This window comes from Anabas testudineus, chromosome 23 (assembly GCF_900324465.2).
Source record: "Anabas testudineus chromosome 23, fAnaTes1.2, whole genome shotgun sequence".
Classification (NCBI taxonomy): domain Eukaryota; kingdom Metazoa; phylum Chordata; class Actinopteri; order Anabantiformes; family Anabantidae; genus Anabas; species Anabas testudineus.
The window spans coordinates 9,571,768-9,860,125 of record NC_046631.1 but is presented as its reverse complement, the minus strand read 5'-3'; the positions used below and the strand labels follow the sequence as shown (position 1 = coordinate 9,860,125).

General features: G+C 40.3%; 7 protein-coding genes and 1 long non-coding RNA gene across 18 annotated transcripts; 3 read left to right on the top strand and 5 right to left on the bottom strand.

Annotated features, from left to right (window-relative positions):
- Positions 1–36,493: 36,493 nt before the first annotated feature.
- On the bottom strand, positions 36,494–44,540 carry btg1 (B-cell translocation gene 1, anti-proliferative). The gene is made up of 2 exons (XM_026361894.1): positions 44,090–44,540; positions 36,494–40,880 (listed from the first exon to the last, which is right to left on the bottom strand). Exons 1-2 carry the CDS (start codon positions 44,232–44,234, stop codon positions 40,477–40,479), a joined length of 549 nt encoding a protein of 182 aa, XP_026217679.1. The 5' UTR covers positions 44,235–44,540; the 3' UTR covers positions 36,494–40,476.
- Positions 44,541–81,843: 37,303 nt separating this feature from the next.
- On the bottom strand, positions 81,844–86,726 carry fam3c (FAM3 metabolism regulating signaling molecule C). 4 transcript variants are annotated; one of them, XM_026362073.1, is made up of 10 exons: positions 86,611–86,726; positions 86,102–86,153; positions 85,332–85,436; positions 85,074–85,100; positions 84,587–84,710; positions 84,125–84,183; positions 83,698–83,748; positions 83,538–83,622; positions 83,301–83,427; positions 81,844–82,638 (listed from the first exon to the last, which is right to left on the bottom strand). In XM_026362073.1, the coding sequence occupies exons 2-10, from the start codon at positions 86,115–86,117 to the stop codon at positions 82,549–82,551; spliced, it is 684 nt and encodes a 227-aa protein (XP_026217858.1). In that variant the 5' UTR covers positions 86,118–86,153; positions 86,611–86,726; the 3' UTR covers positions 81,844–82,548. The 4 variants fall into 4 exon arrangements, with proteins under 4 accessions (XP_026217858.1, XP_026217859.1, XP_026217860.1 ...); XM_026362074.1 differs by having other exon boundaries at positions 86,602–86,700; XM_026362075.1 differs by having other exon boundaries at positions 86,102–86,148; positions 86,611–86,698.
- A 157-nt stretch (positions 86,727–86,883) lies between these two features.
- On the bottom strand, positions 86,884–96,576 carry si:dkey-159a18.1 (sortilin). The gene is made up of 21 exons (XM_026362072.1): positions 95,530–96,576; positions 94,995–95,057; positions 94,624–94,700; positions 94,446–94,542; positions 93,789–93,956; positions 93,584–93,657; positions 93,367–93,413; positions 92,542–92,678; positions 92,325–92,408; positions 91,855–91,915; positions 90,578–90,730; positions 89,840–89,937; positions 89,618–89,717; positions 89,270–89,444; positions 88,981–89,174; positions 88,620–88,809; positions 88,401–88,517; positions 88,176–88,320; positions 87,985–88,091; positions 87,783–87,900; positions 86,884–87,681 (listed from the first exon to the last, which is right to left on the bottom strand). Exons 1-21 carry the CDS (start codon positions 95,788–95,790, stop codon positions 87,667–87,669), a joined length of 2,481 nt encoding a protein of 826 aa, XP_026217857.1. The 5' UTR covers positions 95,791–96,576; the 3' UTR covers positions 86,884–87,666.
- Positions 96,577–103,841: 7,265 nt separating this feature from the next.
- On the top strand, positions 103,842–118,408 carry impdh1b (IMP (inosine 5'-monophosphate) dehydrogenase 1b). 5 transcript variants are annotated; one of them, XM_026362554.1, is made up of 17 exons: positions 103,842–104,106; positions 107,656–107,754; positions 107,919–107,996; positions 110,833–110,881; positions 112,438–112,539; positions 112,646–112,720; positions 112,837–112,842; positions 113,043–113,249; positions 113,339–113,426; positions 113,518–113,717; positions 114,133–114,223; positions 114,410–114,505; positions 114,979–115,122; positions 115,420–115,564; positions 115,642–115,785; positions 115,880–115,963; positions 116,429–118,408. In XM_026362554.1, the coding sequence occupies exons 1-17, from the start codon at positions 103,892–103,894 to the stop codon at positions 116,448–116,450; spliced, it is 1,845 nt and encodes a 614-aa protein (XP_026218339.1). In that variant the 5' UTR covers positions 103,842–103,891; the 3' UTR covers positions 116,451–118,408. The 5 variants fall into 5 exon arrangements, with proteins under 5 accessions (XP_026218339.1, XP_026218340.1, XP_026218341.1 ...); XM_026362557.1 differs by lacking the exon at positions 103,842–104,106 and adding an exon at positions 106,067–106,191; XM_026362555.1 differs by lacking the exon at positions 112,837–112,842 and having other exon boundaries at positions 103,845–104,106.
- A 106-nt stretch (positions 118,409–118,514) lies between these two features.
- On the bottom strand, positions 118,515–136,523 carry prrt4 (proline rich transmembrane protein 4). 2 transcript variants are annotated; one of them, XM_026364212.1, is made up of 4 exons: positions 136,448–136,523; positions 130,370–131,511; positions 125,830–125,928; positions 118,515–121,211 (listed from the first exon to the last, which is right to left on the bottom strand). In XM_026364212.1, exons 2-4 carry the CDS (start codon positions 131,418–131,420, stop codon positions 119,140–119,142), a joined length of 3,222 nt encoding a protein of 1,073 aa, XP_026219997.1. In that variant the 5' UTR covers positions 131,421–131,511; positions 136,448–136,523; the 3' UTR covers positions 118,515–119,139. The 2 variants fall into 2 exon arrangements, with proteins under 2 accessions (XP_026219997.1, XP_026219998.1); XM_026364213.1 differs by having other exon boundaries at positions 136,452–136,522.
- A 4,842-nt stretch (positions 136,524–141,365) lies between these two features.
- On the top strand, positions 141,366–143,132 carry LOC113164260. The gene is made up of 3 exons (XM_026363476.1): positions 141,366–141,560; positions 141,718–142,316; positions 142,596–143,132. Exons 2-3 carry the CDS (start codon positions 141,740–141,742, stop codon positions 142,955–142,957), a joined length of 939 nt encoding a protein of 312 aa, XP_026219261.1. The 5' UTR covers positions 141,366–141,560; positions 141,718–141,739; the 3' UTR covers positions 142,958–143,132.
- Positions 143,133–144,683: 1,551 nt separating this feature from the next.
- Positions 144,684–145,606, bottom strand: lepb (leptin b). The gene is made up of 3 exons (XM_026363844.1): positions 145,576–145,606; positions 145,265–145,421; positions 144,684–145,004 (listed from the first exon to the last, which is right to left on the bottom strand). The coding sequence occupies exons 2-3, from the start codon at positions 145,418–145,420 to the stop codon at positions 144,684–144,686; spliced, it is 477 nt and encodes a 158-aa protein (XP_026219629.1). The 5' UTR covers position 145,421; positions 145,576–145,606.
- Positions 145,607–161,028: 15,422 nt separating this feature from the next.
- On the top strand, positions 161,029–286,307 carry LOC113164859. Of its 3 annotated transcripts, none has more exons than XR_003299038.1 (6): positions 161,029–161,141; positions 161,622–161,701; positions 194,844–194,968; positions 211,123–211,180; positions 223,372–223,452; positions 286,185–286,307. It is a non-coding gene; the product is annotated as an uncharacterized LOC113164859 (long non-coding RNA). The 3 variants fall into 3 exon arrangements; XR_003299039.1 differs by lacking the exon at positions 286,185–286,307 and adding an exon at positions 258,345–258,421; XR_003299040.1 differs by lacking the exon at positions 194,844–194,968.
- The last annotated feature ends 2,051 nt before the right edge of the window (positions 286,308–288,358 follow it).

Genomic DNA, 288,358 nt, shown 5'->3' with positions numbered 1-288,358 from the left:
AAGCTTTTATTTCATCCCTCTCTCTCCCTATTTCTGTCTCTGCTCTCTCAGGGCACCCTGTGTCATGTGCCTCTGCACAGGTGACAGACTGCAGCTTTTGCTTCATTTCCTGTCACTAGTCTGTCTCAACTGGAGCTCAAATCAAACAATACATTGATTTTGAAAGGGACTGCATGTCAGTGACTCATTACCACCAGGAGAATTGGATTGTTTCTTAGAGTTAAGACAGCATGTGCGCTGACATCTCTGAGCATATTTACCTCATCAGTGACGATTACTGCGTAGGCTTGAGGCTACTGTCATGCTGTTGCCATGACATCTGGAATCCACAGAGATTTTGGCATGTTTGTTGTAAAGGCCCGTTAAAAGAAACACGTACACACACAAGCCTACGCACAAAAGACGCAAAGATGCAGAGTCAGAAAGACGCACACAGCATAGACATGCACATTTAGATGGCTTCTTAGATAAAAGGGGGGGGGGGGGGGGGGGGGGCGAGTATGGAGATGTGATGAGGAACGTATTGCATAAACAAATTTCAATGCCCTCAAAAACTATAAAGCTGAGGAACTGAGCTACAGCTTAGGAAAGAGAGAAAGAGGGGAAGATGAGAGGAAAAACACTGACACCACATGTAAGAAAAATGCAAATAGAGAAACATTAAAAGAAAATTAAGTTGCTTTTCTTAGCAAATCAATTTCAGCCAGCTATAGAATGACACACATTTCTGTGCATCCTAAACATTTTAATGGATTAGCTCCAGTGTGTGTGTTCTATATTTCATTAATCTGGCAGCCAGGCACGCAGACATCTCATGGTACAGGGTGTGTAATGAGTGGAGACACCACTTGTGGCATTTTAAACACATGCTGCCCCACCCAAGCTCTTTAAAGTCAACATAAAGAACAGGAAATATATAAACTGTGATCTTACAGTGAGAAATTAAAGTATTATCGGGAAAGGCTATTTTGTGTTAGTTACAGAGTTGATCCAACAAAGGAAAAACGGCATTTGGATTGAAAAAACATCAGTACGGCAGGAAAAGCAGCAAAGCAAAGTGAAACGCAGCCCACTTCCTGTGCACAATTCCACAGTAAAAACAGTACGACGCCTCTTTTTGACAACACTGTTAAAGGCCTCAGTGGGATAGATTGGGTTTGATCTACTGTTATGTAACCGCTGCTGGGCAGTTGCTATGGCAATGTCTGCAGAACCACCACCCTTCAGAGGCACTGACCCACCCCAGACACATGATTGTACTCTGCAGGCTAATAGGTTTACTGGACCCCCACTGGGGTTGTGTTTACATGTCTTGCTCAGGAGTTGTACTGTGGCAGTGAATGTTTGCGTTGAATATTATGAAACTGGCTATTTTCCCCTCACAGTTGCAATACAACAAGCTGCTTTTTAGTTATTGTATTTAGCATCTTAGTTTGGAGAGTGAATGAGCACGCAAAGTTAGAGTTCATCCAGAGTGGAAACATCATTTAATGCCACAAATGCAGATTTCATAGTGGTGAAAGGTGAAAAGCCAAACTATAGGCTTCATCCTCTGGAGGCCACAAATGTCTATAAAGTAGTGATATACCTTAGATCCATCTAATGGTGAAATATTGACGTTGTCAAAGGCTTATGATGAGGAAACTCGGAAACAGTAGATGAACAGGCTTACACAAACAGCACAGTCGACTCACTGGCCTCACATAGCTTATAAATAAATATATAAAATGAAACTGCCCTCAGAATAGTCAGTAACCAGAACCAGAGTATGAGATGACACCCTAACGATTGATGTAACGTTCTTATCAAACTTCCACGTAGTCTCTGATTCACATCACCACTACTAATATGGAGTTTATGGGTCTATTGGATGGCACAAAATGAGAGAAATGAAGCCAGCTTCTTAAAATGACTGCATGTCGGACATAAACAGCATGAAGCATATTTTTATTATACATACTGATTATTTTACCAATACATCATCAGTTTGATAATGACTGAAGGGACAGACGATGGTTGTGGTGTGACTTAAAAGAATGGTTATCCCACTGAAACAATGTTTACAATACACCATGTGTCAATACAGAAGATTTAGCAGCGTCAATTCAAAAGAACAGGATCAACATGAAGGCTGGACAAGTTTTCACCTTTGTTATCTCTTTGAATTTGTGTGCCCTTTCCAACTAAACACTGCCGTGTTTATTTGAAGTCTTTTCATTGAGGCATTCCTGAGATAACAATGAATGTTTAGCTGGTTTCACATGAAGCTGTCTAATAAGTGTCCAACATATTTTGACTTCCCACAAAGCTAACATTGTGTCTACCGCCTTGAGGTTCAGATGAGAACTAAATTGTTTGCCTGTTCTGTACTGGCCTATTGTTGTACAAACCAAAATGTGCTGCTGTAATCAGCTGCTCTCTTGCTCAACCAGCCCCCAAAGTTGGCACGGCACTGATACATCGAGTTGTTTGTATCTGGAGGAATTAACTGAGGGGATTAGAGGCAAAACCTTGAAAACAAGTTAAGCCAGGTACGTGCCAAGCCACCAAATTTATTATGTCAAGCACAGGAAACCGGGGATTGTGTTTAAAAATTTACCAGAGGCGTGTTACAATAACTCTGAAGCCATGATGCCCACATGTCACATGTTCCGTGTTTAAAATAGTTACAAATAGAAAAGAAAGAACTTGTGGTTTAACAAACAAGCAGCTTGCAGTTTGGAGGCAATCACTGGCCTTAGTCAACAACCTTGACTTGAAACAGAAGAGTCGAAAGGTTTCTGCTACTCTAAACAGGAGACCGGTGAATGTAGACTTAGTGACTGATGTCAGCAAGAGCTAGATGGGTGCTACTACTAATGCTAGATGCTGCTAGAAGGCAGGTTTCTCTTCTTTCAGACTGAGCATCTTCCCACAGCTTTGTTCCCCGCTAATAGATAATGGAGGAAAACTTAATGCAATATGGTTTGTGTGCAAAGTAAAACTGAGCAGACACTCGTTATGAAACCCTTCAAAATAAGGAATATTACCATCACAAAACTATAAATGATAAATTTATATTTAAATTCAAAAGTGACATTGGAGTAACTAAAGTTTTTTTTAACACTTTATTCACAGCTCCAGACCAAAATGCATATCCAAGGCCCTGTTTAGTTTTCAATATAAGACGTCAGGCTGATAGAAAACCTTCTGAACATTTACAACCACCGTAAAATCACAACCTTTAAAAACAAATCTGAAGTAAACTGATTTTACTCTACATCACACATTTGCATATATTAAAACACCTTTTAGAAATAGTCAGTGGGTTAGCATTTTAATCTATGTATGCACCCATTAAACAGGTAGATTTCAAGTAACTTACAGTGTTTTAATCAGACGTTTGACTTATGAGACTCACTCTGTCATAAAAGCACCTGTGGGCTAAACCTCCATTACTGTAGGGAATGAGACAAGAGGAGGGTACACAAGAAGCAAAACACACCCATGGAGTTCTGAAACATGACAGGAGGAGTCAGACCTAATCAGTGAATGCAAATGCTATCCCCTCACCAGCCTCGGGTACCGCCAAGGACTGCGGGTGCCAAGAATGTGTGGAACTAATCCTCAGGATTTTGATATGCTCCCCCCTCACCTCCCCACTTAAACTCCTTTCGACATCTCGTTTGTCTGTGTTGCTGCACCAGTTTTTACTCTTTCTTCACATTTTATTTTTATGGCCACATACAGTTGCCATCCATGACCTTTCTGTTAGAGTATTAACGTTATGCAAGCCCCTTCTTCTCCTCATTTTGCTTGTCACTCACTCCCTGCTGCCTCCTAACTTATCCTTCTCTCCCTGTGGTGGCTTCAGTCCATGCTTCACTTGCCCATTGCTCCTCTCATTCTCCTGTTTTTCTCCCCTCATCCTCTCTCCTATGGTTCCACAGACATGGTCACACTGGCAGAGTCCTGAAGTTCATTTGCACCTCTGCTGCAGACTTCACTGAACCATGTCGTGGGTCATGGCTTTGACCTTGGGAGAACAGTGCTACTATGGCAACAGTGAGAGTGCCATACTGAGTTACCACCTCCAGTGTAGTTTGAGAAGAGACTAAGGGAGTATCATATATACTGGGGTCCAGCAGGGTCCAAGTTAGATTTTTTATTTCTTTCCGTTGTCTTCTACTTTTCCTGCATTATTCTTTTCCTCTTAATCAATTTTAACATTTATTGAATGGTAAGTAGGGTAAAAGTCTAATGAACTTTATAGATTGGGAGCTAGTAAATCCAGTAAAACTTTCAGCCCTTTGGCTGCAGTTCCAGGAAATGAGCTTAATGTCAATTAGTGTGACAATGAACAACTTGCATTGCACGCTGGACAAGCAAGGTTAAGAAATCGAGGCGGTTAAATTGTATTTTAAACTAGGGAACATTGCCCCAAGGCAACGGTCATTATTGTAGCACTAAGAACTCTGGGTGATATGGCCTTTTGCATCAGTACCTGACTTAGCAAGATCAAATAAGGATTTCCTGTTTGAACTGGAAAATCTGTTTCTCCCAAGATCCTAAAAGCTTAATTAACTGTTCAGTCTGTATGTTTATGCCGGAGCAAATGTGTGACTGACGTTTTTTCCCTCACACTACTTATTACCTTTTCCCAAATTGTATATTATGTGGTGTGCTTGAAAAATATAACTTTCATTATAATAAACCGACTACTTTTAAGTTCTCGTTGCACTTGGAAAAATTTTGACTAATAAAAGTGCAATATGTTCATCAATCCAAACTGTCCTTGATAAAATATTACCCCTTTTTTCCCCTCTCTCACGTTCATTCCTCTGATCATCTCTTGGCCGTTTTGACAAGTGTCTTCTGTCATATTAGAGAGGCAGACAGCTGGACTGTGACTCTTGCGTCACAGTGGACTGAAACCAGGTAGCAACGGCAGAGTTTAAGTGGCGTTACCATGGTGACTGCTCCCCTTAAGAGATGAAAATGGAAGAAGTGCTCGTGCTGACAATGCTGCTGTCAATGTTGTGAGGGGGATTTGGATGTGAGAGACAAACCAGCAACAACATTAATATAATGTTTTCCATATTATCAATTTACCTTCCAATATTAATTCCAACTATGCATTATTTATTCATTTTACATTTGAATCTTATATTGTCTCTCAGGCTTTCTAGGAAGAAAAAGTAGTAAAGTAAATTTCAGTTTTAAATTGATTGAAAATACATTTTGCTCATCCTGAGCTGAAATATTTGATTAATTCTATTTGACAAAACTGTATAAACTTCACACGGAAGCCAATCCATTTTTTCAGTTTGTTGTGCATGTTAGGAAATGTAGTAAACTAGCAGTCACTCTGTTGCCAGGAGACACGCCAGATCCACATATTCACTTATGTCTATACACATCATATACACAAAGCAGTAATCATCACATAACTCTGGCCATAGAAGGACTTTTCCGCAGACATAACGCAAACAGACATGCACAGGCATCCTGCAAGTAAATCCACATCATTACCCCTTACTGAGAAGGTGAAGTTATGCTGATGCTTCACTGAGACTGTTGCACAGATTCTGTGATGTGCAGAAATATGTTACGCATGCATGATCATACAATCAGCATCTTACGCTGGTAAATATTCACGCATAGCAGCAGTAACACTTATTTACGTGGATGCATGCAAGGGCGTAGATGTGCATTCATGTTGTGCCCCACTGTTCACAAAAACACATTATTCTGCCCAGATACTGTATAATAATGATGCTACTTTTGTTCCCAAACTAGATTAATCATGCATGTTTCTGTTTTTTGCTCCCATAAGTTGCAGCCTTTCTGTTTTGCATAAATCGCTAAAATGTGTTTTTGTCTGAAGGTTGTGCTCATGTTTGCCTGTCCCACATTTACCCTTTTATTAAGATTTTCCTGGAAATTTCTACACATGGCAAGGTTACAGGTGAAACATGAATAATTTATTATTTAAACATGTCCCCTTTTGTGGATCTGTATTAGCATGTAGGCAATGAGTGGCTTTTAGAACCTGAAAGCTTAATAAAAAAGAAATTGATGGAAAATTTTAGGTTAGTGATGGATTTTTAAAATTTATGAGCATGAAGCAAAAACCTATCTAAAAACATTAGAATAATAGCTTAGCTTGTTCAGTCAGTTGCCTCCAACATGCCCTACATCTGTCAGCTTGTGAAAACACCATACTTCTGTCCGGGAAGTGCGCCTGCCAAGGAGGAAGTGGTCTGTAAAGTAACAAGGCCTCATGCCAAAGCATGTGTGTCTTTGTGTGCAATAACTGACTGACTCACTGGCTATTATCTGCAGGGGGTCTGTTCCTCTTCACTGGGCACCCAGATACATGTAAACAGCTTCCCCAGTCAGCCAATCAGACAACACACTGTGGTAACCACCCTTGCCCTGACAGTAACCACCTCGATGTGGACACACTGATGCCCATCACCAACTCATCCAGTACTGATGTAAGACACACGGATATGAACACTTACAAGTTTTCGCACACACGCACACTATGGAGTACTAGGCGACACACAGCAGAGAAGCTCATGACACTATCTGACCTCATTTTAGTGTAAATGTGTGTGTCTGAAATGGGGGAGGTTGCAGACAGACATACATTAGTGATGGAGCTCAGTCTAGGGTCCCACATGAACAACACAATGGCACACGCGTTGCACTCTAAGAGGTGTTTCACAGTTCAAGTATTCACCTCTACCCAGGCATGACAGCAAGTGTAATATTGTCACCTACAGAAAATCCAGCATGAAAATCTCCAACACAGCCTGTTATTTTGTTTGTCCTTGTGTAAGTCCTTGTTTGCTGCTGTTTCATTCCTCTGGAAGTAAGCCATAATGAAATCCCTGTGCAGACCACTGGATCCCATCGTCCTCGCCTGTCCTTGTCTGTTGGAGCAGAGTTGGAGGATGAGGAGAGGTGTCCTGAGACAGGCACACAGACAGAAAGACAAATTAATTAGTAATTAAAAACGGTGACAGAAATATATTGGTCTTGTGGGTGTTGTGAGAGAATATGCAGACATGGACCGTAAAAGACAACCTGTCTTTGTCTACTCGATAATGTCTGTGATCCTGACATATAAAAACAAAAACATATAAAAACTGTAAAAACTTTTTTTTACTATCACAAGAAATTGATTTTAATATTTTTTAATTATCTTTCAAATCTGTGAGAAATATATTTACCGCATACTGCTCAGATTTAAAATAAGAAAATTATTTCCTAATTAAACAATGAATAATTTTTTTTGCAGCAGCAGGTGAAGTATTTGTTTAAGGTTTGCTGGAAAGCTGGAGGAATACAGTCATAACTTCTGTCCTTTTCCTCTCTAGCTCATGGTCTCTGGATGCATTACCGTGTCTGTGTTTGTGATTTAGTGAACCATTTTGCTCAAGGACATGCAAAGGCAGCACTGGGACAATAGGCCTCAGGGTCAGATCCATTTTAATTTTACATCACATTTATAAATGACACAATGAAGACAGATTGATTCAGTGCTCTGACGTGTGCATAAACAACTGCAAAGGTAAAGCACCTGTGAATCCCATAAAAGCATACACACACACTTATGCACACGGAGACAGCAACCAATACATCTTCATAAAGTCTATATGCCACTGTAAATTTCTGGAGTGTATTGAATGGGCAGAGGGCTTCTCTCTCTTTAATATTCATGGTGATGGAGATAGAAGGGGAGAAAATGATATGGCTTAAACAACACACACTATATAAAGTGTGTTTATGTCCAACTGTTCTTAAATATTGGCATACATGTATGTGTTTGTGTTTTTGTATTGAAACTCCTGGACCTGAATTAGTACTATGTAGTATGATATGTATGTATGTATGCGAGTGCTACTATGATCTTCGTCTTCGCCCAATCTTACATTTTGTTATGCTCCTCTGGCTGATTCGGGATCTCTAGCTTTCCCACCATGGGTAGTATGGATTAGGAAACAAAATCCCAGCATGCTGAGTTGAGAATATTCAAATCTTCTTTTGCTCCAGACAGAGGATGAGCAGAGGTGTTGGTGCAGTCAGGCTAAAGATGGGATTGTCTTTTAGGACACGCTCAATGAATCCACAAAAACACAGCGTGGGAGGCTGTGAGCCTCTTGGGATATTGTGCGAAAGAGCGTACTGCATCCATCTGCCACATCATTCCTTTCCCCTATCTCTATCACCTCCCCTGTTTGCCTCCTTTTATCTCCAGGTGGGCCTACTACAGCCCACTGCATGCATGTATTAGTGCTTTCTTGAAGTGAGGTGACCTTCGGACGCCCTTTAGTTTCCATAGCAGCGAGTTGGCAAGTCGTGTAACATTAACATTCACTGGGCTCGAGCAGCAGCCTGATCAAAGCTCCATTGATTTTGTGTCCCACATTTATTCAAAATATCCACAAACTTCTAATTAGAAAGAAGCAGGTCAATGTCCATCTCTGTAACTAAAACAGGACTTATAAGTGAACGTGGCTAGATGGCAGAAACAGGTTTGGAGAAGATTTAAAATGTACGGTTTTGGAAGCATGAAGATGGAAATCTGGCGTCAGCTGGTGGTCTACTGCTTTGGTACACACAGAGACATATTAACAACTACTGCACTGATTTCCTCGTTCATTCAACACTCAAGGCTCCCAGAGGATGAAATGTAATGACTTTGATGACCCTGTCTAATTTTCCTCTAGCACATTATCAGGTTCAAATTTTAATGCCCACTGATTTTCAACTAGATACCAAGTCCAGTACGTTCCTAACACCCTGAGCTGCCTTTAGTCTTGGGAATGCTTGGTATGCTAACATGCTTAAAAAAGATGGTTACTCACTGACATGAAACATACAGTTCAGAGTATAATTTCCCAAAGAACTTGGTAGGTGTTGATGGTGAGGTTCATTAATGGAGGAGTGCCTCATCGGAGTCTCATCGGTGCATTGATTTGAACAGATCCTAGTGTAACCCTCTTCAGGGGACAGCAGTCATGGATGACATATTAAAAGATGTTTATTCAACCCAAAAAGTAATTGCTATGAACGGTATTTTGAGATTTGAATGCATAAACACACAGACACAAACACAGTGTTGCGGCGATTGGTGGCAGAAGGATGGCCAGATTAGATGTGTGGGGAGTCAGGGATCAGACAGCAGAGAAAGATAAGTAGATACGGATATAGGATTAACACACTGTAATACGCAGAGATTTACTCAACACACACATACAGTAGACTTAAGATGTGACGGCTAACTGACCTTTGCCCTTTCAGCTGAGACAGGATTGCATCTGAAGCACACAAAGAAAAGTTAGATACTGAAAGATGCTCTGTATTTTAGTAGGGGCCTATTTTTTTGTGTACAAAAAATACAAATCAAGGACAAATCAAGACTCACTTAAACATGCCATAGAGGATTCTGGCTCCCCTCTAGTTATCTGCAGTCTAGCCTCTCATTTAGCTTCTGGGCTGGGATTTAGCATAATCAATTACAAAACACTCTCCTCCTCCTCCTCTTTTTTCTCATCCTCCTTGTCTGCCTCCATGCATCCCCTACTGTATTTCAGCTTTTGAGCATGAATGATTGAATGTCAGTCTCTTTTCATGCGTTTGCATCTGCGCACAGGCAGAATATAGAGACATTGTGGCATTTCGACTGCCCTTTGTCCCCTTGCCGCTGCAAGATGCCGATAAAAGACGCAACAAGCTCAGTCACACATCAACCTTTCAAGGCTGAAAGAGGGAAAGTGCTTCAAAGGCTCAGTGGATTGGCTGAGAGGGGAGGGGGGGGTGAGTAGGATGCAGTGATGTAAGAAAGTAAAGGTTGCAGAATTGTGTCTGACAGCGACGGTGGAGTGTGCGTTTTCTCCTGTTTCTGAATGTGTGTTTCAAGCTGTAAGGATAGGTGCATGTGGTAGAATACGCAATATGAGAGAGACAGTGGCACAGAATGGTATAGATGCTAACTCATACTGTACTGCCATCTGAGATGAGAGCTTGTTTATGTCTCGATTATGGCTATTCCAACCTAATGATGCTGCATGGCCTAGCCTCTCATAGGGACCGAGCTTGGGGCCATAGCACGAGCATGAATTATGCAGTGATCAGCCACTGTCGCTCTGCTCACCACTTTAGGGTAGGGGACAAAATGTAGGCATAGACATTACAAATCACCCCCACTTAAAGGGACATTTTGTTTTTTAGGTAATTTCACAATATGTATGCGTGTGCGTACATGTAATTTTAGGTAATATCGCTCCTTCTTATAATATCTTGTATCAACGGTGGCTGTGGTAGCTCAACTGGGGAAAACAAAGGGGACAAACTTGATCTCTTTGACTTTTAATATAAAGAGAGAGCATCCATCACCATCAACACAAACTTTATCTCTTCTAAAATAAAGTAAACCCTGGTATGTGGTGATTATTTTGGTCTTATATTCTATCAGATGGTCACATCATCCAGATGATACTTTCTGCTTCAATAAGCTGACTGCATATTAAAGATGGCAGGCATGTCTGTGTTTGATTCTTCAGCCCGGACTTATTCCCCAGAGCAATATTCCACAAAACGTACATGTTATTTTTCAATTAGTCTGAAGAGAAAGTGATCTATTAAGACTGATATCATCTAACAAGCTAGAGTGTTGGTGAATACGTGAAGCGATTCAGTAACAAGGTGACGGAGAGGGAGGAGATATGAGTTGTAGCGCGTGGCATAAACAGCAGTCTGATGCAATGTTCTGTAATTACAGGGCTGTCAGATACACACTCAAGGTGGTGGTGTGTTTGTGTGTCTGTTCATGTAGAGAGGGAGAGATTAAAGATGAAAAATCCATAATGTCTCAGTAATATGGACGAAGCAGAACTAATCAGAGGTAGCGTGCTTACAGTGTATGAATGTGCACAATTGTGTAGCAGACAGTAATTAAAGCAATTAACACAATTGTACAACAGTGACATCTGTGGCTTGTCTGAACGCACAAGCAACAGCAGCATCTTCAAAATGGGTGCTGACGTGATGGAAGATTATAAGATGGATGCTGTTGCATTTAACTGTTGTAAATAGGACCCTTTTTTAAACAGTTTTACCAGTAAGTTATTTACTTTACGTTATTTATTTCTGATATTTTACATATTTCATAAGTATTATTACAGACTTTAAACTACCATCACAAGCTTTTCTAGGCCTGTTCAAGTGTGTTTTCTATCTGTGTGATGCTTAGCTCTTATTTACAATACGAAGCAACTGCTCTTGTGTTCAGCGTTATGTAACAGCAGACTCCAGTCGAGGCTACCATTCGAAAGTCTTATGTAAACAGCTCTCCTGCCTTTCTTTGGGTGACTCATTCCTGCTCAAACCTGTGCTTTGTGGGTGGCTATGTGCAATTTCGTGGGTTCCTGTGCCGTGATTGCACCGACGACCTCTGATGACGCTCACATAAACTCACTGCATCACCAATGTAAGCAGAACATCATGGACACACACACACAATGACCTTTGACCTTCAAAATCTTTTGTAATTGTTTATTTTTCCCAGAGAGGGTATTGAGATGAACTCAAGAGCAAGACAAGGTCACTTTTGTTGCTCCAAACCCAACAATTTAAAGGAACATGTTATTTTTACCTGCATTCTTCAGCCCTTTGTTCCTCCATCTTTCTTCTCATCTTTGTCCTCAGGTATAAATTTAATAATATAAGAGAAAATTAGAGTGTGTGTGTGAGATTTAGTGAAGACCTATGTAAAATAGCTGAAAAGAAAACCACAGGGGGGGACATGTGACTTTTTTTTAAAGGGATTGTATGGTGGGTGGAGGGCCTTCAGGGTCACGTTAACAGAAGAGGATGAGTGCTTCAGGCTTAAAGTCACTTTTGTACTATTGTGGCAGAGGTTAACAAAAAGAGCCACACCCTCTCAGGTGGGCTTTAAGCCTGGGATTAAAGCCTCTAGAGGGGATTCAGGTATCAACTGTAATCACTGCTGAGACACCCTGCATTGTTTCCAACGACATGCTCTCCCCTTAGGCAGTTTTGTGGTTGGATTCCACTGCCAAATGTTTTTACACATTAAACACACAAAATATATTATAAATAAAGTTATTAGCCAGATTTTATAAATCTGCCGAAGTGGTAAGGATAAATAATGGCAATTCTTATCTGTGTAAAGTGATATGGAAGTTGAAGTGTTAAAACTTTAAAGTGGAGCTCTTTGACATCATGGGTAAACAAGCATGATGGTTTTAAAGATTTCTGTTTTAGGCTGAATGATGCAAGGGGTTAACTGAAGTCTGCTAACAGATGTAGTGCCTACTGATGTAGGTTTTAATTGGCTAAGACTACGCCATAATAATGTACTTTAATTACATTCAGCACAGTAAAGACCTGGTCACATTGAAATTAATGTCTGTCTTCTAAAAAAAATGGTCACAATTGCTGGTTCTCCTCATGTAAGGTGGAAACATGCTTAGAGATTTATGGGGTAGGTGTTATCACTGATACAAAGTAATCATGGCACTGGATAATTAAAAGATGATCATCTGTCAATTGTACCATAGGCTACAGTGTTGTGATTCAGGTGTGTGGCTAATTGAAAAATATATATAAAACATGTGTCTCTAACCTTATTAGCAGAAAAAACTCAAATCATAGTTACCATCTTGGGCACCATCATGATCTAAACACAACATAGCATCATTTTGTATTTATGATATGCCATTATCTGACTCCCTACTTCCTGCAACTGAATTTATTTTTTGCCTTGCTAGAAGGATTTTTGTTTTGCTTATGTTCCAGGTCATTGTCTGCCTGTGAAAATAACAAACCAAAGTTAACCAGTAAGAAGGATGCATACTTGAATTTGATCTATTATTATGTATAAAGGATGTTTTTATTTCCATATCATGGTGTGTCAAAGACACCAGCATACAAACAATGCACAAACTGTGTATAACATTAAATATGTGCTGTTCAGTGACTTATATATAGAAGCAATAGGAGATTCTTAAAAAACACACGACATCTAACAGATGTTAATCATTTAATCTCATATTTTCTGATCCAGATCCAAATCCAGACTAACCAAACAAACCTCAAATGGCCTCTCAAATTGCACAAGTAGTACAATCTCTGCACCAGTAACAAGCATTTGCTTATATCTCTATGGCAATTTGGTGTTGTGATGGTTCAGTCTCTCAGTCAGGGGTTAAAACCTTCCATAATGGGGGCCATCTATCTTCATAGTGGGACTTCAGTGGGGTGGAAATTTCATACACACACGCAGACTCACGCCGTAACTCTCCTCACACCTGAGCTAGAATGAATGAGTAGCCCCCATCCCCACTGTCTCTCTAATGTGGATGAAGGAAGCTACTTGGCGACTTGACGACCCTCATTTCCACACCAATGGAGAGGATCCAATACAGCTGTAGCTGATGAAATACATCACCAGAAGATGCAACTCTTCCTGCACAGATGATACCACCCACAGAACAAAGGCTGTCACTGATGAAAAGATGTGCACCTGAAAATCATCACTTAGGAAATGTTTTGTTGTTGCAAAGAACTGCAACACTTGCTATACTGTCTTTAAGAACACCAGATGTTAGAACTAGAGAAAATATAAACACTAGGGATCAGGTTATTAATTATTTAGTGGTTAACAATATGAGACTATTAGTAATAAAAATATGATTGTAATTTAAGTGTTATAACATTATACACCTGTAAAATCACTAAAAATGTGAGAACCATTTTGCATAAATATATCGCTCGTGTGTAAGTGTAGATTCTGTTTATGAAAACTGCATAAATAGGTTTTAAGAAATTTTTTCTAAACAACTAGTGCATAGGGCCTGTTGTTCACAAGTTTTCTAAGTTCTGTAGCACAAGCAGAGAGTGATTTTAATTTCGTACACTTATCTAACATGTTCTATAAGGGTCTATTACCTCTTAAAATGCATAACATCATATCCACTTATGTTTACAAGTGTTCCAAGGTGCTTATATGTTCTTGTAAGTATTGTGTCCATCCCTACACTGATGTGTTGAGCCCATATGGTAGGCATGTTGGATATTATCAGAACAGTCCATTATGTTGTGATTTGGCAGAGCACACACCGTTGCCTCTGTTACCCTTTCGTTCCCTTCACACTCAGTGCACGGATGATGTAGCACCACATACAAGGTGTAGCTTGAGTGTTTATGAGTGTTCAACTGCAGTTTGCTCTTAATGTGTTTTTGTGTGTGTGTGTTTGTGCCAGTGTGTGAGGTAACAAAGCATCCAGTGTGTGGGAGTGTGTCCTCGGAGTGGGCATATGGGCACGGTGATGGCCATCAGCCAGCCTGGCTCAGGTTGCCGCTACGTCTCTGTCACCTCCAGGACCACAGCAGATGCCACATTGGCATGGATGGAGGAAATGTAATGCACACAGAAACAAACACAAAGACAGGCCTGCATAATGTATAACTCATTTACTGCATTTTGTCTTGTCCCTAATATAGAGTGAAATATACTTTCTACTCTGGTATACAGTATTTATTTTGTAAAACTATGCTTTTAGCCATACCACCATTGTAGTCAGATGATAGTTTGCTAGATAATTTTGCACCACAGAAGTAAAAAGAGAAACCCAGAGCCAGCTTTCCCAAGCAGTGGCATTTGACAAAATGATTTTTTGAAGTGGGCATGAATCTATTTTCTGAAAAGCTCTAACTGTTTAAGAGGGGAATATGACTTCAACTCACCTTTAGTGTTGTGCTGTTTATTCATCCATAATGGTGATGACAGATTACTACTGCTGCCACACCAGCCTTGGAGCCATGTTTCTGGTCATATACATCTGCAAATGGACAATGAAGAACATACAATACCATACAGATTGTGAACTGATGTCTGCTGCTTTTTGTTGTAGGCAAATGTGTGAAAGTTGTCAACATTGATTGAATGTGATCAAATTCATCAATGTAAGACGAGATGAAAATTTAACCAGCACGCTGACAGAAATGGGTCAGCGTGAACAGGAACAGGGAAATAATATATTTAATTAGAGATTACGATGAACTTGAAATGAATGCCAAAATGGCTACAATATTTTTAAATTAATAGACACACCAACCTGTGAAATGTAGATTTTAATCTATTTTAGTAAACATTTGGGGCTTGAATGTTGTTTTTCTGCACAAAAATAAATTGGTTTAACACATCGGAGGTTTTGATAACCTAATACAAAGCTGTTATGGGTCTTCAGAGGTTAACCAATATCGGCTTTTTGCAAATCCCCAGATTTACAGCACCCACCTCACCATGGCGCATATACATGTACAAAAAAGCTTAAATGGTGCAGAATAGGAACAGAATTAGGAAAGGTGAAAATAAATCCCACTACCCAGGGGAGACAGGCAGTGTCTGGATTTGTGTGTCGGCAGTCTGCCCGTGTCTTAAGAATGACACACAAACACAGACACAATGTGCGTGTTTAGCGTTCACCACCACAACAGTCCAACTATGCTCAGACAGATGTACAGACAGAGCAGTGGAAGTGGGTCATCTCTCTATGGGGCAAGAGAATAACAACAGAAATGCATAAATATAACTCCTTCCTATCAAAATCATCCTACTGCCGTCTGCACAAACGTAATTACACAGCTAGGGGTTAAAACCCACATTGTTGTTTTCAGGGCACGAGGATCCAGATTGCTCTTTTCTATGAAATGGAGAAATTGGCAAAGCACTGCCCAGTAAACATTTTAGGTTGTGTGTGTGTGTGTGTGAGAGAGGGGATGGGGGTGGGGAGGTGAAAAGGTCGAGCTGCTGTCTCGTCTTTTCTCCTTCTGGCTATGCCCAGTTGCATTACATTTCAGAAAAACATGCACACGCTAATCGTTATGCGCACACAAACAAGGGCTGTATCACCCTGCTTGACCTAGCCATTGGCCATTAACTGTCTGCATGTATTGTGTAAAGCCTTGACCCAATGCAGCCAATGCACAAAAACGAGGTTAACGCTAGCACCCACATAGAAAACACAAGGTTCAAGGGCAGAATTTTGAGTCATAAGCCTCATTTGTGTAGTTATTACTCTAAACTTAGTATACTGTATGTTGAGCCGTTTACACCCAAGATGCTCAAATTAGTCCCATGCCTGTTAATGAGTTTCAATCAATCTCGTGTGAGTGTGTGTGCGGACACAAATTGAAACTCACTTGCACGCATTTCCACTCCCATGGTACGCATAGCTCCACTTTGTCTATGCGGGTGTCCCTTTGTGACGCACTCGCTCTCTTTGTTGTTTGCACCAGGTGGATATGCATGCTGGGTGTCCTTCAAGGCCTTTGGAAAAGTACAGAGGTGTTTCAGCAAGGTTCCCGCCTGCCCTTTTACACCCTTACAGGTCCAAACATGGCTTGAAAGCCATCAAAGCTGGGTTAAAGAGAGAACTAGAAAGCAAATAAAATGTAGTGTTTGTGTGTGTGTATTCTGTAAGCTTTCCAAAACAACTGTAAGTATATTAAGTGTATAAACAGACTACACTGCATATCTTTTTATAACATCAGCTGAAATGGCCCTTAAGCCTGATTTAATCCCTGATTTAGAGAAAAGCCTCAACTGTGTACATAACACTCAACTTTCATAGTTTATGACATAGAGCAAATGTGTTCATTTTAAAATATACTGGGATTTTAAATGTTTCCTCACACTATCCATCCATCCATCCATTTTCTTCCGCTTATCCGGGGCCGGGTCGCGGGGGGAGCAGCTTTAGCAGAGATGCCCAGACTTCCCTCTCCCTAGACACCTCCTCCAGCTCTTCCGGGGGGACACCGAGGCGTTCCCAGGCCAGCCGAGAGACATAGTCCCTCCAGCGTGTCCTGGGTCTTCCCCGGGGCCTCCTCCCGGTGGGACAGGACCGGAAAACCTCCCCTACGAGGCGTCCCGGGGGCATCCGAAACAGATGCCCAAGCCACCTCAACTGGCCCCTCTCGATGCAGAGGAGCAGCGGCTCTACTCCGAGCTCCTCCCGGGTGACTGAGCTCCTCACCCTATCTCTAAGGGTGCGCCCAGCCACTCTGCGGAGGAAACTCATTTCGGCCGCTTGTATCCGCGACCTTGTCCTTTCGGTCATGACCCAAAGCTCATGACCATAGGTGAGGGTAGGAACGTAGACTGACCGGTAAATCGAGAGCTTTGCCTTTCGGCTCAGCTCCTTTTTCACCACGACGGACCGGTACACCGACCGCATTACTGCTGCCGATGCACCAATCCGTCTGTCAATCTCACGCTCCCTATTTCCCTCACTCGTGAACAAGACCCCAAGATACTTAAACTCCTCCACTTGAGGGAGGATCTCCCCCCCAACCTGGAGGGTGCAAGCCACCTTTTTCCGGTTGAGAACCATGGCCTCGGACTTGGAGGTGCTGATTCTCATCCCAGCCCCTTCACACTCGGCTGCAAACCGCCCCAGTGCCTGCTGGAGGTCCCGGTCTGATGAAGCCAACAGGACAACATCATCTGCAAAAAGCAGAGATGAAATCCTGTGATTCCCAAACCGGATTCCCTCCGACCCCTGGCTGCGCCTAGAAATCCTGTCCATAAAGGTAATGAACAGGATCGGTGACAAAGGGCAGCCCTGTCGGAGTCCAACATGCACCGGGAACAAGTCTGACTTACTACCGGCAATGCGAACCAAGCTCCTACTCCGGTCATACAAGGACCGAATGGCCCTTAACAAAGGGTCCCGAATCCCGTATTCCCGGAGTACCCCCCACAGGATGCCACGAGGGACACGGTCAAACGCCTTCTCCAAGTCTACAAAACACATGTAGACTGGATGGGCGAACTCCCATGAACCCTCGAGCACCCTAGCGAGAGTATGGAGCTGGTCCAGTGTTCCACGGCCAGGACGAAAACCGCATTGTTCCTCCTGGATCCGAGGTTCGACTAGCGGCCTAACTCTCCTCTCCAGCACTCTGGAATAGACTTTCCCAGGGAGGCTGAGGAGTGTGATCCCCCTATAGTTGGAACACACCCTCCGGTCCCCCTTTTTAAAAAGAGGAACCACCACCCCGGTCTGCCAGTCCAGAGGTACTGTCCCCGATCTCCACGCGATGCTGCAAAGGCGTGTCAGCCAAGACAGCCCTACAACATCCAGAGACTTAAGGTACTCGGGGCGAATTTCATCCACCCCTGGTGCCTTGCCACCGAGGAGCTTACTGACTACCTCGGTGACTTCGACCAGGGAAATGGACGAATCAACCTCCGAGTCCCCAGCCTCTGCTTCCTCAACAGAAGCCGTGTCAACGGGGTTGAGGAGATCCTCAAAGTATTCCTTCCACCGTCCTACAACGTCCCCAGTCGAAGTCAGCAACTCCCCACCTCCACTGTAAACAGTGTTGGCGGGAAACTGCTTTCCCCTTCTGAGGCGCCGGACGGTTTGCCAGAATTTCCTTGAGGCAGACCGATAGTCCTCCTCCATGGCCTCGCCGAACTTTTCCCAGGTCCGAGTTTTTGCCTCTGCGACCGCGCGGGCTGCGGCACGTTTGGCCTGCCGATACCCATCAGCTGCATCAGGAGTCCCACAGGCCAACCAGGCCTGATAAGACTTCTTCTTCAGCTTGACGGCTTCCCTTACTTCCGGTGTCCACCACCGGGTTCGGGGATTGCCGCCACGACAGGCACCAGAGACCCTACGGCCACAGCTCCGAACAGCCGCATTGACAATGGAGGTGGAAAACATGGTCCACTCGGACTCAATGTCTCCAGACTCCCTCGGGACCTGATTGTAGCTCTCCCGGAGGTGGGAGTTGAAGACCTCTCTGACAGAGGGTTCCACCAGACGTTCCCAACAGACCCTCACAATACGTTTGGGTCTGCCAGGTCTATCCCGCTCCCTCCTCCGCCATCGGATCCAACTTACCACCAGGTGGTGATCAGTTGACAGCTCAGCCCCTCTCTTCACCCGAGTGTCCAAGACATATGGTCGGAGGTCAGATGACACAACCACAAAGTCGATCATAGACCTCCGACCTAGGGTGTCCTGGTGCCACGTGCACTGATGGACACCCTTATGCTTGAACATGGTGTTCGTTATGGACAAGCTGTGACTAGCACAGAAGTCCAATAACAAAACACCACTCGGGTTCAGATCAGGGAGGCCGTTCCTCCCAATCACGCCCCTCCAGGTATCACTGTCATTGCCCACGTGGGCGTTGAAATCCCCCAGTAGGACGACAGAGTCCCCAGTCGGAGCACCTTCCAGTACCCCTTCCAGAGACCCTATGAAAGCTGGGTACTCTACACCGCTATTTGGCCCGTAGGCACAAACAACGGTGAGAGACCTATCCCCTACCCGAAGGCGCAGGGAAACAACTCTCTCGTCCACCGGGGAAAACTCCAACACATGGCAGCTGAGCTGGGGGGCTATAAGCAAGCCCACCCCTGCCCGCCGCCTCTCACCATGGGCAACTCCAGAGTAGAAGAGAGTCCAACCTCTCTCAAGGAGTTGTGTTCCAGAGCCCAGACTGTGTGTGGAAGTGAGCCCGACTATCTCTAGCCGGTACCGCTCAACCTCCAACACAAGTTCAGGCTCCTTTCCACCCAGTGAGGTGACATTCCATGTCCCAATTGCCAGATTCTTTGTCCAGGGATTGGGTTGTCGAGGCACCTCCACACGGCTGCCACCCAATCCACACTGCACCGACCCCTTATGCGCCTTCCTGCGGGTGGTGGGCCTACGGGAAGGCGGTCCCACGTCGCTCCTTCGGGCTGCGCCCGGCCGGGTCCCGTGGGAGAGATCCCAGCCACCAGGCGCTCGTCTACGTGCCCCAACCCCAGGCCTGGCTCCAGGGTGGGGCCCCGGTGACGCCAATCCGGGCGACGTATCCGACCTTGATCTTTCACTCGTCATAAGGGGTTTATGAACTGCTCTTAGTCTGGCCCGTCGCCTAGGACCTGTTTGCCTTGGGAGACCCTACCAGGGGCTTAAGCCCCCGGCAACATAGCTCCTAGGGTCATTCGGGCACGCAAACCCCTCCACCACAGTAAGGTGGCAGTTCAGGGAGGGGTTCCTCACACTAATGAATAACTATTAGTAGCCAAAAATAAGTGATTGGGTATTTCAACTGTGTAACAATGTGCCATAAAAGGCCAAACATAGTAAAAACACACAGTACAGTCAGTCAGGACAGGCCAAAACTGTATCGTTAGAATGAATTGATCTTAGACATTTGGGTCTTCCCCATGGTAATTAAAAGGCTGTTTACTAGAGCCCCGGACAGAACTGGCTACTATGGCTGAGTGGATGTGCAGCGAGAAGAGATGAGGGGTGTCCAAAGTGCTGCCACTGCCAAAAGCACTCTGATTGGGCTGCCTTTAGCCCAGCAACCCACTCAGTGGCAGTGCCAAAGCCACACACACTTGCAGACACAGACAAGTACCCTGCTGGTCGACTGTGCCAAAACCACCCCTGGGGTGGAGGGTACATTAACTAATTGCTCAGCACAGCTTAGAGAGCACAACAGCATTAACACAGAGAGAGAGGAGTGGGAGAGGAATCGGTCAAAAAGACAGGAGGAGGAGAGATGGAGAGTGGCATAATAAAGTGAAAAGAGCGATCATAGTGACATGAATAGAAACAAAAAAGAGGCAGAGAGACAGACAGACAGACAGACAGACTGCTTGTTTACATGGGCATGAGTCCAATGCAGCATTAGGACTTAGGCCAGTAGTGACAGGACAATGGAGCAAGCTGCAAGGCTGTGTGTGTGCGTGCATGTGGTGTGTGTTATTCAGTGTGTAGCATCTGGGACAATAGGCCAATGGGGTATTGAAGGATAGTGGGGTTTTAGGTCAGGCCAAAGAGAGAAAGACATGGGATTTGACAGAGAAAGAAGAAAGGAGTGAAAATAAGAGAAAAGATCAAGGTGGCTCTGATTATCAACCCAAACAAACATGCAGCGCACAGACACTGGAGAAATATGTCGAGACGCTCACACAAACACGTTGGCTGTTGCTTTAGGCCTGTTTCTGGCTCGGCTTCAGATGAGCCCCTCCATCTTTGCCCACGCTCCCCCGAGAACGTGTCCAAAACAAGCCCAGAAAACCACCCCAGAACCCCGCACCACCCTAGACCACCTCACCCTCCTCTTTCTCTTCATCCTAATACACAAAGGAGACCTACAAAACGAATCGGCCAAACAAGTGTATGTATTGTTGCCGCCGGTTACACCGAATGGCAAGGATTTGGCTACTTTGTGGGTTGTAAGGGCCCTTTGGAGAACTTCTACTGGGTAGCTATGGTGATGAGAGTGAAAGAACATAACAGTCTTCTTCACGGGAGTGCGTGTGTGTATGTGTAGGAGGGGGTACTTTCCAAAGGCATAGAAACGCAGGTGTTGGTATCCTCCCTCACACTATTTGTTCTCTCTCGGTTGGTTTTTGTTGTTTTGTGCGCTCTTTGTTAACTTTTGTCTTTGACAGCCTGAAAAGCTCACGCATGAAGCCAAAGTTGGAACAAACAGCTCTTGCATTAACGTGGTAACATGAAACTCATTATAAGCATTCAGGTCTGTGGAGTCATCGGCAGTTAAAATTGTTCAAGACTTATTTAGACGTGGGGCAGGTTAAAGAGTTCACAGTGCATCTGCTTCTCTTTACCTCCCTCTTACTAATCATGCTTCGTAGATGTCATAACGGAAACTGGCGTTCCTAAATGGATTAAGTGTCCTAAATAGTTTAGTAGGGGTAAATATAAGCCTGAGGATCCCAATCATACAGGATGTTTAACGTGTTTCAAAATATTTTATTAAATAAATACAGCTGAGTTTCTTTACTGTGAATATTGGAAACATCTTACCTGTCTAGTTGAGATATTTCACTGGATACCATTTTTGAACTGCTGCTTTCACTACGGCAACAGTCAGGGAATTGTCATAAACATTAAGATGTATTCTCTGTGCACCATAAATATCTGTGTCAGTCTATGGTAATCTGTCAATTAATTATTGATATTTCAGTCTGGATCATCAGACAGACATTGAACTCACCAGAGCCACGAAAACAGGCACACGCAGTAAACATAGTTAAATCTGTTCCCTACATTTTATGGAAATAACCGTCAGTGTTTCAAACATCTACCTTGGAACACAGTAAATCAATCACTAATTGGCCAATTTTCCACAGAACAGAACATCTAATAACTCATCCATTAGTGATGGTAAATATAGTCAGCAATGTTCCCGTTCACCAGTATGATGCAACCATCTCCTGCAGAGGTGATTGGTAGGGCATTTCAGCCTGCAGTGGCTGCAGGTGGCGTCACCTCCATTCATGCACTGTTAACAACCCTTCTGAGTGTCCCGTCCCAGATTGAAAGACAGAGGTGGCGGCTATAGAAGCTATTTCTTTGCCAGCAATAGTGCAGCACTTTTACATGAAAGCTCCTGCTGTGTAACACCATTGGGTAACACACATTAACAGTGCTCTACTTTGGATACATAGAACTGCAGTTTTCACATTAATTTTGTCTATGTGTGGCTTGTGTGTGTGTGTGTGTGTTTGGTTTCTGACTGACAAGTGAGCTGATTCAAGTTGTCACAGGCATACAAGGGTGCTGTGAATTGCTCGTGCATAGAGAGACATGTACTGTGTCTACGCATAATCCTCTCACACCATGTCTTTGTGTTATTGTGTGTGTATATGGGGAGCGTATTGTGTACTTCCTCCAATTCTTTTCAGTCAATCCGTTTTCCTGCCATGTCTAGAGCTCAGGACAAGGTCACATCACCACTGAGACACTGAGACAAACACACAAACCCCGGACACACACACAAATCTTGCTTCCTAATCTTCCTTTAGCAGGTGAGGCCCACCTGTTCAGTCACATCAGCACTGACACCATTTAAGTGTGTAATGCATCTGTTACAAGCTCTGATGTACACATTTAGACAGATAAGCTTTCGATACAGCACATACGTGTGGTCTTTGTACCCAGTCATCTTCAGAATTCTTGACCTCTACCCTAACTCTCTGATTGGCCCACAGCGCTGCTATTACTTGGCCAACTTTTCTTGGCAAAAGAGGTGATGAGCGACAGCGATTTACCCTCCTCCTCGTTCCTTTTGCTTGATAAACATCAAGAAAGCAAGTTTCGGTGACCTCAGTGACTAATTGGCTTCTTTGCTGCTGTGATGCATATTTCTTCTTCTTTGAAACTGGGCTGTAATAACAGATAATCACCCTGGGATCTGGCAGGCAGAATAAAGATTCTGTGGCGGAAAAAATTGCTGCAATTTAACCTGAATGGTCAGGGATTATAGGTGATATGCGATTACAAGTTGCAGAATTATTATTCAACCTATACACGCACAAGAGCATATCATTTTAAAGCTATTATTAACTGTTGATAGTGGAGGGTTAGGCATGCTGATTACTAAAGAAGAGTGAGAAGGAATTTCTGTGTTTGTGTATTGCCAGATGCCACTGGGTGAGGTCACTTTAGTTTCCTTTACTTCCAGAAAGCCTCTTGCTTGTTCGCACACACACATGCACATACAGAAAGAGACTTCCTCTCTTTTCTCCCCTCCCCTCTGGTTATTTGCCTTTTTCATTATAGGGAGTGCCTCGCTTCGCTGTCAGAATTGATTTTTAGCTCTCCTACTGCACTATTAGCTGTTTGAAACCGCACCATAAATACCCCAAACTGCTTCCACAACTTCTCGGCCAGTCTCACCTACATCTCATCTCACTTAGCTGCAAAATATTGACTCAAGTGCATTGCTCAATCTTCTTATGCCAAAAATATCTTAAACAAATAGTAAGTGAAGCAGATACAAAAATGTAATTCAGGTATTATGGTTGTATATACACTGTAATACTGTACACAGACTTAGCCTGGTTCATAGTATGTGTAAGCATCAAAAACTACAAGGAATACTCAATAACACTGAATATACTTGCCTTAAACATACCGTAAATGTAGAGATTCAGTATTAAATTGCCACATGCTGTCGTATTACTATATATGGTTGACCTTGTTTCACCATTGGTCACCTGCTTGTGACTAATTCCATGGTGCAAAACTGTTACAACAGACCTAAAAGACAGACCTATAGTGACAACACCTGTCACTGTGGGGAAGCTAGTTCAGGGCATTCTGGGAAACCTCACTGACACTGTAAACTTTGCCATCACATCAGGTGGTACAGGATGCAGATGTTGCATCACACATGTCATGTTAACCACATATGCAAAAGACTGTGTGACACAGGTGTTTTTCACAGTTTACTCATCTACACCATCATTTTCTGCTTTCTAAACTGACCTAACAGCCACATATGAGAAAAAAAAAAACGTTTTATGATGTATAATTTCCCTTTAAATAAAGAATACAATATGTATATTCAACAACTACACTGGGACAATGTGGGTGTTTTGCAGAACAATATTATTATTGCAATATCTGGAATGTTCATGCCTGTTTATGAACGTCAGCAGGATGTGACTGGACATGAGTCATGTCCAACGCAGAAAAGTTGCACCATAATAGCATATACAGCGTGACTTCAGTTGCCATGACATTAGACAGATGGAACAAACAGCATGTATGCATGTGTCACTTGTATGTATATACATGCATTCATATGCGTAGGCTTTAGGTTTTACACAATCTCACAATCAATTTCATCATGAGCAGCTGAAGCTTGAACAAACTAAATCCACAAATTGGCTAAAAGGTTGGTAGAAGAACTGGAGAGGACGTTGACTTAACTCCTGTTTCCTCTGTCAAAGAGAATCTTTCACTTTGTGTTTTAAACTTAAGTTACTTCATTTTTACTTCAGCTGTTTGGCTTCTATTGGTGTGATTATGGAATATAGTATAGTATAGTATACTATAGTATAGACATGTTTTATTACCGTTCTCCTCTTTAAGTATTGGTCTTTACATTTGAAGCATTAACAACATACATGCATGTTGGAATGTGCTTTTGAATACAAAACTCTCCTTCTCTATACGATTGATATCCTTCTCATTACCCTTTCTGTCACCTCTTAAAACTTCTATATTTTTTTAGTGACACACTGGTACATTGGCTTCTTCCACTGGCTAAATTTGCAGGTCAGAGGTCACAAAAAGCATCATTCTTCCTCTGCAGTGGGATCAGCAGCTATTCATGTGGAATGAGAGTGTGAACACTATTCTAGGCTTCCTGTCTCCTCTCCAATATATCCTAACAAGAATCACTGAGTGTGACCTTTTCACAGATGTGTCAGTATACTGGCACAGTATACATGTGTCAGTATATGCAAAACAGCCATCTTTGCATTCTCACATGATTGTAGATGTATTGCCCATAAAAACATTCACAGAGACAACTATTTATGAGCATACATGTGTGTGTGTGTAATATAGTATGTTAAGCATTTTAACAGCCAATAATTTAACCACCTCACACCTTTAAGCACACTATAATGTTTACTCTATTTACTAGCTGTCTTTTTATTATTATTATTAGCTGTCAAAAGTATTCTACTGGGTTTTAATAACAAATTGGTGTGAAAGTCTGTGTAACCAGTTTGTTGGCAACTTCTATCTGTATTTGTGCAGATGTCAAACTAAGATGTTTTCCAAAGAGGCGAGATTAAAGCCACTAAGGCCTAACTGGAGAACAAATCCACGAAAGCTGACCTTTCTTTGTGATCGGGGGCCATCAGAGATGGATGAGAGATGGATGGTAGGAGGCAGGGCTGCATGACTCTCTGACAGCTGAGGCTGTTTGTGGAAGCCTGAGAAATGTGAGATGGGATTAGCTTTCCAAACAAGGGGGTTTCAGCACAACAGGTGATAGCTATGCCTGCCCTTTCTATCAGTGTTCCCTTACTTACTCCTCTATTTTCGCTTTGCTGTTGTATCAGTGTTTCTCCCTATCAGATAAGTGAACAATAAGAAAGGAGAAAGCAAAATGAGTAGGATTAGTAGAAAGAAACAGGATGAAAAAACGTATATGTTGGGAGACTGTGAGCAGAAAATGTCTGTGGCCAAACCTTTCAACATGTCTTTAACTTTAAGTTGGGAAGAAGAGGAAGCAAAATAGACAAAAAAAACATGGAACAAAAGTGAGAATGTAAAGAAACAAGTGGCAAGTGGAAGAGCTCTAACTTTGCAGGAGGCAGGAGGGTGTTGTTGACATGCATAGTGAGTGTCTATGCCTCATTGTCTGGCCCCATCTGTCTGGCTTTATCTCTACTTACCAACCCCCCCTGGCCTCACCACCTCGTCATCTCCTCCACCTCCTCCTCCACCTATACTTCCCTCCCCCAGAGTCAGCTCACACCCTCTATTGTGCTGTGGCTAGTCCCTCCCCGCGTCCTGGCAGACGACCAAGAAGTTTCCACCCACAGCAACTGGTGGCATTGTTCACATGCACATTGCACATATGTGCACAGTTGCCCACTAGTCAACAATGTATACTCTAATGCAGAATATGAGCATCTGCTGGTACTGGAGGCCCAAGCCAGAAACACAGTCATGCATATAAGAAGGGGTCAAGACGCATAGTGTGACCTTAATTTGTGCTGAAATAAACAGTCAGTTGAATAACTGATTAGGTGATGGATAGATATATAAAGCTTAGCTAGGCACGTAACCTAGTAAAAAGACTCTTGGTCTACCACCTGATATAAAACTAACAAATGAGCAAGTTGTACTTTGTTGTTTAATCCACAGGCCTGCAATTTCAAAGGAAAAAAAAAAACACCCTGTTGTGGTTTTATAGATGCAGGCATGTTGTAACTACTCCTTTGCAAAGTCAACTTGGCTGTTTCCCCCGGCTTCCAGTCATTATGCCAGCTAAGCTAAATCACCTAACGCCTTTAGTGCCATAACACACACATTACTGGTACCAATATTCTTTAAGCCCTTCGAAAGACAGTGAATATTTCCAAACTGTTAAACAATTTAAATGTTAAATGTTTCTTTTCCATAACTTCCTCTTTGCTCTACAAAACACTAATGTGTAGGGTCTATAGAAGCCTATTATTTGCTGCTGACCATTGTCTTCTTCCTTCCTTGTGGTACACGCCCAGCATAAATACACACTTACACGTGTAGCATATAGGGATAACCCATATGCAAAGCCGGAGTACAAAGATAAACATTGTTTTGGATGACATCAAAGATGTCCTTGGTGATATGCAGAGAGAGGTTTAGCGTGTTTCTTTGCACAGGCTTTGTCGTTGGCAGGATCTTCCTTTGTTTTGCAATGAAATTTGTAAAAACATCAGTGTGGATGCCTCAGCTGAAATGAGTTGAGCAGGTTTGTTCTATGATGGCGAATTAAAGAATGTTGAATAGCTGCTTCCTCTATTTCTCAGGAATAATGAAAAGAAATAAATAAAACGTTGAGTACAGTCGCATCAAACGTGACACATAGTGTATGCACACAAACTCTCTCTCTCTCTCACACACATACACGAGCTCATTGTGAAATATGCAGAACATTAAAGTTTGTGCGCACAACATGCTCTCAGTCACGTTGCATCTCAGTCCTGGAAGTCAGGCACACACTATATTGAGGAAGAGCTGACAAGTGGGACAAAAAGACTACTAGTGCCTTATTATTCAACTTTTACTCACCCTTCTGTTTGCAGTATTTTACTAAATGTACTCTGACACAGTAAAAATGTGGATCTTTGGAATCAGGAGTAACTTAATACATATTATGATCACAATAAATACATGTTACACTTCTACACGTACAAACAGCTCTGTAATCAAGCAAACGTTAACAACAGATCCCTGCCTTCATTTGCACAGACCCATGGACAACACACACATAAATATATGCTTTTCCTTCTAACCACTGTTAATTTAATGGAATCAAAAAGTAGGCCAAGCGCAAACAGCTACAGTCAAAGACTGCTTTCATGTCATGCTTTAGATGGTGGCGTGTAACATTTCCAATTTTATCCTTATAGGGGATAGAGGAACAGAAGGGAATAGAAATAAACAAGATTAAAGTAGCAAGTGTAAGAGGAGCTTTTCTATTCTACTTCAGTGTGAACTTAAAATTTGGGATTTGATAGTTGAATATTTATTTGTGTTTTATACTAGAAAAATGGAGTAGGTGGAAAAGAACCTGACTTAGCAAACCACTGCCAAAGATACGTTGCTTTTTTTAAATTTTGTTGTTTGTGTCAGCCCTCAGATGGTCACAGTGGCCTTTAGTTGACATTTTCAAGAAGACCAAAATTTGTTGTGTCCTTTTCCGGGTTATTTGGTGCAACCTGGAATTCTGCGTCCTGCGAGGCAGCATGACAGGAGGAGACAGCAAGGCTACTTGTGCATTTTAGAGAGGTCAGCACTTTACACAAAGTAAAGAGGCCTTTCACAGAAATGCGGCTCAGTTGTTTTCGGACGCTGATGCACTTGACAGATCAAAAACAACCCCAGCTGTGGTGGAGAGAGTCATCGAACCAAACCACTGAGCCGAAAGCTGGGGGCACACAGAAAGAGGACAGAGAAGAGAGGAAAAAGATGAGAGAAAAAACTTCACAGAGAGAAAGACAGAGGAGCAGAGTGCAGAAGAAACATGAACAGAGATTAAAAGAGGAGTTAGATTGGAGCAGATGTTTCCCTTATGAAAGGTATTAAGAGTTGAATCACTCTACCCACAAATTATCAGTCATCAGCTTTCATGTCCACTGTGATATAGACCAGCAGATTACACTGAACTGTATTTACAGTACGTACATTATTGTGAGTCTATATCCATTCAAATCAGTATACACAGGCTGTACTGTACTTTCTTGTCTCTGTCTGCACGTACACCGTGTTTGTGATGTGGGCATGCCTGTGTGCATGTGCTTGACTACGTGTATCTTGACCATGTGCGCTTCTCATATCTTTATTTACAGTCTCAGCAAGGAGGAGTAAGATGGCTCCCTCCTCTGTTGTGTACTTGTGTGTGTGTGTGTGTGCCTGTGAGTTTGAGCATATGTTCATATTTTCCCCCTGACACAAGTAGGCCAACAGAGAGCACACAGCGGCACTGGAATGCGTGGCAGGAGTCCAACCCATTCCAGCCGAGCCTGCGCTAAATCCTACTAGAAACGGTCCCAGTGCAGGCAGAGGGGTTGTAGCACATATCTCCCCCACCACACCCCAACAGCTGTGTTGGAGGTGGTGGGGTATGTGTGTGTGCCCTCCTCAGCCCTCCAATACCCGATGATGTTTTCCCTATCTTTGTCTGTATTTATCGCCGACTTTTCCTAACTTCTGCATCGGTTTTCATTTTTACTTTTAAGCGTTGTGATCTTAAAAGCCCTTTAAGAATCTCTTCTCTTTGTCTGCAACTCCTCTATGTGATAGGATTTTAATAAGTAAAACCAATAGAGGATGATGGATCCACCTTGTCAGTGCACATCAATAAAAATTCACTTTTGTACTAGTGGATTCAAAGAAAAGTTCCTTTCCTGCGTTTTCTCTGTTTCCTTTTATTATATTCTTTTCTCTCTCAGAATCTGATTTGCAGTCGGTGTCTTCCAGCTGCCTTAACTGTCTCCAGGTAACTCTGGAAAGCTCTATGGTAAAACCTGAAATGTTTTATGATCATTACAGTTCCAACATAGCAGGAGATGAAAATAGACTCTTTTGAATATACATACAGCAATATCCTTCTGTATCATGCGCTGCGTTGTCCCATATTTAAGTGTAAGACAACCCAGAGCTATATTCTTTACACAGACAAGTCTACACACGCAGGGCTGTATGAGGATCAGCTGGTGTTGACTCTCAGCCCAGTTTGTAGCATCTTCTGTTACTTCTTTTTAACTGACTTTCATTTCTCACTTCTCATATGACTTTTTTTTCATAATTCTCAAAAAAAGCATCTTCCTCATGTTTTTCACTGGAGCCTGTCCAGTGACACAGCAGAGGTGCCACCATACAGGGCTCTGGCAAAAAAATACACGTAGACTAGCACACACTAGGCTTATTTAATTATTTTTGTAAAGCAAATGCCACATTTTTACTGATTAACTTGCAATAGCCATAATCATAGCTCTAATATTCAAGACTGGATTTCTAGATTGTTTCACCACTGACCTCGTGAAACAATCTAGGATTTTTATTAATAAAGAAATCAAATTAAGAAAATAATAATTTAAAATAATTTCTATTAAATCAATTTGAGCACTTACCCTGGTCAAATTCTCAGTTCGTCTCTGCCTAAAGTGTCTTTATCAGCTGAATTGATTAATTTGTTAATATTGGATTTCATAGGATGAAAGTTGGTAGCTTCGCAGTCACTTGGCCACCAGCTTGTTAACACAACTAACACTGAACACAATGTAAAATATGATATTAACTCTGCTCAAGACGCACAAATTGTGTTATTATGTTATTTTTACATTGCTACCATTGTTTAATACTTGTTAAAATGACAAACTAAGAAACAAGCATCCTGAGATTTGTCCCAGAAAATATCATGGCTCAACTTTTGAGACCAATTAAAGAAGCTGGAAACTTTTAAATAAGAAGATGTTTGTAAAAGGTGTTTGTAAAGGAAAGAAATGCCATGCTAGTCGTTTCTCACAAGGGGCATCTTTAGTGAAAGCAAAGATAAGTCTTGATGCAGGTAAAGCATCTCAAGCTTAAAGAATCATGGTTAGCTGGAAAGATACATGAGAACTTCAGTGGTCTACACTGGAAAAATGATCAAGTCTATGATGGCCATTACAGAGCTCCACCTGTGCTCACAGAATTAGGGTTACTAATGCATAACCCTCATAATTTACATAATTCCAGGTTGTGTATCTTTCACAGTGAAGTTGTATATGGGTAATGAGTAACATATTAGTCCCACAGGGAAATTAGTTTGCTACAGTTACGCATTAAGCTGCCAATTTTAAGTAGGTCACGGCTGTTTTTGCACGTTAAATGTTTTGCCGCTGCTTTATCATCCATATCGCACTGCCACAGGAGCAGGAGTATTACCCCGAGACCGAAACTTACTTAGTGTGAACCAGTTAAACTCAGTAATGTTTGGAATAAACAAATTAGTCTTGGATGTTGTTGCTGGTATCATTTCTGGGAATAGTTTCTATTTTAAGTGCTTTGATGATTCAGTCAAGTCAAACTTTGAAAATTAAATAAGTGATAACATCTTCTCAGTGTGTGAATATAAGTGTACACACTCATGCCATGTCAAGTCAAATTATATTTATACAACATAAATCAAAAATGACAGGTTTGCCTTAAGGGACACAGTAATATCCAAGAGTATTTTCAAGTCTCTACATGTTATGTTTTATCTTGTTGTGGTGGTAGAGCTGCAAGGCCAATTGTTGCCCAGATGTTACCCAGTGTACGTGTCTGTGTGCACCCCCACGTAGATTAGTGCACTACGGTGTGCTCTCTTTTCCACTTTAGCACAGTGTGTTCTGTACATTTTACGCCTGTGTGTTTTCGCTAACACATAGATGCTGCTGACTGTTACGTCTTGACTTGTGGGTGTTTTGAAGCCGTTCAACAAAGTGTGTGTATTCACGCACAGCTGTGGACAAAAAGAGGAGCAGAACTTCCTGTCAGCTGTTTTCTTTCTTGCCTCCTCAGTGTATTACTCCTTTAATTCTCAACCAAACTCTTATTTCTTCTGAATCACTGTTCTGTCTTTCACCAGCTCTTTCCCCCATTCACGCCATATTTTTATCCCTTTTGTGCTCCACATTTTCCCTTAGTTTTTCAGTTCAATAATTTATCTGTCTAATTTCTAATTCACCCTTATGCTTTGTTTCATCCTTCCCAGTTCCCTTTGCTGAATGTCCTCCTTTGTCTCATCATCATATCTCTCCATCTCTTAGAGTTGCCTCTTGTTAGCAAATTACATCTTCCCATCAACACAAACAGGAAACAGCTGAGGTGTTGTGTTCTCTTGTCTTTTTCCTGTCAGTTTCTCAGAAAACTAAACCAAGCCACCAGAAACAAAACCAACATCTCCACCAACCGTACAGTGAAACAAGTCAGACACAGCAGGCAGATCATGTGGTTCGAGGTTAGAAAGCTGCAATGTTTTCAAGCAGCAGGGGCTTTAAATGAACATGTGCGTGTGTTTATGTTGTCGAACTGGAAATACATTTTCGTGCAAATAAGCTGCATCTGACCATCAGCTGCACACAGCTTTAAAACCGATTGACAGTCTGACGCATCAGTTACCTGAAGTCAAAAACGGTTTGGGTGAAGTGTGAGAATTTGAGGACGTGAACCTCGTGTTCTGATGTTTGTGAAATAGCTGTTGTCATTATGCCTCACACTGGGGGATTTTCTTTTCCAGTCAGCAGAATGCCAGCAGCCACTGATGCAAGCGACCTTCAATCCAAGCTTGTGTGTGTGTGTGTGTGTGTCCGTTTACTGAAGTGAGTACAGCATGGCCCTGCCCTAACCCTAACCCTTGTCTATGTGAGTGATATCAAGTCCCTCTGTCCTTTTTATACGGAGGCTTCAAACTAAATAAATCTGTGTGTGTGTGTGTACCTCAGTGTGTGGCCAGACCTCATGCAGAGGGCCTTTTGCTGAGCCCCAAGGCCAGGCTATATTTAGGTGACTGGTTTTCTCCCTCTGAGTGGTTGAGAGCTTTGCCTACTGATTAGGAGAGGCTGACCACAGGAATATGTTGCCTTCGTGTCTCACCACTGACTTTCAGATAACCATATGTGGAAGAATACAAACAGATTAAGACATCAGCGGTGGTCAGCCTGTTAACTTATCATTAGGGCTCAGAGCTTACTGGTGTCGCTGCTGTCTGGTAAAAACATACTGGTAGACAGACTCTGAAAACATTTCTAAACACAGCTTCATTTTGATTCTGATCTTTAAGCGTTTTAACGTGTTCTTTAACACAAAAAAACATGTTGAATCAGTCCTTTCTGTATCAGTTCATAGATAAATGATTAGGTGTACATCAATGAGTATGTGTTTCTTCTATTTGAAAGCTTCTGTTCTTTTCTAAGATACCAACACTACAAAAAAGATTGATCAGGAGTCCTAAACTCTCAGAATGACACTGACTAGATCCCCAGAACACCTTTCACTTTACAGCTCTACTGCTGTTTTTCTTTCAAACAGTTTCTTTTTCTTTCCTTAAACACACATAAAGCAGACAGAGACACACATGAGACCCCTCACATTACCCCAATAAGGCCTGATGCCAGACTGAATTCCTCTGGCGTCTGAGTGTGAGCTTACTGGTGACACCGACAGGTTGGAGTAGGAGGGATAAAGATAGACAGGGGGTGAGGTGGTAAGAAGAGTATGGAGGAAAGGGTGGGGGTGTGTGTTTCAGGGGGTGAAGATGTGATATGGGAAGAATCTGGGGAAAGAAGGACATAACCTGAGAGGAAGATAAAGAGGATGAGTAATGAGATGAGCTATTTTTTGCATAAAGAAAGGAGAGAAGGCATGGGAAGGTTGATAGTTGCTGAAGATAGACAGCAAAGATCAAATCACTCGCTCTTTCTTTACTTCCTTCTCTCATTTGCCATAAAAAAGCCTTTTACTCCTTGAAGAGATGGCACAACAGCTTACCTGTGGAAAGTCAGAGCAGCAGATGCCCGCATTATGTATAAACACGTCGAAACTGTCCAGTCATTCAACATTTTTAAACACTGTATTTTGATTACAAGTGACAGGGGTTGTACTATTTTGTACCAGCTACAGTAGAATCACATTTAACGAACCATTTCACAGGCACTGTACTTTATACGCTGCCTAGATTTTGAGCTTTTGTTTACACGACGAGCAAAGTCTAACTCAATAACAGGGAATGAGAGACACACGTGCATTCAGGCACATGCCTCAACAGTTATATGTGTAAATACACCTAAACAGTAACATTAGCACAAACACAACATATCCACATCCTGTTTCTTTTAGGACAAGGCACCCTACTCTTTAACTGACACGCTACAGTAATGTTTTTCCCCAAAGACCCCTCCCTCAGTCAATCCACCCGGCATTACTGACGTGGTCAGCCCAAGCTGGACGTCTTTGTTCTCGCTTCTTCTGTTTGGCTCATTGTCTCTGTTTAGATGCTGGTGGGAAGGGTGTATATAGTGGGGGCAAAGCAGATGTCAGTGCTCAGGATGAATTGTGCCCTGAGGGGAAGGAGAGAGCGCTGGTGTAGCCTTTACACCCTGGAGACGCACAGAGGAAGGATAGGGATCTGTTTCAAAGAGGAACCAACTTGTCCTTGGCTCCTGAATAGCACACACATTCACCAGGAACACAGTGATCCTAATAAAGTGGAAAACTTGAAGTGCACAGCTGTAGTTTTGTTGCACCATTTGTAAAAATATTTGGCCAAGGAATTACTTTTTATTGAATTTAAGACAAACTGGTAGTGGAACATTTTAGTTGTTTGCATTTACTGCAATCACTCATGGTGCTGGTTTGTAATAAAATAACAAAATGACACTCGATTCTTTGTATTTGCCATATTTGTCATTGCTCTCCACCCCTGTGCCAGACTTTTAAAGTAATAAACAGTGTCCACGGTGTGAAGCACGTTCACAAAAGGCTGTGGGACTTTTGCTGCCGAGCTTTAAGCAGAAGAGCATAAAAATACACACACTCTCTGCAGGAGGGCTACCGTGTCATCTCAATGGCAATAAAGCAGGTCCCAGATGTCTGCTTCCCCCGTTAGCAGACACACAAGCTCACACTGTCACTCACCATGCCTTATACAGAGTATAGAGTAGACTTTATCGGCCCATGAATCAACAATCTTAGTTAAGTATTCTCTTTATCTTTCCATTGTAATCAGCCACACCTTTCCACTTTACAGCGTGACCTCTGTTGCTATGTGAGTTAGAGGGAAGGGCAGAAAATATTACACTGATGTTTCATCAGGGCCGAGCTGAAACGGCAATGCAATTCTTAGACAACAGTGTGATGAGATTCTGACATACACTGCAATAGATTTTGAATATTGTTAATAGCAAACAGTTTAGTGCAGTCAATATATATTTAAATTCAATATATACCAATCAACATGAAGTCATAACGAGTTTGGTTTCTTTACAAACACTAACAGGGCATATTTATGTAGACAAAATTCACCTGGCATGTTCTAATGGCTAGAATCACTTGCGGCACAGCATCTGCAATCCACTTTTTATTTTTCAGAGATGACGACGTGTCAAAACATCTTGCTCAAATAAAAATGATTGCAAAACTCTGTCCAGGGAGTATTGCAAAATCATGTTAAATCTGGATCACTTGTACTTTGTGTGTTACTCTTGGATAGTTCTTTATTCACCTCCCCTCTAAGATGATATTTAGATGCAAAACAAACCACACTGGGCCATATAGTCAGACACACCCTGGGCCTCTTTGACCTGCTTCCACAGAGGCAAAACAAGGCTGTCTGCAACACAGAGAATTGGTACAAAACAATTACTTACAGACCTAATTGACTGAAGTCTTTCACTATACAGCTTCCAATAATTTACAGCTGTCTTCCCACACACCCCAGATGTTGAAGCTTCATCTTAGCCAGTGTTTAGAGAGGTAAAGCCTGATGTAAACAAGCCCAGTCACCTTCCCACTCGGCGCCCTCCACCCCATGCTCTCAGCTCCTGCTAAACCAGCTCTTCTCGCTCTCTCCTTTGTCTGTGTGTCAAAATGAGCCAAATGTTTTTCTTTTCCCTCTTGCTGCTAAGCAACCTCGAGTATTCAAAGTGTGGCAAAGGACTCTGGGTTTTGCACAGTCAGCAGTTTGGGTGCAGCAGCATTGTGCATTTTGGTGCCCCGGCCGAGTTTGCACTTTTTTTCCAACTTTTTGAGAGAATCCTTGCTAATGGTACCATCTGTCACATTCTATCATTAAAGAGGTGGGTGCACTGACAGTTCCACGTGGATGGAAAATGGAACACTGAGCTTGAGTCCAAATGTCTGAAAAACATCCTGTGCGTGAGCATTTGGACATGAAGTGATTGGATCTGCTGTTCAGACCTTTTAAGGGAAAGCTGCAAAGAGCTTATAAAATGTTCCAGAGTTGTTCCCAAAAATATGGAGCTGCATCAAACACTTAATAAACTTTTTTTTTAACTATTACTTCATATCCATATCAGTGTCAGCTGAGTGGTGGATAACGTGCTTATAAAATGTGACCTAAAAGTCTCTTTACACAAAGTGCAGCTCACCATTAGGCACTAGTGAGGAAGGAGATATGCTGACTTGATCTCTCCAGTCTTCTCGGCACAGATGGACAACTAAGTCCTTAAAGACTAGGTCAAACTACAATCTGCACATCACTGAGGCAACAACATAAGTGTTTAGGTTTATGCAGCTCCTAATGTAAAAATAAATACAGCTCAAGATCAGTAAAATTCCTACTTTAATTTTATATTTCATGCCTCTTGCTTGGAACTGTAATGTTTTTTTTACTAATACTTCAAAATAAAGAATAACACAGCTAAAAGGGATTATGATGCCAAGATAGGAAATCTTTTATTACAGAGAAAAAAAACTTTTCTTCCAAAATATAGAAATCTGTACAACTTCCGCACAATCAATTTACATGAACTGTACAAATTTACAGCAGTTCATCACAACATACCCAAGGAAAAGAAACTGAACACGATAAAGGTGTACTGACATGAGAGATCACAAGATAGACAGCTTTTCTTCTTGGGTAAGCTCAGATTTTTTTGTCTATTTTCTGGTTTTGTACGTAAATAGAAAAAAAGGGAAAAAACTGAGAAGAAACGAACAAAAAAAGAACAAAAAAAAATAAACAAAGGATACGTCTACACTTACAGATCATGGAAACTAATATGTTTTAACCAAAACAACTTTGGTCCTTGCCAACACTCCCATCACAAATGGCTTCACTTACGAAAAGCATTATCCATGTTAAAAGATGAAATACAAAAAAGGAATACATCTAAAAACACCTCGGAATAGGAATTATTGGCACTTCCCATGTGTAATGTTATGTACTCTACCATTTGTTGTACAGTTACAATACATTCTACTATATGTAAAACACCTCAAATGTGAAAGTGGCAATAATTCAACTAATTGATGACAATATTGACAACAACAATAACAAAACTGCTGTTCCCTTCCTGTTTCATGTCTTAACATGCACAACCTTTCCATAAGGGTATTTATTGAATGTCCGAGGCCTGAGTTTGGCAATACATTCCAGGAGAGACTCCTCGCATCTCAAAGAAAAAAAAAAAACAAGTCACACAACTTCAACTTGACATATTTAGTGCATTTTATGTGCTATTTCACCTCTGACTACTCAAAGCACTCTCACAACAATTCTGTACCCTATATGTGCACAAGCTGAATGGATTCCATTAAAATAATCAAAATTACTGAGGACTTCAACCTTTTTTGGATGGTGGTAATACAGTTTAGAGGGTGTTGACAGATTTGTGTTTAACTTTTGGAATTTTTGTAGCTTGTGAAAACAAGGTCTGTTAAAACTGGGTTAGATCACCAGACTAAAAATCCTCTTAAAAGAGGATGAAGAGGAGAAAATGGGGATGGCAAAGGGGAAAAATGAGAAAATCCTAGTGTGACCATAAAATACATAAGTGAGAAGAGATGATCCTCTCGTGTCCGAAATATACACCAATCTCAAAACATCTTGTTATGTGACATATAAAAGCTATAATGGAGCAAAACAGGTGCCCACCATGGAAACCAAAGCTCTGGGGTTGGATCCCAGGATGCGCCTCTCCATCTGGCCAACATGGAATCACTGCTTTTCACAGATTGCTGAAGGGAGTATCAGCAGAGAGCAGGAGAAGGGGGGGGGGGGGGGGGGGGGGGGGTTAAGGGGTTGCAGTGCGTCAAAGGCAGCTCTATTACCCATGATCCTCTCAGACTTGGGGGAGCTTAAACACTCATAGGTCTGGTGAGCAGTGAACCGGCCTGCTGTGACAGATTTGGCCAGCAGCTCAGGCCCAAGCAACACCAGTAGCCGTCCCAGCATCTGTTCCAGACTGCTGTTAACCTCTCATCCCCAGAACCAGGAGTGAAGTGGGGGTACGTCAGACAGCCATCACATCCTTTCATATGCATGTAAACAAAGTTGCTACTCAAACTTAGTAATCAAGTGCAGCACAATCCAGTGAGATGAGAACAGAAAACAATGGCCTAGTACCCTCTTCATCTTTGATACATGTTTACTCATCTCTCACTAGCCCCCCCTAGTGCAGCTTGAGCACGCCAAGTGCGTGTGCTGGTTTTTATCCATCACATCATGAGGGAGGGTGGAGGGCTTCTGGTCAGGGTGGGGGATGTTGTATAAGTCCAGAGGGGGGGCTGGAGGGATTTTAGCTGCCCTGGACAAAAAGAGTCTGGCCCTGGGCCCCCCCTCTCTCACACCAGCTCCCCATCCCTGCCGTCCTTACCCAACTCCCCACGGTGATGGATGATGATATGTGTCACATTAAGTCTACCTGCATCCACAGGGGGTCAGCTAGCAGCATGCTGGCTTGCTTTTGGCTGAACAGGAGGTCTGAGCTGAGGGGCGATATGTGGCACTTGAGGCACTCTAAACCCCACGCCAAGAGGGGTGGGTCAGATTTTAAGCTGCTTGGCTGGAAAGGGGACACCTCCAGTGAGGGTCCAGGCAGCATCATGCACCAGGCTGGCTCACATAAGCCTGATATTGGTTTAAACTCATGAATGTCTCATAATTCATGATAATGAGGTCTCCATAAGGCAATGCACCTCCAATGCAAACAAAATATAAGTCTCTGTCTTTTGCAAGATCTTGGAAATAGCTAATGCAAATGAAATAGAAGGTTTGACAAGGCCTGGTGTTTTTAATTCAAGTTAAAATTGATCTCTCAACAGTCAGTGCTCCAGACCTCCCTTTGGCCAAAGTCTCACACAGTCATGACTTAGTCCAGACTAACTTTTTCTCTATCAGCAACCCAAATCACCGTCTGTGTGTGTCTAGGGAAAAAAAAAGCTTAGCTCTGCGTCCTGCCAGAGCGAACAGTGCCATATGAACGGATGACAGAATGTTTCTAACATACCACCAACAATACTCTGCAGCTAAATTCGACAGCTCTGAAATGTTCACAAATACAGTGTAAAAAAGGGTTTTGAAATCCAGAGATGTAAACTCCCAGTTTAGGCTAAACTAAAGTGGGAGCTACAGTATGAAGAAACGGCTTTAAAAAAAATGGGGAGGGCAAAAGAAACGGTGTGAAAACACGACATTCGAATGGATGGAATGCAGGCGATTTTCTCTGAAAGTACACATCCCACACAATCTCACGTCAAAGTGCATTCAATGTCAATTGGGCCACATGACAAAAAATTAGGGTAATATAGCCCCCACTTTGCTACAATTAGAAATTTGGTGATGCAGGAGATGACAAGGTGGTGATGGGGGAGAAAAGGGGCAAAATTAACAACACAGGAACTTGATTGTGAATTTCAACAACATTCATGAACTAGGGGGAGGAGGAAGGAGACGGGTCTCCTGTCCTCCCCTGGAAAGCTACTCATACACGGGTGATGGGAAGGAGACGTGCAATGGGACACACTGGTATCCATAGGTAGCAGGTGTCACAACACATTCCACTTGCACTTACGTATGGGCTGAGAGATGGCTGAGATTAAGGTTTTCTGATGCTCTGTGTTGATGGGGAAGGGAGAGGATGAGAAGTTTAGACTGACGGCCTTTTTCCAGCTACAAGATAAAGAAAACTAAATCCCTGTGGTCCAAAAAAGGTGTTTTACAGAAAATAGAAATGCTTTCATTGGGCTTTTCTTTACATTGAGCTAGAGTTGCAAAAGGCTCAGTCTGAACCTCAACTTCCTCCCCAATCAGGAGACAAAACATGATGAAAATAAACTGAAAAACCTCTGGATTTTGTCATTTCAAGGGTAGTTCCTGGTAATTACTCCTTTATAATTTAGGTTTTGGTGTTTTTGCGGTGGTGTGTTGAACATGTACCCATAGTAACCATAAGTAAGAAAAGTGCAAAGTCAGTGATAACCCCTTCAGAGATGGAGCTGATCACCATGTTGTTTATAGTTGAGGGGGGTGGGGAGGAGTAGGGGTAGGGGTGGGGGTGAAGCCAGTCTCCATGGGGGTTCCTGGTTGGTGGGATGGTTGGTTGGATTAGCTGCCCCAACAGTTCCATTTCCACAAAGCCTCTCCAAAGAAATGGAGTGCCCAGATGATCCAATGACACAACAGAACAGATGACAATGGGAAGAGGGGGTAAAAATATCAAACCTACAAGGTTTCCATCACCTGGATGATAGGCCACATCCTCTGTTTTTTTTTTCCTTTTCTTTTTTCTTCTTTCACTATTTCATTTCATATTCTTAGCTTTAAAAAGGCTCACCCTGATCTGATCAAAAACCCTGACCAGCCACGGTGTGATCCTGAACAGAAAGTAGGCCGGGGTGATGATGTGCCTCTTTAACTGGACACAGTCATCATATTGTAGGCCTTGGAGGGACTGGTTCTGCCCAGCACCATCAGTTCCTCCTTGCAGCTGATGTGACTGTCCACCATGGGGCTCACCGACCCGCTGTTTCCTGAGGGGGAGCTGGCGGAGGAAGTTCCCGGCATTACTACGGGGCCAGGCTGCGACTCATACAGGACGCAGATGGAGCCGTCCTCGCCAATGCGGTAGGACACTTCGAAGGGGTCCACCCAGAGCGTGAGCTCACTTGGCAGCAGCAGGTAGAGTTGCTGTATGGTCAGGCCAATACGCTGCCCTGCCTGCCACACCAGTGGGTCCATCTTGTGGTTGATGCGGATGCAGCGATAACCTGAACCCTTGCAGGGCCTGTCTGGAAACCAGTGGTGCTTATATTGCTCTGCAGAGACACAGAAAAGAGAACAAGAGAGAGAAAGGTTAGCATGTGGACACAAAGAATAATGGCAATAATGCCCTATGAGACTACAGATTTTGTCCTTGGGCATGTGACAAAAACTGCACAGTGAGCTAGAACTGAACAAAGGTCAAAAGAGAAAGTAGACACAGAGTACTTCAGTTAGATAAACATGGAGCTATAAAAACAGTTTGTCAAAACAGTTAAAATAAAATCAGTTTATTTAACAGAACAGTGTGATAGAGCCTTTAGATAAAAGGTAAACATTAACATATGTTTTCAACAAACAAAACATTACTATAATCATTATAAAATTATCCCTGACATTAGTCATAATTTCACCTATATCTTACCAAAATTCACTACACATACATGTTTAGTCTAAAAGCCAGTGGGTGTAGATGTGTGCAGTAACAAAAGAAAGGAAAGAAAAACACCACCACCTGTTACAGGCCTGATAAGCAGCCATTAACAGGCGGCCAGCAGCACCCGAGGCCTACGTGACAAAAAGAGGGCCATTGAATTGCACAATCCCTCCCCTGGCTGTTGTCAGTGTCACAAAGTCTCCCATGACTGGCTGAACAAAAACACCCAGAGTGTCCAAGTCCCAGCCAGCCATCTGGGACACACAGCTCCACCTCTTAAAGGGAAAGCGTCTTCTCTGGGTTTTTTTATTTGCCCGTGTGGAAGTTTTATAAGAGCAGTGAAACTAGTGATTCAGTGTGTTGCCACCTTACAGCTCGCTTCAGGCATTTCAGTGGTTAAGACGATGAGTGAAAAACTTAACTATAGACGGACTGTTTTGGAGCGAATGAGGAAGTAAAGTATAACTCCTGTTGGCATATAATAACAGTTCCTGATCTATTTTTTTTAGGATACATGGACAGTTTTGAATATTTTGTTCTGATCTTTTCCCTATTTACCCTGACAAAGCTCATCCATATTGAATTCACATTGCTTCTACTTGCATTGTGGCCAATGAAAAACAGGGTGAGTGAAGTAGGCCAGCATTCAGGCAATGGCCCGGAGGCCACCTGTATGCATCCACAGGATAATAACACCCCCTTCCCGTCCCTCCTCCCATGCCTTATCACAGACGGCTGTATACTGCTGAGCTAATGGAGGGGCTGGCACTCATGAAAGAGCACAAGGGGGCTGGATGATCTTTCAGCCTCAGACGGAGACACAAAGGCAGCTACCTACAAACCCTGGTGCAGCTGGGAAAGCATCGACAGGGCCTATTCTAAAAAATGAGGGCACAGGGGAGGAGGAGAGGAAGCAAACGGGGAAATGGAAAAGTAAGCAGATGAGTATGTGCTTAACCTAAAGAGTTTAACGAAAGAGGGCTGTTTATTCATTACAGCTGACCTCAAACACCAGACATTAAGTAAGCTGGTGTTGGCCTGTCTGCTGGGCTGTTGTGTATTTTCAAATACAACAAATCCAACAGTTGAAATAGGAAGAATTGAATAAGTAAGTACAATTGCATAACTATGAGAGTTTCAATCTGGTCACTGTGACTAATTTGCCCACTTCCTTTTGCTCGGGGGAATAACAAGAGATGCTAGACACCCAGCTGCACAGAACACAGACAATAGTGGGTGACTGAAATGTTTCCAAGCACAAAAGATCTCGTTGGCCTAGTTTACAAGCAGCGAGCTCCAACGTGTGCTACCACACTTTTGTTTTTACACATTTTCCTCGTGCACAAACAACTGAATTAAACTACTATTCTTCATTTTAATTAGACTGTATTTGTAAACAGCACTTTTAGAACGGCTGATTAAACCTTATAATTTGCAGCACTTTGATACAATTCCTGTTTATGTCCTCTAAATACAGGGAAGGTTAACATTGTTTCGCTGGACTTCCCCTCCATTTCCTGCCTTTCATGTCTTCCTATAGGCGCCCACCATAACATCCCCTCCCCCACACACAGGCCTCATAGCCGACTCCATTCAGCTCCAACTTTTGTCTGTTTACAAACACCACCATCCAACTGCTCTCCCAGATTTTCTTGCTGAAATCTTTATTTGCTTCCCCTAAAACACCAATTTCACCAAAAGCAATCAGAGCTCCGAATCACCCACTCCTGGAGTAGTGAGTTTAAGATTGTATTTGGTCTTTTTAAACCCTTTTAAAGAAATTTACTCTAAACATAATGTGCTTACAGTAAATTATTGCTGCAGCTTGTTTGTTTTATACATTTTACTAGAAAATCTGTGCAAGCGCAGACTTGTTTTGAATAAGTGAGGCCCTTATGTAGGAAATGTAGGTCATCTGCTGGAGTGTGGCAGATGTATGACAGCTTTCAGAGTCCTGAGACTAAACTAAAACAATCCACCACCAGCACAGATCTGTAAAAACCTGAAAAGTCAATAACTAACTAAAATTAATTCTATTAGTTTAACTATGCAGAGGTGTGAGCTCGATAGATTTATGTTGCTTACATTATAAGCAATTGGTGTGTTATTGAATAAAAGGGATAAGTAGTAATATACATAATTCACCCCTTAACAATGTCAAACTACGAATTTTATAAGGAATAGCATGTGTGTGTGGTAAAAAGCGAACCAGTGAACACAAACAAAAACATCGCATTATGTTTTTATCCATGCGTATTTTATAGAATAAAATAATATTTATATGTATTTATTTATATGTATGTTCTTTATTGCTATACTAATGGAGATGTTTTCGTTAGTAACCCATTTCTTCCTGTGCATTACGTAATTGAGCAGCCACCAACTCACTCGGGGCTGTTTTGCTCCATTCTCTGAGCTTTATCGACCGACGCGCACTTCCTTGTTTTAACCAAGCGAGTCTTTCCACCCCCTCTTTCTCCTCCTCCACACCAAGTAACAAACTAATATTTGATTCAAGTGTTATTCTTCTTTTTATATAGTCGATTGTGTCAAATTAATCGTCGACTGTCCGGTGTGTTGATACTTTGTCCTTTTCTCCCCTCTCCAACGTGCGCAAACACTGGTGCGCGATGGAAGCGCTGATAGTGATACTTAGGGAGAACAAAGAAAGGCTTCTTCTGAATCATTCTCAAACCATTTATGACCAGAATTTAAACACGTATTCATCCAATGACACCCAACCCTCACATGTGAGTGTGTAGTTTGTAAGATGGTGCATTTTAAGAGGTCTTATGTGAGCGGAAATGGAATATTTTTTTGGTTTCTTACCTGCCAAGATGTCATGTAAGCTTTGGCTGAATGTTTGGACCTGTCGATCGTTTACGTGTCCTTTTACCCTTAGAAATCTCGACAGAAATCCGACGGCGGCGTTGATCTCTGGTTTCATCGTTCCCCGGGCACAAAGGGTATGCATTGAGAAAGGCAACGGCGACGATCCGTGCGCTTTTGCTGTTTTTTCACTACGTGTTTGTCCGACTGTTCGTCTTTCTCTCCACTTCTGAGCAGCGATCCGTATCTGTCAGGGTTGCTGTTGTTTCTCTTGGCATTTATTAGTCGAGGTAGAGGGAAGTTTTTTCTGAGTCCTTGTGCTAGGACCGTACAGTGTTGGGAAACAGACGTCTGTTGTTGGTAAATACAGAGGGTTGGAAGGTCCCTTGTTGCCACGTTCACCAACCCTCCCAGTCCGCTTTCTTCCTCCAGAGTGAAGCTCTCGGAGTGGGGGAGCTGGTTTTTATAGTGCCCCCTCCAACCCACACGGCCGACACAAGCCTCTACAGCAACAACAGCTCTCCAATCCCCGGCCCTGCAGCGTCTGACGAGCCACATATAGGAGGAGAGCAGCGTTCACGTCATGGCTCTGAAAATAAACAGAGTTAGACAGCATGAAGCCGAGCTGCGTTTACAGGCTGTCGGAAATACAGGCAGCCGAAAAAAGAAAAGAAAACAAAGTAACAACAACAAAGAAAAAAAAATTCTCTTGATCTTTGTCGAAGTTAGATTCTGCAGCAGCAACTAATAGTTTGATAAGATGCACGGAAACCCTGCTACTGTGGACTGTTGCACATCAACATATGGACTGTGAGAAACGAGTTTACAAAAAATCCACCAAAGAAAAACAGACTTCTATGGACTCAAGAATATCTCTGAACTGTAGAGTCTAGATTTAATGCGTTGCTTCTAGGAATGGCTCTTGGTAGAAGTAGCTGTTTTTCTCTCCATCCTGAAACCCTGAGAACAGATCAGTCCCCTCTTACCACACCACTGGTAAGGGGGCTCTGCAGGCCAGCTGCAGACCTTTGTTTCATGTGATCCCCCATCTCAATCCCCATTTCCATCTCGGCTCACTACTGTCTCCTATCTCATAAAGGGGGAAAAAACACCCTAAGATACAACATCAACACGCACCACTGATGTATTCATGGAACGCCTCAGCAGTCTGAGATGTTCTATTAAATGAAAGTGAGTTGAGTTTTGTAAAAGTATAACTTTAAACCTGCAAAGACGACTTTGTTGTTGCTGTCCCATGAAAACAGAGCTCCACAATGGTGTGTGTGCTTATGTGTGGAACGCAGACACAAAGAGAGAGTGACACAGTTTACCTTAGCCTACCTATCACACACATCATGTCTGATTCCTTCTTCTTGCACTCTCTCTTTCACTGTGCCCCTGTCTGTGAAGGTGTGGATGTTGATGGGTGTGCACATGTGAAATGGGAAGTGTCTCAATCAACAAGCAAAGCACATTATGTGTGTTGTTAAACACGGAGGAGGTAACGCTGTGCCAGGATTCTTTTTAGATGCCATGTCTCTATGTGCTCATTAAAATCAGTGGAAAAGTACAGGCTGCAGCGCTTTGTTTGTTGCAGACACAGTTATGATGACCCGCTGAGTGCTCCAATCACGCCGCAATCAGACAAACCATGACCACACTGATTGGTTCAACCACTGACCTAAAGGTGCATAAAACATATATAGATGTGTGCAGAATAACAACTTGAACAGTACTGTAGAAATACACAATTTAAATATCATACTGAGAACTGGCCTTTCATAACCACAAAACAGTGACTTACTTCTTGGTCATGTTCAACAAAAGTCTTTTCATACAAACAAGGAAACGCTCAAACCTAATACATGTTCATACATGTGTAAACCCCCACCTCTTCACCACACACACAATCATAGTCACAGTTTCACCCACGGTTACACACCACCTTGCCATTTCATAAAACAGTGGAGAGTTTCGGTGTGTTACAGAAGGCCAGGATGTTTCTGGTTTACACATGTGAGCATACAGTACACACTGGCTGATTTGTTTCAGCTGCACATGTTGTGGTTTGATGAAGCTGTGAAATGAATTTTCCACAAATCATTTTTGTTTACCTTTTGATGCCCTCGATACACAAAAATGATCACTATGAAAACTGTAAAGTATTAAAGGTGACCAACATCATAGATTTTCAGTAATGGGGTGGCATTTGGTGGCACCTCCTCTGGGGAGTAGAGCAGCAGCAGCAGCAGCAGATATGAAGCAAGCAAACTATTTGCAAGCATGCATGATAACACACATCTGTACTACATACCCAACTGTGGGCAGGCAAATGCCTCATTACGGAGTGTGTGGGGGAGTGTGGTTAAGTTTTGTCTGCTCAGCAGGGGAGATAAAAGTCAAGCAGGATAAAAGAGAAAGAGAAAGAAAGTGCATGCAACAACAGAGTAGATGAGTGAAGGGTAATCAACCCTGGAAATCCCCTAAGCTTTCTGCTCATCCAATATAGTGAAAGTACAAAACTACTGTAGACACAGTACACCTGAAACACACAAAGACTGCAGAATATACCCTGTCCTGTTTTCAATATGAGAGCCACCAGCACAGGGAAAAATATGGCCCTGGTTGTTGCCAGACAAGGGTGGGGTATCCTGTCATTACGCTGGGCCTAATGAATGGAGGCTTTTATCTTGAAACCACACGTGAACTACGGTGGAGGAAAGAATGTCAGGTCGGGAATAAAGAGAGAGACCTTGGCCGCATGCTAGTGTGGGCAGAGTTTTCCAAAAACTTCTTTCATGGCTGTGAACACACACACGGTGTATATGTACTGTACACGCTGAGTTTACAAGGGACACACACAGGCCAGCCAAGACACCAACATCTGCGGGTCACACAAAAGCTAAACCAACACAGGGCCTATTCATCAAGACACAAGACAAAACAATACCACTAACATTCCCAGTACACACACACACACACACACGCACAGAGAAAGAGAGAGAGACAAACACTCCCTCGACTTTCACAGATAATTATCTGTGTCTTCAGGCAGGATCTGGCTTATCATTTGTGTGCACATTCAGTGTCAGTGAAGTATGTCCCTTTGTGGAGTACAGTGGGATTTTACAATCCTTAACCCACTTGGCAAATTTGTGCTCAATGTAGTAAAACCTGAAACCCGATAACACACAGACGATCACTTGCACAGAGCCGGTGGTTGATTTTAAGCGCATTTACTAAAGTATGTTAATACAGGTGCATCTGCTTTACTTGTTCCTCAGTATGTTTCAGGTGGATACGTTACATCTATTAATGTCATACTTTATTGATCCCCATTCAGGGATCTTAATTGTTCTTTATATTTACGTATAATAGTGTTTGTGAAGTACTTTGACTCCTTCTATGTCTCTATTTTGTGTCATAATGGTGCCTACAGTTTGCTAACTTCATGTACAAGTAGTAACTGAATCCGAACTCTGCTAGCTGTAACTAGTAGTGTAATTACATTTGCCTACTGAGTCAGCACTTTATGTCTCTGCTTGTTATGGCCTGTAAGTTGTGGTGCCTACTGTTAGTTAATGTTAGCAATCTTCAGCTAGATCTAGATGTTAGGTAAGAGTAAATGACTCTGTGTAGTTTGCAACAAGGGGTTTTACTTTGTGGCATTGCTGCTTTTAGTCTAGTAAAGTATCTTCTTCTTTTAGTGCAGCGCATACTCTTATAATAATGTTATAAAATGTTGTAACATTAGGGTGTTGTTTATTTCAGGAGTGCAACCAGCATATTTTAGTGATGTACCATAAAATGGTCTCTGACACACTCAGAATATCCAGTTTTCACTTGAAGAATGTAAACGGACATGTTCGTAGATGTTGTAGGTAGGTGACGTCACCGTGCTGAGAGTTTATGGGTGTGGCTCAGATGGAGTAATTACCTTTCAGACAAACAAGTTAGAGGAACTCTCTACGCCCTTCCCACTTTGATCTTCGGTCACCAGGAAGAGAGTCATCTGAGAAAACCACAAACTTTCCATGATGCGCTCTCTCTCTCTCTCCCTCTCTCCCTCCCTCTCTCTCGCTCATGTTAATTCAGGCAGGATGCTTCTTTACCACTGGACTGTTTCTCTGTGAGCTGTGGCTTGGCCTTGACTCTCTCGCAAAAATGAAAACGTGCAAACTGAATGCCTGAGGAACCTTTTTTTTCTTCTTCTACAATCGCTTTCTTGTGAAATATGTTTTCATAGTCCAGATTCCATTGTATTTATTTAATTCATTTACACTGCCGCTATAATCTTTACAGGGCACTTTATGTAGGTTCTATTATTCCTCACTCTGCAGAACATCTTGCAGTCTGGCAAGACAAAATGTTCAGCATAAACCAGTTTTGGGTTTGTCCGCAGCTGTAGATGTTAATGTACAAATTATTCAGTTCCTCTTTCCACTCTCACATGAAGCTCTCCATCCCGAGTGACTCAGTATTCTCATGTAACCAACAAGAAAGTGTTTGAGTTGAACAATATAAACCTCAAATAGCAGTGTATTTGCCTCTGTGTGTCTATCCGTGCGTGTGTATTTATAGCAGTGACATTTGAGATTGCGAGAGGCCTGTCGAGGCCTGTTAAGTCCAGTTCTGAAAACTGATTCCTGAATGTTCCCTTCAACACCTTCAAGTGTTAAATATGAATCACAGGTAAAGTTCTAATGTTCTGTAATAAGTATCCCACCAGCACTTCAGGTCGTGCCATATTCAAGGTGTCTTGGTTCCAAACAGCGAGACTGTGATGTAAGATACACCTGCTTAGCTGCATATAACTTATTTCCTGATGACCCGCATCACCTTTTAAGGGTGTTAAGCATAAGAGACATCCAGACTGCTGAATATGGTGTGGAAATGGATACCGTTGATGCATGAAATGTGTATAGTTTACTCTCTCACACAAACCGGGGAGGTAACACCAGCAGAAATACAGACACTAAACTAAGACAAGAAAGTGGTAAACTATATACTGAAGGCTGAATAGCTACATGTTGGCATGGTACAGCCTCACAGAGCTGCTAACATGACTATCAATACTCAAACAAACAGATTTCTGATGTAACATTCCTTCTAAGATTGTTGGAGCGCTTTCATTTTTTCCAAGCAGGATGTGGTGGTCTTTAATAGCATCCTGGTCTGTGACTTCTGCCCAATTATGTGAGCTTTTAAACAGATGACACTTCATTTAAAAACTGCACAGTTTTTGTAGATGTTGCCTGCTCATTCTTGTTCATTGCAGAAAGTACACATGCTGACTAGTTGCTGTGTATGTGGCATATTGCATGTGGCACGTTGCTGACCTCGTGCAGTGACTTACTGTCTTTCCCTAGTGGAATGGCCAAGTTACAGTGCCCTATGGCTGAGTCATTATACACTAGCACACACACTGAGCGACACATAGACAGTCTGAGCAGGCCACATAGCAGTGTCTGACTCCAGCATGTTTGTGTGAGATATAAATATGTAACATGTCGATGAATATTACATACATGTTCCTCACATTATCTGGGACAATGTCTTCGCACATAGGGAGCGTTAATCTGCTGTGTGATAATATTGTGTGCAACACTCCAGTCTATATTAATGCAATATTAGATTATTCCCTAAGTGAACATTTTATTCTGATTGGTTGAAGGGAGGCTGTTATTTTTAGTTTTGCTGAAATGGACACTTACAGAGGAAGTGCATGAGTATTTAAATGCAACTCTCCAGCGAGTACCAAAGTAAAGTCTGAGCATTATTAAAGGCAAAAATGAATTTGTCTGAATGTGTTTTAAGGTTCCTTCATGGCCACAGAGATCCAGGTTTTACATTTAATAGGATTCAAACGAACAGTGCTGAATGTGGAAATGCTTATTTGCTTTCTTGATGAGTTATACTGTGAGTAATACTGCTATGTGGCAGATTCCTTCCAGAGTACACGAGGCACTGAGGAATGAGCACGGAGGCTGGGAATAAAGCAGAGATGAACACAAATTATGTGCCTTTACATTAATTTTTAGAACAAATTAAACAAAATTAGATGAAATGTCCTAATAAGTAAATATTGTTTTCAATGATTCTGTTTAAAAGGACTTAACTTAGATTTTCCATGTATCAGCATTACTCAGGGTATAACTTCAAAGACCAATAGAAAGTGTACGACAACCTTATGACTCAGGTAGATTAGATTAAACACACTCACAGATGCACACACAGGTTTTATTATCAGTATACTGTCTAAACAAAAGGGCAATATTGCCACCGTGTATCCACCCTCTCCCTGAGCTAAATATGAGAAGGACAGGGAGTAAAAGAGAGACAGAGAGAGAGAGAGAGAGAAAGAGTGTGCATGTGTGAGCGAGAGTCAGTGACGGCGCTACCTAAAGCCCTCAACATGACTCACGCTTTAAACAGCCTCAAACAGCTGGGGATCAAATCCAGTGCGGGCCCACGCAAGCTGTCATTTCACAGCAAGCTGTTATTCATGCTGTAGTTTCACAGAGCACAGCAACACATGAAGACGCAAAACCCAGAGTGCACAGCTCTCTCCTTCAGATCTGCAGAGATACAGACGGCAAGCAGGGACTCCAAGTCCCAAGCAGGGCCTGTTGAGATTAGAAGCTAAGATACCTCATCGTGACTCAAGGGTCTGTTGGATTTTCCATGATGTTCACTCGATAGGGGTTGATAGAGAGATGCACTGCATACTGGAAGATAGTATTAGTCATGCAGGTAATAGGACACCTGCTCGTTTCCCATGTAATACAGAATACTGATCCATCTACAATCTGCAAAAAATAAAAGAAACTATTTTAATAGAACGCATGGGACATAACTTCCACACTAAAATATTTTTATTATATCAAAGTTTCATTTGTTCTCTAACAAGAGAACAGCCATGTCATATGAAAATAGTTCAGTGCACTGTTTTGGCAGAAGAAAACCACATTTGTTCAGTGTGTGATCTGGGGAAAAAACAAAAACAAAACTGCATTCATCTTCCCTTTGTATTCAATATTTGGTGACCTTCTGTTTCTGAAAGGTTTGTGAGAGAAGTGAGTTGAATGAATGACTCAATGAATGAATACATGGGCGTAGAAGGAATACCTTGCATCACTAAGGTGTGGATCCTTATTGTTGCTGCGAGCTATTATTTTAATTGCTATTGGCATGATCGCTCGGACTGATTTAAAGAAGTTGTTTTACAATAACACAAAAGGTGTTTTGAAACCTATGAGGAACACACAATAAAATGAAGTGAATAAACAAAATGTGTAATAATGGTCTTGAACTGTTAGGAAATGACGCCGAATGCTGCTCATGAGCTATTTCACGTTCACATTCTCCCAAGTAACACCTCATAAACCTCAAAACCAGACTCATCTGCAATTAGTGACAGCATATAATCAAAGCTGAATAGGTTTGACTTGCTGTACATATAACCCTTTCCTGTGCTGATAACCTTGCCTGTCACATCATGCCAGAGAGCATTTTAAGTAATGACATGTGGGGAAAAAAACTACCTGTTATTGATCGTGGTGTTACTCTCATGCCTTTACCATCTTGCTGAGACAGGCAAACATTAAGTTGGATCTGTGAAAGCACAGGCGTCAGCATGGAGGTGTGAGATATTCCTGATTTGGTATTGTGATTTAACAGGGGCTCTAAAGTTGCTGTTGCTCCTGCAACGTAAGCTTGTTGAGCTAATGCAGCGCTATGGTGTGGTGGATATGATCCATAGAGGCCATGGAAGGTTTTCCTCTTGTCTTCCTCTGTAGACAGGAGTACTGACTGCTTCTCTGTCACTCCTCCTGTTCTAATCTGTAATGGAGAGATAATACCAACAAGTACTGTCTGTGCACTCAAAGCATGATATTCCTCTGTGCCACAGCCCCCTACCACTGTCTGCACACTACTGAACACAGCCACTGGAGTTTATTTTGAGCCATTCCCACATATGGTGTCCGATTGCTTTCAATTCAATTGTGTATTCATCTGCTGCAGTCCAGCAAAAGCATTTACTCCAGCTTAAGAAACATTTGCTACAGCTGTTTTAGTCAATTACAAGGCCTGTAAAGAATTAGAAGGACATATTTGAAAAAATGAGCTTCACTACCATACTACATACTGTCTTACTTTGGTGACAGACACTTCAAATCCTACTCTAAATGAAAGTTAAGGTTAGTTCTGATTGACTCAGTGTGAGCAGACATGTCAGGACATGCTGGCAACAACTGCTACTCATGGTGAGTTTGTGTCATGGCTGGGGTTGCAGTGGGTGGTGAAAGAGGATAAAACCTCAGCTTGAATTTCACTTTCATCCTCCGTGGTCATGAAAACACTGTGATCTTATAGTGTAATGGCAGAGATAAGAGGTTTCTGGGAGATAAAAAAATCTACTCTGTCTAGTTATAGTGTCATATGCGTTTTAAGTGAAGGTAGCAGATGTATATACAATGAATAAGTGTAACTAATGTCCGAGATAAAGCAGAGCTGGTTTACAGGATGCTGTGTTGGTGAGTTATGTCAGGACATGTTGTGCTCAATCTGGGACTTGGCCCAACAGGATTTCTGAGGTGTGGATGTGGGTGTGGGTGGAACAGAGTGTATGTCTGCACAGTAGGAATTAACTCTTTAACTTCCTTCAGCCTAATTGCTCGGGACTTGTAAACAACCAGCACAACACATCAAAGAAGATGTGAAGACTTGGCAAACTGGATACACACCTGACACATTTACCAAAACATTGTTTTTAATCAAATCCCAGTTCAAAATCAGATGTAAATAAAAAGGTTTTGTTTTGTTTTGTTTTGTAAACCAGCCGTACAGTTTCTGTAACACAGAAACACAAACTTCAGTGTCCACACAATATTTTGATGAGCACTAGGAACAATACAGCATGTTAGCTTTTGGTTATATATAGAAAACCGGTTTGAAAGGTAGTATCAGCGAATAGATACATAACAATCATAACAAAAATAACAATGAAACCTGGCAACATGATAGCATGGAATTTTTGGAAACTATTTTCAGTCACACAATGATATATATTTGGTGTTTTAGTGCTTTTTTATAGCACCCAGTGCAACAGTGAGGCTCACTGATGGGCTTTTAATAGTTTCTGAATGGAGCTCTATGGCACAGAGGAATAATATAAGACTGAGAAACACAAACAGTACTTGTTATTGTATAGTTTATTTTGATCTTTTCAGGGGATTTATGCTTTTTAAAGTCAACACTTTTCTACCACATGTCTAATAGTTCTTCTATGAGCAGGAAAAACACACTCCAAAGAATGAAAACATGGATGATTTCTTATTAAATTTGTTTTAATTTAAATAAATTAGAGACACATGGGGAATTTTTCATCCTTACGTTTTGCACATGATGTCACTACTCCCACACACACTCCACTTCCTCTTTCACTGTCCACTTTTCATGCTAGTGGATGTGTTCAGATGTGTATCTGCACTAAAGAAAAACTCAAAATCAAAGGCATTCATCAAGTATTCTGACCATATGGCTACCGAGCCTCTCAGGACTACAACAAAGACGACTAATCTCTAGATGTCAGCCAAGGCCCCGTATAGAAGCTATAGAATATGACAGGTACAACCCCTCCCATTGCCATCCCCTAGGACAGCAGGATGTGTTGTAAGGGCCCACACTGATCCAGGCTAAAGCTCTGACAGGCCCTGCCTCCCACCTCTGTCTCTGCAGTAATTAAATAAGTGCCAGCGGTGAGCAGCACTCAGGAAATTGGTCCTGTGTAGCTTCTGTCTATGCTGTCAGTGTCTTCAGGAGGCGAGTACAGGTGGTAGAAGCAGAGCGGATGACAGTTGCGAGGTAGAAAATAGAGTAAATAAGTGGGAAAGTGGGAGAAATGAGTGTTGGAAAACAGTGAGGTGACAGAAAGTGACACATCAAGAGACAATCTAGCAAGGGAGACAAAGAGTGAGTGAAACGTCTGTCAAGATTAGAGGAAATGAGTGTTGTGCAGAGGAAGTGTGAACGTCACAACACTTCTCCTCTTTCCCTCCTATTTTGTAAATTAACAAGAGTATTAAAGTGATGTCACATGCAGTTGCAATCCTGCATTTCCAGGCTCCCAAGGGAGAAATGAAAGACGCGTAATGGGGAGATGGACCCCAGTGTTGTTGCAGAATTAGTGATACAGCTACAGAGGAAGAAGTAATATTGTGTCAAGGTGACAGACAGGAGCCAGAGATGGTATTAAGCTGCAGTAAAAACATGCTGGAAAATGAATTTTAGGCAATTGCTGCATGGTATAGTGTCTCTGTACTGTTCCTGCTGTAAACACACATGGATATCTAAGTTCCAGAAACCTCTAGTGTACTTTGCTCGTGCTCATTGGCAACAGTAAGAATATTAACAACTAAAATGCAATTGTCAGCATATTAGCATTAGGTTTTAGTTCAAAGTGCAGTTCAGACAGATGCTGTAGGGAGGATGGCTGTAGACTGTTAAATGTCTGTTTATATCTGAATTAAACAACATCACAAAAGTTGTGTGTTTATAATGCTGACAAGTTTAAACGAAGCATGAACAAAAATTAACCAGTGTGTTTTTTTAAGTTGTGATGGAGCTGGAATGGCAGTCTCACCTTTATGCTAAGACTAGCTAAATTTTTCATTTACTAATATTCCGAAAACACAAAATAATTTGTTTTCTGATATGGTATATATTGAAATGATCCTTTAAATCTACTGAGCCCTAATTTGCACCCTGTAGGCTGTTGCTCAGCCTGCAGCTCAACCTAAATGGAGCGACTTTGATGGGCCAGACCCAATACTGAACAGCAAGTGCAAGTCATCATATTTCTTCAGATTGAATTTTTTGCTGTTCCAGAGAGTGTGAGGCATGTGCTCATCTGAAATTAGATTCCTGGCTGCAGTTTGTATACCCTTCAGCAATGGTTCCACTTAGCTAGAAGGTGACAGAGGACGTTAATTGGCTTCTTTACTTGCAGTGGCAAGGCTGTTGATCAAGCTTTGGCACGCTGCACACACGCCCTGAGAGGAAAGGCCATATTTGCACTTTGTGAGGATTTGCTGATGATATCTGAGCAGGCCACCCACTGCTATTGTTATGGGTGGTCAGTCATCAGATAAGATACACAACACAGAAGACACAGCGTGTTCATTCAGTTTATTTCTTTTTAATAAGATGAAAAGAGGTTGGTGGTCAATTCACTCAGTGGACAAAAGGAGCGAATAAATGTCAAGGATGCTGCAAGATTGCAAACTAAAAAGGAAAAGGTCTGTTACAACATGAACATGGCGTGTGATGTGGAAGATGATATGTGTTACAGCGGCAGTGAAGTGTCCTGCTAGTCAAATTCTAGTAACATAGAATAGAAAAGGACAAAGGTGAATTAAATCGGACTCAAAGGATAACAGCAGGATAGTAATGAAGGTCGAACGAGCATTCACAGCCATTCACAGACATTTGAGAGCAAACAAGGGAGAACCTGTGTGTGCCTGATGGGCAGCAAATAGTACATTCATTAGAAATGACAGTAGAGTTGAAAATAAAATCAAATGTGGAGCAGGTTGGTACTGAGTGTCATTTGCAGGTCAGGACCATGGCACTGATGTTGTGCCACCCTACTCTTGTTACAGCACCTGTCCAACCTGCTCTTGTCAGCACACATCATTAGCATTAACTGATAATCCCCTGACTCGGTGGAGAAACATTTCCAACATTGAGCGTATGGCATGGAGACTGTGGGCATGTGTACGTGACTGTTTTGCATGTTTGAAGGTGTGCATGAATATGTGATGTGGTGTTTCTTTGTGAATATTTTGTCCAAGAGATAAAAAAATATATATAAAATATACACACTGGCGTGTGTTTATGCCCATAGCTACTCTAAATGTATTTATTTATTGATGTTTTTGCATGTGTGTACCTGTTCCTAGAGTAAATATAATAGGGTGAATTGAATTGAAAGCTTGTTTGCTCTGTGTGAGTGTGTGAGACTCTTGGGGTAATTACAGAGTGAGGCTGGGATCAGAAATCAGTGCAGCTTTGATGGAGGCCAAAAACACACACGTGTAACACTTTAACACTTAGATCACATTTGATTCAAATCTTAAAATGACACCTTTCAACGCCTGCTGCATCACCCTTCGCAGCGCGACACACACCACAAGTGTACGTTGCATGACAGACGATATGCTGAATACATATTTCAATGACCATTTGTCTGCTAGAAAACAATGACCTGAGAGCCACAAAGTTACTGTGTGCATGAATACAAGCACTGTAATAGAGAATTCTGTGAGTGTCTAGCCATGGTTTATGGCTTATCAAGTTGGTTTTGTTTTTGTTCGTTGGTTGGTGGATTTTAGGGGGGATTCGTGACCTCCAACAGCCTCCAACAACTTAATTTGTAAGCTTGCTGCATATAAATTCTCACTTACACACACACATTTACAATATAACTAGTATAAACACACCTGCCACAGCAGCCAGACACAGCCTCAGTCTAGACTAAATCTGTCATCAACCCACAAGAACAGGGTTTCTTGTTCCTGTGTCCAGCCAAAGAAGAGCCCTCTGTATTTATGAGGGTATTTCCTACCATGTGGTGTTAACTAAAAGCAGGAACAGGTTAGCGGAGCGTAAAATGCCCCCTTCATGTATAACAAAGCAGTTCTTTGAAGATTAGAAACTGTTTGCTGCCAGACTTGGATTTGGGTTCAGTAAATACTACTGAAGTTATCAGAATTGCATATTTTGCTGCCATAAGTTCATGCTGTGGCTAACACGAGTGGCTGCTTGTGACAGTGTTTGAGCACGTGTATAAGGTTTAACAAATGTGTCAAAAAGTGGATGATTAAAGTGGAGAAAAATAGAGAGAGATGATGGTAATTGGCTAAGGCAGTGGCATTAAAGTGCCTTAACTCCAGACGTCCTTTGACTTTTCTTTGACGTTTAACCGTTTTTCTCTGGACGGATGCTGTACTTTCCAATATGATTTTATTTTCCATCAAGACAAAGTGAAACTATAAGCTTTGTAAGGCAGTAAAATGTCCTTTCATAGGAAATAATCAATAATATATGCCTAAACAAGAAGTACAGCATATCAAGGCTTTATCATGTGTACTCCTGATACCAGTGCATTAATTAGTTACTATAAAAAAAATACATAAAAACATTATTGCAGCGATTAAATGGTCAGAGTTTAACTTTGGACATATGTTGGAAAAATAACCATTAACCTGTTACTGGGTTTAGTAAATGTTTAACTGTGGATAGTCCAGAAAGGTCAGAAGTCGAGCAATTGGAAATTAGTTTCACTGGAATGTTAAAATGAAGATGTTGCAGTGACCTCGTGCTTATTAACAAACACATATTAAATGTATTATATTACATAATTAAAAGAGCATTGTATTAGCATTGTATTACCTGTACACACGTAAACACATAAACCCTTCATTTACAACAGTCTATTCCAGACTGGCCAGCCAAAGAAACCCAACCATATGGAGCAGTAGGCAAGACAAATGACAGCATGTGTTTGTAAAAGATAAAGCTCAGCTTTGTAGTACTGCTGCCTCCAGGGAACCCTGCAGTTTGTACCCATCATCAAAGAGCAGGCCGTCAAGAAAAATGTCACATTAACAATGGAGCAAATGCATTTTTATTTTTTTTGTGGATATTTGAGAGCGGTTGTGTGTCTCGTTTTAAATATGACAGAAGAGTTTGAATTAAACATTACAGTAAATTTCATGAGCATTTTTTTTTTAGAAACACTGTATAGTGTACTGTATCACTTACTGGCCTCAAGCTAATTCTTGTTGCAGAATTTCACGGCAGATAAAGCCTTCCCAAGCCTAAGACAGAGGCTCATCATGCACAGGGGTCTGTCCTGCCCACAGCTATTGCCATGGTGACATCCCCACGTCACTTTCAAATGACTGCATTTTGCTTTTGTTCTTGGTAATTAAAATGGATTATCTGGAGGGGGGGGTTCTCCCTGCGACTGTTTCACAAATACATTGTCCTCTTCCAGTGTTGACAGAGAGCTTTGGCACAATTAAAATGGACAAAAGACAGACTGACTCATTACTAATTGATTATCAAAGGACAATTTTCTAACCCATGATTCGCCTTCACCTTTGCGCATAAGCCGAATTGTTAAAAGATGCAGATTACTGTGCTATGGTTAGTACAAATAATCACGGTAACTGGGTAACGTACGTTCAAGGGAATTGTTTGGTAACAAGCAGCAGCACTAGAAATAGTAGTTATAGTTTGGAGTTTTCAGACCTGCACGCTCTGCAGGATCTATCAGAGAGATTTAGGCTTGTTGCATAATTTCAGGAGTTTTACGACAGTGATGGATACCCAGGGGGTATATAGGGTAAAGAAGAGAAAAGGTGGTTGCATGGACAGAGAGGATGAAGAGGAAAGGTTTGAGGCAAAGACATCAAGAGCAGGACTGAGAAGAAAGCAATAAAGGAATAGAGAAATTAGCTCAGAGTGGAGTGAAAAGAATCAAAGCACCCAAGTCTCATCGCTGTCTTATTTTGTGAAGCACTTTGAATACGGATTACATATGGAACAGTGCCAGAGAGACAGATAGAGGTAGAGAGACACAAAGACAAAATGAGGAGAGAGAGGGGGCTTTGACCTACTTTGAATGGGAATTATAATTCTGCATCTGAATCAGCAAAGTGGAGAAAAAAGTGGAAATGAAAAGAAGAACAAGATGATAGAGGCTTCTTGCAAACAGAGGCTCCTCTAGTAAAGTTAAACCACTAATTCTACCACTAGGAAGATTTTTGTCCTACACAGGCCTTTGTCTCATAGCAGCTCTTTGAAGAAATCATCTGACTCCTTAGAATTTCCAATGACTGCTCTTCCAACCAGTGCACTTTTTTTTCTATACAATTTATCTGCATTAGATTTTAATAGAAACAGCCAATACAAGGCTCATTCGTCTTGTGCTGTGGTGTGTGTGATGCCCTCAATCTATTTTGTTATACCTCATAACAGCCCAAAGTGTATTCTTAATTCATTTATAATTAAATGTCATAAATATTATAGGACAGAAGATTAATACATGTGAGGGTGAGGAGCTGTGGTCAGACAAACTAATATTGACCATAGGAATGTGAAGCGATATATAGGAAAGCCACAGGGACTGAGAGTAGTGATTATGTGTCTTTGTCATATTTGATAGATATTACACAGAGATTGATGGTCAGAGTATTTTAATCTTAAGGTTTGGAATAAATAAACACCTACAATTACTTCCTGCACATAAATTAAAGTCACTGCACCAATCACAAACATACACATCAGTGCAAATATATATATTACAAAGCACAAACACAAATGAAAAACAAATACAGACTGTGATAGTGTGGACAAAGGAATTATAGCAGCTCATTCTTCTCAGTGCTCCCAGAATAATATGGAATAGCCATTTATTTATACCTTTTTATGATGATGTTGTATTGAGATTGAAACCAGCACTTGTGTTGTCTACTACTCAGTTTAAGGGAATAAAAAGCCTGACTACTAGCACTGTGGATATTGCACTAATACTATTCTTGTACAGTGTACCTGTCCACCATTGAACAGGCCTAGTCAGGAGGTGTTAAACCCAAACATACACAGATCAGCTTTTGTGTGGTTTAAGCACAAACCTGTGTGTAAGCACTATTGATAAATGAGGCCCCTGAACCGTCCTTGAGGAGCTCTGCAGTGGCTAACAGTGGAAAACCGTAGTTTTTACTGGGTCAACTGCCAGGTGTTAGCGGATTAATGTGCAAGGCACTGCTGGCAAGCTTGTTTACTCAATATTTCTATGAAGCCAAATGCTTCAAATATGTTGGAACTTGCTCAATTGCCTACATTTCCTTGTACAAAAACATCTACACTTTAAATAAGACTCAATCAATAACACCTTAGTAAATAACCTGAGGTGTTTTTGAGCATTTTGAGTCAAACTTTTGATGAATATCTGCTGAGTCCAGGTGGTCATCCCCCCCATTTGGCAGAAGATCTTATCAGCTCCCCTGGGCATGGAGAGAGGATGAGCCTGTGATTGATATGAATAGAACGTGCTCACCCTGAATGAGTCAGAAAGACACACAGACCTGCACAGAAACCACATACAGAGCACAAACGCAGTACAATAATTTATCACATTTACAGCCTTTATTTAGTTTGTGTCTCTCTTTGTACGTATGTTTTAACATATTGAATTTTATATGGAACAAAAACACTAACAATACTGACAATACGCACAGCTACATGCCTCTCTTACGCACTCACCCTTCACATTACCACTAACCAATCTCTTTCCAACTCACACCTGCAGGCTCATATTCATTAAGTCTCACCCTGAGTGTTTGAGAAGCTTTCCACACACACTAATGTAATTGTCTCATAGATTTTCTACCCTTCCTCTAGCACACTAATGTGGAAACTTCTATGCCAGAGCAAAATCCCTATATAGTGCAGATGCTTGTGAGTGTGCATGTATATGTGGTTGTGTGAGGGAGAAAAGGCAAGACAGGTGAAAACCAACACTCCCTCCTCTTGAAACAGGATCTCTCTGGGTTAAAGATTTCTCTCCGCTGCTCTGTGTCCCCCTGCGGGGATATAAATGGCTGAGAGGAGATGGGGATGATGTCATCCTTACAATCAATATAGCAGAGAGTCTACTTGATGTGATTTCTGCTAAATTTATTAGCATTATACGCCACAGGAGCCTCTTGGGTGAAACTGAGTGGCAGCTAAGGGGATAACAGGAGTCTCCTCCCCACACACATCTATGCACAGTCCTCTTATAAAAGACATGGCACATTAAACACACAAATATAGGACCAAAGGATAATTAAAAATAAACTGTAAAATGGAAAAACAAATTAAAGGAAAAATAATCCACCTCTTTTCCAATGGAAAGTGTTAAAGGTCTTTGTGTCCAACTGGTGCTGACCACAAAGTCTCATAAATAAGAGATTACCCCATCAGATACTTTGGAGCAGACAAGGGATGAGGCAACTATCAGCGGGCCTAGGACCAGTGGGAGGATAGAATCCATCTGAGCTCACTGTCTGTGCCAACCACAGGACGTGTGAATGAAACAAGAGCAAGTAATGTGATGGATAAAATCCTTTGTGTCAATATGATGCTGAATATGATTCACAGAATCCCAGTGTGTTGTATTTGGTGTTAAGATCCAATCAGCTTAATTTCCATTTCAAATAAACCAAAACACAATGTGTTATGTCACGAATCATGACTGTCTTTTTCATTTCTACACATAATTATACACCTGCAAGCACAAACCAGCCTTAAAAATGTGCTTGGTCACAACAACATAATGTAAAAGGCACATAAATAAATAAAGAGAAGCATACAGATGGCCATCATGTTGAATATTTTATCGACTGACACAAATAAAAATAGAAGAGAGAGTCAGGTTTTAGGATGTTATGGTGATTATTTGGCCTCAGTAATGATTGTGGCCAGCCAAAAGAAAGGGGAAGTATCCTCAGTATGTGTTTCCAATGCCTGCATGTACACCATGTGGTACATGTATTTTAAATGGGTATTGATGCATAAATGCACACTTGCTACTTATGTAACTGTGTGGGAGAGGATAAAGTGAGACTATGAGATATTTTGATAATGAAGCTATGACTGGAAGCCAGACGGCCCAGAGATTACAGGGATCCATGGTCTAACTGCATTCCAATGTGATCCAGTGTCTCTTAAAGCCAGTTCATGTTTTCGGTGGTCACATATCTGCAGGGATCCATGTCGGTTCCCCCTGAACATAATTATGTCATCTGTTTCCATGGGTTCCAGACTTCAGCCAGTCTGTGACTGGAAAGGATTTTCATCCAAGTATAAGACAATTCTTATTTATTCACACATATACACTGATTAAGCTGTCCAGCCAAAAACAACCATCACAGGAATTTGTCTTCTTGCTGTCAGAGATCACCATTATGTTTCATAGTGTGCATGTAACTTGCTTGCACACGCATACCCCTGATTGTTGAGTGAATAGTAGCATCTACAGTACCTGGCTTTGTCCATCTGACCATGAAATGCCGTTCAGCTAAAGGGATAACTATGGATTTGATCCATGGAAAATGAGAGAGCAGGTGGCCGTGACCTGCCACGAAAGCCCAGCTGAGGGCTGCGTGTGCTTGTCCTTGCATAGATGTGTCCCGTGTGTGTTGTTATTGCTCATACAGTACGCAGAGGTCATCGGGTTTTCCTTGGTAGAGATGACCTGTCACAGCATCATGCAGAATCTGTCATACTTCATCAAGCCTAATTACATGTGTGAGAGCAGTTTGGAAGCAGTATTGACCTTTGTGGCAAATACGACTCATGACCACAAACACACTAATGTGCATGAAATCACCCATCTACTATATATGAATACCTGATGATGCCTGCTGTTGTGCACACACCACTATATTATATAGTATATGCTACCCATTACTGGATTCTTAAATGTTAGAGCTGATAGAGCCCATATTTAAATGTGCTTAAATAATAATAAAAACACAGCACATTCAAGGTGGAATTACAGCCTGCTCTGTTTGAACAGTCCTAAATGTACAACATGAGTAAAAACTCCTCAGTACTTTGAAAGCATTGTGCAGTGTGTTTCCATCATTGTGCTGGACATCACATGAAATGTCATGGCGGCAGCTGTGTAAAACAAACACTGGAGCAGCTTTGTAGTTAAAGCCATGATATGGAAGGGTCAACATATGCGTAAAATACCAGGATCTCTGTCTAAAAAAGGCGTTGGTAGAGATATCAAGCAGGAATTTAGTGAACTGACTGTAGCCAAGACAGTAGAGAGACTTCACCTCTCTGAAATTCTGTATCTACACATCAGTTTCATTATGAATGCAGAGTGGTCAGTAACTAAGTGACAGAGTTGACGATGAACATTGCCTTTCTTTTCAGTCTGCCGGGAGACATAAACGAAGCCAATTGTACAACAGGAATCAGTGCCATCATTCATTCTTTGAGCGGGGCCATACACACACTCAAATACAACCCCGCCAAGCAACCTCTCCGCAGACCAGTAGCTCTAAAAGAGGCCTCTCATGAAACACAAGGTCAAAAAGTCCAGTGAGCAGGGGCGGGAGGAGAACTCCATTGACCTACATCACAGACATAATCAACAATGGTCACTTGATGAGTCTCCACAACAACTCTTGCGCGCGCACGCACACGCACACACACAAGTCTACTATCACTTTTCAGCAAACGTACTACTCCACAACTTGCATCTGTCTCAGACTCATAATGGGCGGCTTGTTATTAGCAAGTTCTCTCGACCCCTGCAGAACTGTCTGCTGAGGCCTCGCCGCTTGAATGGGCCTTTTATATCTGCAGAGAGAAACAACCAGTGCCAAACAAGACTGGCACAGAGAGGGAACAGCGTGGGCACGTGGGAAAAGCATGGGCTTGTCTCGTGATCCACCACAATAAGTTTTAAACAGGGAATCTGGCAGACAGCAAAAAAAAAACTGGTAGATAACCAAGACGGAAAGTTTGCAGCCATGGGTATGGTCCCTTGTGACATCATGCTCATTCCACACCAAACAATAAAACGGATGGGTGGATGAAAAACAAAGACAATAATGGCTAAAGGAATAATAAAAGCAAAAAGATTTTAGAATTTTTAGAACATTCAGTTCATGTCTATAGGGATCCAGACGTCACATAAATATTTCAGTTCATGCCGCCATTTTGGCAGGAACAGAACGTGTAAATGAGAGTGGTGTTAGTGTGGATTTCAGCCTTCAGAGTTTATTGCACACTTTAATGAATGCTATGTTGCAAATATCAATCATTTAAATATTTCTGACACAATAGATGGCAACAGTTTCTAAGTCTGTGACGCCGTTTCACAACACTCAGCCATATTTTGGAGGTAGTTCCTAGTACCACTGGGTACTGTAATTGAATCATCTGGCCGGCTGGTCGCAGATTTCTCCATGCATATGTCAACAGCGACTCATTTGACCGCAGTGAATTATACTAATTACACAGTCTAACGTTAAATCCACATGTACAAGGGGGAATGTTTCATCAGCTAATGATTTGTCTAAAGGAAACAGAGTTTATAAGCTGTATTACAAGAGCAACTGATTTATCTAGATGGTGAGAAGAGGACTCTGGAAATAACAGACTCCAAACCTGCATCCATGCAATATTGCAACTTGTTTAGGACTGTAAGCATCACAAAATGTCCAACTATTTGGGATGCAAATCACTTGTGAGCATGATATGCTATGAGTGCGAGATAGTATCTTCTGTGTTTGCGTGTCCTGGGGCCACGGTATGGAAAAAACAGCTAGTAGACACCCAGCCTGTTGGAAAAACACACAGGAGTTGTCTCTAAATCAACAAAGACAGACTAATGACAGCTGGTCATGTGTGGATTTGATGGCACAACTTTGAGTTGCTTGCCTGTCAAACTGCTCTCTGTGAACTTTAACAGGCTTTAACAGTGTGTGTTTGGGTGTCATTATGGCAGCAAAGGGTGAGATTGTCTGCATGGGTGTGTATTGTGTATTTGTGTGTGGCTGATAAGCGTAAACAGTACTCTTTAGACTGTAGCATTTGCCTGTGCTGATTACAGCTTCTTTGCCTTCTCCAACTAATCACTCTTGCCTGTTCTTGCTGGAACACACACTCAAATTCAGTATATACACACACATAAACACACAGATTAAACACTTAAACAGCCCTGACACAAGCACAAGCATGTGACATGTAAACACTTCAAACCCAGCAGATCGGAGCCACTCCAAACTTCCCCTTTCAGCTGCATTGTCAACAAACAGGCCGTTTTTGCCAACGCAAATTTAAAACCCCAGCGGTAGTTAAATGGAAATCTCGGACAATGATGAACTCATCCTTTCCTGTGCACCTGTATGCTAATAAAAGGCTTTATGTGAATGGGTTGTCAGGGGATTTATAATTACAGGGCAGTGGAGGTGGGCTAAGGAGCTGTAATGAGCCATGCAGCTTGGTGGGTCCTGCGACTGGAGAGCTAGAGGCTAAACGCCTCCTGAGCATCCTGAGAGTCAGTATATGTGAACGTTAGTGTGTGTCTGCGTATGTAGAAATGTCAGCTTCTGTGTAACGTCAGATACTTGTGTGAGTGATAATTGGAGTGTTATCAAACCTGTTTGCAGTCTCCCACTATCTCACAGACGAGCTGATCGTTTTGTTTTTAAGCTGAATCACTGAAACTATCCTGAAGGATTACTGTTTACTGGAATGGTTGTAAAAGAGAATAAACTATTTGTCAATGCAACCACATGATTAGAGGCTAAAGCTCCGGGATAACTAAGATTGATCATGATTAGTAGTTAACCTTCTCCCTAAGGAGAAGCTTCAGTCCGATGTCATGACAGCTACCTCACTATTTCACTAGCTGAGTTTCAGGGAAACAGCAGATGCTGCATGCCATTGAAGAACAAATCGAATACACAGTTTAGAATCATCATGTTCTGTTTTACTTACGCTGCAAAACAACAAGCTGTAACTCTCCCAGATTCTCCTGAGAGCATATCAAATGTAGCTGCTTACTATTTTTCCCATGTGATGAGATCATTGCTTATGAAGCTTAAAATGTTAGTCACCAGGCGTCCTATGGCGGCCAAGCATCTGGCACTAAGCAGCTGGTAGCCTGAAGGCAGTATTGTCCAAAACTGGTTCTCCTATGTACCTTTAACCGTGGGTGGCTGACCTTTAGTCATAAACAAATCATCTACAAACACACAATAGTTTCATTCATTTAATCTTACCAAATCTTATGCAACAACTTGTCTTTTGTGGGTTTCCAGCTGTTACCTTGCTCGGATTCTGTTTTCAACCTCTACCTTTCTCCAAACAAGTTCCAGTGCTTCGTTTTGAACCAGTTCTTCGTGTTTCAACAGCCAGATAACTGGCTCTCTGCCACGAGAACTGGTTGGCCAACTCTTTGCTTGTCTAGAACCAAAAACTGCTCACACCAGGGGGGTGGGAGTAGCTGACAAAAGCAACTACAATATTGTTGCAAAGATAAAATCATATCAATTTAATACATTCGTTTACTTGCAGTGTGATTGATAAAATGTGGTAGATGGTAGTGAGTGTGTTGGACCAGTAGTGTTTGGCCATACTTCACTGTAGGTAAATCCACTGTTCTGTCTGAATACAGATGGTTAGTGTCTGACAACAAAGCTTAAAATAAAGATTTTTATTTATACGTTTGTTATGTTCTACCTTGAAGAAAAGATTAGTGGTTCACCATCTTTTCTGTCACGTGTGGTCTACATGTGAACTGGAGAAAGGTAGCATTATATATACTGAAGCTGTGTCTCCGGACGTCTCTCTGTTTTTTGTTTTCCTGTTTGATGTCTCCTTCACTTCCGGGGACATGTCTCAGCTGGTTCAAGTGACATCAGGTGTGTGTTTTTAGCAGGTGTTTTGTGTTACTCATTAGTGTGTTTTATATTTAAGTCCATGTCTGTTTGTTTGTTTGCCATTTCCTAGTGTGTCAACCCATTCCCCCCCCCCGTCCTCCATTTACCTTTTCCCCGACCTCTTGCTTTAATCACCATGGTCCTGTTAGTGTAGTCAGTTTGTTTATTAGTAGTAGTTTAGCTTTGTAGTTTGTTCCAGCGTTAGGTGCGTTGTTGTTTCTCCTTAGTTCCAGCTTCGTCTGTGTGTTTTTGTTTATTAGTCCCAGCTATTCCTGTGGTTTTGTTTTGTTTGTTATTTTCAGCTTCGGGTGTGATTTTTATTTATCGCGTTTACTGCGTTTCTTTGTTTGTTATTTAGACTAGTTAGTTTCTAGTTTGCCGGCCTTTTGCAGTGATCTTTAGTTTGTTGCTCCTTTTTGAGTTTTTTGTTTGCATTACATTAAGTCTGTTATGTATTTATCATTACGTATTCTGTTAATAAATTGTTTTTGGGAAATCTCACTCTGCTTTTGCTGTCATTCTGCAACTGGGTCCACTAGTTAGCCCGTTCATAACAGAGCAGAGACACGCAGGAGGACACACAAGAGCATATTCATCGCCACAAAGCTCACAGTGACTTGTGATTTGGCCTTTTAACATCTGGTGCAGACTGAGTGACCTTTGCACTGCACAGAGAGATCTGCAGAAAGCTGTTTGTACTGTTGGACTGCCAAAATCCCTTCTCTTTGACATAGTTTCACAGTTAAAAAGAAAATGTCAAAGTGGAAGACATTAAAAAGAAAAAGTATGTGTTTATATTCATAAATAAAGTTTTGAGTAAAATGACGCATTTGCAATTTCTACAAATCCTTTTGTTCTCTATTTCCCTTTTTTGTCAAACACTTAGTTTGTCAAAGTCCCTTCGTCTTTTCGTAAATGTTTTTACACCACTAACCATATCTGGAACACAAAAAATCCCCACACTTCCCTTAAAGAGGAAATTAGGTCTGTTACAACTGCCTCACTGCCAGTACACAGAGAAAAGTACTTTTTTCCTGGGAGATGGAAAAAAACTGCCAAGGCCAAGTGAGTTATTTATTTGCTTATGAATGGGGAAAAGTGCATATTTTGATATGTCTGGATCTGCAACCGGGTAATATATTACCTTTTCTTATAATTATGGTCTGGACAGGGTCTTGAGGAGAGTCTTGAGCATATGTAATCACTTCTGCCGGCTTAATACCCAAACTGTTAAGGGTGCTAACTCGCTGCATTGGTGGAAATGCTTTCTTCAGTACTGTGGACCCTTGATGACGTGCTACAATGTCTTCCCTAATCAAAGCAGACACAGCAGCGGATGATACAGTCCATGACTTTTTTTGTATAACTGTAGTGCCCGTGAGACCACCTCTTTCATTCTCCTCCGCCCTAAGAGACAGATGGGTGACAGACTTACCACACAGACTTATCAAAATGTTAAAACAAGAAATTGAACTTGGACGAAAATAACACATACACACGAGGAACATATGCCCAGGCACACATGCAAATGGAGAAATGAAAGCTAGTGGATTAACATAAGCTTATTTTGAGAGATTTGGATCAGCTCTCTATGTTCAGGCCACATACTGCATGTTCAAAATCACATTTGTGATCAATCTCTATTCCTCTTCACTTGCACCTGGCAATCAGTTCCATAATTAAACCCACTCCAGTGTCACACAGACGCACATTAACACAAATTAACTGACTTCACCTTGTGGAAGACCTTATGGAGGACACACTCCACAAGAACCTAAAAGGTTTTACATACATTAGAGTACAGAGCTTAACATCTTTGGTTATGAAAGCAGTGGAAATGTGATCCTAGGAGAACAGCATGTCAGTCAAGTGTATTGTCTATGAAGGGGTGTGTTGCATCTTTCTCCTGTGCACAATGCCCTATGGATGTTATTTGCATTTGTCCCATAAAGATATGATTCACTGACAAAAAAGGAGGCTTTTGCAAGGGGGATGGGAAATATCCTTTGAGAAATGTGGAAATGTGAATTGGAAATCCTGCACATTTCTAGTGTTCATGCCTCCATCAGTAATAATGGACTGTATAAATGACACCCATTAAAGACATCAGGTGTCATCAGGCTGTTAGATATGATGCCTCAACACAAAAATGATTTCAGTGTGATTTTTTTTTTTGTTTTATTCTCTATTTGATCATGGAAAACAGTTGCAACCAACAAAATATCTTAATGCAGCTGCAACTAGTGAACACATGGAAAGTCCACAATGGCCTTTAGTGTTTTTCTCATCACTTTGGGAATATAAAAATTCAGGAGATTTTGTGCACTTACTGAGAACATTACAAACCTCTGATCCAAATCTTTTCCTAGAAGTCGTGTTTTGGCCAAACAACCACTGTCTTCTATGTACTGTGACTTAGAGTTGGAGCACTGGTTTAAATTTTGTTGCCAGTAGCAGCTGTCCTTTATCACATCTGTGGCAATGAAAACATCCAGGCTGCACTTACAATTGCTTCGTAAAAAATAATGCCACACTACCTCTTCCAAAAATGTTAATGATCTAGCTGTTAACTATATGCAGAAGCACCCAAAAGTTTAATAATGTTTGCCTTTGTTCCTTTTCTTGCTGTGCCCTAATGAGGCCGTGGGGATCTGCTGTGTATGCAAGTTATGGAAATTTTTAAACAAGACATTAAAGTTCTTTTTGTAATTATCAACCTACAAATACAAGTATAAAAACATGCAATGTGTTGTCTGCATTTGTTAGCATGCTTATCCTAGCTTGTTACCTATAAGATTTAAGTGTTAGTGTATCATTAGCTAATAATATTATTATGTACAGGTTATGTCAAACAACGCTCCATACATACTTTGCACAACTTTTACTGTTAAACTATTACTGCTATATGAATTTCTCTAGTAAACACCACTAAGCTTAGCCACAAACATACTGATAATCAGCACATTTCACCTCATATGTGGTAGCTCAGTTGCCACGAGCTGAAGTATTCACTAAATAGAAGAAAGAAATGTTAATTACACAAAGATTCACTCCATTAAAGAGGCAGTGAAGCTGGTGCGTAATGGGAAGCATGCAGGAGGAAGATGGATAACAGGAGAGCAATGATAAAGGCAATGGGAAGAGAAGAGGACGTCACCCATTACTTCATTACCAATACTCTTAGTGAGTCTGGAGTTGATGAATTAAAGGGGATGAGAACAATTTTATTACAGACAGCGAATGGGAATGGGAGCTGAATAAGAATGGGGGATGGAAAGAAAGACATATTAAAAAAAAAAAAAGGCTTTACAACCAAGTATTATTATTATTATTATTATTATTATTATTATTATTATTATTATTATTATTATTCCTGTGAGGTTTTTGAACAGTTTAAACCTCATAAAGGTGACGTACACATACGGATCAACAGCCTGTATATTGCATGTTTTATATTGCCTCTCTTTATGTGCACTGAGGTGTGACTATTCATGCCTAGACTCACATCAAACAGTGAGAATGAGCCACCTGGAATTTTTTTTCCTTCACCTCTTGCATAATGCAAACATGATTCACTTTCCAGTAGGACAAGCAATTTTCCCTAAGCAAATTAGAGACATTGTTTGATTTACCAACATAATCTCTTGGAACCAACCCTGCCTATTATACATTGTATGAGGAGAAGGGGATGTGGGGGGGAACAGCAAATGTCTACCTAGCAACATGCAAAAGTTCATAAAGACTAATAATGCTACCTTTCTCAAGCACATAAAGGTGAATTATGAAGGATGAGTTAATGAAAGAGGTGTGTGGTGTTTGAGAAAGCAATGAGGGATAAGAAGACAATCAGTGATGGTGGGGCCTTACAAAACCTGACACAAATATATAATCATACCAGCTGTGAAAGGAAGGGGGAGATTCAGTAAAGTAGTATATATGTGTGTGTTTGAGTTGCCTGATAGTGGAGGCGTATCTCACCAGAAATGGAAACATGGCTGGAAAGAGCTGATTAACAAACAGGACTTTTTACAGTCAGACCGACAAGAGGATGAAATTAGAAACCATTCTCACTCTGGTGAAAGCGAACGATAACTGAGTGAGCATCACAGCTGCTGAACCACTACAGTTTTTCCATGCATGCATCATCTTTTTGTAAAGGCTATGGTCTTTACAGGGTCACCGTCTTTAATATCAAATAATGTTTTTATAGTTGAAGTATGTTTTGACTAACTACTGTCCATACAGAGTCTTTCCAAGAAATCTTTAATAATATGATAAACACACAGCACAAATACGGGTGCTGACATTTGCTGAAATCAGGGTTTAGATGAATAATCATATGACATCACAGTACAGCTACTAGCAAGGTGGCCCTGCTACCCATCAGCAGAGATGAGAAGCTGTCTAAAGAGTTCTGATCTTTCCCAAACTTTAGCCAAAGGGCTTTTATTGCCTAAACTAATCAGTGCAGAACTCAGTGAACCCAGGTCTCAAGTGTTTAGTACACTCATCCTTCACCCTGACCACCTCCCAACAACTTTTGTGCCATACAAGAACGTAACAATTTGTTCAATGAAGAAAAAAAAGTTCAGCTGTACATAATCCATCACAAATTATTCTCAAAACATAACTGTCAGAGACAGATGAATGAGTCCTGTGTTAATGCCATTTCTGTGAGACGTGTCCATTTTTTTTCATGTGCTCTTTCCTGTTGTCTTGTGTTGATGTCACATCTGCTAAAATGCTGTGAGCCAGGATCTGAAGGCTGAAGCAATGAGCTCCTACTGATGAAACTGAGCCTGGGTTTTTTTTACAGCCTGTAAGGATGCAGTTCTGGCTGGTTTACACTAGATAAACTCAACTCCTTAGGAGACGACGGCTTTATGAGGGAACGGAGCTATTCCTATTCTGTATATGTGCAATAATTCCTGTATACGCCACTGAGGAGTATGGAGAAACTAATGACACAAACACACAGAAACCACAACCAAATACTAAAATTTATTATACCAAGTGCTGCTAGCCAGGCCCCTCTTTGGTCTAAGCTGTTTTATAATCACAGTGGAGCCTTTCTCCTCTCTGCAACGTCTATGCTAAAACTGTTAACTGTGTCAACATTTGCAAAATCCAAGTCGACCGTTTCTCTATCAACAAGGAAGGAGCACCTTATTTCTAAGAACCCAGACCAGAGGTCATAGTTTATTATGAAACAATGAAACTGGACAGTCAGTTATTGAGGTAAAAACATTAGAAAAACTACAAAAGGAAGACATGTTTCCATTTATGACAAGAGAAGATGAACAAAAGAACAGAGTTAAACTTTTTCTACATGGCCACATCATGTAATGGGATGCTGTAAACCAGGAAACCTCATGGAAGATACGGATATTTCACATTTATCTAGTCCCACTACTGTCTTCTGCTACAATTTCCCTGTACCTTTTAAACAAAATCCTCCATCTCTAACCTCTAGGCAATAATTGCTACCACATGAGAGAGGAATACTGTTACAAACATGTTCAGTCCTTTGCAAATAAACAAAAACAATGTACTTCTCTTCTTCTTCGATAGGAGTAGAAAGCTAAAATGTGAGGACTAAAAGGAAAGTGTGAAAAAATGCAAGCAAAGATTCATACTGTACAAAACATTCGGAAAACATTTCCATATGAGGAGCACTCATCATCCGCTTTTTCCCTTGATGACTAAATTGGGTTTTATGGTTCAACATAATTAGAGATCATGGTCCTTAAATTTATCTGGAAAGGAAAAAGAAGGGTTCCTAATATTGTAAATTCAGCAATATAAGTAGCATATGCTGCATTTTAGAGTGGATGGCATGTAGAAAGTCACATGCCTGTTGTTTTAAGTTGATAAAGTGCTCTTCTAAGTGGGGGAAGGAGGTCAAAAACATATAAAGAAGGAGAAGGGCTGTATAGGATTTTAAACTGCCAGACCCTGTTAGGTGAAAGACTTGTTATTTCTATTATTAAATGGCCCTAAATGTAGTAGTGCTTAGTAATGGAGATGTGTCGCTTTGTTGTTTCATACAATCCATGTGTATATGCACTGTGAGCATGCACACAACATGCCAGTGCGCAAGTGTGTGTGTGTGTGTGTGTGTGTGTGTGTGTGTGTGTCTGTGTGTGTCTTTCTTTCTTATGTCATCCATCTGTCTCTGGTGAACTCCATATGCCATTAAAGGAAAGACTGCAGCCATTAGCGTAACAGGATCAGACCATTGAAAACCTTGGAGACTAAACCCGGACTTATACAGTATGTGCTGCAGACATTCACAAAGTATAAAGACTGTAGACGTGCACTCTCAGAGACGTACTGGAAACCATTACCACTGTTTTTCTTTACAGCACTTTAGTGGGAAGTAGTTGTTGTATTTTGCATGTGTGTGTGAGAAGGTATGAATGCATGACTGTCTGATTGAGAAAGAAGAAAGAGGATCTAAATCATGACAGCAGCCAGCATCCGCCCCTGCAGCCCACTCTTTGGCAGGAACTGAAACCCAGACAAGAAGGAGAGATGAGCAGCAGCTATCCTGTTTACACCCCAAATGTCACCCACACGGTCCTGCATTCTGTCTCCCAAAGGAGAAAGGAAAAAATCTCGTTTTTCCTACCCAAGAGGCAACGCTCACAGCCAGCCACATCTCTTCCAGTAAGCTATAATTATCACCAAACTGACGCAGATTACTGGAGGAGGGAGAGAGTGGGAGAAACAGCGGTGAGAGTTTCGAACAATGGCGGAGAAAATGATAGGCTTGATATTGAGGTCACATAATAAAGGCAAATCGAGCCTAAATGAGTTGATTCTATGACTCACAAAACATTCCCCGTGCCGCCAATAGAGACAGAGGGGATTTTGTCCTCGGTTGCTATTAGCTTTATACACAAAATGTGCAGGTGGTAATTATATTTGCCATTGAAAACACTTGAATGGTTAGAAACTGAGAGCCATCATTGCCTGTCTCCGTTGTGCTCTAACAATGAAACTGTTGTCAATGGAATTAGGAACGTGACGAACGATTTCTTGTGTTAGCCATCAAGGGGTGGGCAGGCATGACCAAATGAGCTGTGAGCCATATTTGGACAGCTTTGGTTCAAATGGTGTTGCGTTTCCACGCAGCTCGTGTGACATGGGGAGGACATTTGCTGTGAGGGGCAGAGATGTTATGAAAAATGATCTGAGAAGCATTGTGTTGGTGCTCAAATGAAACGCATATGGCTCGTTGGTGGTGGATATACACAGACCGTCATGCATGACAATAAAACCCAAACACAGGCTCACACATGCAGGCTGAAAACATAACAACGCACGTTCTGCACAGGTCATGCAAAACATTTAAAACCAGTTTGACACCACAACGCCCCAGTTATCTGTCTATCACCTCATCTGTTGTGGTAAACACCACCAACCCCCCCTCCCTCCTTTACAACACCCTCTGGCACACAAACATGCGAAGATGTTGTTTATCCAGAACAACCACAGCAGCCCGTCCCCTACACTCCTATCACCAGGTATTTCTGAATTCTCATTGGCCACCTGAGGAAAGTGATTGCAACACCCTCTGAAAGTTCAGTCACCTCCACTCCCTGTGTTACAATGAAACATCAACATCTGACTCAGAGGGAAGTCAGCTGCAGTGACTAATAGTGTTTTGCTAAAGTAGCCTTTTAAATAACGTTTCATCTAAAACACATGTGCATAGATACATACACACACCAACAGTATGTAGGTTGATTGTGCAGCTTCTCCTGCATTTTTACAGGGATCACGCAAACGTATGGTTTCATTTTTAGCGCTGTGCGCCAACTCCTGTAAAGTAAATTTCCAAAACAAAGCATGCAGGAGAGCTCTGTGAATGTCAACAACTGTAGTTTGTAGATCGACCTATTCGCTAAAAACAACTGGAGACTATGTGAGGCTCAGTTGACGCTTAAGGGCCGTCAGTGTTGAGCCTGAAGTTATTTTTACCAAGATTCACCAGGGAATGTGAAGTAACACAAGTCTCACAGGATCCATAGGCTACGGGTGTGTGTGTTTTTGTGTGTGTTGGTGCATACCATGAAGTGTAAGTTCCCATTAAACCTCCACACCTGCATCCTTTTTATGGAAGCGAAAACATACAGCAAATAGTCCTGCATTTGTACAGCGGGGCGAAACTGTGAAATATAGTCACCTACAGCGTGTACAGTTGGTTTGGCAGGATCTGAAACACATGGTAAAGCAACATGACTGCCATTAGTGGACTGTTTGTTCAGTCTGCTCTCAGCTCCGAGGTCTGTGCAGTCAAAACAGTTCGTCTGTGGAAACGATTTAAGAAACCACCATTGAAGTAACACCTTATCAAATATGGTACTTACAATATACAATAGTGTATGTATCCTATGTCAGTTTATAATATAGCATGTGAGAATATTTAGGAGGAAGAAAGTGTCTGTAAGTTGAACACATTTTATGACGATGTGAACCATCCGCCATACACAGCAAATAGTATGAAATTAGTTGACAGTGTTATTCTAGAAAGCCATATAGTGGTACAATAAGAGGAAATCCTTCTAGCATACTAGTTTGAATCGTGTTCCCTTGACCCAAGACCCAAATGCCCTGATTGTTTTGTTTTATAATGTTAAGTGCACATAGTTTCTGGAAGTATACATTCGTTCTGATGCTGACCTGAGATACAGATACAGTTGCAAATTACTTCAATTTGTTCCAGCACATACATAGCTAAAGAACAACTTGTCAAATGAATTACTTAGAGTTATTGATACATTTTATAGTTTTTATAGATTTTATATTAGATTAAAATCTACACTTTACAGAAAGAATGCATTGCAATCAATGCATTACACTCAAGATGTTGCCCAAATAGTCTCCAAGCAGGCCAAACAGTGGCGTAGGACTCCACCCTTCTGCAAGCATTTGTTTGTTGTCTACATGTTCTCAATTTCGATGTTGCAAGCAAGGGTGCTGGTGCAGAAACTGGTTTAAAATTTAACAGTATCAAGCCCTACGAACCTACAGACCATCCCTGATAAGATACAAACACTGTTCAGGATATTTAGGAGCATGTTCAGTTCACTGGCTCTTATCTGCTGCTGTGCAGTTAAATTTTATACGTCAACAACAGTCCATACAATAGACCTTTGTGAGCCTTTAGATGATATTATTGAGTGGGGAGAAATTGACAAAAACATGTTTTCAACACATTCTTCATCAGGTTGTGAACATTAGGAACAGAATTGTAGAACTTATTAAAGTCTGCTACAGTTAAAATAACTTGAATTTAGAGGTTTAGACAAATTTTTAGCATAATCATTCTATTATCACCCACACAGAGCAGATACAAAACAGTGATTCAGACACTTGCAATGGCAGATACATCAGCAGGCACTAAATCGTGCCTATATTCCCACAAAAGGCCCTACCACTGTGCAGAAATGTATTTCTTCGATCCAAACAAACTGAGAATACACTGTGATGACATGAACCTAGAGGAATGAGAGTTGTGCAGTTTATAATTCAGCATCAGGTTTTTTATGGCATGTTGTACTTAAGTATGTGTTGTGAAGTGAAGGGCATGCAAGATAGAAATTGATGTGGTGAAATGAGGTGGCTGTATTTATGGGAAAAGGCTGCACCGGCTTGCCAGAGAAATGTAGTGTTATTTTCTGCTTTCTCTGCTTTCTCAATACCAGCTGGCACAGTCATGACTCTGTGAGTGAGCATGTAATTATTCTGATACTTCTTATGCCACATATATATAACACTGAAGTCACTCTTGTCAAAATCATTGATTTGGTATGAAGACTGATACTTACATGCTACACATGTCAACTAATCCCCAGCAACAGCACTGGGTGGTGATGAAATTGTGAGTGGCCAAACTGCAGTACTGCAACTTTCATATTGCACACATCAGGCAGTGTTTTTATAAAAGTCCTTTAACATACTGCAGCCATATATTATCACCATTTACTGTTTGTGTGCAGGGAACTGAGTGGCACAACTGGAGGAGGTTGCTAGTGAACAGCTCTACCAGCAGTTTTATGAAGCTAATCTCTCACCTACTTTTACTGATAGCTGCTAGAATAACAGCAGGGTACATACAATTGATGAGTACTACTGATGTATAGAAGATAAAAAGTCAGAAAGTCAAGTGCACTGATGGCCTACAGCATGCATGTATTACTCTGGGAAGGACTCTCAGGTTAATGAGTGATAGTGCTCAGTTGGAGAAAGTAGATGCATGTTGTCTAGACTGTTGCATAATGAATGAGCCAGACTTTGTGGTTGCAGAAGTGGAACTCCACAGGCCGCACTTACTCTTCCAGGTGGACTTAATGTGTTGTAATGGCTGCATGAATTCACTTGTATTCACACCCATCTTATATCCACATGTATTGTAAAGTCTGACAGCATATATATATATACACATACAGGTGAGTAATATATAGCTGTCAAATATTTGGCAGCAGCTACGACATAATAAGTCAAAGCTGCTGTTGTTACAATGATGATCTGAGTAAGTACAACGAAATCTGTGCCCAAAGAAATACCAGTTTGAGTGATAGCCTCAAAAACAAGCCAGACATGCTTAGGTGTTATTATAAACTGAGGAAGTCATCTGCTTGAACTGTGTGTGAGTGTTTAAAAAAACGAAATGTGTCTATTTTTCCCCAAGTGATGTGACGCACCCCAACTTACGACCCTGTGCTGCAGCTAACCAAAAGTCACAGTGACAACTATGAATGAGACCTTTGTTTTACAGACAAGACCAGAGGGAGCATGTGTGTAGTTGTGTATGAGCCATGATAGTCATTATCGAGGGTGAAAAGGTTAGTGCTGTGTGAGTGCTCAGCGTGCCTTTAGTGTAAAAAAAATTTGCTTTCGCGTTTCCAGGAAAAGTTTTTGTGGGATTATAAAAATCCAAGAAAAACAAAACATCCACTAGAATAAAAACAACAAAGAACATATATTCTCATCCATGCAGAACAGTTTTTAGCCCTTTTGTCTTGTTTTTTGGCGCAAACAATTGTGTCAAGTCCAGTTTATGTGATTGGGTATCCCTTTAGCAAAATACAGGCTGTGTGAAAGAATCCATATGATCAGCTATCGATTCATTCGTGTCTGTGGCACTTTTTTTTTTCTTTTTGTCTCTCTGTGCTGAGGTCAGCAGGAAGTTCCCACCACAGACCCACAGAGTGTAAACACAGCTGTCTGGTTCTCTGTGTGTGTGTGTGTGTGTGTGTGTGTGTGTGTGTGTGTGTGTGTGTGTGTGTGTGTGTGTTGCTGGGGCAATTATAGGATTGGAGGTGGGGCAGAAAGCAAGGCCAGTGAGATCTTTGCTGAGACTGAGGGGGGAGGGGTTGAGAAACCTGAGAGAAACGGCCGGGGAGAAGGTTTGATGCTTGGCTCTGCTCGGGGTTCAGCATCAGATAAGAGACAGTTTAGAGGAGTGGTCACAGCCTACAGACAAACAGACATATACAAATAACTGGACAGCAGCAGCCCTCATCCAGGGCCTATAGACATGTAATGGCTTGTGTGTTGCAACACAAACCACTTAGGAAAAGTGAGTTTGAGGTAAACGCTGAAGCTGGTCCAGCTGTTTTTGTTGTCAAATCCCTAATTTGATTACCAGTAGATATTTTGGACTGATCGCCAAAGAATAGCTTATTTTTAGACATAGTGTTTCCCTTCGTGTCTTTAACTGAGCTCTGTGATTTTCAAATAATAATAATTCCCTTCATACTGAGGTGATGAATCATAAGAATCTCATTTACCTGATAAACAAACGATGCAGCGGAGGCCGAGATATACTGATGTTCAGTCCTACTTATGTAGGTGAAGCTACTAAACGTATGGATGCTCTCATCCCCATAATGCAACTCAGTAATGTATTTATCTAGGTCATGCTTCAATTGTAAATGCGAACATTTCAAACACCACATCATCATTTTTTTTAACACACGCTTATTGTTTTTTGTAAGTGTCTCATCTGCAGGCTCAATCTGAGATGGCCCTGATATCTGCACTGAGGTTATTTACAGAGTAGCTAGAGCTCAGCTGGTTGAGCAGGCTGTCAACCAATTCCTTTCCACTTGTTGAAGCAACCTTAACCAATATGAGGGTGATTAGAAGATATATTAATTTGGTAGATGTCATCGGAAAATGTCTGATGCTGCTCATGGCTGGCAGAGACTACTTTGCAAAAACACTCATGCTGTTGTGACTACGCTGTTTCTTAACTAGGAAAACAGATACGGCTACTTTTTAAAATTAAACACATGTTGGTGTTTTGACAGAGCTCAGATTTTAAGCTCACTGGTGGATTTTTGGTCAGCTGATTTAAGGCAGCGGTGCATTAGTGCGGCTGAAGGCAGGTGTTGAGTATAAATAGTGTGTATGACTGTTCTGGTGTGTGTGCATTCGATCAGTGGTGGGGGCAATGGTGAAAATGTTAAGGTTCGTGGTTGGTAGAGGAGGGAGGGGTTGTATTGACTCTTGATTTGGAGCAAACTGCAGCATGAGTGACTTGGACAGGGGGTCAAATGACAAGAGTCAAGGGTCACAGCAAGGCAACCAGAAATTAGAAAGATGAGCTCCTCAGAGCTTCGTTGAGAAGCAAGCACCTTTGTTTAGAGGACAGATTTATTTTGGGAAGCAAGAAGAGGGGGAGGAAAAAAAGAGACTTTGGGTGTTTGCGTATAAAAAAAAAAAAAATAAATCTCATATTTCGTGACAGCATGTTATCCTCACTCCTCCTGTGTTTATACAGCGTTGCCCTCGGGCTCCCGTGAAATGTCTCATCATTAGAGTTCTATACGATTGAAGATATTCTATGTTCATACATAATGCATCATATAGCAGGTCTTATATAAGACAAGTTGGAGACAGTTCACTCCTACACCTCATCTCTCGGTGCAGAAACACGGTCACTCGGAGGAGGCGCAGCCTACACGAACACCAACCACATACACTGTTGAAGCACATACAGTACATCTCTGACTGCATGCAAAGTTACAGTAACACATTGGACTAATTAGATACTGTAATATAGTCAGCACTATAGGAACAGGGGCCAAAACAAATGTTACATAAACACACAAGGGGATATACAGTGTCACAGGGATAGCACCTTGTTGTTTGTCACTTACTCAGAATAAGGAAGGTGTGTTAAGAGGAACTCTGGCCAAGGGACAAACCCCAAAAGGAGCTGTGCAATAATCAAGCTGGAGTGAGTGTGTATGTGTACCTGGATGTGTGTGTGTGTGTGTGTGTGTGTGTGTGTGTGTGTACGAGTGCATGAATGATAGCGAAAGCGCATTTCAGAGCTGTTGGATTGTTGTTCTGTATGTCAATACGCTTTCAGTAGGAGGACGAGAACATTTTCCCTTGAGGGAATTGTGTGGTGGCTGACACGTAGGTCGAGTCCATTGTTAAGTTAGATTAGAAGATAACACAACTGAAAGTCACCTGTTTAAACTGTACAGTCCTATATGCAGATAACCAAAGCGTGTACAAACACAGTATGAATGACACTAAAAAGAACCTTGGCAAAGCCTTGACATGTCGCACATTTACCCTCCATGACGTGAAATGCTATTACACTATGTACTTCCTCCTGGCCACTGACACATGTTCAACCTTTTGCACAAGGACAAAAATAAACACAGCACATAGTATATTGTAGATGTTGTAAACCACATGACCAACAGGATGAATTAAATGAGGCAATAGCACCCTCTCCCTGTCAGTTTGGAGACAGCAAATCTCTAATCATGTATCGCCACAAACCTTCACTTTACTGCACAATATGACAACTTAATGTTCAGTTCTGTGTAGTGAGGCTGTTTTAAATGGTGCTAAGATTTAAAAACGGTGCTGCTCATGATTCCTTTGTACTGGCAGCATTTTTGGGAAGTGTAGTGACGCCCCCACATAAACACTACTTGATTTCAAAGTCATGGCTATATTTACGCAATACAGCACAAAATTATGAAAAAGGGAACTAGCACTTTCTACATTTCTGTTAATTCACATGTGATTGGTTTCAGTAGACAAAAACAGGGGTCAACAAAGCTGAGGGAGAGAGTGAAAGATAGACACACTGACAACACAACATACTGCTACAGACAATACGAACCTAGATTAACCTTATTCTTCTTTGTTGAGTGTCACAGAGGCACGCTTTCAACTATAAATGTTCATTTTTGAAGCTGGAAAGTGTGGTGTGTGCACATTGTAATAACTGTGGACCAACCATCCTGAGACCACATCACTCTGCACAAAATGTTCATTAAAGTATAAAAAATAACCTATTTACAAGCTGTATTTTGTGTAAACTAAATAGTAAAGTATTTTTAAAATACTATATTAAAATTCTTTACTATTTAAAATTCTAAGATTCAAACATTGAGGTCATTAAAACACTATATAAGGTAGTTTAAATAAGCTCCATTGTTAATAGCTGCAACAGTGATGAACTCTTAATACATCATGATCCCATATTGATTCATATGATAGGGGCCATTCTGTAAGAGTGCTTTTATTTTTTTGGTATCTATTTTAGTTAATATTCTGCAATTATATAGCACTTTTCTACCACATCAGTACCTAAAGCACTTTACCGTATTGCTTTTCATTCATCTGTTCACACACCAACGACGGCAGAGTTGCAATGCAAAGCGTTGGCCTGACCCAGTGGGAGCTTCCACTTATGGACTGAAACATCGAAGGCCCGTTACTGCCCGAGTAAACTGCAGCATAGACCAATCACATCATGTGATAAATAACATACAGCATGATGACCTAGACATGTTGTGTATTAAAGCTATGAGTTGCCTTCATTTTGTCTGAGCTATATCTAATCATACAGCAGAACACTGCTGTGACCTTGGCAACAATTCATTTTTCTTGATATCTCTGACCGAAAGTGTCTGTTCAGTTTTTTGTTGTGCTTAAGGAAACATGATAACAGCAAATGTTTCTTGGAAAAACAGAAGAAACCCGTATCTTGTAATAATGACAGAAAACTCTATGTCATAGTAGACAAACAGCGAGCTGCTTGCTCTGAAAAAAAAAAAAGTCTGAATGTAGACACAGTGATGTTCAGTCCATCCACAGCTGACTAAAGCAAAAACAAATATAGCTACTAATGAGCTGTAAATGTAACAACACGCCTTTAATCCACACACATACACAAAGATTCCATAGATTCCTAAGAAAAGAATTTATTTTAAGAATTTATATTATTACAGAGTTCATTAAATTAGGAAATTTCAAATCTGAATCCTCTCATCTAATATTTACAAATTTCACAGTGAATCTGGTACATTTGGTTATAACACTCTGAACAGAAGTGTCTTCAAACCCTGTTAATGGCAGTTTTTTTCCTTAACATATGCAACTCTCCAAATGGGAACAAAAGGAAATCACAAAGATCTGTTAACGTAAAAATATGAATAGGATAAAAAGATTAAGGCATGGTGCAGGTAATGCAAAACTAGCCTCCTCCAAAACTTTGGGCTATGACATCTATTTTCAATAACAGCCATGCAATAATGCAAAACTACCACACAGAGTCTGTTGACAGCACAGACATGCACTGTGACAGTATGTCAGTCCCTTCTAATCAGCAGATCATCTAACTACTCGAAAGCCCCGACCACCTATGTGATGGTGTCCAAACTAAAGGACAAGTGCATGAAGGTCTGAGATACACTTTCCTGATTTGGTCTAGCAGATGTTTTGTGGCAGCTCATCTTTTGTGCCAATATCATCTAGAGATAGGGAGTCGTAAATAAGTTAACAAATGATCTTTCTCAGCTTAAGCTAAAACTCTTGTGTACGGGAATGTCTGCAGGACATGGCAGAAGATGAAAAATGGGTGGTCGGCAAGTACAGCAAGAGCTCAGATCATTCCTGCCTCTGTGGTATGCAGCCTTCCATCTCCAGCACCTCAGGCCAGCCCTCAAACTTGTTAGTGTCAGCACTGTTCTTTATATGCTGGGGATGGAAATACAGAAACACAATAGACACATACATTTTATTTGATGTGAAACGCGATAACCTGCATTTCCTTTATGAGCCAATCATACACGCTTGTACATACATGCTTGTGACCCTGCAACTGGAGTGTGACATTTGTGTGAATGCAACAGATTAAACATGACGCAAAGCCTGACAAATGATCAGGGCCGGGCTTAGTGTTAATAAACACATCTTATCACAACAAAAGACCTGGGCCGTATGAACTATTTACGTTATATTCAGAAGAACAAATATGAGAATCAGGGTTTCTTGTATTGCAACTAAGAAAGTCGTACTTTTCGTACTAAAGTTGTACTCAAACTTCACATTGAACTACCAAATGATTGTACATGCAGTACGATCCAAGCATGGTGGACTATTTTAGAGTCCTTTTAATTCCCTTTCACATCCTGAGTGATGTCACACTACACTGGACAGGAGATCTGGAGAGATCCTTTGGTTGGGATTCTCATCAGGTTACACCTGCTGAACATGACACTTCCTCTAAGCTCACACCCTTCATTTTTTTTTTCACCAGAAACAGTAAAGGTACATTTAAGGGGAACCACCTATTCTGGTGCTACTACTCACCCCTTTCAAGAGATTAGATGCAATTTTTATTTTGTGGGTTGTGTTACCTGCTCAAATGGACTCTTGGTCTTGATGCCTTTTCCTCCAACAAAGATCCAGTTATCCCTGAAGCCCAAATTAGTGATAACTGAACTGCCCAAATCAGCAATTAGCTTCCTGGCTTCATCATTGAGTCTACACGATAAGACAGACAGATATTACTTCATGGTCACACAAGCACTAAGACAATCAATGCAAGTCATACACATATAAATTATAGGAGATATTGTGAAATAAGTCCTTACTTAGTTGAGGGATCATCAAATGAGGCAATCATGACAACTGTCCCTTCTTCAATTTCCTTCAGCAATTTAATTAAGGGAGCCACATCTATACAGTATACACATAGTTAACAAAATATATACTTTAAATATTCAAAACAAAAAGGTTTTGAAGTATACTCACCTCCTGCCCACATATCAAAATGGTCTGTCTTGATAAGTTCCCCTGTTCTCCCTGTGGGAGAAGAAGACACCAATTCATTCAGCTTCAAATCAAATTTTACACTGCAATAATAATCTTCACATTTTAAGTATTAAGTGAGAGCAGTATACACAATTGTATTGACACGGCAGGCATCTTATCCTACTGTTTTACATTTTCAACAAATGAGAATCTGACAAGGGGCTTAAGTCTCTATTTCTGAAATAAATAAATGTGCATCTTTCAAAGGGATCTAAATATTCCATTCTGATGTATTAACAGGCCCCTTTGTATTTTAAGTGGCTCCATAGTTGTAGTATAACACTGCTGTGTTACAACATCATGCAAATGTTAGCTGTTTAATAAGCTATTTGACTTTAAGGTGTGGAACTCCCATTGGCAACATTACCATTGACCAGGGCGATGTTGATTCCTCTCCCTACATTGTTCTTCACACCACTCATTAGACTATGAAGAAGACAGAGGACAATAGGAGACAAGCACATGAATACTTTCATTTCATTGCCAGTAAAAAGATAACAATGAGCTATTGTTATCAATTATGATGAATTCTTCATCAAGCGTACCATTTTAAGGACTGTATGCTGTATTGAACAATTTCCTTTTGGGATTAATAAAGTATTCTGAATTTTGAATCTGTCATCAATAATTCCAGTGGCCTTCATGTACGTAAAAAGCTTACTGTGTGTGTGTTACTGTGTTTATACACAAGCTAGCAACTTTTATTTTAAACACAATTTAAAGTCTTGTTCTGAGAAAAGCAATAATGGCTTCCAATTATCCCAATACATAGGAAGAAAGCACAAATGTGTTTACATAACAGCTTATATTTAGTGTAGTTTCTACTTACGATTTGTCCTCCAGACAGATTCTAGGCCCCACCACACTGGCAGCTCCACTCGTCATCTTGAAGGCAAAGTGTCCAGGTGGACACGGCTTAGATAGCCCACACTTGTACCGCCCAGGCCTTGTTGCTATGAATAACAACAATAACAAAAACTTGATTTACACAACATGTAAGGTAGCTTATCGGGTAATGGAGTCACATAAGCCTACTCACAAACAGGTAAAACACAGAACAAACAGCAAGGCTCTAGGACTAGGCTTGAAACACATTTTAAAGTGTGTACTGATTATCTATTTAATGGTATATTCATATATTTAACAGTGGCATCAGCAGGATTTAGCCATATCCATCTAGTGTGTGACACAGGTTCAGTATTACCTTGCTTGTGTGGAGTGATATACAGAGATTTTAAAAAGGGACAAACAGGTATTAAAAGAGATCAGTGAAACAAAGCAAACAGATGAAACAATGAAAATTTGAATATACTTACGGCCGTCATTAGCTTGCTTAGATTTTACTGAAAAGCAAAATATACATATGTTTAGGTGTGGGTTACTTCATCAGATAACCATATTTAGTCCATGTAATGAGAACAAAACCCACAGACCACAGAATGAGGAAGTACAGTACTACAACATATGTCCCCATCACTAATTGAATAAAATGGTGTCATGTTTCTTTTGCATCTAACACACTGACATTATTTCTCTGTAAACTGCAGAGAAATCATTTAAGAAGTGTTACTTACCTATAATATTACCCAGTACGAAATCCATGTTAATCTCTAGCAGTTGAAAAGCCAGAAAAACAACTAGGAGGAATGCAAAGATGAGAGCTGCTAACTTGAAAATACCTGAATGTAAAAGGCAAAAGACCAACAGCATAAATATACATATTAGAACACTTTAAACAAATATACTGTAGTTTATAACCAGTGTTGGGGAGTAGTGAACTACATGTGACTAAATTAGTAGTTTAACTACATTCTGCAGTAGCTTGATTAAAGTGTTTGCATAGTAGAGTAATTGTTTCTCTAATTAACAAATGAAAACACTTTTGGGCAATCTTTTTTTTTAACCTCTGCTTATCTGGAAGTTGACTCAAGGCAACTGGACTTCCTTTAGTTAGATGAAACGTTTCGCTACTCATCCAAGTAGCTTCTTCAGTCCACTGCTTCTTTAAATTGAAGACTTTAGGTGTGAAGTCTTTGCAAGTTAGATGACAGAAAACTGACAAGGAAGACAGGGTCTCGTTAAGATTACTCATTTGATCTCACACCATCTCTCAAAAAAGTCCAGATGGGATTGTTTTGGGTGGGACAGGTCTTGGGATATCCCAGAAATCAAGACTGTGAGTTAATGTTTTGGTTGAAAATGTTTTAGTTATAATTTTAATGCTTCAATCTTAACTTCAATTAAACATAAGTAGTGACTATTCTTCTGGTGTGAATTAGCTTACAGACAAAGTAGCTTCACCCAACACTGTTTATACTGTATAGTTTTAAGTGGAGTCACTTACCACCAGTCCTGACCATCTTTACGAGCCTCCAGAGACTTCAACCACAGCTACACTGGAAAACAAGCGACAAATATGTGGGTTCTTATTCCACATGTGTCTCCTCGATCTATTGAAGGCAGGAGGACGGTCCAGCAGCTAACTATTGGGTGACGTGTGCTAGTTGCTAACTTACTAGTTAGGTTAGCAGTTCAAAAGTCACTTTAGCTTTACTGAAGCACTTAGTTAATAGCTAGTTAGTTAATGGCGTATGATAAGTACGACGTTATAAAGCAGTTGACTATCTTTAATTGACTGTTTAACACTTTACATAGCTAAGAAGCCACATTTTAAGAAGCTAACCAGTTTATAGCATTAACGTTCAAACTGATGCTAAGTTGAAGCGCCTGCTGTGTAACTTCCTTATCTGCGATGCTAACTGACGCCGACCTAAGTCAAATTAAAGCCCGGTTTCAACATTTAATTGATGTTAGGACATGTATCCTGTAGCTAAACGCTCACACCTTGCTTACCTGTCCGACTCCCACGGTAACCACACGTCCCGTCGTGGATTTTAACTAAACTGGTTCTTCGTGTAATGACAGGCGAACCAAAGCTGGTCCGGGCGACAAACCGGTCGGAGGCTCCACTCCGCCGCAGAAGCAGAGGACGAAAAGTGGACAGACTAGTTTTTCTTTACTTTAACTCCTTAAACAATTTAGTGCAAACAATATTTACATAAAGCAAAACATTTATAAAGGTCATATAATTAATAAAGCAGGCAACAACAACATTTTTATGTATAATTAGCAGTGTTGCTTTTATTCGGTAGAAAGCGTGATTGGTCTAGACTTGTATAGGAAATATTTTACAATAAAAACAATAACACAATATGTCAACAATAACATATATATAAAATATTTCATAATGTGAACTTAATATCTTCCTCAAATGTCTATGAAATGTTTCCAACATGGCAGTTACTTAATTCACAGTTTAAACCGGAGCTTCTGAATTCCTCCATTGAATATATTAAATTATTTTGTAAAAGGGCATGATAAGAAGTGATTCATATCTAATTTGATTGTAGTTATTTATTTTTTGATGCATCTGACTGCATTTTTCTAACAGCCTACAGGCTATTTCAATCCGAGTGAGACTTCCTGTTAATAAACTAATCTTTCCGTCCCACTGCGCGCTCTTTCTTCTTCGCTGCTTTTTATTTAAACAGATGGGACAGCTTCCGGGGCCGTCAGCGCCATCAGGTGGACAGAAGCTGTTGTATATGACGTTAACATCTGAACTCAACACACAATAATAAGCAGTTATTATGTTTTTGTTTTTACAAATGCACATTTTTAGGGTTGTTATAATCATTTTCACACTTAATAGAAGGTTATAAGGTAGAGCAACACAAAGCAAAATGAAAATGAGAACTGTACAAATAAAAACTTAAGCAAAGTAAAGCAATAGAATGAAGTAGGCTCAATAACTTAAGGCATCCAACGATTTCATTCATTCATTTGTCAGTCTTTTTCAGTGCAGCTGGTTTCATTCATAATATCTTGAGTCCCTTACAGTTTGTCATGTCATCCAAGAAGATCCTGGCAAAATATGAACACAAAACTATTACTGTACTGTATTTGGGAAAAATCACACAATCGAAAAAGTGTGATAAAATGGTAATAGTGATAAAAACTCTTACATCGTCTGAGTCTGGTTGGCACACCGTGCTGTTGCTGCTAGTACCGCTTTCAAGATCAGGTGTAATGCCATTGTTGTCGTCCTGAATCTGCAGGTTAGAGAAACGATACACGGGTGTCCTGTGGAGGGAGAAAAACAACAACTGTCAGCTCCTACTGGGTTTCTAAAGGTGTGCATGTGGGACAGATGTGTGTCTAGCTCACCTGTTTCTATAAACCACTCTCCTGACAGCAAAAACAGCAGAAACAATAGCTATCAGGACGATAAACCCTGCTCCTGCACACACCAGGATCAACACTAGCCTCTCTCCCTGAAAAAAGCATGTTATAAACCTTAAAACTGAACATAAGTAAATGAGCAAATACAGAGTGCTCACAAAAACAAATCCACTCACTGGTGCGTCAAAGTGTGTGACTTGAGCCGATGAACTGGCAGGTGGACCGGGGCTGGGCTTAATACCACAGGTTCTGATGACTGTCTGTGCTGCTACCTGAGGACTATACCCACCCTCACACTTGTCACTCGGGACCTTACGATACCTGCAAAAACAGTAGGTGTGTGAGTACTGTATGTATTGGGTTAGTGCCTCTTCATTTAAAACACAAGTGACCATTATTACCCTGATGTCAGCAGCTCATCCTCCTCTCCACTCAAACACATCTCCAAGGTTTTATTTGCAGCGCTGGGCTGTCTGACACACTCTGAAGAGTTCACATGACGATAAAAACCATAGTCACTGTAGAGAACAAGAAGTGTGAAATAGCTTCCACGCTTACAAAACATGTCTCAGCTTATATTGTCTGTGTTGTCTCTATAACAAGATAAAAGTGGGACCCACCACAAATAATCTTCTCTGGTACACAAGCAGGGGCTTTTCTTCTTGCTCACCACAAAGTTTCTTCCATTTCTGCACACAGACTGTTTCTTCAACCTCCTGTAAATCTCTTTCACACCTAGAACGCAGCCATTTCTATCCCCCACTCCTTGTGTAGAGTGAGCCAACCACTCTTCATAGTCCTGGTCATTACCTGGTAAATTAGGTGATGGAGGGTGATATAATGGAAAGTCCCAGGTCATGGTTTGTTAAGTTTGTTTATTGTGAAACTGCTTGCGCTCACTGGAGAAACCAGGTGGCACTGTGGCCTAAAACTGAACTGGATAAATATGTTAGTAGACAGAGTTAGAGCATGCTGACTTACACTGCCTGGTAATAAGGCTCTGGAAATCAATAGTGACAGCAACCCACATGGGCTGACCGTCTGCCTCAGGGCGGAAGCCCCACACACTGACACTCATGGCCTTCGTCCCTGGCTCAGAAGCCAGGCCTGCGAAGTAGAACGGCTGCTCGGTGAAGTTATACGATTTCCAGCACTGACCCTCGTCTGTGGAAAACCTGTTAGTAAAAGCAAATGATGGTAACATGTAGCAGAAAAACTCTATATAACTCTCTGTGTCTCTGTACATGAGGAGAAAATATCTGCTCAGTACTTGATAGTCTTCACTTGTCCCTCACGTCGCACCTCCACTGCCACAAGGAGACCCCCTGAGTCCAGTATGGTGTAGTGGTGAGGACCCCTTAGTGTCCCCCTCCAGTTGTAACCCCCATCTGATGATACAAACACATCTGGGCGTTGTGCTGATGACAGAGAATCACCCACTGTACCTGGAAAAGAGAGGATATAATCCAGTATATACTCACATTATAAGTCATTCAAAGTGAAAACAGAGGTTTCACAATTACATAAACAATAAGTTACAGCTGAAAGTAGAGAGAATACTTCCTGTGAGCTCAATTTTAAATGAATTTGTTAAGGTAATAAACTGCAGATAAATTACCATGTGCAATAACCAGACCAATAGCAGTTGGCTCTGACAGAGCCAGCATGGGAACTATTCGGTTTTTCCGGCTGTGTTCTCCATGAATATGAAGGTTGCACTAATGAAACACACACACACACGAAAAATGCAGTTTAATTATTTAGCGATAACCGTTTTGAATAATACAATGCTGATATATACATACACAAACAGGAATGATGTTCTCTACATGTAACATACATTCTTAGTTTGTTCTTCACAGTCCACATTCTCGGGTTTCTTAAGTTGTTGCCACGTCCCTCCTCTGTTAAAGGAGATCACAGATCTTATACGACCATCTGCAACAAAACAAAGGTCATCATTTAGAAACTTTGGGATCTTTATCTTAAAATACAATCAGATCTTTATGTAAGTTACAATCAATTATTTTTAATTATCTAACTAATAATGTGTGTGAACCTCTAGACTAAAAACATGAACAGAAATGAATGAAGTCAGTAGTTAGAAAGCAAATGAATAAAAGCAGACTGGAGGTGTGGGTTAGAGCTACTTTGCCTCATTACAAATATCTTATTTACAAGTAGTTTCTCCTGATGTGAACCATGTCTTGCCACAAGGGGATCTCATAGGACTAATGACCACTGCATAGGAACATGAAAACATTGTCAACAACACAGTGTTTCACTGTTGAAACACTGTGTTGTTGACAATGCAGCATTTGAGTTGTGCTGCACCTGGGCCTCGACAGTTTAATGTCAGTGTGGCTGTTGTCCAGCTGAACCTCAACCAGCAGTTGGCTGATGCAACAAAACAATGACCTAATATATCTTAATATTCCCCAGAATTTCTTCAGACAAAAAGAAAATCCATCTTGCATTGAGTCATGCAATCAGCCCAACCACCTACAAAACATAATGACCATTTCAAATGGTAGTATATTAATGCCCAAAAAGAGGGGGGTGTGTTCAGACATCCTACCCTCATCCAGTCTATTAGTGAGGTAAACCCCTCTCAGTGAAGTGATGTTGGTGAAATCGCTCTTCCTGTGCCCATCAAACAGGTGTCGTTCTAGTGATTTGAAGAACAAGATTCCACGGTCGTCTGAGGTGTACATGGTCCCGAAGTAGGTTTCTGGAGTACAATTGAAGCAGACAGGGAAATAACACAGTCTTCTAACAACAGGGATCAGGATATGATAAGAGATGCAGTTTAATTTTGCTAACGAGTAAACAAATAGGAATTATTGTTGTTTAAATACGGCTTTAAACTTCTAGAGTCTGTTAAATCTTGGTGGTAATGTATTAGTTGCTTACTTACTAATTACTTCCAGGGGCAAAGATTTATTTTATGATGTTCTACTTTCATTTGAGAGACTTGAAGTACATAAACCGTGTGACATGGTACCATGTGTTTTTAGCACAGTCTATTGAGTTTTATTCAGAATGCAGCAGATTTCTAACCAACCTAATCCTACCCACTCACAGAAACCCAAAAATGATAAGAGATGAAGTTGATACAGCTACAGCTAAACTATGTGTGACGCCCAGTGTCCGTTAATGTCAAGCTGACACAAAACCTTCAACATCAGCATCGTAACCACAAGTCATCATCAGTCACATTCTACCTGTGTGAAGTGAACGCACCTGTCAGCTAATGCAACGAAGGACAAGCTCAAGTGAACAAGGTGGTGGACGTGGTTTAAATTTCAAGTGTGTCTGTATGTGTGTATGTGTGCGCGTGCACGTGTGCTTGTGTTACACCCGGATCCCAAGATATATTTGTCAGCTTTTGTCAGTGTAACCTAAATCTCAACAAGAGATAAAACCCCTTTAACCAGATATCTCCCCTATTTATCTCAGCACTATTAAAGTAGCATCACTAAGCCCAAACATCTCGAAATCAAGAAAACAATAATAATCATGTAAGAAGGAACAGAAGTTGACAGAAATAAGAAAAGAGAGACTAAATGAGGAAGAGGGAGAAAGAAAAGAACATCGAGTGAACTTGAAATCACACTTCTCTATCATAGTGGAATCATTAGTCAGCAACACCAAGAACCTGTGAAACCAGTCTGGCCTTAATGTCGAGCTTTTCCATTACAAGAAACGCAGCTGAGAGAGCGTTAACTTCTAACTCACTGTTGTGTTCATAACATGGTCATATTTGCACATATGTGTCAAGCATGTTTGTAAGTGAGCTTTTTAAAGGGATGCACATGGTTATACACATGGGATTATGTGAGTTTTGTCTGTTACCTCCTGGGTTGTCCACGTGTAGGAAGAGCATATCTTCATCTCCATCCAGGAGGGAGTAGAACTGCAAACACACACCATGTTGAAGGAGAGGAGCACATGTGGGCGAGAAGATCATTTTAAAAAACTATATAAATAAAATGCAGCGACAATGATAATTTAATCTTTGCTTGCTTGTCTAATCATTGTGAGAGTAAGAGTATGTTTGTGCTGTCAACAAGATGTAATTATGTAAGCATGTGTATGCAGGGTAGATGTTTCAGCAGAACAGACGTGTGTTCATGTTGGTTAAACGGGGCAGTTTAAAACTTTCCCAGACGAAAGTGTAAATGAGCACAAAGGAAATCATTTAATTAACAGCTGTGTCGTTCCTGTGCTGGAGCTGGGTTTAGAATTTCATTTTTGCCAGTGAAATACCAGACAAACGAAGCTCCCACTGTTTCTGTTTCAGTATTAAAATCTCTGCGTTTCACCTGCTCAGTGGAGGCAGAAGGGAGCAGCGCTCGACTGAAGGTTTCTCCTTGGTCTGATGAGAAATACATGACGCGGGGCGATCTCTGGGAGCAAAGTGATGCAAAACTACATCAATATCCAGTTATTTATTAGCAGAATGATGCGATTGGTTGCTGCTTGGAGAATGAGACGTGTTCGCATGATAATATTTGTGGATTAAGAGTTATTTTATCTCACCGGATCTGACATAACAGAGAAGAAGAGAAAGGTTCCTATGTAGCCAAAGCTGTAGATGTCCTCATGGATTGTGGTGAAGGTCTTCCCCAGATCATTTGTCCTCTTGAGCAGTAAATCTCCCCTCTCGTCTGCGTCAACTACAGCAACAGGCAGGAAGACTCAGTGAAAGACATATTAGAGTGCTCAACATGAAGTCTCGCCTGCTAGCGATGCAGAATGCTGCAGCACGACTCTGAAGTTGTACCACAAAAACAGACAGCATTACACCTGTGCTACCTCCGACTTGTAGATCTGTTGATGTCTGTTCTATTGTTTATTGTCTATATTAATCATGGTAAAAATCAGTACACAAACAGGTTCTTGTACAGTTCGTCCTCGTGAAAATGAGTCATCACACAGGCCAAATGGTGATTAGTGTACAAGAAGTGATAAGAACTTAAAAACCATAACGGCTGCTCTTTTTTAATCACACAGGTTGTGCTTAGTTTCATGCTTTCTGCATAAATAATTAATCTAATATGGCAATAAAGTGCTAAACTGCTGCCACATGACATCCAGGTAATGGTATCTTATACTTATTATTACCATTTACCTGACATATGTTTGTGCTACAAGATAACAACTGTTTCAAATACAAAAATAATATCAAAACAAAATCATTAATGCAGACAGAAAATCACTACAGACACATTCTGTATTAAATAAGGTAGATGTTCATTAAAAAGACCATTTGCTGTATACACAAATAAGCTTTCTAGAAAATAATTTTGATTGACATTTTTTAACTTTTTCTACCTTGAAAGTTCATTTTCAGTTTTTTCCTACCTGCGTCTACGCGACTGCAGCTGAAGAACAAGTTAATTCCAGCCCCCCTGGTGGAAATAGGAAGTTAAAAAATACGATGTTGTGTCATGATATATTTGCTTATTTTGCAATATTTATGCCCTACAGGTTTAAAATAATAATAATAATAATCTAAATATGGTTCACCACGATTTGAAACACTGCGACTTAACGTGTGTTATTTGCTGTTAATTCTCACCATGTGAACGACAGCACTCCATCATGAACTTTTGCCCACTCTCCCCCAAAGTCCAGCGAGAGCCACAGACTGCCCTGCAAATCAGGCAACAGAGCAATGTTAACCGTAACTTTAGGTGTGTGTTTGATGTGCATATGTTACACATATAGAAAGGGAGACCACCATCTTAAAAAACGTGAAGGGACAGAAAGAAGGTGGGACTCACGTCAATGCTCAGGCCCACAAGGTAGTCAGGGTTGAGAAAGTGATACGTGATGGGCTGAACCAGGTGGAAGGGAAGCTGGATGAACTTGAAAGTTGCACCAGCATCGGTGGAGGTGAAGATAATCCCACCTGAATTGTCCAGCACAGGTACGTCTGCTGTCAATATTACCTGTCAGTTAAAGTCAAACTGAATTAGAAGCAGAAATCTGTCTGATCATGTAGAACATATCAAAATCTATTTTTAGCTTTACTACTAGTTGTGCAGAAAATCAATCGATGTCAGAGAAAAAGAAAAAAACCAAACTCATTTTCTATATTTGTTTCTCAAACATCTTTAATCATTCTTAAACTGTTTAGATTCCAGCTACGTTGAACTCATTATCAATTAGTTGTTAATTTGTGGTGTTAGTGCACCACAGCATAAAAGCCTAATGCATTTCTGTGGGTGTATTTTTTTATGTAAGCCACACACAGCACACAAACAACAGCGGTTTGACAGTGAAGATGTGACACAACTTCAGCAGTCAACAGACTTAGGTGTGAGATGTCTTCACACTTTATTGAGGCCATGCATATGTTTCCTAACGCACACTTACAGTATAAAAAGAAATTCCACAGTTTTAAATGGACTCCAAAACCAAAGCTAGTGTTGACTTACAGAGCTCCCTGGACCAACGCTAACTCCAAACTCTTCTCTTATGAAAGTGTTGTTGATCCGATGAGAAATGTCGTGGAAGGACTTTCCATAATCCGTACTGGTGAGAAAAGAAAAGAAAGATTTGTTTGCTTCCCATGTTACGAAGCAGTGTCACGTTATATATCAAATACTAACGCACCTTCTGTAAAGTCGTGAGGATCCTGCATGTGAGTAAGAATCCAAAGGACCATTAATTGTAGACAGCACAAGAATGACCTAGGAAATACAACAAACCTTTATCATGATGTGAAAATTACTGAATTATCTTATGGTGAGGTAAGCAATCTAAAATTATGCAGCATGTTGCAGCTGTAATCTAAAGTTTTACCAAAAGAACAAATGTAATATTTTACTGAAATATGTAAAGATGAATTAGTGCTGCGTTGTCACAGATTAGATACGGTATAAAGTCATGTTTGTGTGTTGCTACAAAGACAAGCAGACATTGTGTTGTGTTTTATGAGGAGGATGCGACAGCTGCAGTACTTCATGCAGTACTGAGATACTCACTCCTGTACCATCGCCCACCCACGTGAGGACGACATGGGAGCCATCATCACCATTAAACCCTGTCTAGAAGAAAGAGACAGGAGACAGACTCACACTGTGACCACATCACAGCCACATTTAAGAACTGCAGTTTCCCATCAATGGAATATATAATAAATATAATAACACATTCAGTGGTGGGATACCACAGTGGTAACTAGATCAAGCTTAAGATAAGGTTCATGGATGTTATTTAGAAGGATTTAAATCAGATTGGCCTTAGTGGCCCTTTCAATTATACTATAATTTCACATGATTACTTCATTTTGTCTCTTCCATGTTGTAACTTCACTCTTACATAAAGCCAAACACAGATAACAGTTATCAAGAAAAAACATCACGACCTGTCCAAGAAACCTGTTTTTCCTGGGTAATTAATTTTTTATGTGTAGTAGAACAACAACAAAGTATGAAAGCAAGGTCAGAGTGATTAGATATCCTCTCTGATTGACACTGTCTCTGCCTGCTTCAAGACAATGTCACATAACACACTCACCTCATGTGTGTTGTCATCCAGAACTCTGTGTTCGACTGGAGTGAGGGGGACTCGGCAGGAGGTGAAGGGAAGGCCGTGAGCAGGTTTGGATGCACTGGAGGAGCTGCTGGTGTCTCTTCTGGGGCGTGCGCGCATTTGGCCCCGGCTCTCAGCCTGCTGGAAAGTCGACGTCCTCTCCTCGCGGCTTCTGCCTTCAGCACCCAGAAGAAGAAGAAGAAGAAGAAGGCACCCCCCGCAGAGAAGCACAACTCTCCAGATCATATCCAATATGAATATACAGACCTCACTAAGACTGAGCACCACTGACAGAGACGTCTGCCGATACTAACTCAGTTAATAGCGCTGCGCTCTCAAGGCAAATGGGGGTGGGAAGTGCTGGGACGACAAATTAAGTGCTGCGTGAGGTGGTGTCTCCTCCGCCAGCAGGTGTTTCTGCCCGCATCCAGGTGACCTGGGCTGCAGGATTTGGTTTAGAAGTATTTGATGGATACGCACTTTGCAGCTACGTGGAACCAGTGCAAGTGAAGAAACTGTGGGATTCAGTGTAACTAACTGTGGGGGGTTAAAATGTGTGAGCTGTCAAAAATAGAGAAATGCATGACAGCAAAGATGGAGTCGTTTTTAGACTCATGCACTTGGGCATTAATTGTGACAGACATTTTTATTATCTCTTTATGTTTTTCTCTGAAGTGAACGAAAGGGGGCGTCACGTCGTCATATTGCCAAAGACCTTGAGGATGGGCTCTGCGCTTTGACGCACGAGAATTTATGGTTATAATCACAGTGAGGTTGGTTGGAGTGGAAAGTTGAGGACTCAGCAGACACCTATTTGAGCTATGCAACGGATGAAACACAGCTGCTTTGCCTCAGGCTGTAACACGTTTTATCTTAAATGGAAAATGAATCTTGTCTATTTACATTAACAGTACAGAACTAGGTGGTGTGGGGTGTTAGTTTATTTTCAGCTTTTGTCCTTGCATTAAGTATTTCCTGTCTTTTAATGTTGTCCAGATGTTTAATTTCTTTAATAATAGTTGGGATCCAATCAGAGACATTGTTGGTTATATGCTGTTCAAGGGATTGTGAATCACACATTAAATCATTAAAAAAGGTCATCCAAGTAGAAAACCGCCACTTTGTGAGTATTGCATTAGTGCAGCATGTAGAAACATAATGACTGCTGTGACTCACCACTGATGATGAGTAGTCTCTGTTGGGTGTGCGTTGGCGTGCAGATTTTATCACTGTAAACACTGATGGTCAAAAAGCTTTAAAGTAAAGTCTTTTACTACTGAAGCATGGGGAAGACTGAGGACAGAGACGTATATCTACTTTGGGTTCTACCTGGGAGTCTATTGGGCAATAAATAACTAAGTCAACAGCACTCTACAGGTTAAAGAGTGGAGGATTGTGTCTTTGAATGTCTGCGGCACATTCTGCAGTCTGTGGTTTCCTGGTGGTCTGGAGGCCTGGCTCTTTTTTGGGCCTGGAGCTCAAAGGGGATGCTGTCTAAACTGGACAATACCTCCCACCCTCTACACAGTGTGCTGGCTGAACAGCCATTATTTCTCCCAGTGGCCATTAAACTGTACAACTCCTCCTCCCCTCTGTAAGTGAGAAGAGGAACAGAACTGTTATTGCTTCATCGCATCCTCCCAAACAACTTGTGACCCTCATCATAATCATTATATTTGTCATCATTCTGTCCTCACTGCTTCTTTCCTAAGTTTTGTGTCTGTTGTTCTTTCCTTGCTTTTGACACAGAGCAGCTGTAACAAGGCAAAGCTATTTATAGGTTACATAAATCTTGAAAGCTGTCATGGACATGAACATTTTAAAGCTCCATTGATTGTTTGTTTTGGAAGCTCACAGCGTTCACCAAAGGAACAAAAGAAGACCATATCGCAGAACGATGAGTCACTGACTACTGTGTAGTTTGTGGCCATAGGAGGGCACAAGAGCTCCTCAGCCCACTAACAAACAACTACCTTGTAAAACCAGTCGGCTCAAAATTGGGCCTAAAAAATCTGTATTTGGTTCATCTATTTGCCTTTTTTTCTCTTGCTTTTGGAAGCATTTATTTATTTTGTATGTTGCATTTTAACAACATTGTTTTTAGAAGTTTCTCTGCTTAGATTAATGATATTAGTCGTTCACTCGGTACCAATGGTGATTCACAGCAGCAGTATGGACTACAGGCAGTACACACTATTTTTCAGTAAGAGTTTCCTTGCACTTCACTTTTACACTACACTAATTTGATTTATTGTTCATCAATTCATGATTCATTATTTTTTGGAAAAGATTTTCATCTATCGCAACCTGACAAAGATCCAAGTTGGATAAAAATGCTGATACTTAAGTTTAATTAAACATTAACCTTGGAGCGTTTTACCTTTGTATTGATTCACCAGGACACACAAGTCCTGACGGTACATGTCGTGCTACCAGGTATTTGAAAAGGACGAAACTTTCAGTTGCTTAACATGTGTAATAGTTAGTTGTTTTATTATGTGTATGGATCATGTTGGAACCAGTTGGTTTGGATCCTTTAATTATTCACTAGCTGCTCAACAGTTTAATTAAATTTTAAAGAAAATTCGAAGGAACAGCATTTGGCTTCTTTCTGCTGTAGCAACTAACATACTTGAATTAAAGTTTGTTTATTGAAACAAATACTTACAAAAATAGAAATACACATCCCAGCTTTGCAAAAGACAAAACGTTTACTTTTTAGTGCAAATGATTGTTCAGTAGTGCTGTTGTCAGATCCATATTTTCCAGCTGCTACAGTGTTAGACAGCAGAACAAACACATGCCATGGGATTATGAATCCATAAACATGCTCACACACACTGTGGTGCTGAGCTTTAGTGCACAAAACATCCAACAAGTTCAACATTACAAGGGCTCAGCAATGGAAATGGTACAGTTATTATGACCAGTAATTAGAGTCACAGTCTCTTGATCCATAGCCACAGTGTCCAGCATGTCCATCCAGTGGACCTGTGTGTAAATGGGTCCATCACGAGCCAATGTTCTTAGCCACAGACGATCGTCTCTGGCGGCTACTTGATGAGAGCTCTCCCTGTGTGTGATGGTCCAGTTCCAGTATATAATCATGGTTCTGGACATACATCAATCCACCGAAGGAGTCCACTAGTCCATAGATGACCGCAAGAACAGTCAGTGCAGTGCCAATGAAATACAGCTTCAGAACTGCTGCCACCATGGCTCCCAGAAAGAGTCAGCTGCAGGAGAAAACACATCCGTTAATGGATTTTATTTTGGATCATTGTAGACAGAGAGTTAACTGTAGTGCATTTCAGGAAATGATTTGGTTTGTGGAAAAACTCAGAGCCAGACCACCACAACAGGAAGAACAAAGTGCTGGCTAGTGGTGCATTTACACGCCATTGGAAAAATACAATTTACATGGATGAGCAGTCTACAACGGACCTATCTTGACGCATAATATTTTCATTTTGACATCAAATCGCTGTGAAGTCGATCACATTAAATATCTTTGTATGAAAATGATGCATGCTTTTAAAAGCATCGTATGTTTTTGTAAAAACATGTGGACGCACAGCGCGTCGCACTCCATGTTCCCTGCTCGTCTAAAACAACAGGCACTGAACGCCTCCGCTGCTCGTGTTGCTCTTGCAAACGTGTTCTCCACGATCTGCTTTTGAAAAATGTGTTGATGTTCGTGTTGGGATCGAAAGCACGACTTGGAAAACCTGAATCTGAAGGTAGCAGAGAGCGCACATGTCCGCAGAGACGACAAACCACCAGACCACAGCGCAGTGAATAGTTATGGCACAAGACCGCTGGTTCAACTCACCAGAGGCTTTGCTCCCGCAGACTTGTTCCCTTGTTTCTTTGTTTCCGATTTCCAGAAACAAACTGCAACTTTGAGGCACACTCGGAGATCTCCGACGGTATTTATTCGCTCAGCAGTTTCAGTTTCTGCTTCTGTGAGAAACTCCTCATCCTGCTCTGTTCAGGTCGCTCAGACGATGTGTGATGTGTGTCCGCAGCTGTAAGAGCTGCTGTTCAAGGAGTGTTTTAATGTGCGTAACTGTGACATCACATCAGAAGAAAACAGTCGTTTCCTGTCTGCAAAGAGTAGATTGTCTTTAGAGAGTTCAGGGATTTCCAGCGAGATTTTAGTCTGATCACTTTTACACGGTCTGAGTCAATAAAACGTTGTTGTATGACTATCAGAGACTTTGATTAATGTCAGTCATTATCTTATTTTACACCAGTGAGCTGAGCCTTTTTATAGATTGTTGATTCATATAGGTTCAGTTGTTTTTTCCTGTAAGGGGCTGCAGCCCATATCTTATATTTCCATAAAAAGCACATTTTATTTACCTTTCTGCCTTTAAAAAGTCTAGTTAAAATTTCTTGTATTTAAAATAAACATAACTTTGCATGTTTTTAAATTGTAGATTAGAAATGCATCAGTTTAGTATGTTTATCATCGTTATCTCAGTGTTTTGCATTTTGCATCTACATCAAACATCTACACACTAAGGAAATTTAGTTTCACAGGAATTGAGTCACAAGCGAATGTTCAACAGCGTTAGATTAAAAGTTAAAGGGGAACTCCAATAGTTGTACAAATAAACAGGTCTTGGGGACGACTTCTGCATGTAGCAAATGAAAAAAAGGCTGTATAAACTCTTTTGCAGCACCAGAGGAAGTTGCATGACGTCTGATTAATTGCAGCGGTCTGGTTAAATGCCATTTCAGTTACTAAGCTTACCAAACCTCTACAACCCGTCTGAAGGCATAGGCTCAAGTCTGTATAAGCCCCAACTGGCATAACACACCCACATCTCCAGACCTGTCAGTGTTTTGTAATAAGGGGGGAGTACAGGCATCAGGTTCTGACCAGGGAAGAAGTCAGGGAGTCGTCAAAGTCTTCGCAGTCAGACAACGGCTTACAAAGCAAAACTCCCACAGAACATTATGTGAGTGTTCGTATTGTGAGCTGTCTGCACCATTAGTATGATAATGTCTAGACTGTGATCGTAGTCATGTTATCGCAGGGGGAGAAAAGGACAATAAGAACTTTTTCAACTGGTTTATGTCCCACAGAGAAGATTAAAAGTGTGGATCTTATTTAAAACATTGCTTCACTTCCTCATTTGGTATCTGGTGATGACAATGACCTAAGGTATGTGAAGTAGTGAAGGTGTTGAGCAATAGATATATGTTCTCACTAAATGAACAATGAACATCGAGGGTGTTCTCTCATTTTCACCACAGACACACTCACTTTCATGCTTATCTTGATGGACCAGCTCCACATGCTGCTATCAATATCCACACTGTGTAAACTTGTTAGGCATGTAGCCTTATGTCAGGAGAATAGACATCTAGGAATTTCCAATGTGAGCTAACTAGACCAAACACTTTGAATCTTGAAAATCCCCCACGAACATCAAAATAGCTGTCTCATTTATGATTTCACTTCCTCTGAGGCTTGGCACAGTTTCTGAGGAAACTCCAGGGTAGACACTTGAAATCACTGGAAGGATAAAAGCAGTGTCACAACCATCACTTGACATTTTCACTGTGAGTGTTTAACAGCACTTCCTAACTTTGTACTTTACACTTTCTTAGCTATGTAAATAGGGAGTCAAAGAATTGATTTTACTGAAGCATTAACATATTAACTAAGGCTAGGTAAAACTGTTGCATATGACATTGTAAATAATTAGTTTTGTGCATTGCAAATCCCATGATTCACTGGAAGTTGCATAAGCAGCTTTTTCATTGTGGGATGTGAAGATCATACTCTGCACTTTTCACAGACAGCCAGATATTTCTTCTCCCTTGGCAGCCAAAAGTTCACATTACTCATACACACACAAATCAAATCCTTATGTGTCGCATTTTACTGCCTGCACTACTTTTAACTTTACAACTCCAGATCCGATGAAAGTTTGGCAGAGCGAGTTAAAACACGATAACAGGGAAAGCACAAGACTGTGAATCAGAGGATAGGAGGAAACAGTTTAGTAATTTACCTCAGAATCCTCCCACTTGTGGCCAGGTCATTAACATTGAGGAAATGAGAACAGAATGAACAAATAATTAGGACAAGGTACAATTAGCACAGTAGCCACAGCTGCTATCAAAGGAAAAGAAGCACATGGGACTTCTGACTTGTGTTGTGCAACAGTAGAGGTGATTAAAACCTCTCTTTTTTATTTTTACAACTGTGACAAACTTTAAGAAAACATTAGAACCAAAGAAATCTCTGATTCAGGTAATAAAAACACAACAACACATTGCATCCACTAGATGGCAGTGTTTGGCAATAATGAAAACAGAACATGGCCTCACATGGCCTAAGGTTTGGAGATTAGATTTTTCACTACACTTGAATAAAAGTGAAAACTTAACAGATCACAGACACTTCAGAATACCTCATTTATTGTATTATATTATATTTTAGCATATTCTACTATACCATAATGGACTTTTTTCATAGCACAAATCCACAGTCACAACTAATAATGTTAAAAATGTCTTTATAACACTAACTGTTCTTTATATGTTTGACTTCCAGAAAGTGCAGCAGTGTACAGACTGCTGCTTGTTGTTTGGTCGCTAACATGCGCCCTGGGATAGATTTTCATAACCACACAGGTTTTTCAAATCAAGGCTGAATCACCAGCTAGGTAAAATCATCTGACCACACACACATACACACACACACACATACACACACACACACAAAGAGTGCTCTTCTGTTGGCAGTGGTTACCCTTGTGTTAAATCTCATGACTCTGATTTGTCCCAGCCAGTCAATGAGTGTTCACACTGTGCACATGACAGTCATTATGATAAATGTAATTAAACGAGACGCGCACATGTAAAAGTTTGAGTGAAGTTTTCTTGTCTCTGCTGCATGTGACACTAACCCTTTAGTGCCACAGACTGTGTGACTTTAAGGTCAAACTGAATCTACACTGAGTGGACAGCGGGGTCAACATGCCAACATAAGACTCAATATAAAGTCTCGACAGCCATTTTAAAGGTTTGTCATCTTCATTGTGTGGGCAAAGGGGTTTCTGGGAGCATGTGTTAGAGAGATGAATGTGATTTGTAAGTGGGGAACTTACAAGTACCTCTGAAGACAGGCTAAGAGGATTTTCCAACTTAACGTCTCACCAACTGTCACAAACAGTTGTCACCTGGAGGTGATCCCCTTGAGAAGAGTGTGTACTATATGTGTGTGAGTGGAGGGAAATCCTTTCTGTTGAATCAGAAATTCACACACAGTGGATGGATCTGACGCTGACGCTCTGGTGCAAGCTTCCCTCAGCAGCAACAAGGTGTTCGTACAGTACATGTTGTGTTAGCTTGTAGGTGTAAACTTATCCTTGGTCACACCAGAGCTGGTTTTCTACAGACTCAGCTCATCTTCAGCTATGAGTAGGACACTTTTTTTGTGAGGCCTGAATGAGAAGCAAAACAACATCATGGTCCTTGGTGTGAGTAGCTGAGGACTACTGTAAGTAGTTGGTCCGCTGTGACAAATAAAAACAACACTCCAACACAGTGATGGTCGTGCTGTCTGTTGTGTAAAAACGTGCTGCTCTCTTTGCACAGCTCAGTTCATTCTAACGCTCAAATCCTCTTTGTGAAAGTGATGTGGTCCCACTGATAGAAAGCAGGATTAACTCATACAGAGAGAGGCAGCAAGACATAGAGAGGGCTTCATGGAGCACTCAGCAGGATAGCAGCACCGACTCCATTCAGCTTGCAAAGAACCGCTCAGGGCGATGCTTTATCTCAAGTAAAAGTACAGTACAGGGCTTCGCTGGGCTCTTTTCTGTTTTCATTACATTCTCTCAAGAACTCGAGGACATCGGCACAACCATTTCACAACAACGCTCTGCTGTTGGCATCATTTCCACGGTGACGCCCCCTCAGTGGAAGAATCTCCTAGGTGACGCCTCTCTATTGACACGCCTAGATGTGGCTGGTGGCTTTTTGTAGGCAGGTGCATCCTGCACAGGGACAGAAGGAGCAGTCTGAAATATCTGGTTTTCCCTCTGTGGGAACACTTATGTGGTATCATATCTAGTCTGGAAGGCAGATGCAGCAGACCCTGGGATTCAGATAAGACGTTCACAACTGAATAGTTTGCTTTTTGTGCAGATTGTAACTCTTTAACTTTTATTATACTTAGATTATGAACTTCATATAAATTTAAGATCTATTTAGTCTGTGGTCTTTTACCTAAATGTGACCTACGACATTTGGATATCTTCACTTCAGTTTAAACAGCTGAAGGTCTAAAGAGACGATAGAGTCAGACCCTGATCCTGGATAGATGATGGAGGCGTTTGGTTTTGAGCACTCTGGTATGAGGGAGAGCCAGCAGGTGGATTATAGGAGAATTGTAGGGGACACTCAGCCATCACATACCAATGTTGCATCCCTGGAAGGTGAACGTTATTTTCGACAAACCTCACACGGCCATGGACACGAAACTGCAGCCCAGCGATACAGTGCCACACGCATGCAGGCTGGTCTAGGCCCAGAGAGGTGAGTTGCTAGGAACTACACCTAGAGGATAGAACTCAAATGCAACTGTATGTTTCTTTGGAGTTATACTTGTTATATATTATATAAGACCAGTGGTTGTTCTGAAGGAAAATAAGCACAAAAGCAAAACTAAAATTGATCATAAAAGGTTCAGTTCTCTGTCTGTGATGCTTTCACTGACTCTGTTTTTACAAGGCTGAACATGCAAATTAACTTCAGGCGGTCAGGTAAGGCTCCATGTTCACACACACTTGTATTCAGATTAGTTTGCAAATGCCCTTAAGGTTAAATCCTTCGGTTCAGATGTCACATTTGATTTTTAGGCTGTTTGCACTCTCTGCAGATAATACTGTTGGTTTGTGAACTGATGCTAACACAACAGAGATCTTAAGTAATCAGGTGCTATTTTTAATGCGGCTCTCCTTTGTGGGCACCAAAAATCCTTTGATGGCCTATCAAGGCAGGACTGGGCAGCAGGGAGCAGGGAGGATAAACAAGGCTGAATCAACTGCTCAGAATAGCTACTGTGCACAAAAGAACCACTGACCCATAACTGCAATGACCCACATTTAAGCTGACACAAACACAGAGTGGAAAGCAGACCTCTGTGAGTCACCTTGGCAAACATAACTAGAAAACCTTACTTAATATTATTAGAGGATAACGGAGGACTATGAAGCACGCTGCGTTAGAGCCACACTAAATGGCTGCATGCCAAAGTTGAAAGTGTTGCATTTTTTAGTGGCAACTCCCCATTTCTGAATCATAATGCCTAATTTCTGACAGATGTATCTCCTGTGAGCATGATGCATAAGCACTTTTGGGTACTGATAATTAAAAGTATTCATATAAACTACTACCACTAAAATGACCACTTCTGTATAATTGCATGTGCTTTCATAGTAACACATAACACGTGTTTTAAGTTTTCCATTCTCCTCAGTGGTCCATGTAGTCTCAGTGTAGCCTAAAATAGAGCTAATTTATTTCATATTGGTTAAACTCACTATGTTTCACCAACAAACACATGTAAGTGTTGCAACACACTGAATGCAGCGAGTCAGAGGGAGAGAGAGAGGGTTTATCCGCATTACAGTTTTGTGTTCAATGAGAAATAAGGGAGCTACAATTTGTCTGTGCATGCTTCTTGCTACAGTTATCATGTGGATAAATGTGGTTGGTGCTGGCTCCTCAGTGAACTTAATCAAGTTCAGATGATTTACATGTGACCAAAATTTAGATGGTGCTGCTTAGATTCAACAGGCTGTTTGTCTAAGTTAAGAACATTAAGGCAGGAAGGTTTGGACTCTGGGAAGGTAGTTAATATCAAACCCATACGCCGCGTGATTTCCTCTTTCACATGTTAAAGTCATGTGTCCATGCAAGGATAGGATAGGATGGTGAGAAAGTTTAACATTTACACTGGCTTATTTCCCCTTTTTATACCCATGTACAGCATCTCAGTAAAGATAGCAACTTTCCACCTCTAAGCCACCAAACATGAAATAAGGAAACATTAATAAATGTGGCTGAGCACGACTGGCGGCTCTGATGAACCAGTCCACCAGCATTTCAGCAATTTTCAGACAACATCCCTGTGGTACATGTAGTCATTTTAACGGGGGAGTAAAGGTCATAGCATAAAGACTAGACTAGACTAGACTGTTTGACTTTGCAACTTTAAAAATATGACAGAAGTAGAAAATAGGGCTCAAAGACAAAAGCAGCTGCACAGCTGCTGAAAGTGGAGCTGATGTTAACCACCTCATGCACATTATGACCTTTGGTTAATCCATCATCATTTGTTTTATTTGGTTTTTATTGCATTTGGTTATTATTAATAATGAACTTTTGCACTTTTGCAAGAAGTAACTAAAGCAGTCAGATGTATTCAGAGTAACTCTGTGAGCAGGATGCAGAGTTGAACACGCCTCTGGAGGGAGAGAGGATGTGACGCTGCTGCTGGTACATAACAGCAACACGCACTGTGTGCAGCGACAGGCAATCATTACTGACTAGTCGACTTCTACTTTTACATCTTGGAGCCGCCAACGACCTGTCCCTTCATCCATTTTGTTCTTCGAGGTAAATTAAAATCGCCGCATGTGTCGTCGCCTTCATCCTGATGCGTTTGAGTCCTCAGCTAAAAAAAAAAAAAAAAAAAGTTGCTTTCTGTTGGTCAACGTGGGCATCAGCTCCACAAGGCAGCTAGCTTAAGCTGCTAGCTGCAGGGAAAGATGGGGTGGGTTTACTCTAGCAAACAGGCTACGTTGTTTAAAAAGCTCCTTTTCTTATATGGTTTAGTAAAAGCTTGGTTTAAAGCCGCTGGAGCTTTTTTTTTTATTATGGTGAAGCTGAACGCACCACCTGCTAATGCTACATGCTAACGGTTTCTCCCACATGTCTGCAGGGAAAACGTAGACGCAGCTCATGCCAGAAGTTAGCTGTTTTTTAAATCAACCTAGCCAGTCGTATTTAACCCATCTCAATTTCGCATGTCTGGAAATACTAGATAATCATATCAGCTGCCTGTTCGTACATGGTGTTGACATGAAGCCCGACCTGTGTGCGGTACTGGCTCCAGAACCAAACTCGCTTGCCAATTCTGTTAAAATAGTGCTGCATCTGTTTTTATAACCAAACTATGTTGAGCAGAAACATATTATAGATGATTTATTACATAAAAACAACCACTATTTAATTCCGCATGCTTTAAACACTCATAACTCTACACACATTAGTAAAATATCAACTTTGACTTGTTGTTCACCTGCACTGCTCCTCAAAAATGCATTTAAGGTGAACACGTTGGATTCAAACCCCAGTGGTTCACCTAGCATGGCATTTTCAACACTGATGGAGTAATTTTATAACATGGATTAAATCAGCTTGAATGCTGTGTTGACCCTTCACTAGCACAGTTCCAGTACGTGGGCGCAGAGCATGCAGCTAATGTTGGCTAGCAGCTGATAACATGCTGTAATGTGTGTCACCAGGCCAGCAGACAAAGTCGACACGATGCAACTTGAGGGTACTGTGTACTGATGATACTGCATTTCAGGAATTCATTTTACCTCAGCATTTACTCGTTAGGATCGAAAGCTTGTGCAGCCCAGGCTTTCGATTTTATGTCGTGTTTATTTCCAGATGATCATTTGACAACAAAACCAAGTTACTGTTGTTGATGCAGAGACAGAACACACGCTGTGTCCCTTCTTGCACAACATCCCGGTAGGATTTACAGTGCATGATCTCTGTGCAAGTGCAAGAGCTTGCAGGGTTGAAGGCTCATAACGGACTATTAATGGTTTTGCTGTCGCAAGCTGAGGAAGCGGTTGCATCTTGCACCTGCTGCGCAGACGCACTGACCTGAGGCTGGCAGGGGGATGTTGATGTTGCTATGGTTATGTCTTCCTATGAGAAGGTCACTAAAGCTTGTCTGCAAAGTGGATCTCGCAGAGCATCATTATACAGCCTGCTGATAAACAGCTTTGTCTGATTCTTGGCCTGCACTGTTGATTGAAGTTACCTTTTCTTATCATTTGGCAGCATGGCGGATTACTTAATCAGTGGTGGAACAGGGTACGTCCCTGATGATGGACTCTCAGCTCAGCAGCTCTTCTCAGACGGAAACGGCCTTACATACAAGTAAGTTTTCCTGCCTCTCTGACTTTGATTTGGTTCCAGAAAATCTCAGTAAAGTAGTGAAATTATTTTAAAATAAGGTCCTTAATGTTAAAGCCTCACCTGTGCGTAATGGTGGGTGAAGTGCACCAGTGCTTTGTAATGGCCAACACATTTTGAACCGGCAGATCTGACCAACAGTTCGCTGTCTGCGACGGTCAAACGGCTGAAGAGCTATGCTCTAAAGGAGATGGGTTGACTTACAAGTGAGTAAAACAGTCGTCTTTAAACCGTTTTGAAACTGTGCTGTTAAGAAACCTCTGTCTCTCTAAATAGAGGATTAATTCACTGTCCCTTCTAAAGCAACTTTACTGTGACCAAAACAAACCCCAATCTTAATCTAGTGTCTTTTAAAGTGCATGAATACAGAAGGTATAAGGAGGGCTTGTTGATCCTCCCGATCGTATTCATGAGAATAAAGCTTGCCTCCAGTGGACGTTACTGTATTATTAACTTCAGCTAACCGCAAAGTACACGGCATGTGAAGACGCAGCTTGCATGTCAGAACATCTCATACACTTTCTTACCAGTACTTTGCTTTGGTAAAGATACAAATCAAGCACTAACCTCACTCTCCTCTAGACCAGCTCATGATGCTTTTATTAACACATGTGGTCACCTTTTTATTTTCATACACATAAATACAGAGCAAAGGGTTGATGCAGCTAATTGTAGTGCTCGCTGTACACATGTGCATTTCTTCTTACCTTGCATTTTCCTCTTCTAAAACTGTTTTTCTACACACTCTAACAACCACTCCAGCCAATGCTGAAGATAAGTTAACCTAATGTGTGTAATACATAGTTTAGTAGTTAATTTTTGAAAATGTAAAAGTACATTTTAGTTTAAGGAGGAAGCTGAAAATTCTCCAGTTCTTTGCTTTCATCATGCTACTACTTCTCTGCTGTAGCTAATTGAATAGAAAATGTAACGGTGCTTGAGTGTGATTGAATAACCTCTCCCAGCAGTAATCATTTGCATCACAACCCAAGAAAGGGTTACGCACATGATGGTCTGAATTGACATCATGTGAACTGCAGGAGGAATTGGGGTGGGTGGCGTTTATTTAGGGATTAAACTGTCTGTGTCAGTCTTTATAAGCTAGTTGTTGTCTGTTTTAATCTCTGTATAACTTAAACATCTGCCCAGATGTTTGCATTCCTCTCCTACAGTGCATTCCTTTTTTAAAATGAGTCTAAACACCCAAAGAAAGTTGGAGGCAAACACAGGAAGACACAAAGAGCTTTGTGAGACAAACGGCTTCCTGCACAACAACCAGGTGCAATGTCCTGAGTGAAGACGTTCTCGTACTCAAATCTACTTTCTGTCTGCACCGCTGAAATAACCTTGAAAGTAAAGGTGCCCATTGAAACATAACAATAAACTGTGTCTGTGTGAGTAGACGTTAGAAAACACAACGAGGAAATTTCCCTGTAATCAGGTTTAAAAGTGTTTCGTGTGCCACTTTCTCACACAGGCCCCGGGCTGTTTGTTATGGGTAAACACTGGATCGTTGGCACTGAAGCAAGTCGAAGCCCTCATTTCATTTAAACATTACACTCATAATGTACAAGTCCACACAGCCCCAGAGCTGTACACAGATCACAAATACTCAACTTATGAACCCTCGAGAGCGAGGTACTTGGTGAATCCACACCGGTATGCTTGAATTCATAATAATTCATAGTAATGTATGTTGTAAGACTGGCTTTATGATTGTTGTTGCAACAGAGCAAACAGAAGCAAATAAGCACCTGTGGCTAAATTAATTCTAATAATTAATTGGAATTCTTTGCACAAATTAAATAGAATTATGTAGTAAGACCTGCAAATGTCATGCATTGTGACTCAGCATCGCTTCTAGGTGCAAAACCTTTAGATACTCTTTGTTCTTTGGGTGCGCACATCGTGTTGTATATGCCCTCAAGCAGATGTCTTAACAGGCAGGTGAAAACCAGTTGTGGCCTTTGGTTGTAGTATGAAACCCTCCCACTTAGCATCCTGCATTTGTCTATGTTTTAAGATTCAAATCATAACCATACCAATGCATCACCAAGCCAGTGTTTTGTCTAGAGTTCAAAGCCAACATAAAGAGCTCTTGTGTAACACTGACCCAGAGTCAGTAGGCACAGGCTGTGTGCTGCAGCTGTGGTTTTGTGGCTCCTGCTAAATGCTAACAGATGTGTGCTGGACTTCCTTCTTGTCAGTATGTAGACTTTTTTTGTGGGTTTGGGCTCTAAAAGTGAAGGGAAACAAACAGGACTCCTCCCTTGCAGTGTCTCAACCAGTGCAGCTATTTCAAACCTTACATTTTGTTTTTCTCCACCCACACTAGAGCAGATAAGATGAGTGACCTGTAAATGGATTGTCACTTATTTTTAACTCTTAGACTCACTTATGTCCATCTGTGCTGCTCTCTTTCTGTTTCACCTACTCTCACCCTGTTTGTGCCTGCTCCAGTTTTCCTACAACATCCACATGGCATACACAGCTGCCTTTATTCCTCCATCTTCCCCGTCTGAACTCTCAATCCTCCCCCAAACCCACAAAATACATACAGACTTTGTCTGAAAAACAAACACACCATTCCTGTGTCTAGCGCCGTCTCCCCAACTCATCTTGCTCTACCTCTCTCACTGTGTGTACACACGCCAAGAACTGAAAGAGGTCAGCTGTAGCTTTCTGTACAGGACGCACCCAGCTACACTCAGTGTCTGCCACTTTGCCACTTGGCAGTATTCTGGGAATCATGACGGGACTTAAGAGTATCTAATAATAGGGTGCAAGCTCTAAACCGCACTGTTGTGAAAAAAGTAGTGAGTGATTCAGTTAATCCTGGGAAGAAAGTAGCACATTTAATGAGGCCTAGACTGTCAGATGTTTAAACCTTGCTGTGTTAGTTTTGCTTAAATCTGACACGTCCACATCTGTGTTTCTGTTCTGGCATTTTTTTTAAATAAAGTAAGGATGTTTTAAACCTCACAGTGTTGCTACGCTGCAGGCATTAGCCCTCTTATTTTGCATTTTGTTTATGTCTTACAGTGACTTCCTGATTTTACCTGGCTTCATCGACTTTACCTCAGATGAAGTGGTGAGTATGAATATGAGTGCAGGGTGTCGTTGAGTGTCCAGAAGTCCACCTAAGGTCTGCTAAGACAGTCACAAGAAGTACTACTTGGTATTTGTTAGGGCTAAGCCAATTATTTCTTCACATTCCTCCACACCCACTCCAGATGATGGTGACGGTAATGGCCGTATTGCCAGCGTCAGCAGACAAACCACTCTTGGCAGAGCCCCTTCCTAAACCATCAGCTTTATTACAGTCTCTTTTTTTCCTTTTCAATAAATCTCACAGCTCCAGACCTCAGCAGCATTTTCATAATTGAAGCACTTACAAAAATAGTGTTGTTTTTGTCCTTTTAGAGCTGTCTGCACCATTTCCTCTCTCTCCTGCTATTTTCACCCGGTGTGGTCACTCTCTGGCTGCCTCCTCAGCCTCGTGTTTACATTTGTGTCTGTTGGGCTGCTCATCCACCTCTCTCAGCAGATGACGGTGGAGTTAATCTCCAGGCTTTAGATGAAATCCCTCTCATCTGCATTGTCCATCTCAGAGGGTTTTAATCTAATTGATATCTCTTAATGTCTCCCTCTTTCCCTCTGCGTTAAGGAGAGCTCACTTTAATGTGTCAGATGCTTGTCGGCCCGGCTGTGTTGTCATGGTTTGGCGTCGCCACAGTGTCTCGGTCTGCCCTACTTTTTCACCGGATAGTGAGCCAGTTCAAGCTTGAATAACAAAAATGCTTCAACATTTGGCTTAAAGCACAACTTTGAATAGAGTAGTTCATGTCTAAACAGTGCCTTAGTGGAACAGATTAAAATGTATAATGTGCTTTGAGGGTTGAGTGCTCTAGGAAAGGTGTTGGAAACTGGAAGAAGGACCACGTGTGCACATAGCGGCTGTGGCAAATTATTTGGGTGGGTGTCACATTCTTGATGCCCTCCCAACTCTTAGTTGAATTTAGCAGGTTAGTGCAGTTATGCTCCTTAAATGGAGAAGTGGTGATTTCTTGCACCTTCACCGCAAACCCCTGAGAAAAATAGTGAGCAGCTTTCATAGTTTACGTCTGTCACAGATAAGATGAGTAAAAACTTGAACATAGATCTCATTAGCTGCTTTTCCCATGTGCAAGGAATGTCAGTATTGTGTGTGTATTTTTTACACTATCAGCCGAAGATAAGAGGATGGTGCTGACCGTGGGAATCGGCAAGAAGTTAAAGTTGAGTTTGGCTGTAGCGTGGCTCATTTTCATTTTCCAGACGGTGTCAGGTTTCTGTCCCTGAGAGGAAGGACATTAGAGGACGTGAATTTTATGTATGTGTTAAACGTCTAATCAGAGATTTACCCGTAATGACAAGTGAAAGCTGGAATTCACGAGGAGCCCGTGTGTTTTAAATGTCTGCTTAAATTACCCTTCTGTCATGAGGTTATGTCCTTCAATGTCATTGAAAGAGATTTAAAGGCATTAATCACTTTAAGACAGGACAGTAGAGGGCTGCCTGTATGTCTCCTGGTTCAGTCTGCCCCCTGGTGGAGCATGTGATAAATGACAGATATACAGAAAACACTTGCATCTTCTTGTCTCTCAGGACCTGACATCAGCATTGACCAGGAAGATCACACTGAAGACCCCTCTCATCTCCTCCCCCATGGACACTGTGACAGAATCAGCAATGGCAATCGCAATGGCGGTAAGATAACGCCTTCTCAAAACTGATCAAATGTCAGATTTTCCCGTTAACTATAATAATTCAAATGTCTACATATCATTCATGTCATTCATTTTGATTTTGGTAGTTAATGGGAGGCATTGGCATCATTCACCACAACTGCACACCAGAATTTCAAGCCAACGAGGTTCGCAAGGTTAAGGTAACGGAAGACTTTCCTTCATATATTATATATAGTTGTAGCAAGATAATCAATACTATACTATTTATGTCTTGCTGTCATTACTTCAATTAATTTCCCATTTTGTCCCTATGTAGGATCTGGTAATTGTCTTCTTTCTATGTTGTGTGTGTGTGTTTTGTTACTTATTTTATTAATGTTTTGTTGTGTTTGTATATCACTGTCTATTATTAACGTCCTATGTGTGGCATGTGGTGTTTGGTTTTTGCTCTGCTGCTTTGCACTAATAAGAGAAAATACAATAATGATAGTAATGTTTGCTTTGGTTTCTCTTGGTTTCCAGAGGTTTGAGCAAGGTTTTATCACAGACCCAGTTGTGATGAGTCCGCGCCACACAGTTGGGGATGTGTTTGAGGCCAAAGTAAGACACGGCTTCTCTGGTATTCCTGTCACAGAGACAGGCAAAATGGGAAGCAAATTGGTGGGCATCATCACCTCCAGAGATATTGACTTTCTTTCAGAGAAAGACCATGACAAACCTCTGGAGGAGGTGTGTATTTTTATGTTTTTTTTTCCTAAGAAATGTTTGTTTCTGTGTTGTTTGCTTATTATACTAAAATTGTGCTGGTGATATTCTAGGCTATGACTAAAAGGGAGGAGTTGGTTGTTGCTCCTGCTGGTGTTACACTGAAAGAGGCTAATGATATTCTGCAGCGCAGTAAAAAAGGTGAATTCAAATTTATGCATCAAAGCAGCTTTTTCTAGTTGTCTTTCATTTCAGTAACTCAATGAGCTGTTTTCATTTTCCCCGTAACAAGGCAAGCTTCCCATTGTAAACGATAACGATGAGCTGGTGGCCATCATCGCCAGAACAGATCTGAAGAAGAACAGGGACTACCCGCTCGCCTCCAAAGACTCGCGCAAACAGCTGCTGTGCGGCGCGGCCATCGGCACCAGGGAGGACGACAAATACAGGCTGGACCTGTTAGTGCAGGCTGGAGTGGATGTTGTAGTGCTGGTGGGTGTTTTTGATGATTTAATTACGGTTGTCTGGTGGTGCCAGTCTTTCAGTCTTGTGTGAGAAAACTGTGGGAAGGATGGCTCAAACAAACTTAATAGAGGCTTGAGTCGAGGCTTTATGTACTTAAATTTGGAGATTAATCTCAGGTGCCAGCCTCTTCTATTGTGTTTACAGGATGTAAATGAGCAGGATAAGGGTGTAACAGTTCTGAAACCTGGACAGAAACAGTGACACATCTGTGTTTCAAAATCTACCAACCCCCAAAACATGACATTTAGTCAACCTTGGCTTAAAGGTCAAGGTCTGCACCAAACTATGTATTTGGTGAATCATTGCACCCCCACAATCAAGACTGCTGCACGTTACTGACTAGTATCATTGTGCATTAATTATAATTGTTTTTGCCTTCTAGGACTCGTCACAAGGCAACTCAGTGTATCAAATCAACATGATAAATTATATAAAACAGAAGTATTCAGACTTGCAAGTGGTGGGAGGAAACGGTGAGTTTGTTGACAAAGGTATCGCCGCATGTACAGTATATTGGTGTTGCTGCTCTGTTATAAATGTTTAATTTAGGTGCTGGTTAGATTAAAGTGACTTTGATTTTTGGAACAGTTCTGTGAATATTAACAAAATAGGATTATTAGCATTTTCAGACTATTCTTTTTCCTTCTCTTCATCTACAGTGGTTACAGCAGCTCAGGCCAAGAATCTGATCGATGCTGGTGTGGATGCTCTACGAGTGGGCATGGGCTGTGGCTCAATCTGCATCACCCAGGAAGGTACTCAGCCCTGTTATACAGTACCAGTTTCTCTTTTCTCATTGTTAAAGTGCTGGAAGAACAAATAGAAATCAGCTGAGTAATTAGAAGTTATCAGTAATTATAATTTCAGCTCTGTCATCCCTGCTGTACCTATTCTTAATCAAGTTATGAGCTACAGTAAGGAGGAAAGACTATTAGTTACCAGTGGTAACAAATACCCTGAGACCGCTCCTAGTTGTCATGGTGATCTGCCAAGGCCCCATTCTGGGTTGCCATGGGGACCAGGCTCCCATGCTCAGACTGGGTCACGTTCACTAACAAGAACAGAAGAGATGTGTTGCAGCAAAAGGACACGAACTTAAAATATCTGTGTGTGAAATAGATGCTTTTTATTCTGGCAGCTGGTTTTGTGTTTGTCCCAGTTTCTGTTTCGAGTATGTTGTGTAATATTCTTTCCCGGCAGTCATATTAAAAAGTGTTCTACCTCCTAGTCATGGCATGTGGGCGGCCCCAGGGGACCTCAGTGTACAAGGTAGCGGAGTACGCCAGGCGTTTCGGTGTGCCAGTGATTGCAGATGGTGGCATTCAGACGGTGGGCCATGTGGTGAAGGCTCTGTCACTCGGAGCATCGACTGGTGAGATTTCAAAAACTGACACATAGACTCTTGTAACACTGTAAATGTCTTATCTAAGGGCTATGATGGACTTATTGGTCACTGACCCAAACGCACACCAATAATAAAATAACTTTTTTAGAGATAACAGCACGCTATGTGCTACAGCGCCCACTACAGTGTCCGAGAGTAGTAGCACAAACAAGAATTTATTTTTGCAGACCGTGTGCTTACTAATGCAGAAGAGATGTTCTGGCTTTATTTCTTCATATATGCCGTACAGTAACCCAGATGATCCCTTTCTCTCTCCCACTCCAGTTATGATGGGCTCATTGCTAGCAGCAACCACTGAGGCTCCAGGAGAGTACTTTTTCTCAGACGGTGTGAGGCTGAAAAAGTATCGTGGTATGGGCTCCCTGGATGCAATGGAGAAGAGCACCAGCAGCCAGAAACGCTACTTTAGGTATATTGAAGGTCACAAAAGCTATTCTATTGTGAGCATGTTGGATGAATATTAATTGGGTGATGCCGTGTCCACAGTGAGGGCGACAAGGTGAAGGTAGCCCAGGGTGTGTCCGGCTCAGTCCAAGATAAGGGCTCCATCCATAAGTTTGCACCATACCTGATAGCTGGTATCCAACATGGTTGTCAGGACATCGGTGCAAAGAGTCTATCTGTCCTCCGGTGGGTAGCATGTGTTGTGTGGATCACTGATTACAATACAGATGCTGACTTGTACATGTACTGCATTTCACAATGGTTCTGTTTTATTTCCCAGTTCCATGATGTACTCTGGAGAGCTGAAGTTTGAAAAGCGGACCATGTCTGCACAGGTGGAGGGAGGGGTTCATGGACTCCACTCGTAAGTACAAAATCAAGCAGAGCATGGAATCTGTAGTGTCTAAATGTCCACAGTTAGACAAATTTTACTTGACCTTTATAAAAGTGGTGTTTAAAGGTCAATCATTACCCTTGTTGTTACCAAACTGCAGTATTAGATTTGTTTGTTCCTCTTTGCAAAGAAACAAACTCCTTTTTAAAAGGAAGCTGTATGTCATCTGCCATTTGTTGACTGTCATAGAGGATTTCATCACTCCACTGTTGAGAAACAGCCTGGCTCTAGTATTACTGTACTTTCTGTTCCGTGCTAAGCTGATGCTCATAGCAAATGCTGCAACTGAAAACAAACTTGCTGTATAGTTTAAGATGCAGCAAAAAGTATATTAGCATTTTCCTTATTCACTTTACCGACTGAAAGATACGTTTAAAAATAGTCTTATACTAGAAATAACACTGATCCTTCTGCAATATTTCTTCCCCTCCACAGTTACGAGAAGCGGCTTTACTGAGCAGGGACAGGTGGAGCACAGATCAGCAGTGCATGTGACTTGCCCAATCTAACAGTGACCAAATCTAAAACCGCCACTTCTGCTAAATACACACCACCGACTATACCCTCCCTCCCCTCCAAATGTGTTGTCTCCGCCATTGTGCTCTCTCTGATCCCAGTCGGTTGCTTTGGGGAGGAAAGAGGCACCGTAGCAAAGTGAGAATCTTCAAACTGACACCAGACTCGCAGAACACCTGGGATTTTGCACTCAATAAGTGGCACAACAGGGTTTTCGGAAAGACATATATACCTGTATCTTGAGTATACAGCCCTTGTTGATCAGTGAAAGAATGAAGTGTGTGTGTGTGGGTGTGTGTGTGAGTGAGTTATGGGTATTGTCTAAATGTGTGATAGAGTTTAAAATGTGTTGAGACAAACAAAGTGAAGGTGCACTGTGTTATTTTAGTCCTTGTTAGTCTGAAACAGCCATGGTGCAGATCCCATTGGCATTGTTGGCTCTTTTGTTTTAGCATCCACGCTGACCAGCAAGCTCAGAAGCCACATCCCCATTACAGAAAGCCATCTTTTGAAGCCACATCCCACATGTGCAGAAAATGGGACAAAAACCTTTCTGTGTGTCAGTGTATCACGGAAAACAGTTCTGAACAGCTGAAAGTTACTTTAATGGAGAGTAGCTGTTTTTATTTCAGTGCATATTGTCTTACTCGGTGTGTTGGGATCTTGAGGTATTGTCACCTTAAATCAGTGGACATAAGTCAGACCCACCATCTTTATTTCTTGTACCCACAAAGACATCGCGAGCCAAATAGTCAGTGCCCCATCTCAGTGTAGTGTTCAATACTTGAGCACAGAAGGGACCAAAAGCTGAGGATCAGGTGTGTTTAAAAGAAACTAAACAACTTTAGTGTATCCAAAATAGTTCATAACGAGGAGTGAGATCATTTCTCTGCCCATAATTTGATACTTTTAGACCACCAAACTTTATATTGAACCTGTATAGTCTTGGGGGGCTTTGAATTAAGCATGATGGGTTTTTGATATGCATGTTTGTTTTTGTCACTAAGCCAAACATGGGTATATTTATATTCTGCTTTGTTGTAATTGCATAAAAACTGCCAAGTGTATGTTTCTTTTTCATAACTTCAGAACCAAAATCGGCACAAGAAGTTGCTTGTAGCCTTGTCATTCCTTTGCTCTGTCAAGATTTCTTTTTACCAGTGATATGCCTTGAAACATGGAGAAAGGCAGCACATGACAGCTTAGTGAATATGCATTGAAACGCTTAATGCAATACACGCTCGTCTGCTTTTCTTACATGACAGTATTGTTGTGTTTATCATTCAGCTTATGTAGGACTAGGCTTTTCTAACATTTTCATACTGGACATCCCTTTTGCCAGGTGTGTTTTTATTTTGTTTTGTTGTTTTTCTTTCAATAAAATGTCCCATGTTGTTAGTTAAGGTGGATTATCTAATGTGCTAATGTACTTTACCCTGCACAGGGTTCACTTGACTAACACGTCTGCAGTTCGACTGAATTTCAAGAAAATACACATGCATAATAAGAGATATATATATACCTATATTCATCTGAAAATAACTGCTGCTTGTTTTCAGTTTCCCACAGAGAGATAATTCAGGTGTCTTGTAAAGTACCGAGTCCTTTTAGTTCATCTAAAAAGCACAGGTTTACAGTTTTATTTTAATTTTAAGTAGTGCACTTTTTTATATAATTTAAGCTACAGTTTCAAGAGCATATAAGTAGCTTCTATAATCCAACAACCAAAACATTAAGGAAGTGCTCTTTAGATGGATGGAAGAGACTCAGTATTCAGTAAATCCATGAAGGGTTTTTGAGGAATATCACTTCAGAATATGTTTACAGTCAAACACTCTACAAAGGAAAGTTGCTTTTGCTGTTCAGTATGGTCAAGAATAATAAATAAATCAAACTGTGTGTGGACTACTGTCTTATTTAACATGACTCGTGCAGAAAAGCCGTGTGAACTCAAAGTAAAAGAAGCCAAACGTTATAAAACAAACTTTATTAAACCATATGTTCAGCAACATTATGTTCAAACATAAATTGGTAAGCCGCTCACAGAAGATGCAGTCAGTGTATGAGGAAGCAGTCTAGAGAGGGTAAATGTAGAGAGATGAGGTGATGTGTTTTACCAGTAGAGGGCACTGCTGCACTAAACCTGCAGATGAGAATTGTGTCTTATTGGTATTCAGGACAAATTTACTTTTAATCCCATTTAATGACGATGATATTCTGCTGAATTTGAAAGCGCATGTTTTCAGTAGTATAATAAGTGCTTAATGCAGTCACAGTAACTATATTGGAATGTTTGAATGCAATATAAAAACATTTGTACATATAAATTCCTTTTCTCTCCATAATGTTACTATACCTTCATCAGCCTTTATGAAACATGTAAAAGTAACAAATTACCTTTTGGCTTTTAACATTCTTGGCACTTAGACCCTGATAGACATTCTCTAATTACCACATAAGAAAGCTTATCAAACTTCCAAAAACGTTATCCTGGCAGCTATGTTTTTTATGGTATAGTCACACGCTACCATGCATCACAAAAAATCTTTCACAGTCAACTTGCTGCACAAAGCAGGACACCCTTTCTACGAAGTCCCTGTTGCAACCTTCATTTGCTCAAACTGTCTTTTTTATAAATCAATAGTCTCACTGCAGATGCTCAAAGCATCAATTTGTCTGCAAACACTGATGAACTCCTCCTGCACTGACCGGTCTGCTTCAGATGACATATCCAGGTCCAGGCTTTCTTGTGAGGCTGCGCCCAATGTGTGATAGTGCGCCTGTGGGTCAGCGTGGGACTGGTTGCCTGAGGATGCCACATGGCCCACGTTCCCTTGTTGATGAAGCTGCAGAGCATGTCTGTCTGGACTCGGGCACAAGACCAGTGAAGATCCCCCGAGAGAGGCTCGGTAGAGGGAACACGAAGAAGAACTGTCTCTCCAACGTTCAGGAGATGAGCAGCTAGAAGAGGAGGATGAGGAGGGACATGGTGGAGAACCTCTAACAGTTTTTTCTTGACATTGTGCAATAGGGGCCTGGGGTTTAGAGGCCATCTCCAAGCAGGAAGAAGTCCGATAAAGACCAGGGTCAGTTGAAAGAGGATCACAGAGGCTCGGAAGTGTACACTGTCCATTTATGGATAGATCACTGCAGCGCATAGGTCTAGTAGGACTGAACAGGCTCATGGAAAACAGGGCCTCACTGAAGAGCGCCTCATCTATGCTGCGACGAAGGTTGATGGGTGAAGGTGGCCGCAAGTCTGCAGTGGAGTCACTGGTAAATGAGGACCCTCCTGATGGCTCTTCACCTCCTCCATCCTCAGGTTTTTCTGGCCCCTGTAAGTCCATATCCAAGTCCAGATCCCTGTATGCCAAGGCCCTGTTGCTGTGGTAGAGGAGATCCAGGCCGTTCAGGCTGCTACCAAGCCTCTCATCCATCAAAGTGTAAAGAGGAAGACTCTCAGTCTCCCCAAGCCCAACTGTGTCAACGATGGCAAGCTTCTCCTGATGGCTTAGAGTCCACTGGTAGCTCCCTGGTAGGATGGGTGATTTGGATGCCAGCAGTTCAGTCCAGCAGCTCCCTGCAGTTGGAAGGTGGTCAGAACAATAGACTGGTTGTGCAACCACCAAGGCTAAAGTGAGACAAACCCCAAGCTCACACAGTCTGCAGCTAAACTGAAAAGCCCACCAGGACCACGGGTGAAAGACCTCCTCTCCACCTGCAACACCCATAGCATTGAGCATTGCATATAACTGCAGTCCTGCACATGCTAAAGAAAACAGTGCTGAAAGACAAACTGTTACAGCCGCACGATCCCAGTCTCGGCTCTCAGCAAAGGGACAGCGGTTGTAGCGCTCAGCAGGTGTGGGAGATGTGTTATTCAGGTGGTAGATGTGCTTAGAGTCTGCCCTCACGTAGATGTAGAAAACGAAATAGGCAGCAGACAGAAACGTGGCTAGTGTTACAAAGGCTCCACGGGAGATGAGTGAAAGAAAGAGACAGAGGGGAGGCTTTTGCTGGTAGAACTTCAGCAGTGTCACTGGACCAAATGCAGCAGCAAAGTGCAGGACAACCAGGCAGGCCAGGAAACATGGCCTCTGAAAGGCTGAGTAGGAGAGCTGCATTCTCGAGCGCATAGAGAGGAGGAGGAAAACCAGGCCGAAAGCTGCAGTCAAGCAGGGAAACGGGGCTTCGTAGAGCATCAGTGAGGCCTCTGTGGAGGGCAAGCGATCCTGGTGGCCGTAGGCATCATACAGGAGTGAGAAAGATCTGGTACCACCAGCAGCTAGGAGGAACAGGCTGACCAAGGCAAAGTAACCACACCCAGAGGGGCATCGCAGCGGTAAGCAGAGCAGATTGAGTGCTGAGGCTAGTGTTAGCATTGCAAACACACAACCTGCACCATAAACGTGCGCCTCCCAGGCCAGGCCCCAGGCTGCCATGGCACTGTTCCAGTCGGTGTATAGTGGCACCAACATGGGCGGAGCTGGAATCAGGAAGGGGTTGATCGATTGGTTTATGGCAGTGGTGTTGTGTGTGGGCTTGACGTTCAAGGAAGTCGTGGTGTCCCAAACATCTGAGAGGTTGCAGATTCCGCCGTGTTCTTTATTGCAGTCTGGAAGGAGGGTGGCATCACCGTCCAATGGGTTGGACATCCAGTCGACAGTGTACAAAGGAAACTGGTGAGTTTCTGGGGGAATGCCTGAAAATAAAACAGAACATGAGTTTGATCAGTAGGTTAAGTAAGAATAAGGAAATCTAAAAACATCTGAATGACAATAGCTGCAAACTCGGCCAACTGGCTCATGTCCAGGATGGTACTTTCCTTCTGATGTTATAATAATGTTAAATGGCTTTTAGGGAGACAGTTTCGAACCGAGCTGGACCCAAACAAGGGTGTGTGCATGTGAGTGTATAACCAGCCAACACAGAAACAGACCTATTTCTCTTGCACTATGTAAGCGTCTTGAGTTTCCATGCTGCTACAGTTAATTATGATTGTGTTAGACACGCTTCATCACTGTGGAGGAAAATGGTTGTTGTAAGTAACATGTGCATGTGTGTTTGTGTGAACATTACAGAGACACCTGCAACTCTTAATGATGAATCACTTCTCATGGGATAACGACTCTCAAACATTTGATTCTGCTTGTCTCTACCTCACCAAACGTCACAGTATGGAGCCCGTGCTCGCTATCTTTCCACTACAGAAAACAGCATATTGAGCCGTTCACTCCAGTAATGGCAGCTTAAAAATCTTCCCACATTATAAAAAGTAGTCAAACGTTGCAGAAGAGAAGCACCATTTAATTGCCTCTCTGTCACTTGTGTGCACACGGGCTCATCTGTCATTTTGCTCCTGGCTTATCAAAGACAATCACTCCTCCATAAAGAGCCAGGTGCTATAGTGGGCCGCAGAGACGGGCACAAATGAGCAAGATAAACAGGCAGCACAGTAAATCACACAGCAGGCAGGTTTAGTGCACACTCACAAATGTGGTTTGTAATCATTTTGGTGTGAGATTATTTCTCATCCGGCTGAATGTAGCCAGACCGATGCAGTGATTCTTGTGTAAAATGGAAACATGTGGTTTGAATGGATGTAGTGCTGCCTGGGAAATGCATTCTGTTCAGTGGTAATGTTGTGTGCCAGTTTAAAAACTTCACTGTACCACAGAGCCCTAAATCTATGCACATAGGTTGAACACGTCTAATTTGTTTCCTGAGTAAAACTAAAAGAGGAATTCATGTGGTTGAACATTTGTGCTTTAAGTCTGTCTCATCTGACTTTTAATGTACTTTTATAGGTTGTATTCTTGTGCTTCCCATTCCACCCTGTCCTGGTCCCTTAATTCGTTATTTTGTTATGATTTCCTTTCAACACCCGCCTTCAAAAAGAGGAAACTCCCAAAGGTGGGTTTGTTATTTTTAAACTGGGACAGTTTTCTCTGTCAAACTTCACTTTCCTTTGACTGCCCTGGTTTTTACAAGTCTCTTCTCGTGCTTAATGTTTCCAGCTTGTGCTGCTCTTTGCCTGTTTCTCCATTTGCGTAGATACAACGTATGTCAGCTGCTGCTTCCATTATGTTCAACATTTGTAGTTCTGCAGCTCCAGGGGGAGCGTAAAAGAGTTAACAGTGTTTGTCTGCTTTTAGTGCGTTAACATTAATGTGAAAATGCTGCAAACACCCTAAAGCGCTTCAACTGAGAGTACTGTTACCTGCACAGTTTACAGTGTATGTGTGTACACTCTGTCTGTATTTGCATGTGTACTGTCGACACTTTCTGCTCTCAAGTACCACTTTTATATACAGCAGTTGTCTGCCTGTTGTGGATGAAGTCTTTATCGTTTTGCTGCACTCATCTCCTGACTCCCAGAGCTAAATCACAGTCCCAGGATGTGATGAAAATGTCAAGATCAAGTTAATATGACCTGTGGGCCAGCTGTCGGTGTGCAGCGCGACACATCACTTCAGATGTCCTGGGCTGTATTTTGAAGCTTAATCCCAGCACCAGCAGCAGGAAGAAGAAACAGTTTCAGAGGCTTTGTTTTTTGCAGATGCCATTTTTCATCTTCACAGTGGACTGTATTGTTAAGAGCAAATGTGAAACATCCCAAACTCCTATAAGATTTTAAAAATTTGATTCCATTTAATTTGTGTTCTGATACATCTATGGATGTTGTTCTCCCTGTCTTCAGATTGAAGAAGCTACAGTACTAGTATGAGTAGTGAATGTTCCATTGAAACAGACAGTAGCTGTGTGGAAAATGTGGCTGAAGTGTAAAACAAACACGGAGGTGCAGGCGTGTTGGAAGTGGGGGCTGCTGATAAAGTAGGTGGGGTTCAGTGCTGTGTTATGTCAATGACAGGTCTCGTCATTTGTTTACTTTCCAGGGTGACGCTTCAGATGCTCGGGGTCAGACTCAGTGGAAAACGTGACGGGGAGTGAATCAGTGCCATGTTTTGTTGGCCCGCTCATGCCAATAAATGTCATCTGAATGGCCTGGACAGGGTTTGGTATGCGGTTACAATGCGAGGATGGATCAGAGCATTACGTTCCACCACATGGTACTCGGTCATCTGACTCATTACTGTGGGAACAAGGAGTTTGAGTTCCACATTTTCAGTAGACGATAAAGGCTGTAGACTACTGCCTGTTAGGATTAAAATATTTAAATATGCAGCTGTGCTGGAGGCTGTGTGGTACAGCATGCTGCATTTAGTAAATAGCAGTAGCACAGTCAGTTTTGCAGGTCATAAACCAGGTGTTGCTCAAGTTCAATTTGCCCTGTTTTCTCCCCCTGGTTCCTCTGAACTTTGGACTTTTGTTGTCCGTTTCTTGGAGTTGTTTGCCCTGAGCAGTGATTTTCTGTTGTCCTTTGGTTTCTTGTTTGTTACCTATTATCCTGCCGTTCAGGTAGTTTTTCGTTTTTGCTTGGTTTTTATTTTCAACCGTTTTTTGTTGTGTCCTTTAACTCCCCCCTCCCTCAGTTCCCTGTTTTGTGTATTTTTCTATGAATAAATCTACAGTAGTTTCCGTCCATCTCTGCCTCTTCCCTTCCCTTAATTGTGACAAATACATCCTGTAGGCAACACAAATGTCTGTACCACATTTCACACTGATTCATTCAGTAGTTGAGGTTTTCAGCGTCGACCAGCTGAGTGACCAACTTTGCAGTGGCTTTAATAAAAGGACTTCAAATTAGCACATCAAGGTGACATTTCATTCACATGATAAAAATAATACATTTAGTTCTTCTTTTACAATGCCTGCAGCTTTTAGATGACTATTAGATTTATGAATTACTATAAATCAAAAGAATTTATTATCCTAAAGCTGCCAAGCTGCTAAGACAATTGAGTCAATTATTAATACAGCTCAATAATACACAGCCTTCACAGAAGATAAATGAAGAGTAATCTTCTGAAAACCAGCTAACCCACATTAGACGGTTTGCTTCACAGATCATTTCTTCTGGGGAGTAGTTTAATTTTAGTCTCAGTGGAAACACTATTAGTGCACAGCGCCTGTGTTTAGGTCTTAATTTCTTTGGGTTTGCCAGTAAATCTGGATGGGTCTCACCTCAAGGCGCCTTAACCTGCGGACAGGCTGAGGCAATAAAGGTGAAGGATTTGTCTGATGTTACATCGGCAACAACCCTCACACTTAGTTTTAATTAGGCTCATGTTGATTCTGCATCATGAAATTAAGAGCTCCATGTAGTTTTCATCTGATTGCCTTCTTCTTTAATTTAGCTCACCTCCAGAAAAAGCTATTTGAGAGCCCACAGAGCAGTTAGACCATGCATAATGAGGAGAAGCAGTTGTGTAGGTGCTGGGAAATTTGAGGCTGTGGCTTTATCTGCTTCTTAAACAGTCTGAACCTGCTGTCATGTTCATTAAAGTAAACAGTAGAGCTTGTGAATGAGTTGATGTGCAGCATATATATATAATTAATAAATGTTTTCTTTTCGAAGGATACGTTCAATAGAGTAGTAACATTATTGTTTCAGTCACTCACTCCTGACACACCAAGCATCCCTTCATCAGCATGCGGCACATTTGACAGGTCTATTTTTAAAAATCACTTGACAGCATCTGCTATTCTGGGCGAGGTAATGTGGGCTACATCTGCTGCCGTGAACTGGACCAAAATATGAACGGGATCTTTTTCAATAAGCACGTTTTACCAGTAATTGTAAATGGACTAACATGGTATTCTATATTTTCTTACTGTTGACAAATACAATGACACACCATTGCTTTAGGTGGTGTCTGTTGAAAATGAGCAAGGATACTGTAATGTTGACATAGAACCAACACTAATTCAAGCAGCAGTCACATATTAATCCACCACAAAATTTTGTATTTATTACTGTTTGCTTCTTCTTATGATAGTAACTTAATTCTTTGAAACTGCTGGGTGCAGCAACTCTTCACTGTAATAAACCTTGTGTGTGTTTTCAGTTTTTAAAGTCCGTTATTGTCATTAGAATAAATTAATATTTCTCTGAGAGGCCGTTTGTTGATCAAGTAGCTATTGTTCTATGTCTCTCCTGTTTTCAGGAGTTCCACAAAATCAAAGCTTGAGTGAATGTTTTTCTCCTCCCTTTGGAAGCAATTAGTCGCTCCAGGCAGAGGATGCACGATTATTGTTTCTCCTAGTCCGCTCTCAGATTTGCAGACATGGAAACAGCTACAGCATGGTTTATGAACAGCAGACAGTCCTTTCTGTTATATGGCAGTTCAAACATGTGCTTAAAGCAGATGGGATTGTCAAATATGTTTGTTTAGATGTTATGAGACGTAATTGCTCACCTGTACTCTGTGGCAGGGATGTTGTTGGCAGCTTAGTGAATGATGTGGAAACATCTGCCACTCCTTTTTCAGCCTCCTTATCCTTTTTGCCCGGCAGCTCTGGAAGACACATGCAATTTAACCTCAGAGTGATCTCAATGCAATCAGGAATACAATTCAAAGCACACAACGATGTAGCTCCAAGGGATCTGAGAACTACAGCTTAGCAAGTCAAAAGAACGTTTAACCCTCTCTGAGCTCAGCTTACAGAATATCTGAGACTTCACACTGCAGAAAACGGAAGGACTATATTTCTCAACCCAGTTCTGTCAAATGGATCGGCCTCTCATCTACTTAGTTGCAGCCAGTCATCCGTAGCACAGTAGTCTGGCCCTCTGTAGTCTAATTACATTGACATCCTGGAGTGTGTGTGTGTGCATGGGTGTGTCCGCCCTGGTCCATCACATATACACTGACTCTTTATTCAGTTATCTGTCTTTGTGCTACAAAGTGGAGGTAAACAAAGAAAAGCTTTTCATAAAGAGCACAGAGAAGGAAAAAGAGAAAGAAATCAAGAGACGGAGAGAATGAGAAAGTAATGACTGCATGACAGAGCCCCATCATTCAACAAAACTTGTTTTCACAGTCACCCCCCCTGCACAGGATTGGTGTGTTTCTCTGTATTAAACAGAACAACAGTAAATGAATAATGGACCAGTTGGAAAAGATAGATGAGCTGACTCTATGATGAAGTGAGGAGAGGCAATGTACAGTCATATATAATAGTATGTAACTTCAGAATTAATATGAATAAAATACTGAGGCACAAAGCTTGTGGGAGGAATAATGACTTAGACATGGCAACAAGGCGATGCAACCTACCATCTTGCAATCTACTGTGCCTCTGGTTAATTGTATGGTTTGAAAGTCTGCAAAGTCAAACCTGTTCATCCCCTTATTGCACTGGTAAACTCTGCACAGCTGGAGTTCTGCCTTAGCCAAAAGTGATAGTAAGGAATGCTTAATAGTGAGTGAATTGGAAAGAGACACTGTGCACCACAGCCGGATGACTGCAGCATGTTAGTGCAGACACCCTGATGTGCCTGTAGTGTCACATTTAATTGTAATGACTAACAAGATCAGCTACAGTATGACATATAGGGACAGTAAACAGATGCACTTCAGATTAACTCTTTCTTAGTTAAAGAAAAATCCATCTGTGCGTCTTCTTCACCTCAGACTGTGCACACTGAATGAATGATCTAGAGAATTTGAAGTGGCACCTACGATGAAGCACTTTTAGCCATTTGCGTTTATCATTCACTATGTATAGTGTCTCAGACATCACTCATTATCTTCAGCTTCCAGAAACTATAAATATTAGACGACGTTGCGCTACACTACTCTCTGCTTTATCTACATAAGCCCTGAGTGAGTTTGGGGAAGAATACAACATGTGGATTTGTAACAGTGAGCTTAGAGTGATAAGAAATAATAGAATTGGGTTGGCTAGCAGTGTAGCAGATAGTCAGAAGCTCATAATCAAATGCAAATAATGTCGACTTCTTAATACACTTGCACAAAATTGCATCATGTTGTTGCTAATATGCTCTATTTTTAAGATTGTTACAAAGCCCCGTATTGTTCTAGCTGTGGCTATGCCTGTCTTTCCTATATTAAAATATAGCTTTTCAGTTCAGATGATACTATTTGGATTAATTTTGGAGGAGCACATTGTCTGTGACTTTGCCGTTTGTTTAAACACAAATCTCAATAAAGGGAAAGATAAACAAATAATATTATTTGCATCAGTCAGGTCTGTTTCTGAGGCTCATTCAGACTGAGCCCTGAGTCAAATCCTAAAAGCAAACAGGAAGAATCTGTCTCGTTTTTTTTAAAACTCCTTGGGACAAAGTAGTCATTATGAGAAGATTAACATAATCTAAATGTAGTTACCACAGCGTTCTTTTTTTGGTACTAAAGCTATTTTCATACATACATTTTAAATAGGACATTAGATATTCATAGCACATGCTTTGTATGTAAATCCATTTCCATAATCAATTCATCTGTCAATGGCCACGCTTTAGCTGTTAGGTACAGCTGTCGGATCAGAAAGACTGGAAATTCTTGCAGGTATTGATGGAGTGTGTTAAGTGTCTTGTCTTGTTGTTGTCTATTAGTGCAACATACATATAAAAGGTGGGAGGAAGAGAAAAGGCTTTGTGGAGGAAGATTTACAGCAACAGCTATTGGACATGCTTCAGAAAACAGGCATATTCAACCCCTGCATCTTATCAGCCTTAACCCTCAGTTAGTTTCTCTCCTTTTTCTGCTCTCTCCTCTCATAATTGTCCTTGCTATCTGACATTGGAGTGTCCCTTAATGGAGGATTTGACACATATGCAGGTCATCTGTGTTTTTTTATACCTGACAGCCTCCTCAAGGGCAGTATCACATAGATCCTCTCTTAGATCACTGAGAACACAAACATTTGTGTGTTTAAGATCATCAGCTACCCCATTGGGAAAATGATTCACCCTTCGCAGCTTTAAAATAAATTACAGTACGCAGAATGTTCACACTGGGATAATGTATGATAATGCAGCGGTACCATGCTTTCATTTTCCTATTAGTCTCCTCCTGTGTCCTTTGGCAAGGTGTATTCGTTTAGACACTGTGCAGTGCTGCATAAACCTGCTATTCTGTTGGTTTTCCATTATTCTTAGATCACAACAAGCATCTGTCTTGCGTGTCAGGACTTTTTCACCCTTCAGAGCAGCAATATAGCTGACACGTCTGTCCATGCAAAAACTGACAGGGGTTTGTGTTTGTACAGAGGAGGAGGGGAGCAGGAAGGGGGGAGGGAGGGATGGAGGAGACTAAATGGCAAGAGGTATGTTCAGCATCCATGAACAGCAACTGGCGAGCGGATGGTCCCACAGGAAAGGTGGTGGTTTCGCTGAGTGTGCACTTGGAATAGTGATACACAGCAACATCAGCCCTCCCCGCCCGGCCAAGCCCCCTATCCATTCTCCTATCGCATGCTGCCGCACAGTGCAGAGATGAAAGTGCAGACAAAACACCGGGCGCCACAGACAAAACATAACACCCACCTCTTTCGATGGGGTGGCATAAAGCAGTGTTTGAGATTTTAAAAAGAAAAACATCAGCGTTGTTGTTGAATTACATGTTTTTAAAGTGCTCTGAAAACTGGAAATGTAAACATAAACAATTCCTAGGGAAATTTAAAAAATGAAGGAGTTCATGTGGAGGTGGAAAGCTACTCAATGGACCATGAAATGAGGTTGTACTGTGAAGTATTAAATCAAAAGTAGCTGAGAAATAGAAGAAACATGTTATGAATTGGGAAGGATTTGCATTTCTTTTTTAAACAAATGCCTTAAAGCAACAAAATAACTTTTAATTTAAAGTAAAATGCAAAAATGTGACAAAAATGTTTTAAACATAAATTTAAAATGATAATTTTAATCATTTAAAATGGAATTCCACTGATATTAATGAACATTTGATCAGATGGTCACCAACAAAATAAAGAAACTAACTGAGAAGCACAAGCAAAATCTCACTATGACCTACACATGCTAAGTAAATAGTGCAGACACTATACTATGAACACATTTCTATGTCCTCCCTGGATGAAAATAATGGACTCATCATTTTCTGGCGCACCCTTTAACCCAGCATGATGAATGTGTCTGTGCTTGAAGGAGGACCTACTTCTGAAGACTCATTAGGTGCACAGACACCTGACTGCCACCAGTGTGGGGGGATGGGCCGCGGAGAAGGCGGTACTGGCTCAATGTCGTGGCAAAGTCTCCTGCAAACATACGGTCTACTGAGACAGCTTCTGTTTTAGCTCATCATGTTTCCCTTTTCATGTAGTGTAGCACGGAGAGCAAAGCCTCCACTGAGCATTCAGTTTTTCCTTCCGTCCTCTGAGGTAATGGTTTATGAAATGTTGGGGTTTAATTGCTACTTGAAAACTAATCATCGATTATTAAAGGGATGGTTAAGATTCTTTGAAATAGGGTTGTACAAGTTACTGGTAGCGATTGTGCAATGTAAACACACATCACTCAGCTACGGCCTTTCAGCAAATTGCAAAATGGATTCTGCTGTTTATTCTCCTTTGTTCAAAGTCATGGAGAATCAAGCTTTGGAAACACAATAAAGATGTGGCCTTGTGTGGTAGACAGTTCAAACATATGTAATTGTTGTGAAACAGCTTGCAGGCTGCCATTTTACTGTGAAATATTTGTTCACAGGAGTAATAGTTGTTAAGTAGTACCTCATTATGTCTCTATTCAAGCTGGAAAAACATGATTCCTGATTTGTACTTACTCAGTATTCAACAGGATCTGGATTATGCTAATGTTGGACCTTTGACTGCTTACGGTGTCAGATATGTCATCGATCAGTCCGAACTGTCTGCAGCCTTTTGACAGCCACCTATTGAACGCTTAAGACCTGCCTGCACATGACTGATTACATCCATTGAGTCAATGCAGTTATTATTGATTTGTTTAACTTTGCTTACCTCCTGCTATTGGGACGTTAACCCTTTGGCTCCGAGCTGTACTTGTTGTGGATTCCAACACTAGTTTGTGATTGATCCCCATGGCGGTGGTGATCACCCCGGGTAGTTCCTCTATGGACCCTGTCCTGGCCTCCGAGAAGCCCAAGTGAGCCTCACTTTGAGTGGGGTGGGTTTCTGTTATTGTGGCCTCTCCAGAGTGGAGGGTAACGCCAACAGCTGAGCCTTCTGGTTTTGTGGTAAATGTGGTTTCTGTGGATGTAGTAGGACTAACATGCACCAGAGAGTGTCTCCTGTTCAGTGTGGTCTCCACCAATCCTGGTTCAGTTGTGGTTGTTTGGGATGCTGCCCATGTCAGAGCTGTGGGAACTGTAGTTTCTGGTGCTATCGTTGAAGAGATCCTCTCTGTGTAATTTTCAGCCTTGTCTTCATCGGTGTGTTCCTCTGGAAGGTGTCGTGCAGTAACACCCGTGTTGGGACCGGCTGCTGGTGCAGTGCTCCGTGGTGGGTGGGTCTGTGTTGGGTTTTGTTCAGGAGCATTTGTGCTGGTGGGACTGTTGGTGAACACAGTGTTTGTGATAAAACTGCTTGTGTGAGAGTAGGAGTCTGAAACAAGAGTGTCATTGTCGCTCCGCGCTGTGCTGCTTCGTGGAGATTCTGATGTCCGTGTGGGAGGTGACTCAGTTCTTATCTTTGTCACACTTGTTAGGAGCTCCTGAGTTGAAGCCGTGGGTGGTTTAGAGGCTTCAATCACTGTCCCTGAGCTCGAGTCTTGCAAGCGATCAGTTGTAGTTTCAGGTGCTTTTGTCAGATCCTTGGTCAATACAGAATCCTTTTTGTCACTGTCTGAGCTCCCAGAAAAGGGAAAAGGGAACGACAGTGAGGGTATGAACGAAGGGATTTTTGGCATCGAAAACCAGCTTGTTTTTTTTTCAGATGTTTTTTTACTTGATGACGTTGGTTCCTGGCCAGCCTCTTCATCAGCAACAACCTGCCTGTGAAATAGTACAAAACACCAAAAGCAGAGCACCAAGGTCCGGTGAAGGTGAAGCATGCTGTCGACAGTGGTGCACAGATCAGTCACATGTTGTTCTCCATGCTCCTGCTCCCTGAGGCAGGTTTGATTGGCTCTGCAGCAAAATGGCCTGAAACACAAGAACACAAGACTCTGAGTGACACAGTTTTCATCCACAGCTTGATATGCTTTGCATCTGGCCATTTTTATTTTTATCAAACCTGTTTGAAAAACCAAGTTTCAGTTTTTCTGAGTGCAACAGGCTTTTCAGCTGTTTTCCAGACTGTGGAGTAAATCAAGTACAGAAACGATGCCACCCATTACAAGTGACTGCTGAAAGTAGCAGGCTAAAAAAATATGTCGTCCACCACAAATCACAACAAGAACTTAAATATTATAGACACCCTGCAATTAGTGGTGCCCTGTAAGATGTGGTGGTCAGTCCTTATGCATGCTCTCTCTCAGTGACTGGGCTACAGACACTGACCAATTAGGGGAAAATGTTCCATTCATAAGTATCCTGAGTATTAATAGAGTTGGATTTTGGGGGAGGTGGGTATAAAAAATTAAAGTCTGGGGCTTCAGTATAAGAATAGAGGGACGTCTTTATCTGTAGAGCGTGGACTGGCTCAAAGTCACTAGCCTGTTGCCTCAGTGAAAAGACTGGAGCACCAAAGGAATTTCGTCTGTGAGAACAACAACCTGTATGGTTTATCTGTACTTACCTCCCCCCTCAATCCCCACTCCCACCCCTGGCTTCAGCCTTGCTCTCTTTCAATCTCAGATTTATTTGGTCTTTAAGGTGGAGGGAGAAAGATCTGTTTGTGTGGTAGTGAAATAAAACATCCACATTCACAGCCCACTGCTATCACAGAGAAGTTGTCTATCGAGCTCTCGTCTGTTTTATGAATGTTGTTTCCTCGCTGTCAGCTTTTATTCTTTTCTCTCACGAGTCACATTTTAACCTAATCCATGTCACTTCAATCCCCTCTCTCACGTTGTTGTTCTTTATATGTACATATAAGATCAATTGGTCACTATCAGAAGAGTCTTGTTCTCACTGATCTAGAGAGCCGACCCTTCTGTTCGTCACCCTGAGCAGTAAAATCCGCCTCAGACGCTCAGATATGAACACTGACAACCAGAGGGGTCAAACACAGAGCTTCCCACACACTCCCTAGTTTTAGCATTTCCACTGAACAGCATGAAAATCAGTTTCCAATGAGGTGAGGGTGTTTTTTTTAGGTGCCTGCCTACATGCTCAAGCTCGCACCAGCCAACCCACACATGCTCACATTTCGTGCATGCAGAGATACGATCACAGTCGAATTTGGATCTCGTGTTGCATGTCGGGTGTAATTGTGTGCTTGTTCGTCTAAATGTACTTCTCTGTAGTAGGTACGATACACACACACACACACACACACTATTAGTTTCTACAAGACATTTTGTGAGCGATTCAACACTTATCCATCTATCATGTCTGATTGCACTTGTGTTGATTTGATGAATATTTGATTAATTATTTAGACAGCAGGGAGTATGTATAATTAATTTTGAACATTCTCACATTTCACTTCAGTATCACTTTCATTCTGTATCACTTGTGATAAAACTAGACTCATGTGATGCACAAGATGCTTATCCATCTCTATGTTTTTACAGTGAGTACAATCCCTTCATCAGGTTTTTATAGGTCCTCCTCCTGTTTTGAAACACCACCACAGTTTGTCAAATCACTGAGGCACATAGAAGACTTTCCATTCCTGCTTTGTTTGGTTTGACTCAACTCGCACAGCAGATGATATTTTGTTTATGGCTGACTCATCGCGTCATATATATAGATATATACCTTTTATAAAAACATAGATGTTTTTAAGTCAGTAGAATTCGCAATATTACATATATCTACTATTTTAAATCCCCATTTAAGGGCATCTCATGGCAGTAGGATTCAAATCTAAGCATAACGTCACCATATTTACTTTTCAGGATGACCTTCACTAGCAGCCACATTAGTAGTAGTGGTCCCACATTCATGGATCAATTATTATAGTCCAACATTATAATATATCGCTCATGTGAAATGAGACATTTTGCACAAAGAGTACTTTTTTCTTTTGGTATTTTTTGAGTTAATACTATTTACCTAATTAACATAATGAATGCAGGATTCTTATTTGCAATAGAACATTTCTAAACAGTGTTACTTTGACTTAAGTAAATTATTTTAGTGCTTCTTCCACCACTTGCCCATTAGTGAAGGCATTGTCTGGATTGACGGGCTGCAGCGCAAGTGGAAGGGAACTATAAAACGTGTCTGCGAGAATTTACAAGTCCCTCCTATTATTTTGCTGGTGTTTTGTCTGACTGCTCCTGACAAAAGCAGGGGCCTGTCACTGTATTCTGCTCAATGGGGCAGAAATAGAGAAAGAGAAGGAGAAGCAGCAAAGAAGGGCACAAAGCTAAAGACGAGCGGAGAGGGGAGAGAAAGGAAAGACAAAGGTACCATATTGACATTCAGTTGTGGCATTCTCAGTCAAGGAGAGTCAACTCTGCAGCTGTCTCTGTAAAGCTCACTTTAGTTTGGTGCTAGAGCCACTTTCATTAACTCTGTAAACAGACTCCTGCTTTTCAGTTTATTCTGTGTGTTTGTCTGCGAGAATCCCTCATTCGATCTCTCCTCTCTGGACCATCAGCATTCATCAAGCTTAAACCTGCTGTATTATATAACTCTATAGAAGATTCTCTATTCTAAATTTATGACATTACAATAACGCCACAGTATTAAAGCTAACATCAGAGTGAAAGACAAAGAGAGAAGCACAGTCTCTGATAATGAAAGTAAAATGAGAGGGAAGGGGAAAAAAAAGCTGTCTGTGTTGGAGGTGTGTGCCTGAGTGATTGAAATAGAGCGGCTCTACACTGAAGGAGTCACAAATGGAGATGAATTGACTGTGGCCCATGTCATTACTATTTAACTAAGCTGCTAAAGGCACAGCAAGGCCTGAGGATCAATGACACCATCCAGGAAAGAGGAGTAATTTACCTCCCTATCCACGCTTGCTACTGTTGTGGATAACAGTTGCTTTTCTTTTTCTGCCGTGTGGGTGTGCATATTTACAAGCACTAGTTTTCACTCTAGTATTATCCCTACAGTCATATATGTATGCACTCGCACTCGCATGTGAGTGTGTGTTTATTTACGTGTGCATCCCCCACGTGCTGTATTTTCGATTTCAGCTCTAACATCATGGATTGATGGATCTCTCTCCCATCTAAGGAGTTAACTTATGGCTTTTTCCTCTTGTCCTCTCCTGACTTTGACACTACACAGAAACGTCAATACTGCACAGATTCAATCTGACTGGCTGCTTTAAACTACCAAGGATTTACTCTGCATAAAGAGCACATTTGACAGGTTTAGAGAGCTCAACGTAGCCAGTGACACTTTATGCAGCTTGTTATCCAACTATCAATATATGTGCTGTACAGGATTGTTCATATATGTTTATACAAGGCAAAAAAACACAGATTCAGTTTGTGGTTGTGCTCATTTTGCCCCACTAATACTGATTAAATATCACATTAAACAACAATTAAATCAAATCAATAAGCTCAGTTGAGAGTGGAATAATTTTTCAAGGATCACTGTATTTTTTATAGTCTATCTATTTAATTTATGGAGTGATATTGATTTTGCACACATTCCCTTTCTGTGAGTACTTTTTTAATAATGACTCAACCACTTAAAGGAGCAGTGTAATATTTTAGGACGTGCACTTATTTACTCTCCTGCAGAGAGTTGAATGAGAAGATCAGAGACTCTCTCATATTCATTAAATACACAGCTACAACCAGCAGTAACCTAATTTAGCCAGCTAGCCAGAGCAGGTTGACATCATTTTTAACCTCATGATGTCTCTTTACTACCATTAACTACCTTACTACTATTAACTCACACTGAGTTGAGTTGTGAGGAAGAGATTCACAAAGAGAAATGGTTTCCTGGACATTACTGATCATAAGCAGAGCTGCTTTCATGAGCAAGAATAACAAACCCCTGGTCCAAAGAGCAGGATCAACATCCTGAGTAATTCTATTTAAACCAAAAGATTAATCCCATGCTATTCTAATGTGGGGCGTTCCCACTGAAAGGTCCTCTCACAAATCTAATTTGCACATGCAGAGTTCCTCTCTGAACATGAGCAGTACACTTAACGACATCTTCTGGACTGTTTGTCTGTGAAAACCTGCTCATTTGCTCAAATGACCACGTCTCTTTAAAAAATAACCCCTAATGATGCATATTCCCCCTGCATGAGAATGATTAATTGTGCTGGACTAATACTAATGTTAGCCCCACAGCTGATGAATGCAGTGAACTTGCAGATTATACACGACACTCTCGAACACAGGCGTTCCACTGGCTGCCTTTGCCATGGTGACAGCTGAAGCCAAAGACGTCTTGCTAATCCATAGGATTTAAGCACCTTTTAGACTCCACCGTTCTGTTTCTTGAAGTGCACAGCACTCACATGCAAATGGACAATCACCCACAAACCCACCTCCCACAGACACACACACACTATCCATCCTTACATTTGCTGTTTTGCTTCAAAACACATTCATTTGTCCTTTTGTATTAACATGGTTAATGTCTGTAATCCAAGATATTTGTGAATATATCACATGTATACAGTACTAATCTATACCCAGGAGACACACTGACTCACACAGGCTCACACTCCCATACAATATCTACACTATACATACAGTACACAGTACAAGTTGCTTATTGATTTGCCACTGAATCATTCCCTCTCTTCGTCTTTATCCTTTTAATTCACCCACAAGCTCTCTTATATGTGTTTGATCAAATACAATATGTCTGTGTCAGAGTGTTTACCTACATCTGCTTCTGTCTTAGCGTATACCAGCATGCATATGGTAGTCAGACCCACACATACATTCCTCCTAGATACAGATCTACTGGTTAACACACACATACACAGACAGAGGTGCAGTAAAATGTACAGACACATGAAAACATGCCAGCAGCTTACCTACAGATGTGTGGAACAAGATGAACAATCCACTGCCAGCGATGTGTGTGTGCTGCAGGAGAGACCGCTTCTGAGCCTGTGCAGGTTCGTCTGTGTGGAATTGAGTTCCAGTCTCTCCCTCCCTCCCAGTCTCTCCTCCCTCCCAGTCTCTCCCTCCCTCCCAGTCTCTCTCTCTCCCTCTCTCTCTCTCTCGCTTGCTCTCCCTCTCGCTCACTGCATCAGTATTCCACTATGTGGCTCCCATCACAATGCCTGTGGTCACACCTCACTGAACAAATTGTTCATTAGGGGAGATCACCAAGTGCCGCGGACACTGGGAAACAGAGTTGGGCATCAGAGCACAATGGCTCATGCAAACACACATGCTGAATATTACATCCATAAACTCCACACACCTGCATGTCCACAAATACAAAAGCTGGCTGCTGGTAGCAGTTTGAGTTCATGTGTTTTTTCAGCACTATATTCAGACTAATAATAATAATAGTCCCATATATAACATCATTCATATACTAATGTTTTCAGCCTTAAATGGTCTTAAATCTCACTGATAGTTGTCATATGAACAGGAACACTTTGAATCAGTAAGTTATTTTGTAAGTTTTGATGGATTTTGACCTCTTTGTGTAGATTTTGCTGCATTCCCAAACATCAGCATTCATTTGACTGTAAAGCAACAAGCAAACAGAAGCCATTAAAGAAAACTTGGTTAAGTAAGAGATCATGACTAGAATCAGTACCACAGAGGTTTATGTTAGTACATCTATTTAATGCACCCATTTCAGGTATTATCTGGCCGACTTGTTAACAGTTTGTCATGGATGTATGCTGAGGTCCATTCATGCTTTTCACTTGCTCTCTGAAGGATGGATGGATACAAGGACACATTCCACACATGGTTACAATTCACAAATTTATTAAACACATGCTGTAGTATGAATTGACCTTTTGAAGTAGGGCTTTAGTGAAGCTCTACTCCACCACCTAGTTGGCTGAATGGACAGTTAGCATCAGCTCAGTAGGCGAAGGTCACTACCTTTCATAACATTCCCGACATCTGGTCTGCAGCAGAAATCGAACTCTGATCTCCTGTGTTAAAGTCACTGCACACGCATCCATTCATTTAAAACATTGTTATGAGCTCAGGTTTAAAACATCAGTGTTTCTACATCACCCTACTGAGGCACTAAACAATGCATGTTGTCTCTGGCCTTCTACAGAGGCCAATTGAGGGAAACATTCACCTTTGACACAGTTGGAAACACTATTAGGTCAACCTGCATTGCTGAATTATCCCACATGAGGTGAATAACATTCCCCAGATCTTTGTCTCTGCATCCCCAATATTCCAAATATAGAAATAATCAGTGAACTCCTACCCCGAGGAAGCATCATTTCCTGAACGGCGGCTCAGCGGTCCTTGTCGTGATGAAGCCCCCTCCCCAGCTCAGCTTAGCCCCGCCGGTGCCGGCAAAATCACCTTAGTAACACAAGCTACATGACCTTGAGTCTGCACGCTATTCTTACCACCTTTACTTTCACCTCCATAAGATAAAAGACCCGTTTTCTCGCTGTTCGTAAACAGCTGGGCCACATGACGGCTGCTCCTATTTATGTATTGTCATGTTTATATGTGGAATAATTGAATTCATTGTCTAAAGATATATATATGTATATCATCAATCAGTTAGTTGCATTTTCATAACATTTCCATTTCCAGTATCTCAGCCTTGTCCCCTGTTTTGTAGTTATTCACCTTCATCTCCAACTCATCAAAGCAGCTCTATTCTGTCTTCCGCTTCTAATTTAAGATAACCTCTGTGGACCACGTCATGCACTTTTCCACATATTCCTGTATCATCATTGTGTTATCAGAGAAAACTATTCCTGCTTTCCCAAGTCAGGCTGGCACCTTGAAGACACTGAAAAGCAGATCAGTGCCCCCTCTGTGTGTGTGTGTGAGATGACGGCCTCTGCTTGTACTAGTAAAGTCCCCTGGCTCCAGCACAACTTCCATGTGCTGGAGCCAGGGGAAAGTTCCAGACAATGGCAGATTGTGAAACCTAAAGAAAGTTTCTTTGAAAAAGAAAAAAATAGAAAACAAAACAATGGACTCTATCAATAGATTATTGGCCCTGTCATCTACATGGACCCTGCCCAGGGTTCTTTCACTGTCTTTTTATAGTGCCAACAAAGTCAAGACCCCATGTCTCTCATAAACTTTAGCCACAAAAAAGATTTAATCTTCTCATAGCAATTCTTTATCTAAAATAGATTTTGTTTTTTATTACAGAAATGTATCTCCCTGCAGAACATAGTTGCATGAATGTGTGTCACCGTACCTTAATATTTATGGACATGACCCTTACTCACTGACTCATGTGTTAACTATGTGTTAAACTTCATTCATTACTAGCAGCCATGGTGTAAATATGACCTTTAAAAAATCCATGAAGGACTAGAGGGGGGACTTGATTTGGTTAGTCTTAAGGTGAAACATAACGTCCGAGTGTCGTGCAAAAATGACAAGCAGCTTCCATATGTTATTGAAAGTTCAAAGAGATGTGTGTGTGTGTTGTGTGTCTAACGTGCAGATTTGATCTGGCTGATTAGATGAGGATCAGATTTGACCTTGGTGGATAAATCACATGCATTTGCTTGAGACATACACAGAAAGACTATTACTCTGGTCACCTGCTGTTGCCTGATGCCTGATGCATGTAGATAAGCCAGAAACAGGAATTCCTCATACTGATGGATTAAAATGCAAATTGACCGAAGTTTCAAATCGGATTTTGGTGCAGATGCTCAGGTTCAGGGAGATGTGGCAAGTCATCTGTAAACAATGACTGCATGTTCATACATCTGCTCCGAGCACCTACTAGAAATTCAATGCAGTTTCTGTGCTGATAAGGACGATTGATGGTATTTTTTTAAAAAAGCTCCTCCTTCAGACGACAAATAACAGCCTCTAACCATGCACAGTTGTAACATGGAGAAGGATGAAGGATATACTGGATAGAAGGAGATGGGTCGGAGAAGTGGCTTAAAGATAATGAAATCATAAGTGAACATATCCAGTGTTATAAGAGCCTTAACAATAAGAAAATGAATATTGTATAAATATGAAAACTGTGATTAGTACCGTTACATTAAGAAGCATCTACAGTCGTAAAAGCAGTACCGAGCACACAAATAATTATCAATGTGTCGTTCACCTTAACCCTGCAGAGTGTTGTGGCATCTTTTATTTCACTGTTTCGCTTCGATACAGTTTCCATTTTCCAGATGAGCCAAACATTTATTGGATTCCACTATTTAGGCTTAATCCAAACATAATGGAGTCATGCCTTTTATATTGAATTTCAGATGCAAATACAGCTGAGGAGCAGATGAAAAACAGACACAGACTGGCTCATTGTGATTTGTTACGCCTTCAAACCATCAGTGACATAAAACTGCACATTTACACGTCTGTAGATGTGCACTCTCGCTCATAACGTAAAAAAAACACCAATATTTGCATTTTAAATGGTTTAATTTGGAATATTTAAATAACATTTAAAACCAAAATATAGTATAAAATGTAAATCCCCCAGTGTTTTCATGACCCATGAGACCAAGATGACTGAGAGAAGTTAAAAAGACAGACTCTGAGAGAGAGAAAGCTGAAGGAAGGAAGCTGCACCGGAATTTCCACACCCTGAAGTGGGTGGACCCCTCCTACCCAGAGAACAGAGAGGGCCCATTCTCCCCTCTCTCCCCATTTTTTCTTCCCCTCCCTCTCAACCTTGTCTCTTTGCTTAGACAATAGCAGCTATGGCGAAACAATGCAAAAAGGAAAGGCTTAGAGTTTATGCTGCAGCAACAGGGGGTGGTCTGAGGTGCTGAGAGGGGAAAAAGGGCGAGAGGGTCCTGCAACTTTGGAGGGAGGGTCAGGAGAGAAGGATGGAGGCTTTCTTTTCCTGGGAGGGCGAGTTTTAATGAGGGGAATGCATAGAAAACCAGCAGGGATGGGGGGTGGTTTAGGAGAATGATGTAAGAGGGAGTAAGTGGTGTAGTGTAAAGAGGGGCAGCTAGTGTTGAGGGCCACACACTCAAACATGGGACTCAAACATCTTTATGCCTGAATGAGTTTGAAAGTGATCAAGCTGAGAGCGGCAAAGAAACTCACAGGCTCTATTTTCAGTTTTACACAAAATAAAACATTTAAAAAGGGCAAACCAGAGAAATGAAGTCACTCATTATGTTTTGTTATGTTGTAAGAATACGAACGTGATGACCTAAAACTGCCTCTGCTGCCTGTATGTGAACCAACGGAAAGATCTGATCACAAGTGGGACAGCCAGTCAAATTTAAAGTCACCTGTCTGGGTCTGTGCTGTAATAATAATAGTACGATTAATATTAAGATTCTGACTCATAGTATTAAGGTAACACTTACTGAGGTAACTTTGGCTGTGTAGTAAGACTTTTTACCTACTTTAAGTACATTTTGTTGATAATATTTGCATGGGATATTATTATTATTATTATTATTATTATTATTATTATTATTATTATTATTATTATTATTATCATTAGGCTATAAAGTTTTCAAGCCAAAGCGATTCTTGTGTAGCTGTAGTCTGTTCCTCACATGGTTGGACTAGTATCTGGCTCCATCTTGTGGATCTAACATATCTTGCAGTTCTTTGATTAGTAGGTCAGAACTAACATCTCACTGACCTAATGTTTCCCAGATTAGATGCAGTGCTGACTTTCTCGTGTTCACTGTGTCGTTTAATCTGCAAATGAAATATCTGAGAGAAGCTCTGTCTAAGATGTCTCATACTTTATTCTTCGTGTTTTTTAATTTATATTCTTATTGTGAAATAAAACCACATATTTCCGACAGTGGGTACTTTGACGGGGGCGAGCGTCGCAACAGCCGCATGGGCAAAATGCGCGTTCACGGACACATGCGGGAGCGTGGCGAAAGCGGAGCCAGCAGGACAAAGGCAGGCACCTCTTAATCTGCACCATCCCATAGCCGACATTATCCGAGACTACAGTGAGCAGACCGTGTAGCAGGAGGACAGCGGAATAAAATGGGAAATCTGCTTTTTGGGAAGGTGCGTGTGATCTGATCTGTGGCAACACACACACACACACACACACACATAGGATATACAGCAATATGAAGGTTAAAACATATGAAATAATCCTGGTAATACATGAATAATATGATGATATGAGTGTGGGAATCTGATTTTGGTTTATTTGTTCCAGTTTCTTCAGAACTGATAAGACCATGTCGGAACAAGTCAGAGGAGGGAGGTTCACAGTGAGGAAGATTAGAAACAGCATGACTTATTATCAGGCTCTGCTCCCAGGAGCAGGAGACCACACACTATGTCCTACCACAGACTCTCAAACCTCCACTGCTCTTTGCCCCATCACATCCTCCTCTGCAGAGCCTTCACCTGCACCACCCTCCTCCCAGGACCAATCAGATTCTGTCCCCACTTCCCGTCCTCTTCTTATTTTCTTCTCCTGGCTCGGTGCTCAGCCAGGAGCTGTGGCCAAGTACAGGGACCTCTACCTGGATCAGGGTATGGATGTTCTCCTGGTCCAGAGCAGTGTAATGCACTTCCTGTGGCCTCGCTGGGGGCTCGACCATGGTTTAGAGGTCTTGAAGGTTCTGGAGGAGCCTCAGTTCTCAGGGAGGCAAGTGCTGGTCCATGCCTCCTCGATTGGTGGCTACACTTTCACCCAGCTACTCACCCACATCAGCCAGAGACCGGAAAAACACGCAGGCCTGGCCACGAGGGTGATAGGGCACATTTATGACAGCCTGGTGGTTGGCACGCTGGAGCACATGGCGATAGGTGAGTTAGAGATTCACAGTCCCTGTGGGGCTCAGGTTACTTTTGTGTTTCTTTAAATAATTCATAAGGCAGCTGACCTACCGTACTGCTCCAGTTCTTCAGAACAGTTTGTGGCAGCGTGCTTCTAACCTGCGTTAGGACAATGTTTATTGTTGGTTGATTTATTTTAATTAAAAAGCAGCAAGTTGGAACTAGAACAGAATAAAGTCAAAACCTTTAAATATTAACTTTTGTGGTTAATAATAAAATATTAACCCTCTTAATTATTCACCACCTCAGGTCTTGGCAGGACTCTGGTGCCACGTTTCGAGGGCTTTGTTAAGAACATGGCCTTGCTTTACTTCTGGCTCTTCAAAACCCACACAGCAGACTTGTATAACAGCAGTATCCAGGTTTTCCACAACAGCCCAATCACGGCACCAGCGCTGTTCTTCTACAGTGAAAACGATGCCATGTGCAATCCAGACACCCTGGAAAACGTGATTCACCTCTGGAGGAAAAGGGGCATGTCTGTGGAGAGCAGGAAGTGGAAGGAGTCTATACATGCAGCTCACATGCGGTGCCACCCAGAAGATTATCGGTCTTCGCTGGAAAAATACTTGAAGTTGCTGCACAGTTCCTCCTTAAAAGCAAAAATGTAAGCTGTGAAAAGGACAGATTAGGCACTTTAACTACTTATATCTTGCAGCATTCTAAGTTATTTGACTCTGGCGGCCTGATTTTAACCAAGGTTTCATTTTAAGTGATCGCTATTTATTGTGTTACCGTGGGGCTCACATCATGGGGTGCTTGTTTTGCACAAGAACTGTCTGTTAAAGGAACTGTTAAACTTAATACCAGAGGTCTGGTTTTTGCACAATGAAATTTAAGTGTTTAAGATAAAAAAAAGTCAAATATAAATTGCATTGTTACAAATATTCACTCTGCATTGTGTTATTATTCATTTAGGTTGGTCAGGTAGGAAGAGCACATGACTCTACTGCAAGTAGAATAGATTTACAGCAACAACAGTTTCTACTAGGACATAGCTATGATCACATTGTGGGGTTCAATTAATCAAAAAGATACAGTAGAAATGACTCATGAGAGGAAAAAGCTAACGCCAGCTAAAGAGATTTAGGAGGAGAAACGGAGAACCTGGTTGAGAAACCACAGGTCTGCCCAGCGGAGGCTGGATGTAAGGACTCCGTTATGAAATCCCTTTAGTTCCTGAGTGAAATTAAGATTTTAGAAAAAACAATCTTACTGCATGCATGCAAACAACTTATTACTAATACTTATTACAACTTATTATTAAATTCACTATGAGAATTAGTGTATTAATTATTATTACAATTAATACAATCACAATCTTATATATATTATATGTAAAATTTGTAAAATGAAGCTCTACCCTTCTACATACATGCAATGAATCTTACATTTCTCTCAAGTGGTTTGAAAAAGCTACATCTCTCTACCAGATGCTTTTTCTAAGTGTATATTTTAATGTAAATTACCATATAGAATAATTATATTACAAAAGGCTCATGCGTGAACTCTCTTTGCCTGAGTGTGCATGGATATGTAACTTTGAGCCCCCCCCCCTGCTCCTTACAGGACTCCCCTCTGTCTTCCTTACATGTGAGGAATGAGGCATTCACTGCTGTGTAATGCTTTACAACTAGTATATGCATTATCAGGCCGCTCTGCTGGAGGATCTTTGTATAATAGTGTGTTCATTCTTCACTGACAGATTCTTGTGTTTTGCTCAAATGGGTGTGGATTCAAAGGTTGACCTCATAGTAGAATTATCTCTTCCTAGTGTAATGAGAGCTATGGGAGATGTCGCTATCATTAAATGCTGTCCAGAAAAGTATACACGTATACATATAATACATGTATATATATTTTTATCTATTGCTCACTAAAGGAAAAATGGTATAATGTATAAAGGATTAAAAAAGACAGCACATCCAAGCAACTTCATGAAGAATAATACAAAATAGTTTAATCTACAAAATAAATAATCAAAATAATAATCCCACTTACATTTAAAAGGACATTTAGGCATCAAACTTTAGAATACAATGGTTGGATATTATCACCATTTAAGTGCAAAATATAAAAACAAAGAAGACAAACGATCTTAGATTGATTTTAAATGATTGTCATTCCTAAACACAACCCTGGTACCTGGGTGTCAAGGTGCCACAATAGTTTGACTTGCATAGAAGAGAGCTTATACCAACACACAAAACATATTTTACTTTGTAAACCTTATTGGACTTTATCTCTTCAGCTTTTTAAAATAGTAAAATCTATTTAAATGCTATTTATATACAAATGATATATATTTGTCTACAGATCCTTTGGATCTCTTTTTTCTCAGCAGACCTTGAGTTTGTCCTTGTTGAGAAGAAACTTTTCCAGATAGCGTTGCACCTTCGTCAGGGTTAGGTAAAGACAGCTTTCCGGGAACAAACAGTCACTGATCCCTCCTCTGGTTTTGGCCTGAGTGGGACACTCCACTGTCTGAGCCAGTGAGCGCACTCTTCCATCCAGACTGGAGACGTCAGCCTGGATCTGGCTGAGGAGTTCAGCTGAAGGGCTCTGTAGTTCATTATCCAAAAGTCCAAGGTAACTGATGATACTAGTCAGCCCCTCAATTGAAGGAGGAGTGACTTCTATCTGTGGAGCTTCTGGCAACTGGCAAGAAAAAGTAGGATGCGTATATGAATGTTGAGTGGGAGGATATAAACTCAATTATGTCTTCACTTTGAAATGCACTTTCATTGAAAATTTAGCCTAAAGTTAATCTTGTTCTTTTAAATTAGTGGTGAAAAAAAGGAATTAAGTGATGCCCTTTTCTGATAACAAGCCAGAAAAGGATACCCATCCCACGCTCTCCTTAAAACACACAGATTGGATTGTACTGAGAACTCACTTGCATTATTCAATGTGCTTACCTTTGTCCTTAACTTCTTAATGTGGACGAGGGTTGTCTGAGCAATGTTTATTATGCTATGCATGGTATTTCTGATGGAGTCTCCCTTTGGAGGAAGACATGCGTATTCAGGAGCTGCCACAACAAAAACATAGAAGAGGGCCAGAAGAAGGTGCATGCTACAATAAAAGAAAATAAAGTCAATTATTATATAAGAGGAAAAAAGTCATTTACATATATTATATATATATTATATTTATATTTTGACTTACTCTTCCATCACTTGTATTATTTCTCTTTCCTTTACTGTAAAATCATATGTAATATTCTTACCTGGATTTTATTGGCTGGTGGCTGCACTGGTGTAGAGCTGAATGAGAGCTATGACACATCCCTCTTTAAATGTTTCCCCCATTTAAATAGTCTGCTTTGACCTGGAGTGTTGCCAGGGTCCAATCCCCTCCCCTCCCTTCCCCGAAACCTGAATTAACCCTGAACTTGACCCCAGGTTAGCTCCTCAACAATTTTGGATTATGCTGAAGATTCATGCTAAATGTCATTAAAAAGATAGATTACATCCTTCTGACTCAGCCAGTTGGAACTCCTGCACGCCTCGTGTCCATAGCTTTATTTAACTGTTGTGTATTGACATGCATGTCTTCTGATGCAAGTCTGTTTTTGATGCTACAGTCTTTACTTTTACGTAGATAGATAATAGAAAGACAAGAAGTAGCAGGTTACCTGTAGCTTGAGCTGAAACAATGCAGTGCACACAATATTGTATACCCACCAATAATACCCATCAAACAAATAAAGAAGCAGGTGATAAAGTGCAGTAAAAAACTATGATGAAGTATATATGGGAGTATGTGAATTCTGTTTTATACAGTGGCAAGAAAAAGTATGTGAATTTCATGGTTTTCTGAATAAATCTGTCACTAAATTTGATCTGATCTTCATCTCAGGAGCATTAAACATATAATCTGGATAAAATAATAACTTTATTGAGAACAATTATAAAATCCTCATAGTGATAGTGTAAAAAGTAAGTGAACCCTTGGAATTAACAACTGGTTGACCCCCTCATTTGGCAGCAATAACATCAACCAGGCACTTCCTGTAGCTGTGAGAATTTGATTAAATTGTTGTTAAATTGACGTAGTATGTGTGGCTCTCTTCAAGTGGTTCCATAGTATTTCTTTAGGGTTGAGGTCTGGACTCTGACTTGGCCACTCCAAAAGATGGATTTTGTTTGACTTAAGCCACTCTGCTGTGTGTTTTGGGTAATTTTCCTGTTGCATCACCCAACTTGTTCTTCAGCTGATGTACAAACATTCTCATATTATTCTAAGGAATTTTTTGATACACTTGGGAATTCACCTTCCCCCCAGTCACTACAAGCTGGCCAGTGCTTTTTGTGGTCATTTATGGTTGTTCTCAATCATGACATTAAAGATCAGAATTCTTTTGTTTTATTATTTTAGGCACATTGTATTATATTAATACTCTCAACTTAGATGAAGGTCAAATCATATTTTATGACAAATTGCATATATACAAATGCATTATCCTATTGCACAAGTAACTGGAATATGCCCATTCAGTGTGTGAGTCATCATCTCACTGCCTATAATCTTAAACAGTCATCCGTGTTTTGTTTTTCAACACGTGTCTTTGCATTGGTTTTATTTTTAGGATATGACTCCGTGGAGCTCTCAAATTGTGTGTGTTTGTGTAAACATAGAGCCTGTCTCATTCTCTAACTCTAATTTATGATGTTGGATGTATGTAATTACTATAATGCCTGAATTCTCAGTTTTTCTGCATGCTGCAGGTGTCTCAAAACTGTACTTTAGCTACTTAATCAGTTTTTAAAGTTTAAAAGTATAGCTTAAAGTATTTTAGTATAGCTAATGTGCCATTAGCCTATTAACAGAGCACAAGGATGTGTGTTAAAGAAGTGGTTCAGGCAGACTGGGGCAGATGCTGATGCTTTTAAAAGAAAAGAAACTGTATATTATTATTTATTAAAAAAGTAAAATGCCAAATTCACAGCCTTTGAATCCTATGCCAAGTGTCTACCACAGTCTGAATGTGGAGAAGGAAGCATCGTAATGTTGTGATTTTATTTTATTACTTTTCTTTCTCTGTTGTTATTATACTGCTGGCTCAAACGGCACAAGCTGAAACCTAAAGGAAAGTTGTTGCATCATGCTTCTGCCGTGCACTGCCTCCATGTCAGAAAAAGCATTCAGCCTGGAGCCTGCTTTTAATGCACTCAAGCTTCCATGACTGACCTGCATGTGTTTGGATCGCGAACAAGTCCCAAGGGAAGACTGAGAGTATTAGTCTTCAACATCCAAGCAGAGTCCTGTTGTTGAACCAAGGCTCTGAAGATTCCTTGTGAGCACAGGTTATAGATACCACTTAAGGTCCCTTCGGTGTCATCATACACTATTTCCAGGGCCAGTGAAAATTTTAAATAAGGTCTGAATTAATTCTCCCTGCATGAAAATGTGAAATGTGTGGTTCATTTTCAGCAGACATAGAAAAACTATTTGTTAGTTTGACCTTGCTGACATAAGTGACTTCAATAAGTAGGAATCAGGTTGTTAAGAATTATCACCTTCAAGCAAATTATGTCAAGTCAGCATAATTCCTGTGCGGACAGGGTACTGAATGAGTCACATTTGATTGTCAGTGAACCAACTAATTCTTATTTGTTCTTCTCACATATTCATTTCTCTTGGACTGTTTTCTGTCTCCACTAATTGAGAACTAGTTCTGTGGGCAGCGACCTGGTGGCACAAGATTCCTAGAGCTTTAATTAAAGTTGTGGTGTGAGAGGAAAGAATACACGGTAACCTGCCCAAACTACTTTGTCCATCCAATAGGGCCTACTGCTGACATTGCTCATTTATGTTGGAGAAACAACGTGATGGAGATGGAAATATTTAGTTTCTGAAACAGATAATACAGGAAGTCAAACATGGTAACTAGGGAGGGTTGGTTTATTGGAAAACCTGCTTTGCTCAGTTCCAGTAAGCCAACATAGCTCATGGACAATCAGTTTGATCCCTTTTTTTTTCATCCCCAACTCACCACCCCCTTAATGTTAAAACATTTTTCACCATTCTAGGAAGGAGACTGTGAGCGATGACTGTTTTTGTAGAGATAGCTGTGGTTATTGCACATGACTAAGGAATGAGAACAGTGGGCTTGAAATTTGAAGGCTCAGACATCTATATCAAAAAAACGTTTTCCTTGTAATCTGTCCAAATAAAATACATCCTGTGTTATGACTCAGAGCCATCCTCAAACTGACAGCAGTTTTCATGAATTACTTTTTTCATCTGATTTCAAACCAAAATCATTTTACTCACCTGTTTGTAGGCATGGCGCTAAGAATGGCACTGTCGCTCCAACATTTTCATTCACAGTGGACCATCTTAAAAACTACTGCACTGACTGCCACTCAATTTGTGCGCACACAACCATACTCCCTGAGGGATGATTCCCGATTTTGGCGTCCCAAAACATGGTATTGTATATTTTGCTGCAAGACGTGCTATACCGAGTCTCTTAGAAATTAAGTTTCTAAACTAAACTGAAATCACAAAGTTTTTTTTGTTTTGTTGTTGTTGTTTTCAGTTAACACACTGATCATATGTCATGTTTGCTATTAACTTGACAATTTGCAAAAACACTGATACATAACATATTGATTAAATGTACACAGGCAACGTGTTTTGGATGACAAAACATCCAAACTATCATATCTTGTTTTGTTTTTTTCATGGTTGGATTCAGTCATTCGCAGCACTAGGTTTAGTTCAGAGAATTGTTCACTAATCAAAGTGACTCTCTTTTATTTTTTTTTAACCCAACCATACACTGGAATCCTAAATCAAACTCAGGTTTCTGGAGTGTCCACCATCCACCTTGTTTTCCATTAACAAACGTAGCGCTTCATTCATAGCTATACCTTAGTACACTGTTGTTGTTTTTTTGTTGTTTCTGTCCATTCATCCCAACCGGTCGAGGCAGATGTCCGCCCACCCTGGGCCTGGTTCTGCTGGAGGTTTCTTCCTCTCCACTGTCGCCTTGTGCTGCTAAAGTAGGGTTATTGGAATTTCTATATAATTTTGTGTATAGTTTACAGTTTTATAAGGTCCTTGTCTAAATGACTTTATATCACAGCAAATGTTTGACTAGTTAGCATTAGCTCAGTCCTTCTTTTATATTTAAAACAGAGCTCACAGAGCAGCTCTTTTAAATCATGACAAGAATTTGGATGCATGATTTCTTTTTTTCCGTCAACTCCAGTGGTCTGAATAAAAACATAATAACATTGCCAGATGTCCTACTCCTAACACGAATGACTGGAACAAGGTTTCACGTCACATCAGATCTCCTTTATAACCAGATTTTGGGCAATTAAATTTATTCACATCATTGAATACCTGGCAGTGCTTCGCAAAAACACCAAGACTGAGAACCAAAAACAGAGCAGATCTTTGGAAGCATGAAAGCCAAGAATGGCAAACTGTTCCTCATGCAGCATATTGTATTACACCAAAAATAGGTCTTGACATATTCATGTTTACCACTTTTTACCGTAATTTGGTGTGAATACATCCTGAGGAGGAGACTTCCAGTATGAATTTGGCAATTTAACTATGAAGCATTCAGTTTTCAGGTGGAACCAGTTAAAACTTTACAGGAACACTTTTTGAATTTGGTTCTTTTTCAAACCATCTTTTTTGGTGGGGCTGCTCCTATTGCAGTTCACAAAACCTCCTCTGGAGGGCTATACTCTCCCGGAGAATTAACTGAGGAACATTTTTTCCATTTCTTTTAAGTATGTCTCAACAGTATATGACAGCCCTCCTTTGTTATACATTTCTTGTTAATGCAAGCTTAAAATAATCTCCTGGGAAATGCAGCATCCTAGAGATCATCATCAATTTAGATCAATCATCAGTTTAGATCTTGAATTATGCATCTTAAATTCAATCAAACTGGATCTTTAGTAGTTTCATGTGGTCTATCCCAGAGGTTTATCATGCTTTGTTTAGATTTATTCTACTTTACCATTTCTAGCAACCTTTCCTCTTCTATAGTCGTATTCTGTAGTATAGTCATCTGGTCTGTTAGTTGTGCAGTCAAAATCTAAATGCATATACGTCACTTTTATATTGCATATTCATCAGCAAAAGTCTTTTTTAAAGAGAAAAGTGAAATTTCACCCTTGTGGAGAAAAGCACCCAACTTTACTCCTTTATCCAAGTATTTAAATGTATTTTCAAACAAGCCACACATAGAAAATAGAATTTGTACAGTAATATAAGGCCAAAATCTTCTTTCTTCGTCTTTTGCCTGTGGTGACCAAATTTAATTTACTCCATTACAAGTACAAGAGGAGCAAAAGTGCATCCACCAGCCCACGTCCTTATCTGATGACATGGATCTGGCATTGCCCTATTTCCCAGGGCGATGTGTGACACACAAATTGTGGTTCGTAATTTAACTGGGAATCTCTTGCTCCAAACTGAAGGTCAGTCAGACATTTGTTAGGTCAATTAATGGGCGCCTAGGCCTGGTCTACCAGAAAACATGTCACTAATATCAGTCTGTGTGACACTGCAGCCACCCACGAGGCAAGAAGAGTCAATGAATTAGTTTGGGATTAGTTGGTGCTGTTGTGGGACTGTACGATCCATTTTACCTTTAAACACAAAAAGTGATTTTACACTTGATCAGCAGTAGCTGTAGTATAATTGTACTTAATATTTTAATAACTAGACTTCTGTTAAACCCACTGAACAATCAGCATTTTTTTAAATTTAAAAATACACTTAGTAGTGTAACAGAGAAAATACTAAAACATTGCAATCAATCGAAATAAAGGTTTATATTGCTTATAACATACTTTAAAGACAGCACTAAAGACCAATATGTTAACTGCATTTTATCCAAGCTTTATTTAAAAAGGCATTACCCTTAAAAAGAAATACCCAACTCACAATAAGCACTTATAATAAGTAATAATATAAAACCAGACAGGGAGTCATAGAGGAAGTGTGAGAAGAATATAGATATGTAGATTGATATAGATAATCATTGTCATTATGACGGAAACCAACCACTAAATATCTGCATAATCTCATGTAACGTGATTAATCAGTATCATGCAAATATTATCTTTGTGTGCTGTATGCACAGTACTGTACATACACATGAATGTAAATACTCACCGAATTTTTGATGCAATACCGCCTCTGGTTTTGACATAAAAAAGTGAAAAAAAAACACACACACAGACACACACACACACACACACACACACACACACTGTGAAGGCTCATGGGTTTGGATAAATAATCACATTTATGTAACACATAATACGTCAGAGGCTCAAAGCTACACGTTCAGTTTCCCTTAGCTCATTTGTTCACTGTGTCCATCCTTTTAATCTTGTTTCTAGATCAAATTTAAACGTGTGCCCCGGTGATTACGGTCCACTGGTAATTATGTCTTTTTAAGCACTTCATAAAATATATATCATACATGACTTGTATTTGTATTTGAAATCTAGAAAATATGTTATAAACAGTAGCATTATATTAGGCTATGTATTACATACATATAGTGATTAATTTAGAGCACCGAACCCAGTGACATCTGGGGAGTGAAAAGCAGAAGACACACTCACACTGGTATCAGGTATAAGGCAAAATCAGTGAGAATGTCCAACACAACATCCACAAGTGTAAAAATGACCACAGTATGTCATGTTTTGTAGCTTATTGACGCTGTGTACAGCAATAAATATACAGTCATGATGAAAAAGAAATGTCCATGTCCTGGTTTTCAGCATAAATTGGTCATGAAATGTCATCTGATCTTTACCAAAGTCACAAATATCAACAGAAACAATATTTGTAAGCTGATAAAACATAAGCAATCATGTTGTTTCATGTCTTTATTGAACCAGACGTCCTAAGAGTGTAACTGTGCTGAAGCAGCTCTGTAATAAAGAATGGTCCAAATTTCCTCCTTAACATTGTGCAGGTCTAATCCACAGCTACGGGAAGTGCTTGCTTGAGGTTATTGCTGCCAAAGGTGATTCAACTATTATTAAAACACTCTTGCCATTACTTTTCCCACCACCACATTCTTTAATGGGTGTGTTCATTAAAGACATGAAAGCTCATGACTGCATTTTACCACCATAGTTTTAAGACAAATTTATGCTGAAAACCAGGAAATTCAGACCATGTTGTTGCTTTTTATTTCCACTGTACATGTTCTGATTTGCTTGGTATTGTGTTTACATTTCTGGAAGTAGCTTTACAGTTTTTGAAGACTTACTGTAATAAGACTACTTTCCATCAGATCTGTCTGTGTTTTTCTGCTCTGACAAAGACAACTGCTTCTAATTTAAAAGTCATGTTCTTGTATTTCACCACTGAGCTACACCTAACTTATCTAACCGAGCCTTTTCCAAACTCAGATTGCGATTGATCTTCTCCCACCTCAGTGTACTGTGTGTATGCCACAAATGGGTAGTTTACTCACTCGGATACACCCACAGGGACAATACAAACTCACTGCTCCATGGAGGTGAAAGAAAAGGCAAGATGTGGTTCAGACGCCAGAATCCAGTGCAGATACTTTTTGGGGTAAGGGCTTCCTGGCTACTGCCTTAGGAACAGCAAGCCCAGACCGCAAAAAGACCCGTAAAGGACAAAAAAACTCACTCCCAGATGGTTTTGGCAATTTGTTCGGCACCTGAAGAAAAATAAAAGAGTTATAAGCACATCTGATTCATGTGATCGCTTTCGAAGGCAGTTAGATATTAAAGGCCCTTGATAGTGCCGCCTATGTATGGTAACAGAAAGTTTCTGCTTTTTAAATGCAAAAAAAAATTCAAATGCAACACCAAAAAGACAGAAATTAAAAGTATACTGTTGCACCTCCCAGTGCTGAATGACGTGAATTTGTAAATTGCATGTGTGTGCTTGTTGGTGCTGAATGTGCCAAAGAAGCCTTGTATTTAGGAGGTATTGACTGGTGTCAACTCATTAACAGAACATTTCTAGACTGTCTTAATAGAAAAGATGCTTTTGGAGCCTCTGTTCTTCTGCAGGACTTTCCAGCATTTCAACGTAGTGGAGCGTAGATTTGTCAGTTTGGTTATCAGCACATTTACAAATGAATTGAAACACATTATTGTTCTTCTAATGTTTGTAATCTGTCCATTTAGTTTGGCACATTTCTAAACATATGGAGATGTTGATGTGTAAAAGATAAAGAAATGAAGAAGGGTTCTGATTTAAATCCTGAATTATGGAAAGAAAGTTAATATACAATTAAGAATTATTTTATATATTTCTCTAAATAAAGCAGCATTTTGTACCTTTACCTGACGTCACTGTATATCAACACGGTGAAGACCTTTTCCTCTCATCACCATACATTTGTCCATTTCTCATAGGCAAATGGCAGGCAAATTCATCTCTTTTGGTGTCATAGGTGGGCCACCATCTTATCCTTAACTATATGCTCACTTGATCCTAATCCCTGATAAACCTGAAGAGACAAGATTGCTGTGTTGGTCAGGAATACCACATTCTCCATGTTGACCCTGATCGTCCCCACACATTGGTGAGCTGGTTTAAAGTAGTCCTTCAAGGGGCGAGATGTTCTCTTTCCTTTGGTCAGTGTGATGTTCAGTATGTATTGGTTCTCACCATTGCTTCACTTTCTGCATCAATCATTTCTGCAGATGGTCTCAGTCAGTTCAGTAGATGCAATTCACAGGAATAAATAAGTTTTAAATTAGTGCATCCACATTTTGTCCCCTATCCTCAATGTTTAATTTAGAACTCTGCACCACCAGTAGCAGCAATAAATCTCTAACACGTCTCAATGTAAATAAGTCGAAGCTCTAAAAAGTCTCACAAGTCAAAAAACACAAACATTAACATTAAGGAAAAATGCATCCCGATCTACCGATTACTGCTCAAAACACCGTCCAGGAAAACCGCGAAGTTCGACACATTCAGTAACCTCAACCACTGACCACCACGACGAGCCGCACTGTGTGACAAAGACAGTAGACAACACCAAATGTACTGTAGCAGCATCTGTCAGACAGCGTGATCCTCAGAGTTGCTCTGTCCTGTGCCACACCCTTTTCATGACGTTGTACCGTAATTGCCTGCAAAGCCACCACCTGCTGAAGGTCTGAAGTGCTGTTGCTGAGGGCTACAAAGGACCTGCGTGTACCTGGGTACTTCACGTCAACTTTCCACCCTGTCTCATCAGCTGAGGTGTGTTTTTCTGCCTTTATTGACAACAAAGTCTTTCTATTGACATTGCAACTCAGGCTATATGCTGCTATAAAAGCTTTTTTAGAAAGAAGTGTATATTATGGACTATTCATGTGATAGAGGTAACATGCCATCCCTCTTCCTCCCCACATTTTCTGGAAACTTAAATGTATTGAATATAACATAAGACCTATTTTGATTTTTTAATGAACAAACCTTGAGCCATAAACTGGTTCAAGTTTGATTTCCAATGCAAACTGGAGAATATCATTGTACACTCAATGGTTGCTTTCATCATGCAAATTATTACAAAAAGATGCAGTTTTTCCTATAAATCTGTAAGAAAAACTCATAATACTTTTACATTTGAAATATTATTATTTTAATTTAAAATATTGAACTCAAATCTTGAAAATCCTGCAACACAGGCTTTAACACAAGCTAAGCTGCCAGTGTAAATCCATTCAGTGTAGAGGCCTACATCATAAAATTTCATGCTCCAGTAAAGAACAAGTTCATAAAAAGGCGTTTTTTAAAGGGCTTTTGTGATGTGTACTGAGGAGTCGTGTGAAGCACATGACCACATCTGGACGATGGGGCCTCTGCCTGAATACGGGCGTTACGTCAAGCCCAGGGCGGATAGGGACTTGCAGACTGGACCATCTGCACACGTAGGCATCTGCCACACTTACCTCACCTCATGCGTCATATGTGGGGAAAAAAGTGTCACATTCCCTACTGTTCTTTCTCTATATGTGCCCTAGATTGTCCCACATCCAGCTCTGGTTTTTTTTTTTTACTGTATGAATAATAGGCGGTTCAACTAGGCTCCAATGATTTTATCTTCTTCAGGCCCTTAACCACTTTAAACTCTCTGTCTTAGGCAAGTTGAGGTAGGTCCACCTGTACAACAAAGGATGCTCAGTCCTGTGTTCAAAGACGATTACATGACACCTCCTGATCGGCCTTTAAAGGACGGATGCAGGGAGGGAACTCTCCGTGGTCCTGAAACACACAGACTCTGAAACCAGCTGTTAACGCCCTGCGCTGGAGCCCAATTTGGAGAAACGGGGAACAGTGGAGATGGTGAAGGAAAAAACGACTGAATGGAAGATGACAAACACAAACTAAACTAAAAAAAAAGCACAAATTACAATACAAACAGCTGACACGACCACATCACATCTCAGTTTGGATGGGATGTGCGGGCTGTACATCAACTGACCGTGCGTGAATTGGCACTTGTTGCCACAACGCATCGAGAGCCTGCCGAGTGACCGATACAGTACGGGTTTGTGCGTGCGTGAACGCGCGTACACAGGTGGAACGGGTCTAATCCTCTAATAAGTATTGTTACTTATACTAGGATCCACGGGCACGACTGCACCCCCACCCCTCAAACTCACACACACACACACACACACACACACACACACACACTGCACGGCTGTGAAAAGTAGCCTCTTGGCAAATGATGATCATCCGGCTCCATTTCTATAGAGAGCTCGATCTTCATGAAACTCATATTCTACTGTCCAAAACGGTGCCATTTGGTGATTTGGTGCCTTTTGTAATTAGATGGAACTGCTTGCAAGTATCGTCCCGATCCTTTAATGTTGTTTCTGATTTCATAAAGACCACCAGCAGCCTTCAGGATTGTGATTATCCATAGTAACATGTATTTCCCTTCAGTGCACACTCTCTGTCAGCGGTGAATATACATGGATGGATGCAGACTTGCATCGGAACAGCGGGGCTGTAGACGGAGCACGTCCACCGCTGCGGTTGATGATAAAGAATTGCAATTAACTCAGTGGAAGTTAAAACCGAGACACTTTTAGCTGAATAGGTTTTTTTTTCCTCTGTCACCACAAATCAACACGTCTCTCTGGAGAAAACGCTGGCCACTCACGCTTCACCACCATCAAACTCAGGTATGAATTTCTCAATGGTTCTCTACATGGCAACACTGTCCATAAGCACGAAAACACAGCGGCAGGTTGTTGTTTTTACTCACTTCAACAATAAGAACAGAGGAAATAATAAAAACAGAAGGGGCTCACCCAGTCATCACCGATCCGAGGACGCGTGCATCATTTTTCTCTTCCCCCCGTTTTCCCTCCAATAATCCCTGGGAATTTCAACGGCACCCATTGATATGCAGCAGCAGCGTCTCCCCCTCCCCCCCCAACCACCACCACCACCACCGCCACCCCTCCACCTCCACCCTCTCACCCTCCCTCCATCCTCTCTCTTCCCAGACGTCAGTCGCATTGCCTCCCATTCATTTCGCTCTAGGTTTATTTTTATTTCTGTGCATTTCTTAATCTTAATCCATTTCGTCCTCCTCCCTCCTCTGTGGAAAATGCTGCAAAACCTCTAATGGAAGCCACTCAATTCCTCCAGTCTGCTTCTTGCTGGTGACCTGCATTGACGTCATTGCGTCATTAGGTTTCCCCTGGAAACACGGGAGAGCCAAAAATAGAAACACATTAATTCAAACCCCAGGCTGGTGGGAGGGGGTTGGGGTAGGGGCTAGTTGGGGGCTGTTTTTGGCGACTATTTCTTTCTATCAATCCATAATCTTCTGACCCACCCCTCCTCACCTCCCCAGACAAACACGCACATACGCACACACACGCCTTTCGCTTTGGTTTCCCTTCAGTGTTCACTGAGCTCCTTTCAACACTCACACATTCCCTTTGTCATATTTTTAAACTGTGTTTATATTATAGTAAAAAATATATTTGCTTATTTTTACCTTATTGCTGGTTTAGCATCAACAGACCACACAAAAGGGTGTTTTTATGTTGTCTACCTGGTTTTTAAATGTCATTGTCCGATGCTTTTATAGCAGCATCTGACTGTATTGATCAACCTAAAGTATTCCTTCAGCCCTGAGAGAGATGTAGTATCACCGTCTATTGTTTTAGACACCACAGTTGAAACGATTTGGTGAATTCATGGTAAGATTAACCTGTTACAGAGCCCCATGGCAAAAATAAAGTGTAGTGGACCCCATTAACCCATGTTGCTCTCCCTCTTCCTGCAACGCTCCAACCTGGCCCCAAGGTTTTAGACCAAACAACTGAAATAATAAAAGACAAAGAACAGGACAAACAGGACCTCTGTGTCAGCTTATGTTGGGCTTTAGTAGATAGTACATATTTCAATCAAGTAAACACAAAGCACATCAGGTCAAACTAACGTTTATTATCCATCAAGTCCTTGTTTTGTTTGTGAGCTGTTGTGTGTAATTTGTAACTACAGCCTTTGTGATGTGTCAAATTTTATTAATGTTTTAATGTACAATGTATAGATAACTTTTTATTTCTTTTTTGACATCTATTGGAAAAACTACATGTGGATTCATTATAAACTGTGTGATCAGAAGATAGTGAGAGAGTGGCCCACCTGCCTTTCTGCCTTACACCTTGTATCTCACTTTGGATTAAAGGTTCTGCCAAATGACTAAAATGTAAATGTAAGGTTCTCCATGTGCAGCCTTATTTATTTTGGGCCCTTCTTCCTCTGTCTCCTGCCATACTCCACTCAGCCACCAGATGCCCTCAGACGTTTCCCACCGTCCCCAGTCACCTGACCTTCCCCACCCACTCACACACCTGTTCCCAGTTCCCTCATCAGTACCACATTTGAAACCTGCCTGTTCCACTTGCTTGATGCTTTGTTTCTAGAGTTCCAGCTTTTGCAACAGTTGCCTACATTTAATGTCTTGTTTGTTTTTGGATGTTGACTTCTGCCTGTGCCACCTGCTTGTAAGCCTCTGTCATTTTAATTATTAATCCTAAATCTCTGCACTTGGCTGCTGGGTCCTCCTTGCCTGTGCTCCATAACCCTGTCATGAGAATCCTCTTCATCCAGGATGGGACATGGTTAGCTAGCTCCCAAAACCCTTAAGACAGATTTGCAGTATTTTGTTTTCTTGGAATCAGAAATGTTGCATGTAGCCAACAATACAGTGGCAAGTAAATAATCATCACACCTTAGGGCAACGTAGAGTCACTTATTACAATATTAAACAATATAGGCTTCTTATTTTCCCTGGAAGATGAGTCATGGCAACTGAATTTCATTCTTACTAGGTCAAAATGTTTCACTACACAGCTACTTGTAGCTACAAGGGTGAGGACTACCAATAAGCTGTACTTGGATGAGTAGTGAAATATTTTGAACTAACAAGGAGGAAATCCAGTTCAACTTTCACATAACTTCACATGGGTGTCTGAGAATCTTTAATGACATACCTATTTTTAATTTATTTTTTATATAGAAGCTCGTGTTTAAATCACATCACAGCTCATTTTAAAAGGTATACTGTCCCCAAACTGATTAATACAATAAAGGAAACAAATTGGAGAAAGAAATAAGTATTCATGCTTCTTAATTTAAAGTATCCACACAGTTTGAGGCTGTTTTCTGTCATCTGTTTATCTCTGGTCTCTAAGAAACAGTTCAATCGTCTCCATTCATTGTTCTTTCATTCATGTAGTTCTCTTCTTAATCCATTCACATATCCAGGGCAGCCACCTTTCCAGTGACGCAGAGCCCTCCTCCCCTTTAATCGCTTTAGCTTCATCTCTCTGCTCTGATGTTGGAGATCAAGTGACGTGCGCTCACACGGAGGCACGTGCACACGCTGCGGCCTCGTGACACCCGGCCGGAGGCACGCGCACTGGCGCGTGAGTGGTGATGCTGCATCCGCGCGGTGGCCTTAAAGAAAGCAATAAAAAAAATAAATAGATAGATAGAAAGATACAGGAGAGAAAGCAAACACTGCGAGATGATGGCGAAATGCCAGATGTTGTTCAAGTGGTTTCCCTAAAAGATCAGACTAATTCTAACATGTCATCATAATTCAGCGCTTCTATCACGACCTGAGGTTCAAATCTGTCCTGCAAAGTCAGAAATGTTAAGGCTACAAAAATAAATGTTTCAGTATATTATCATCATGTCTATTGTTTGTTCTAATAATGCATTTTAAAATGTTTATTTGTTAATGTTGTTTTTCAAATATTATTTTACTTTTTAGCTGAAATGTGGTGGTTTTCTAATTTTGTCTTTATTATTCTCTTTTTTTTTTTTTGCAATTTACAGATTACCTGTTGCTTTAAGCAAGTGGATACCCTAAACCCAGAGTTTTCATTAACCTCTGCCTAAATAAATCAGGATTCTAAGATTGCTATGTGGCTTCAGTGCAGCACCTTGTTGCTTGCTCCTTGGCAAGAATTTTACACAATGACTGAACTTACTGTAGGATTTTTTCAGTCTTGCCATGTTCACATCACATTATTTTCACTGGTGTGCAAACAACACTTTAATGCTTTGGAGAGATTCTCATCAATACAGCAGACCTTCTTTTGGCTACCCTACACTTACTCCAAATGTTCTGGTGTGGCATTCAAACTCTGCAGAGCCCTCTTTTACCAAGATGGCCTCATCATCAATCATGGTCTTAACCTCACTGTGTTCCACTGAGCTGGAGCTCCCCTGACCGCATCTGCAGCACTGTAACTCTCTCCTGACTATTTGTCAAGTAGCTAACCTCGTGCCAGACTATCAGAAAGCCTCTAACGTCCTGATGCATGTCCACACTTTTATGTGGTAGCTTTCATGAATTAATGAAGACTTTGAGAAAGGAGGCGTCATTTCCGTTCATGAAATTAAAGATGATCTCCACATCACACTTAATTCAGGCTTCAGAGCTGGTCTCAGTCTAGTTTGCATTTAGATCTGTTTTCTTCAGCAAGAAATTAACAGCTGTTATACTGTAGGGGGATTTTTGCTGGTGGGGTTAGGGTCCATTTGTCCTCTTAGAGACGTGTCATACATGTCTCCATCAAGAGAGACATTTTGTCTAAGGATATATAATTTAGTGTTCTGATGATGCTGGTGGAGGGTGCTGTGTAACATATATAATTTGCTTATATATCATTCCATATATTTTCTGTATTAGTAGACTATGTCTGTCTAAATTCGTTGTGGCTGGAAGGTCTAAGGTTAAATATTAAAGTGTGTTTACTTCCAGAATAAGCAACAATAACTTAAAGTGTGCAAGTGGTCTTGTGTCTGTATCAGGTGCTCTTTGTGACAATGTAAAAGTGCTATTATTAGAAGAATGGATATCTAAAATTAATTTCTGAATATTTCTTCCAAGTGTTTCAAAGAAAATGGCTGCACAGCAACAACAGAAGGCTCATTTATTATTTTAACATTGCATGCTACTGATGTACACCATTTATTCATTATACACCACGGTCCAAATGTACAAAATATAAAAAAATAAATACAATTTAAAACACAAAATGATCTTAATGTCTTTGGTTGATTGTTTATGAATGATGTGTTGCGGTGTATCTGTAATGAAGCAGGTTCCTGGTCCTCTGTCCTCTGTCTATGTCTGAATGACTAGAAACTGAACCAGGGGCGAGTTTCTGCTATTTGGGTGAAATGACCCTTTAGGTCAATGTTTGTGGAGGCCGAGTTCAACTATTGAGAAACATTGGAACAAACAAACAAACATTACGAGTGAAGCAAACGACGGTACGTATAATAAAGACTTTGTAAACATTAGAATAAGATAGGATAAACAGTCCAAAGCCACTAGATCTCATTGTAATTAAAGTAAGTTTAGCTTTAGCAGCTGTAGCTTAATGTTACGTTGTGTAAACAAGCTATTGAGCTAAAAGCGTTGCTGTTTAATACACCACCTTCCACTGTGCTTACTTTAATCGATGTTATTATCTCACTACAGCTACAACATCATATAAAGCCACTCAAAACACAACAAAACAAGCTAACTGTTAGTTAGCTTTCAGCTAACTGCTAGCTAGCTTAGCTCCTGTACCGTTAAAGGACACCGGTGGAGTTGATTTTACCTTGTTGTGAATAACAGTAAGCTTCTACGTTTCCTGTACAAGGCTAATAAACTGTCACAATTTAGCACCGCAAGACCAACGTATATATTGCTTAACTTCAATGGCACCGTTTTATTTGGGTATTCATTTTATTTGTTTGTTTTAGGAGGTGGCATTATCCACCATGAGCCACTGGAGTCTGCAAACCTTTAATGGACCTGGATCGCCCTGATGTGGACACTTCAGGTGAGCACATGATGGAAATATTATTAAATTTTGTTGTTAAAGTGGCAGCAGTGCAGAGAATCAGTCAGGACCGGTTATTCCAGTCATAACATGCTGACACAACATTCAATTCATCTGTGGTTTTCCATGTTGTGGTGGACCCGGATGAGCATGGGCACAGTTTTATGCAGAACAGGTGTCAGTAAATAAAGTGCAGTGCATCACTGTGTGCTGCTCATGCAGTTATGTAGCTGCAGATTGATCAGCTTTTGTTTGTGCTTTGACCATTGGAAAGTAATGGGTGTTGCTTTAGTTGTGAGTTTCGGGCTGAAGTTTGTGATGTTGTTAATTTACAGTATGAATTGACTGTATTTTATTTGTGCATGCTGATGTGACTTGGTTAATCAGTGATGTTGTCATGCTTGATGTGCTGATGTTTCTGCAAACAGTGTATGGCAACATCCAAGAGCGCGTCCATCCGTTTTGACTGTTAGTGCATTTATTATAATAGGAAAAAGATCATGTAAGCATCTTGTGAGTTGGCTCATATGATCTCTTTTTAATAAGTACTGGCGAATATCATGCATACTTCATCAAGTAAATCCTCTTGCATTAAGAAGTGAAGTTTATGATAATGATGACAGCTGTCAACAAGATGGCTAGATGACTTTCTAGACCGTCAATGCGTGACATCCCTTTATTTTAGAGTCACTGGGGTCAGGAAGGCCTTAAAGCAGAGAAGCTAATGAAAAATGACAGCATGTTGTTTTTGGTATTTTTTATCAGCACTTTTCTGACTGGAAAGTGAGATCTCACTGTTTTGATGTAGCGTTCTATTAGTTCTAGGCCAGCAGGTAATCATTATTGTTCGACGTAGCCTAGAGAAGAGGCATTATCATGTTGGTCTTGATGAAAAGAGGGCGTATAGAGCAGTAAAAACAATTCATGCCATCAGTTTCATAAGTGGACATTTATTCATGCATGAAATTGTTCAAGGCATAAACTTAATGAATCACAAGAATTACAAGAGAATTAAATCTCTGAATTTCTAAACATAAAAACAAAACATTATTGAACTATATTCACTGTAAAATAATATCTATTCACAAATGCAGTCTTCAGTGTGGTGTAGACAGCATAAAGTACTTAAACTGTGATGAATACAATTGAGTTTGTGGTCCAGCTAAGTTGGTGAACTGTGCCTCCTGAAAGACTACATTTTATTAATGGTAGCAATACGTTTCAAATAAAATACAGAACTTTGACAAATCAATCAAAGAAAAAATACACTTTCTATCTTTTATGAAAGTTATTATGCAGGGACAATATTTGTTACCCTTTTATTTCTAATGATGATGCTGTCTGTACATTTTACACTTAACAGCATAAGTGCTCACTCTTCTTTATCTATTTAGACTAGTCATATTAGTACTGCTAGATGAAAACAGCAGTTAGCTAAATGCAATTCATTCTCACCTCACCCCATTACCTCAGTCAATATCTAATCTTCCTCTTCCTCCTTCTGATGTTTCTATTGATTCCCAGGACAAGTTGTACCATGCTCCTTAGCATGTGTATTAATGATCTCTCACTTTCTCTCTCTGTCTTTCACACACACATACACAAGCAACTGGTGCTGCTAGGTCAGAGACACTTTGACAGAGATGCATGTGTGTGGGGTTAAGAGCGTTGGAGGGTTAGCAGTTAAGGGGATTGAAATATCAAGCAGACACTTAAGGATACTGAGAAAAATTAATCCTATAGTGCTAAAGTGCATGGAGTTTTTATGTTTCCCCTGAAATGTGGAACCTAGGTTGTTTAGACAAAATGATTAAATGCAGATTGCTAAAATGTAGTTGCCTCACTGTAAAAAATGACCTAGGGGACAGGCAGTAAGGGGTAGTTGCTCTGCACCATAGCACAGGCTGCACTAACTGCTGATGCCATCTGCTGGCTAAATATGTAAACTGCAGACACAGCGTGCATTCGAACCACTAGATAAAGTACATTTACGTCGAGTTTTCAAGCATCTCTAAATCTGTGATAATCCCTTTTCTGTCTTCTCTATTTCATTTTAGTTTTCAAGAATCATCAACTTTCTTGCACCAAATTTATATAATTAAAATCCATAGAATGCTGTGGTTTGGGAAATAAGAAAGAAATAGACTAGTCTAACTGCACATAGGGCTAGTGTATCTACAGGGTTCAAATTTGTACTACATTATCGCTGCTAGTGGTAAATGAATTGTCATTTCGAAGGCAGTAGCCAAAATCTGACATCAGGCATTTGAAATGTGAAAGCAAGTGAAACATAATTTGCTCGAAGAATATTGTGAAATGATGTCTTCTCTTTCTGTAATTCAACATCAAAATCCCAGTTGCTGCATTTATGAATGAATGAGCTTTACTACCCCTTGGTATTTTCTGGCCTCTTTGGAATTTAAATGTATGCAATGATCAAAGCTGCGCTTCAGGAAGCAGAGGTGGTGCAATACGAAGAAACCCCCAGACTATTCACTCAGGCGACCCACTTCTACCCAGTCACAGCCTACATCGCAGAGTCAGAGGTGCTACTGCGAACTGCCACCAGGGGGCAGGAGTGCTCAGGAGTGTTTTTTTTCTCCATCTCTCCCTCCCTCATGACTTTCTTTTTAACTGCCTGCTCAGTGTAAATGTAGATATGCACATGCATGCTGATGCACAAATGCACACGTCCATGCAGTTGTGCATAGTTTAAAATTCCTGCAGTGACATAACACTTGCTCCCAACCCTGCAATGACTTTGCAGGTTCCCGATGATCAGAAGACCACATTGTGTTTGTATGGGGCCCTGAAGTGACTTCACAAGGTCACAACCTCCCCATGCCTTCACAGCTCAGAGCTCCATTGCTTCACTGCATGATCAAGATATAACTGCATCACACGTCCATTCACAGCTTCACATCTACCAACTTCCTATTTATACCAGGTTGTTAATGGCTGCTCTTATTAATTTCGCAGGGAGGCAATCAAACAAAGCATTACTCCGGGGGTGCAGCAGATGTCTGCTGTAACCTTTGAAATATTTTCAAATGGACCCTTTGCAGGCAGGCCATGACCTTCATGTTAGTAGGGTGAAATCAAAGAGAAAGTGGGAGCAAGCAAGTAAGTAAGTTGTATGCAAAGACAATTAGGAAAATAAGAAAACAAAGTGTGTGTGTAAGTTGTAGCAAGAGAGTAAAATTGAGTGAGGGAGGGTGGGCTGATATCAAAGGGGCCTTTGTTCAAGCCTTCCCCAATAGCTGTATGAGGATCAGAGCCAAGGAGCAGTGGACCTTGAGGACCTTGAGAGGGGGAATTGAGTGCTTACGGTGCAGAACTCTATCTTCAAGGCTTTCTGCCCTTAACTTTTTCATTTTTTATCATTAATTATTTCTCACTAATTGCCAGGATTAGGAAAAGAGGGAGAGAGAAAGGGCACGTTGGGTCTCTGGAGTCTTAGACCAGTGTGTGTGCGTATGCACTATGCCTACATATACACTTCTTCTCAATATATAAAGAAAAGAACAAGGGGAAGGAGCACAAATTGAACATTCTTGGTCAGCAAGGTTGTTAGCACGCTGCAGTTGATTGTGCTTGTTGAACCATGGAACTATTTCCATTAAATTAAGAAGATGGTTATAGCCCAGCAATGTCCTTGTGCAATGGTTAACACTGGAGGTGATTTTAGTTTGATTTTCTTCGAGGCCTGTTCTGTTAAACTGTTCTAATTTCTTTTTCTTGATAGCCAAAGAGTTAAAAATCTTCAGTTCAAGCTTTGATACGCAGGTTTGTTTACTTGAAATTATTGTTGTTTATAAAATAATTAATATAATTAATGATTAAATGATTATTGATACATATACGTTCCCCTATAAATAGTTAAACATGTACTCTTCTTCATATGGATATTACAAAATTGTAACAGCCAAATTATTCTTTTCCTTTAATATTCTTGGACAAGCAGGACTTATTTTAGTGGATTGTGATGGACATGTGTCTGAAATGGAACATAGATCGTGTACTCTTTGCCCAGATCAAAGCCAGGAAACAACTCTTCCTAACCCCTAATAAAATGACATGACAGAACCTCTGTTTAAACACCCCTTGATAAGAGGAGATTGCTGACGCATATCTTGATGCTCTGTAACAGATTATTAATACTCTGATTGAACATGACAGTAGTCGGCATCTCCTTTCCCAAACCATTTATTGAAACCCATTACACATCATTCTGTCCTTCTGCCCTGGGAGGCTGGGACAGACTGGGCATTGTGCCCATAGGGCCAATAATGAGAAGGTTCCTGAGCTATGCTGCTATTCCACTATGTCTCCATATCTCAGTGTTGTACGTCACATGTCCGTCTTGCTGAAAGTTTACATCATGGCCACATTTGTGCCACACATGCTTTGTCTCCAAACAGCTTGCCTTTTTAATGTTGAGATCAGATGGCTTGTTCTGGCGGTATCCCCATCTAACATATTTGAGATCAAATCATGCTGCTTATTATCCTCCTTCTGATGAGCTAGGCTTTATATCTCATCAGTTGATAATGAAGCTCTTGTTGACAGCAAAACATATCCATCTGGCTCCAAACCAGGCCTGTGGCTTGGGTTATTCACCTTGTTGTGACAGATGAACCTCCCTTGTTGTCTCTTGTCATGTTTTACAGTTCACCTGATGCCTTCCTTGGACGTTCAAGTTCATTGTGGTCGTTAAAAGTGCAGCCTGAGCTGCAGAATTTCTAATGCGCTTTGACTGACACCCACTGACTGACACTAATGCCACGGTTTCCAATATTAATGTCACCGTAGCTAATTGGTTAGATTAGCTGTGGACACTGACTTACAGTAGTTTATTACTGTTCATGAAGACTGAGGTGAGTCTGATAAATATTATATACCCCTGTTGGTTTGTGTAGCAAAATACTCCACCTAGCAGTCACTGTAAATATGTTTCTCTCTGACATTTTTAGCTCAGAATCTATGTGTGCAGTTTGTTTACTACTACTGTTGGCAGGGCATTGAAGTGTAGTTTTAACATTAACCCCAACCTCTGCTTAGAGGGGTTACGACTTTTGGCTTGTATGGTAACCCCCCATCACTTTCCCTTTGTCCCTCTCTCTCCAGCTTCCTTTTGTGCTCTTCCCCCAACAGCGTGCTGACATTTTAGCAATAGTGGTTCTGTCAGAGTGTGAAAGAATCAACCCGTGCTGTCCCCGCTTAGTGCCCCAGGATAGCAGGCTATCTGAGTGGTATTTGTGTTTTGTGTATTCTCTGCACCAAATGATGTTGTTTTTCAGTCAATACTACAGCGTGGTGTGTATCGTTGAAATTGAAAGCACCTCACAGCCTTTCAGCCTTTCTAAATCCACCCAAGATGATTCTATAGCAGCATGTCAAAGTTCAAAACTTGCAATATTCTCACTCAATTTCTCCATAAAACCCTCATTCCGTTCAATCACATCACTTTGCCAGCCATTCATACTCTGTCACCCAGTCTCTTCTCCTAAATTCATGTGCCAGACTGTGGACCAAGACCTTGCTGGGCAAATTCAGAACACAGAGAGGTTGTTATATGATGAAACCTTCATTACATGGTGTCTGTATGGAACAAGCTGAGTTACAATTCAGTACCCAGATAGACAGGGGATAAAGGGACATTTGTGTAATCTTACCATGCAGCAGATGAAGATGATGTGTGTGTGTGTATGTTATCAAAGGTTATTGTTTTAATGTCAGGTATGAAACGAGTGTGTTTTTTTTTTTTTTGCTTGAGAGTTAGATAAGGGAGAGCGTAATGTGCTTGGGCGCATGGCCGGGACTGCCTGTTGTGCTTAGTGTCACGGTACAGTGTGACTTTGTAGAGTAGGCTGGCATGGCTGGGCATGCCCTCTTGCACTCCCACAGGGCTTTTGAAAAGTGCACATCTCACCAAAATGTCACTTTAACTACAGTACGCCACCCCAAAACACAACCAAGTGCTCCTTCTTTTTCTCACTCTCCTCCCCCTCTTGTCCTCGTTTTCTCGTTCTCTCTTAATCATTAACATGCACACACCCAAACCAGCCTCTTGAGAAAAAGAGGCAAATGTAAATGCCAAGCAAATTCTCATGTAATGTAATTAACTGCTTGCTGTATAGTACATCAAGGCTATGTGTGTCTGTATGTGTTGGGACACTGTAGGACTACATGCATGCAGATCTATTAGTTAGAACTGTTACAGAAAAAAAAAAAGTCCACTCAAGAGGCTGATTTTTGTGCATGAGTGGAGTTCAGTAATCTTCTTGTATGTTAATGATGAGAAGAGGCATATATTGCCCCAATTCAACATCAGAAATGCTATATGCGTAGTTATGCAATTATGATAATAAGCATTTTGCAAGCTGCAAAAGAGGCGCCAGGGGCCAAATGGGGAGATGAGGGAAAAGTTACTTAGTCCCTGAAAATAATTTGACGGTAGTTATTACAGGCTTATTGCTGTGGATGACATCTATTTCTCTGGTTCCTGACAGCACATCATCCTGACTTTCCTATAATAGCTTTGGTTGGCAGATCAGGAGTGGTGAGAATAAATTAGAAATGATTCCTAGAGCGCAGTATTAGGAGCTTTTTTTAAATAGTGGCACTTTTATGAAAAAAAGGGCCATGTAATCACTCAGGCTAGACTTTGATTAAGCGGTAAAGTGAGCTGTTGAAAGTGTGGATTTCATGGTGACTGAGCTTATGTGGGTTTGACAGTTCATCTCCCATGTCTTTCCCTAATACCAACTTTTGCTCATCCTTCCTGTTACACCAGACCCTTTTCATGTTTGTTCCATTCTTCATCTCTGTGCTTGTGTAATTTCTTCCTGTCCTCATGCTGGTACTGCATGTATTGGTTTGTACTATCCTTTCTGCTGTCTTTTTTACTTTAACATCACTTACAGAAGGTACTTGTGTGTTCCTGATGCCTTCATTCCTTTGCAGAGTAGTAGTTGTCATTGCCTCTGTCATTATAGATTTGCTGCTGTACTTGTGTACGTCATTGCACCATGGCAGTGGCATTCAGGAACATAGAGTGCTTTCTGTGTTCAGTACAATGTACCATAAGACATAGCTACAGCTCTCCTGAGTCTTGCTTTATGACTTCAGCTTAGAGTATAGTTTAATGCATTCTTACAGGTGAAGGTAGTTCATTGTAATTGTTTTAATTTGTTTTAAAATTTTGGTAAAGGCCTGGCTGTAAAGATAGATAATTTGTTTATCACATGTTATTAACAACATGTAGTAAGTGTAAAGTCATAAACAATATTTATTTAAATATTTATTCAGGGTCACACAGGATGAGAGGTTTTTGAGGTATTTGAGGTTCAGCAGATATTGACAGTGATAAAGTCCATGGCTTTATTGAAGAGCTACAGAGAGGTGATGAGTTAGTGTAGTTGCAGGTGGCTATTACTTTTCCCAGTAGACTTAGTGAACTGAGGCATGGTGTGAAGTGTGTTCAAGGGCATATTGGCTGTGTTTAACATTTTCTAACAGCCTAGTTTCAAAGCGCGTGTGTGAAATGATAATATTTGCTTGAAGCGATTGATCTCTTGTTTTTAAACTGAAATTTGCCCCAGAGCCTTGCCTTTAAGTGTTGCTATGTCCTCTGTCCATGGGTGTGTGTGTATGTCTGTGTACAATAGAAGTAGCAAATGCTTTGCCAAGTTTGTACGGCTTGTTCCTGTGTTTGTGTTTGTATGTGTCAGTAAAGCCATTAATCTATGGGTGTGCTTGACTATTGTGACGAGTGTACACATGTGCATGCTCATCTTGATTGGATAGCTGTGCGTGTGCGTGTGTATGTGACCTCCAAGTGTAAATCCCTGTACTTGACTGCATTTGATCTTTTATCTCCGAAACACAAAGATTGAAGAGTACTGTACGTGTGGACTGTGAAGAGATTAACAGAGTCCAGCACATATTGATCAAGATTATATTTGGAGTGCAGGCCTGTGAGAACTGACAAAGTACATTCATCAGTTAAAGAGGAGCCATTTACATTGTAATTACTCAACAATGCTAACTCCTATTCCACCACTCAACTGTCGACTATCCTCTCTACACCTGCTTTTACACCCTTATACATATTTATGAGTAAAGTTGCACTCACATTAATTTGCCTACAATCTACTTTGTAGATTTAAAAAACAAAACAAAAATGTCACAGTTGTTTCGGGGTGACAAAACAGGCAAGCATACACAATTAAATACATTTATGAACCCACTGGTAGGCCTGTGAGCACACGGCGCACATATTATTTTTGTGCATTACCATTTCAAACTGCAGCATGCAGCCTTAATGGCTCATACATAATATGGGACATGCATCTAAACACTCTTGCAATTACTGCCACTGTGGCTTCACGCATTTGCCGCCCCATGGATTAAATCCCATTAATGCATATTTAACTGCTGTAGGATTAAAATTATCGCTCTTGTCCAATTACTCTAGTCCCAGTTTCATTTGCATTGTTGCTCTCTCCCCCTCTCTCTCCCCTCACTTTATATTTTCTATATTTCTCTTTTCTTCTAGTTCCCCCTTTCCTTCTCCTCCTCATTTGCAAGGTTATAGAGTGGTAATTAAAAGAATTGAAGGATAGAGGGTAATGACATCTTCCCACCCCACAGCCAAAATCAAAGTAAAAATTTCAGCTACTTCTCGTTCCCCTTCACTAATGATCAATATGCCAAAATGTTTCAGACTTGAGTCTCTCTTATCTCTTTTCTATTAATATGCAAACAAAATTACACACAGAAGAAGGGCCATAGTAAGAGAGGAGACTGTTCATTTTCCTCTAGCTGCAGGCAAGCATCTGGAAACAGCGTAGAGGAACATGTTGCGAAAAAAGGATAAAAGACACAGAGAGAACGAGCGGAAGTTCGAAGGGGTAGAGATGGTGAGAGAAAACAGCTGGTGAGGTCTAGCATTGCTGTGTTTGCAGAAAACGTAGGCAGCTGGTGACCCAGAAACATCCCCTCCTCTTCCAAACACTCAAGCATTGCTGCAGTCACTGCAGTGAGAGGAGGGAGAGAGTCACCACGCACTCATCCTGAGCTCATAAGACAGTGGTTAATTAACATAATGAAACACAGATAACAAACAGAAAAAGCTGCCAAAGAATAGAGAATTAGACTTACACTGTGCTTATGCAACTTTTTGCCCCTGTTCCAGCTTCCACAATATAACACACCATGTGGTAAGGAGGAACAAAGAAACAAAAAAATAGTTCCCTGTGCAGTTTAGGCATGTGTGGAGTGTAGCCCCTTGAGTCGTTAATCAGTTGTAGTACTTTATGTGTGCTTTTATTAAAAAAAGATGCATGTTTTTTCTTTTTAATATCCTGCTTAATTGCAAAATTAGAAGTAAACACAGGGATAAATTGTACGTCTGAGCCTGTGAGGGATTTACATTGTAGAATCTCAGCGTTTTGAAGATTACACGCCAGGATTGTTTACTTTGCTACTTCTGTGTTATCTCATTTAAACACAACCTAAGGTAAATGTAGCATGATTGCAAGTCACACTTTTAACTCTGCATTGTGCAGGTGTTTAAAATGTCTTGGCTTCACTTCACTTTTTAGTCTGTGTTTGCAGTAATTGTGCATTAGTGTGTGTTGATTTTTATTGGCCAGTGTATGAACAATTACTTGCCTGATTGCCTGGCCCAAAGATGCTTCAGCTGAAGTTTCTGATTTCCTGAATAATCAACACAAATGTAGAGGCTAAGTGGTTCATTTGAAGCTTTATTGCATGATTTAATAAGGGTTTCTTAAATCCCCTATGGATTTGTCTACAGCTCTGCTCTATAATGAATAATGTTTTGCAGTCTTTCCCTATTTAGTTCACACTTACAGTGCTGTTCGAGAATTAAGTCAAGAGTGGTTTTCCATTTTTTATTAATGAATCCTAGATACAGTTATGCTTTATGAGTCTTAAGAGAAATGTTGACTTGATTCATTTTGTATGAAAGCACACATTCCATTTAGCAATTCTATTACCTTGATAAAACGCTGGCTGGAATGCCAGCACACATAATAAGCTTGATGAATGTGGTTAAAAGGTGGAGATCATGATGACAGTCCCTGACATTGAAAGCTTAGATACAATAAGTGAGAAAATTCAGCACAGATATTTATTTATAATAAGCTGCAGGAATTCACATTCACATTAATTTATATGCACACAGTCGCACTTAGCCACTAGTGTATCTATTACCATGGCAACACCCTGTTTCTCTCTGCACTCTCCCAGAGCGATTTGCAAATGTCCTCTCTCTTTTGCCCTCCCGTCTTTTCTTCTCTTCATCTATTTCTTCCGCTGACACTGTTATTCTTTCGCATTTCTTCCCTCAGTCTCTCAGACCTCTTCCATAGCCAGCGGTGCAGCTGTAGTTCAGGAGCGAGACATACTGTGATACGCTGGTTAATAATAAAAGGGCTTATAGCTGGGATTAAATTATTATTCCTATAGAAGAAGAATGTGCATATACTTTATATACCTGCCTGTGCCTTCAGCTGCACTACTGGCTCTTTTCTGCACCTTCTCTGCCTAATTTCCCCACCCCTTTGTGCCCTTTTCTCTCCCTTTCTCGCTGCTCTGTCACTTCTTCTAAGAAGCTTTTATCTTGATGTCTTCCTCTGCATTAACCCTGCTTTTTTTGCTTCTCCAAACTTTTTTCACAATTTCATCTTATGTTTTTTCTCTCCCTTGCCTGTGTGCAGTATCTCTCCCATACATACAGAAGTATCTTTCTTTATTCTTTTTTGTACGCGTTTCTTTTCTCAGTCCCTCTGTGTAGGAGGAGGAGACTCTTTTTCAGCTGAAGTCCTTATCAAGCGTGACTCACAATTCAACTATTTCTACAGTGGAGCTCATCCTCGAGAGTCTAGCACTTTTTCTCTGTCTTCTTACATATTTTATCTCGTTTCAGCATTTCTTCCAATTTTCTTGCCCCTGCTTTTTAGTCTACCTCATCTTACCTCTCTTATCTCACTATACTGCATCGTCTCACTCCCTCTGTGTTCTTTTTCACTCCACTGCCCCTTTATACTTTCCCCTCAAGTTCTGTGAACATAAACATTTTGGGTGTCTGTCATCCAAGATATCCAGGGCGACTGTCACCACAATCATTTCGATGCTAATTTCCCTGGCATCTGTGATAAATAAATTCAGTCTGACAAACACATAGTCATCAGCTTCAGAGGAGTGGACCTGCTTGCTTTTATCATTGCCTCCCTGACTCCCTCTCTCTTTTTTTCCTAGAGCAGGGCCATTAGGATCTAAAGCCAGCCGCGTTCAATAAACACACACAGACGTGTACATACAAACACAAGTGCACATACATATTTAGATTCTGCAGAACAAACATGCAAATAGTGTATGCAGATGTAACACTGCATATACTGTACAGACAACACAATTGCACAACCAAACAATAATGTGCACATATACAGTACATAGTAAAACAAATGAAAGTACACATTTATACAAAACAAACATTGCTGCAGATGTACAGGACAAATACATGGACAGTCACACACTTTGCTGCATATTTTACATGTCTTGTTAATTTATGTTCTTTAGTTAAAACACATGTTCATGAGTGTGAGGTCATGCATGGAAAGACTGATTTTACAAAACTCTATCTGTGCTCACCCAAATGTCCATGTGTGCATGTGCAGAATACATACAGTATGCCAACAGAGGAAGAGAGAGAGAGAGATGGTATTAAATGTAAAAGTAAGATACAGGAGGTGATGGACAGAGAGCAGTTACATCTTTCATGTGTCTGTGTTTGGTACAGAGTATAGGGATTCCAGGGGTTTCCTCCGCAATGCAGTATTGCAGTTGGGAGTAAGCCCTCATAGCCCTCAGAGACAAGCTCGTATAGATATTCAAATATGATATTATGTATTCCTCCTGCAGCCGCAATACCCTTCATATATCACAGAGGTATGTGTACATGAGTGAATGACATATTGTGATTACAGATTCTCAAGACACTCACACGAGTATTTACACAAATAGTTGCACGTATTGTTGTTTTATGTATTAATAGGTACTCTTCATTATCTGTTTATCAGTATATCAATCAGAATTTCTTTCCTTAATTTAGTAATGTCAGCAGTAACAACACATGCTTCCAAGCATGTACAATCAAACTAACAGCCACTTTATTTACAAACCCTGCAACATATGCTTGATCATGGTTGCTTATGCATCAGCCAGCTCCTTTCAGTGCTCGTTCACTTGTGAAATTTGAGGCAATGGCAAAGGAAAGTAAAACACAAAAGAAACGTCTTGTGATGAGTAATGCTATGAAGAGTGTTTATATAATCTACATTTATTTAATTTTTTTTTTTGTTTGATAGTAGTGGTAGTGGAGAGACAGACAGAAAACATGGGAGAAGGCAACTAAGGCGCTCTGTTTATATAATTTAACACCTTTTAAATTACTGCTTGTTTTTGTTTATGGACTATGGTATACTAAGATACTATTTTCATAATGGTTTTGTACTTGTACTAGTTATGTGAGTGTTACACTACTGGGTTTAATTCTGATTTGTGAAAGCTGTGGCATGATCTCTTTTTTTTTTTTTTTCTTATCCAATGTTGTTGACTTGAAATGAAGTGGAATTGACAGCTGAAGGAAGCATCCCACACATCACCACAAACAATATAAATTCTAGGAACATGGTACAACTAGAAGTGTGTGCCTGTACTTTACGTACACGTAAGTGCATGCAAACATGCACACACACACTCTCTCTTTCTTTGTGTCTTTAGGCTTCAGCACACACATGCACACTGTTTCTCTCACATTACTGTTTATCTACCTTTCCCTTTCCTCTGAGCTCAGTCCCTTGTCTGCCTTTTACACTATGCCTCTAAGACCTTTGTCTGCCTTGTCTCATTCTTTTTCCATCATTACTTTCCCTCTTTGTATTTCTTGCCATCACTTTTTTTAAGCTCTCTTGTTTCTCCGTCTCTCCGTTTCCGTTTTCTCTCTCCTCCCTGGAGGGTCTGTCTCTACCACTGGGATCAGGGGCTAGGCACTCAATATCTCCCACCTTGTCATGTAGCGGAGAGGCCACCGCCCTGGCTTTGTTGTGCTGACACATTGATCCTCTCTACCGTACCACATAGAATTGGGAGTGTGTGAATAGCAGATGTATGTATATGTGTGCCACCCTGTGTATGTTTGTGGTTTGATGAGTACATGTCAGTGTTGTTCGATGTGTGGTACTGTATGTGTGATTTCTTTGGTTCCCATCCGTGTAGGGATCAGTTTGAACTTTAGTCATAAGGACTTTGGATTTTTCAGACACTTTATAATTAGGTACTATTGCAATGCAATGCTGAATATGTTACCTACATTTGGTTGATTGAGTATATTTGATTGAAAGTGCCAGTCCATCTGTCTTTAAGACTAAATAAATAAATATGGTCTAATATGCAGTGTCACTTAGTTGCTCAGTAATATTGTGACTGCATACTAATATATTTTGTCAACATGTTTTTAAAAACATATCTTATTGTGTAGGGAAACTGTCACAGCCTCTGATGAAGTCAGAATCATTTAACAACCTTCCAACAGTATGGAGATATTTGTCTCCTACCAAACAGTGGGTGAATTTTAATTATTTTTGCGTGATAAGCAAGTTTGGCTGCATTCTGATTTATTCTAATTTGATAATGACTAATATCTGAAGGGATGTGCAGAGCATAGTGGAGCTGGGAGCGTGAGGGCTGGGTCTGAGTCTTTCTAGAGCTTTAAGTTGCATATTGTACCCTTAGGACATTAGTTTGCTTACATTTGTAAGCAGTTTTAACAAATGATAGGGCTGCTTGACAGTTGTACGCTGGATAGTTGGCTGAAAATAAAATCCAATGTGATCTCAATTCTAAATTAAAAAAATTGTGATTTATGTTTTACCCAGAATAGTTGGTGATAATTAAGATCATGTTTTGTCTTGGAAAAGAGTTAATGATGGAGTGGTGAGACTTCAACTTGGAGCTTAGTTAATTTGTAATGTCAGTGGAAGTGTTTCTGCAAAGTAGGGCTGCTTCTTGCACAGCATATATAAGAATGCCATCCTGGGTGCTGACAACAGTGGGACTTGTGTAGTCGCAGTGAATCATTGCTCACTGGGAAGCCTGTGTAAATTTTCTCTATAAATTCATACACTATTTATTCAATCATTTAATCAAGTGGAGCAGTGCAAGCAATACACTTCATCGGGTTCACTTGTCAGCAGAAGTGTACTTAAAGGGTAGTTAGACTGCACTGTGTGTACTTGTGTACTTTCAGGCTTTGAACTGTGTGTTTTTGCTGTGTGCAGCCCTAGACTGTTAATTTAGGATACTGGCTGTGCAAGAATGAGGGGAGCTCCACTGGGGAATGTCAGCTACTAACAAAAGTGGATACTGTGTCTGAGCTCATATAACAGGGCAACTACTCCCCCACCCCATCCAAGCCTATCCTCCACCCCTCAAACTACTCCTGCCCCTCAGAGAAATCGTGTCTGGTCAATTCCCAGCTCAGATCACACCTTAGGCATTGGCTGTCTGAACAGGATTCAGCAGGTTTCTCCCTATTATAAGACTTAAATGTCTGAATGAACAGAAACAACTATGAATGGGGTTCTGGACCATTCTGGAGAAAAAGGATTGTATTGGCCCCAATACAAGTTGTGTGTTTTTTCTGGTTTGGGGTCACTTACATATTCACATAGTCACTGACAATGTTAAAAATAATTATCTTAATTGAAAATTTTGAGTCTGTATCTCAGGAATGTTCTTTCTTATTTGACTGTTCTCACACTTACTGCAGATTCATCCCATAAAACTTTTTGTCCATTCTTCATTCGTAGTCATCTCTTCACTGCTATTTTGTTGCTGTGAGTTGCGTTAAGGAACTGTGAGGGGTCTGTTTCTCAAACTACACACTGCAGTGCATTCATACTTGTGTTTAGTTGAAAAGAAAACGTTAGCAAATATAACAGCATATTATGTTTGGTAATGCAAAGATGAATGTATGCTGACAGTGAGCCCCTTGTTAAGAGTTTTACTGTTTTAATACTGTGCAAGCATGTGCTTTATCAAGTCTCTCAGCATTTAACAACCCTAAATATGTTTTAATATTACAGTTTAACCTGCAGGAGGTCTGACAGCGTGTTTAACTGCAACAGAGGAAATAAATTCATGATGACTGAAAACACATTTGCAACGTCTTCTGACGTCTTTACTGCAGAAATGAACCAGTGAGGAAAATGACTAAGAACTACAGCTGTCACAGATGATGAGCCCTGAAACTGTCTAAGAAAATGCTGTCAGATAAAATTATTCTGAGCAAGGAATGAGGTTGAATGATGAATTAATTTGCCATTTTGGTCAGTAGCCATAAGCTGGAGGGTGGATGAAAAACTGCATTTGTTTTAAATATATATGGTGCACAGTGCACTACATACATACACAGTACTTACTGTATCAGTAAGCATATTAGTTTTCATACTTCCTTGTTAATGCATGATTGTTCTGTGAAAAACAATTTTATTAAATATTGTCATCAAATTGTTTATAATGATGTGAAAATACATTATTTTTAACCAATTAATATCAAAGACAGACTCACATGACACACACACATAATCATGCATAAGCCTTCCACAATTTTAGGGAAAACTCTGGTGGTTAGATGGCGATATAAAATGGGCACTTGCCTTTCTCCCACCTCCCAGATGTCCCTTTTCATAGAGTCTGAATGAAGCAAAAGATTTTGACAGAAAGCAAGAACATGGACGTGAGAAAGAGAAAGAAAACTGGTGGGCTGCAGAGGATATAATCATAGTCTTTGAATGCATCTGTGGGTGAGATGAGTCAGTAAATTGATTGCACAATGGGCACCAAGGCCACAGAGTCATTGCACACCTGCAAATTGTCCTCACAGGTTTGCAGTTTCCTGTACAGCACTTGAAAAAGGTACATTTTACCCCTCATTTCAAACATACTGTCTAATGGAAAAGAGAAAGAATATACTGATTCAGCTCAAGCTAAAGTTACTGAAGTATTGAAAATGCTGTAGCAAATTTAGAGAAATGATTCCATCATCTTTTACTTCAGTACCATGTACCAACACAGAGGAAGGCAGTCGTCTTAATCTAGCTCTTTTAAAGTTGATCGTTTTGTTGGTAATGCTGCAGCCTGACTGCATATGATATCCAATATTATTGCCCCTCTGAAAAAGAAGGCAGTGAATCGCAACAGAATAGCTCCATGGTACAATTAAAAAATTCTGCTCTAAGCAGATATCACAAAAGCTGGAAAGGAGGAGACATTCCACTAACTTGGACAAATCTTGCTTTGCCTGGAAATATATGAAAAACCACCCTGAACGCTAGAACTGCATATTATTCATCATTAATAGAGGAAAATAAGAACAACCCCAGGTTTATTTCCAGCACTGCAGCCAGGCTGACAAAGATTCATAGCTCTGCTAAGCCTAGTATTCCTTAACCCTCTGACTTGATGAATTTATCTACCAATAAAATCATAACATTTTGAGAAAAATCCTTGCTATAATTGGCACAGATGGATCCTCATTACAGTAGTTTTGAATTTGTTTATAAGACCTCATTCTTATTCAGACTGTTCCAAGATGAATACCTCCAGTCAGCATGTCCATATTAGATCAGAGCAGTCTGTGTTTAATAACAGGTAGATTTTTCCCTCTGCCACGTAGATGGGTTTCTAATTTCTTTTTGCAAGAGCGCTGCAGACACTCACCATTACACTGCATTCAACAGAGATGAGCGACTTGATGAAAGGGTACATCATAACACGCCAAAACAAAGTGCCCCATAGGCGTCTAAATAAGTCATTTTACATGATTTAGACAGTTTGTGCTGAAAAAGGCGCAATGTGTGCAGCGCTGTCAGTCACCTCCCTTGACTTATGTATCCAAAAAAAAAAAGAAGAACAAGGAAGAAGATTTTTAACTTTTATATCCAATGCAGTATGACTTCACAGAAGTCCGCCCACTACCAAACACCTGGCCTGTCCTTACCCAAGGACATTTCAAATCAGTTCTTCCTCTCCCCTGCCCCTCTGCCTTTTCCCTTTTCTTTCCTTAATTTCAGAAATTAATTACACATCACTTTGGATTACTTCTCTTAGCAAGAAAAGTATTGAAGATGGTCTGACTTTCACCCTGCTTTAGTGAGGACTTTTTTGTTGTCGTCGTCATGTTTTCTTGCTGTGATTGGCTTTAAAATTGAACTTTTGTGGCACGGCCTCAAGGTTGAAGTTGATGTGTGTGCTTTGTTTGGATTTTTGCTCTCTGATTTACTTGCCATTAGCTGTCCATTTTGTTTCTTATGGTTCCTCTCTCTCTCTCTCTCACTGTGACTGTAGTATTAGGTGTGTCCTTTGATGCTTTTAGCTTTGCTCTACTCTAGCCAGCTGAGTATGCATCTGTCCTCTACACTTTTAAGCACAACTTTCTGTGACTGTGTGTGTGTGTGTGTGTGTGTGTGTGTGCGTGTGTGTGCGTGCGCGTGTGTTTGTGTGTGTGTCCTCTAGCTGTGCACTCCATGTAGTAAGTAGAGTGATGCAGGATGCTGATCAGCAGGGATGTGACTGCAGGCTTTCAGTGCCATACATTGTCATTGTCAACATGCCTGAGTGGGTGTGTACACAAACACATCCACTACAGTGATACACACATACACACAAGTGTGATGTGTAGTTCATGATGCTGAGTTGTCCTCCTACTCCTGCAGCCAGAACTTTGATCATTTCACGTCTCTCATTTCCCCACTACACCTTCCCTCTTTAACAGTACCCGGTACGTTATGTGAGTAATAGAGTGGACCAAAATCTTACCTGACATACTGGGACTCACTCTAGAGAGCCATCATTCCATTTCTGTGCTCCATCATTGGTCATATAAGTGAGGACAAAGTCTCAAAGACATTTATTCATTTCAAACATCTGTGCAGCTCTTTGCCCTTGAGTCATAGAAGGGTACCGACCAACAACATTCCTCTTGTTTGAAAAATCTGTAAATCCCTCTGTGTTAATTATTGAAGTGATTCTTTAATGCAGTATGTATGGGAATGACAAGGCTTTAACTAAACATCAGTTGCTAACTGAAAGTGAGTAAGATTAAACGAGATATCCAGATTTTAAAACGTAACTTAACACAAAATCCACTTATAACTTGTAAGCTGATTTTAGTGTGGTTTGGTTATTTGCCAATTAAGCTGGATTGTTTTTTGCCAGTACCCTATGTGCTTAATAATGTCTTTACACTTGGCTACCCCTTAGAAGGCAAAACATTGTGGAAACACTGTTGATAAACTAACAGTTATAATTAAAGCTGAGGGGACAAGAGAAGAAGATGCAACCTCTTTAAAGTCGTCACTCTTCTGGCTTCTGCATCTGTTACATCAGGAAGCCAGTCTGCTCATCATGGAAGCCTTAACCATGAATCATATAAGCAGCTTTCAAGGCACTATATACACAATAGCTGCACAAAAGCTGCTTATACCAACAATTCCTCACCTGGAGGACTCTAATTGCCTGTCTGGACCTCAAGGATCCAGTGATATCTGCCACAGTGAGCTCTCCAACTGACTCTCAGACTGTGCAGTTTGAGAACAAAGCTGAAACATCATAATTGACTCTTGGATCTTCCGGCAGGGTTTTAGCAGACCACACTACTGCCCTGCTGTCAGTATTCAGCACACGCTGCCTTACAAGCTATCTATTCATCATACCGTATTATGCTAATAGAATGGTTAATGGCTTGCATACCATAAATAAAGTAATTGTTTACATAGGAGAGTCCCTTAATCTTCTTAGTTTTTTTACTTAATGAAGTGATTGTCCTTCTCATATACCTTTGTTGATTGATCACTCATTTATTCACCTACTTCTAAATAAGCCATCAGTCTTTTTGAGTGTGTGGAACTCTTAAATCCAATGCAGTTGTAATTATGAATAGCGTTTTTCTATATAGACACTGTTATTGTTGTCATAATCCAATTTGCCAGCCTTTCTGAAGATTTATGTGTACATAATGTATAAAATAAAGAAACCTCTGTCTTAGTAGTAGAAGAATGCCAACTTTTTGCGTGGAAATCAATTTACTTGGAAATATAATTCCACCTTGTATTTGCTCCAGTGCAATAACTTGAACAGATTTGATTTGACATGATTTATAGATTCATTCATATTCCATCAGAAGATACTTTTAGAGGTCACCTCATCTAAATGTACTGTGCAGAAAGTTGCATCCTGTTTTCTATTCCTTTCCAACTTTTCCTCATCTTTGCTTCTTCTGACTTTCTTCGCCCCCTCTCACTTTCTCCCTACAGAATAAGCAAGAGAGGTGAAACAAAGAGCAATACAAACTGACTTGCACCTGTGCTCTGGCACAAAGAAACCCTTTAAAGACTGGTAGAGGAGTTCTTTGTGAAACTTCAGTGTTCACAAGATCAATATTGCCTCTCAAGTACAGGAGATAAGAGGAGTAATATACAACAGTAGAGTGTCAACACCACTTATGATCTAATTATTACCTTTTGTTATTATCAATAAACATCATCACGTTTAATAATTTACGATGCTGACCTATGACTGAAACTGATGACTGGAGCCAAACAACAACATCTCAAAAAATACTGATAACAAGCAGTGCACGACCACTATTGACTTGTGGTTTTATGGCTGTTGGCAAGTCAGAATTTATATCAGGAATTGAGTCATCTGGTGTGGATTACCGGCTCATTCAAAGTAAGCCCATTTCACAATATAAATATAATAATATATAATGTATAAAATATTTTTGTGTGTATTTTGCAGAAAATCAAAATACTCAAGTTAAGTAGAAATTCAATTTAAAGAAGAGTTCAAAATGTAAGTTAATGTTCTTATTTACTTTCCACCACTGCATCTATGTTTTTCTTGTGCTGGTGTAAATGTGCAGAATTAAATCAGCACAGAAGATTTTCTTCTAGTGACTTTGTCATGCATACACAAGCACTAACCTGCCTCCCCATTCTTTTATGTCCTTTTTCTTCAACACATCATTGTGCTTTAATTTAGTTTACACACTCTTGTGTCAACCTTAATTCTTTTTAACCTTAGTATGTCCCTTTCTGCTGCATGAAAGCCTACAGTGTCGTTAAGCCCTCAAGGATGGCAGACAGTCAAAACCTTGCCTGTCATTATATTACACAGCTAATGCAATAACAGTTAGGTGGAGGAAGTTTGCCTGCAAGCCCACTGCAGGCGACAGGGGTCCTGTCTATCTGTGTGTAAATTTGTGCTTGCATATGCATTTGTAGTGTGTATGTTTGCGCACCTGCACATTTATAGGAGCAGAAGAAGGAGGAGTGTTTGTCTGTGTGTATCTGTACATGTGTGTGAAAGTTTAATGAAGCACTCTTAACTCAGCACATTTCCCCAGGGATGGACAACTCAGGGGCAAGGCTATCAGTGTTTGTATGAGTACAGTACCAAAAAAATTGCCTTAGCAGACATCACTTTACTCGCCAATCTTATTCTCATAATCCCACTTTCAGCCTGATACTGTTTGTGATTGTGATGACTGGTTTCTTCAGTGCTGACCATGCAGGCACATGCACAAACCTCATGACTTACCAGAGTTTTATCTGCAGGCTCAGCCACATACATCTGGATGCTCTGTTGATATTTTACAAGGCCAGATCAATGCCAATCCTATATGACTTCACAATTTCCCTTTTATTGTTCCAGATCAAAGGGATAGAACCCATATATTTAATCAAATATTGATGAAGAGCACTCTGCAATGTCTGTTATCTTTAACCTTCACTTTCATTTGCATGCTGTACATATGACAGTGCCTTGAGAGTGCACTTACCCATATAATGACCTCTAATGTTAAGTGAGACTGCACTCAAGTGTGTGTATTAAGGTGCTCCAGTGGTCTTTTAGGAGGCTATGGTCAGCTGCACTTTGCACTGCTAAACTGGATTTTTACGTGTACATAATATTAGCGATGAAACAATTGTTTTGTTAGTTTTGTTAGAGAGAAAAATTACAATTGTCATAATTCAGGTAAAAATGTATCTGTTAGATATTTACGATATTGTGAACTTGCTATTTTGTGACATTTATAGGCAAAATGAAAAATTAATTGCAAAACTAAAATTTTATTTGTCATGATACCCCCTGATAATGGTTGTGCGATTAATGAGTTGATGACTTACTTTAATAAAAATATTAATACTCACTGTTTAACTTTCAATACATGGTTCAAGGGACTAAAGAGATTGCATAAATCTGTTCAATTGCAGTTTCACTGAACATGTTTGAGGGGGCATCTCCATTGTCAGACCTTAATACGCAAGTGTTTGTGAGTCTGAGAGCTAATAATAACCATAAAGCAGTAACCCACTCAGCTGACACCAGGTTTACAAGATTTTGTCACTAGCCTTGTAGTTCATTGATTTTTGTTGGCAGTTTTCATTTATATTTGTATCATCAAATTGTCAAACAGTCTCACTTCCACCTTGACTTAGAGGACATCTTTACCAGAGATGTCATGCAAATTACATTAAAATATGGGCAAACGTGGTTAACAGAGTGATCAGACAAGACAGACTGGCAAGAATGCAACTGGATTAAATACCAATAGGTGGACTTTACATTACAACGTGCCCTTGATTATATCATATTGGGAGGATGCCTGGTAGTAGAGTCATGTTTTCGGGCCAACATACAGTACTGTAATGTATTCTGGACTTGGAAAAGCCCTCCCTCCAACTTGGATAAAAGTAAAAGTTTGCTATTTAGTTCTGATAAGGCAAGAAAGGGGTGTAGTCAGTAGAGCAAGTGCATCCATCAACTCATTATTTAGAAATCCTGATCAAACACTGCTGAGCTCTGACCACCTGCACCCGGTTGTAAGCCAGCCGGCGTCAATTGTATGCCCGCCAGCATCTCTTAAAAAGAAATAATTTCATCACAAGTGCAATTCTGGTTTGTGCTTAATCTATAATTTAACAGCCGCTTTTATCCAAAGTGATTTACAAAGCAGAGAGTGTGCTCAAAAGCAGCCTTACAAATATGGCAAATGCAGCTTGGCAACAGAATTAATCCAATTTATTTTTACCAGCACAGCCCAATAGAGCCAGTGCTCGAAGTATCCTTAATAATCTGTTTATTTTCTGTCATCTTGGGAGGTGAGTTGGCAAAATCTTCATTAAAACTGAATCACACAAAGCAAGCTTTTGTACCATATGTTGGATATATCAGACGTGTCTAGAAGAATTTAGCTTACTTACTGACTCCATTAAGAAGCATAAAAGTTCTTCTGTGGTTTCATTTTTTAGCAGTTATTATTGGCTCACTGTGGTGTGTTTACTGAAACTAGCAGCTAGAAGGCAGGCAATGGATAGTTAACTTGGTAAACATAAATGGTATAGGACCTTTTTCAACAAATATAATCACACTCCATTGGGGGATAAATTATTAATCAAAGTCAAAGATGGGGAAAGAATACATTCTGGAATGAGTGAAAGAGCATGGAAGTCTCACCGACTCCCATGTGTTAATAAAAATAATGGTGAGACGGGATGTGGAGTAAAAAAAAAAAAAGGGAGAGGACTTAGAATAGGAAAAATGGCCCAAAATGAGGAAAACGTGGATGATAAATGGGAAGAAGGCAAGTTGTGGAGAGCAAGGAATATAGGGTAGGTGTTGTGTAACATTTATTCGTTCATGTGTGTGTGTATAGGAATGTGGGTGCTTGCACGTACAAACCAGGAAATGTCTGAGTGTGCTGTGTGTATATGTGTGTCCTAATCGATTCTCTCTGTACCTTCTTCAAGCCCTCCCGCCACCCCAGCCTTAGGGATATTTGTGTTTGCCTGCAGTGAGCTACTTAACAGAAGCTTTGGAAAAACACAAAATTTGCCGGAGACACACACAAGCGCCATACCTCACACAGAATATGAAATCAGTAGCATTTCTCACATCTATCACTCTCCCTTTCTGTCTCCGTTTTCAAGGCGTGTTCTTTTAGCAGCCAAAGCACAGTGAGTACCAACGGACATAAGAGAAGCCTTAGTGCCAACTTAGCAGTAATGTTGCCCTGAGGCACCTTTGTATCCCTGCATTGTCAACTTTGAGAGAATGAGTTAAAATCATTCTCTCATCAAGTCTCTGTGACAGTTTTGAGTATCAGAAAGTGACCTATGATTCGGGGCTCCCAGAAGAGCCCAAAAGACAAACTAGGGTTTTCTGTAAGGTTGGCTTTTCCTTGTTAAATATTCCAGCTTCTAAAAATAAAGGGATCAAATACTGTTAGCGGGCCTTTATCAGTATTAGAGAACATGTACTGTGGCAACATGTTTAAGTAGCATATTGTTCAGAACAATAAACTTCACAGTAATTAATAGTATTAATACAAGTAGTGTAAATATGTGTATATGTGTAATATAGCCTGTTGTGGAAAATGACACTTTCTCAAAACACTTATGCACTGCACTTGTAATTTTTGTTTTTTTCCAGCATACAATCAACTGATAATAGCCACTTGACTGCTCTAATACAAGACTGAAATTAGGAAGTAAGTTTGTTCCCTGCTTTGTCGTTGTTAAGCCCTAACTCTGTGTGAATATGGAGATGTCAGACTCTCCATCAGCCCAAAGCTGTTGCTCTCTGAGTTAAGCACTGCTGTGGGATGTTTCTGTGGTTTTGAGGTGAAACCGTGTCACTGTACTGCCCCAAGGCGTTTGAGGGGCTCGTCAAAGTTAAGCCTGTTATCTGCCTGTCACCACTGAACACAGAACAGGCACCAAGGCTTACACACACACAGAAGCAGCAAAACAAAACAAAAGTTATATAACCACAAACCATGACATGGCACTTGTCCCACAGAAATCCCCCCTCTGGAGCGAGAGGAAGAAGCCGAGATGGAAGCGTTAAGAAAATAAGAAATGAAAGCAGAGACTATGGGAAATTGGGTTTGAGTGAGTGAGACGAGACATTAAAATGAAAATGGCGTATGTTTGTGTGCATCTGTCTGGGTAGAGAGGCTGTGAGAAAGAGTTAAAGGACAGGTGGTGTGAGGTAGGACAGGGCTGGAGACACTGACTATCTGCCGCAGGCTCTAAAGCTTATACAGTACATTGCACAACTCTATATATATCTTGCATCCATTGTGCACATATAGTCACATACATTACGTCTTTTATTATAGCAGCAGCCATGCAACACTAACCTCTTTACTGACGTTCCTCCTTAAACCTTAAAAAACATTTTCAGAGCACTAAACTGTTCTCACTTCCTTAAGCATACTTTACCCTAATTTTAATCCAGACTTGACTCTGTCTTGTCAACACTTGAAGACGAGGGACCTGGAATTGTAGCAGCATCTCCCCCCAGCATCACAGTTTTAAGGCTGCTGCTTCTGGCGCCACTGTTGCTGGTAGCGAGGGTATTGGAGATGTGCAGGCTATCCCCACCTCTCTGCCTTTCTTTGTGCCTCTGTGCTGTGCCCAGCGGATGTTTATCCAGGCCCTGAGCTCATAGCTCTCAGTGGACTGGGCCTTCAACCAATCATACTCAGCTTGAATACCAACACGTAAACAGACAGCAGCTGCCAAACTGCTTGTGCTAAACCACGCATGGGAGAGAATGGAGAATGTGTGGGTGTGCTTGTCTGTTTTGTGGTAGTCTAGAGTTATGCATGTTGCTTCAAAAAACAGTAAAACAGAATAGTTATGTGTGTGTGTGTGTTTCAGTATCACCCCATCAACTTTTTGTCACTTTTCTCCATCATCTGTTGTCCTCATTATGATTCCTGTGCGCCTCTTATCGCAGTTGTGCTCTTTAGCCAAGAAATGATAGCTGCTGTAGCTTAATTTAAATTGCCTATAACTGCCTCAGAGATATTTTGGCTGCTGATTCAACTCCTGTTGTGGCATTTCATTATAAGTACATGGCAGCTTTACAGCCAAATCAAAAAGGTTTGTTGACAGCACTAACTACTCACTGTGCAAGTTCTGCAGAAAGTGAATATGGACTAAAAAAAGTTGGCCTATGTGGTATATTGTCTTGATGCTTTGTTTGGTCCTCAAAGAGTGCAGGAGTTCAGACATTTTGATTGACAGGCTCCTCTGTCGTGCAGTTTCCGGCTTTGTTTGATGTTTTCGACACGTTACATCTGTGTTATCTGACGCGTCTTCCCTGACATTGTTCGGGGTCTGTGATGCAAGGTTGCTGTTTTTCTAATCTGTGTTCAGTACACAGGGAGATTGGTATTTGCATGTGAATTGCTTTTCTGTTGCCTCTGATGTGGGGCACGATAGCATGCTGGATGAGCACCCGATGGGAGAGAAGCAATTCTCGTTTTCTCTCCTTTCCTGTCTTTCTCCTTTGAGACAAAAAACAATAGGTGGAACAGGGGTTCTGCTGCTGCATTGCTGCGGTAGAAATTCAGTAAATGCAGTAAAATGGGTAAAAGGGACGTGAGATTGAAGTGTGCCAATTGTGTTTGAGTTAGATGCTCAACTGGGACAGGTGGGATAGACCTCCTGAAAGTCCCATAGCCCCTGGTAACCTGGCATCCTCTTTTCTTCCCACGCTTTCTTCAGTGCATTATATAGTCTCAACTTCCCTAGTCATACTTTCTTCTTTATTTTCCTTTTCTCTCTCTACTTGATCTTTCCATCTCCCTTGCTCTTCACCCTATTTCAGAGCCAGCTGTGCTAATGACGCTGAGAAAGCATGCTGTCAGCACATCCTCCAAGCTGGCAAGGCACGGTTACATAAGCTGGTTAACAGAGCAGGCCCACTGCCATGTCAACCCCTCAACATTATTAGGAATAAAAAATGAGAGAAGATGACGAAAAGGAGAGAGACAAAAGTGAACATATTCTCACTCATTTTCTGAGTCTTCTCTCTGTAATCCTATCTAGATTTTCAACCCCTCCACATACTTGGCAACAGTCTGCAAAATTCCAGCAATTGTTTCATTTCCCTTCCCCTTTGAGATAACACACACACAAACAAACACTTAAATATAAAGACACACACACCCCTGAGTGGGCTTTAGCCAGCCAGGGGTCTTTTGTGCCTCACTCATGGTGATCAGGAGGGTCACTCCATTCATAGTATCAAGCCCTAATTATCACCAGGTAATTTAGCACAATTAAGGGATTAACAACTTTTTCTGGAATACAAAAGAAAGACCTCCCACCACTTCTAGCCTAAGGCATGCAAAGAGAAAAGCGTACACTCGCTCACACACACCAGGCCTTTCCCTTTTCGTTTTCATCATCTCCCAATGCTATAGTGGCTCAGCTTTAATGTATCTTTTAAGACCTTTCTTTTCTCTTTGGCAGCTCTGCTTAAAACCATAGATTCTCTTTAACAATCTAAATCCCCCCAGTTGTATTCATCTAATCTCTAACACAACTCCAGAAAGCAAGGTCATATGAAACGGTACGAAAAGAAATGCGCAGCTACACAGATAAAGACTATGAGGATAGAGGGTTACAGGGCTCTAACTGCTTCTGTTGCATAGCAAAACAAAAAGTCCTCTCTAACATTATCAGCTTACTAACACACAGAAATAAGCTGCCAGTATGCAAAAATCACCTAAAACAAATGAAGCCAGCAAAGTTGAACAGAATAGTAATCCATCTTGCATGTGTAATGCCATACAGGTTTCTTTATGACTATATAACATGAACCTAATGTGCTAATGAAGTTTACTATATTATTTATATATTATTATTTATTATTATTATTTATTTACTATATGTTTGACAGAGTTGTCTGTATGAATTTATACCATGACTTTAGAAAGTATTTAGACACTTTTTTGTGTGTAGATTTAATTTTAAATGAATCAAATGTTGTTTTTCTGTGTTTGCATGGGTTTCTTGTACCCTGCACACCAGTTTCCTCCCACAATCCAAAGCTGTGTGGTGTGGTAAATTGCTGACTCAAAACTGCCTGTAGGTGAGAGTTTGAAAGGATGTCTATCTCTGTATGTCTCTATATGTCAGCCCTGAGATACACTGTGGACCTGTCCAGGGTCTCTCTTCCTGACAGATCCACTGAACCTCTGTCAGATTGGATGAGAAGTATCCACCATCATATTTGAAGCATTTTCATTTTTTCTTGGTGGTATACTTTGGGTCATTGTCATGTTGCTATTGCAGTCTCAGGTTATAGGCACTCTGTAGAAGGTTGACTTTGAGGACTTCTTCTTTCCGCTGATAACCACCCCCATAGCATGATGCTGCCACTACTTTGCTTCACTGTAGGGTTTATGTCAAGATTATTGACCATCACCTGGTTTCTGAGACATACATAACTGCTTAAAGTAATGCTCAGATGGTTTTTAGCTCTACTCACTTTGTCAGGAGAGACAATTCTAGGAATTAGTAGTGCTTCCATTTTCTTCTGAATCCTGTATTTGTATAGCTTTAAAGGTAAACCACAAGCTACGCCTGTAGTTCAGTTGGTGTAATGGGAACTTAAACAATATGAAGTTAAAACCTGTTTTGAATGCATAGCCTTTACCAACACCCTGAAGCTTTTATGTAAACGTTGCTTTGTTAATCACATACTGCACTGATTGGAATGGGTGTCAGTGAAACAAGACACAAATTTGCATTTGCTTGTATTGTAGTTGCAGGTATTTGTGTGTGTGTGTGTGTGTGTGTGTGTGTGTGCGCGCGCGCATGGATAGCTATTTAGGTTTGATATTTGTGTTTGTGAGCTTTTTTGATTGATTTGATTTTAGAGTAACAGGATGGAGAGGTAAGAGATCATAAGAGAGAAGGAGGCATAAAGAGAGCGTGGCTGCACATGCACCAGCCTCTATGTACTTTTTGTCTGCAATATTATGTAATAGAACTGGCACAGAGGGGTATAAGTAGAAACCCAAAATGAAGGAGGGAAAAGCTGAAGAGAGGGAAGAAAACTGTACGAGCCAGACCTAAATACTCAGAGATGTATTGCATTAATGGAATATGCTCCACTACAATATAGTGTGCAGCCATTTAGGGATCTTCCTTTGTCATTAGGCAAATTAAATCTTCTTAATGTTCCCCCTGTTTAGTAATGGAAGCTCCTCTGTCATCCCCCTCCTTCCTTCCTTTCATTTCCCTTCTCTCCCTCTGTCTTGCTCCCTCTCATGTTTCCTTTTGGCATCCCTGTGGTGCTCAGCACTCCGCAGTCAGCTTTTGCTGTCTAGCATACGCCACTAAAGCTCTAAGTACATCTTCCCAAGACTCTGTACTTAGCTGTTGTGCTGTCATTGCATTGCTGTAAAGCTCCTACTTCTCAAGTACAGCAGACATTTTCAGTACACCTTGCCTTCAACACAAATAGTTTGGGAGTAAAAAGTAAATTTCATCAGTTGCACTGATTAAAATCACTAAATTTAAATGAGTATGCATCTCATTTAAAGTTTAGACCCACATAGAAAGAGCTGAGGAGGCCCATTATTTAAAGCGGGTGTTTCAGTTTTCAGTACCATAGACAGTTACCTGGTCAGTCACCATGCTGCATGTTTCAGGACCAAGGACAGCACCAGTGTGACTGCTTATGGCTGCAAGGTAATTTTCATTTTAAAAGTTGCTACTCAAGTCTATTAAAACCCCCTCTGGACACCTTATGTCTAATGAATGCTATGCTCATTAAGAAAACAGCAGACATAGTTTTAAATGCATATTGTGCTGACAAGCACAAGTCTTCTTTTAAATACTGAAAGCAAAAATAGTGTGACGTTGTATTGCAAAGACGTCTGTACAAGAGTGATTGATAATATCCCATCATTAGCTGTCAACACTTGTAATCTTAACCATGATAGTCTGCCTCTTGAACCAATTAGTTTTTGGCCTTAAGGACTGTGTATACCCATGTGTTGCCACTTGTTGAAATTAATTAAACCTCTACGCAGGTTGAAGTTGTTATGATGAAGTTGTAATTTCTCCCACACAAACAGGTGCAACAATATTAAGAAGAGATGGTTCTATATAATATATTTTTAAGACCGAAGTCTCTAAATTTGACATGCTTCTGTGAAGGAGTTTAAATGAGCAAAATAAATAAAGTCATGCAGATGGGTCTGTCACTGCTGTGTAGTCATGGTAGATCTGAAAACACTGATAAATCGTTTTTATTTCAATAATTTAGGTTGTTTTAGAAGGCACACCATATTTTCTAGATTCAGTACAGGGTTAGGGTTACATTTAGGACTTGCTGGTCTAATAGTAGTCTTCAATCTGCTCACCAGGAAGGCTAGTATGATTTGAGTATGACTTCAATGAAAATTGAATTTGTTGAGTTGAAATCGAGTCTTTAAATTTGATGTTAGACTACAGTGAAAACATGGCATTCTCCAATGCTTTTCTGCATATAATTAATTTTGTCTTTATCAGTGGTCCTTGTTATTGGTCTCTTGTGGACTTTCATGGCTTAGGCCAGTAATGTGACTCCAATTCAATTATACAGAGTTGTGGAGAACATATTATGACAGTAACACATTTATTTACATCTCATATAGTACTGTATTTATTGTAGATCACTAGCTTTTGAAAACTGTTTTGTCATTTTTAAGGTTGCTTTGCTCAAGTCCATGTCACATATACACTTATCTTTGCTGACAGACTTTTTGAACTCACTGTACACAGCAGGTACACATAACCCATGGGCATCCATTACACAGGATTGCAGCAGAGGGAGAGGGAGAGGGAGAGGGAGGGGGAGGCAAAGCTATGAGAGGCTGCATAAAACTGGGAAAGCAAGGGAGCAAAACCACAGAATAATGTAGAGAAATGAACTAAAGAGTTAGAAAAAGGAGAGAGGCAGGAAAACTAGAGGAGGTGTCTGTAAAAGACCTTTTGAACTCCCAGCTGAAGAGGTACAGTACAGTTACATCTCGTAACCTGAGAGGGGCAGCAGATATGCAGCTTTCCTAGTGCTACTTTCCATGCCCCTATTTACACAGACCAGCAAAGACTAATCATCCTTTTCTTTTTCTCTCTGTGAAGCACGCTCACACAAACACAGACACGTATATTTCTCTTCCCCTCAGTTTCTCAACATAGCTTTGGCAATAGACAAGAAAAAATGAAAAAGGCTAAGGCAATGTAATGAGACTCTGCTTTACAATTGTTGTACATATACTGTATCTCTCCTCTCAAGTCAGACACAAGCCAAGCAGACAAGCACCACTCCTGACAGGCAGCCTCCTCGACCAACTCCACGTTCAGTCATCTTCATCTTTAATAGGCAGCGTTGAACTAGCAGGTGATCTGCACTGACACTGTGAAGGCACAGCTTGTAGCAAAGGCTAATTGGTGTGGAATGACTTCAGAGAGAGTATATCCACTCAGTGGTTGAGTGTTTGGAGGATTTGGCAAGGCCAGAGTCCACGGTAGGACATACAGTGGAAGCATACATGTGATGTGGATGATAGAGCTTATTTTCTTGTTCTCAGATCTTTTTAATCATTATCAAGGGTGTCCTGATGGTTTAGTGCACATACTGGGCCATGTGCATGTTACATTGAACGCTGGACATGGCTTAAGGCCTTTTTTGAATGTGATCTTTGTTCACGAAGACAGTGTTACATAACAACTAAAGTGATGATTCTATAATCTTAAAATCGCCCTTCTGAACTTATCGTTGTCTGGGTTTTTGGTTTGGTAAAGTAATATGTTTAAAGAAGGAGGTTGATGAGAATTGAGGTAGATTGAATGAAAATAATTTATTCACAAGCAGATGACCTGCAGCACAGGATGATATATGCATACTATAGTATACTGTCTTGCAAAACACGCTAGACACAACTATAAACTATACATATATGTAAATGTGCAATTAAAATCTAAGTATGGTGTAGGATGCTTGACATTTGGCTGAAATGTCTTTGGTGCTGACACAGCTACTGCCACGGAGGAGTGATGCCCCAGAGGCAGGACTCAGTGTTCACTCTGACTCATCAGCACGTGTACTCACACACAGATACTCATAGCTATGGATGTCTGAGGCTCCTCTGTGTTGGCATGAGGGGGTCTTCCCCCTCTCCCAACCCTTTGGAACTTAGTAAAGATCATCCAGCGGAGTATGCATCCATCACTGCAGGGCATGCTCTTAGAGGAACTTCATGTGTGAGTCATAGGCTACAAGGGAGTGAGCCAAACTGTACATAGATACAGGGCTATCCATATATATAGTACTAGACTGTGCTACCGGCTGAAATCAGCTAATGTTTTTATGCTTTACCATATATAAATAAGAAGGGGAACGTAAAGAGTACAGTATAGAGAAAAAAGGTGAAGGAGCAAAGTGCAGGCATGTTGAAAGTCATGCATGACCTACATGAGAGAACTTAGTTAAGTGGCTGCCTATGTGTATCTATGAAGTTTAATAAGGGACCATTTAGCTTGAAAGATGATTACAAATCAAATTACTGCCAAAGTAACTCCCATTTCTTTGTTAGCTTGTTGACAGTACATCTTCTATCAGCTGGGTGTGTACGACTGAGAAAATTAAATTGCTAGTTAATTGATTTTTTAAAAGCACTTTAAAAACACTTTAGTTTGATTTGGACAAACAAAATGAGGATTTTAAAAGTCGGGTACAAGTGTCTGAACAAGGTATAGGCTTGACTTAATCAAGAGTTCAATTTTCCTCTGGCTCTCAATTTTCCTTTACCTTAAGAGCAATTAATCTACCCTGGAGCAAGCTACTGCCAAACAAATGAGCAAATTGTGAGCTTATTTGCTTTCTTGCTCACTTAATTAGAATTAGGTTTCCTCCTGCCAAATAGCCCCCAGAAGTCCCTGATCACCTCCTATACCAGGCCACACTGGTTGTCCTCCAATTGAGCCTTGTAACCTCTGTGGGTCCAGTCAGAATGAGATGTCCCTCTGAGAAACAGAGCTTCTGTCTGCCTGAGCTCTTTAGTCCGGTGTTAACTCTGCCCCAGCTATCCATTGCCAAGCTTGTCATCATAACAAGCTTACAGTGTAAATGCGCAAGATTATGCTAGATATTGGCAGTATGCTGCTGTGGCCTTATTTGTTAGCTTTGCGCTATCTGATATGCAGGATGATGACCACCAGCAGTTTGAGCTGGAATGGTTGGACAGCGATATATCAATATTTGGTCAGTGTTGTTCGGTGTGTAACGCTGGAGTTATATTGATATAATCCTGTAAACAGCAGATTGTAGTGACAGTAGATGCTGGTATTTATGCTTGTGTTTGGATAACAGCCCATCTTGGATTCAGTGTCTCAGCTCAGTGAGCAACACAACCTGCACACACCACAACTTTTTTTAAGGTGCCTATAAGTAGTTTTGTATTTCCTGTTGCTATCCGAGACCCCAATAGAGTCTCCCTCTACCCTGGAGAAAACACAATTTAGGACTGTAAATCCTTGCTAAAAGGCTATACAGACCTTAGTCAATCTAAGTAAAAGGCACAATTATGTTATTTGTCTCATTTTTTAGTTCTTGGTATTGTATTTCTGTACTGCATATGAGTTTTTTTTTTTCCTCAACAAAGCATAGAGAAGGCATAGTTGTACCTTTTGCATCTCTGTAGTTGCAACAAGTGAAAGATTTTTCCTTATTTTCTAACAATTTTTTGTATAATTATAACTGATTTTGATTACTAGTTCAACTAGTTTTTGTATTTATGTATTTATATATTTTTACCACAAGAAATCTGAAATTGAAGTACAACTGACATACTTGAACATCCTATTCTCATTTTTGTTCATTAGCTGTGTTGTTAGAGATCATTTTATGGTGTAGAGTGGAGTTTGGTAAAACCATCATTTTATTCCTTGGTTCAGAAGAGAAACAGATTTCACTGCAAAGTTTTAAGTAGCACAGTCCTCCCATTTTAATTCATTCTTCTCTCAGCAAAGCCTGTAGCCTGTAGCTGCTCCTCAAGATGCTGGTGTGTGTAATAGGGCTGCTTTGGAGGAGCTCTCCCCCAGCTGCCGTGCTAATTGAGGCACAGAAACGAGCCCCATCCAGATGGAGGGAAGATGCTGCAAATTGATTCCTTGCATTCGTCTTCATTAAGGTCTTGGCTCTGGGGCTCTGTGAAGAGAAAGTGTAAGAGGGAAAGAGAAGAAGAACGAGAGGAAGAGAGAGGGAAAGCAGGGCAGAGGAGACCCCCTCAGGCCCCAAGGACTCAGCTCTGATGAGGTAAATTCTGGTTCTCCAAAACAGAGTGTGTGTGTGTGCTCCCTTTTCTTTGTGTATGTAAGCGCTGATCAGTCAGGGGAAAGGGGAAGGAAAAAACATCTTGAGCTCCAATCATTCTCTATCAAAAACACCTCAGCATGTACTGAAATATGTGGAGACTTTCCTTTTCTTACCCTTATGTGACCCTTAGTCCCTGATCGGACCCCACCTTTTCTTAGCCTCCAGTGGTGCTCAGCCAGTCACTTTCAATTACGTGTTAGCAGCTTTCACTAAATAGGGCCCAGAAGGTGCAATGCACCACAGTAGCTCACTAGGGGAAGCAGACGTTTCGTACCATCATTATATCTGACAAAGTGGATGTGCACACAAACCCATGACACAAATGACACCTCATGTTTACCTACATTGACCACATCTACTTTTAAGAAGCCCTCCCATATTTTTCACACTCACAGCCCCAACATTTGCAATTACCAGACAACATAGAAAGAATGATCTGTCACTTCCACCGATTACATTCCCCGTTCTTAATGGGCCCCATGTTTATGTAACGATCCCCTCAAATTTTCACTCTGGGAGCACTAACACTCTGTCTTCCTGCCACATGTTGGGAACTCCACACATCTTTTCACCCAAGAAAATAAATGTACAAGAACCTCCCGCTCAAACAAATGAATAATTAACATATCAGTATTTTTATAAAAATTTGAACGCAATAGACGTTCTTCTGTTCTGTTTTCCACCATATTGGGGAAAAAAGAGGATTTGTCAAGGGTGATAAGCTTTTAGAGCGTTCTGCACGGCGGTAACATGAAAGGGGATTTTGGATGGGATGGGCTGGCTGTAGCTGAAGGTAGGTGAGGTTGGCAGGTGGGGGGTGGCCGGGTTGCTTTTTGATGTTTCATCTATTATTCGTGCCACGTTACCTGGATTATGTTCCGACTGACTTGGGGGGGTTACTTAGGCCTGTCACCAAGCTGTCTGGAAGGGCTTTTTCATTTCACTGTCTGTCTATTTCACCCCCACTCTCTCTCTGAGACACACACCCATCTTTTTCTTTCCTTGTCATACATCCACCCTTCTTTCCCATCCTATGGCATCCTATCACAGGGCCAAATCCCTGTTTCTCTTTCTCTTCGCTCATCCATCCATCCATATTCCTCCCTCCCTCTATCTTGCTCTGTTCCTTCAGCTCTGCATTCCTCTGTTCTCTGCTGACATTAAGCAGCTTACCACATGTCTTGTTGCAGACTTACAACGTGCTGGACGCGGAGTTTTACTGTCACTCTGTATATACAGGTACTTTGTGAGTCAAAGCCTGTGTGACTACTTTCACTATTCAGGCTTATGTTACGTATCTGACTCAAACCTGGCAACGTCATGCAGGGAATTTCACAGACATCTCTTGAGCCTCAGAGCTGATGCTATAAATTTGTTCTTTGTGTGTTTATATAATCTCTTTCTCTGTACTGATTCCCTGACCATATAATTCTCAATAGTAGTATGAGTTTAGTTAGCAATGCCTCTTGAAGTGTATTCATGGAAGATTCATGATGTGGAACAAGTAAGTTTGAGACAATTTATGTTATTTGTGTGCCCAGTAGAAATCTAATAAGTGTTGTCTTAACTCCAAATAATTCAAAATGTACCTGGACAATGTGCCCAATAACATTGCAAGTAAGATTACATTTTTCCCAGTTAATGTTAATGTTCTTGAAACACTATAAAGGTTGTTACAAAAAGTGACAAAAAAAGTTCCCAACCTCTCTAACCCCATGTCAAATCAAAAACATCCCTTTAAAAATAGCACATTGAGAAATATTAATGTGCATGAAAGAGATTATTATATCTCAAGCTAATACTCTTTGTTATCATCACCTTGCTTTTCTCTCTTACTGGCGTCATTTCATGATTTTTAGGAGTTTCAGGCTCTTTGAGCTCTTTTGGTGCAAATCCTATGTGCTTTTGAGCTGCCCTTAGAACAGCTTTGCATCCCTTGAGTACCTCTGTGCTGATACATGAATGCATACTTTCACACTCACAAGGGCAGCTAGGTCACCATATAGCTTACTATGGAAAGGGCTTCTATTTTGAGGATGTAAAAAATCAAACAGCATTTATTTCTGTCACTCAACCTCCCATACCCTCTAATTGCCCCCTCCAATAAGTTTTGTTGCCTCCTTTTCTTAAATATTTGTATTTGTATCAAGTTATTCTTATTCACTTTATTTAAAGGGACTGGTAGTCATAGCACTGTTATGGAGTATTGTTTGAAGTTGAGATTAGCCACTCTGTCCATCATTCTGACTCTTCCATTATTAATTATCCTTCTCGCCAAGAGAAAGGTCTGAATCTGTGAACCACCGTGTTTCATTAAATCTATTCTATCATTTTCCTAGCCCACCTCTTGACCTCTTCTTGTTTGTTTTTTTCTCTTCCCTTCCCACTACACTGTTTTGTCTCCTCCTTCACATCTTTCTTTTTGAAGTAACGCATACAGTATTTCAAAACCAAATTTCTGCATGACTGTGATGTCTTTTTTACGCTTTTGTCTATGCTAAAGAAGAAATGCAAGCTTAAGGCATTGAATTTAGTCTGTGGCCCTGGATATCTAGCCCAGACACTGTCCTGGTATGCCATAGTGGCTCCATCTCCCAGAACTTAGGCAAAGACACTGTATATTCCTTAATTTGTGCAAAGTGTTGCCCTTTGCACTAGTGACATGTACTGTTAAACCTTGTGGGACAAAATTCAACATTTCATTTCACGTCTTAGAAAAATGGTGCAAACCTCGGGTCACATAAAACTCTCCAAGGTCATTATCTTTCTACCAAGGTTGCTAGTTAAGAATGCAGACAGACAAGCAGAGCTGACAGGGCATGGATGCAAGCTAACACCTAGAGCACACTAATGCACAGACGATCATGCCCTGCAAATCCAACAACTGCTACTATAAGTACAGTTTCAAAGGGATATTTTCAAGAAATTGTTTACATAATTGTGAATTAAAGACAGACACACAACATTTCCCCTTTTCACCCAGAAACTCCCTAAAACAAACATGGACATTGAAAAGTGACATAATTAGGAGGGTAATCTATTTGCAATCAACTGTGTCGCTTCTGTTAGAGAAAGAGCAGACAGATGTTTAATTAGTGTTGATGAAGAAAACTACAAACAGACGCTGAGGGTCAGTAGTCTGGGGAGAAGTATTTTATGATGATATAATGCACAGTACAGTGCATGTGTCTTACTTGTGTAATAGGGTATATTCATACAGTTTGATTCACTTCTTAGATTATTAGTATTCACTTCAGTGTTTCTCAATGTGCTATACATCACATTATGAAAAATGCACTTGTGGAGTTAAAATCAGTACTGCTGGTCACATTAATTAAAAAAAAAAAATCTGTTAATCATTATTCTTGACTGATTTCATTACTCGCTGACAGTAGTAATTCATTATAGCATCCGCCTCTGACCTTTAAAATTCAAATTAACTTGGTTGCTTCTCCTGAGAGCAAGTTGTCAGTCAGGGGAACAGATACATTACCAAGGTGTGTGTGCTTTTTTTGTCCTTAATCTCAAGAAACATTGGAAATATCCTCACAACTACAATTTCTTTGATTTTGCTTTTGTTTAGCTAACGTCCAAGAAGAAGAAATTACTATTGGGTTTGGTTCATGTTTCGATTAGCCCATTATCTAATGTAGGCTCAGAGGAGGCTCTTAAATAGGGCAGACAAAAGTTCAGATATAAAGCTACGACAACCAGGTGAATACATGACAAAAATAAGCAAAAATATACAACATTATATCTACTTCTGAATAAACATGCTTAGACATATTTGTTGGTTTGAGCCCCTGGTTAGCATAACAAGATTTCACCTAAGGTATATAAAATGTGCTAAGGGAGCAGTTTTCTGTGAGATCTTGAAGTCAGATGTCCAGTTCATATAATACATTCATGGAATAAATAAGAGTGCTATTTTGCATATGGACTCATACATATACTCTAGATTTGTTTTTATTTGTATTGATGAAAGAGATGCAGAAAACTGCAAGGTTCAAATTTAATATTATACAGTAGCTACTGTAATACTAGATGTTTTGCACACATATAGTGGTGTCACCATGACAGCAGCACAAACACATATTAACTGCCCGTTCACTGTCAGTTGCATTTTCCTTATTGCTTCTTTCCTTTAAACCTTCATACATTCGTCCCCTTACAGAATAAGCAGAGAATAATCTGCTTTTTCACACTACTTTGCAATAAAATTGAATGATTTTCATGGAGGGTGGTAGCGCAACGTCCCTGCACTGTTCCCTGAAAACTGTAATGTAATTTCTAAAATTAGAGCATTAATTATAGTATACAGTAATTACCAGGGAAAGCAGTAATAATATGTTCCCGGCCAACAGTGCAAAATTTGGATACATAAATGCATTTGCACTCACATGAATATATAGTTGCACACATACACTCATGCACACTTGACAAACCCTCAGCATTTCACCCTTAAATGTAATCAAGTGTTCCCACTCTGTAAACCCAGCACCAACCCACACATCATTCATTGTGGCATGCAGCAGAGAGCAAGGCAACTTTGTAAATATCCCCACTAAGGAGGAGGTGTACTTCTTTGCACTGACATTATTAAAAAAAGGTTTTAGGACTGAGATGAAACGACTTTGCTTTACGGTTCCCAAAAATGCTGTAAAATGTTTAGTGTTCACTGTGCTTGCTAAGCCCTTCAAACGTCTGAGCATTATGTGAGCCAGGAGGTGTAAAAGAAAAAGAAGGAGTTGGGGAGAGGAGTGAATGATAAAATTCCTCAAAGAAAAGGCAGATGAGATGACGAGACGGAAGAGCGGAAAGCTGATAAGGACAGTTGGCAAGACAGAAGCCAAGAGGAAAGAATGTGAGTTAACTAAGTGAGCAAACACAACACCACAAATAAAGACAGTTTGGCTTGACATAAAGAAATATGCTAGACAAAAGATATTGAATCTTCATCATTTTAGTGTCTTCATTCCTTGTCCCCATTCATTTTCTGCTGTTTAATTTACTAACTCACATATTGTCAGTTTTATTGCCTCTATGGGCCTAAAATATATTTGTTCTCAAGTAATGTAGCGTGCTGTTGTGACTGTGTTTCTTCTCAGTTTGGATTTTCTTTTATGAGCCCATGAGCTAGTGTAGCATAAAGAAACATAATTTAGGAATGACGTTTGTTACAAAGACATCAAATGGGCAGATTAGGAGGGAATCTGATGGATCAAAGGAGCAGGAACAACAATGATGGTACAAGAGACAAAAGAAACAGTAATAAAACACTCTAGAACATTTAATATTTTATCTAAGTAGCTGGAAAATAAGTTTCCTTAAGCATCTAACTTGTTAGTTAAATTAGATTGAACCACAATCCATTCTTTATTTCAGTAAAAGAAAGTCCCTTTGATCTTATTTAATTTAGAAGTTAAATAGTAAGATGAACTGCTCTCCATCTGGCTTCTTGGTCCTATTCTATATTGAGTATCTGGAGCCCTAATATTGTGGATTGGAAAGAAGTTTCCCAGTTTACCCTGGCATATGTGGAAACCATGCCTCGCCGAGCACATCATCCAACCTGCCCCTGGATTGGGATCCCAGAGGATCGGTGGTTGTTACGCCACACATCGCCAAGCTGCTGAGTCTGGCCGACAGCCACTGTCTAGAGCCTGTTGATGAACTCTTAGCAACCTTTTCTCTTGTGCCATCATTTGGCACACCTCCCACATCACCCATTTCAGGTTGCTTTAGGAGAATTTCTGTCATGCCCACTACAACGGTTTGAAACTGTGGTATGAATTTCTTTTGCACATTTGTGGTGTCATGCTGTCATCTGTTACACAGCATATGTGTTTCAACAGGTGGGAAATTAGTGCTTTATTGCAGGTACCAGCTAATTACTCTGACATTTTACTGTAGCAAAAACCCAGTAGGCACGTGCAGTCTCAAGTGGTAGGAAAATTTAAGTCTGGTGTCATGTTGTGGTCAGTCAGTGGAGTTTTACTTCCTGAGTGAATGTAAGGGCATTATATAACCCCCTGTGAATACTACATTTTGGCTTAAGGTTTCACAAAAGTTTAAACAACTCAAAGCAAATGAAACAGATGGTCGTTAAAGTCCTTCTTAACTATGCTCTTTATCTTGCTTGACAGATTGTTTTTGCGTCTTTTTACCCCTTAATAATAGTAATAATATAGGGTTGGGTGAAAAGACACTTGGGTTGATGCAGTACTGATTTGTTGCAGCAGTAACTCAAACTCTTCTTCCTTTTATGATTATGCTAGAAGATTAATTTTCCAAAGAAAATATATATTTTTCAGATTTCTGAATGTTGTTTTCTTATGGTAAAGATAGTCCATGGGATGAGCTTTTATTTTTTATTTATCTCAAGGTTGCAAGGTCACAATGTGGCAGATGGTTAGTGCAGGGTGATTGGAAAAAGTCTTAAGCATTCACTCCGTATTGTATGTTGTAGGAAATCAAACTGTAAACACAAAGAATGAGCAAACATTAACATGGTGAGAAAGATAATGTGACAGTTGTCCTGCTTATATTAAATTGTTGCTGTCAGGAACACAAGGTCTGCTGGTCTAGCAGCAGCAGAATAATGCCTTAATTAAATTGTCTTGAAAACCAATAAAGCTTGCGGATTATATGTTATGGCTTATAAGGACAGCTCTATGTTGGATGTGACAGCCACATGTGGCACTTTCCTGTGTAGTTGCTCAGCACGTCACAGCCAAATCAGTCTCATAGAAAATGTTGACTAGATTCTCTATCGTGTCATGCTTGTTAGAGGTGTGAAAATAGGACAGAACATGTTATACCATGCTCCTTGTATTACACAGATCTTGTTTGAACATGGACAGTGAAAGAATTAATAACCCACCTTTCTTGAAACCAGAATGGAACATCACTTTTTCACCCTAAATGCTGAAGTGATGTTTAAATGTGCCTGCCTGTCACAAATAAAGAGCCAAATTTCTCTCTTGCTGCTATTTTATGTTCGCTTTTCACTCCACTCTCATAGACTGAGGGCTTTGATGATTTGGTGATAGAGTTTTACTTTTCCTCCCACTCCTATTCATCTGCTCTTTATACCCTTTGCTTATTTCTTCACAATTTCTTACCACCCCTCATCTATTCTATTGCCCTCTGTTCCACTCAGATCTTCAATCCAATTTCCTCATCTCTCTATGCCTCCTTTGCTGTCTCACATCGAGAGCTGGTGAGAAATTGAAAGTCCTCTTTTTCTTTGTCCACTCTTCATTCATTTTCCCCCCTTTCAAACTGTGGATATCATCAAAGACAATGACATTTTGGGGAAATACCACAATGTCTTTGTCTCTGATCTGTCTGTGCTCTTTGAACCTCTTGAAGTAGCAGGGACCACTCGTGTATGTGTGAGGTTGCACCATTTTGTGGCTCTACATAATACAAAACCTGTGTCTGGCCAAACAAAGTTAGCCGGGTCAGAGAATGTAAAATTGCTCTTGTCACCATAATAAGAAAATAATTATCTTTTCAGAAACTCTGGCCAGTGATCACACCCTTCTTCAGTCAGTTTCATCTTCCTTTTAATGAATGCTCAGCATAATCACTAGGTGAGAAGCTCTGGCCAAAGTGCAATTGGAAGCTTTGCACCCTAATGGCTGTCATTTTTCCCTGCCATATTGGGTGGCAATTGAATAACTTCATTGTGTTGGGTGAGGAAAGGCCATTTTGGTACATTTAATATGTTATCCTGTGTGCTTCTGCAAGTCATAAATCAACAGGGGGGAAAAGCAGACATTGAGAATGGCAAAGGAATTTATAAATAAGCAAGCAAAGAAATCTATGAAAGCACCACTGTCTTTTAAGATTGCATTAAGATTGAATCCTTTTAAAAGTATTCTGTAAACTGCTGTGAGAGTTTTAGAATGAGCCTGTTTGTGTGTGTGTACACAGAATGTTAGTAGTTTTAATATAAGGCTATGGTAGCTGTGCAGTTTTAGCCACACCAATAATGTTGAAGGTTGGCAGTGTTGGTCAGTCAGTTGCTTGGTCCACACCTTAGGCGTCAACACTGAAATATTTCAGATGAATTTCAATGAAATTAATATGAATTCTTCAGTGATGCCTTATATTTCTTCTTGTTGCAACATTATTTTCACATTTTTTGATTTTTCTTGACATTCGTTGAATGAGTTGCCATAAAATTTGGTTTACTATGGTCAGCTCATGGGCTAGAAAACACCATAAAACATATAATCCAGAGCTCCTTCACTGGGGTGGAAGCCTTACATTTTATGTCAACGACATGCCAAGTGGAGCTGTCTGCTGTGAATGCTGTCAATCACTACGTGGCAGCATCTGTTACGGCTTCAATTGAATAACAGCTAACTGACCCTACAGTACCTATCTGCTTGACCTTCACCAGTTCTGACACACCGAACTGGGAAGCACAAAAACCAGACTGTGGAGCACAAACAACATACTCCTACCCAGTTCCCATAACTTCCCCCTAACCTAACCTTAACCATAAAATAGTCATTTGAAGTTCTGAGGACTGACCACAATGTCTTCATAGGGATGTATGTAAAATTTGGCCTCACACCCATGTACACACACACACACACACACACAGGTTGCATGGACAAATGTGTACAGTTTTGAATGCAGGTTGTCCACTTCAGGGAGTTAGTAATTTATTTCCTCCATCAGCATCACAGAAGGACATCTACAGTAACTGTGCCAATAAAGAATGGACAAACATATCCCACACACACGCCTCTTTTTCTCACATACGAAACATAACATCAAGCAGAACAGTTTGTTTTTAGAATACTATGCTAGGAGTAGAAGGAGATATTGAAATCAATCTGAAGTCCTTTGCAAATAAATTGTATTTCCTGTGGGGAAAATATGAAAGAATATGACCGACCCACCTTTTCTTTATGTTTAAACATTTTTTATTTACTTTTTTGTCATTTATCATTCCTGCAAGTCTTCAAAAAAAAAACCCACATACTTCAGTTTTTTACCAGCACAGGAATGTGTACCTTCAAAATTAAAGCACCTTTCATTGATAGCTGCAATATGCTGTTATCATTTAACTAGTCAGTCATTTAAAGAGAGCAAAAAATGCATTTATTGATTCAAAGGACAAAAATCAGTAGTGGGGTGATAGTAGTTCAATACAGACTGTTAAGTATGCTTGGAGCTGTGCAGCAATATTTCACTTTTATTGCCTGGTGAAGGGAGAGTGTGAAGGGAAACTGCCCTTCAACCATTATCATACAAGATCCCAAATGATGGCAATGATTTTACTGGCTTTCTGAATATATGTTTTCCTTGTAGCAAACTGAAAGTCAGGGCTCCCACCTCCAGAATACCAAATAGATTTAGATGACTAGTACAGAATGTTTTGCCTATTGCTTAGGCTACTTTTTGAATACGTTGTTTTTCTTGTGTGTTATTATTGTTGTAAAAGCCTTTTAAAATATCCTGAAGTTCAGGGACATCTCACTTCAGGGGGTAGATAATGTAACTCAGATTCACTAGGGAGGTATAGCGACATCCAAAAACTAAATAAATAAATGTCACGTTATGTAACCATCTTCATTTTAATGTTGTATGCATCAGAGCATCTGTACTGTTTAATTTTAGATAGAAGATTGGGACAGAGGCATACTTGATAAACCTTCTCTTAGCAACAGTTGTTGCTGTAATTATTTAAATAATTGCTGTTAAGGGAAAAGCACATATTATCTTCAGTTACCTTTGCTAAACGGGTGCCTGTTATGTCACCATCAGATGATTTGTGTTTTTTATAGACCATGTTTTTAAAATAGATACTAAAGTAAAGTATGTTGTTAGTAAATTGGTTTACCGATTTAGTCTTTTTTGTCTTTTAGCAAATATACCACATAGAATATAGCTCAATTAACTCAGTATAGCCATTTGGAAATTCACTGTTCATTAGTCTGTTGGCAGATAATGGGATTTACCATTAACATGGTAATGGCAGTCTGCTTTAAGATCGCAGTAAATATTAATGTAAGCGACCGAATTAGGCTGCCTGCGGATGTGACCAGAGGTTTTCCAGGGGTGGCCAAGGCCTGTTGATTGTGACACCACGCCTTGGCAGAAGCCAAGGTAGCTTGCTAAACCTTAGGTAGCTAACCTCAGTGGGGAATTACATGCTTGGTTGCACTGCACATAAAGCGCACACGCATGAATTCACAAAGGAGTGCAGTGTGTTTTAATATGTATACAGTCCATGGGACTCCTACATCTCATTCTGCTACACACAGTGTAATACAGCAACTTAGAACAAAAGGTAATTCAATCACAGGCCTTTGGATTTGAAAAGCCTCCCAGATTCTTACACAGAAAAGCACCAGATCTACACCACTGTAATCCAATTGGAGTATTTACAAAAGACGGCTTGGGTTTATACAACTAGATACCCATGAACACAAACATCTGCATTCACAGACACTGGATTTGTACTAATGAAACATGCTGCTGTGAAGTCTGCACACAAAGGCATATCTTCTGGCCAAAACAGTCTATTTTCTCAGCCTGCGTCAGAAGAGAAGGGAAGAAAATCATATAAAGAAGCAAAAGGAAGGAGGGACAGAGAGAAAGAAGGGGGTGGCTGCAGATGGTGAGAAATGAAAAGCCGTTCTGTTAGTATTAGGTGGTTAGGAAACATTGCTTATGGCTGATGGCACTAAGAACATTTAAAAAACTTAAACACAGAGAATTAGAAGGATTTGTAGGTATGCATTTGAGAGTTCTGGACTTTGTCATTATTAGCTGTTCTTCTTTGCTCTGTGCAGCCTTGCAGATTATAGCCTCTATCCATGAATCTCTTTTCTTCCATCTAATTTTCCTCAACTTATCTTCAACACCAGTTTGTCTGCATTGACAAGAGTTTTCTTTCATAGACAAGGTTGTGTTTCTGTCATTCTTTATTCCCTTTTACCATGTGCTCATTTTGGTGAAATTTCTATCGATCACATTTGGCATCCTGCTTCTCCAGCATGTTTTTTTTTTCGATGTCTTTAGCTGTTGGCTGATGCTGTCTTTCCACCATTAATCCCTGAATTATTCCATTTACAACATATGTCTGAGCTGTTCTGTTTTCTGGCACTGAGGAGTAAACACATGAATTGTCCTTATGTCACCTCTGTTACTAGCTTGTGTCCAAAAAATAAATAAAAATGATGTAGGTGTTGTGCCAAATGAATAAAAAACAACAAGGCCTTCTGTTATTGACTTTCAGTACTTTTATTGTCTTAAGTCAGAGAAATCCTTGAACTACATTTTGACTTTATCTTTCTTTTTTGGTTTGTATTGATTTCATAATAGAAAAGGACAAGTAATAGCTGAACTGACAATTTGTTGTCAGTTTTTAGGAGTTCTCCTGTATTTAAGGCTTTTTTTAATTTGCTGCACAAATGCACAAGGAAAATCAAAGGAACACTACATACAAGCAAGACACAGAAAACACCAACACACACACAGGCACACCCGTCCCAGTGGGAATGCTCAGTGGCTGACTGTCAGGTTGGTAGGGGGGTGTAATTACACTGGAGCTCTGTGCGAGAAGTGTGTCTTAGAGATGGGATCAAGTCTGTGCTCTTATCTAGCATGGCTGCTCCTTCAACCAAGAAACACTATTGTTCCAGAGAAAGACACAATGTGTATGTATACATACGTGCGCGTGGGTATGATGTGATTTTATACTGAGATAAAACAAAAGAGCCCAGACACAAAGAAGAAAAGGTTTCAGATACACACACCTAGAACCTATGATAAAGGAAATTGAAGGGGAGCAAGTGTGTGCACAAGACCAGGAGATACAGAAGCAAAGACCGTCCATTACAAAAGAGGTTTCCCAAGTAATTTTGCCATTTCCCTTGGCTCTCTCACTGAGAGCTGTACACACTCAAGCACAATGTCTTGCATTTGTGCAAACAGATTTCATTTCACAGATCTTGTTTGCTCAACCAAATCCGGCTTAGAGCACCCTGCTTACTTTTCTGGAGTAAATATAGACAGATTTACAGCGTGCCTGTTTCTTATATTAACCTGCTGTTACGAAAATGAACATGCAGATTTAGAAAAGCCTGAAATGTTATCAAGTGGACAAAATTTGTGTGCGATAAATCTGCAGAGATTTGTAATGCTGCATGTAGTGTGTATGGTGGTCCACTAACAACACCAGGTCCCAGAGTTTGACCCAAGGTGATGTTAGGAATCATCTTTGCCAAGCACAGGTTAGCGGAAACAGTAGCACATGCTGTCGCACGCAGACAAATAACATTTGTTCCAGTTTCTCAGTTCCAAGACAGTGGCAGATAACAGTGCAGGCACTGGGACAGAAAAGTCTTCATTTTGACACAAGTTTGCAAATCTTGCATATTTGAGTATCCTGCACTCAGTGTCTCATCAATAATAAAGTCATTTGCTGTGAGAAGTTTAAGAAAAGTGCTGGGACAGCCCACTGAATGATTTAATAACTGAGCTGAAGCAGTGACACCACTAAGTAAAGGACATTGACTCGATGGAGTAGCTGTGCTGTTGTGGATATACAATAGCTAAAGCTGCAGGATGAACCAGGGTGCTGCAGTTATAATTTCATAAAGATTATTCATGCCCATTTCATCCTTTCAAACCTTGCTTCATTATCTCTTGTACATATTTTACACCAGCTACCACTCTGATAGGAAGACACTACATCAGTCATTTGTGAAAACGTTCTGCTCAGTAGTTTTAAACAGAGTTAATCTTATCCACAGGTTTCCACTGGAGAAATCCTTGTCAAACTTATTCCCCTACCTGCCTCTCCCTGGATCAAGTTTTTGATGAGTTGGCCCTGGTGAGGTGCTGTGCAATCAAATGCATCACTGCATAAGCCAGAGTAATATGTCCTCGGAGAGAGGGAGGGAAGCTGGTAGAGGCAGAGAGAGAGACAGAGTGTGTGCGCATGTGTGTGTGTGGATCGATCACACCAGGACACTTGGGGAGGCCAGAGTGACCAGCCATGAAATGGCTCCTGTCCCTGGAGTCAGTGCCACCATTACCCACAGTTCTCTTGTTTGGATTGGCTGGGATTACCACACATACAGCTATACATAATGACTATCAGTTTGTCATGATGATGAGGGATATGCTTGAGTGAATGTGTGTGTGTGTATATTCGAGTGCACTGTAACTTGTCAGTGTCTGTGTGGTACTTGTCCTGCCTCAGGACACAGAGCACAGTTGGTTTTAATTGCAGCAGGATCAAATTTAATCTAATCAGAATTTGTTTTACACCTGGGGCTGCAGGTGAATGCAATTAAGTGCAGTTAGCTGTGTCACCTCGTAGTTGTCACATGAATGTTTCTGCATAGCTGTCTCCTCAGTTTTGACCGTACATGTACTCGCCTCCAGCCGGAAAGAACATAAAAACCTTACAACGTTAATTAGTGGTGAGTGTACTGTCATTTAAATGTTATACCTAAGCCTAAGCCTAAGCTACACTAATGCCTATGTCTTCATAGGTCTGTGTAAAGTCTTGGTGGTTTGAATTACATGTCTTGACATTGGTTCGACATTGTGGAGGCACTGTAATCTAGAGTAAGACTACAATGATCCTGTATTCTCTGTTGTGTTGAGATTGTGAGAGATTGGAATGTTATCTCATATATACAATATCACCTAGAAAAGTTCAGGATGAAATCTCAGCAAAAAGTTTCTTTTCATTTGCATTTCCTTCCTTTCTATTGCTCTTTTAATGGGTTGAATTTAGTTTCCTAGGAAAGACCCAGGAAATTATATTTGACCCCAAAAAGATTGGTCGTCATACATCACAACCAACCAATTATGCCAATTCAGTCCCACAATTACCTGAGTGTACATATGGTATACGCATATTGATGGGGTTTGCTCCTCACTTTGGCAGAGACTGTATTTCTTACACAGATTATGTTTTTATGGTTGGACCAACACATTATGTAGCCTAGCTGTTTTTTCAGGCTCTTTTAGAGAACATAATTAGGTATGGAATGACACTGTGGTTCTGCAGTGTACCTGTGAAATTAGAAACAAGGTTAACAACATTCAGTTGCTCTATGAACAGTGTGCATCTGTTCATTGAGGGACAGGCGAGGAGAATCCAGTGCTATCCATCCTTCATTCTGCATATGGAACATAAACTGCTATCTTTTGGCAGGTGTTAGAAACTCCCTTGATGTCAACTGAACAGGTTTAAAATTCATCTGTGCCCACATCAGTCAGAATCCCGAACAGTCTGTACAGGTACAGTACAGTGAGTAGTTTTATCTGGTATTGCGGTATGGAGCCTAAAACAAATTTCATCCAGGTATGTCGGGATTATTGGGATCAAGATGAATTGTTAACACGTCAAACTGAATCTAGGTTTGCCTGACTGCTTTGTGTTTGTTGCTAATATGCAAATATTTACATTCTAACTCACTAAAGTTGATAACTTAACATCTCCATCTTAAACTTTGTCATTGTAAGTGTGTTACTATACTATATACTATACTATAATAAATAACTAGATGGAGATTTTTGCTTTATTCAGGCAACTGTAGATCACCTAACATTATAGAAGGATAATGCTAGATTGCCAGTAGATCTATGAACCTTCGAGACCTTTATCTGTTTTCTTATCTTTGCTGACCTGCAGTAATCCCATAGCCCAAGTTTGGGCTATTTTTTTCTCCTGTAATATTTCTGCCTCTTGTTGGAAGCTTCAGAGAGCACAATATGCTACACCACAGGTTAACGTTTCTTGACAATGCCCTTGGTGAGGGGGCGGGCCCCATGGGTAGATAATCTTCCCCTGGTACGCACACTATGCCATGAATAAGTCATCTCTCACCAGGACACAACGCTCAAGTTCAAATGATTGAGATTTCACTTGTCTGCTGCAGCAAAAGAACGACCACCTAGCAGCTATTCTGATGCATATTATATCAGTGCACTTTAATGGAATGAAGAAAAGGCGGTGCAGCAGAAGCAAAGGTGGTGGGACTGTTTTTAATGCCACCCCCCTCCACCCACAATCATACACTCTCTATCAATAATCTTCTCTGGCGGAGGTGTATTAGAAGATATTCCCCCTGATGGGAACATTTGCGTTCCCTTCTGTTCCCTCCTTTTTAAAATGCATTTATTTTGCCTCACTCTCACATGCTTTTCTCTCATCGGTTAAGGTCATTGTACGGAATATTCAATTTTTCAATCGATGATTTCATCCAGTTTATTGTTAGAGGCTCCCCGGGGCAAAGTGGGGCCAGATGAAGACGGATTTGACCCTTTATTCTCCTGTGTTTTGTCAGTGTATTTACTGTGGGTACTGTCAGTGTCTTTAGGACCATAGTTTTCACATAATCATGTTGTGGAAATTACAAGCGCGCCACATGCCTGAGTGATTCACCAACATACATTTCATTAAAATAAGCCCACAGAAAAGAATCAGGACCACAAAAGGTAAGGGAAGATAGGAGGAGGTGGAGCGGGTTGGGCTGGGGTAGGGGGTGAAATAGTCTTTCCATCAGCAGGACGTCTCATAAATATTGTAATTGTGTGGTTATAAAAAAAATAGTGGTTGTGAGCCACTGTGCTGTGATTGAGTGAATGCTGTCTCACCTTTTGAATGAACTGAACATGAACACAGTTGACAGAAAGGGGAAAAAAAAAATGTCCTTTGCCATCTCAGTCCTACAGGCTGCATGAGAGGAAACAAAACACATTATCTTTTTACTTATTTTTCTGGGTAAAACTCTCAGCGCCTTTACTTGCTGATCTCTGCTGACTTGTTACATTTTTTTTTCCTGGGTTTTAACAAAATGAACTGAGAACCCCATGAGATAGATGTAATGGGATGTGGTAATGCAGCATACCTAAGTCAAATTAATCAGATCAGCCCAGCTGAGTTGCCAAAAAGCAGAGCGTCCAGTCGCTCTTCTCTGGCCATCTCAACTCCTAATGTAGCTTAAATTTGTACAGAGGGCCCCTCTAGCGTCGGGGAGCCTCAGGCATAAGCAGTTGCCTGAATTAAGCGCCAATCACCCAATTTCTCTTCTCTCCTGCAGGGCTTGGATTTCACACCACGCTGGCATGTTATTGGCCCATTCAAGACAAGAAGCCCTGGTGAGTTATAGACACAGAGCAAAAGGCAGAGAAAAATCTTATCTAGTAGGTTTTTCAGAATTATGTCCATTGCTCTTCCATGTCACAGTATCAGACATGTTTGGTACATTCCTTCACTTGTGTCCCAAGAGTTTCGAAGGTTAATGGTTGTCTAGAGGGCAGGAGAACACATGAAAAATGTAAACGCTGCAGCACACTGTGGAAGACGTTCAGCAGCAATGTGACATTCTTGCATATGTGATTCATAGCAGATGAAAATGTTTTATTTTTATTCATAAAATGCACCTTAGTAGCCTCACATCTCCACCACAGGTACAATATTTCATTGGCTTTAAGATAATGTTTTGAATTTAAGACAATATTTCATGGGCTCTAAGACACTGTCAGATATAGTGACTTAGAGCAGCGCTGATTAATGAAACCCATTAATAAACCAATTAAGAAGAAAAACAGTCAAATTAACATGGCTCTGGCAAACATGTAAACAAATTGCTACATAAAGCATCTATATAATGATGAATAACAACTTGGATTGTGTTTAGCATGGGCAAAGAAGTAAAGGAGGAAAAATACAGAAACCTCTTAAACTCTGTCCCAGAAAAATCAGTTTATTCTGAGAAATGATGCCATCTCTTGTTATTTAGGAGTTTGGCTCACAGCAGGAGCAATAGCAACAATCAGTCAAATGGAAATGGAACAATAATTATTGATTGGCCCTGAAGGACAATTCAACCAAAGAAGGCAGAAGAGGTCGTTTCTGGAGCCACTGCACTCACACAGCAAGGAGAGAGGCTCTGTGATTACATCAGCTGGTATTACTGCTGCCATCAAGACAGCTAATCAACATTTGATAATTACATTTCAGTTTTTTATTGTTACTCATATTAAATGCATTAGACAACAATATATTTTATGTTTAGCATCGGAATAAAGGCAGTAGCATCCAGTGTATAACAAATGAAAAGACTCAAAATATTACTCCAGAGCATGACAAGACAATCTTATTTCCTGAAATTGGATTACAACAGTTCAAGAGAGGGCAAACACAATAAAAATCAAGGTCACGATGCTCATTGTGGTAGGTCTCAGAAGTTTTAGCTAACAGAGAAAACTGCAAATTGCTTAAAAAACTACTCATACAAAATTGATTAAATGTCTAATGCTGAATCTGATTTCTTATGCTCTTTGATATATAATAATTCATATTTAACTCCTTTGAATTCTCGAATTATTCTCTGATGTCATGACAGGAACAGATTAACTCATCTTAAATTCCAAAAGCTTACAAAATCAGAAGCTTTCAACCAAGTTACTTCATCTAACAACTGGTAGGGAAAACTATCCAACAGTGAGTTCTTATTCTACAAGTGCAACACAACCCACCAATTTGTGGAATTTCAGCCTATTTACCGTCAAGCGAACTTCACTGTAAGCCCATAAATATTGCATATATGTTCTAGGACCACATTAAATAGTGTTTAGTTGCAGTACACACTTATTAATATATGTCAGTGTCTCAGAGCTTTTTGTGATTAAAAACCTTCTTAAAAACCTTCTTTAGCATTTTCCTCTTATGTGCAATTTGAACTTGTAACCTTGCCTTGCACACAAGGCCACATGAAGGTGCAAACACATAGATAGTGAGACATTTAAAAGTGTGTATATATGAAAGATAAAATAAACATACATGCAGCAAATATATTGAAATGAGTATATCTATGCAAGCAGAGGCTGTTTTGATGTTTACATGCCCTCCTTTGGATTTGTGGATACATTATTCTTAATTATTTTTATATTCATCGCTGTGGGCTTGGAGAAAGCTTCATGTCTGTGCTTGGTTTCTGCACCCTGCGCACTGCATGAGAATTAGTATCTTACATAACCACTAGCCGGGCACACACCCACATATGCACACACAAACAAATACATGCACTTGCACTCGAGCACACATTCATATGCAGAAATGTGAAATGCACAATTACAGAAGGGCACACAAATGTAGATAAATACACAAACATACAAACTGCAAACCCACTTTACGCCTTCTTCTATCCTTTCAGTGAAATTACCTCATACCTTTGCTGTTTGAAAACTGTAGATAGTATTCCAGTCTTTTAATCAATTTTGGTGTGAATATTTGTGTCTTATTTCTGCAGTGACCCAGTATTACTATGCATATATTTATTGATATGTCCTGTTCTGTGTTTTTGGTCTTGGTAGATGCTACAGTAGTGGCTGAGGTGATGAGATGTTCAGTGTTCTGAACACACAAACAGCTCAGCCCATCACAAACACCAATAAAAACTGAGCTCTAACACTTTGCCCAAACCAGTTATCAGCTTATTAGCACAAGTGCCTTTGTGTGGATGAGTGTCTGTGTATTTGTGTGGGTGCATGTAGAAGTATGTGTTTTCCTTGCCCCTCTTTGCTTGTTTGCATCATGTCTGTGATTGCTGTGAAGGCTCACTTACCTTCACAGAGGATCACATTTCTTTGATGAGGAGAAAGAATCTGAGCTTGATGGCCTGAGACAGAGGGAAAAGGATGCCTACTAATGGGTAGCGAGAGAGGTAGAGTTAATGAAAAGAGGAGAAAATGGAGGTGAGGACAGAACCAATTGGTGAGACAGACCTGTGGAAAGACAGCCAGAGACGTGAAGAGACAGACAGAGGGAGGATGTGTTAGAGAAAATAAGAAATAGCGTAAAGGAGGTCTGCTCTGTTCCCTTGGTGATCTGAGTCATCTTTATTGGCTGGATATGCAGCTATGTTAGTAATGATTAGTCTCACCATGAGACTATGAAGTCTGTGTGTGTGTGTGTGTTTGTGTGTGTGTGTGTGTGTGTGTGTGTGTTGTGCATGAAACCAATATAAGAAATGTAATCACCTTCCAAAAAAAACTTTTCTTAGGAACTGTTGCATATGTCCTCTTTTTTAATTCTGTCTGGGGGAAAAAAGAGATCTGCGGTCAAAAGCTCCATTGCTATTTTGGTTCACCAATAAGTTTTCTGAAAATTGAATCCAGAGCTAAAAAATTGAATGTGATGAACACCACAGCTGAAGCAATCCACAGGCTTTGAATGAACATATTTATGGGAACATGACAGATCAAATCCAATTGCCTTTTCTCTGACTTTAGACAGTTCCCTATTCATGTCAAAGAGGAGTTTAATGAAAGTTTGTCTGACAGGTGATTTTTTATTTTAGATTTTATTTTATTTTTTTGCAGATGAATGAGTTACAGAATGTAGAGGCACTGCAGTATGCAAGTGTGGCACAGAGGATTTTGTGTAGAAGAAAGTACACGGAAAACAAAATGAAGTTTGACCATGATTTATTTGTTTATTAGAAGGCGTATTGACTGTCTCCTGTCTGGAAAAAAGCAATTCATTTTATATATTGTACATGTTCCAGAAATATAAGATCTATGTGTATTTTATCTTTTGGATTTTTTTCACCTTTGACTGTTGCTGTCATGGTGAACAATGTGATGGTGTTTCATCCAGATTTTTGTCCCTCTAGACGCTTACTGACTACCTCAGAAAAAGGATCATCTTAGCCTGAATAAACGGCACTGAAAAGTTGCACAGACAAAGGGAATAACAACAAAGGACAAAAAGAAACAAAGTGGAAATCACTTGCCTTTTGATGCCCACTGTCTTCTCTTCCATTCTCTTAAAACAGAAACATAAAATAGGTTTACAGGAAATCTGCTCAGCTTTCAACATTCTTTCTAAATTATTTTTTTGTAGCCTGAATGCCTACTGCTGCACTCTTTGACAGAGAGCAGAAAGAAAAAAGAGAGCTTTATCTCACATCAACACCCTAGCTTGTCTTTTTAAACTGTTTTTAAAAGCTCTTAAAATGTAATCTGCATCAGTGGTGAAGCAGAAAATGTAGTAATCTCTGTCAACTAATAGGTCTTGCTATTTGAAGATTTTTGCATGTATTGGAGAGTTGATTGTTGCATTTCTGGTTTGGCAAAACATTTGAAATGCAAATCAATGTTTCAAATGAAGCTGGCCCTTTCATATTTAGCACACATATTATCTAATCACTATTTGATTTCACATGCAATGGCATATCTAAGTGAAATCAAATAATCTTTTTAAACTCCCCCACTACCACAAACATTAGGCACTGGATTCCTAGGCAGGAGGCTGAGTAGACTACTAATGTGCTAGCAATTGAGATCTTAAGTGTCCTTTCACACTCTAATCAAATTGATAAGGTGATCCTACCGCAAGGGCAATCTTGCTGTCCTCTGATTTGAAAAGTCCTTAGCCTTCAGTTTCTTTTCTCTCTGTCTGTAAGGCTCTCTGACTCTGCATGTCAGTTCAATTCAGTCAGATTGAATTTAATTGTTTTAATTGATGGAATTGCTAGTATTCGTTGATGCAAACATGATAGGATAATGGATAATAACATAATATGAAATACAGTATGTCAACTGCAAATAGAAATAATACAATATAGAATGAAAAAAGAAAAATACAAGCTCCACACAGTACATATTTGCAGTACATATTCATTCGATCAAATTCATTCCTTCAGTATAGACAGTTCAGACACTACCGAATAAATCTATGATGTCTTGCTATTTTGATTACAAGATGAAGTTAAAACTATTTGTCTTATTTTTCAAGTGATCGTGTTTCTGTAGGAAATCAATATGTATATATTAACAGTAGGCATGCTTGTTGGTGTGTAAAATGAGTTGCTTGTAGTTGTGAATCCACTGAGAATTATTAACTCACCCTGTAGTTCACCATAGCTCAGTGAAGCTGTTCTGCTCATTGCTTTGGTTTTACAGCTCAGAGCAGCTCAGAACTAATTTGGTTCATAGTGGTCAACCTTGGTGAAGAACTAAGAGCTATCAGATGCCCCTAGTACCAATTAGGCCAACAGATGCTCACATATGACCTGAATATGTGACTTGGTGGTGTGTCACAGTCCTGATATGCAAACATGACAGGACAGACAAAGTAAGCTTAGCTTAACTAGTCAGTATAGCTGATTATTTATTAGCTAAGAGCAAAATATTCCCCCCAAACAACCAAAAACAGAATTAATAGAAGATTGAATGTGAGTTTCAGTCTTGTGGTTGTCATAAACATGTATTTAAATAAATTAGAATTAATGGTTAGTCCATGTCTGCTTCATGTGCTGTAAATGGCAGTGGCTCTCGTTGGATCCCCTACATCCAAAAAATGAACTTTTATGGAAAAGGATCTCTATCAAGACCATACCAATGCAAACTTTTATCCCTGTTTTTGTGATTTATCACACCAAGGCTACGAATACCTACAAAATACGGAGTTCTTGAAGTGATCATAAAGGCAATGCAAAGCTGCTGAGAAGAGATGGCAAGAGACCTTTACTCTTGTAGAGTATTTTAATTAAGAACAGTTACAATTTACAGTTACAAACAGTATACACGTACTGTAACTAGAGATGTAATACTTTTTATCTAATACTGGAAACGTTGGAGGAAAAGCTCAGTGTGGATGGTGTTTCAAGCCATGAGTATTATATTCCGTTTCTTCCCTACTGCAAAAGCACACAAATATTTTGGTTACTGTAATCATCCTGTCTCACGCCCTTCTCCCTTCTCCTCTCTTCCTCTGTCTTACTGTGTTTCTATTCTTATCCAGATTTCTCTAAGGTCTACTTTCTCTGAAGTCTCAGATCGTTTGTCTCTCTGTTGTTCTAAGATAAAGCCACCTTTCAGTGTTTGAGATCAAAGAGTGAGTTTGCATAATGGAGCAAGAGTGGTAAAATAAAGCAGAAAAGGAGGGGACTTTGGATTCAGTTGAATAATCTAAAATGGAGTGCTGACACTCTACCTGAACTCTCTTTTAATACAGTGGCAAGAAAAAGTATGTGAACCTTTTGTGGTTTTCTGAATAATGACCTTGAATAATGGTTCACATACTTTTTCTTGTCACTGTATATGCATTCTGACAATGACTGGGTACATCTTATAGGCATTTATTTTTTATTTAATATTATGATATTAGGGTTGCGGTGGTATCTCGCTTTCATGGTATTCCATTGTATTACTGTTGATAAAGACATGCATGTTAGGTTAATTGTGACTCTTAATTGCCCATAGATGTAAATGGGAAAGGTTGTCTCTGTATGTCTGCCCTGCAATGGACTGACGACCTGTCCAGGGTGTCCCCCACCTCTTGCCCGATGACAGCTGGGATGTGCTCCAGCACTCCTGTGACCCTTGAGTGAACAAGCAGTTAAGAAAATGGATGGATGGGTTATCATACCATATACATTTACTTATTAGCAATATAGAAAAACAAGAGCGAAACATAACGAAAAATACAGATTAATGTTTATTGTTAATCATAAAATGTGCTGTGGAAATAATTGACAATATCCTGGCTAAAATATGCAACTCTGTGTGTGAGTGAAATGAACAGACAGGATCAGTCTGCACTGTTGCACACCTGCCGTACATCTGTAGCTATTTTAATCATCATTCACGCAACTTGTGACGGTATTCCTCACTATTTTTAGATTTTTTACAGTTAATAGGTTAATGGATAAAATAATTTGCAGATTCATTTGTAATGAAAATAATTTGTGGCAGTTGGATGAAAAATAAAGATAAATAGTTTTATTGAGTACTTCTAATTCTCTATGTATGTTCTTGCAACAATACTCAAATACTTTTACTTAACATTTTTGATGCAGGACCTTTATCAGACTTAAGTGAAGGAGGAGAATACTTCCTTTGCCACAAGAGCGAAACTCCTCCTGTTTAAATTAGAGTTACATTTACAGTATTCATTTGGCAGACGCTTTTATCCAAAGCAACTTACAAGTGAGGTACAAGGCAAGCAAAATATCTAAGTCAAGGAGAAAAACATTACAGTAAAGTGCTATAGGAAGAAAGGTTTCCAATTTATGAGGTGCAAGTGCAAGTTTTTCTTTTCTTTTTTATAAGATTTAAGTGCATAAAAAGTTGTGGATGAGTTCTGTTTTTATCAGATTTTTAAAAATTGGGAGTAAGGCTGCTGAGTGTTTTAGTTAGTAGGTCGTTCCACCATCGTGGAACCACTGAGCTAATTAATTTAAAGGTCTTTGTAACTGATAATGATAAGAAGAAGAAGACGAAGGAGATAATAACCTTTTCAGTATGTTATGTATGCCTTTGAACATGTGATGTTCACATGTTGTCAACTGGGTATTTCTTTAAGAGCATTCAACATTAGCTTCAGCCTGCATAATATTATTGGTTAATGAGTCATTACTACTTCTTATGAGCTGTCTGATATATTCTGATACTTTCTGATTAATGATATGTAAACTCTTTTGTGATGAGATGTGGATGGATGAGATTTAAATTCCAGCTGTTTGCAAACAACAGAGCCATTTGGATCAAATAAAGAAAATTTTGATTTCCTTACAGAAGTCATCCACAGTCTTTGTTAATCACTTAGTCAAGTGGGAAACTTTCAGTGAAGTTATCTTATGTCACCAAAAGATTCTGTTCAATGTCTCCAGTTGGGTAGGTTTTGATCTACAACAGAATGTTTGAAAACTTCCTTGCCATTTCACTCTTGCACATTTTTTAAATCTGGTTTATGCATCTCACTTTAAGCAATTTGAATTTGAATTTCCTTCTTTAAAATGTATTCATATCCTGTGAATAACATTAAACCCAATTCTAAGAAATTGAAGAATAATAACAGTAACAAAGTTAATGGGCTGTGGATTTGTTAATGTGTAAATTTGTAATTAATATTTCATTCATTTTGCTACTATATAAAACATGCAGTACTGTTATTTTTACTATTTATGCTCAAAACTGTTTTCTCAACCTACATAAAAGTTATATTCATAATGTTTTGTAACCGAAAGAGGACTGAAAGAACTAAACAGGAAAATTCAATACTTAATTCAGTAGGATAAATAGCTGTGTCTCTAATTATTTCATTTACGGATGCCTGTTCCATGAAAAATGAATGTCAGCAAAGACTTCTGCCCTCAATTTGATAAGTTCTTCTCACAATAACTTGCTGTGTGTAAGTTAAATTAGTGTTTTAAAATTCTGGGTGCCACACTGCTTATTTTCTTAATTTTCAGACTGAAGACATATTGTTACCTTTTGTATCCTCATGAATTTGCGCTAACATCTGACGGTTGGTTTTTACTTGTTCCAAATGGCCAAATTCGAGGTGGGGTGAGAACCTGCTGTTACCTGCTGTTGCTGCTTCAGCCTCAGCCTCTGCCTGGGGCCACCACACTTCCTTTACAATCTCTTGTCAGGAATTTTGTATTTTGTATGTCTTTCTCATCTTAATATAATAAATAATACAGGTGGGGATAATAGTGCACATTTTTATGTACCAGTCTGTCCTCTGAGGCATTCATGGGGATGAATAAAATAGGTAATCTGAGACCTGTTTGGAATAATGACGGGCTAGATGGAAAAAATCATGAAACTATTTAACATGGACTCTGAAACAAACATGAATAAATGATACGGTGATACTTTGACCAGTGAGTCTACAGCATGCGCATACCTTGGGGATGTCACATTGAAATCCTTGTTATTCTGCAGCTAAAGCTAATATCGGAACTGAAACTTTAATATTTTCTGGCAAGCTTAATCATACCATAATGAATTATAAAGGTGCTCAAGGCAGTCGAGTATTACTAATAAACATATTATTCAGGAAGGACATAGTTCACACTGCCATGAGCAATATTTCAAGATAGATTTCAATCTTAACTAAGCTTTATGTGATTCACGTTGATAAAAATGTACTTATTTAATTTTATATACCACAAAATATATTTTCTGAGTGATTTATAGGCTAATAACAGCTGCACGGCATCAGACATTTTACTGAAGGGAATGAGCCATTGTAGACTGACTCATAAGTCAATATGTAAACACAGTTTGAAACAGCATGACGTTTTCTGCAATGTGTCATGTGCAGTGATGTTCGCCATAAAATAATGCAATAAAAGGTAATATTAGAAGAAACATATCTTAATCTGTTGTGTTGAATGCTAAAATTGGCCTCCATAGAGGTGTATAGTAATCCACAAGCAATTTAAGGGTGTAATGATAGTTCAATACTTGCAGCATATTTTAAAGTTTGTCTTTCTCTGCCATTGGAAGTGCTGTGAAGCATATTTCTTAATTGTTAATTGGCTACTGTCCGATATTTTGGAAGGAGGAAAGTCAGTAGTCTCTCAGGGCAATGAGCAGAAGGATGATTAAGAATGCAATGTGCTGAGACGCATTTCTGTCCTTGGTGAAGGCCTGTAGTTTCCATTATGAGGTCAACAAGCGAAACAAATTCACAATTTATTGTAGACCTACACATTGAAGATCAAGGCCACCATGTCCGAAAGACTAGGTCATTTAAATATTTGCAAAAACATCTTTTACACCTACATCCTCCCTTTTCCAACTAATTCTAACTAAAGTTTGTAACTAGAATGCCACTTCTGAAACAGGACCAGCATTTGTACCTTTTTCCTATCCACCTCTACTTTATGTAATGGCTCTTCACTTTCTTGTTAAAAAGCCACTCTGACTTGTGACTGCTAGCAAATAGATGACAAGCTCTGTTCAGCTCAGCAGAGTGGTTTATTTTCCATTAATTAGCAGTGAAGCTAGAGTTATACCTATCGTAGGACACTGCAGTTTTTTCCTGTAGTCCAACACTAAAGAGATTCCACAGCTGAATGTCAGCCACCCTGTGATACTTAGAGTGACATAGACAGCAGTGGTTAAAAAAAGAACTGCTGCTACTGTGAATGAAGCTCGACAGAATCAAAACAAGAACATCCAGATGTCTCATACAAATGAGCAAGAAAAGGCTGAATTTAATATTTTGCACTCATTGGTATTCTGACATCAACATAAGTCTAGGTGAAAGAAAGAATTGCAGTAAGTGTACTTTTCAAAACATACCCCAGTTCCCTTCCTCCCCTACTCTCATCATTCCTCCTCAGTTTCTGCTCTAATCAATTTTTCTTTCTTTGTTCACTCTCTAGTGATCATCTTTTTTGCTTTTTATTGGCTATTCCCTCATCCACAGTAGCTTAATAAACCTCTCTCTCGCTTTCTTCATTTGTCAGTGTGTCTGTCTTCACCTTCCTCTTCATTCTAAGCTCTCTACCCCTTTCAACAGGCTTTCTGTTAAAGCACTAATAACTAGGTCTGAATTTTATTAGCAATCCACCAAAGAACTTAGCCACAACCAATCTCATCTCTTTCACAGAGGATTTTGTAATTTTATGACAGATATGGTGCAGCTATTTTCTTCTTATTCTGGGTGCTGAATGTATGTAGTGATAAATTTGTTTGGATGTGTGAGAACAAATGTATCTGTAATGCATGTATGTGTAAGTCCTAACATGTTGGCTTCATTGCTCTTGGTGAACACTGCTGCAGGGATTTATGACTCTGGTGGGACAAGGTGTTGGAGGGGGATGTAGCTTGTGGGGAAAAGGGACGGGGGAGAGCTCGGTGGAGACAATCCCCAAGCCTACTATCAGTGTGGTGGAGTTATGGGCTGTGTGGAGCTACACGAGACATCTGGAGCCCAGGGGCGTGCACATCACTGCGGCATGTGTCTCTGAATGTCATCATCCTCTGCAGTGGTGAAAAAGTGCCATTGTTTTCTGTTCACACATGCATCAGACAGTTACTTGACAACATTTTGTAAAGTGCCTTCATCAGTGTCAAACACAGTATAATGTAAGTGTGCCTGTGTGTATGCATAATTATACACATTAGAGAGCTCATTAGCCATGAAATACGTTTGGGTGTGAAGTCAGTACCAACTGCTGCATTGTAACTAGTTCAACTCCCCACTTTGATCTTCATTTGCCACTACATTGCAACTAAATTCACCGTAGTCAGAACATTGTTGCAGAGAATGAAGTTTTGTAATATGGGAGAGAAATGTCTGATAATGCACCTCATTACTTTTTAATTAAAAGATTATTAAAGTTTCTTTCTTTGGCTATACTTGGTGGTGCTTTGGCATTTTCTCTGTAAAGGTGAAGATAGTTGTAACACTGCATCTTAACATAAAATTCCCTGTAGAGTTAGCACAACAACAGGTAATGTTTACATTATTCAAAAAATATTTATATATTAAAAAAGCCCTTTATTCTGTTCTTATGTATTGTATATAATTGTCAACAGACTGCAGACACTTAAACTACGATGCATTTTAAGTTAGGTTTGGCTGGTGCTGAGCTTCATCTCAGTTTCACAAATGAAAGAAGAAACATGAACATTGACTTTGTCACAGTGTAATCTCTAAGACCTAGAGCTTAGCTAAATAGTTAACCATCAGTACTTTCCAGCTACTTAAACCTATTGCTTTGCTGTGATTGGCTTTTAGTGATTAGCTCCATTTGAAGGTAAAACCACCTTGCACCATCAGCTGCAGAGACGTATATGCAAGAAATCAGTGGCAGATCTGATTAGAACACCTTTTAACGCTTCACCTTTTAATAAGCTTGCTTTTATGTTTATCCAGTACCCTCACCTTTGGATAAAAAGATCTATTATTTACTTGACACCGGTTTTAACGAGGAAGCCCATGTGGGTTTAACAGCCTCTTGCCGGGGATCAGATGGATAGGGTGGAGTGTCATTGATGGTAATCAGAACTCTCCAGTTGCTTCCTGTGGCTTGAAAAGGAGGTGTGAGATCTGATGACATGGTTTAATCACCTGCCTCTCTATCTCTGAGAGGCTTTTTTAGGTTTTAGCTTCTCATCGAACCCTGGAGTTTAATGATCTTGAATGTTCTCTCATTCTCTTGTCTCTTCTTTACAATCGTTTTCGCCTCTGTACCAATTTGAGCTGATGGTGTTATGCTCCTTTAAACAAATATCTACGCGATGAAGCACGACAAAGGTCACCAAGATCAGGCAGCAATCTGGAATGCTGATGTCTTAAGGTGATAAAGATGTGTCTTTGCAGAGATTGTGACAAAGATTGTATCTGCAATATTTGGGAACGCAGACACAGCAACAAGCACGTATACACACCAAAACAGTTAGGAACAATGACACAGTCAGATGAAGACAGAGACAAACAGCGTTTTTTGGGGGCCAGGGGGCTAAAAGTGTCTGACAGGAAAATCAAAGACTCCAGTTCTTCTAAGTTCACATTGCTTGTCTGTCTCACTCAGGATTCCCCTGGGAGAAGCTTGCTGCTGAGTGTCAGAACCCAGTTGGAGGAAAAAAAGTCATTCTTTTAACACGAGTGGGTGGTAAGTACAAGTGTGTGTGCCTGTATATGTGATATTGTGCGTGTGGCTTTTGTATTGGCACTGCAGTGTGATTTTTGACAATAATGATGTGGAGCCTTCACAAATTGACAGAAAAGGAAGGAGAGAATATGAACAAGAATGGGAGACAAGGCAAGGGGAAGAGTGATGGAGCCTGAGAGGAAAATTATGTTGCACTGTAAAGCAACAGTGGACAATAGCCCACAGTGGATGTGTAGACTACCTCTGTCACTCTGTTTTTCACTCTCCTCTATCTCCATCCACCCTATCTCTCAATTCAGGGTCACAGGCTGATGTAGTTTAACATATCAGGTAGGTCAGGTTCAGTGTCACTGAGGAAATAGGATTAATCACCGTTAACTTGCACTTCCGGAAATTCATCATGCAAATAACATTTGATAACATGTATCATGTATTCGAGTTAAATTCTATAGGTTCACTTCACTCATTTATCCATGTAAGGAAAATATTAAGTTTTCTTTCCTCGCAAGACTGTGGAAGATGCACTGACACTTCTATTGTATGTAAGGTGGTATGTTTAATAGAATTTTTTGCACAATGGCACAGTTTACTTGACTGAGATTAATAAGGAACCTATGAAAGGCTATAGTAACATTGCCATAACAATAGCTGCCATCCATCAGCAGCACACCTTAATTTCATGTTTGTATGAAATTATACATTACAGGAAACAAAGGCAGAGTCATGGGCTCTCCTCCTGTGCTAAAATAGAAACATGTCACATACAAGGACGAGTCTATACCTCTGATGTGCTCTGTTGCCTCGCCTCAAGCACCAAATTACAGCACTGCATCGTTTGTAACCTCGATAGATTTAATGGATTAGCTTGTCTTTGTGCATTATCACGCTTGTCTATGCACATTAAATGTGCACATATGACCTCTTATGATCATACTTCAGCACCACGATGAAAAATAGCCACCTTCCACAATAGAAGCAAAACTCTTTTTTTTTTTTTCTGGCATCTGTTTTTTACTGCATCTTTCACCATCAACCAGATACAGCAGCCAGACTAAAGTGAAGTACAAAATGAATTGGGGATTTTAAGGTACACAAATACTCCCTGGAGGATTAGGATGTAGGATTATCCACCCATGGAGCGGTTCGGCCAGCAGTGGTTTATAAACTATGTAACAGGATTAGATGGATCAGATTAGTGAAACAGCAGTAATATAATCTGATACACTAATAAATAAAAGTAAAAAAAATATAAAAGATGATTGATATGAGATGGTAGAATTTATATTAAAGCAGAGATCATAGTGTGTGTTGAAAGGAATACTTGAATAATGGAAACAGCTATTTTAATTACACTTTACATTTTTAGTTTAATCTCATATTACGGAAATGAAACTTTAACAGATGACACTTTTATTACTTTTTTAAGCAGGCAACAAGAACCATGTGATGTATTTTTTGGATTACATTTTAAATAAATAACCTTGCCAGTGCTTCAAGTGGATGCCAGTTTGTTTACACTGGAGAGGAGGCTTACAGGCAGGAAGCCGTGTGTGTTTACTGGGTTCGGGGGTTGTGTTTTGGAGAGGGTTTCTGTCTGTGAGGTGCCTGGGCTCCAGAGAGCTCTTAATGAGTACTGATCGTGTTAGGCATGGCATCGGGAGAAAAAAGCGATTCAGTTTCTATATTCTCACACACAGACCTATATGTGCAAACTGCCATACAAAAATACACATATTTGCATACTGTCAAACACTGATAGATTGTATGTGATCACATCTCTAAAGGCTGCCAGGCAAAGCAAAGCAAAACTCTTTCAAATAATTAATTTTTGCCTCTTTTTTTTGCTTGTGTGTTTCCAAAAGGGGAATACTAAAGCTTTTATATCCCTACAAATCCCCTCAATCCTTTTTCCCTTGGTCCTTTCTCCTCATATCTCTTACCAACCTCCTCCTTCAAACAGCTTGTATCTCCCATACTGTCGATCTCTTATCTTTGTTCACTTTGCTTTATCTTCCCTCTCATTCGTCTCTCTTGTACTCATGCTTTTTCTTTCCTCCCTCTTCTCCTTCTCTGTGTGTCTCTCTCTCTCTCCACCTCACCCCATCTTATCATCAGTCTGCTTCTGTAATCACTCTGTATTTCCAATTGTTGCAGTAATTTTGCAAATATGAGAGTGGAGAAAGGCTTCAAGAAAAAAAAGAATAAAAACTCGAGAACCAGAATCTCTTGGGGTTTCTCCCAGTTGTTGCTGGAACTCCAGCATGCATCTGTTTTACTAAACTCTGGTGCCCAAAGTAATTAAAATGTTGCTGGAACAAGTGAAGTCCTTGAACCTCCGCCTCTCTCAGTTCTTCTTTCTCCTTGTTGCCATGGTGCTCCAGGCAACCAGTACAACGTGTGGTAAGCCACCCGCCACCGCGTTCCATTACAGAATGAGAGCTGCCGCTTTTGTGCTCTCTCAGTTTCTCTCTCACTCCCTCTCTCTATTGCGCTTGAGAAAGTGTGTCAGGATTTTTTCTTAGTAGCCTCCACCTTCTTGACTTCAAACCAGCAACAGAAACTGCTTTTATTTAAGCCCATGTTCTGAAGACCAAATTGTCTGAACCTTACCAGGTTAACATGTTACCTTTATTTTTATGCATAGGAGATAACCCAGTTAATGAGTATGGAAATACAGAAGTAAACACCCAAGGGCTCATTCAGAAAGTCAAGGTTAGTTCATGGCTGTTTAGATTTATTTGCCTGCATTGTTGGGCTAAACCAAGGCACGTTATCAAGTAGTTTTAAGATAATCTGCTACAAATAGACGTTCACTCGCTTGCTGTTCAGTGATAGTGATAGTGGAGAGTGCTGTCGACCATGTCAGTCCCAATGGAGTTGACCTCTAGTCATTGTGGAGGGCATAGCATTTAGATCACAGGATCACATCAGTCCTCTCAGCGACCCCTTGTGTCCTGTTCAGAGGTATCTGAATTTGTTTCTCTACTCATTTATTGAGATGATTTAAATTGTGTCTCTCGTCTTGGCCGTCCACAGGGGGTCTGAAAAGTATTTCACAAATATAGAAAAAAAAAAAGTATCTAAGCAAATTTAGCTCCTCACTCCTTTCTGCACATCACTGTGTCTCTGTTCTGCACCCTGTAAAACCAACGTGCACTGCTGCACCTACACGGACTGATGACTTTGCAAAGGTTGTGCCACTAATGAGCTGACATCAGCAATCCATCAGCATAAAGCTACGTAGGGGATCTAGTCCTAATACCCATAAGATAAAATACATAGACATTTACCCTAAGACCTACTTTGACCTAAGAACATTCCTCTTCAAACGCAGACAAAGTCGCATGACTCATCCCCTCCAAAGCAGAATCTGATTAGCACCAATACTGTAGCTATGTGTGTGGATGCTGGCAAGGATAAAATCCTGTAACTCTTACAGCCCTGGGCAGGCGTTCCACTTCCTAGAGTTAGATTTGGGAGAGCCAGCCAAGCCTGCTTCTGTGGTATTTTATGGCAGAGCTTGGCCTCTTGATCATGGGCTGGGTGCAGCTGAGCACCCTGCCAAAGGCCCACATACTACGCCCAGAGCTTGGATTCTGCACAGGAAGCTCCACTTGGCAGGGTTTAATTGAAAGCAGTAAGCATATTCTCCTATGAGCCCTTTTGGCTCTCCGCAGGGGGTCCATTACCTCAGGACCATATCTGTTTTTCCTCCACAGACTGTAGCTGAACTGGTCCTGCAGACTGAAAATGGAAACACTTTCAGCAAGACTGTAAAGAAATGATACAGGCCATTTTGTCACTTATATTCTTCATGGATTGTCATGGTGTTTGTCATTGTCTTCTGATAACCTGGGGAGAAATTAGACAGACTTATGGATTCTTGATTGAATTGTATGTGGATGTTGCTCTAATATGGTGCAAAAATATAGATTTTATGTGTAACAAGGTACAATATCGTGTTTACTTTATTAGGAGAGTGAGGTCATTTGAGGCTAGTACACGTTTTGTTTCTATTTTTCAATCATTAATTCAGAGTGTCATGCAATATGGTATAGCTGTGTCTCTGTCCAACTTAAAGCTTAGTTGTTGACGACTGGACTAAAGTTCAGGATACGCTATAAAGATGTATTTGGTTTAACATACACTTCACATATTTTATTTGATTGGATATCAATTTGAAAGGATTTGTCTGTTCAGAAACTACTAACGTACTACACTCATCAATAAATCATTACCACAATAATTTGGAGAAATTAGTAAAATTACTGTTAACAAATAAGATGTTACTGAGGAGGCTGACTGCTATTGCTGGCTATTGCACTTTATTCGCTTTCTATAAGACATCAACTGGATTGCCTAACAGCACAAGACAGAAACCATTTATCGTTTGCAAATAAAAGTAGCTGGTAAGGGCAATATGTGACCTATGTATGTCTTCTTATTCATCAAAGCAATTGCATGTACGCCAACTCCACAGAGAGACGACAAGCAGTTCCATTCTCTTTGCAACACTTGGAGTTGAAAGGAAATGTGTTTATTTTGAGAAATACAGTGCAACACCTTTCTGCAGCAGTGTAAATAGGAGCCCATCTTATCACAAACTTGACCACACTGCAGTCAGGTGTGTGTGTGTGTGTGTGTGTGTGTGTGTGTGTGTGTGTGTGTGTGTGTGTGTGTGTGTGTGTGTGTGTGTGTGTGTGTGTGTGTGAAGCATGTGCTGTCAACCAATTTGACTACGAGGTCAAGGGTTGATGCAGTACAAAGACATAACTGTCTCATTTTGGTCGGTGCGGCCCTATCAGTCTCCTCATGTTTTATTCACCGTGCCAGTGGTTCACCTCTCACTTTCCTCTTATTCAAATGCCAATCACTCCAGCCATGTTATCTGCAGTTCAATTTTCTGTATGCCTAGTTTCAATACACATGCTGTGTTCTTGTTGAAACAGTAATTCAGACAAGAATATTCAGATATCAAAGTTACACTGACATAGATAGTTTTGTATTCAGACGCTCATTCCCTAAAGGGGGTCAAAGGTGGTACGTTTAAACAGCCAAATGCATCTCCCTAATTAGTGTTAGCAGATTTTGGATAATATTGCCACCATTTCCTCTACATAAACATTCAGGATCGGTTGAGAAAATCCCTGACGGAAAATGTGTTATGGCAGGAAAAAGTTTACTCCCTGACATAAAGGCTTTATGGCAGGCTTAGTACCAATATGTGCTGCCCAGATAGAAGTTCCAGTGCATTGTCATTGTTTTGCTCCCTGCCTTGGTCCTCAACCGCCCAGTTCGCTACGGTCGTAAACCTCAGTCTCCCAATTTTTTCTTTATGAGCCTTTACCATGTCAGGTTATCTGTGAAAAAAGTTTTTGTAGTTTCCCTTGCTTTATCTCTTGTGTTCTCACAGTATCTGGCATAAATCAAATATCTGCCTTGTTGCATGCCTGCCCACTCAAACAGCCTCTCTTATCGCCTCATTCTACCCCTCGCTTCGATATGTAAAGAGAGGTATATATGGAACAGTACACATAGTCAACTCATAACACTGAGCACACAGTAGTTTGAGAACAGCCAGTTTGCTGTGCAATTTTATTTCCTGACAGTCACAGAGAGGACCCTAGGTACAACATGAGAAAGAAATACATGAACAAAGATTTCAGTTATCCTATAGGACTCACACAGGGGAGTGTTTGCTTAAACATGGCTGGTTTTCATAGCGTAGTTCCTGAAGGGAGTTTTTCTTTCTTTCTCTCTTTTTCTTGTCTTTGGGACTCTTCCTAGCTTTCCCATCGTGTCTTCTTTCTTTTGTGAAGTGTTTTCTGCTGTACTGTGAGGCTGTGAATGGAGAGGTTACACAATCTGAACTGCTCTGGATAGAACCTTTCCACATGGACCCTTGCTGTGAATGTACTGTAGTAGAAGTATAGATCAAAAGAGGTGCCTCTTTCTTCTAAACTTCTTAAGCCTAAACTCATATCAAATTCTGCCCATGCGCAGCCAACACCAAGACATTAACTCCATCACCTGTATTTTCTACCTTTTTTTCTTTTGTTTGTTTTCTTTGTTTTTCAGCTCACCTTTTGTGGTGAGTGTAACTGCCTCTGCAGTGGTCCAGGTCTGCGCCTGCAATGACATGTACATCGATTTAATTATAATAAACAGGTAGAGGAGCTTGCCAGTGACTAATCTTAGTCAGCTTGATTAATGATGTTTGTGTAGCCAGAGTCTGAAATTAGCCAGAGATCTACAAGAGTGGTTCTCTTTCTTTCTGTGTGTGTGTGTGTGTACACATACATGTTTGGATTACTGTAAGTTTTGTATTTCAGAAATGGGTGCCCTCTAGTTGAGTGCACGGGGTGACTCTCCTCCCCAGTCACTACACAATCTGCGTGGATCAGTGATCTCTGATAAACAATCCATGAATCATGATTAGTTATTATGGTAATTGTACACATTCCCCGCGAAAAAGCAGTTGCTTACAAATGCTGCATAAATGCTTTTCAATATAACACAAGTCTTCATTTAAGAATCCATTTAACTGTCCCACCTCTGATGCTACAGTGCTGCATGGGTGGCACTATTTTGGGTTACATTTGTAAATGTATGCAGATCAAAAGCTCTTCACTTTATTACTTGTCTACTTACTTATGTTAATGAAGCATAATTGCAGCGCTACTAAAATAATTGTTTATTCCATTTGTTTATAGCTTTTAGTGGCCTTTTTAACCCTAACTGTTCACTGTATTTTATTTGGACTCCTAAAACACATTGAAAGAAGATGTAATTTGACCAACTACTAATTTAAAAGGATTAAAAAGTACAACACATTAACACTCGTACTGGAAACACTGGTGTACATGCATATAATTAGTCACCGGTACTATTTGCATCTACGTTCATGCCATGTACTGAATAAGGGGCAGATTAGTATACTCAGTGGGTATACTCCTGCATTTCTAAATGACTGCACATGTGCTTATGATCAGCAAGCTGCATACATCTGTTCTGTATCTGTGCACTATTAGTAGCTCATGAATTATCCTCCTAGGCCATTTAATGGAGGAAGAGAGTCAAAGAGAGGACAACGCAACCTGTCTCTCTCCCTGTCTTGTCCTACACACAGATAAGGAGATTTTGTACACTAGGCTAATGTAAGCCCTCAAGACATACTCACCATTTCCCCCTAATGTTCCACCTATTAGTTATTAATGGAAGAGCTACAGACGCTGAGAGTGAGCCAGTGAGCCCTGGGATAGGCTGCTGTGTCCCTGCCCTGGCTGTGTTTTCACTTTGTAAAGCGGGAAGAACACATGATATCCCTTATCCTAATCCCTCACATTTGTACAGCCCTTAAAACATTTTGAGGCCAAATTCTTGTTTGCCTTTCTGTCAAATGCTATGTGATAAATATTTAATTCTGCACGCTACATGTACAGCCTCTTGCTCGCTCAGCACCACTACCGCCCTTTCTTTGTCTCTCTATATCTATTTGTGTCTGCTTTTCATTTTCTGTCTCCCTGTTTAAAAAAACCCGGCCTTGCTGAGTAGAGAAGACTACAGCTGTATGGTTTAGGCATGCAGAACAGTCCTTTTTTGTTTTCTCACTCCATCTGTGTACAGTATTGTGAATGAAGGTCAGTTTTGGGGCCACAGTGGACATACATATCTCTTTGCCACCCCCTGCCCCACCCTTTACTCATTGGCAGCACTCATACCTGTGGCAGGCCGACTGCTCTCTGCAGCTCTAGCCAGAGGCCCCAGACAGGATGGCTGCAGATAACCTTTAAATCCAAGGAAAAAAAGATGGTTGGGGCAGAGTAGGAGGGAGAAAATTCTCAATCCATTGCCAGGGATTGTGGGGTCTGTTGACAGGTGGCCAGGCTGGGGATATGCCCAGGCTTAGCTTCATCCCTGAGACTTGGGCTATGGGCCAGCCCTGAAGCTTGACCTAACAGTATAAGAAGGGGCAGAAAACAAAGTGACTAAACTCTGTTATCTGGCTTTTAGTGGGTAGTGTTAGCAATGGTAAGCTCATGCATCATATACCTTAAGGGTGAGCTTTGAAGATGGGACGTCATGTTCTTCTCTGCTGGCCTTGGTCTGGGGCAGGGCGTCCCGTGGTTTTGTGTGCAGCAAGAAACAATCTCTTTCAGTTGATAGCAATTACATAGTCCACACCTGGCCAGGCAGGAGGGAGAAACAAATGAGACCCAACGAGAGAGAGGAAAGGAAAATCAGAGTTAACGAATGAAAAGAGCAGTTTCTGTGGCCTGTTGGTTTAGAATTACTTGGCTTCTGCAGTAGGAGGTACAGGCAGACTATAATAAATTTTAGGTGAAGGGATTGCTGTGACGACAGCCCCAGGGTGAAATGTCCAATAGAAACAACAGGCCAGCGTGTTTACTTCCTCCGCCTCTCAATTTGGCGTCATTACTCATCCTTCTCAGCATGTGCCTGCCAGCCTCACCACCCCCAAACTCACACAAAAATGCAGATGCTCATGAAATTTCAACCAGTGATTTATCTAAATGTCCACAACCATGTATGTTACAGAAATACAGCAATCTGAGTAATGGCTGCATGCCAGAAGAATGCGATCAAATTAATTACAAGTAAATCAAGTTAGTGATAGTACCTCATGTCATACCGTACAGATGTTTTTTAATAATCCCTTTAATTAAAAAGTCATCCTTAATTATGGATGCATGTGTATACATGAACTAGTATCATTGTCTATTCACATTCATCACATGCTGATATGGTTAGGCAGGCTTTTGTTGACATGTGCCCTTTTGAAATGTAATGCATACATGTGTACATATATGTGGACTGACCTTTCCTGCACATTGATCACAGGCCACATGTCTGTGTTAAGGACACTCCTTAAGGCACAGTGTAAGCTCTGTCCTTACAGCAATGTTTACAGGTGCTTTGAACTGAGATATGACAGCTAATGCTTGCTCATTAGTATTAGTGTCAATATAGCAAGGTCTAAGTGTTCCCCTAAACAGCATAAAGGAATCGTAGAGAGACCAAGCAGCAACCTCAGTCATGTAGCATCAGTGTGCACAGAAAAGTGAGGCCACTAGGTGATTGTGAGCAGCTAATGAGGTCTGCTGTGAATTGTTGTAGCAAACTTAACAATTTGCTACCAGCCTCACCAGAGGCTTCATGTGCCACCAGTTGCTGCCAGGGGAGGGATCAAAGAATCTGCAGGGAGAGCAAAGATGTCAGCACAGTCTTTGTGTACAAGTCCTAATGAATGGAAATATATGTTGAAAAGAAGAGTGGAGATAGGCGTGTCATTTCTAATTTGAGTCAGGAGGCATACTGATCATTAATATGTAAGGTAGCATTATAACTAAAGATTACATGCGGCCTTTTCACCTTGACCAACACAAGTTAGATCTGTAAGACAAAGATGTGTGTATTGGGTCGATCAGGCATTGGGAGAGATTGCTGCTTCCTCGCTGTAGCACAGATTTACCCGATAAATGTAAAGTGCTGTACAAAAAATCAAAAATTATTTATATTTTGTATGTTCTGTAGCCTTATGTTCCAGACTTAGTGGCGGGAAACCGGTCAGGACACAGTGTCCATTGAAATACCAAGATAGCCAAGAAAGTGAGACAGTGATAACATGCAGTCCCTCCTCTAATGTGCTAGTTATGGCTTATTGCGCTGAATGCCACCTGGGTGATCCATGCCTGCCCCATAGCTGTATGAAATGTTTCAACACTGCCAGTGACTGTCAGTGTTTTTGCAATGAACCCTGACATTGCTATTGTTCTTCTGTAAAGGATTGTCAGCATGCTCCACACAAAACCATGTGCCCTCCATCTACCCAAGATGAGGCAAAGAGAAAAACCATAATAAGAACTACATTGTCATTTTTTGCTTGATGTCACTTTGGTGCGTTACAGGCCCAATAACATTTGACAACCCCAGGTCAAGCTGTCTTAAAATGAGAAGGGAGAAATACCTTAAAGACTAACCATTTTTCCAGGATTTAGTTGTAACATATCACTGTCTCTAAAACCAACATGGAGCGTGCACAGATCAACAGGCTGAATCACCCATTAAGCTGAAGTCAGTAGCAGCAACAATGCTCTTAACAACCATTCACAAGTCTGACTGAGCAACAGCTGTCATTCATTATCAGTGGAGAGCTGGCTTTGCAGCACATCGCCCAACAGTACAACAGATTTCGGAGGGAGCACAGCTACACTACAGGGGAAAGTTGAGAAAAGCTCAACTTTATGCAGATGTCCTGTGATGCTGTTCAGCTGCAGTCAGGTGAGAGCCAATTAAGGGCATCCTGATTTCCCCGGAAACCAGAGCACATGAGCGAAGTGGAGCGGTGAGAATTTTCGGTTCTCGCTTTTGGAGCTGTTCGCCTGCATCACTTCCCTGCTTACGGCCGCACCAGACCACTCCACTCATTATCGCTCTGCGCTCAACACAGATTGCATCCTGCTCTGCTCAAAACACACCCTCTCACTCAAAATATGTGGAAAAGTCTGTATATGTAAGTCTTTTTGTGTGAGCGGTACTGGAGGAAAATTGGACCAGGACATAGGATGACGCTTACTTGTTTTAAAAACTCTGCTTGTTTGTGCTCCACTTTGCTCCCATGTCCTGCTGGAAACCAAACTGGAGAGTGAGTTTACCACTTGGCTTAGATGAATTATAAACTAAACAAATGAAAAGCTGAATGGCACAATCTTTGTTTTCCAATTATTTATGGCATGTATTACATGTAATGTAAAATAAGTTGTCAATGTTCAACCTCCCACACCTCATCTGGGGACTAAAGCTTTGCTGATTATTAGAACCAAAGCTCTGGAGCCCAGAAAATGGTATTTGTGAGAGTCCCGAACACCACAGGATGTTCCTGTTGAGGCACAGATAAACAGCTGGTGTGGATCCTTGAAGATGTCTGCAGGGAAGTGAATCTTCTGTTGTGAGAATAGATCCACTTCCACTTGTCTGATCCATGTCCAGATATGACTGAGACACCATTCATCTGGTGGTGGTGTCAGTCTGGAAGTCATAAACTCTGAGTGGAGTCTCTTAGATGTGTCTGTCTCAAAGGATTTCAACGAAACTGCAGAAATTCAAACTCTAAAATATGAGATACTAGCCTGTAAGCACCTACCATCATAGAGTAGGGCCTTGATGGAAATTGGGCTACATCATAGAGAGGCTTTGTCTCACTCTGGAACATGTGATATGAGGATTATTTAAACACAAGGAAGAGACTGCATTTGTAGAATTGGGTTAATGTTGACAAGGTTAGATGCCTAGAAGTGCTAATTCATGGAAGGATAACTGGCCGACCACCAAATCATTTTTCATATCCAGTCTTGTTTATCCTTTGCAGTTTTGTCTCAGATGCTCTTGTTTTTTACACAACTACCCAATTTCCTGGCAACACCAGCACATTGAGGAGAAAAGCACTGTTTGCCAAAACAATATGAATCCTCACAGGATTAATTTGCAGCTGATCATGTCTCTAGCTTGGCAAATGGTCACATAATCGCCCAACTTCCAAATAAACAACAAACATAATTGACTTTGCCGACTTGGCAGGAGAAGAATATATTGGACCATGCTTTGCATATATAGGTTACGTCATTTGAAAGAGAACAGGGATAGTAGTAAAACAGTCGGCAACAACCCTTCATAAAACTCAAACAGACGGCAGTTGTCAAACCATAGTGGCCGCTGTTAATGGACACTCTTGTGCACCATTGAGGCTGTTGGTTAATATTAATGAAATGTGCATGCTATACAAAAGGGCATATTTATTCTCATATTTGCTCAGTGAACCAGGCGACTGCAGACGAGCCTCCATCAATATCACTTTGCCCCACCTGCGGGGCTCTGTTCTTTTCTTATTGGATGTTAACGATGTCTACACCTGTGCCTGTGGCGGCAGACCCCCACTTTGGACCGCGGCCATCACTCATGATGGTGCAGGCCCACAGGCCAGGACGCAACTGGCAGGCCAAACTAGCCGGCATCTGTTGGGGGTCGGCTAGGCCATGGCTCTGAAGAGCCTGGCTGCCTGCAGCGATTTATTACTGGACACAAGTCGTTTCTTTTCCTCCACTCTTCTCCCTCCCCCCAAGAACTCTGTTCTACAGGCAGAGTGCAGGCTTAATCAGAGCTGATATGCTCAGTGTCCTTGGGTGGACTGATTTAGCCATTGCAGGTGTGTGTGTGTAGGTTGGAGGCAGTGACACATGCAGATTATAATCAACAATGTAAGAGGATACAGCAACACATGTCTTTATGTAAGCCTTGCAAAGTTCCTTGACTGGATCAGGAATCCAGCAAGTTGAGCAATGACAAGAAAGTGACAAAGTAATGCAAACGATACCAGCTTTGTGTCTGTGTTTACACATCTCATATGGACGCATGTTTGTGTCCATATATATGTAAACATGTATGCAAATATGTTTATATCTGCAAACCAAATTAACATAAATCCATGCACTTCATTGATAGCTGACCTCTGCCTCTATCTGAGTATTTCTTGTTTGGGTCTGTTATTGTTGTCTGTGTTCTCTCTCTCTTGCTCTGTATTTGATGTGAGAGAATCACACACTGCAGCAAAGAGAATACGTCTGGGACATCTTCTAACATCTGCCTGCATTTCTCTGACCTTCCCCTCAGTACTCTAGGACTTTCTCTCTTACTGTATGTCTCTCTCCCCACCCTTTCTCTTCTTCAATGGTTTTGTGTATGTCTCATCAGTTATACCTTCAAAAGTCTTTCAAAAATTCATTTTCCATCCAATTCCTTCTTATTTTCTAGTCAATTTAATCTACAAATCATGTTTCTTATTGACAAAGCATATGGCACAAGTTTCATTCCATCACCTATGTATGAGTTATTAAGGGAAATTGGTGTACATGATTGTTCTTTCCTATGGCCTTATTCTCTGAGGAGTTTCAGCAGTTTAGATTGAAGGGGTCGCTGTTTTGATTCATTTGTTTGTGTACACAGCAAGATCTGTATCTGGTGTCAAGTCAAGAATGTTGTTGGTGTTTCCCTTGCCAACTCTTATATTTGTGATTTATGCACAGGATATCAAAATTCTGCAGAGACCTGGACTTTGCCCAGTTGGAAGAGTAGAGGTGCCATCTCTGTTGTTTGCTGATGATGTTGTCCTTCTGGATCTGTCAGATCACCACCTGCACTGTCCAGTGCAGTGGTCTCCTGCTAGGCTGTGGTGCAGTCGGGATGAGAATTAGCCCTTGCAAATCAGATATATTTAGACTTGCAGAGGCTAAAACGCAAAATGAATCGGTTTCCCTAAAGTAAACGTTTAAGTATTATTGATTTAGTTATGTGGTTGTTGTTTCTGTGCCTTTTCTTAATTGTGGACAACTGTTGAGGATGCGGTGTTTGCTTAAGATGTCATGCGCATTAAACGTGTATTCATATTTTGCACACAATACAGTTTTTACCTGTATTGTTCAGCAGCGACTCAAAACATATTTGATTATCCTTCTGGTTAGGTTATGAGGTTATATTAGTTAAACATGTATGTGTCAGACCACGGTCAGAATGAAACAGTACAGATAATTACAGGTAAGGTGTTGTTCTGTTCACTGTTGCCTCTGTTTCCTCAACATATTTTCTCCCCAGTTCCCCTCTGTTCTTGCTATTCTTTTGCAGTATTTTACTCAGATTGCATGTGTTCCATGCCATTATGGGACAAAAAACAACATGCAACAGCACAGCTTGATCACACTTCTCTCTCGTTTTCTTACAGAGATATCTGTAACAGAATAACAGCTTCCTAGGTGCTGATTTATTTTGATTTGCCATATCTCTTTTTTTTTCAGATGATATTGGTAGTATTTCTAAATGGTGGCTTCCAAATTTTCTTCTTTATAATAGATTGAATTTCATTGGATATCAATTTTTAGGGGTGTCACTAACCATGGGGGGCATATATGGAGAGAAAGAGGAACTCAAAGAGAGAGGGAGTGACTGAGATGTAGTGACAGGAGAGTGGGTGGTTGGCTCTGAGATTTTGCAGCATCATCCGCCTGGTTGTTAGTTGCAAGTTCTTGCTGTAATGAGGCAGCCGAATCTCCCACAGCCGTTCAAGACCACAATTACCATGTGTGAGAATGTTGGTCCTGACGAGATGGATGTCAAACTGAGAGACGTTAATTGGCTGTCTTGGTCAATGGAACAGTATCCTGAAAGCAGATGTAGAAACACACACAGTGACACTGACAATAACACACACATTCACGAGTACATAACATCTCTGAACTATTTTTTCAAGCCTATGGGTGACTATGGGTTACATATGTCAACTGAAACTGAAACTAACACAAAGTAACCTGTGGAATATAATATATATAATAAGTTGCTTTCTACCACTTATTTTTGAATTCAGTGAATGTCTTTCTGAAATAAGCAAAGCCTTTCCTGAAAAAGACATTGAGTGGATGGCAGCCCAAGTTGCTCCAAAACCTTAGCATTAATAGTGCTTTCACAAATATGCAATTAACCTATGCTGTGTGTGCTTATGCAACCTCCTACCATCCCGGATGCTTATTTTTGAACTGTGCACTGATAATACGCTGGGTGTTCTATCTTCTTTTTAGCCTGTAGGAAGCTGCATTTATAATAGCCAAAAAAGAAGAGAAGATAGTTGCGTTTCGAGATATTGTTTATAAATGATTTTTCTTTGGATTAACTTTAATTTGTGGATGTAATTTATTGATGATGCCATTTACGTACATGTTCCACACCCACCTCTTCTTATATTTATGGCACCAGGCAATCCTCCATTAATTAGAATGAGTGTATCACCAAGATTAATGCTGCTGATAAAGAAGTTAAGCTGATGACTCTGTGCACAAGGGAGGCAACGTGGGTTTACACAGGACTTGAACAACACCCTTGAGATAAATGAGTATTGCAAAGACTAAGATCTAAACATGCCACCAGTAACAAATCAAGGCAGTTTTATTTAGCTTATTTTTGGAGTTCACTGAATCGAGGAAGAAGTGGAAACAGCTTCAGCTGTGATGAAAAGCTTTGGTGTGACGTGAAACTAGTTGCTTTCTGTTAATGTGACATTCCTTTAAGCTCATGAAGAGAGACCCTGTCAGTGTTTGTACTTAAATCTCTGTCTTACAGTCACCTGTTAAAGAAACATGTTGGAGTTGTTTTTCTAGCTAAAACATATTCAGATTGTGTTTTCCACAGGTCTTGGAAAGTTTCCAGTTTGAGTTTCAGAGCAGGGCAGTTCACTGAAAGTCAGAGTCTGATGTAAACAGAGGCGCTACTCTCTGACTTTTTCTTCAATATTTGTTTTGATTTCGATTTTGAATGTTTATGCTTTTGTCAAATGTATTTTTATTCTCAACTGTGTCATAAGGTCAGGGTATCATTTATTAGTTCATACTAGAGAATTTCTTCAACTTGGCAGCAGTGTAATAAATACATTGTCTGTGCATAGCATGTGTGTGTGTGGTGGGATTTGTGTTTGTGGGTGTGAAGCAAATGCAGAGTTGCAGTAAATACAGTATCTATGTATTTTGTGAGTGTGTGTGTGCATGCGCTTCAACATCTATGAAAGAGACAGATGGCACAGTAAAGGGAGCTGGGGAAATGAAAAGTGGCCTGTCAAATGTTTCAGTCATCCATTTCCAAAGCGTTGCATACTTTGATGTCTCATTCCAAAAAAGACAGTTACCACCAAAACTCCTGCGTTTACTTTTATGAAACATATTACAAGTGGATACATTTTTGTAACTTAGCAAAGCAATAACTTGTCCTCCAAAATGTTCTTCTTTTGATGGATTGTTTCATTTTCTGTTGTACCTGTCTCTAGCTTTCTTGTACTTAGCTGCCTAACACATCTGCACTTATCAGATCCTTGGTCTCCTTCGCATTAATCTCATCTCTTTCTCCCTCCCTGTTTCCTCATGATGCTGGATGACCTCTCTCCTACTTTTGTGTCTCTGTGGAGTTTTATACAGATAGCTAAGGAAAAGTTTAGCATGCCTTTAAGGGATAATTATCAAACAGTAAAACTCCCACACAGCTCTTGCTGCGTAATTACATTTTCCCCATTTCTCTTTTTTTTTCCTGAAATGAAACCATCAGTTTTTAAAGCCTTGACAATCGACAATTCCCCGGCGTTGTAGCCCCTTAGACTTCTGAATGAAAACTGTGAAGTGTTGCCCATTATGCTGCCGCTTAAAGGTTTCCCTTCACTCGCACATGTTGTTTTTCTTTCTCCTTCTCTCTTGCTTGTACTCTTCTCTCACTCATTCTCACATTCACACAAACAAGAGCCCAGCCCATTTGCATTCTGGGCAATTACATTCAATTTGTAAACCGACGCTGAACTTTAGTAGAATTAGATTTTGCTAACAGGCATAATGACATTTAATGGAGCATGATTTATTCATTTCTCTTTCATCAGGTCAAGATATGGCACAACTGGGAATTGAATATTAGTAGATGTTTTTGTTTGCAGTGTTTTCCCTGCTGTCAAATGCTCAATCTGTTGTTTCTGGTCCAAGACTTCACTCAGGCTGCACCCTGGTAACCTCTCATTGTCTAATTATGAATTCACTGCACAATGACTCATTAGATATTTTACCACAAACATTATTTTTGACTTTTATCATATAGCCAACATGCGTATCAGCAGAGACAATTCTTAGACATAGACAACTGGTAGACTCAGATGGGTACTTTCATATTAATCTCTGGTTCCTACTACTGCTTCCTTAAGCACATTTTACCTCAGGGGGCAGAAAGCTAACAGACAAACAAAAACAAGGTGATATGAAAAATAAGAGAGAAATATAAAAAAGCACTCACAAGAAAACAGATAACAGATTCACAATGGAGCAGGCTGACAGAGTGCAGTGAAACAACCGAACCATCAGGATGGGGACTCTGTGATTGGCCAGCAACAAGTGCCAGCCAGCCTGCCTGCCAGACCAGTAAGCACCCAAATGCATTCAAATAATATTCTAGCATCTGTCTTTGAGATTTTCCGGCACAAATCGAATATATTAAAGACGGAGAGGCTTCCTTCATTTCCTCCTTCGCTTTGTGAGTCTTTACCCGCAAACGCATACTCACCCTCGGGTGTTTTGTGTACACATTTCAATTTGGTGGAGCAGCTTCTGTCTGAAACAATAAGCTCTTTTGGATTCTTTTCTTCTAGCAGCATCCCTGCTCCGCCAGATCTTCCTTCATTTTCTAAGGTGTTCATATTTAGGGATACGATAGTGCCTTGAGACAAAGTCAGGCAGGCTGAGAGACTGACAGAATAGGCATTTTTTTTTCCTCCAACTCTCTCCAACACTCTTTTTCTACAGAAATAGGTGAGGTTTCTTCCCCCACATCATCACAGTGCCTGTCATTGTCATGTGGATGATGAAGAGGTGTCAGGTTGTGTCTGCAGTTTGCTATCTCTATTGTGTTTTCTGACTCTTCGTGTAACTGTGTTTATCAGAGCCAAGTGAAGTACCCGACCAGCATCTCAGTGGCAGCCCAAAACGCAAATTGATAGCTATCTAGCAAGAACTGCAGCCTGGGACAGTGGAAAAATGGTACACTTACTTTAAGGGAACTTATGTTCTCTGTTATGTGTGCTACCCGGTCATTTTTATTTATTGCAGTTTCAAACTTGCTTCTCTTCTTATTCATTGAGCTTTACACAGATACTTTAGTAATTTATACTTGTACACACTTCTTTATTTGAAAATGAATTTCTCTGTTCTTTCCTTTTCCTGTCCTAACACCCACATACACACTTAATGTATATACATAAATTCACATCAGACATTATCTGTGTAGCCTATCATGCATCAGTGCAGGACATTAATCTACATTGATCAAGTCAGTCTATCTGTGCCACTGTTTGTCCTTCTCCTCTCATGCTGCTTAATGAACTTGCTGGGGCTTAATGCAGCTGAACAGACCTCTGCAGACCCCTCTGCCATCAAAGGTTTTATTTAGTCACCCCAAGATATGTGCAGGTAGAATCTTTCAGGCTGAGGATTCAGGGTCTTAAGGCAGCGTGATTGGCAGACGAATTTAAAGCCGCTCATTAAGTTCACATCAACGTGATAGGGACAGTTTAGCTTTACTCCATTCTGTGGGATTCAGCAGACCTCCGTGTAGTGAATGCTTGATCATGACTAAACTACCTCTATCTGATTATTTTTTGTGAAACTGAGATGTCATTACAGGCAGGATGTGAGTTGTAGGTAAGGTCACCACCACTCTCATATATCCATTTTATTATTAGTCATTATCACAAAGTACAAAATGTACAGTAGTACAATTGTACTTGCAGAGTACTCACGCATGTAATGTAAGGCACAGTAGAGTTGGTTAATATGACCGCATATATGATGCTGCAAGAAGAAATGAGCAACTTTAAAATGTGGCCTTGTTATAATTTTGTTGTGCTAATTATATTTTTGGTTTTATCAGGCTATTGTCAAAAGTATTCGAAACTAAAAGCTGTTCTTGTAGTTTAAGTTAAGTTTAACTTCTCATTTTGATGAAAACTCACAGGAATTGATTAGGAATATTTAGATCTTCATCCATATTTTTCATTCTCAGAACCCTGCCATCTTGGCTTAAATTGGTTGTCAGCGAAATGTAGTTAAAGCCAGCAGGGGGCGATGTGTCTAATTAAGGACAGTGAGCCCCATAGTACCTAATCACTACACCCAGTGACATAATTACAATACATCTCTATTCCTGCTTTGGCAATGGCACTGTCCATTCACTATAGTTATGCAGTTGTCAGATTGCTTTATGTGTGATATTACCTAAGAATTTGTTATCTCTGACACACTGCAATTAGCTGTGTCCACAGTGATGATATTGATGATGTACACAGATGCAGAAGGCTGTGTTTTCTCGTCACTCATGCTCACACAGAGGGACACACACGTGCACAAACGGTGTTGTCATTCTGTGGGCAGTAACTCTGCTGGATGATGGGTTTTTCTTTCTTCCAGAGTTTGCCTTTCCATTTATATCTCCCCCCAAGATCACCTCATCCATCCATCTCTGACCTCCCTCCTTTCAGTCTTATACTCTGTCACTTTCTTTTTTCAGCCAGTATGCAATAAGTCCAACAGCCTAGAGTTGGTGAAATGAAAAATCACTTTATAACTTTGGCAAATTAAAATTGGTATATGTGTGCACATGGATCTGGTTGAATGGTGTGTGCAAAAAATGGGGGATGCTACGAGGGGAAGGGGCTGGGTGGAGAGTGAAAGCTGAGGGAGATCCACACAGTTCCTTTTCTATTATCACTTCATTACAAACTCTGCAGTTCTCTGAGCGTAAAGATGAACTGCAGCGAGTATTCCATTTGAAAATGGGACTAATGTCCTGACTCAGACTACAAATTACTCTGCAGATGCTCGTCATTGCTCCCTAGCAGCTAGATTTGAACCAGTGAACTCTGGCCTGTTGGAGTACTTCACAATTCTGTCAAGATGCCCAGGAAAAAGTAGGCAACCACCTAACAATGTCTTAGTTCAGTTAAAAGATAATTCACTGTATGCACTATTTTATACATCGCCTTCTTCTGGATTAGTTTGTAGAAGTAGTCAATTGGAATTATTGTTAATGCACTAAGTCAATGAAAGGGTTGCACATGCATCCTGCAGAATACCATGGAATTTCCTTTGATTAGTGAGCAGTTATCAAAAATTGTAAATATTATTTATGTTCCTAATTGTTGAGTTAGAGATTCAGAATGACAGCCCTGATAGATAGACTTGCAACCTGTCCAGGGCGCACCCTGACTTTCGCCCAGTGACAACTGGGATTGACTGCAGCACCCCTGCAAGCTTTATCAGAAAGAGCAGCCAGGAGGATTGATGGATGGATGATCATTTATCCCTTTATTAAAGCTTATAATATGACAGTATGCTTTACTTGTCACAGTTGTCAGCAACATTTTTATGCCCTCTATTACCTCTATATGTATTTATTTCCACTCCATATCTATCCTTTTTTGCACTAACAACCCAGTATTTAGTATTTAAACTATTTTGTGCTCACACATTTTTCAGTTCTAATTGTGCAGTGTGAGTAATACATTTTGGAATTGCCAGCCAAAAACACAGTGTTTAATAATTCTACTGTATGCTAAATAATCACAAAGTGCAAACAGAGTTGAAACTTTCCTTCTTCCATCTCAGGTGCTCTTGTTCACACCTAGAGTCCAACTAATTTTACCACCTAGTCTGCTTTCTTTGTTCCTTTACACGCTCCACTTGAAGCAGCAGGAGGACCAGAACGTAGGAGGTAGAGTGGGAGAAAGACGAGGAATAACATAGAAGACAGTGAGCTGAAGTGTATTGCTGCAAGAGAGAGCAAGGAGAAGATAACCGAGATAAAGAAAGCTGAAATGGGTGATAGAGACCGAAAAAAAAGTGAAAGATAAGTGTATACCTAGCACAGTGAAGCAAAGATAAGGAAAGTGACAGAGAGCTCGTGAAGAAGAGAGTTGGTGTCAGGGGTTCACGCATATACAGTAGAAGGAGGAAGGGAAACAATGGGGGAAAGTGGTGAGGGGAAAAAAGAGTGTAGGAAGGAGGAATAGTGAAATTCTGACTGGGTCAGAGACTTTTGATCCTAGAGGGGAAGAGTGGTGCCTGTGGGGAGTTAGCATGTGATTTAAAGGTAGATAGCTGGGTGCTCACAGTCAAGAAGGCTTATTCATTCCTCCCCTAATCTAGCTCACCCCAGCCAGACGTGCTTAAGGTAATGGGCACAGCTAGCTGTCTGCAAGGCCACCGGCACCGACGCAGCCAGGCAAGACCGCTGCATAATGAGGCCCATATATAAAAAGACAATAAAATCACATGAAGATCCATGTTCTCAGGTTGTTTTTAATATCAAAAGTAGCTAAAAATGTATAACATAGTCAGTTTAAATGTCTCTTGTCACATGATCTATATAAAATATGCTTTGTGCAGTAGGGAGGGAACAGCTGGAACGAACAGAGAGGTGATCAAGGGGAATGGCTCGAGAAAGAGGGAATCGCTTTGAAGAATGGGAATTTAGATTGAGAAAGAAGAGGGAGAGGGAGTGATGGCAGTAGGGAGATAGATAATCAGAGTGATGATTCTCTAGCTGCTTTATTTGAGCCTTTCTGCAGCCATTTTGTGTGTATCTCTTCACCTGATTGAAGAGGTTGGTTGGTTTTCCTTTGTGTTCTTTTTTTTGTTCCTTTTTTACTTCTTGCTCTCCATTTGTCCTCTTGTTTGTTTGATTTGCTTCCTGCCAGAACAAGAGACAATACTCTGGATGAGCCCAGTGCTGATAAATAGATGCCAGCGGCCACCCTGTAGCGTAGACTGTTGTTCAAAGTAGCAGATCATTTTGTGCCACAGAGAGTGTGTTTGAGTGGAAAAGAGAGAGAGAGATGTTGGCTTCCTGTCTGTCCTTGCTTGTGGCATCTGTGATTGCAACAGCGAGCCATTTGCATTGATCCACTACTGAGAAAGTCTGACATCTGGGAAGGTACATTGCCCAAATACTGCTTGGGATACCAGCCACACATATGTATATATATATATATATGCAAATGCACAGTGCACATACAGTACAAGGTACACAATTGTATTTGTAGCCCCTTTTATTAGAGAAACTTAACTGAAACCAATTAATTTTTTTATATTCCTGTGATTGTGAATGTAGCAGTTTTTTTCCTATTAGACTCTGGGAGACAATAATGGATCTGCAATTTTGTGCTTGCAGTCAGAGATGAAGCTTGGTGTTTCGATTACTTTGATTTCAGAAAGCCAGAACAATGCCACTGTCTGAATATTATTTATTGCACAGCAGTGCTCATTATACAGATTCTCAAGTGAAAAATAACAGTCTTTTCACGACAATGGAGCAGACACTAAACGTGCTCCTCCTTTGTCTTCTTAATTATAATTTAAGACAATTAACAACTAGCAATTTCATTAACGCATTACCAATGTGAAGTCACAAAAATAATTTGCATATAAAGCAAATTATTAAGCTGAATCATTTGTAGCCGTGTGTATGATTCATATTTTGCAAACCGTGATCTACACTTTTGAAAAGTGTAGATACAAGAATGTATATATGGACCACAATTCTTATTTGTAAATGTCTTGTAAATTGAGGTAAAAAGATGTCAAAAGTAATTTTGCCAAGTTGTTGGCTGATGGGTGAATACTATAATAATATTTTGTAATAATATACAGTAATCTATACTGGAGAAAAGAGACTTTCATCGTCTCTGTTACCAAACACCTAGCAGTATCTTGAAGGGCTGCCTGCCTTTCTGTTATGCATTATTAAAAGCACATCTCATTGAGTTATCCCTAAGGGTGCACTTATAAAGCTCAATGTCTTTAAGTAGTACCAAAGAAGCAATTAGGAAATTGTTAAAAAAAAAGAAGGTTAGGGTTGGGGTTAAGGTTTTATCTTGCATACCAGCTTGTACAACATGACTGTATCACACCCGTGACCAAGAATGAACTGTTTAGGAGCGCACACAGCAATAAAAATTACAAAAAGGTACTTCCCAATTTTTACACTATTATCTTGTGATTTATAGTGCGGCTTAGAGGTGTGGGACAAAGGTAAAAAAGACACTACATTGTAAAAACCCTCAATAAAAACCCTAGCACAGAACACTACTCGTGCTTTATTAGTTAACCCTAGTACTTAAAGAAAGAACAGAAGATGAATAAAGAATAGTAAAATAAAAAGGGGAATGGTTCATTTAACTGATATTCACCAAATGAAGAGATTATTTTCGTTGTGTTTTTACTGGTGAAACTGCAGCACAGCCGTCCCAGTCAGGAGGAAAATCAGTGAGAACAGAGTAAATGAATGTCTCAGAACAGTGATAAACTATGTGGTGAAAGCCCTGCAACCCCACAGTACAGCAGAATGACCATGTTTAAGGACTGATCTGATTGACTGGGAGACTTCCACAGGAACTCAATAACATGTAAAAGATTGAAGAAGGTTCTCAGGTTTTTTTTTTCTTGTTTTGTTTGGTGACCTGACCAGTCATGTATTATTCTGCTTAACACCACAGTTTTACTCCAACTCTGTCTTTGTCTTTCCTACTCCAGAGCTGCATTTCTCCTCCAGCCTCTGATCACCCATACGTAGCTGTAGAAAAACTGAATCTATGACTGTAATAATTTATGCTCATGTTGTACCTAACATGTACCAACTGTGTTTGATTTCATGTCAGTGTGCAAAACTGGTCAAAGCACATCTCGGTTCATCCGCCAGTAGTGTTTCAAAAGTGATGTACATGTGTAATTCATCACATTGGATGTCACTTTAAATGATGTAACACTAGTACCAAGGTGCAGGTACCTGTGTAAAATGAACACTGGTTCAAGTCCTAAATGATGAGGAGTTGCAGACTTTTAGTTGAGGTTACCTATGAGTTGTGGTGGTCACATGGCAGCTTAAGAGAGAGTCATCAAAGTCACACGAATTAAGGTGTGAATTGGTGTGAAATCACATGAGAAAAGATGACAGGACAGCAATCCAAGTTGTTAAATGGTGTTGAAGCCTCCCTCCCCTGTTCAGGAATGGTTTTTCCATTCGGCACTGATAGCCTTACTTTCTGCAAACCAGCTTCTCCTCATTGCTTTTTTATATGCTGCTGATTTCAGTTTTCCTGGTGTGTTAGTTTTGATAATGTTGTAGACTTAATTATCCCTGTAGAAGTTTCTATCCTGATATTTTTGTTCAACCAAAACTATCTACTACAATTCAGCTCAACAATGTCACAACACAGTCTCATGTCTATAGTATAAGGATGATCTTTCTTCTTATATGTAAATATAGTATTTTTGTTTTTCTATATCCTTGCCATCATTATTCCAGTGTTCCTCCCACTTTTTAAACTAGAAACTTGTTCACTTCCATAGAGCTGAAGCGTCATATATAAGCCTTTAATTGAATTAAATGAATGATTTATGTTTACATTATGTACACATAGTAACATGCATTAAATTTTGTAATATAAGGAAATTTATGCTCAAATCTTATCTGGAGAGTGGTCATTGTTAACATTTGTTAACTCAGCTCAAAATAAATCCAGTGAAGTCGCCCATTGCCCAATTTAATAGTTGTCCACACATCTTTAAAAACATGAAACTCTTCAGTTTGTTATCTGTTGGATAATGGTGCATTTTCCCCCTGAGGTGGCCATTGTTCTTATTGAACAGCCAAACAATTGCAAGTGACAAGTGTCAAGGCTGCTTCTTTGCCCATTAGACTCACTTGTCAATATCTCCCAGCATGGATTTTACCAATTGTTTTCAAATTAGCTCAATCTTGTCCGTGTTCTTCCTCTGATTTATTATTTGAAAAAAAGCTTGATTATTCGAAAAATGTTGTGTAAGCCTTGCATTGGTGGTAATGATGCTGATAATAAACTTTAAAAGATTTCATTAGTAAGCACCCCACAGAGGCAAAGCTGACAAACAAGACAGAAGAAAAGATGCATTAGGTTTATATCCAGACAAGTCTGCTGAGAAGCTTTTGTACCTTTTTTTTTCTTTTTCATTTTTCTCCTTAATTATGAGAGACTCATTTTCTGTACTGCATTAAAGAGAGAAGTTTGATGCAAATGGGTCCTGTTTGATAGTGAGCAATGAAGCTCAAACAAGTAATTTCAAAACTTCTTTCTTTAGCAGTTTTTATAGGATGACAATGCAAAGGGAATATGAGCACAGCTTATACCACGGGCAGTATCACTAAAGCCTAAAGATTAAAAATGACTTCCCTCTAAAAATAACTTATATAACAATACTTAAAATAAAAAAAAAAAAAACAGCATTGATCTGAATGTTAAAGGTGTGTTTTTGCTTTTACTGACAACTCAGTCTTTTCAGTTTTAACCACCATATATGCAATTTGACAATCCTACTTTACATAATTATATAATTTACATCTTGGCTAGCACACTGGCTTACTTTTAGCCAACAAATCTCTTATCCTCTTCTCTATAATTAGATGAGCAGGTAAAATGCATTTGCTGTATAAGCTTCTCTTTTTGGGTCATGGCTAAAAATTGATGGTGGCAAATTAAACAAGGCACAATTTTGGGATTACTGCTTCTTTAACATAAAAGTGTTGAATATAACCATAAAAAGGTTTCACTGGAGAAATAGAGAAAGATACTGTAGACTTGTTTCTAGTGTAGTCGAGTTTCCACATTTAGGAGAGGTAACACATTTTAATTAATTTGATTAATCTCATTAATTTTTACCTTACAGCTCTCTATCTCCTGGCTGCTAAACTGAATCTGACATCAGACTTATCAGGCATACCATTAAGGAGAGCATTTCAGAGGAAAATGATTAATCATGGAAATTACAAGAAAAGCAGATGAAGATGTAGTTTTAGTCTTTTTCTGTTGAACACACATGCACACACTCCTGGAATTACTTATGTGCTAGTTTACTGCTTGAATAATCAAAAACATTCTCAAGGTTTACTATTTCGAAGAGCTGCATTGTGCTGTGTTTCACCATGTCCTATTTTCAGTCACAAAGTGAGTTTTGTTATTATCACGGCCATGGCATCCTTCACAATCCAAGGGGCTCCCATTTTGTCACACCGCACATTTCATTACCTCCCTCGGTGCTGGCACAAACACACTATACGTTTCCCCATAGAGCTCGCTGGCGGTGCGTTAGCCCGCCTCAGTGTAACCTAGCCGGCCTGCTATCGTTCGTCTCATCCGTTACACTCTGCTCCCATTCAATCAGAGCCCCACGCCTCAGAGGAGCTACAGATAAAATTCTCATTATCTTAGCTTCCAGAATTAAAGAAACCAGGACTGACATGGCCCATGCATACATATACAAACACACGCGCATATTCTCGCAAATCTTACCCAACGCAAATCTCACCCGGAGAAGTACAGTAGACTGTTATCACACTAAGGCATGCACACAAACAAAGATGCATCAAATGGGGACTTCTAAGTTATGCTGAGTCTCTTATCCTAATTTGTGCACCAAGGGAGGCTTTATTGCAGGAACTGTTTGTTTCCATCTCAGTGCTCTCTTAAGGAAAGTCTGCTTCAAATAGATTGTAACAAAGATTTCTGCAGTGGTACACTATCAGGCTGTGTGTGTGTGTGTGTGTGTGTGTGTGTGTGTGTGTGTGTGTGTGTGTGTGTGTGTGTGTGTGTGTGTGTGTGTGTGTGTGGATTTGTGTATGACCATTATCCAGATTTGTGTTCACAGCAGTTTTCATTGTGACAGTGTACTGTGCTGTGAGCAAGTAATTTTGTGCTCCCTATCACCAACCATAAAACTACTGTATGTGCTTGGCAAAGTCAACAGTGTGTGTGTGTGTGCGTGCTTGTGCACGCGTGTGCGAGAGATCCAGCTAACATTTTTTTCCTTTTACTTTATAAACATAAGAGTATTTCTATAAGGAAAAGTTAGGGATTTGAGATAGCGTGTTTGTGTACAGATATCTCACATGATGGTAGTGTTTATTAGATCAAATATCTGACATGAGCCCGTCCCTCAGAGTGAACGTGAGTTTCACATGTATGAAGGTGTATTGGCTACAGAGTGTGTCAGTGAACATCACCAGGGGAAATTTCTGCAGCACATGGAAACCCCATTGTTTATTCATGCTTTCTAAATTGAAGTGTGCATCCCTGTATTCTCCAGGCTGTGCTCTCTTGTGTATAACAGACAGTGAAAGAGGGGGCAAAAGAAAGGCAGAGGATGGGCGAGCGAGAGAGCCCTCTTGAATCAGATTTCCTTTCTTAAAAGCCTACTCCAGTAACTGGTATTCAATAGAGAAGAACATAATGAGAATCATTTGTCCATATTAAAGGTGATTTAGAGAAGTTCTCTCAACTCCAAATACGAATCCAATCCAGCCTCCAATGTAGAGCTGCTCTGGTTTCTTATACTGTATGTCCTCAGTAGCTGCATGTATTGGATTGACACATACTTCAGTAGCAATCTGAGGTAGAGGGTGCATTGGAGTGCTGATGAGCCCTCTTTCCAGAATGTTATGTGATATTGATTGTTTCCATTTACAGTCGCATTGATGCATTGCCTTCCATTGTCTCTATTCCACGTCATCTGTGAATCGTCAATATTCATGCTGCACCAAGCCCTTGATTTCATGTCAAGCTTTTTTTCCACTTGAATGTTCAATCAATTGATGACGGCTGCACTCGTCAGTGGTTCAGCAGTAGAGCTTTCAGAAGGTGTTGATGATGAAAATGTTCATTGGAATACCATAATATGATTAGGATTATAAACATCATTTGGGGTGACAGGGAAGCAAATCTGGCTCATTTGCTGTGCAGAATGCAAATCAGGTGCTCATGATGAATGCCTTTGTTACTGTAGCTGATGTGTGAATTGAATAAATCAGCATGATTTAAAAGCATTGCTTCAACCTGGGGATACAAAGGGCTCTAAAATATTTGTATCACATTGTACACTGAAGGCACAGCAAGGACAAATGGCTTTCTTTGGCAAGAAACCTATAAACCCCATTCACATCCTACCATTCCTCAATTAATTAAAACAGAAGTAGGTCACCTACAAAATGGCCGCCACTTGGCCACCTTCTCCATCCCCCTTCCTGTCAGCATATGTTTCTCTCAGGCCTCAGCCAACAAGAGGCTCCTGAATAATACACTCAAACAAAGCACCCTAAAGACAGACAAGCAGGAGATTTATTGCCCATATTTGAGACTCTTTTCAACATGCATTCCTCAGCCAATTTTCCTTTGCGCCGCCTTTAATTACCTGTTCTAATAGGATCCCTGTAAGAGTGGCGGGATGTCTTCACTAATGTCTGCTTTAGAACGGAGGGATAATTACACGGCCCTGAAATTTGCAGAGGTGGCTTTCAAAAGCAAGAGGAGAGGAGTGCAGCGAAGGGGAGTGGTGTAGGATGGTGCATTCTTCTTCTTTTTTTTTTTTTCGTCCACGCAATTTGCATTGTTCATTTTTGCTGAGCCTTGTTTGTAATTAGGGTAAGTCATGTTGCCATTGTTTTGTCCTATGGTGCGAGCATTTGTAGATTTGTGTGATACTGTGTAAATATGTATAAATCTATCACAAGCAGTAACTAAAACTTCTTATTCCTCACATACATTTTATCAGTATGAGATCTTTCTCTGTGAAATGAAATTCCTGTGTTCAAGCTGCAGACTTTTATGTAATAAGAGTCAAATCTGTGGTCCATGAAGTCGGACACCCCCTAAGGGAAGTCTGCAGCACTGCGGCAGGGCTCAGTCATCACATGGGAGAACATGGGCAGCCTGTTGCCCTCATCCTGACACATTTTGGTTCTGTCATGACTATGACAACCCCCAAATTCCCTTGATAGTTTGATCAGACCATGGCAGGCCTAGCCTCGGTCTGAATGCTCTGCCCACTCGCAGGCTGACTGCCTTCTCATCTACCCACTGAAACTTACTTTATTTTTGTTTATTCACACTAGTACACTCCCACATTCAGCAGGACAGCATACAGTAATGCTAGACATGTACCTGTCCATGCATATAATACAGTGGTTAGGCTTCGAGGTTTCTATTTTCAGCAATAGATTAAATGCAAATACGGCAGTCCCCATGAATTTAAATATATATTAAAACCTGTATGACCCATATAGGCATATTTACACATACATTAATACAAATATAGGAATAAGTCTGCATTCAGACAAACATTTTCTGGGTGTTAAAACAACGAGAGGGGGTTTCTTGCATGAATTTCATGCACAGGTGCAATGATGACATACAGTCCAGGAGGTCCAGTTGGAAGAAGGGATTTGTGTATTTAAAGATGCCAAAACACAGTGTAGTGTTTTTAATACTTCCAGATGGGATATTACAAGTATGGAAAGTTACCATGGTAGCAACTGTTTTATCTTTAGTTGTGGTGATCCCCTGGTAAACTGTGTAATTTATGTTAAGTAATCTAAGGAATGTGCATTTGCATGTACTGTAAGCAAATGTCTACCACAATGTTTCCCCTTATGATGTTATGTTTAGTTTCAAGCTGTGCTGCATTTTTTCACATATAATCAAAATCTATTTCAACATGACCTAAGAATGTTTTATTGCAGTTAATTTCTCTGCAAGTCTCAACCTTGGATAAAATGTCTCATCTGCCTGTGCATTAATAACCCTGCCCTCTCTGCATATGCTCACCATTAACGCAGAGATTTAACGTAACCAGCCGGCCTGCAGACAGGTGCCATGTTCCCCCGGCAGCATGAATATGTATAAGACACTGTTGCAACACTCAAACAATTTGCATAAAAGATGATGGCTGCATAACATAAGTGTGATTTGCAATGCATAGGGAGCATATGAAGGTTGCGTGCCTCATCTCTCCTCAGCACAATAAGCCACAGTCTCTCATTCTCGTTCCTTATATTCTTTCTCCCTCTAACACTTTCTGTTCCCTGTTGTTCTTTCTTCCTCTCCTGTTCCAACTCTTAAATTAAGACTTTTAGTCTAAAAGTGCTTTATACATTTTAGATTTTGTGTGCAGCTAGACTTTCTACTAGCTAGTTGTGAAGGTTGGTAGTGTTTTCCTTTGCACGGAACAAATCTGTAAGGAAGTAGTTTATAAACAGAGAGGGAGAAGATCACTTGCAGTGTTGAGTGGTGGTGCTGGCGCGGCAGCTGGTAATTCACAATAAATTGAAGGCTGAAGAAATCCAGCTCCCCTGCAGGGGATTTGGAAATGTGCACAGAAAAAGAGTGAAGGGGAAAGCACATGTATACCTATTTGTATGCATGTATGTGTGTGTCTGTGGACTTGACTGAAAGTTCTCACTGTTCCTCTGGGAAAGTGCCTAATCTGTACACTGTGGCGTGTGGAGTGGATACACACTGAGGTGGAAGTGTGCGCGAGTGTCTCAGTTTGCTAGAGTTTGATTTCTGCTTTGGATGTATTGATTTGGTCAGTGCTCCAGAGGCACACAGAGGCTTGCTGGGATCACACCTCAGCTTTACAAAATAAGCGCTTGTATCAGGACCCTTTGCACAGAGGGCGTCAGCAACTGTGAAGACCTCTGTGGAATGTATACGCACACAAGCACAGACGACCAATACACTTGCCAACACTTTTGAAATGACTCACACTTTTTCAGCCGTGCAACTTTCTCCATCCAGACAGTTCAAGGGATAAAGTACAACTTTAATCAGCAATAAAAATCTGCCACTTTGTCAGATAGTTGAAATACATCTTCAGTTTTTAGAAGGAGTAAAACTATGTACCGTATGAGTGTAGTACACAGTATACTAAGACGGCTGTTGATTTTGTAGGTTATGCTCTCTATAAAACTTCTTGTCTAACTGTCTTTATTATTGTGTTGTATTTCACCAATGGCCTCACTATTACCAAAGTACCTAGTTTAGAGTCATAAAGAGGTCAGGTCATGTCTCATATCTGCTTCTGCAGTTGTACAGTGTACCTGCAGTAATGTACCAATTAGTTCTAGACATACATTAGTGTTGGTTCAATTAGTGCTTTCAATCTCAATGCAGCACTTATACTTGAAGACCTCACTTGTATCATTCTGTTTTGTTTACACTGAAGTAATGAAATTCCTCTGGCTCACAGCATATCTTCTGTTAAAAAGAAATAACCAAGATACTTCTTTCATCATTACCACCTGGGGATAATGGCTAGTTTGTTGTGAGTTGTCAGTTTTGAGGACTAAGAACATAATTACCAATCTGACCATTGAAAGATGGATACATGTAACAAAAGAAAATAAGCCAAAGAGGATAATATGAGCCCTTTAAAACTAGTTTAAAAGTTGTTAATAGCAACAGAAACTGTATGAGAGCCGGACTTCGAAGAACCTGAACACTTTGAGGTAAATGCCAACAATAAGACAGGGTGCTGCAGGGACACAAAGAGTTGTTGCTAAGCATCGGAGAACTTGTTTTCTCAGCAGAGGACTGACATAAATGGGTCAATGAAAAACCTAACCTGTGGCTTTTTGTTTGAGCAAACTGTACAAAGTGAGTAGAAAATAAATGTATTTACTTTTTACTGAAGGACAATTTTCAGTTATTTTTTCAGTTAGTTAGTTTTAACAGCTCTAATTTACTTGAGATGCTTACATTATACAAGAATAATGATCATACTTTTACAAAATGAAAGAAATGTCTTTCACCTACTGTATAATCAGAGAATGCTTATAATATAATGAATGGATACTAACAGTAAAAGCAGCCAGGTGTTTTTCCCATTCTGACACAACAAATCATTATCTCCATTTAGGTTGTATCCAGAAGGATTTGTGTGGTTCTCCTCAGCAGCATATGAGCTCCCTGTGGGAAACTAATTTAGTTATTGCAATGTATGTAGCTGTTTTCTCCCCAGACTGTCTCTATCATTGCATCTAAAGTATTTTCTGTCTCACTGTTTTCTCTCACATGCCTCAGCAGTCTCCAGTCTGTCTCTTCATACTTCGCTCCTGACTCTTGTTTTGCAGCTGTTCTCATGGCATGTTGCATTTTCTTCAGCTTGCTCAGGAAAAGTATCTTCAAAAATATACTTATCAAACCTTCTTTCTCCCTTTCATCAAGCTACAGTATTTATGTCTTACTTCATGTCCTCCTCCTTCTTTATGTCTTTCAACATCTCTCAACTTCTTATTTTTCTGTTCTGCTGTAGCTCCACCCGCCATACCTCTCCTTGTGCCTCTCACTTACTCAGTAAGCAGCTTGGGTTTTTAAACTCTAGGCTATGGCAATAGCACACTGCCCATCTGTCACGGCAGAGAGTTGCCATGAAATGGCCAACTCCTCAGCATCGCCGTGTGATCCTCTTATATGCTGTGAGCATGGCACTCACCCATCTCCCTCTGGGAAGAGCGAGAAAAAATTCCCCTCCTCACCCTGCGAGGCAAAGAGACTGTCAGATTTAGACAGAGCAGTGAAGAGATGGGCTTTCTCATCCTCTCAGACTCATACTGGAGGGCACAGCTTAAAGGAAAGAGGCAGCCCACAGTTATGGAATTATATGAGAGACACCAAGCACATCAGGTTGGGTTTTTGGCAGAGGATTATGGGTGAACAGGAAGTGCCACATTACCAAAGTAACCAGTTTTACTTCCTGGTTTTCAGGCACCCTGAATAAACATGACCTATAAAGAACTTGCAAATAAACCTATAAACCTGGTTTATTCACATGAGGAGTTTGTCCTCATGTGAATAAACAATTCACAGCAACTTATGCAATATGGCTACGGTATATACCATAGTATATTTACTTCCACTGTCTGCTCGCTTAACACTAACATACATGATTATCCACTTGTGTGAAACAAAAGTAAAACAGATTTCAAGTAGGTGTGTGAGCATGCAGAGAAAATAATTCAAAATCAAAATTGTGCCCTGATTTTTCTCTGTTGGATACTGTACAAACATGATTCCCAGCTGGAATTCTGTACCATTTAGATGAGATGATTGTACTTGTCCTACTTTTGTTGAGGACACCTGGGAAAGAATGAAAACAGAAATGTAGGTGAGAGTGATTCAGATGAAATCAGAATGATCACCAATGGGTCAGTCAGTAAATGTGACAAAACATAATTACCTATTTGAGGCATAGAGGGTTCCTAGAGTGCAGAGTTGGCATGTTTGCAGGGCACCACTTTCTATTCTTCATATCTGCAGCCACTCTCAGTGACTATACAGGACTCTAATAAAGTGTAAATTGTTGTTGTCCATAAAAATGAAGATAAACACATTCAGTTAGCTCGGAATCATGTTCAAATGTCATTTTACAGTAGACAGGAGTTTTGGGGCTGGGTAACATGGAACTCTGGTAACATGGCTTCAGAACAATTACCATTTTCTTCGGAGCACCAGCAGACAAATATCCACATTTTGAATAATTCTATTCAAGCTGATATTTACACAAGGTCAATAGTATTCCAGCTCCATGCTTTGGATGCTATTGACCTTTACATCAGTTTAAACTGTACATTTAATTCTACCATTAGTTACATTACAAACCTGCCCTGGAGATAGGGTCTTCATTTGTTAGCTGCTCCATAATTTATAACACTTGTCTTGCCATGAACTGTGGCTGCATCTGATGTGTAATCTAGGGAGGATCGATGCCTGACAGCCGAAGTTGGAACAGAATACCTGTCCTGTATAACCTCAAATGTCTAGTGGGAAATACAGAGGAGACATTTTGAAACTGCAAATATAAATTTGTTGGCACCCCAATCAAAATGTCAGCTCGTTTATCTCTGTCTCTCCATCCTCCTATGTGTGCTTCTAATTCTCTGCACTGAAATTATAGAAACTGTAAGCCATGCTTAGCATGCACTGCATAGCTGTATTAGTACAAGTATCTATATTATACATATGACACTGGCTAAGGGACATAAAAGCTGCTTGTACGTTCTTCTTTATGATATTTCCACACGTCACAATTAATCCGTGGTGCCAAGCTATTAGTTTCAAAGATGATAGATCTACATCAGACATGCTGCACAGTGCAAAACTTGAGTAAGTGATATCTCTAGAAGACACTGTATGTTTGTTCACACTTATCATAGTCCTTGTGTGGCATTTCCCCTTGGTTTCAATGAAACACTAAGGGCGTTTGTGCCTCCACCCTTTGATTCCATTGTTCTGTAGTTTATCAGGTGGACTAGCAATTCTGCAGCTTCCAAACTCATGAACAAAGAAGCACTTTAAAGCAGGAACCTGTACTGTATGCTAAACATCCTCACTTTGCAAACAAATTGACGTGTTCAAATTTGCATTTGTGCAAATACGTGTTAATACCTGAATTAAAAAAAATTATACCCTTAATAAAACCCTTAATTTCTACTTGATAAGAATTTTATTTTGCTGATTTCTGCCTGTTTTCATATTTTCCTCTCTATTATTCCAAAAACTATAAGGTAGATATTTGTTTTCATGGTATGATGTAAAGCAAACACTGAATTTTGATTTGATGTGTTGAATTTACTTGTGTATCTAAAACATATCAATTGGTGAAGGGTAAACAGAGAGAGGAATAAAAGGCACGGGTGATTGTTGATTCTTTTTTTCTTCAGGCTGGCTTTTTGTGTTTTTCTTTCAACAGCGTCTTACATTGAACCCATATTATTTGGAATAATAGAGGCTGCACACCTGCAGAGTTAATATTGAAAGAAATGAAAATTCTGTTACTGATTATTTTATTATTATTCTGAGTGTCATTTGTTCTAATTAAGTGATATTATTGTGAGATTATGTACTGGGACACAAATTCTGCCATTGTCGTCATGGTCATGATCAGTTTGGCAGTTTTGTCTGGCTTCAACAACTGAAGGAAACAATAATGTAATCCTTGCTTACACTGCTGCTTAGCCGTGACTAAGATGTGCCTTTGCCATAAAGGCCGCCTTTCCACTCAATAACACATGAGAAAACTTCGTTTGTAGCAGAATTTTCTGAGCAAGATTTTCAGAAGCCTGTTAATGCTCCTGTCGTGTCTCTGTCTTAACTTTTGTTGGCAGAGATCTTGCACTCTCAGCTGCAGGCCACACCACAGTGCAGCCGTAATCTCCACAGTTGCTTGATCAGGCCCAATTCCAAAGACACCACATTCACACTCATTGCTGATTGTTTCACCTGAACAAAGAGTTCTAATGTGATGGGAATCCAAGTTAATATTTGCTGCTTAAAGTCATTACAAATGATTAATTTCTAGTTATTGTACTGTTTGTGCTTTTTACAATTGAGAGCTGAGTAGCATGTCTATGCAATGAGCGCTTTACTGATGTATTTTTTTTTTTATTTTTTGCAGCTATAATACTGGTAGACAAAAAATCCCAAATGGAGTGATCTCAGATGGAAACACTGATCTTGAACACATGGTACTTTGTTTTCACATGTGATTCACAAGGGTATGTGCCCATACTAATTAGCAATCTGATACTGCTGTATTATTATCATATTATTGTAGTTATTGCTGTATTATTCCCACATTTGTCTGTCCACTTGGCATGCACAGAGATAAATAAGACAATATTATGCACCAAGGATTGCTGTGGTACTAGATATTGGTAGTCCACTGTGACTGAATGTAACTCATAGCGGAAATTGTGAATTTTATCTTGAAAAGAACAAAACCCTAAATGTTTTGTGGCTCCATCCCATCTGAGCAACACTTGATCCCATAATAACATCAGTGTCAGGGTCTATCCTCATCCAGGATATTAGACTTTTTTGATTAATTAACTCTTTACCATAGTTTTTAAGAATTATTTTGTGCTCTTTTTACCTTTGACAGTATACAAACGAGAGACAGACGGGAAATATGGGAAGGGAGAACAAGAGATGGCATGCGATAAAACATGCCCATTTGTATGTCAACAAAGTTGTGCTTTATGTGGTACACATTTTACCCCCCCAGCCTTGGCACTGCTCTATTTCTTTGTTCATTTAGTTTCTCTGTGATTTTAGAAACAACTGTACTCTTGGACTAGTGCCACTGCTTTTTAACCTTTCCGTCTTTTACCCTCCAGCTTCAAGTTTTGCTGAAGTGCAGAGGGGTAACTGACCATGTCTTGTCTTACATGTGGTCACCCTTATTCCACAGTACTTCCTCTCCCCCTTGTCTCATCTTGTTTCTTTGCTCTTCAGTTTTCTTTCCTTTCCCTTATAGCTAAACTTCCTTACCTTCCTACTCTCTCTCTCTCTCCTGTCTGCCATGCTTGGGTAGCTACTTTTGTCCCGTGGGGTGGTCCATCAGACTGCGTTCCTGAGCCCTGACTAGGCATCAGTGCTTGGATTCCTCTCCAGTAGTGTTCAGGTATCATCTGTTAGCACATCAGAGCCAGAGTCACTGCTAAGTCCCATAGCCACAGGCTCAACGAATCACTAAGGAGAGTGTGTCCTGGTTGTGTTTTATAAAGGCTAACAACACAGAGGCAGATAAAGTCTGAAATAGGTTTTTCATTGGTAGCCTCCATTAAATAATTACCTCACAGAGTAAACATTTAGATAATGAAACATACACATTTACAGGCCTCAGTTACATATGGAAACTTTGATGATGCACTTCAAATGGCTAAAACAGTTTGCTGTGCACATATAAAAAGTGATTTAGTGATGCAAGCATGCTGACAGGGAGGATCTTACTGGACCACTTCAACTTCTAGTATATATGTATGGGAATCCTATTTTTTCTTCAGCAGTGACCCAATTTCCTAACAAATCACCACATGCTTCCCACACATAGACACAACTTGTCATCTAGGTGAAATATGTGCTGTGCAAATCTGATAACAAACCCGTAGATTTTTAATAGAAACTACCAACATAGTGTGCTGCTATTCAACTGCCACTGCACCCTGCTCTTGACCCAGAGGTAAAACCTAACAGGGTTGCCAATATGTGTAACCTTACTGTATTAAAGCAGCACTGTGGAAATTCCAAATAAGCACTGTGGTAGAAAGGTCTTAATCAAAAGTTGCCCTTCCTCAGACCTTGTCTGGTACCTTGCACTCTTCCCACAGAGCTCATACCTTCCTGCTGTGCCTAGCTCTCTTTGACCCACTAAATCCACAGAGGCAGCACTAACACAGATCTGAAGGACTCCTGGATGTCTTTCACATTACTTGGCTGAGTGAAGCTGACCTGAATTTAATCATATTTGCACTTTAAGTTTAGAGTGTTCAGACTTTGTTTTTCTGTTCAAAAGTGATGCACATTTTTAAAAGTTTAATGATTTTCTATATTTCCTATGGATATTTGCAAACATACAGTATAGAAACAAAGGTCATGTCTGTCATATTTTGAAATATTTTTTGTCATTCATGTTTTTCCTCATATCACTTGTGCATTCTGATACAACATTGAACATAGTCCATGTAGTTCACTGACATTTACATTAATCTAGCTAACATGTTTTTTTTTTTTTTACTACATTACACACTATTCCCATTAAAGGATTGTAGCAACAACAAAACAAGTAGCTTAAAAAATTGGAAATTACCCAAAGAAATGCATTCTTTGCTATTTCTCTGCTCCCGCCATACTGAAAAATTATATTTCATGCATGATAAGCTTTAACAAATTATATTATGTTTGTATATCATCTCATTCTGGCATGTGCTCAGATCGTAATAACGGATAGCTCTTTAAGAATGCCAAGGCACTCTCTGCTGGCCTATTCTCCAGGGTAAGGGATTTTTCAAACAGATTCATCTGCGGGTGTCAGTTTGTTGGCATTGATTGGGCCTAACGGGCTTTACGTGGAGATAGAAGTTTGTTTGGTAAAATTGCAAATCGGAGCTGACAGTTTATGTTTACTGCTTGCTGAGGCAGAGTGTGAAGTAGTTTCCTTAGGGAAATAAAAACAAGAAGAAATCACGGAGGGTGTAATTTTCTCAGTCATTTACATCATTTTGACTTTGCAAAACATTCATATGTCTCTACAGTTTCATAGGTTGTGCGCTAGAATGATACTTAACATCATTCAGCAACTTTGTAATAATACATTTAGCTATCCAGTTTAAAACTGCTGAGTTAAAAATGCTTCTTCCTTAAAAAATTATCAATGCGTATCATCTCACCTGGGTTAATGTGCAAAGCTCAGCTCAATTAAGGGTGCATCCCATTTACCACATTAACCACATAGTATACCTCCCTGCTTATGAGAGGTCATTAAAACATTCACCTTCACAGCTCAATAAATATTTTAAAGCTCTGTTGAAGGTTGGTCTCTGCAGGCTCACCACTAACTTACTTTGGACCAAACAATACACACAACTGCACTCAGATAATTATACTGGTCTTGCTGGGATCAAACCCAGCCATTCCAGCTCCCAGTGGGAGACTGTCCATTAGGCAAGCAGGTAGGTCTCATTAATACTGGTGGGGTCAATGAAGTGTACCATTGGTGGCTCAAATGGCTTGACTTCTCATCTGCAGTGCAGACTAATGGCAGACCCATTTTAAAGGCACAGGCTGCAGAAAATGTCATTTGACTAACTTACATTGACAGTGTGATGTGTGACATCCCTAAAACATATCTTCCATAATTAATTCAAACACTGTGTGGCAATGTACTTCTTATTTTTATTGCATTATTCAGTAGTTTCTAAAGCTGAGGAATTCTCTACAATAAACATATTTAAGCGATCTTACCGGTGATTTTGCATGTTTAAACCAAATATGTACCATCTGGCTTCTGCCTTCTGTTAGCGTCACTCATTCAATTTGGGTGTGCACAAATATCCGGGTAGCAAACAGTTCATCCATTCTGCTGTGGGCCACAATGTTTGGCATGTGTTACAACTACTCTGCCTGCTGCTTTCTTGGTCACTCCATAGTAAAGTGTTGTATTCAAACTGTGGATGAGATTGTTGGACATAGAGAAATGGCACCTTATTGTGCTGTTGTGTAAACCTGTGGAAATTAACAAAATAACTTACCTACAGAATTATTAAAATTAGGACATGAATGGAAAAGCTCTTTTTCACTGTGGCTTTTTTATGCACCACTATTCACAGATTCTGTTGCGATTTTAACACAAATTTAAAATTTAAATATAACTTGATAAAAACAATTGCAAACGTTTAATTATGAGGTTATTATTAAACCAAAAGTAGGTGGAATAAATCATGAAAAAATCATAGTGTTACCTGAATTAATTAAATTAATTTTAAAATCACAACAAATCACAACAGAAGTCATCTTAAGGCACTTTACAGTGTTAAAGGTTTAAGACCTTACAAAATATACCTGTTTACAGAATTATATAGAAAACCCAACCACCCCACTGTGCAGCAGTAGGCGACAGTGAAGAGGAAATACTCCCTTTAGAGGAAGAAACCTCCAGCAGAACCAGGCTCAGGGTGGACTCTGCCTCCTATTCTACATCTGGAAACCACAAGTAGACCTGCACTCTGAGAACGAAGACTTCTCCTGGGAAAATATGGAAACAAGTCTTCTGTCTAGTGTGATATAAAAATTTTCACCATAAGCAGAATCCAGGATTTGCAGTATGTGTAGCAATATGTACGTGTTTATTGAGTCTTTGTGATTTTTGTAATTGTTTGTAGAGAAAATCAAGAATCTTTCCTTCCTTCCCACATGCTGCATATGCGCCGCACTGGCTTGCATAATTCTGTTAGTGAGTATACTGCAAATGTGTCCAGTAACAACAGGTTGTGATACCACCATCCATCATGCTTGTATATTAGTGTTACATGCCTGGGCCTCTACCTTCGATGTCTAACCCCGATGCAGTTGCCACACTTCTAATGGCAGTACTCCTTTAATCCAAGGATATCAAAGAGAGATTGTGACAGAGCTCATAAAGGTCAAACACAGTAGGCTTTGATCTGTGGATTGGATTTTCTGGCTGATCTCTAATATATTAATTAATAGCTATATAAAATTGTCCAGACAGTTTATTTTTTTTTTATTGCTTTAATTAGCTGGTAATCATGTCATGTAACACATTTTCATGACAAAGGTGAAAAACAAAATAATTTAACAGACATTTTTGCAAGTGACTCCTCCTCTTAGAGCTCTCTTACACAGATTCAACTCCTGTCCAATGGTCCTGACAATCCATGAAAAGAGACCCTGCTAATCTCTGCTCGAGTGTCAGCTCTCTCCTCTGTTTTCCTTCTGAAAAGATGCTGTTTATCTGACCAAAGCCCTTCGCAGTGCCATTTGCGCTGTGGGGTGCTTATCGACCATGAGATAATTCAAAAAGCTCTTCAGCCAGCTTCTTGTTCATTAAAAGTTTCCTTGGACTTCTCTTCAAAAGTGCATCCATCTGTCTGGTGGTAGTGACGATGAAGAGGAATGTGGAGGGGAATGTGAAGAAGAGTGTGTGTGTGTGGGGGGGGTGTAGACATTATCTCTCCATCTTAGTCCTTGTGTTGTTCCCTTTGATTTAATTTCCTTTGAGGCTCCTCCTCTCGTCCTGTTCAGCTCCCTGATGGATTGGTCTAGGCCCTTGGTTTAAGATTTGTTTCCCTCCTGCTTGAGTTGGCTTGTTATTTGATCAGCTTTGTTAACTCTGATCAAATAACGATAGTGGATGTTAAAAGGGTGTCTATGACCTACATAGTCAGTTCTGCCACTAATTTGCTGCGGTAGGCCTGACCAGTTTTTACAGTCAAAACTTCTTTTGCATCAGTTTCACTTAGATCCACTTGGCAACATTTGAACTGAGAGATCAAAGTGAGCTAAACATTGACTCTGAATTTAACAAGAAGTTCCAGTCCAGTGACTCTACTGCTTTAAAAGGCTTATTTTTGTGACCTTGAATTCTCATCCCAAACTGATATTTGTAGACACCAGTAAAACAAAAACAGACTATTCAGACACAGTAGCTTTCGGGCTGACAGTACTTCAAAACAACACTTCAGATTAGCTTCTGAGGAATGACAAAAAAGCATTTAGAAGAGTGGAGCGTAGTGCTGCACGATTACAATTGCAACTATCAAGTCTGTGTGATTATTTAACTGTAAAAAGTTGTGATTAAATTAATCTAATAATCTAATAATAATAATATGAATAATAGTCTACAATAATAATCTAAAAATCTAATAATAATATGATATTAAAAGTTAATAGTAGAACAGGTTTTATGCAACTTTGAATGTTTGAGTTGAGAAATATACATATAATTAATAGACCATGTGTATTGTCCTTGATAAGATAAGTAGAGTTGTGATACCACATATTTATTAAGTCTCAATGGCAATATTGATCACAATAATCACAATATTATGTTTTCACCAAATTGTGCAGCCCTAGTTGAGAGATTTATGCTTTCAAGTAGCCACATGCTTAATTTATCAATAAAGCTGTCAGGCCTCCGCTAACTTGGGCGGGTGTGCCTTGGCATAAATCAACACACCAGCATCAATCTGTGGGTCCGGACTTGCTGGGCAGCACTCCATTACATTGACCGTCGCAAGGTTGTTCTTAAGCCAGAGTTTGATGACTGATGCCTCTCTCTCTCTCTCTCTCTCTCTCTCTGAACAAGATACAATGAGAGAAACATCCTAAGGTTTCTCATAGCTGTATCCATAAAAAGAAGAGGACATAGCAGTGACTGAAAAGCATGTTGGAGTGGAGGGACATCTCCCATGGTCCACTGTGTTCTCTCTGCTGTTAACAAGCAGGTAATTATGGATAGTTGTTTGGGCCATCCGTCAGGGATAGGCAGTGGGCAGATTGATACCAGCAGTGCCCCATACTGTTTTCATCCCCTTTGCTTTTAAGATCCTCGGGACTTGATTTGGGAAATGGCAAGCTCCAGCCAGCTCATCCATCAATTTCCTGCTTGTTTCCCCAGTGGAGAGAAGCAGCATATTGCTCCTTGGGATTATTGTGTGCTAAGATGTTCTGGAAGAAATAGTGGAAATGGTTAAAATGTGAAAGCTGGAAAAGAAGGAGATGTATTGCGACAAAATGTGCAGCAGAGGCTCTGTGAAGGATTTAGGGCACAAAGGGGGTAGTTACAGTACAGAGACAGAACAAAAGGATGCTGTTGGTGGTGATGATGATGCAACAGGAGGAGAGGGAGGTGAATACTGACAAAGACTTAATTAGGAGATAATAACCGGTTGCAATTTGCTGTACTTAATTACTAGCAATATATAATAATGACTTCCTCTATCTTTCATGAGTTGACAACTTTCCGGTTGGTTGTTGTTGAACTATTGAAGGTGCTGGTTTTAAACAACAACTGATCATATGGAAGAACTGTAGGACTGTAGAACTGTAGAACATAACATGCAAAGCATTAGCTGGTGTCAACGTATGTATGACGGTGTAAGCCTCTTACCTGTGAACGTGGTCATGCTCAACTGTTAAAGTCTCAGGAAGTCAGGAAGCATACACAGCTTTGGAGCAAATCTAACATTGTTCATCTCCTTGTTACTGCCACAACCAAAACACAACCGTTTTGGAGCTATACTGTCTCCAAGGCAACAGGTTGCAGTGAAGCTTCACCATTGAGGCTTGAACAACACAAGAGGAAAAGGTTTAATGAAAAAACTGCTCTTGAAAGTCATCATGTCTGAGGATTATCAAGCATAATCGTTTTCTTGTTCAAAATTGTTTTAATTTTTGATTGGATACTTGTTTACTTAATTTATTCAACCTCCTCTGTTATGGAGTATTAATTTCATTGTCAAATAATGCGGACACTAGGACAACATTGTTTACTGGCACAGCTTGTTAGCTCAATGTGAGTCTTGGCATTCTCTCACATTTCACATCTTTGTTGAATGTCCTTTTTGTCCTTGTCAGTGTTGCTTGATTTATGACCAAGACAATTATAAGCCAGTCAATCACCAGCTCACACATGAAACCCATCTGAGAAGCTCCTGAGATCTAATGAATATTGCATGTGTATTTCTGTCACCATGTTAAAGCTCCTTTGCACAAATATTACTGCGGGCGAATTGTTTTGACACTGGCCTGTCATTTTTATGACAGTTTTTTTTTACTTTTGACATCTCTTTCATTCTCAAGCCTTTCCCTCAGCAAAAAACTGGGGAAGGAGGATGAACGAATGAAATACAGTAAGGAAGACGAACTCTGCTTTTCCACCCCATGATTCACCAGTGGAGAAAGGAGGTAACAAACTGACAGCATGACGAAATTTTAATTCATCACAATATCTAGAGCTCCATAAATGAGTATTGGATTTTCAATTTAGGGCAGAAGTCCGTGGTTGATAGGCAGGAATGAATTGCAGCTACAGCTTAGGCCTAGTTTCTCTGCTGGAAGTGCTGGCAGGTATTGATCAGTAATCATTTACATATGCCCTTAACTTTGCCTGCCATCAAACAAGTCAACAACACAGCACTGGCATTGGAGAGTGAAAAGAAGCCAAAGTCTGTGGATGTCACAATGGCTCCTGCATGTCTTGTTAACATCACACTCATTTTCACAGTTTTCTCTGTCTGTGTGAGGTCCTCCTCTGCCAAGTTGCTGTGATGCACAAGCTCCATAAACTTAACTAAGCCCAGACAGAAGTGTTGGCCTACACCCAGGGGAGTCATGCCCAATTTTGCACTTCATAGCCAATAAGCTTCACAGATAAGGCTGTATTCAGAATATCTAATCATCTGTCAAGAAATGACTTTGTACTTTATAAAACAAATGAGCTGTAATAAGAAAAACATGTAAAACAAGGACACAACAACATGGTGTAATCCAAAGAAATATGCCAATAGTTTGAAAAGCAAGACCATTTTTATACTTGCTCAGACTGGGTGGCTGCAACAGCTTTCATTTTCTAATCTATGGCATTCTGTAGTCGAAAAAATAATTCAAAAACCATTTGTAAATTATGACAAATTTTATCTCCCAAAAGTCAGGCAGGGACTCTTTATAGTAGTAGCTCCCCTGTCAGAGCTAAGTGGGACTGAAGGCCTCCTATGTTTTATTCAATTATACAGTACTTATTTCCCTCTGGTTACCCTCTTTGCACTTGGCAAATGCTTCATGAGATCTGCATTTAGATTTCATCTCAGAAATATCTTTGCTGATGACAATGACCACAGCAGTCCACCTACTGGCTGCCAAATATTTCACACAATGACAACAGGAAGGTTTGAAGTAGGATTCATGCCAAAAGGCTACATTCTGTGATGACGTTCCCCATGTGCACTAATTTTATTTTTACTCCTTGTTGTGGGAGACAGATATTTCTGGAAACGTGACCACCACATTAATGTGTGAAGTCATTCACCTAGGGCCATGTTATGATGAGTCTTACATTGGTACAAATAAGCAGACAGTAAACCTAACATTTTCCTCAGAAATAAGAACAAATTGCAGTTAAATTGCTGTCAACTCTGTCCTGGGCTGCTTTTGTAGAGATGCCACTCATAGCTGGTGACTCACTTTTCAGATGTCGGTAGCTGGACAAAATGCCATCATGAATTTGAGTAGATGGTCCTTTCACTCTTTAGGAGTGTCAATGCTCATGCTTCTTATTCCTTCCCTGCAACTTTTTCCCCAGTTAGTTCCTTTTATAGCATACAGCTCTGGTTATGCAAGAGGGCTGCAGAATTAGTTGACAACATAGAGGAGCTGATTGGCATGTTCTGTGGCTTTCATAACCTGACAGAGTTGAGTGGGAAATAATGGTGTATAGAGTACATGATGTATTGCATGGTTATAAGCTCCACTCTCCCTATGACTGAAAACCACAGGTACAAATAGGAGATTAATGCACAGCAGCCATTTTGTAGATCAGTATTTTGTGCATGATTACGCAAATTCATCATGATCCTTACAACGAAATTATATCTTCATGTTACTTAAGCTTTTCTAATCAATAAAGGAGACATCATTTTTATTCACAACAGAGCCAAACTCATCCATGCACAACTGACTCTCAGGCACATACTTTTCAGCACTCCTATGAACTTCTCACTGTAAAATGTCTGTCATTCATTTTCATTAACTGCTATAAATGAGGCTGACATCTGCTGTATTAAAAATGTAATTATCAGAATACATAAATATGTAATTGCTGCCACCTGCATAATTGATGTGCACTAATGCACAGTGTTGAAGGTATAAACCTCCACTTAGCAGGCGCATGCCACCTGAACAATAGGTGGGCTCCTGAGTGATAATTGAACCCACAGACAATTCCCAGGCCTGGGAAAATGTTAATCACAGAAGATGGATCCTTCATTAGGCTGCTCATTCATAATAGCACAATCTGTATCTGTGAAGTAGAGAGAAATGGAGGTAGAGAGAGAATCCCAGTATATAAAGAGGAAGAGGTGAGGGATAGCCTTTAACATTTGCTCGAGCACAAATTTTTGCTAGGGGGTATACAGAAACGGATGACCTTAAATTCACATTGAGAAAGGGCAACAGCAAATCACGCATGCAGTGGGTAAAAACCCATATTAAAATTGTGTCATCATGTCTTTATGATAATTAATATGTTTGCTAATATGCAATACATTGTTAGGTAACATGCAATACAATGCAAGTAAAGAAGAGCCCATTTGTACCAAATGCCACAAAGAATAGAGCCACAGTTGAGCTCTCTGCTTTCCAATTAATCATTCCTGCAATAAACTAATATGACTTCATATATTGGGGTGACTGGCACTCAGTTGGTAGGGCAGTCATCCATGAACCCCATGATAGGTGGTTTGACTGCCGGTGCCTGGCCACATGTTAAACTGTCCCTGAACAAGACACTGAACCCTGAACCTTTGGCACATTAAAGGCGGCTGCCTGCCCACAAGAATTTATTATTATTACTATCATAATTATTTTTATTATTTTATTTTCTCAGCTTGGCTATTCCTGAAAAGACGATCAATTATAAATGTATTTACACTCACATAAACACACACTGTCAAAATTACTTTTTAAGATGTGTGTAATGGATACAGTGATATTGCCTTTACATAATGATGTGATTCAATGATGGTGTTTCCTGGAGATAATAGTTGGAGGTAAATGCATTTATTCCTGTAAGTACCTCGAGGGTTTCAGAGCATACGCTGAGTCTGTTCATTATATATTCCTGCACAAACATCTTTCAATAATATGATGACCTAAAGTAAAATAGTGAGATTTTTCTGTGAGATAAAAGGCAAAAATTCTCTGTGTGTCTCATCCAGTTTTAGCACAGGAGTGAGACCATGCCATTGCCTGGTGTTGATAAATGCTGTGTAGTTTAGTTTCAGCTGCTTACCGACCTTAGTGTGAGGACAAACCTACATAAACTGCAATCTCACAGGCTGCCTCAAGAAACGCAGCAGCCAATCAGGAGCATCCTTGATGACCTGCGAGCTCGTCGGGCCAATCAGAGCAGCCAGTCAGGGGGCCACTGAGCTGTGGCATGTCGGACCGCATTACCCAAAATTCCCTGTGTATCCCCAAGGCTCTGCTGTGTTGGGAATGTGTGGTGTCGTCTGAGGCCTGTCTGCAAGGAAACCTCATTTTTCATCTGGTGTTCTCTCTTTTTCTCTCTCTCCCTTCATCCCTCCTCCTGCTCTCTCTCTTATACTGGGACTTCTCACCCTGCCTCTCTCTTTCTAAATTTGGCAGATATCCCTTTAGTGTATGCCTTTGTGTCTCTGTGTATGTGCTTGTCTGTGGCTTCTGTCCTTTCCCTTTCCCCCAGCACCTTCCTCTTTTTCTGTGTGACCCCCCATGGGAAAGTATTGTTGCTGTTTGTGCCCATGTTCTGTTACTCTGAGTAATTGAACATCTCTTTGATATAAACATGACCCCCCCCCTCCATTTCCCAATTATCTCTGTGTCTTAATTAGGCCCTCATACTGTGTGGAGACCCTCCCTGGTGACTGTGTGTGCGTCTGTGACTGTGTATGTTTGCAGCAATAGCTACTGTGGTCTAATTCAGTTGTAGTTGTCCTGACTTGCCATGGGATGTTCTGTCAGGCTGACTAATTACCAACTGGTACGTGTGTGCGCTTGTGTACATCTCTGTGTATGTGCTGTGCAATAATGCAGTTCAAGGTACCTACAGTATATTAGTAAGTTCTGCTTTCACTGTTACGCGGAACATCAATATCGATCACTGTGCTGTCAACACACCCAGTCAACTTAGCCACAGTCAATGATTTCTTATTTTTGAAGAATCTTGTGTGTGTCACAGTGTATATGACGTGACTATGACAACTAATGGCTAGTGTGCATGTGGGCAGCATGCATGTAGGTGTGTGTTCCTTTGAGGTCTTTGTAGATGGCACTCCCCCAGGCATCTGATTGACAGCAAGTCGCCTCTATGGCAGAAAATCCATGGCCTTCTTCCCTCACCTTTACTCCGACTGCTGTCCCTACTGCTGATTTATTGTGATGCTAATTTGATTTCAGCTCACTGTCCTCCTGCTCTCCACCGCTGTCACCTTTAAGAGGCTTGGATAAGGTTCCTTAGGCTGGTCTTAGGTAATATACTCATGCAGGACAGACTTAGAGTTTTTTGTAAAATTAAATTTTTGCCATTTTTAATTCTGCATAAACATAAAGAACATAGGAACATAAATGTTTAAATAAACTATGATCAGACATTGAAGTGCAGATTTTCATCTTTAATATTTGTTATGTTTTAGTGGACAAAAGAATGAGATGGCGGGAGTTAAAGGGAGAGAGATAGGGAAAGGTTTAGAGAAGGGGAAGGGGCAATCCTGGTTTAAAGGAAATCTCCCTGGCCAGACACAATCTGTACATCAATGCATATGCCACCAGGGCAGCCTCAGTCAAAACCATAGCAATCGCTGACGGTCTGAAATCCCACAACATCAAATACCTTTAAACCTGAAGGTAAGCAGTTTAACCTTATAGTCATTGTTTCATTTCGACTCCAGTGTGCTGGACTAGAGCCAAAACAATGAAGAGAAGAAAAATGTTTCACTGTCCAAATGCTTACACACTGCACTTCATATCTGAGGAACAGATCATGAAATAACAAAAGTGGCTTATGTTGTCTGTGGGTCTGCAAAGTCTCTGTAGTGGTGGTTGTTGTTGTGTTTTGCAGAGTCTCTTTTTTTAGGTCACATGTAAGTGGAAACCTGCTGCTTTTTTGCATCCATGCACTACCAGTTGGTTACATCATGTAGAAAAAATGCAAAATCCCACTGGTTGATAGCCCTGCATGAGATTAGCAAATGATTCATGTCTATCTACATTTGTATTCCGTGCAATGTGAGCGATGCTAGTACTGCCGTTTTCAGAGAGGGGCATCAAAGATGGGGGTTGAAAATAATAGGCATTTACAGGGTTCCTCTTCCTCTCCATCGCCCAGTATTTCTCTCAATGTTTCCTCCACTCACTTTGTCAGTCTTCCAGTTGTTTGATGGGAAGCTGACAGATGACAATCTCATTTCCATTCAGGCATGGTTCCCCTGCTATCTGGGGGCTAAGCCATGCAATAGCTATAAGTGTCACATTAAATCCCAGCCAGGGAGATGGGAATGGCAGAGTGACAGAGAAGCCATTCACAACTGCTATTATCTATGCCTCTGTGGGTGACACCCACAGATAGAACTGTGCAGCTGTAGTGTGCCTGTGCTGAAGCGAAGACGTGTTTAGGTAGCCATGATCTTTACAATGTCCCAGAGCAATCTCCTGCCTGACACTGACTGTGATTCACTTCACAAGTTTAAAGTGATGTGAGTTCTACATTTGACAGCAACGGTGACGGCGACAGCAGTGATGTTGATGATGATGATCACGGTCATACCAATACTGATCAATGATAATTATTATAGTCAAAATTATCATGATGAGTGTGTTGATGATGGCAGTGACAGTGATCAGTGATCAGTATTGGCTATGCTGGAAATGATGATGATGATCCACGTACATATTAATTGTGATGAATTCATCACGGAAATTGCCCAGGGAGTGAAAATGAATTTGAACATGTGCAATTGAAGTCCATTACATTAACAGCAGGGTGTAATTACCTTCAGTCAAATAATTTGAATGAACACATTCAGACAATGGGTAGCCTCTTGTTTGACGGTGATTAAATCCACCACCCAAGTGAAGAAACTGAAGAACTCCTATAATTATTCTAGCCAGTACTCGTGGAAATCCATGTCCTATTGCTCATCCACTTACTGAGTGCAAGCAATGGTTTTCAGACCTCTAATAGGCTTCATTATAGCCAGCAGGATAAATAACATGATTCTGTTATTGCCTGGCACCCATATACTCAATGACCAAAAGGCCCTGCTGCTCCCCAAAATAACCAGCTCAAAAGAACAATACCAGCACCTGGAAAAGGGCAGCAAAAACTTCATATGGCAGTCGAAGACAATTACCCCAAGAAGAATGGTCTCCCTTGCATTTAGCTGATGAGATTTTGGTGAGGTGGAAAGAGAACAAGTGGAGGACAAAGAAAAAAAATCTCAGTCCAATTACTGTGACCCTGAAGAGATTTGGAAGTTCTCTCGATCGTCTGTGAGGGGACATTTGAATGGAGCAGTGGCAGAAAAGGGGAAAGTGAATTATTGATTCTAATTACACAGGCCCCCGATTCTCTGCTCTCTGTGTGACAGGCCTCTTTTCAGTTCTGTCATTAAAGACCCTGTTTATGGGAAAAGCTGAGACATTAACATTGTGCACTGATCAGGGTTGTTAAGTGACTGAAGTTGTTAACATTGATTATTTGGTTAGTGTTTGAGTTGCATGATGGTTCATGATTTTTAGGGTTAACTTGTTAGGGCAGTCCAGTGCCGCATTATCATCACACCGTCTCAGTGGCTCTTGTTCAACTGTAGCTGTACACTGTTAGTACATGTAAAGTATACAGCACTTCAAAAAAAAACTGGTTATGGTTTATTGCGGTCCTTTGAGGATCACTGTTACTAGTTTTACAGCTAAGCTCAGCTGTCTGCCTTGCATAAGTTATTATCATTATGTATAGAACATATTTGCATGCAATGCCTTTGAAAAAGTTTTTCAACAATCTGCTGGCAACTCTACCTGGGTTTGGGTTATATAATCCTTAGGTTGAATCTGATAGCAAGAGATTTAAATGCAATCATCCACAGGTTTTACATCCATTCTGTTTTTAGTTCAGTACATAAAATCTTTAGTATGAGCGTTCTTTTATTTTTAATTGCAGAAAACAAGTGCAAAACATCGCCTATTCTTAATGTCTCTGTTTGAATTGGATTTCGAGTGCAAATTACAGCTATAGTTTGTGATTGCATGCTTTATTATCATCTTCATCATATTGCAATTTCTTCTGCTTGCCTCAGAGTTGACGGTTAAACACATGCATGGATATAATTTGTGTGGATGCTTCTGCGCATGGATGCACACGTGCTTTGCATTGTGGAGATGGAAGCTTGGGGTGGGCATGAGGCGTCTGATAGAAACAGGACACACTCATTCAGAATACTGATGATATGCTGTGCGGATGTCTCTGATGCAGAAGTCAGATACACAAGCACACAACTGCACATATATACAACCTCCACCTTTGTGATCCCTGTCATGACTTGCTCTCTCTTGCATTTATCACTAATATACTTTGACATGAAGTCCATTGTGTCATATGAATGCCAACTAAACTCAGAATGCCTGGAGTGGTAGTCTCCTACATTGAGATAGCAAGGAAGACAGTTTTACTCCCCCTTATTCATCATAGTATAATAGAGCTTTCAACGCTGAGGTCTTGTTGGATGTGTTTTGAATGGGGGTGGTGATATTTTACAAGCCAATAGAAATTATCCTCACTAGATATATCATTTCTTAATCCTGATCATATTTCCTTCCAAAGAGAGCAGTGTTTTAGAGCAGATGAATAATGTAAAGCTGTTAATAATATTTTTGTAATGATCTGTGTGCAATTTTAGTTGTTATATCTGTAAATTCTAATCACAGGCCTCTTTCTTTTCTATAAATGTTAATGAATGAAATTTTAGTGTTGACTATTTGGCCAATTCCGAAGTGAAAGTAGTTTGAAATGTAAAGTGGATTTTCAGGAGCACAAGAAATTCAGACACATACTGTAGACACGTAGAGACCTTATTTAATGATTATGATTTGCTATCTCATAATTATGAGAAAAGATGTTGTAATTATGAGATCTGGATAATTATGAGGAAACTGTGTCGAGATTGTTACGAGATAATGTACCATAGACTAATACACAAAACCACAATGCAATAATTCTGTGTGGATCCTAAAAAACATATTTTTTCTATTATCTTATTAACCTAATTTTAAGGCCTGTAGAGTTTACGTTGTTCTACCTAATTTTCTGTTCTCACTCCTTTGGTCCCTGCTGTTCTGACAAGAGATGGAGTGAATAGTTTATAAGTGCAGAATTATATCCGTACTCTCTAATGTATGTTCAATTCTCTGTCTTAGTTCACAGCATGAAAGGTTGCTGTAACACAGTGTACATGGCAGTATTGTGCGTGTACAGTTTTGTGCAACTAAAACATAGAGCCATAATGGAAGACATCATGCTATGATAGCAGACAAATTAGTGTGTGTGCCTGTGGGTGTGTTCAGGAGTGTGTGATGGGATAGGCTGGATAAGATCTCATTTTTATTTCTTGGCAGAGCAGTGGTGGAGATTGAGCAGAGCGAGCAGTGTGGGGATGTTGGAGGTTTGTCAGGTCACCAAGCGCACTCCCAGTCCCATATTTACTGTATTCACTGATTCATTACATCACATGCGGCGCTGTATAATCCCAGACTGAGGAAGGGGAGGGGAGCACAGAGGGAGGAGAAGGACGCAATGGGAGATATGACTGAGGAAAAGCAGCCCCTCTGTGACGGCCCATTGAAATAAGAAAAGGAGATAATACTTTTAAAGCATTAAAGAAAAATTGAATATCAGCAGAATGGGCTTCATATTGTCAAATTGAATGCTACTTTTCTCTCAATCTGTCTGTCCTCACATACCAGTTGCTTTGGAAAATGCGCAAAAGGGGGAATATGAAAAGAAATCAAATATCTCTTGCCCCAGTACGCTTACATGCACAGATTTACCGATTTCATGACCCCCACCCCTCGCCACCTAGTGCCTGCTCTTTCTGTCTGCCTCAATCATCCTTTCTCTCTTCCCCTTCCCCTGCTCTTCCCCCAAAATTCAATCTTGTGTTTGCTTGTGATGGAGAGGAGCCTGGTGGTTTTATGTCAGACACAGTAGAATATATTAAACTGCAGGAAAAAATAAATAAATGGAGCAATCTATCTGTCCTAGTTTCTCTTCATTGAATGAGCATGATTTGGTTGTGGATGCTGTTTTATTTACTCTTTTTCCCAAAAAATGCAATACGGTGTTCAGTAAGGTTTGTAGCTGAATATTGATATTGACTTTCTGTGGGTTGTGCGGATGGTGACGGTTGAAAAAGGGAGGGTTCACCATATTGTTAAGTAAAGAAAAGTTTAGGGTTATATAATGAAATTCATGCCTCTATTGGAGACACTGTACTTTAGAAAAACTCATGCCATGCCACAGCACCAACAATTAATTGACCCTACTAACAAATATTACCTGTATAGCAAGAGTCTGGTGTACAGTAGCCTTTTCCTCTGTGCCGCTGACCTCCATTGTTGTTCCAAGACTATTAAAGCATCAATGAGGAAAACCATTTCTCTAACTGACATGTTTTTATTATGACAAACATGGGCAGTCTAGTTTATTGTGAGTCAGTCTCAATTCTATTCTGTCCTGCTGCTGAATATATTTACTTATGTGTCCAATTCTGTGCTTCAGATAGTGCCCCAGTATTGAGGTATTATATATGTACAGTATATAGAAATATTGAAAAATTAACAAATTAATCACTGCTAATGATGAATATTGATAGATTTATCTTTCAAGTGATTTTTATAAAAAAAATTGTAATTGCTTAACAGTATTTAATTGATTTATTCTGCAGCACAAAGCATGTGCAAGTGGCTACCCTAGGACATCCAGCCTGTAAAGCCAAACCGTTGTGTGTCATGTTGCTTAGCTTGTCACAGTACACAGTATTTCTTGTACCAACACTCCTCTAAACAAGACTCGAGGCATGGCAACACCTCTGATGAGTGGGATTTTGACTCCTGCTCTGAAGTTAGAAAAAGAAGACTGGGGAGTGTAACAGGAAGCTTTCCCTGCTTTATATATATTTATACTTTTATGTCTTCGGTGCTATTTGCTCACTTTATTTGAATAGCATGAAATAAGGCATGAATGAACAGGTCACTTGCGTGTGGGCCTCCATCTCTTTTGTAACAAATAGTGAGCTTTTTAGAAGCATTTGCTGTTTATTGGACCATTGGATGCAGTGATGGAGAGATGAAAAGCGGAGGAGGGAAAGCAGAAAAAAGAAGGCATTGAATAGGGCTGTGAAATGAAACAAAGCTTCTGACGCAGAGAAATCAGGTACGGAAGTCTGAGAAGTGTTTCACAAGATGGAGAGAGCATGTGAAACGAAGAACGGAGACTGAAAACAAGAGAAGGAAAGACGGAAGAGCCAAAACGCACTGTGAACTCACAAACTCAGCTGACAGAGCTGATTGATGGAGAAGAGCTAGAGGGAGATGGGTAGCGGTTATTGAAGGAGAGTGCAGCCAATAACCTCCCGTGGGTCCGTTGTCTCAAGTCCATATCCACAGCCAGCAAGGCAGAAACAGTAATAGGGATTCCCTATTGACCAGTTGATGGCAGGCAGGTGGGAGGCCATGGATCTATTCTCCTTGCCCCTGTAGGAAGAGAGCGCCAGCTGACACCAGCTGCATTTATCAGATTTTCTCATCTTACTTTCCACATCTTTTTTATTTCTTTGTTTCCTTTCCTACTGCTGACATCCCCCTTCATTCAGTTTCCATCCTCCTCTTTCTCTTCCCTGTCACAATCTTCATTTCAACACAGAGATGCAGCTGTGTTGGGGGACTGTGATCAATACCTCATGTGTCTTTTGCAGCCTTGACATTACTGCGAAATAGAGGAAACAGCAGAATGTCAGGTGGCAAAACAACAGACAATAGCTGCCAGTTCTTTTGCTTCGGGTGAAGAGTTGAGGGAGTCATGGGTATCTATAAAATGTATCACAACTCTAATATTTCAGAGTTGGACCTGCCTCTGTTCCTGGAATCCAAACCTTTTCTTGCACTGCATCCACCTGAATGTTTTATGATTCCCTCAAGTTGCCTATCAGTCAAATGTCAATACATTCCCACTTACTTCCAAGATATTTCTTTGTTATTTTGACCCAAACACATCACATTCCTGTGTGTGCATGTATACACGCATGCACAACTTGCAGTCCTACAGTACTTTTAACAGGTACTCAACATTACTGCTAGTGTCATCTCTTCCTGTTGCTGTGGTGCCCGGATACAACCTCAAGATCAGTGATTGACGCATTGGCAGGATCATGGCTGACATGACAAGACAAGTGACAGGTGATGCTCTGACACCCAAGCCTGACGTTGGTGATGACAGGACCTCATGGATGGCAACACATTCTCACATTTTTTTTTTACATGATATGACATATGCACAAATTCTTATTTTTGTATATGTAGTAGATCATATATCTCATACATATACAATCCATATATGCAGAGAGCCACTTTCTTTCATAGTCCCAGTCTCTGATGCTCATATACAGAAGTAATCTGTCTCAGACACACACATAGACACAGAAGCACACAAACACCATCCCATCTTCTAAATCCGTCTTTTCCACGGCTCATTTCCTCCCTCCTCTCCTCTAAAAATGACAGTGGCAGATATTTCCACTCGCTCGGAAGGAAAAAGAGAAGATATATCTAGTTGAGTCACAAAATTGGGTTCAAATTATATTGCTCTGTCAAGGCAGCCTTGACTTCTTCTTACCAGACCTGACATTTGGAGTGTATCTGCAGGATAGCAATTTTGCTCTCTTCCTCCTATTCAACACGGGCTGACTCACTTTGTTATGTATTTTGGATGCACTCATGGTCTATTAGATATTATTTTACTGGCAGGATGTTTTCTTTGAGTAGATACTAGTGTGGTTCACACCTCTCTTCAGGTCATGGGGAGGTGTGAACCGAGGATTACTGCAGTGCTAAACAATGATTTTTTTGTTTTGTCGAGCCGTCAAGGTGCTCGCCATATAGTGACCTTTATGTACTACATTTGATAAGAATGGATTTGATGAAAGCCTATTGATCCTTGTGGGTTATTGAAGAAGCTATAATATACCAGTAGCTATATTGCCAAGCCCTATCTGGGCAAAAAATAAGGCCTGCTCCATCTAGGCTGTCATTACTTTGCACATTCACAAATTACAGCTTATCATATTGATTTATGAACTATCGGTACCAGATTCTTCAAAGAAGTAGGGCATAGACAGTCCACTTTTATAATCTGTTTCAGCACAGATACAGGAGAATAACACAAATATCATCTCTTGCTGCTTGTTTCCTGCCATCTGCATGATATCTGTAGGCAGCTAAGTGAGTCCAGCTAAACCAACCACACACTTTCCCTCCAATCCCTTTGGGTTCATCAGAAGTAGATAACATATCTACTATCTGTCATATATGCAACCATCAGATTCACTGCGAGATAGCCAGAGGTAGCAAGCCTGTGTGAAGTGGGGACAGTGTTGTAAGCTTTGGCAAGTGCAGGTGTGTTTTTATGTGTAATAACTCATTGATAGTGCAGACATTTTACACACTGTGGAAATACATAAATTCAGAGTAATCTGTCTAAATCAATGTATGTCCCAGTTTTTCAGACATTGAAAGTCCATGAGTAACTGCTTTCCCATAACACTTGCATAGCCATTGTATCCTGGCAGGGCTCGACCATGTCAGCCTGAGTTTTCACCAACTTCTTTGCAAGTCTAAAACACTGCTGAATGCTCTTTTTGCTAACCTAAGATTAGTTTCAGTGACCCCTCTGAGCCTGCATGACAACACCTAAAGGGAAAAGCCTAACAGAGACAGGCTAGATGAAAAGGTAGATTCCCTCATTTGGATAGGCTAATGGTAATTCTTGCAGTTTGTGCCTGTACTCAGTTTCAGTTGATAATATTACAACTTGTCCCGAACCTGTCATTAATAAACCCTGACAGACCAAATAGACAGGCACATATATGTCCTCATACCACTGCACATGCACACAAAGAGAGGCTTTTTTCTTTTCCCAAGGACAAAACGAATAACAATCTGCTGAAGTGGTAAAAACCACCATATATAAAGCTCCAAGGCTTTGACCTGGATGCAGGGATTTGCTGTACAGCACTAAGGCTGTAGGTTAAACCATACAAGTTTCTCTTTTGATTTCGGATCTCTTCCACATAAGAACAAACTTAGAGTTAAGCAGGTGAGGGTTTAAATTGTTCTTACTATTACGCTCAGATAAAATACAGACAAAAGGTTTCAGCACTTTATTTCCAACGCTCTGGTCCACTTCCTGTGGAAACAACCAGCCGCAATACAATAGCTAATTAAATGTTCCTTCTACAAGGCAGTCTCAGAGCTAGAGCTAATTATCAGTTGGCACTTGTATAGCACTTCTACAAAATCTGAACCTTTAAGCTTGTTGTGTAGCAATCTCTGTACACTGTTATACATGACCTTTTTAGATTCCTGAGGTCAGAGCATTGAACACAGGATGTAAGATTTAAAGCTTTAGAGCTTAATTTGAATGTCCTGCTATTGTACAAGTCTGACACGGTTGTGCCTTTGAACTCTCTTGTACTAACTCCAGCTGAGGAGAAACTGCTGAGACGTTGAGACCAGCAAGCACTTTGTGTGTATGTGTGTGTTTGATGTACAAGTGATGTGTGTGACAGCAGAGGAGGCTGTTGGACAGCAAGGACGTGGCATGATGACAGCTCCATTAGTGGCCCTCCTGGGGCTTTGGAGGGGCCCTCTGATCAATCTGGCCCCTGCTTAGACCTTGGCTTTGCTGCATCTTTGGTCCTCAGCTCACCAGTCTGCACACTGACAAGTGTTATTGATGCAAGGGCAAACACACACCAAAGATGCATTATGCATGCATAGACACACGCACTTATGGGCATCTATATTTGTGCCCATATAGTCGTTGTTATGAATATGCATATATATGTATAATTTCTTTTTCTTTTTTCTTTCCCCTTAGTTCCTATGCACCAATACGGGCCTTGAGGTGCACACATACATACATAGACATGCACAAAGAAAGACACTCACGGCTGGCAGAACTAGTACGTTAAATTGCTATTCACACTCTAGCACATTATTTCCAACACATCTGTCAGTGTAAGACGTTTAAAAATGAATTGTAGATCAGTCATTTACATCGTAGATGATTCATATTGATTTGAAGGCAACTTGCTACTTACCGGCTGGCTGCATTCAGCCAGGTCATTGTCATACTGAAAGATGAGCTGTAACAATAAGTCTATGGTTGTGTTCTTCAAGGAACTCTCTAAATATTTTCCACATTCATACTTTCATAATTTCCTCAATTACAAAGGCATCTGCAGTAGAAACCTGTCTGAACCTGTGCTAATTAGGTGGTCATCCCTTTGGAAAGTTCTTCCGTCACTGCAGAATAAGTCTGAAACATTTTTAATGACAATTAAATATATTTATTGAAATTTGAAAATGACTAATACCTTAATTAAGGTCTGTGCATGGTGTGGTGGAGTGTACCAGATGGTAGGAAGCATAGTGAAACAGGTAGAAGGAAGGTTGAGGGAAGGGAGGGAGGGAAGCAGAAGGGAATGCGTCGTGGTTGTGCTCCCTTACATTGCATATTGCAGCTTTCAATATGTCTTATTAAAATAACAAAAATTAAATTAACAGGTAATAGATTAGGAAAGAATGTCCATCATAATGACAGACAATGAAGCAGAGAGAGTTCCAGCCTCTGCAGTGTAATGCAACCTCTGCTTTTTATCATGGGGGCCTCAATAGTGCATCTCCACAATAAAGACAGTAAGACAATAAAGAGCATATTTCAAACCAGCTCAGAAATATAAATTTTACCATATGCAGTTATAACAAGGTCGTAATGTACAATTTAAAGGTCTGCGGGATCAGGATATAAGTTGGTTTCCAGTCCTAGTCTGATTGTTTGGCCCACACAGAGCACTTGTGTGGGGCAGGCCGATCTCCAGAAAATGTGAAATCGCCATCCCCTGTGTCAGTGAAATTGCCTGTCAGAGCCATTTATCTTGTTTATATGTGTCAACAGGGGACAATTGTTGACATGACAAACCCACAGTCATTGAACTGCTTGAGTTCTGGCATGCCCTGTGGTGGGCAGTTGTTTGCAGATGTCTTGTACTGATCAGTCCTGCACTAGAACGCTGAGAGTGGTATAACTGAACCAGTGGAAAAACCCTGTGGTTTATTCAAAGGCAAAGTATAATTCTCTCAGCAGGTGTATTCATGATGTATTTGCAACTTAATCACATCTATCACAAACCCAAAACTTGGCTGCAGAGCTGTTTATGCATTAAATGTCTTGCCGGCTTACTCTCTCATTGCATTTGCCTCCCCCATTTCCACATTTTCCCAGGTTATGGGGCTAATTCCTCACGTCTCCTCCTATATCTCCAATCTCCTTCCCCAGGTGTTAAATTAGAGATGAAACCTGCCTGACAAGGCACTGAGTTACATAAGCCTCCCTCTGTCCTCTCACCTGGATCCCATCGCCTTCATTATTCTGTGTGAGGATCATTTGGCTGTGAGTAAGCCCTGCCCTGCCACAAGGGAGCTGGCATTAATATTTATTAGAAAGGGTTTTTTGGAGAGAGGAGATACCGAGGAAAACCGAATAGATGGGCAGAAAAAGAGAGAAAGATAGAGAATGTGTGTGTTGTGATATACAGCGTGTTTGTTTTCATGTACATGGTTGTTGTTGAATGTGCAGATAATTGTGAAAGGCTTAGGCCACAGGCCACAGCCAAAGGTTGTGAGAGCTGGACAGACTTGTCATATAGAGGACACTGCAGCCATCTGTTTCAAGTGACAAGTGATAGTGAATAGTTTTTTTTTGGAAGAAAACTAATAGTGTATGTTTAATCCCCAGGCTAACAGCATGTTGGGTTATTTATTCATAATTTTATACAGGGTGCCAAAAGTGTACCCTTTTTTTATGCAGAGGCTGGCACTCTCTCTGCTTTCTCCTTGAAATTAGCATATGGAATATTGAAATCTGGTATGGCAAGATTTAAAAATATAAGTTACATTCAATAAAAGAGGTATTACTTATGAATGTCTTACAGAATGAGCTTTGTAGCTGTGGTATGTTTCGTTTGACTTTTAGTTATTTAACTAGGCTCATTATTAATGCTACTATCTGCATTATATATGATCTTATAGGTGTATTAATATGAATCAATTATTTTGAAATGTCTGCAGTATTTATAAGTTTCTCTTACAACTTTTAAGTGAAACAACTACGGGAATCGCATCTTGTTTCTCATGGCGGTTTTAATGAGGTCCTGAATGAAGCCATTGCTGAGCATTTCCTGTGACTGCATCTCACTGATTCACAATCACCTCAAGGCATACAGTATACATTTAACCACAGCGACGCTCAGTCTTGCTCTGATGTGTCTGTAGTGGCTCCAGACTGTGTAATTCCATTTGTTGTTTGGGCCTATCGGTTCTATGGCCAGCAAATATTCAAAGCAGACCTCCTTTTAAGCCTATTGCACTCCCTTTGCAAGATACAATTACTGTATATCAAGAGTGTGATTATATTTGAGTATGCCAGTTATGAGTTCCTGCTGTGACTGCCTCCCAACCAGGCACATGTCTTTAAGTAGTTTTTGTGTATGCAGTCGAGGTTTACAGCCAAGCTTCTGCAACCTTTAAAAATTCATAATTGTTAATATAGGGATTTAAAATGGAAGTGGGTGGGACACAGGATGTTAAAACAATAGAAACAGTGATCTCTTCTTCAAACTTTGTGCTGTCTAACCTATTTTCTTTTTCTGGCAACAGCGGATCAAATGACTGTGTATTTGAAAGAACTCACCTTTGACAGGCCCATTCAGCGCTAGCTTTTCCAGCCCACTTTTCGTTCAGTTCATGCTCACCACTCACAAAGTATTGTTTTTATTTATTTTACAGTTACCAGCTGTACCCAGGCAAAAAAGAGGCAAATAAATAAATAAAATTATACTACCACTACAGTAGATTCAAAGCATCAAACAGAAGACGAACAATATTCACGTCTGGTTGCTGAACAAAGTGGTTTGAGTTCCAATTTTGAAAAAAGTTTTTTTCTTATATATTAAATAGATTTTTTTTTTTTGCATTTCACTTTAATTTCTATCAATTATGGCCTTGCTTCAAAACACCACAATTCCCTACTTGGATTACAAAGCCTCTGAACATAATATAAATGTAAGTGATGACTCATTGGAAAGCCAACGGAGAGCACAGCAGGACAGCTTTTAAATGAAGTCTCTGGACCATACTCTGGCAGCCGTATTGTACAGAATGCAGAGTATATTTAAAATTTATACGACATAGCTAACACCGCTGGTGTTATATATCAATGTAACATTATATAGCAACAGCAACATTAAAGACATAAACTGTATGCTGTAAAATCTATAAATGAAGGTAATACATGAAAGGAAGATCATGCATAAAGATGAACAACTACTAAGAAATTAAAAAAAAAAAAAAACAGAATTGATTGCTGAGATTTATTTTGATAAACAGAAACGACATTTTGCAGAAGCTGAGGCATATGGCCAATCCAAGCAACAGACATCTTTTTGTAAGAGTGATGTGTTTCCTCTCTCCAGGCTGCTTGGAGTAGCACTCTCCCAAAATCTGCACTCAGAGATGACAACAAATCAAGACTGAATTAGCTTTTCCAGAGGAACTTGTGACACACAGCCTTCAAGCTGAGAGCTTAAAAGTCATTTTACCACTTTACCTATCATTCCCGGTCCTTTTTGGCTCGCTTTTTAAATTCTGACCCTCAGAAACACATGATTGCACATCAAGAGTTTTTCTCTTATTTCAGTGACAGAAGGTGACAAATAACAGAAGCTCAGTTTTGTGGATATTGATGCATGACTCATAGTTTACCGCGCGTGATTAGCTTGATAATTACTTGGTTATCCACCTGTCAGATGTCTTCGAGCACACAGACCCGCCAGAGAAAACAAGATTGTTCTACAAAAATGTCATTAGCATTCACCTTGAAGTCATTTTTTGCCACCTGTAGATGTAATGAGCTCTGCTAACCAATAATGTTGTACAACTTGCTCTGCAATAACAAAGTAAAAATCATACATGGGCCTTCTTTGTAGAATATGCTAGGGATGTCCTATCAAGATCTTTGAAACCCAAATTTAAGTCCTTCAATAATGTGCTACTTATATTTTGTTATGTTTTAATCAATTTTATATGTGACAAATTGAAACAGCTACAGACTTCTTAATCCCACACACTGCAATATGTAGGGAGAGTGTCTACATTTAAATAATTGATGTTGTGCGACCCCTGAAACGTACATGACACACTCTGCGAGTTAGAAGATTTATGAACTACAGGATCACTAAGTCCACTCAGGATGTGTAGTAACAACTGATATGATTTGCCTCTGGCAACACTCGTCAATGGCACGACTGAAAGTGACAGCCAGCACTGGAAGCTAGTGTCTGAACTTTTTAAATACTTCTCTCTACTTATAATAATTTTAATTGTAGCTTAGGAAATTAGTAAAAGTGTACAAGTTTTACTTGTATGTGTGCTTGTGCTGTATATTCTCCTGTGGTACAGCGATAGCAACATATTAAATAGTCAGCAATTAGAAAATCCATGCATTTTACCATCCTTAATGTTTTTGCTACAATGAACCAATCCATAAAGCAAACTAAAATTAACTTTATAAGTGAGTTTATAATATTTCTTAAAAGTGAAAATTTGAATTCCAAGTCTTTCTTTTCACTTTTACTGCTACAGTCTTTTTTAGTGGGTTGGTCAGTTATGACAAGTAGCTCGTTAGATAATGTTAGAAAAGTTTTATTTTTAAGGAAGAAGGAACAGTGTGTTATTTTTTTCTTTTCAAAGTTACACAGTCTTGGTTTAAAATGCCTTATATGGCCTAATGTTATACAGTGTTCCCAACCTTTGAAAGTTGGTGAATAATTCATGCCCTCAGTCCTTTAATAGTTCTATAATATGTTTGAAGAGCTGTGCCACCTTGAGGGTTTAACCCATATGTATGTAATATGATGAAGAGGAATGAATATAGATTTGACTCAAAACCGACAGATTGAGGTTAGACCTTAAGCTATGAATAAGCACAAGCTAAAACTTGTGTAAAACTTGCAGGTTTGTATAGAATGGCAATGCCAAAGATGAAAATAGGATTGCTTACACCTCTGAAATGATGTTGGCTTTCTACATGTTAATATATTGTATGCTGCTCTTGTTGCACAAACAAGCATGGCGAGTGGTTTTACTTAAAGTAAAAAATAATAATAATAATAAAATAACTTTTCTTATGTTTCTGCAGACATAATGTATAGATATTGACTCACTTTGGAGGTTGTAATTTACAATTTTACCTGAAGAAAAGCTGTAGTAAAAGAAGGCGTAAACAGTGGACAAGATCTAAATCTATTTGCTTTTCATCCTTTTTTCTACTAAGGTTGTGTTCATTTCAGACAACTGACCTTGAAAGCTTTATGAAAGCATCATAGATTCTACTGTGCTAGTGCCAAAAAAGCACCTTGTTGTTGCCATCAGCATATAGATGAGAGGTAAATGTATTCATCTCCTGCCGAGGAGAAACCTGATCTGTATTCATATCCCCATTTGCATATTTCCAAATGATCTCTCCTCATCTATGCTCTGTCTCTCAGTTTGTTTAATCACAGACGGCTGACAGTGAATTTAATTTTTGCTCATTTTATCCTGTTTAAAAAGTAATAAAGTTTGATGTTGAGGGACATGGAGTTTCTTTGATAGAATATATGTTAATTACAATGATAACATTTGTTGCCCAACAGTGCTAGTTAACATGATATCCTGTCACTATACCTTATAGTTTCATTATGCATTTACTATCTGCTTTTGAGTATTTGTCCCATAGAAAATGTAAAAGTAAAACTATTGATTTACACTCTGACTTATAAGTTGTCAATTATGTATTTCTTTTATGTTTACATTTCAGATTCTTGAATGGAAGAGTGACATATCTACTGAATGGACCTGTTGAGATGACCCGTCACGTCTTCTTCAGTTTCCAGCCCTCATCTTTTGCTCCATTGTGAGGAACATGAATACTTCTTACACAGTAAGCTCCTTTTTATTAATTGACTTTTTCAAGCTTTTAATTTAATGCATTCTGGCGACCCTGCAAAATTCCCACAGTTCGCACAGCTGTGCATTTTTTTTTATATGTGACTGTTTGGTTTCATATCAAAGCTTGGCACTGTGCATGACAATGGGAGCTTCACCACCATAGTGAACAGATCTGATTCCAATACATTATTCAGGACTTGGTACTACAGTTTATATATTCACCAATCTAGAGTCAATTGAGCTGCAAGCCTGTACAACTGCAGAGATGTTCTTAGTCAAATGAAAGAAACATTGGCAAGCTGCAGAGAGCAGTCAGTGATAAAATTCATTGAAAATCTGTTGCATGAAATTACTTTCAAAAAAGATCAGAATTTGTTTTTTGTTTGGCTTTTCTTAAATTACTAGCAATGAAATATTTTCACTTTCTAACATTTAAAAAAAAAAAGTAAGCAGTGACTTTCTGAAATTTTTCTTGAAGGCATTTATAGACTGCACTCTTTTCCTTTGAGGGACGTGTTGCTGTGTACAATACAAGGTGTGGATGAATGCTTGACATATTCCAGATGTAAACAAACTGGCACTTAGAATCCCCTTTTTCATGACTCATACGAAGGTAGTGTGCTTTAAAGGAACCCTACATTACCTTGAGAAGATCCACACACTGCAGTTTGTTCCCATTTTGTACCCTCCACCTCACACTTCAAGTCATTGTATATACGTGCTCCACTTCCCAGCATAAATCAATGTACTTTGAGCCAAATGTCAACATTGGTTAGCGAGAAAGCAGCAGGCAGAGGAGAAAAAAAATACAGAGAAGGCACATTGATTCATTATATAAGGTGGTTTGTGACATTATACAGTGCATCTCTGGTCAAAAGTGTAAGTCTATGAAAGGGCATTCCAATTCATTTACCAGCACAATAGGAAAACTTTTGAGTGTTTTGTGTGTACTATATGTTTCATAGATCACACATCACGTTCCTCTGTTCATTTCAAAGCACTTTTTTAACATAGATTTCTCAGACTTAACAGATACTGAACTCTGGCTTTATTGATTGCTTAGTATTCAGCGAGACTTCATTAAAGCAGTACTTACTAGTGGCAGTGTGTTTTGTTTGATCAGTCATTAGCAACTAATCATTAATATGTCTGAACATGTCCCTCTTATCTTTTGGATGGACTTATCTCAAAAGGCATTCAAGAAGTTTAGCAAAGAATACATTTACAAACTTATTATCTTTCATGCTTCTGTGTCTATTGAGTGCATACTTGCAGTATAAATCTTGAGTCTGAGGTAGAAGGTGAAGGTGAAAAGGTGTTACGAATCAGAGATGATTTAGTTTGTGGTGTAAAAGAAGCGGGCTCTTTGCATCTCTTATCGGCAGAGAATTAAATATTTTTTGTTTTTAATGTGCCGTTAGATTTTCCAAAAGGCACTTCTAAACCAGACAATTGATTTGTATCGCAACACTTTTTAAAAAAACTTGTTGTACACAGCCTATCACAGATCAGTTATGCATTGTTTCTGCTCCATGAGAGTTCAGTGTTCTCCTGAGTTAATCAGTTTGCATACGTTTGAGGTGAGGCAGACAGATACAAAGACGTGGAGATAATTAATTGGATCTCAGTTGTGGTTGATGCTGACAAACGGTAGTGCTCGGCATTACTGATGTGATGTTTTACATATGTAATGTAGCAGGTTCACGCATGCATTATTGCATGTTGACTACGTCTACCCCATCTTAATTGGCTTACATGTCAAAGTGGCAACATCTGGAGCACTGCACTGTATTATATGCATTTAAAAATTGCTTCTTTTAATGGCTTTTCTCCCAGGCTGTTTCTGTCTCCTCTTCTTTTCATTGTTTAATTTTTCATTCAAAACATGTTCTTTCCTCTGCAATCCTTCTTTCTCTGTTGCAGCTCGCACATTTTTCCCGCACACCTACTTCAATCATCCTCCTTCTTCTTATCTTGAGATATTTTCCAGATATTCTCTCACATTGTCGGCTATTTTCTTCATCACATCTTCCTCCAGAAAAG

Excerpts from the sequence above, each read along its gene's own strand:
- btg1 (XM_026361894.1), bottom strand. The coding sequence starts at position 44,234 with ATGCATACCCTTTGTGCCCGGGGAACGATGAAACCAGAGATCAACGCC. Across the intron at positions 40,881-44,089 it reads CTTACATGACATCTTGGCAG|AGCAATATAAGCACCACTGG; the intron begins GTAAGAAACCAA and ends GTGTCTCTGCAG.
- fam3c (XM_026362073.1), bottom strand. Across the intron at positions 84,711-85,073 it reads TAAGCAAGCTAATGACGGCC|CAACAAGGCCTGGGCGGTAC; the intron begins GTAAGTATATTC and ends TGTTATTCATAG. Across the intron at positions 82,639-83,300 it reads CCAAGAGTCCATTTGAGCAG|CATATAAAGAACAGTGCTGA; the intron begins GTAACACAACCC and ends TTCCATCCCCAG.
- si:dkey-159a18.1 (XM_026362072.1), bottom strand. The coding sequence starts at position 95,790 with ATGATCTGGAGAGTTGTGCTTCTCTGCGGGGGGTGCCTTCTTCTTCTT. Across the intron at positions 93,957-94,445 it reads GCGTTGGTCCAGGGAGCTCT|GTAATATTGACAGCAGACGT; the intron begins GTAAGTCAACAC and ends TTTAACTGACAG. Across the intron at positions 89,445-89,617 it reads TGGTCTGGTTATTGCACATG|GTACAGTGGGTGATTCTCTG; the intron begins GTAATTTATCTG and ends TCTCTTTTCCAG.
- impdh1b (XM_026362554.1), top strand. The coding sequence starts at position 103,892 with ATGATGGAGGCGTTTGGTTTTGAGCACTCTGGTATGAGGGAGAGCCAG. Across the intron at positions 113,250-113,338 it reads ATGACAAACCTCTGGAGGAG|GCTATGACTAAAAGGGAGGA; the intron begins GTGTGTATTTTT and ends GTGATATTCTAG. Across the intron at positions 114,506-114,978 it reads AATCTGCATCACCCAGGAAG|TCATGGCATGTGGGCGGCCC; the intron begins GTACTCAGCCCT and ends TCTACCTCCTAG.
- prrt4 (XM_026364212.1), bottom strand. The coding sequence starts at position 131,420 with ATGCTTCACCTTCACCGGACCTTGGTGCTCTGCTTTTGGTGTTTTGTA. Across the intron at positions 125,929-130,369 it reads TAACGTCCCAATAGCAGGAG|AGCTGCCGGGCAAAAAGGAT; the intron begins GTAAGCAAAGTT and ends TGTGTCTTCCAG. Across the intron at positions 121,212-125,829 it reads ATCCCTGCCACAGAGTACAG|GCATTCCCCCAGAAACTCAC; the intron begins GTGAGCAATTAC and ends TTTTATTTTCAG.
- LOC113164260 (XM_026363476.1), top strand. The coding sequence starts at position 141,740 with ATGTCGGAACAAGTCAGAGGAGGGAGGTTCACAGTGAGGAAGATTAGA. Across the intron at positions 142,317-142,595 it reads GCTGGAGCACATGGCGATAG|GTCTTGGCAGGACTCTGGTG; the intron begins GTGAGTTAGAGA and ends TCACCACCTCAG.
- lepb (XM_026363844.1), bottom strand. The coding sequence starts at position 145,420 with ATGCACCTTCTTCTGGCCCTCTTCTATGTTTTTGTTGTGGCAGCTCCT. Across the intron at positions 145,005-145,264 it reads TTAAGAAGTTAAGGACAAAG|TTGCCAGAAGCTCCACAGAT; the intron begins GTAAGCACATTG and ends TTTTCTTGCCAG.